Source organism: Tympanuchus pallidicinctus, unplaced genomic scaffold (genome assembly GCF_026119805.1).
Source record: "Tympanuchus pallidicinctus isolate F22 unplaced genomic scaffold, pur_lepc_1.0 scaffold24, whole genome shotgun sequence".
NCBI lineage: Eukaryota > Metazoa > Chordata > Aves > Galliformes > Phasianidae > Tympanuchus > Tympanuchus pallidicinctus.
Window position 1 is genome coordinate 8886060 of NW_026294741.1, and position 284021 is coordinate 9170080.

At 50.2% G+C, this 284021-nt stretch overlaps 7 protein-coding genes across 40 annotated transcripts; 2 read left to right on the forward strand and 5 right to left on the reverse strand.

Annotated features, from left to right (window-relative positions):
- Positions 1-1997: 1997 nt before the first annotated feature.
- CALN1 (calneuron 1) lies at positions 1998-128011 on the reverse strand. Of its 2 annotated transcripts, XM_052688499.1 has the most exons (7): positions 127891-128011; positions 111703-111886; positions 92422-92542; positions 60592-60735; positions 49377-49489; positions 10630-10783; positions 1998-5397 (listed from the first exon to the last, which is right to left on the reverse strand). In XM_052688499.1, exons 2-7 carry the CDS (start codon positions 111811-111813, stop codon positions 5270-5272), a joined length of 771 nt encoding a protein of 256 aa, XP_052544459.1. In that variant the 5' UTR covers positions 111814-111886; positions 127891-128011; the 3' UTR covers positions 1998-5269. The 2 variants fall into 2 exon arrangements, with proteins under 2 accessions (XP_052544459.1, XP_052544460.1); XM_052688500.1 differs by lacking the exons at positions 111703-111886; positions 127891-128011 and adding an exon at positions 104522-104905 and having other exon boundaries at positions 92422-92546.
- Positions 128012-150281: 22270 nt separating this feature from the next.
- Positions 150282-227136, reverse strand: LOC128083354 (S-adenosyl-L-methionine-dependent tRNA 4-demethylwyosine synthase TYW1-like). 3 transcript variants are annotated; one of them, XM_052688487.1, is made up of 16 exons: positions 227072-227136; positions 225492-225640; positions 224637-224777; positions 223797-223898; positions 222895-223089; positions 221724-222005; positions 220850-220972; positions 210643-210769; positions 201421-201473; positions 199035-199153; positions 191575-191684; positions 185038-185215; positions 181486-181621; positions 165453-165563; positions 159084-159251; positions 150282-150666 (listed from the first exon to the last, which is right to left on the reverse strand). In XM_052688487.1, the coding sequence occupies exons 2-16, from the start codon at positions 225624-225626 to the stop codon at positions 150445-150447; spliced, it is 2202 nt and encodes a 733-aa protein (XP_052544447.1). In that variant the 5' UTR covers positions 225627-225640; positions 227072-227136; the 3' UTR covers positions 150282-150444. The 3 variants fall into 3 exon arrangements, with proteins under 3 accessions (XP_052544447.1, XP_052544446.1, XP_052544448.1); XM_052688486.1 differs by having other exon boundaries at positions 227055-227131; XM_052688488.1 differs by lacking the exons at positions 150282-150666; positions 159084-159251; positions 165453-165563 and adding an exon at positions 167592-168128 and having other exon boundaries at positions 227055-227131.
- Positions 227137-227198: 62 nt separating this feature from the next.
- Positions 227199-231253, forward strand: SBDS (SBDS ribosome maturation factor). Its single transcript, XM_052688835.1, has 5 exons — positions 227199-227375; positions 227965-228094; positions 228639-228839; positions 229077-229241; positions 229819-231253. The coding sequence occupies exons 1-5, from the start codon at positions 227248-227250 to the stop codon at positions 229945-229947; spliced, it is 753 nt and encodes a 250-aa protein (XP_052544795.1). The 5' UTR covers positions 227199-227247; the 3' UTR covers positions 229948-231253.
- Positions 231254-231362: 109 nt separating this feature from the next.
- Positions 231363-238257, forward strand: CCDC183 (coiled-coil domain containing 183). Of its 6 annotated transcripts, XM_052688832.1 has the most exons (14): positions 231363-232862; positions 233278-233399; positions 233539-233604; positions 234269-234436; positions 234510-234614; positions 234734-234856; positions 235210-235338; positions 235429-235489; positions 235579-235679; positions 235795-235955; positions 236408-236573; positions 236918-237043; positions 237273-237369; positions 238010-238257. In XM_052688832.1, the coding sequence occupies exons 1-14, from the start codon at positions 232796-232798 to the stop codon at positions 238120-238122; spliced, it is 1605 nt and encodes a 534-aa protein (XP_052544792.1). In that variant the 5' UTR covers positions 231363-232795; the 3' UTR covers positions 238123-238257. The 6 variants fall into 6 exon arrangements, with proteins under 6 accessions (XP_052544792.1, XP_052544791.1, XP_052544788.1 ...); XM_052688831.1 differs by lacking the exons at positions 237273-237369; positions 238010-238257 and having other exon boundaries at positions 231363-233399; positions 236692-237038; XM_052688828.1 differs by lacking the exons at positions 231363-232862; positions 233278-233399; positions 233539-233604 and having other exon boundaries at positions 233629-234436.
- Positions 238258-240568: 2311 nt separating this feature from the next.
- Positions 240569-251039, reverse strand: SEPTIN4 (septin 4). 3 transcript variants are annotated; one of them, XR_008208092.1, is made up of 13 exons: positions 250935-251039; positions 246757-247050; positions 246488-246581; positions 246329-246415; positions 245471-245594; positions 245096-245230; positions 244887-245004; positions 244520-244621; positions 244021-244117; positions 243735-243897; positions 242200-242299; positions 241209-241951; positions 240569-241077 (listed from the first exon to the last, which is right to left on the reverse strand). XR_008208092.1 is itself a non-coding variant. In XM_052688833.1 (12 exons), the coding sequence occupies exons 1-12, from the start codon at positions 250935-250937 to the stop codon at positions 241892-241894; spliced, it is 1377 nt and encodes a 458-aa protein (XP_052544793.1). In that variant the 5' UTR covers positions 250938-251039; the 3' UTR covers positions 240569-241891. The 3 variants fall into 3 exon arrangements, 2 of the variants coding, with proteins under 2 accessions (XP_052544793.1, XP_052544794.1); XM_052688833.1 differs by having other exon boundaries at positions 240569-241951; XM_052688834.1 differs by lacking the exon at positions 250935-251039 and adding an exon at positions 248279-248415 and having other exon boundaries at positions 240569-241951.
- Positions 251040-254924: 3885 nt separating this feature from the next.
- On the reverse strand, positions 254925-263552 carry LIMK1 (LIM domain kinase 1). 2 transcript variants are annotated; one of them, XM_052689050.1, is made up of 16 exons: positions 263416-263552; positions 261226-261322; positions 259239-259377; positions 258991-259100; positions 258706-258912; positions 258125-258230; positions 257865-258049; positions 257602-257785; positions 257420-257506; positions 256877-257008; positions 256733-256792; positions 256586-256651; positions 256338-256494; positions 256215-256270; positions 255983-256140; positions 254925-255884 (listed from the first exon to the last, which is right to left on the reverse strand). In XM_052689050.1, the coding sequence occupies exons 1-16, from the start codon at positions 263471-263473 to the stop codon at positions 255698-255700; spliced, it is 1989 nt and encodes a 662-aa protein (XP_052545010.1). In that variant the 5' UTR covers positions 263474-263552; the 3' UTR covers positions 254925-255697. The 2 variants fall into 2 exon arrangements, with proteins under 2 accessions (XP_052545010.1, XP_052545011.1); XM_052689051.1 differs by lacking the exons at positions 261226-261322; positions 263416-263552 and adding an exon at positions 260431-260855.
- Positions 263553-264144: 592 nt separating this feature from the next.
- On the reverse strand, positions 264145-283009 carry ELN (elastin). Of its 23 annotated transcripts, none has more exons than XM_052688897.1 (35): positions 282813-283009; positions 278122-278175; positions 277706-277756; positions 277555-277587; positions 276423-276467; positions 275891-275992; positions 275623-275706; positions 275496-275546; positions 275360-275410; positions 273798-273869; positions 273620-273646; positions 273344-273415; positions 270974-271000; positions 270743-270808; positions 270462-270506; positions 270250-270333; positions 270093-270152; positions 269333-269437; positions 269191-269241; positions 268698-268763; positions 268584-268661; positions 268445-268501; positions 268014-268160; positions 267851-267901; positions 267136-267303; positions 266921-266974; positions 266684-266818; positions 266556-266603; positions 266263-266304; positions 265906-265950; positions 265518-265559; positions 265162-265203; positions 264966-264995; positions 264804-264854; positions 264145-264716 (listed from the first exon to the last, which is right to left on the reverse strand). In XM_052688897.1, exons 1-35 carry the CDS (start codon positions 282889-282891, stop codon positions 264667-264669), a joined length of 2265 nt encoding a protein of 754 aa, XP_052544857.1. In that variant the 5' UTR covers positions 282892-283009; the 3' UTR covers positions 264145-264666. The 23 variants fall into 23 exon arrangements, with proteins under 23 accessions (XP_052544857.1, XP_052544867.1, XP_052544862.1 ...); XM_052688907.1 differs by having other exon boundaries at positions 267136-267189; positions 267253-267300; positions 268584-268763; XM_052688902.1 differs by having other exon boundaries at positions 267136-267210; positions 267253-267300; positions 268584-268763.
- Positions 283010-284021: the final 1012 nt, after the last annotated feature.

Consider the following 284021-nt stretch of genomic DNA (forward strand, 5'->3'; position numbering starts at 1 on the left):
CAAATTGAGACATTTTTCAGACTTGTGCCACTGGAGAGATAGTAGTAAAGTATTCTTCCAATTAAAGTGTTGTTGTCAGATTTTCTGTCCATCTTGCTTTTGGTGAAGCTCTGCATTTTGTAGAGCTGCCTAAATCATCCTACTTGAACTGGAGATAAGCAAGATTATTTCTTGATAGCAACCAACAATACTGAAAGATTAAAGTGTTTTGAGTCTTTTCTTTTTCTGTATTAAATTCCTTAGTTCCTGGGAAAGTAATAGGTTCTAAGTGATGCCAAGGAAATGTAATTGCACTGTCAGAACTCGATACAGTAAAATAATAGATTGAAAATCAGCAAGTTCTGTACATCTTCATCTATGGAATGTAAGCATGATTCAGAGCCAAGATAAAAGATACTTTATCAGATTCTCATTTTAGAAGAGTTGGTTTTTCTTCTTTCAAACAGTCATCCATAAAGCAGAAACTAAATAATTTATTACACGGGTGGGTAAAATAGGGAACTTCATTCTTAGTGATCTTAATATATTCCTCCTACTGCTTCTCTCTTTGCAGATCTAAGTCTGACTCGGGACTGTGAACCTCTTGCTTTTGTGTGATGACAGCCCTTGGCAGAGCTATTTGCTTGTGCACGTGTGTGCTACGTGCAGGATAAGAGAGTCTTTCATGGAAAAAGTTTCTGTGTACCGGGCACCTCACAAAGCATTGTGTCATCCCAAGCAAAGCCAGCACTAAACCTTGGATGGCCTTGGACAGTCCTCTGAGTGTCCCAGGAGATGTTTTGGTCTTTTGCAGCAGGTAGAAAGATAAGTGTTCTTTCCATAGAATAAAGTGCTTGCCAGTAGGTACTTTGCTCATCCAAATCTGTCAAAAAGACTTCATCCATCTCAAGTAGCACCATTAGGAATGCTTTTTATCTGTTCTTGATTCACTTCCCCACTATTCTATGTCTTACGGGGGAAGGACCAAAAAACCTCCTCATTTACTTGGTCTCAGCTTAAAACAGCACATACGTACATATCTATTCTATCACAGAGCTGATGGAAATCTCTGTTGTGAAGCTACTAGCATCCAGCCCTACTGGTTAACCATATCCAAAGTGAGCTCCCAACAAACACCAAACATCGTGTATGAAACCTCTGGGCACACGATGCCCTAACATTCAGCTCTAACTTCCCTGGGTGCAGGTCTCCCATCTCCCACCCCTTCTGCTCCTTGGCCTGAGGAGTTTGTGAGCCCATCAGCATGGGGTGCCCAAAACAGTCACAGGCACATTTGTGAAGTGGGAAAAATAATGATTTTTTCCTCATTAACTTCTCCAGAAGCAGATGCCTCGTGTCGCCTTCAAAGCCACAAATGGCTAACAGCAAAGAAGCGCTGTGCTGGGCAGAAGCAATAAGCCACGTTCCACCCAATGGGGATTGGTCCCTTCATGGAGGACCTGCCCAACAAGCACAGGACAGCTTGTGTTGAGCAATGCTTGCACTGCCTTAATTTCATTTGCTCCCAAGCCAAACCAAATCAAAGCCTCTCTCAAGCTAGAACAATCACAGCCACTTCAAATCATTCCCTGCATGCCAATCTGTTTAATTACACACCTTTTATTCATTTTTATTTTTTTACGGCTAAGCCAATGGAGTTGCCTTTGGGGTGCTCAGAGTTTGTTGATAATTTGCTCATCTTTGAGCTGAAAGGCTGTCCTGGGCTGTTGGGAGTCGTTTGTCCAGCCTTGGCTTGGCTGGGAGTGCATCTGCAATTGCTGCGTGTTGCTCCGACTTTGTGGCACACATGTCACGAACAGTGAGGGTTGCCATAGCAATATCCTTTTCATACAGAATTGCAGTGCTGAAAAGACACTTAAATTCTCATGTAACTGGCAAGAGCATAAGTTTAGTGCTTTTTCTGACAGCTCTACCTAGCGCTGCTGCAGTCTGGGTATTTTTTAAAGTATGTTAATTAGCACTTAAATAGGTTTTTTTTTTCTTTCTTCTTCTTCTTCTTCTTCTTCTTTTTTTTTTTTTTAAAGTAGGGGATGTGGGTTTTTTATTTTTATTTCTTTATTCTTTTACTTTCTTCCTCCTAAACCTTTGCCATCAGGTTCCAATCAAAATTTTATCGCTCTATTTTTACCTACTGTCTGTAAAAGCAATAAAAAGTCCTTTTTTCCCCCCCGCTTATGAAGGAGGAAAAAGAAAAAAAAAAAGATAAATGGATGTTATATAAATGGAACCAGGGAGATAAGTAGGAGACAAAGGTTCAGTGCTGCTGGCTAGAAAGGATGGGAAAGCGTCACTGGAAGTTGCTTGGGAGAGGAAGGGTTGAAATGGTGTGGCCTGATCCATCCTACATTGCCACTAGCTACTTGATGAGCCCAACTAATGAAAGAAGGAATAGCTTCAGGATGCTTTAGATGAAGAAAGGCTGGTCTAGGAAGGAAAAGGAGACCTCTGCAAAGACATGGCACTCATTCATAGTGGATACATTGGGTTCCCCACAGAAAAAAAGTAAAACTAAAAATCCCCAAATCCCGTACCCAGTAAAATCAGTGGGGAGTTTTGCAATGAACTCTACTGACCCCAGGCTATGGCTTTTACCAATATATTAATTATAGGTTTGGTTTTACAAATGGATGTTCAAGGTGAAGAACTGTGCTGAACAATGACTGTATTTACAAAAGTTTTCATGAAACATGCGTGTAGAAATTACAGAGCCTTCCAGAAATCTTGAAGGAATGGAAAAGATTATCTTGTCTGTAAGGTAGCTGTTATAATTGGAGTCTGCCTGGTGTTAGCTGTCGGATGAGTGAGAAGAATGTGGAGAAATGCCTGCTCTACGTGTTTTCTTTGGAGCTGCTGAGTTGAGAGGGGCTGGTGGGTTGGTGCCCACCTCAGCTCCAGCTCCATCTGCTCTGCTTCCCACGTTCACTCCAGCACTGTCCCAGAGGAAAACAAACAAACAAAAAATAAACACCAAAAAAGAAAAAGAAAAAAAAAAAGGTAGTAAGTACCACTCAGTGGCAATGTTTGGGCTTCTTTTTTGCTGTTCCCACCTTTAATACGCCCCTGAGACCTGAAAACATGGATGACAGTCCCCTCAAAAGGACCTCCAAGATCCTTTTTTGCAACGTCCAACATAGCAAGCTTTGGGAGCAACCCTGAGTTCCCCATCAGTGTGAATCCTGCGCTCAGAGCTTGCCTATCATTTTCTGCTGTTGGTTTGAAGTCTGGTCCTGCCCTACAGCAAACACAAATCCCTCCATCTTCTGTGAGATGTAACGATTTCTGCACAGTATTTTGTAGCTGACCTCTATTAGTCACAGCAGAACAGAAATACAGAAATGTGTGTTTGTGAAAGGCAGAAAAACGACTCAGCTGCCTTGGAAATGACAGCTGTCATCTTTGGAGATGGAGGGGGGCACCAAGAAAACAGCAGCGTTGTGAAGGTGATAAATAGCAACACGCGCCTAAAGGCAAAATCCTAAACAGATACATGAGATCTAAGGGGAAGTGGGAGACAGAAAAATGGGAAGTACATTTTCACATCAGGTTACTGGAAAAATACAGGTTAAATGAACTAGTAACCAAGAACAAAGAGCAGAAATGAGTCTTTGGGATGGATCCAGGCTTGAGACAATGGCCACCATGTAGGACAAGTGAAGCTCACGGTCCACATTCCCTTTGGGAGCCATCCTGCACCTTCTCAAGACACAGGAAACAGTCCTCTACATTCACAGGAGTGAGATCTCGCTGTTCCATCATGTTTCTGGAGCTCATCCAGCTGGCAGCAGAAACCACCGCCGCTCCAACCCCGCACCAATGCTCCCCGTGCACCAAATGCAGCCATCACCCATCAGGGCGAGGGAACCAGATCCCTCCTGGAGTAATACACAGGTGTACAGTTCATCTGAAGGTAAATGCAAAGATTTGTGTAGGGTTTAAAAGCAGAAATGCTTTCAGATGTAATCCTGGCTCCATGGGACACGTTGTGCCTCTGGTCTGCATCATTCCATCCTCTCCTTGCTGCTCATTAAAATCTCTTCCAGGAAAAATAACTAACACTTGTGGGATCTGAAAGTCTGACACACTACGGAACATATGGCGGTATGCTCGAGTTTGATTCCTTCTTTTCTTGCAGCAGCCTGATTTTCTGATCACCTTCTTTCAGCCTGTCCGTGGGATATGCAGTGGTGATGACGGTGGGACTGTGAGGGATGGAGTGACTTGCTGGTCAAATCACCTCACCATAGAGGTGAAAATGTAACCTCTTCCATGAGTAGGTGTTGGATGCAGAGGTTTCACTGCGATTGCAACAATGAATTAAGTAAAAATTGGGCAGTCGAAGAGCAGGGAGAAAAGCTCAGAGCTTTCTCAGTGGTTTTTGTCTCAATAAGGTTATTGAAGACTGTTACAGCAGAAGGGCAAAACTACTGGAAAGAAAACGTTGAATATGCAGATGGCACCAAACAGAGGGATTTTCAACTGGCGCTGGTGGTTGCAGAGCTGGCTGGAAGACTGCACGAATCTCAGGAATGCCCATGTGGGGAAGTGGGTGGTGGTTCTTAAGCCCTGATTCTCGGTGGGAAAAAATGGCAAACAGACTCCTGCTACCCCACAGTCTTGTGTCAAAGGCGACGTTTGTGAAGCAAAAATAGAAATTCTGTATGATGCTGGCGAATTCTCCTCTTCTTTACTCCGAAAATACTGTACAAGGATGCTCTAGCTCCCCTCTAATGCCGTAAACTCAAAGGCATGGTCATAAGGGAAAAACAACGTGAAGCCAAAGTACGTGAAACAAAACGAACAGGACTTGCTTGTGGCAATGCTACGACCAACTTCCTGGGAAGGTGGGCCTGCCGGGGAGCTATGCGGCACAGTCAGTCGGCCCCTAGGTTAAAAGACAGCCCCGCTGCAGCGAGTCACAGGGCTGTGCCTCCTTACAACTGCAAAGCAGACTGCTGCATGAAAGCGTCTTCCAAGTTACCGTTGCTGTTCTGAAGCAATAATTCGGGACTTCCGTATGTTTATTTTTTTATTTTTATTGCATTAGGAAACAAAAAACCTTTAAAGCGTTAAGACAGCCCTTTTATGTCCCTGCCAAAAGGATGTGGTTGATTCACAAGACACGTTACGCTGCTGGCCCCAGGCTCCTTGTCGAATGGTGCGTTATCTGCCCGCCTCTGTCTCTTTGCCGTGTGAGAGTCGGTTCGGGGGAAGCTCACCCGGTGGCATGCGCATGCATGGTCAGTTTGGGTCACAGTGTCATGGTGAGAGGCTACTCCATGCCGCTCCGCAGGATCTGGTTGGCCGCAATCAGCATCACGCTTATAATAAAGGCCATGGCAAATGCGCAGATAAGGCTCTTCCGGACGCAGGTCTGTCTGTTCTGCTTCTGGGCGTGCACTGCAGAAAGACAAGGGAAGGTTGAGCTACTTGGACAAAGAAACATCTCTGCCACGAGCAGCTGAGCTCAGAAATTCTTCTTAACTCTACGTGCACACAGCCCTGCCCACACCTTGAACCTACCCTGGGAAGGGAACACACCCTATGCTGGCCAAGTCCTACCTCTCTTTGAAGACCAGCGGAGACCATTAGAGGGTGAGTACTTTGGGGACAACTCCAAACAGTGAACCTTACCTCTGGTCTGGGCAGCCTGGTCTGGTGGTTGGTGACCCTGCACATAGCAGAGGGGTTGAAACTTTGATGATCTTTGAGGTCCTTTTCAACCCAGGCCATTCTATGATTCTATGATTCTACTTCCAAGATGAACTTCTAAGATGAACTACTTCCAAAGCAGTTTTCCTACCAGACCACCTCTCATACTGCAGGAAGCCCCTTCTCACACACATTGGCTTTAAAACCCTTTAGATGCTTGAAAATTTAAGTGTTTCAGTTTGATCTGAATAGCTCCTTCTAAGCTCCTTGAAGTTCTCTATGCGTTCATTTTATCATTTTATCAGAAATACTGGTCCTTGCAAATTCCCTTAGGTTTTTCCGCTTATAGGTCAACTGGGAGTGAGTAGAGATTCAAGATGTGCTCCCAACAACTCTCAAAAAACCCACTGTGATCACTCCCATGAATATACATAGCACATTGGTCTATTTTTTTTTAACTGTTTTTAGGTTTTCAGTGCCTAAGCAAAATCAGACTTATTAAGAACCCTTTGAAACAAATGCCTGCAGAACAGTTGTCAAAGGAGGTGAGGGTAATTTGCAGCAGTTAAAATGCAGTCAGAGCTAGGATTTTTAGCATTTGACATATTTTATTAAATTATGTTTTTAAGATCAGCAGAAGGATACACTTCGTGATCTGTGAAAACAGAAAACTTGTTATCCCTTCTCTTCCTTTACGTGCATGGCATGATCAATCCCCTGTCAGAATACCAGAGCAATACTGGGGCACCACAAAAATCAGCGTCTGAAAAGGCTCTGGAGTTTCTGAAAGGTGAATTCAGAAAGGCAGAGAATCCTCATGCAGGTGATGCCCTCCCTGCCAGTATGGGCAGTGCTGGGACCTGCTATACCCTGCTCATCACCTCTCCTAAATTACAGCTTTCTGCTTGCACAGCTCTACCCCCTCACTCCTCTGTTTGCTCTTATATTACACACAGGATCAACATGGTAGCACTGTGCACGATGCCCCAGCGCTCTGAGCATCCTGTTGAATAACAGCCTTGGTTATTCCTTTCTAATTTTTGTTATTTCTGCACTTTGAAAAACTCTCCCAGCCAGGCAGAACGGTGACATAAGCCACTGTGATCAGTGCTGCTGCTCAGCGCTGGGCTCTGTTGCCTATTACCATGGATAGGAGAGCAGCTGAAGACTGGCCAAGACTTTCTCTGGTGGCATCTTTCCTCCCAAAGGAAAGAAGTAAAGCATATCCAGTGATTCTTGCAGGAATGTTTCTGAAGCAAACCATTTTTTCAGTCTTCTGACAAGTAAAAATAGTGATTTAAGGCAGCAGGATCCAGGTAAGTAATCGGTACTGTTCTTCACCAACTAAGAAGCTGAAGTTGCTGACTTTCTTCATTGCAAACACAGTCATGTGCAGCTCTGGGATCAGTCTGTGAATCATCTTCTTAAATATGAAAACCTTTTTGCCCTCCCTGCAACTTATGACTTTTTCCCTCAATTACCTCATTTCTCCAAATTCACCTCCATTTTGAACACGGCATCTGTTCTTTTTCCTACTGGCTTCCAGAGAGGGCATTGTCACAGGCCTGGAGACTTGATCTGCGTTGCATTTTCACAGAATCATAGAATCATTAAGGTTGGAAAAGACCTCTAAGATCATCTGGTTCAATCATCCATCTAACACCAATACTGCCCACTGACCCACATCCCCTGGTGCCACATCTCCGTGCTTCTGGAACACCTCCAGGGCAGTGACTCCACCACATCCCTGGGCAGCCTGTGTCAGTGCCTGGCCACTCTTTCAGAGAACTTTTTCCTAACGTCCATCCACTTGCCAATAGCAGTTTTTACTGCCCATGGGATGTGCAGAAGCTTGGAATTCAGCTGGTTCCTTGAACATGGTCAGAGCCAGAGCCTCCTCCTGAGATGTACAAGCCTGTTCCTAGCAGGGAAAGCAACTCCTAGCAATTCCCAACATAAAGGAAATCTAAAGAAGCACACTGAGGCTCATCCTTCATCTTCCCAACGTGCTGGCTGGCAAGACTTTGTCAAGGGGTGGCAGATACACACTGCCATGGCTGCAATTCCTCCAGAAGATACAGGCTCAACACGTCCAGCCTGTTTTGGAGCACATTGGATCATTGGGTCTGACTGCCAGACTGGTCACAATGCCCACAGTGGTCTTGGGATGCTCAAGGGAGAGCACTGAGAGCCTGCAGAAAAAGGCACTCAGGCCATATCACTGTAACCATCCAGCACCCATTTACCTTTAGCTCAATGTCATGAGCATTTTGATAAAGAGAACTGCCAGACAGACAATTTTTGTGCTACAAATTTTTGTTAGTGCAATGTCACTCCAAACAGTTGTCCTTTCCTTGTATCTCTTCCCATTAAAGCATGCAGTCTTCTTGGCTCTCAGCCTTGCTCTCTTGCCCTAAGCATTAACATAAATAGTGAGTAAAGCAGAAAATATAACTGCACCTCCCTTCTGGTTGTGTTCTTCATTGTCAGGGCTGGTATGAGTTGCTGGTACTGGGGAGCTGGGCATTTTCACTGCCTTGCTCTTCATCAAGTAGAAGGCTAACAAAACTCCCTGGAAACGTGTAAGAGGACAAGTTGTAATGTGAGCCTAGAGCTGACATCTTGCAAATGACTCTCATGTTCAGAGCAAGCTGAACAAAATCCTGGACTTGTCTCTGACCATAATATGAGTTTTATACTTCATTTACAGTGTGTGTGGCTGCATGTGAGTATGAGAGAGAGAAGTAGTGCACATTATCTGTGTTGATCTACAATGAATATTATAAATCTTTTTTTTGAAGGCCTTATTATGACAAGAAGCCAAAATGGTCAGGTTAGAAGAAAGAGAGAAATGTGCATTTCTGCTGATGGCAAAAGTACCTGTGCAGTGCTGCTTGGCACTTGACTGGCTTCAGTGCTTTCAGATTGGTGGGGCTCTTCAGATATTTCCATGCTCTATCCATTTATCAGCTAGGCAGAGCTGGCTGATCTCAGGTGTGCAGAATGGAGAAGGGTCTCAGGGCTCTGTTTTGGTGGCAACAACACACCCAGTGTTGATGGTGGGTGCAGAGCTCCTGTTGCAGCAAGGAACTGAAGGTACCTGTCCTCCCCAACCTCAGTGAAAATCACCAGGGCTCATCTTGGCTTCATTCTTACCCATACTTAAAGCCACTTTAATGGGGTGGATGAAATGTACATAAATATAGATGTAAATCTCTAGTTAAGTCTCTTTAGGCTACCTTTATAGTTAAAAGAAGCAGTTGCTTTTTACAGTGCTGCTCACCTCATTCCAATGCAGTGCTTCAAATAAATTAGAGGGGTTGTACTCAAAAGCATCTCCTTCACTCTGCTAATTAACAAATGGGCAAAGAGCAACTAACCTACATGGAGACACTTAAAGCCAGGCTGAGATGCTGTCCAACATGCTTCACAACAGCTCTCCCTTAGTGCCAGCAGAGGCCTTGTCATTCTGAGCCCTGCAGGGAACTCAGTGTGTGGGAAATGGGAATGCTTTGGTCTCCTTCAGCACAAGGAGATCCTTCAGGTAATGGCACGTCCACAGCCAAGGGCTGCAGGACATCTCTTGCTCTCAGCCTGCCTTCCCTAGGAGAAATGCTCCTGTCAGAGCTGCTGCAGACCAGAACCATCCCCTTCCTCTGGGACCTGCAGCACAACTTAGTGTCTTGGTTGACAGTGCTGAGCTGATCTTTAATTCTCTGGTGGGTTTGTGCACTCGTGTGCATTTCCAACAACATCTAAAAAAGGGTCTGTTTTGCTTCTAGGTTCTGCCTAGCACCAGCCATGCCAACATCCCACGAGAAAAGCTGTTCTCGCTGTACTTTTGGAAGCTGGGACTTCCAAAATGAGAAGCTGAGCACTGAAGTTTTCAGACCCATGGTTTTGTGTCTGGGGTGGTTCTCCCCAGTGCTGATGCAACAGTGACAGCTGGGGTACAGCTCCATCCATCCATGGATAGAAGCATCCCTTCTTCCCTGCTGCTTGCTTGGCTTGGTTTGAAGACTGTTGCTGCTTGCCTCCCTCCTGCAGGCTTCTTAATATTCATCCATAATCTTCTGCATTTTTTTCTGCAGTATTTAGCAGCGGATGAGTGTGCTGGATGCAGTGTTTGAATCCCATTAATTAGCCAGGCTAAGTTTTGCACTTTGCTTTATTGTAAGATGCTCCAGCACCTCTGCCTGATGCCCGTTCAGAGGCACCAGGTGTGGGAAAGCAGCAGGTGATGCACTCAAGCCCTGAGTTCCTCCATAGGTATCTCCCTGGATGATCTGTCTATGTGGTTGTTCCAGCCAGCAACGCTTCGAAGCACCATGAGTTCCTCTGGCAAAGAAAATCCTTCTCCTACGGAGTCTTAAAGTGGTTTCCTTAAGTAAATTTTCCATCTTATTAAACGTTCTTAGCAGTGGTAAGTGGTTCGGGCTGCATCCCATCTCCAATACTGATCACTTACACAGCGGTCTTGGGGCACTGCTGAGTGGGTGCTGCACCGAGCAACAGCTGCAAAGCAAAACGTTTCCTTTCCCATATCTCAGCCTGGAGCTCATCCAGTGGTGCTGCTCCACTGCTGACCAGCAGCTCACAGATTTGCCAGGAATCAATAGATTTCTGCACTGCGAATAAATACAGGCTTAAGCTTTGTAGGTGAAATTGTCTGCTATGTTCTTACACTGGGCAATAAAAGACAAAGTTGGCTATGTTTGACACAAATACTCCTTTTCATTTCCTGTAAGGCACTAGAGCTGAGCCATGGGTCTCACTTTCCTGATTGCTCCAAAGTGAAGCTCAGCCCAACTGCCGCCTTGTAGCCATGCAAGCCATCTAATGACAAAGCTGAGCTGAACACAGTCCAAGGAACTACAGGGAAACAAAAGGTTTTGCTCCACGCTAACTCTGTGGCACATCCAGCATCAGCCTGAGTTTTACAAAGGAAACGGGAAGAGAACTGTACAGAAACATCCTCACCTTCAAACTCTGTTTGGCAATTGCCGGAGTTTTCATTTAAACTCTCCTCCTCGTTGATAATGATGTTCTCGATGTCCTTCATCGTTAGGTGGTCCCGGAAGGCATGGTACAGGATGTGCTTCAGCTCTTCTAGCGTTATCCTCTGCATGTCGAACTGCAGGGAGAGGACTGTGTTAGGCAGGGCTGCTGGGATGAAAGCAGGTACGTGGGCACAGCCCTGTTCCTCACCCGTGGGTTTTTTTCCAATCTCATTTCAACACCTCAATATAGCTTTGCAAATTTTGCTCTTTGGGGTTCACTGGGCACAAGTAGTGTGAGTATTTCAAATGGACGTTGTTAGAGCTCTTGCCTGCTTACTTATTGCTGGTAGAGCTGTAGAGACAGAGCAGTCCACCCTCAGCCCTGGCCATCCCAGCAGACTAAATCCCTTAGAAATTCCCATCACTCTTATCATAGCATCATGGTATCATAAAGTTTGAAAAGACCTCTACGATCACCAAGTTCAACCCCAACCCCATCCCACCATGCCCATAACCACGTCTCTCAGTGCCACACCTCCACATTTCCTGAACACCTCCAGGGACGGTGACCCCATCACTCCCTGAGCAGCTGTGCCACTGCAGCACCATTCTTTTGGAGAAGAAATGGGGAGAAAAAATGTTTCCTAATACCCACGCTGAACCTCCCCTGGTGCAATTAAAGCTCATCACTTCTTGTCCTACCACTGTTTCCTACGAGCAGAGTTCGACCCCCACCTCATTCCCTGCCATGAGCCATGATTTTCTCTCTGCCTTGGTGTTCCTCACAACTCAACAGCACAAGCAGAGAACATTTCTCTCATAGAAATGTTGTTCCTGTGCACACCAAATAAAAGCTTAAGAGCCAGATTTTTCCTGCAGAGTATGTAAAACACTTTGCAGCAGAGGATCTTTGCACACATGTAAGGTCCACAGTAGTGATATCTGCTAATGGCACACAAGAGAGGGCATGCTCACTAGCTTAACTCTCCACTGGAGGAAAGGCGATGCAAACCTGTGCCCAATTCTGCAATTGAGAGCATGGCAACAGAGTGTGATCAGATTGCACAGCAGGCACGGTACATCATCAGTCCCCTCTCCTTTCCTCCTGGGCTTTAAGGACAGGACAAATCTTATCAGCTCTGTGCTGCTCAGTGCATTATCTAAGGTCATCTTCCTTGACCACTGCTGCCCACCCCACTGCACAGAAGTAAAATCATTAGTCCTCAAAGTGAGAGAAATACGTGCACTGGGATTAAACCCAAACCCTGACATGTTTATGTATTTCTGTGTGTTCACAAGCAGAGTTGCATGCATGCATATGTATTTACCCATTTAGCAGCACTGATTCCTACCGTTCTATTTGTTTATTTCATGCACTGATTTAAAACCTGGAGCAGAAAGTCTGCGGAAAAGTGGAGAGTTGGGGCACGGCGGGCAAAGTTCCCATTTTTTGCCTCAGCTGAGTTCACTGTAACCCTGGTTTGGTGGGTTTTGGTTGTTCTGCTGCTCTCCTTGTTCCTCAGGGACTCAACATTCAGCTATAAATAGTGAGCACACTGCAATCACCAGCAGCCCCTTGCTGCACTTCACAGCTGAATTGCAAATCCCCCCATATTCACTCACAGATTTCCAGCTTGCTTTGCTGCGCACGAGGAAATCTCATCCCTCATACCTCACTTTCTTTAATGACAAAAGAGCAGGTAAAATGTACAGCCTCATACTTCTCAACTGTGATTAGGGAAAGCATCTCTCCTGGCAAGTAATGGTGTGGAAATTGGGGTCGGTGAGTGCAGTTGTCTGACAGCAATGTCAGGAGCTGTCATTAACAAAGGTTTGCAGAGTGCCATGGGGCTGCCTGGGGTTTGCAGCCCTCCCAGTTGGTTGCTGCAATGCTGATTACACAGCAGTGCTGTGGATGTGTACCTGTGGGGAAAGCAATGCTTTCTCATGTACCATCCAGTCTTTTTCTCCTGCAAGGTTTTTCTCTTGTGGGAACTCAAGCCTGAACTTGAGCCTTGGTGTATTCCCGAGTCCACCACATGCTAAAAGCCATAATTTGCCCTAGCTGTCCCTTCCTATCAGCAGGAGCAGCCTATCTGCAGCACTGGGGTTATCCTGTCCTGTCTCTACAGAGTGTAATCACAGAATTATAGAATGTCTGGGTTGAAAAGAATCTCAAAGCCTATCCAGTTCCAGCCCCTGCTGTGCGCTGGGTGCCCCCACCAGCTCAGGCTGCCCAGGGTCCATCCATAGACTGGGGCACCTCCAGGGATGGGGCTGTTCAACCCATGCTGGACTTTTCTGTAGTCAATACAAACTTCTTGCTGTAGTTTATGGATTTATTTCTATCCCTCTCTGGAGAATTGTCTTTCTAGAAGTTGTCACCAATCTGGATGGATGCTCGCATGGGAGAGCTCAAGGCCCAGAGCAGCATCTCTGTGAGCTCATGTTTCTTTGTGTCCTTGTTAGAGGACTTCTGCAGGTATGTGTGAGCCTTCTTTAGACTTGCTGGAAGTGCTCTAAGACTTCTTATGGGCAGTGCAGTTGAGCACAAGGGATCTCCTGTATGTGGTGCATCTTGGCCACATGGAGAGCAAAACAGATAGACCATCCCCGGTGTAGAGATATGCCACTTCTTTTCTTTTCCCCCTAGGGGGTTTTTCAGGTCTCCCTTTACGGCAGTATCACTTCCAACATGATGTTACAGCTTACTGTGGTGCTTATCTGTTGCCTTGCTTCAGGCTACCTAGATTACAAACACAATCATGGGCATCTGCTTATCTTAACAATGTGGAAACATTAATGACTTGTGGGGTTTGAGGCCCTCCTGTACCAGTTAATCTGTCTAGTGGGAAATAATCCTCCTCTTGGAAGATACACAACTGTTGCTGTGTCTCCAGTTCTTACTTTTAAGCTTGATGCTGATAGAGGGAGAAATTATTAATTGTTCCATTGCCACCTTGTCTTCTAGAAAGAGGAAATGTATTAGGAAAAACTTCTTCTCCAAAAGATCAGTGATGCAGTGGCACAGCTGCCCAGGAGGGTGGTGGGGTCACCACCCCTGAAGGCATTCCAGAACCATGGAGATGTGGCACTGAGGGACTTGGGTAGTGGGCATGGTGAGGGTGGGCTGGCGTTGGACTTGGGGATCTTAGAGGTCTTTTCTAACCTTAATGATTCTATGATCCCAGATGGGGGTCACTGACAGCAACACTTATTGGCTCCTGCCCTGAGTGCCTGACCTGCTGACACAAGTATTTCCTTGCTCCTGCTTTGCTCTGTGCTCCAGAACTTGCATGCAGGAGGTGTATCCTCCATTAGATACCTATCAGCACGGGAGTTCGTTCAGACTGGGCATGAGCTCAATGCAGCCAGAGACATCACTGTGCATCGGGTTTGGACTCCCAAGTAATTTCTTCTATTATCCTTGCTCTCCAATCTGGCAGTTTCCCTGATTCACTTTTCAATTACTCTGGCTTTTTATTGTTATAATGACAGTAACCAGGGAGCAACTCGTAACTTTTATTGGCTCTGCTGAGAAGAACTGTGACTGCTGCAAGCTTAAAACTTTCTATAGGATTTATAATTAGGAGAAATCAATGATGTTTCTTCTAAGTTGGTGCTCTTGGAATACACTGGAAGCAATGATATAGAAACAAACTGTTCCTAACAACACTCAATGAGCCAAGTGATGCAGTGAGAACCCTGAACGCTACACTGGTTTGTATGTTTGGCACCAGGAGTTGCCCACTGCAGTTTCTGGTAGACTTAAGTCTCTGTAACCATCAGAAATACCTCTGATATTATTGGTTCAGAATGCACAGAGCATGTGAGTGCTTGCAGCACACTGTGCAGATGTTCCTTCAGCCAGACAGGCTTTGTGCTTATAAACCATTGCTCTGGCGGTTTCCTCTTGGACCAACAACTCCTGCTACAAGTTTCCCACAATATATTTTATCTATTTTTCTAACAAAGAGAATGTGCTTCTTAAGGATGAACACTGTGCACCCAAATGTTGCAGTGTCTCTCGTGATCCCCCAGGACAGAGGATAGAGCCATTTCCAAACTTGCAACACGCATCTCGTGTTAGAGCAGAAATGTCATTTTCTGTGTCTCCTCAAATCACTGCTATCTTAGGAACAACCCTAATTTCCTCTACCCACCCTGCTGCTGGCCCACACACCCACAGAAGGAGGGGTGGGAGTCCTGCAGCAGCAGCAGCAATGAAAGCACAGGATGTATTTTGATTGATGAATCTGTGATTCCATGATTCTGTGATTTTGCTCTTCTCCACACACACATCCAGTTGAGGGTGGCTGATTCTATACCATAAGCTGAAGGATCCTCCTGGCTCCTCCTTCTTGCCCTTCTCGAAGGCTATAGTGATGTTGACTATTGTCCAAGACCTTTCAAAGATGATAGAGCAGTTTGGCAATCAATTCCCTGCCCCTGCTTGAGCTGTCACTCTAGCAGCAGGATAAGCCCCAGGCCACCTTGCCCTGCATCCATTCCAACACCTGGGGGCTTTCAACAGATCCTCCAGCCCTACCTTGGGGTTAGGGTCACTATCACCTTGGGTACCACTTGCTTTCAGGAATAACCAGCTTCCCTGATGCTGCACCTGAGCATCTCGCTGACTGGGGAGAGGGAATGGCTAACAAGCTCATTTCCATAGTAACAGCCTCATTACTGCAATGGCTACTGCTAATGGGAGATTACTCCATTCTTCCCAGCAGCTTTGTCAGCAGGGAATTGCACATATATTGACAAATTAAAATCAGATTTAAGAGCATATTCACAGCACCCTTAACCCCAAGCTCCTGGCTTAAGTTTCTGCCTCAAAATCATGCAGCATTCCAATCCAATCTGGTCTGTGAATACCTCCTGTGTGTCCCCCCCAGTAACCCTCTGAGCTGTGCAGGGACACAGAGGAGTGTGGCTGGGATGTTTGCAGCTCTGTGAGAGGCACCACGTCCTGCGGGTTACAAGATGTTTGGTGTATGAGCCACAACGTGCTTTTTTTACCAGTTTGGCTGTTGCATGCCCAGGCAGAACAGGACCATGCTAAAGAGCAGTTGTTTCTGTGCAGCCCAGAAGCAAGAAACCACTTGCTGTGAAGAGGCCACAGAGGCTTGCTGCAGGTGAGGTGCCTGGTGTGAAGCACAAGGCTGAACCTCCATCTCCATCCCCATCCCAATCATCTAGCTCCATCTGCATCTCCATTCTCATCCTCATTTCCATTCATCTGCATCTCCATCCCCATCACATTAATCCATCAATCCCCACCATCTCCTTCCCCTTCTCACTGCAACCCCAGCCCCACCACCTCCATCCCTACCCCTATCCTCATCCCCATCACCTCCATCTCCATCTTCATTCATCTGCTTCCCACCCATCTCTATCCCCACCATGCAGGCCATTTTTTTTCATTAAACTCAGCACTGAACTGAGTACTGCTGTTGTTTCCACAATGGAATGGTATTTTCTCTCATGAGAAAATGCCAAGCTGTCAAAACCTTAACTGGTTCCTGGTTGTGCCTCAGCTCCATGTGAGGAGGATGTGGATGGAGGGAATGGTGATGGGGATGGAGATGGGTTCCTCACTCCATCCTGGTGACTGCTGCCTGCTAAGAGTTCAGAGCTGCTGGTACCACCTGGTGCACCAATATACACAGCTCTTACCCCTGATCCACTGGAACAAGGCAACAGACAGCACTGGAAATGCAGAACTCCTGCAGAGCTGCACAGTCCCTGCCTGTATGAAGCCAGGGATTCCTGCACCCTGCCCTGCTCTCAATGGGGAGGTCCACTCATCCCCCTGTTCCAACAGTCAGGGTGCTTCAAACATCATTTTCTAAATACCATTACTTTTACTTATTGCTCCCTCACCCTTAATGCCGGGAGACATTCAGAGAGCATTAAACAAAACTCTTCCATTTTCTGCTTTCCCCATGTGCTGTCCTGCTCCCTGTAATCTCACTGTAGCTGTTATCAGTGGCTCAGGTGCCCGCTCTGCCACTTTGGGTCTCAGAGCTACTCCACAAAATGGCACATCTGACAAGCTGATTTGCCTCACCGAGCCCAAAATACCGTGTTATCCCAGCTCACACCCAAGTGCTTGCTAGGGCAAGCCTGCAGAGCAGGGCTGGGTGCAAGGCGTGCTTGGTACTCGCCATGTTTCCTCCCCTGGTCCCTCCCCAGTGCTCTGTAGAGATTGCATTAACTTTGCCTGCCATGCCCCTGCTGTACTCAGTGTAGGTCTGGAATATTCCTTAACCTCTCTGGCTGTGTGATCTGGGATTCCTGCACGACTTGGTTCACCACCATGTTTCTGAAACGACCCCACGAAGATGCTGTCAGGTGATGGGAGATGCTCCTGACAGCTGTTCTGCAAAGAAATCCTCTTGTACTGTCCTGGCTGGAGGAAAATGAGCCTGGAGCCACAGCTCCCTCTGCTACATCCCAGCACTCAGCTAGCTGGGTGCCCTCCCCTGCTAGGCACAGACATCACCTCTCTAGAGCAGTGTTTTAAGCAGGGGAGTGGGTCAGTGACTGCACTGATTTTGCTTTGCAGTTGAGATAGAATGGTTATTAAACTTGGCTAAGAGGAATTGGCCTCCTGATAGGATAAATCACAGTAACACCTCTGCAGAAAACGCACTACGAATATTAATCCTGGACCCATTCAATTAACTTTAAATAGTTTAACTAAAACACGAAGAAGTGGTTTTCTTCCTTTTTTCTTTTTTAATTAGGAAATGTTCTCAGACTGAAGTACAAATTAACAGGTTCTAATGATTTCTTTTGCCCAGTTTTACAGCTCCCTGGCCTTGCTAACTGTCTCCCAGTCTGATCCCAATCAAAGTGCATAAGTAAATGGATTGCAGCATGTTGACCTCCGACGTGAGGTCTACGAGAGCCTCTGAGAGGAGAAAACCGATAAGTTTTAATTAGGGCTAAAGCCATGCAACCCTATTTGGGAGTGAGCACCTCCAGCCTGCCCCCAAACTGCAATTAGTTCACGACATCCATCAGCTGGATGGGGTGGGACTTGTTCTGTGCCAGTGTGAGGGAAAGACACCATCTAACAAAAACAACCTGTCCTGCCTGCTTCATTAAACAGACTGAATTCAACCCACTGCTCTTCTCCCCATGTCTCATGCACTGCTGCTGTCAGCATCACCGCTGCTGAATGAGAGAAGAAAGCAGAAACCCCAGGAAGGTAAATGGACCAGCTGAGTAGACCTGCAGCCCAATGTCTCCTTTAGCCAAAGGGAACCCATATTTTACTTAGCAGTTATGAATGTTTCAAGAATGCCAGAAATGGATTAGGAAGTGGGACGTGCTCCCGAAATGTGTGAAGGACACTGAGAATTCATAAGAGCTTTGCTAGGGAGACAAAGCTACAATGGGATCCTGGAGGCATCCTTGCTGCAGGCGATGGATATCCAACAAACAACGTTGTGTTTGTGCCAATGTTTGATAATATCACAATACTAATACAACAATGTAATATATGACATCATACAGTTGTGCTGTGTAGGGAAAGAAGAGAGTATAAGCAAATCTTTGGCTGCACTGTCCAAAGGGGTTTGGTCTTTAAGGCACCATGGGAGGGCTGCGCTATGGCAGGCACTAAAATGGTGCTCAGCAGGTTGGGTTTTCCGTGAGGTGATGGTTGCTGCATATAAAGAAGAGATAAGTAGAAAAAAATGTCTGAGAGATGCACCAGCAGCACTTCCTGCAAAGTTACCCTAAAGAACAGCTTGCACAGTGCATAGCAGAAAGAAATCTCAGTCCGGCACTGAATCAACAGTAACCACTGGGATGAAGACACAGCACACAGCAAAACAGATCAGAAAAGTACAATTTGGGAAGCTCCTCCTTTGTGCTTCTGTCGCATTCATCCTAAGCTTACATCACGGATTCAGATTAAGCAGAGGTCTTGTGTAAAACCATAGAATCATGGGATCATTTGGGATGGAAGGGACCTTTAACGGCCATCAGGTCCCACTCTCTGCAGTGCACAGGGACACCCACAGCTCCATCAGTGCTCAGAGCCCCCACAGCCCAACTTTGGGTGCCTGCAGGGATGGGGCATCATTGCCTCTCTGGATAACCTGTGCTGTGCCCCACCACCCTTACTGTACAAAACTTTCTCCTTATATCCAAACTAAATCTCCTCTCTTTTAGTTTGAAACCATTTCCCCTTGTCCTTTCACAACAGATCCTGCTGAAGGCTCTGCCCCCTTTCTTACAGTTCCTCTTTAGATATTCAAGGCCACTCTCAGCTCCTCCTGGAGCCTTCCCTTCTCCAGGCTGCACAGCCTCAGCTCTCAGCCTGTCCTCATAGGGAGATGTTCCATTCTTGGAGCATTTTTGTGCCTTCCTCAGGATGAGCTCCAACAGCTCCGCTTCTCTCCTACAAGAGCACATTGCTGACTCCTGTCCGTGCCACCGTATGGCATACACAGCCAAACACAGTTCTCTCTGACTGGGAACATAATGCTGAGTTTGGGGACTGCACTGCCTTGGTGCTGACAGAAACCAGAAGAGCAGAGCAGGCAGGACCTTACCATCCTGCAGAGTGCTTCCTTCTGTGATTTGAATCAAAATGACATCGCCTGCAAAGGTTTCTTGAGCAGAGAATATCAGGAGGAAAAGCAGAAGCCAAAGGTAGTGAGCAAAAACATTTCATTTTGGTAACTACAGCACAGTCATCGAGGGTTCATTTTGATCTCTAATAATTCACCATGGTTGTCGCTACCTTTTAGCTCATATTTATAAACTAGAAGTTGCTGTGACCTCAGGGCTGGGACGTTCTCTTTTGGAAGACATTTAATTTTAACAAAGCAGTTTTTTTCTCCCAGTGAGAAACTCTCAGAAGTCTGGAAGAAAACCATCCATGTGGGCACGAGTTTGATTTAATTTGTCAAACTGGCACTTCCTAAGGAGAAGTGAAAATAAAAAATTTAAACGCCGTAAGTCATCAACATTATTAATAGTTCTGGTACCAACGCCACATCCAGCAATGCAGGAAGACACACCAGCCTGCCCCAGCAGGGCTGCCCAGGGACCTGGTTTCCACTGTTTTCACAGCCTCCCCTACACTCTGTAGGAACTGAAGTTCTCAAGTCTATCCCACCTGCCCTCCAAAGCCCACAGCTCACATTATCGCACATTAGCTAAGAGCATCCGAGCCTCTGAAGCTCCCCCTTGGCTCCTGCTTGTCATGGATCTTTCCTGACAAGCCTAAAGCCCTGAAAAAGCCTGCTGAATATTTAATTCATCCAGAGACAAAAAAGACAGCAAAAAAAAAAAAACAAAAAAAACCACCTCCATTTCAGCTTCCTAATTTGAGAGCAGAGCGTATGAAAAATCCACACTCGGGAACCCGAGGCCGAGCAGATGCGCAGAAAGGATGTGACTGATTTTCATGTTTTCTGACTCGTTCCCCTTTGTTGAGCTGCACTAGGATGCAGATTTGCCTTTTATTTGATTTGCATTTTGTAATTATTTCTTACATAACAGTTTGCCTTCCACGTAATGCCTGTTGTTTGGAAACAAGATTAATTCGACCGAGAACCGCCAGGTAGAAAGTTCAATTAAAGCCGGGAGTAACTGCGGAGTAACTCTGCTCTGAAGAGTATGTGATATTTTCTTGCTGTGGCAAAAACAAGGTGATCAATTCTGAGGTCCCCTCCAGCGATTCACTTGGCACTTACAAGCTCTCGCCAGCTACCAGTATGACAGAGCAGAGAAGTAAGAAAATACAAATCAGCTGTCGCAGCAGAAAAAATAAAGTTCGGGAAAGTAATTTTAATGCATGACTCAGAGCAGCAGGTCTGCAGCAAGGAGGCAGGCATGGGGTGCTCACACCTCGAAACGGGGGAAAAATGAGCATCTCTGAAGGTGCCTGCTCCCAGGTGCAGCAAAGCTTGGGAGGCAACGGGGACTGGGCTCTTATGGCCATGAAACACGGTTTAGCACAGGTGTAGCAGTGTGCAGGTGGAGTATGAGCATGAGGGATAAGCTCAGGTTTGGGATGAGAAGGGACAATGCACTTTGGTAGCAGCTCTATGAGCTCCGCATCAAAGATTTCATTTTTTAGAACAACAAAACCATAGAATCATTAAGGTTGGAAAGATGAATAAGGTCATGTAGTCCAACCACCAGCCCATGCCTGTGACCACTCTAGACCCTGCCACTCAGTGCCACATTTACCCTTTTCCTGACCCCATCACCTCCCTGGGCAGCCTGTGCCAATGCCTGACCACTCTTCCTGAGAAGAAGTTGTCCCCAGTATTCAATTTGAACCCCCCTGGCACAATCCAAGGCCATTCTCTCTCATCCTATCACTGTTATCTGGGAGAAGATGCCTTCTTTGGGGCTCACTGGCAATACAGTAAAAACCCTTTCACAAACTGACCTTCATCTTCATCTCATATGTGCCTGGGCTAGGTATTTACCTGGGTGGTGCAGAGGATATATTCCAGGGGACATAAAGCATCTAATAGGTTTCATCTGTCTAAGTGCTCCATCGCCAGATTTATCCATGCTGTATCACAACACAGCAGTGCCTTTTGATGCTTCAGGTGTCTTTTATGGTAGCTCTGACCATCAGCCTCTTGGCAGATGGAAAGGAGTTGGGCAAGTGGGTTGGAGGTTAACAGAGACTTTGCTCCAACCCTGGCCTTGCTCACCTCCATGGTCCATATCTGCATTAACTGGAACTGTGGGGTGCAGTCACGGAAATTAGAGTCACAGAATCACAGGTTGGAATTAAGGTTGGAAAAGATCTCTAAGACCATCATGTCCAACCATCAACTCATCCCACCATACCCACTGACCTCAGTGCCACATCTCCACGGCTCCTGAACACCTGCAAGGACAGTAACGCTGCACCTCCCTGGGCAGCATGTACTGATGCATCACCGTTCTTTCAGAGAAGGATTTTTCCTAATATCCTTGAAACAGTCCTCAGTGATGTCTGCCCTGTGGGTCAGTGGGTGCTGATGGGGATTGGAGAGCTGTTGTCTGTGGAGCAGGAGGTTCAGCCAAATCCCAGCCCTGAGCTCTGATCTATAAGGCGCAGTCCCAGCACACTCACGTCACACCTGACCTAGGTCTCTACGATCAAGCTGCTAATTGTACTTAAGTTATGCATGAATTAGAGAAATATTTAGCTCAGCGCTGCTTGAGGACTCTTCTCATGCTAAAATAAACTGTCACCTGGTAGCTCAGCTCCTCAGTCTGGCAAAGAACGAATTTTGCTGGTGTGGTTGCTGTGCTAAATGCACTCTAGGACTCAGCAAAACCTTGGACAGGGCTTGGGCAGCAAACTATCACCATGTCTCAAACTGAAGATGAACATTTTGGAGAAATAAGGCTCCAAAGAGATCCTACTGTGGTCTTTCAATGTACAGCGGAGGCTTGTAAGAATGACTGAGAAAGACTTTTTACCAGGATGTGTAGTTAAAGGACAAAGGAGCGAAGGTTTTAAACTGAAAGATGGTAGGATTGGATTGGATATAAGGAAGAAATTTCTCATGTTGAGAATGGTAAGATAACAGAATGGGCTGCCCAGAGAAAATGTAGCTGCCCCATCACTAGAAGTGTTCAAGGCCTGGTCGGATGCAGCCCTTGGCAGCCTTATCTGCTGAGTGGTGTCTCTGCCTAATAATTACTGGGGGTTGGCCTAAATGGTCTTTAAGTGTTCCTTCCAACCCAAACCATCCTATTAATGAGTTTGTCACCAGAATCCAAATCTTGCTCCCAAAAGTCCTTGCCAGCAGATGGAAAGCCAGTGCAGTCGACAGTTACTCTTCCAATGCTTCCCCTTGCAAAAGTACTCTGCTTTGCTGCTGCATTTAAGTTCATCTTCACAAGTAACCCTATGGCTTACAACCAGATACAGCCTCTGTAAGTCTGCCAGGCAGCAGGGTGAAACAAGACCACAAGTCCTGGTGATGTGTGTCACCAGGCCTGACGTCCTTGCTAAACTCTTTGGCTCCGTGCACTGAAAACTGTCAGTTTTCTGAAAATCTCACTCTCCCTGTCAAACCACAACATAAAGTTGTCGTTTATCAGTGTTGAGAAACCCACTGAAGTAAAAAAGCAAGTGATCACTGTAGTGATACAGAGCAAGGAAAACACAGTCCTGTTCCACTGTGGTGACAGTTAAGTAGAAATATCTGGATAATTTGTTTTGGTCCAAGGCTATCTCTGACAGAATTAGTGGATTCACTAAAAAAGGGCTGCTTCCTACCTTGCAGAAGTGACATCAATTTCTTTTAGGTGTACCATAAACCACCAAAAACAAGGGAATACACAAAGATTCAGGGCATAACACAGCCTGAAAAGCCCTGTGCACTGTGTAAAAGACTGCCATGTCCAGTCCTGTCCCACAACCCCTTCTGTAAGCACAATGCACAGCTCTCCCATGAACAGATCATCTGCACACTGTAAGGACTTTCCTCTTGGTGCCCATCCAGGAGCCAAAGGAAAACACTGAAAATTCACCCAATCCCACCAACCACCTCCAACTCACTGGGGGCAGAGCCCCTGCCTGCTCCCTGTGCACTCCCATCCCTATGGCACTTCATTTCCAAGAGAAATAGGCTCACGAATTATAATTCATAGAATCATGGAATGATGAAGGTTGGAAAAGACCTCTGAGATCATCCAGACCAACCACCCACTTACCACCAATACTGCCCACTGACCATATTCCCCATTCACTGCATTCTACTGACATCAGACCACTCCTCCTGGCAGTAATTCCCTATCTCCTGTTTTTCCCATGGTGTCAATGACCATCCTGCACCTCAATGAAGCCTCCTTTGCTGTACAGGTTCCAAAACTCATTTTCTCATCAAATCATGAAACAGATTAATAAAACCAAGCTGTTTCCAACATGTGTTTCGCTTGGAGTCATCAGCTTCGGCTCTGAAGAAGGGTTTGCATCTTCAAAACCTTGATCCGTATCTTTTTTCCCCCAGCATTTGGTCTAATAGAAAATGTTACTGATCCATGAAAGCTCCATCTCCTTTCTAAACCCTGATTTTATTAAAACTTTATCAACTGGAGGCCTAACAGTGAAAGGGAAAGATGCAGCTTGTCTTTGCTTCCAACATAGACCTGCCAGGCTGACTCATGAGCTGACTGCAGACATCTACTCCGGGAAGGGAACATGAGGAACAGCATCTATTTATCTGATTTTTGCCCTTGAAGAAAGGATCTGCTGTGATGGACACCAGCAGCACCACAAGCTTTGGGCTTTCTGTTTGTTTAGAGAGGACCTCGGTTACATTAGTTCTCAAATCTAGTTTCTTTGCAAATGTTAATGTTTAATTGTTTGCCTTGGATCAAAATCAGCATTATTGCCCCATCCCATCTGCTAAGAAGTGCCTTCTTGTGCAAAAGCAAAAAATAATTAAAAAAAAAACAACCAAAAACTGGATAACAGACTTAACAGAAAGAGTAAAATCAATACTGTAACTCTTGGTTGCAGGAGGGACCAGGCTGGGGTTTGTAAAGCAAAGTTACCCATGTGCCTTTCATTGGGTCCCTCCATGTCAATGTCCTTGCAGTTCTATTAGTCCCTGCCATGCATAGGACAAAAGGGTTCTTCAAGTCCACCAGGCAGATGGAAATTGCTGATGCCTTCTAGGCTATCTTAATGCTCCAACAGCACATCTCTTTGTGTGAGAGGAGTGGTTCTATTTGTCCTAGGATTTATCTTGAACTCTGCTCATTTGTCTTAATGAATGCAAACACTGCTGCACTGTGTGCCCCAGCACATTAATTTTGTAGGGTTATGTGGTCAGCCCTAATGCAAACCTCAGTTTTTAGGGATGAGACACCTCTCTGACTGCAGAAACGCCTTTCTGAAAAGCCATGCAGGTCACGTCCCTTTCTTGCCCGGGTTCATGCTTTGCCACAGCTGCAGAAGGTTCCTTTCCCCCTTTACTACCCCACTGCTATGAGTTTCCCCAGGAGCCCACAGGCTGGCAACCATGAGAAATGATGTCTGGTGAAGACCTCTGATTGGAGAAAAAGGGATTTTGGGGTGAGAAGGGAGCTGCTGCCTCAAGGTGCAGCCCCTTTCCAGGAGTGTTCCCTGCACCAAGGGGTGAAAGGTGGATTTGGTGAGAGGTGAAAAAAGGAGAGAAAGTTTTCTCTTAGTAACATGCCACACTTCACTGCAGCGGAGAAGATGAACTATGTGAGCACCCCCACTCAGTTTCTGGATGCATTTGGGATTTGTTTATTTTTAAAACACACATTTCCAGGTTAAAAGCTGCCTGCTGGATGTGGGGCATCCTCTCCAGACACAGTGCCTGCGCCCAGCTAACTGCATCCATTTAACATCCAATAACCAAGTTTAAGACACACCTCTCACAAATGCTCTTACATTGCTCTGAAAGAGCAGCATCACCTATTGCCAAAATCATGGCTAGCATCAATCTGAGCACAACAGGCACTGAACAGCTGGAGTCCAAGCAATACCATAAATATTTGCTGGTAGCCTCCGGGCACCAGCATGTTCAGGCTGCAGCTGTCTTTGCAAATCTACTGGTTAGCAGTACTGCTTTGCAGATCAACTGGGGATTCAATACTAAAGCCTTGGCCCAAGTTTATTTTCCACCATGGCCCAAGTTTATTTTCCTTACCTAAGAAATGCCAAGACCAAGCAGTCATGCTCGCATGCACATCCCTCATAGCTAACAGGGGTGCCTGCCAGCAAGTCTTCCTCAAGCTCTCAGACTCACTGAGGGTTATAGTCTTGCTTTACTGACAGAACATAGTGTCTGTTAATGGCAAAACACAGGGACAAGGGCACTAATGACCCCAGCAGATCTAGACAGCAATGCATATAGAGCAATCAACACATATGGCCAGCCCTGCCATAATGTCCAAGCCCTCCACACCCCATTCTTGTGGACGCTTTTGCTAGTTTCAAGCTTCTCCACATACTGGTTGAACCCTGCTCACAACACTCAGAATATCCTGAGACAGAAGGGACCCAAAAAGGATCATCAAGTCCAATTCCACTCAAGTGCACTGCAGAATTTGTTGTAAAAACAGCAAAGCTGCCTCTTCCCTGTGTCTTCCTGGTGGGAAAAGGATGCATGGGAGGGAAACGTGGTTTGGCACCCAAGTGGTTGTTGGAGAGAATGAATGAGAACCCACGCAGAAGCTGTCAGCGTTGTCACCAACACCAGCCATCACCTGTGGGCTGTGTCACAGCAGCACAAGCAGGACACAGCCCACAGCAGTGCCAGTGTCTGGGCAGAGTTTGCAGAGAAACCTCTTTGTGTCACATTTCAGGCGTTTGGTTTTCCCTTCTCATGAAGGCACTTCACAAAGCTGAGGGTTTTCCTGCAGGATTGCTGCTGTCCCTGCCCAGCTGTTCCAAATCATTGACTCCCATCAGCCTGTCAGCTCTGATGTTTTTGGGAGTGCTCCATCCATGTGATACTGCTTTGAAGTAACTCAGGAGACAAAAAAGCCATAGCTGGCCAGATTCTGACTAGCTGATATTTCTGACATTAGGCCTTCCTGTGCGGCAGATCCAAAACAAGGAGGCAGGAAAAGCCCCTGGGGTGTCCCCACCCGATGTGCTTTGTGGTCCTGCACTGAGTGCTTGGGTTGTCCCATTTGCTTCCCTGGCACGTTCATTTCACAAGAGCTGATTTCACAAAATGAATATAATGAAAACCGTAATGAAATGAACAATGGAAAACGTACTGATGGCTGCTGCCCTTTGGTAACTTGTCCATGACAGCTATGCAGACCGCTGCTGGTGGCTGCTGACCATCAACTGGTCTTGCAGTCACTGGAATACCTGGGATGAATCACTTTGCTCTCTACCAGAGCGTGTCAGGTGCTCCTGGGTGTGATCACATAGGCAAGATGATAAGACTCTGCCATACACATCTATAGCTTAGGCATCAACACTGCTCAGTTTCCAGTGACACACCTTTTTTTTTTTCCCCCAGTAAAAGAAACATGATTTCTTTGGAAAAGGTGCCCAGTATTTCTTCCAGGTTTTATGAAGAAGTTCCTCCTGCAGTATGCAGCCTTACATGTAAAACTGAGGGACGACGAAGATGGGTTGGGGTTGGACGCGATGATCTTTGTGTTTTTTCCAACCATAATGACTCTATAGTTCTATGATTCCAAGGCCAAAATGAACTGAAGGTCAGTCCTTCCTGGACCAAGGACTATGATTTTGGTATATGCACAAGTTTTAGTTGAGATTCCTTTTTTGTAAAGCTTTTATGCAAAGATGAGCATCAGAGAGGCTGCAGCCCCCTCACCTCACTCACAGGTCTTGCCCCAGCCAAGGCAAACAGAGTTAATTTTCTATCTGAAACAGAATTATTGCATTTTGTCCTCCTAACTATGCAGCTGCTCCCAAAGGCCACTAAGGAGATTTAATTAACAGAAATAATTTTAACAATAAAGTTTCATTGTTTTGGTATGTTTTCTTTTTTCTTTTCCACTGTGGTTGACTGAACAAAATTTATATATAAGTAATAAAAGTTCATAACAGACTCCAACGCCTTCCGTTTTAAATATTTTCTTTCACTCATACGCTCCGTTTGGAGAAATTTGATGGTCTTGTAACTTTTCCAAGGGAAAAGTCGGTGAGGACTGCAGGGAAAGGAGCTTGGCTGGAGCCACCCCTCCATGAGTGAGCTTACTGGTGCAGAGCTGCTGCCCATTGGCAACTGCATGGCCTACTGCTCTCTGCATGTGGGTGTACACACGCACACCATCACTGAATATAATTAAAATAATTCTAAGTAGTTTTGCAATATTCGTGAATAATTCTCAAATCAAGTCGGGAAGAGAAAAGCTACCAGAGATGGCACATCGACACAGTATGCAATGAGCCAGAATAAAACCCTATTTCTGATTTCTATATGATGGCAGCTAGTAAAGGAGTGGATATAACTGAGGTGCTCAGGATCTGGGAGAGCAAAGAGACAAGAACCAGCTCTGGAACAAGACAGGATAGCCCAGGAAGAGGCATTACTGTCAGCTGGTCTTCATCAGTGCTAACAAAGACCTTCTCAAATTAACAGAGAGGGCATTGGGAGCCCTGACGAGTGTATTCAGGGACTGGCTCCTGTCAGACTACATAAATATGACAAGCTTTCATCAAGAAAATGTTATCAATCTTAAAATTGGACCTGCAAACAGCTTGGATATATTTCCTTGCGCTAATTGCTTTTTAATAGCTTGTTGTGGAAGCGCTAGCTCATTAGGAGTCGTGCAGGCTTTGTGAAAACACATCTGAAATAATCCTACAGGTGATAAATGGTTTTTAGGAATAAAGGAATTTTTAGCAGAGTGGTTTTTCTGAGTATGCTGGTGATCTAAAGCCCCACAACAAGCAACATCACAGAGGCAGGCCATTACGTTTCATTAGAAGTAGAGAAATAATTCATTCTTTGTAATCTATCCAGGTAGCTTTGGACAATTTGTTGGTTCCGTGCTCTGATTTAAAAGCAGTTCAGCTGTTTATGCTGTTGGCTGCCTTCCTTTCTCTCTTAATTCTTGCACATTATTCTCAAACTCCATCATTTCAGCCTGTGACTGCAGTTGGTGGCAGGAATCATGATCCCATAGTGGACTACCCCTCCAGGGACAGACAGACACACTGCAAAACGGGACTGCACATGGCGAAGCGAAGACAGATATACCTGCTTCCTAAGAATACAACAGTAGGTCTAACTTCAGGTCATGCATCCCCAAAACAGAGACACAGAAATAGCAAATGCCTGTTCAACCCCACCATGGAGTTTACCACTCCATGATTGGAGAATTAACTCTTTGAAAGGGCAGATAATGGCAAGACAAGGGGAAATGGTTTTAAGTTGAGGGAGGGAAGATTGAGGTTGGATGTCATGGGAAGTTCTTTACTGTGAGAGCAGTGAGGTGCTGGAACAGCTGCCCAGAGAGGCTGTAGTGCCCCATCCATCCCTGGAGATGTTCAAGGCCAGGCTGGATGGGGCCCTGGGCAGCCTGGGCTGCTATGAAATGGGGAGGTTGGTGGCCCTGCGTGTGGCAGGGGGTTGGACCTACATGATCCTTGAGGTCCCTTCCAACCCTGGCCATTCTGCGATCCTGAGACTGCATACAGGTCATTCCAAAACCCCACTGCCTCACAGTTTTCTTCCCTTGCCATACTCACTTGCGGCACATCAAAAGCTCAGCAGAACCTGAAGCCTCGCATCCAAAAGCAACCACTGCCTTTGCTGCTGGAAGAACCCAGCCTGCTCTTGGTGGCCTGGTGGTACCAATATCTGCATTCCCTTCACTGCCTTCTGCAGAGGCACTGAGCGTGCATTGCTTTCTCCCTGGATTCAACATGAGTCAAACAGGCAACATCTGGCAAATGTTTTCACCAGAACTTTAGGCAACTCCCACTTCCATGTTTTTAAAATCATATTCATGCCTCTAAGCCACTGGTGACTCAGACCATAGTGAGGCCATTGAAACCTTTTCATGAGAACGAGGTAATGCTCCTTCTTGTTCCACTCGACACAAGTATATGCTTATGCAGTGTAACATAAATCACAGCTTCACTCCTGAAGACATGCTGAAAGGAGATCAGCTTTCCCACAGGCACATTACCAGTCTGTAATACATTTCTCATTCCCTTTCATGAGTTGCCAGTTCCAAAAAGAAAAAAAAAAAAAAATGAAGAGAGAGAGAAAAAAGGAAGGTGCCTTGATAATGCACTATTCAAGCCTGTCGAGTTTAATGAGAAGTGTTTCAGGCTCTTCAAATGGCTCCACCTGCGTTAACAAAGCAGCCAACATTCAGAACCTTCTGCCAAGTTACAATTGGTTGTCAACTGGTTGAGCAGTGCTGCATGGCCTCTTCTTGCACTGTGAGCCAGGTAAGTTGAAACTCCTCAGCTGAAGGCTCTGTGCCCGTTAAACCCTAGCTCTAATCAATAACATACACAGGGAGCTGACTAGAGTACACTGAAAACCTTCTTGCTTGGAAGGAACAGAGTTTTCCAAAGAAGCCTTCACTGTGCGGAAGATGACATGAGGTCAAAATGGAGTCTGTTTGCTCTGAAAGTCTGACAGCTTTGGTTTAAACGATCATAAACCTCAATGCAGCCTTTAAAATGGACAAACTAGACTCTGGACTTGAATACTACAGGATCACCTACAGGTCTGGGCCCTGATCTGTAGCCCCTGCTCTGCCAACATCTCTTGGCACATGCTTTGCATGTTGTCCTTGTTGCCAGTAGTAGAAGCCATCTCCAATCTGTTCAGCAGTGAGAATGGCTGTTGGCTGCGAAACGTGTGATTTGTAGTCTGTGGGTGAAATTCAGCCTTGCAGTCTTTCCTTTTACTTACTGGGCAGAGCTACACATCGCTGGAGAAAGCAGCACAGGAGGTATGAGATCCCAGTCACAATGCCAACAGTGCTGCCAGCTCTGCTTGTTCTGAAACAGCCTTCTTCCATTTGTGCCCATATCCATTCACCAGTCTTCAGACCCCTAACATAACCTTTACAGTTGAGGAGTCACCAACTGGAATCTGTGACCTTTCTCCTTGCCGTTCTCTGTAAGTACTCTGATTCCAGCACTTTTAAGATGGAGCAGAACCCAATGGCACCCAAGATGTGAGTGCCACACTCATTCACACCAGCGCAATGACGAGCTCTGTTTCTTTCATCGTTCCTTTCTGAAACTTTCATATCTTCCCTCTTGCTGTTTTGACTAGTGCTGAGGGTTGAGCTGACATTCTCATGGATCTACATGGTATAAATAACTTGTAGATCTCATTCTTGAGCTGATAACAGCCAGCTCAGAACTCAAAAGACACCCGATATAGAAAAGGTTGGGTGTCACTCAGAGTTTTCTTATTTTTGTCACAGAAAATGGGTACTAGATTATGAGCAACAAGAACAGCAACTTTCTTCTCCTGGCCTAGAGTTAAGAATTGTATCTTGTTTGACACAAGACAGAACATCCTGAATTGGAAGAGACCCGTGAAGATCACTGAGTCCTGGTTCGATGGGGGAAAATTAGTTGGTGTTTCTCTCCAGGAGGCTTTTGCCAGCCCTATGGGAAATGAAAACATAGTGGCATTTGATAGTAACAGGGTGGCTCCCAAATCTCTCCATGTTGTTTGAAAGCAAGGTGCCCAGGCCCACACCCAGGCGACTTCTGAAGATCTTCAAAGAGTGATGCGGTGTCTAAAGGTATTCCTCTCCCAAAACTCACCTTATGCTATAAATCCTAATTTTCCAAGTTTTTTAAAGTAATAACAACATTGGTGTCCTCCACCATCTTCTGCCTGCTTATTAATACTCAACATAGCATCAGCATAATTCACCACTTAAGGAAGAGGTGAAGTTCCAAACATATCTAAAGAATCTGTACCACAGCCAAATGGAAGCACACAATCAATTAAGAGTCAGGATTCCCATCTTCCCTGGCACACCAGTATGGGGAGTATGTGCCTCCATTCACTGCACATGTGTGTTGTGCATAGCAAGACCTGGCAAACAGAAGGTAAGTCTGCTCCTGAAAATGCTGCATGCAAGCACATGTCAACCCCGCTCCCTGTGCCTACAATCACAGAATCATAGAATGGCTTGGGTTGGAAGGGACTTCAAAGATCATCAAGTTCCAGCTCCCCTGCTGTGGGCATGGTTGCCAATCACTAAATCAGGCACTAGATCAGGCTGCCCCATTCAACTCGGCCTCGAGCATCTCCAGGTATGGGGCATCCATAACTAGTCTGGAAACTGGGAAGTACTAAATATATCTAAAAAATCCTAAGTGCCTACCATGGGAGCCCTACAGAGCCAAGGGGCAGCAGAGAAGTTTTGGGGTCAAATCAAACACGGAATGGTCAGGCTGAATGAACCAAGGCATGAACCGAGGTATGGTCAGTTTGCTGCAGGAAGCCATCACAACCACAGTATATCACAAGCCGTGCAAAGCTGTGCATCATTACAGGCAGCAGTTTTGATGCAAAGAAGACTTTGATCACAGAGCAACCTTTTGTGTAAATGTGCTATTTAAGAAATGTGCTACCTCGACAGGACGAGAATCCATGCACTGACTTCAAAAGCTCTTCTGGATTTTATTGAGATCTTTTCAGTACACTACGCTACACTCTACATTTTATTTGAATCCAGGAACTGTTGAGCCAAGTAAACACACTGGAGATCTGTGCCCTTTTCCTGCTGAGAAGAGTGAAGAGTATCTTAACGCTTAGTGGAAATTATTTTTCTTGTTGACAACTAGCAGGAAAACCTGACACCAGCTGCTCCTTTTTGTGTAATTACCCATAGAAATTTGGATTGTTTGCCTCCTCCGTGAATGGATAAGAGAGATCACTGACACGAACCATTCATCTTGTCATGCTCTATTATCACAGGTAGTTGGAAGGGATCTTAAAGATCATCCAGTTCCAAGTCATGCTGTGACTCCCTCCAGGACATGCTGGACAACCTCCAGGGATGGGGCACCCACGGCTCCAGGCAGCAGTACCATGGACTCATCACCCTCCTGTATGAGAATCCAACCTGAGCCATCCCTTCAGTCAAAAGATCTCACAGTTTATGGGTTTCCAAAATAATTCTGCTTTGAAAATATGCTATTTAATACCTGTGATTAAAATTCAGTTTTCCCACTGAAAATACAAGGAGAAAACCAGGTTGTTGAGTGTGATTTTGGTGCCAGCAAAGGGGCAACATCTTGACATGATCTTTGGTTACTGCCTCAGATACGGTGTGGTAGGTCTGAAATTCCCTACATGTCCCACATGAGGCTGTGATCACACTTGCATCTGAACTCACAGCTGTTTTATTGCTGAGTTTGACCAGATTGGAAATAGGCAAGAACAAAATAGGAGTGAATTGTGAAATGATTTTTCTGTTGGTGCTGTAGAAGTGGAAAATAGCTACTACATACATAAAAGCCAAACATAAAATCATGAAATCAGGACTGAATGCTTAGCTAATAAGTTGATTTTGCATTTTCAGTGTGTATGCAGGAAAATAACGGCTAAGGAACTGGGAGGGGACCTGTTTGTACAACTTTCACGATTATCTGAGATCGCTTCCCTGCTTGGCAGCCTTTCTGAGAACCACTTACTTCATGCGCAATTCCACACGCACACAAAAATAAACCCTAGATAGAGGAAATCTCAGCCAAAGCAGTAGGAAAAAGAGTGCAAACAGCAAAGCAAAGCAACAAAATGCTCTGCAAAGAGGTCAGGAGGAGGACAGTGAAAACCACCCTGTGTGGGAGCTCCAGCCAAGGCTTAGGAAGGTGCTACAGCAGAAAGCAAACCACGCGCCAGCGCTGTTTGGTTCATCAGAAATTGCTTGACAAACATTTCAACAAGGTATTGATCGATCTCTGCAGGGCTGGATTTAAGGAACGCCACAAAGGCAGCACTTACCCTCAAGAGCCAGCAACAAAATCAGACCTGTGCATGTGCAATGTTTATTTTTTCCCCTCCAACCAGCGTCTCCTGGTAAAATGAGAGATAGGTAAAAGGAATAAATGCACTCTGGGTGCTCCGCTGGGAAGAAGGCAAGGCGGCAAAGCCCTCCTCTGCCTCCAAAGAAATGGGTGAATGCTGGCATTGCACTTTCTATCCTGCTCAGAGCAAATGCTTGAAGCACAGAGGCAGAAGCTGTATGTTTTGGTGTTTACAGTGATACTGCTGTCTAACAATTGTTCTTTTTTTTATGTTATCACTTCTGATGACTTTAAAATGATGGCTTTTCACACCCTTTGCTGCTCGCAGTGCTGCTGGGATGTACAGCCAAAGGGTTTAGATGGAGGACAATTTGCTTTCAGCAGCCAAAACCACAGCATTTATTCACAGCATGTGTAACCTTTGACTGCAATACTGCTGGAAGAAGTCATTCATCATAGCAAAAATGTACATATACACACACGCAGGCACGATTACAATGATTCCCAATTATCCACACCATGGGCAACCTGGAATCAGGAGCCTGATGTCTCTGTGTTCCTAGGGAACATCATCTCTGATTTCATTAGGATGAGAGTTTTGCTCTGAAGTAAATCAGATGCAATTAATAAAACAGATGGGGAAAGGAAGACGCACATGGCCAGCATTAAATCCATGCCGTCTGTGCTAAAAGCTCTCTGTGAAAGGAAAGCTGGTGAGTGTGGGGATGTGAAGGGCTAGTGAAGGCAGGCAGGGGTGAGGGCTGGGAATACAACAGCCCGGCTGGTCCAGGGCTCAAGGAAATCGTTCTCTCTGCAGGAAGGAGTTTGTTTGTGATGCTGCCAAAGCAATGACAGCCCGGGGTGTGTGCCAGAGCCATGTGAGCTTCACAGCTGAGCTCTGCTCCGGGCTAAACCTGCCTGACCTCTGCATGTCTTAGAGACGAGGCAGCACTGCAATCACCCGAATCCTTCCCAAAATCCTGGGCTGTTCCAGTGCTCTTAAGGCTGACGGGCACGAGCTGTTGGGTGTTTAACAGGTGACACTGAGAGAGGTGGCTTCAGGAGCTTTTGAGCCAGTGCCACCGGAGCAGCAGGCAGATGACCTCATTCATTAGCCCCTGCAGGGACATCTCTTACACTTCCACCGCCCGCTGGGGCTGCAGCCTGTCCCTCCTGTGCCACCTGGGATGGGGAAAGCAATCCTTCATCCCTCAGCACCACAAACCTGCTCAGATCCAATGGGGTTTGTTCTCAGGAAGTGTGAAAGCTGGAGCATGTATCAAAACAGGGAATCATCCTAATTTAATTAAAAGTTTATCTTGCTGATCCGATCGTATTGTAAGAACAAGCGCCAGTCCTGCCTGTGAGATAAGATGGTTGCTGGGATTTCAGAAGTCGTGCTCCCTCGATACTTTATTACACACTGAGATCCAGGAGATTATAAATTTCTGCTTGCTGCATAAAGAAACAGAATCATAGAATGGCTGGGGTTGAAAGGGACCCCAAGGATCATCAAATTCCAACCGCCCCACCACACGCAGGGCCACCAACCTCCACATTTAATATCAGACCACGCTGCCCATCCAACCTGGCCTTGAACACCTCCAGGGATGGAGCATCCACAACCTCTCTGGGCAGCCTGTACCAACACATCTCTCTCACAATTAGGAAATTCCCCCTGAAACCCAAACTAAATCTTCCCTCCTTCACCTTAAAACCATTTCCCCTTGCCCTGCTATTCTCTACCCTTTCAAAAAGTTGACCTTTTCGTGCTGCACTTGTGCCGATTCCTCACACAGCCAGAAAAGAAATCACAGAATCACCAAACCATTAAGGTTGGAAAAGACCACTAACACCACGTGGTCCAACCCCAACTCACCCCCACCAGACCCCATAACTACACCCCTCAGTGCCACATCTCCACAGTTCTTGAACACCTCCAAGAAACAAGATAAGGGAAATAAAAGAAGTAGCAGAGCTACGAGAAGCACACCCAGATGCACGTTCTGCCACAGAGGACCTACAGCTCAGATCCCCGAGGAGATTCCCAGCTCCACTTGGGTCAGAAGAGTGTGTCTGTCCCTTGTACGGTGCTTCAATGCAAAGCCAGTGGGGCAATGCTTCACGCCTTCACAATTGGAGCTAAGAGGAGCATCGTCTCTGCAGAGCTCCTCGTGGACAATAAGGGGAAGACATGAAAAGCTTGCTAATTAAAACCATTAACTGATTTACTTCTCCCCTGAGCAGTGCAGAAATAACTTCTCAAAGCCACAGCCCAAGCTCCTGCCTTTGCATTGCTGTATTTTAGCAGTTACAGTGAAGCAGCAATCTTAGCACAATTCAGCACGCGCCTTTCATCTAGCAGCACAGCTAATTACTTAGACAGCATCTGCTCGTGGGATTATGTTGCATGGTGAGTGTCTCGCAGACTGATTTCTGACAGAGGGGTGCTCACCAGAATGCTTTGCCTTTCCAAACGTGGCCCCATCACCCTAAAAACTGTGCCTCCCCTTGAGCAAGGTCTGCTACCCACTGCTATAGATAGAAAAAAACTCACAAATTTTCTAGGTCGGAACACAAGAAATGCTTTAAGCTTAGGTATCCTACCCCATTCCAAAGAGAAGAGAGACTTATGAATCATAGAGTTCATCACGTTGCAAAGAATGTCACCTTTTTATTGTCAGAGATATTTTAAGTCAGATCTGAAAGTCTGTAAATGTCTTGTTCATACTGAAAGCAACCGAGGCTCCATCATGCAGCCACCCCCAGCGACCTCCGATGAAGATATAATATTACCTGCTCCTCAAATCCAATTGGATTGTCATTACAGCCAAAAGATCCTCCAATTTGGCAAATATGAAGCATTTGGCTTGAAACACCTTGACAGCAAATGCCCTTATTCTTTGCAACTGTAGAGTATTTTCAATCAACATCTAAATTAATGCCTTTCTTATCGTTATGATCCAGCAATTCAAGAGATTCTAAAATCCAATTCCAGACATTAGGGCCCGAGCCCATCTCCAATATGATGGCTTTCCACTTCAGTAATAGTTTGCTTCAAATTTATGGATCTATTTGTGCTTGATTCTATTTTCCATTAACTGGATCTTCTTCCCTCTCTTTACTTTGTCACTGTTATCAAGAAACATTTCCAGCCCTGTAGCAACAGAGGCTTTGAGCCTCTTGCTCCAGGTCTTCAGGTTACAACCCCTCCGCAAACATGAAGAATTAAAGTTCTCATAATCAAATCTTTTATTTATCCACAGCTACAGGGGAAGTTCTGCCAACTGACTTTCAGATCACAAATTCTTCGGTATTGATTATTTGGGATGTAATTACTGTACTGGCTTGGGTTTTCTACTGTGCAGGAGCATCACATTCTTCCAAATGAGCAGCACTGAACATTTCACTGCTTGGGTGGTTATACATCCTCTTGGCTCCAGATGGGCCAATGGTTGGATTTGATGATCTTAGTGTTCTTTTCCAACCTTAGTGAATCTACGATTCTATGAAGTGCCCTCGAGGTAAGGAGTGCAACGACTGCCTGTGACAATGCTGTTCCATCCCAGGGCCACCTTGTGACCTCCAGCACGGTGGCATCCCTGAGAAACCAGAGCCTGAGCATTTACCCCAAGGCAGCACCTAACAGATGTGCTTTTATCAAAAGACTTAAAGCCCAGGATTTAATTTTGCAGGTGCTAAATTAACTGGATGGAGATTTAATTCCAGGAGCAATTTAGATGTCTATCAAAAGGTGCATGCAAGGCAGGCCTGGAGGTTTTGAGAGCAGCCAGAGTGCACAGCAACAACACACAAACAGCCCTATGGATGTTTTGGTGTGGGCAGCAGCAAACTTACTGCAGGTGCACTCAATCCCCTCATCCAGATCATCAGTAAACATGGCTGGAATATTTCAGCACGCAGTAGAAGGGACACATCAGAGAAAATCAGACGAGCTGCCATCAGTGGAGGCTGTACTTGCTTCATGTTCAGAAATGCAGAACATACATAAGAAAGATGCCACGTTCAGCAGGAATTTCCTATCTGCACTTTTGAAATCAACAATCCCTGCAGTAATTCAAATGGTAGCATCACTTTTATTTCTTCTGTGTCCTAGGACATGCGAGAACACAACAGACCATGTTCAGCGTGGATTTTGCCTTTTGTTCAGATGGGATTTTGCCTGCTATAAACCAAATTATCCCCCGCTTTGGGAGGTGCTCAGCTTTTGTGGTACCAGCAGCAGTGTGCCTGATGCTGGGGCATTTTGTTGGGGGGGATAACTGAAGGCAGCAGCGGTTATCAAACAGGCATAAAAGAGTCCAGGTGGAAATGGAGAGAGGATTACATTTTTTTTTTCCTAGTGCATTTTAATGGACTCTAATCAGCCACTCCATGTTGATTACCATAAACCTTTTGCGTCTGTGCTTCATATGCAAGTATGCATGACGGTGATTGATACGGGCTTTTAACTCACCTAATTTAATTCCTGTACAGCAATCAGCAGCCAGCTCTTCTAACAGCAATCAGACCGGCCCGTACAGAGATGGAAAGAGTTTGGATGGGCTCAATCCTCCCCCATCCCTCCCTGCCCCTGCACTGCTCTTGCCCAGGTCCTGTCACTCACAGCCCTCCTTGCCCTTGGCCACGGCCAGAAGGAACACAGTGACACCTGTCACAGAGAGAAGGTCTGTCAGAAAACCAAGTGATTATCCCTCAACATATGGATCGTGGCCATCTTTGCCCCATGGGAAACCAGGGAGATCTATAGGAAGGCTGCAGAGAGAACAATTCACTGCTGCCAGGGTAGAAAAATACGCTCAAAAATGAGTAGTGCAGCAAGATCTGCAAGTATGTGCCACTACTGACAGAGAGCTGCCCTACACCAGGTGCATTTACACCAGCGTGGACACACAGCGGGTGGTGGTGAGTACTGACCAAAATTACACCTGACGAGTGACTGTGCATTAAAAAAAAATAATAATGGAAAAAGGCATCAAAAATGTTCAAGCTGTTCTCATTGTGCCAAGTTCCAAGCAGGACTTTTATCGGTCATATGTGACACAAAAGAAAATTCAGCTTGTTTGCTGAAAAACACCCTGCCGACAAGTGAGAATGCTGCATTCCTTGCAAACAAGCAAACCTCAAGACAAAAATCTAAAATGATAATAAAAAGGCACATATTATTCACTAAAAGCAACACAGAAATTCTAGGAATAATGGTAATTGTTGAGGTTTTCTGATGGAAGTTTCGCTCGGGAAATAAGAAAGGGTAATTTTTCAATAAAATTGGGCTGGTGAAAACATTTTGATTATCTCAAATCATCAGTGTTGCTAAGGCACTATCCTAAATAAAAACAATTTCAATAGGGGAGGAAGGATGGCAGCTCAAATAAACAAGACACAGCTCTTGCCTGAGCTCCTGCAATCCCAGCCTTGAATGTTTTATGCTGGCGCCTTTCTGCACATGCCCTGATGTGCAAGAAGCTTCACACCTAAGCACATGTTTAAGCTGAGCATGCCTACAGATGGTGCACAATCACAGAATCATAGAATGGCCTGGGTTGAAAAGGAGCACAGTGCTCATCCAGTTCCAACCCCCTGCTGTGTGCAGGGTCACCAACCAGCAGCCCAGGCTGCCCAGAGCCACATCCAGCCTGGCCTTGAATGCCTGCAGGGATGGGGCATCCACAGCCTCCTTGGGCAGCCCGTTGTGCTCTGAGTGAAAAACTTCCTCCTATTATCTAACCTAATCCTTCCCTGTCTCAGTTTAAAACCATTCCCATGCAGAAGAAGGCAAAGCCTCAGGAACAGAGCTGAGGTCCCACTTCATCTGCCTGGAGGTAGCCTTGTCATAGTGTTATTTTTTTCTCTTGTTCTCTTAAACATTTTGCAAAGTTAACAAAACAACAGTAATGCCTTCCCTTTCTGCAGAACTCCAGTGCACGCCTTTCTGAATAAACCGTCAATTCCTGGAGGACTTCATCATCACTTGGTTCTACAAATATAATATATTCCACTTTAGCTCTGAAACCGCCCTTGGGATTTGAGTACTTCTGAATGTCAGTAGGAAAAAGAGATGCAGTCTATTGAAGGCTATTTGAGTAAGTACAGGAGTGCTTCTGACTGCAGAGTTTTACATGGAACCTGCAACAGGGATGTGGCATTAGAAAAATCCAAGGATGCAGCCGATAGGTAGCAGGAAGAAGCCAGCACTGGGGAAAGGATGCATTATGACCTAGCATACCAACCTGTTGTGTGGCAGCACGTAACCACACATCAGCTAGACATAAACCCATACTCATATTCCTGCTGTCTCCTGACACCAAGGGTACACGTGCTCCCATGCACTAGCAGCTGAGGTGCATGAGTTTATCTCCACAGAGGATCACTGTTCCCAAAAGCCCTGAAATCTGGCACCTACGTGCAGCCTGTCTGCCTCCGTGACAGCTCTTTTCAGATTCCTCTCCTCTAAAAAGCATCAATTTATTTCATTTGTCTTTTCGTTGCTCTGTCACTCCCAAAAGTTGGAAGGAATTGAAGCACGCGGGGAGAGCTGATGGACTGACAGTAACATGCTGTACTAATCATCCCCTGGGCAAGCAGCCTCCAGGGGAAAAACATCTAAACTCACTCAGCCAGAGTAGAAAGAGAAAAACAGTGCAAATCATTCTTACATGATTACTTTTTTTCCCCATCTCACTTCTACATTCTGCTCTGAAAATGGAGGCACTTCCATGAGCACCATGAATCTGTATTCTGGCTTATCTCCCAGCTTTCCTTCTCTCTCTGCTCAGCACTGAGACATCAAACAATGGAAGACACCTCTTCATCTCACCAATTTCATGTGTATTAAATACTTCCATTGGTTTTCTTGGCTTGGTGTAGATTTCTGCCATAAGCTTGGCCAGCATCTGCACCCTGATACATCTTAACTGTGAGCAAATGTACTGGGTTACTTAATTGTTTATTCTAATTATCACTTCACAGGGTTGCATGTTACTCAACAGTGACACTAAAACAAGATTTCTATGTAGCACTGAAGACTACATTGAAATTACCAGCTCTACAGACCCCATGCATCTCAGAGGGTAATTCCCCTTTCTTTGCCAGTGCAGAAACACAATCAGAACACCATGGCTGTGTACCACTCAGCAGTGCATTATATTTTTGGCAAACAGGGCAAAATAGAGAGAACAAATCAACAAACAGGTTACAAGCTCTTGAAGAAACCAAGAAGGGAGCTTGGGTAAAGGGCAAGGACAGGAAGGGTGTGTGGCCCAGACTCTGTCCTACCTCTCACCAAGCAGAGGGGTTGGCAAAACAGCATGGGGAACTTGAGGCCACGAGACAGCCATACTGTCATCCCCCCCCTCCTCAGTGCAGGCTGCCTCTCCTGTTTGCTAGGGCCAAAATCCTCCCCCTTCCTTTGGAACAGACCTGGCCTCTTCTCCCAAGTAACTAGTGATAGGATGAGAAGCGATGGCTTTAAGTTGTGCCATGGGAGGTTCAGGTTGGTTATTAGGAAAAATTTATTCTCCAAAAGAGTGGTGCTGCAGTGTCACAGCTGCCCAAGGAGTGGTGGGTTCACCAACCCTGGAGGTGTTCCAGAATGTGCAGATGTGGGATGTGGTTATGGGCATAGTGGGGTGGATTGGGGTTGGACTTGGGGATCTTAGAGGTCTTTTCCAACTTAATGATTCTATGATTCTAAGGAATCCAGAAGGCCAAAGCTGAGAATTTGAAAAGCACAGGAAAAAAACAGATCTCAAATCCCACCAAACCTGTCCACTGTCATGAATGCACATCCTGAGCTATTCAGAAACGCCACGGCATGACAGCGAAGCCAGGCAGGGAGCACCATGGAGGGCAGGGTAGAGAAGCACGATTGCAAGGCACCAGCAGGGTGACCCCAGCAGCTGCTGCCAGCCCCTCCGTGGCTTTAATGAAGTATTTTGCTGTTGTGACTGAGAAGCATAACATCTAACTGGTGTGCCCCTTGGGGTTTGATGGCACCGCATAGTTTTCTGTTGGCTTCAGCTGTCACACTCCGGCAAGCAGTGCTGAAAATCTCAGATCCATCCTGGGAAAATCAGAGTTACACATTGATCTGCAGAAATTGTCTGGCAGCCAGGACTTGGAGGTCCTTCATCAATGCCACAGCATCCAGCATTCACCTGGCTTGCACTAACGAACCATACGTCAGCCCCATCCCTGCAGCATCGCAACAACCAGGGCACTCAGCTGGGGCACTCTGGGGTCACCCTGTCACAGCCAATGGGACATCTGGTCACTTGCCATGGTCATTTGCAGCCCTTTAGTTGCATTTTTATGAGGTTGGGTTTTTTTTAAGCATTTCTTTTGCATAAAAAAGGTCATTTTTCTTTATAAGCACATCTGCGTGTTGTTAATAGTTGCCAACACTTTTTGTCTTCTTATTTTTGCTTGTGAGTGATGGAATGTCCTTTTTCCCTTTTTTCCCCTCTCATTCTTTTTTATTTTTTTAAACCTCAGTGAAATATTCATAATTTTCATCTACTGAAAACTAGGATTTGGAGGCTACATAAATTACTATCCCAAAAAACTACATAGATTCCTATCCCAAAATATTTGTTAGGAAAAAAGAAGCAGATGATCACCATGAGGTCTGTTTTAAACTAACCCTAACCCTTTCCTGTCCTGTGTGCAAAGAGGAAGGGCAGATCCTGAGATCTACTGGCTTAGGAATTCAGAAAACTGAATGTCCCCTGCATGAAACACAGCTCTTTCACTTTATCACCCATTTATGCTTTTCGAAGGCATCAAAGTTTGTACTAAGAAAAAAGACACCCAATCCAGCAAACCAAGGGGCTGAGCTATGGGTACTCATAAATGCTGGAAAGCCTGATGTCCTCCTGCAAGGAATCAACAAAAAGAAAAAGCTCTCTCCCTGTCCCATAGTTTGGATACCCACGTACTCATGTATTCAGGCGATAATCACATGCACTTACCTCTCCCTAAGCACATCACTGAGAAAATCACAGTTCAGTTCCTATCTCATGCATCAGGCAGGAACAAAAACATCCCGGTGACATGCAGAGACACAGACTGGGTTTATATATATAAGCTGATGAAGAACAAAAAATTATATCTGCACTGTGAGAGCTGGTTGGTGATTGTGTATGTGAATGCACATTCTCAAACCCAAACCAACACCTGCCAGGACAGCCATACATCTCATCCAGCAGGCAGGAAGCCTCTTCATACAAACTGCCTGCTTTAAATACATTTTGAATGAAAGCTGTAGTGTCTATAAGTAAGTTGGTTGAAGTTACGAAACACAGTTTGACAATTCAGCCTTGTTTTTCTCTTGTGATTGGTACCACGCTTTCAAAACTTGTCCATTTCCAGTGCCTCCAGTTTTGGCCTGGATGACCCCTTCATCCCGGCAACTGGAAGAACCTCATATTTTGTAATAGGGAAACAATATATATTGGCTAAAAAAAATCCCCTCCATAGAGACAGATGTACAATACTACGATTCTGCTCAACCACTATGACTCACTCTTGTCCTTTGGCAACTTCAGATGCTGCAGAGCAGTTAGAATAAGCCTAAGGACAGCACCTCCACCACAATCCACGGACATCTCAGTGTTCACATCCACACCAGCAGCTGTCACAGCATTTCTGTGCTTCATCCCCAAACTAAGAGCAAAGAGAATTCTCCTGTTGATGAATCCATCAGCTCCAAGTGTTCAGCTCTCATTTTGTGACAAGAAGCATTGAGTGCAACGTACTCAGTGAGAACGTCTTCTCCAATAAAAGAAGAGTTAATAAGGCACCCAGACCACTCTGCAACTGATAACAGCCTCAGCACTGACAGAGCTGGCTTCCTGCACACGAATCAAAAAAAGGCACTTGTGATCCCTGGCAGGGCTCATTTAGCTGTCCCCATTTCACACGTCTCCATTTGAGTCACTTTTCTAGACTCTGTACTCAACAGACTGGCACTTCTAAAGCGTGATCCTGAGGTCAATGCCTGAGAAAGACCCCTGAATGGTACCCAGAAGTGACTATTTCTCTCTGCTAACTCTAAAGAGAATCTGAACAGTGCAGATGACCCAGATTAGCTGAGATGAATTGCACACAATCCATACCAGCTAGGTGGCCGCAGTCACACTGCTCATTGCTGTGATGCAGCCATCTGCAGCCTTGCAAACGGAAATTTCATAACACTTTAAGGCTGGATATAAGAAAACTACCTATCAAATCTACAATTCAGGATCAGATATTACAGGACATATTTAATTTCACAGCCAGGATGCTGGAGCTAGCAGAGCACCGAGTTAATGGCTCCAGATAACCAGGACCCACTATTAGCTGTCAAGGGAGAGATGGCAGCCTAATGCTTGGGGAAGCTTGGTTTCCATACATGACTGAGCTGTTCTTGTGGAAGAGGCAATGCCAAACTCCAGACTGGGAAACTCCAGAAAGGGTCTTTAAGAAAGTTCAGAACTCCTATTCTGTGGAAATGATTCTTCTTTAAGATAATACAGGTTGGAAAAGACCACCAAAACCATCCAGTCCAATCATCCATCTGTCACCAATATCATCCATCATGTCACCAATGTTGCCCTACTATACCATGCCCCTTAGAACAACACCTAAATGTTTCTTGAACACCTCTACATATGGTAACTCAACTACCTCCCTGATGGTACATGCATGGTGCATAGACAGCACTGCCCCCCATCTACAATGGTTTGGCACCCAAACTTTCATCTGCAGAGTTTCCTCATTCAAATCCTAAAGAAATAACCAAGTCACTTGCATGGGCAGTAGGTCTGCACCAACCATCAAGCCCCAAATCTCTTTTTTTTTTTTTTTGTATCTGAGCCAGATGCAACTCAGACCAATGGCAAAACTTGCCTTGACAGAGCCAGAATCGGCCCTGAGCATCAGCTGGTACCCTGAACTGCAAGAGGGAGAGTTGTTGTTTTAACCCCTGCAGAGTGGTACTGGCTGGGCTCCTTTGAAGAAGTCAGCTTGAGATGATCCTTTGGAAGGCTGTAACAGCAGCAGCTGAAATCCTGAAATCCAGGGGTATTTGCAGCAAGGCAGCTCACACCAGCAGACAATAATGGTGCAAGACATAAAATCCTCCTGTGGTTTGGCAGTATCCCAAAACTGCACAGAGAGGGTTTGCCCATCGTCATATTAACCTCTGTGTGGGGAGAAGTGGAGGAAGTTCACGCACAGGGAAAAACTGCATTAGGTGTTCATAACAACTGCTGGACTTCAGGTGAAAAAAACCTTCTCCACACAAAGCCATCTTCGCAGAGAGCCACGCTCCAGCCAGAGGCACACTCTGCTCACTCTGACACAGACTTGTTCCTTGCCTTCCCTCCCACACCACTGCCTGCCAAGCATCTCCATACCCTGCCCTGTGCCATCGAGGTTCCCACACATTTTCTCCTTCATTTCACTCTATTAAAGCCCTAATTGATTGACCAGATCATGAGAGCCCAGATCTCTCCCCCGGGATGCTGTTACATTTGCAGTGACAACTGAAAACAGATTACGGGTGGGCAGTTCCCAGCAAGTCATTAAGCATCAGCAGCCGTGCTGGGAGGACAAGACCTCTTTGTCCCATCCCATCACGTCCCCCTGCTCTGCCATGTTTGCAGCCAGCTCCCTGCACTCCCTCCCTAGCCAATGCTGGATGCAATCCTGCACTGCTGCACGTGGCCCTTGTTTTATGTTTGCTGCATTCAGGGAATAAAATGCTCAAGATGGAGCAAGTGCTGTGCTGTCTCTGGGCTATTCCTGGCTAGTCCTCATTCCTCATATGGGGAGGGAGGGGTGCAGCTTTGGGAGGCTTCATTCACCCACCAAAGTTCATGGAAAACTGGAGAAAAGGTTTTCCCAAGCCCAGAAATCATCAGGACCTGTCCCCTCCCCCACCTCCTCCAGCCCCCTAAAACTGCAAGACAGTGCTGCAGTGGAAAACCAAGGAGATCTCCAAGCAGTATCTCCCAGCCAGAACCATCATGTTGGTATTCTGGTCATCCTGCTCCTGAGAAGCAGACTTATTTATCCCAAAACAAGCAGCCTCCTTCTGAGAGCCAGTAAATTATGCAGGGCGATATCAAAGGCGACGAGCGGATGATACAGTGCCGGCCCCGAGCACAAGACAAAGCTTCTGGATATCCTTGCTGGGGCGATGTGTCAGCGCCAGCTGAAATGATGTTCCCTGTAGCTTCCACGTGCATAGGGAGACAGAAACAAATCGCAGGCAGCAGTTTGCTTCTTAAATGATCCCCGTGCAAAGTATTGACTTCCTAAAACAACCTCATCAGCGCTGCGGGGGACAGAGTTTGTTCTGCAACCAATGCAAATGGAGCCCGGTTCTTTAACCATTCAGATTTGTTCTGCCTTCAAAGTGCATTACAGACAAGTCACAGAGCTTTATTTTAATTAAAAGTCTAAAATTCAAGATTATTATTACTCCTGTTCCTGTTTCTTACCCCCCAAGACTGTATATCCACTACACTATGTACTCTGCAAACTATTTCACACCTCCTGGAGGTCATGGAATCACAGGATCATGAAGGTAGGAGATCTCAATGACCACCAAGTCCAACCCCAACACGTCCCACCATGGCCACAGCCATGCCCCTCAGTGCCACATCCCCATGGTTGTGGAACACCTGCAGGGATGGTGACCCCACCACTCCCTGGGCAGCTGTGCCACTGCAGCACCACTCCTTCTGAGAAAACTTTTTTTCCTAATATCTAATCTGACCAAGGACCTCAAAGACATTTGGCAGGTTTTTGCACTTACAAAAAAATCTAGGCAAAAACTGTAAATGAATATGAATGCTCACTTCCTGCTCTTTTTATCCCTCTCGCTTTCTGAGAATGGCAGGACACGGTGGACAGATTTGGATTTTGTTTGCCCAAAAAGGAGCTAATATTTACCAGCAGCAATGTTTGCACTTTCCGTAACGCTCTTGATCTAAAGTGCTTTGCAGACCTGAATGGCCATGCACTGGAAACCCATCTGTATAAAATACAGCCCTAGGAGCACCCAGCTGGAACTGCTCTCATATACTCCCAGAGCTCTGGGAAAACAAATTCTCATGCCCCAAAATTAATCAAGTAGTGTCTCAGTGAGCATGCAGCAGCAACCACATCACTGCATATCACTGCCTATGCATCAGCAACAACCAGCTTCAAGGCACCAAGTGTAAAGTCCACCAGGAGCAGCTCAGAGAGGGTGGCAAGGCGAGGGATGCTTGACCAATGCAGAGGGAACAAGATAGAGAGGAAAGGGGACAGACACTCTGCAAGGTACCAAGATACCATCAGCCTTCTCTGTCCAAGGGCACATTGCTGCCTCACAGACACCTTGGTGCTCAGCAGGAGGCCAGGTCTTTCTCTACCCTTTTAAGAAAAGGTGCTTCCAGTGGCAGCTAAAGATGTCAGTGTATGGGTACCTCTTAGTTCTCTTCACCGTCAGCACAAGGATAAGAAAACCATTTTGAAACAGAGTACCTGGGGATGCTCTATGCAGAATGGTGCTTTGTGCATGCTTCATCTCACTCAGGAAAGGCAGACTTCGTGTGATAAGAGAAAGTCAATGTTTCCTCAGCTCTCCTGATATCATGGGTCTATATTGACTTGGCCTGAAACAGTGTTTGCAGGGATGATTACCCCCTCCCTCCCTGTAAACAGCTGCCAGCCAGGCTGAGGGACCCAGAGAGCCATTCTAACTGGAGCAGAACTGATCGCTGCTACCTGAGAAAGCAGGAGTTATCCACCTCTAACACACTGACATGACTCAATTCAGAGTCCCCATGGGAAATCACAGAGGGAGAATACATCTGAGAGACCCTCCATGTCCCTAAGACAGGCCTCAGCCCATCCCTGTTTCTCCTTGGCTGCCCATTGCTCTTTGGGCAATGCTTGCACTGGGATGGACACACCATTCCTTTATTATTTCAAGCCTCTTCCATGCACGCTCTCCTCCTCCTTCCCATTCTTCCACCACTTCCACCTGCTCCCTGCCTCTTGCAGCCCTGCTGCTGTTGTTGTGAGATCTGTCCCCACTGCAGCCTCTGCCATCAGGGCCCACCTTCCTGCGTCCCTCCACCTCACACCATCAGGCCCTCCAACTCGTCTCTCTCTCCTGCTGCTGGTTGCTATTCAACTCTGTCGTTGCATGGCTTAAAGTGTCATTAAGGCACACTTGGAATAGAGTCTGCACAAAAGTGTCACTGCACAGGAAACCCCAAGAGGCAAAATTGTGACAGCTGGAGCAGAGCTGCTTGGAGGGAGGATGCCAACACAGATTTTATCCTCCCAAGATTGCTATACGAGCCTCTTCTGGATGCATTTTGCTGCCCGTGGCTCTAGGGTGAGGTTTTAGGGCACAACACCTGTCCCCAAGGTGAGGCTGTCTCTTGTTGTCCCAGTCTTGATGCCACTGTCACTCAGGGCCCCTCCTCAAAACCTCCTCTTCAGAGCTGACTGCAGGCTTGAAGTGCTGTGGCATCAATGTGAAGTCAACCCTTTTCCAAGCTGTTTCTTTCCCAGGAAATGTGAAAAACACACATGGAGGTGACATAGGGCAAAACAGTCATGCCTTGGCTTTGGAAAGGCTTCAGATCAGATGTAAGCCCACTGGAGGAGATGCAACGTGTCAACTCTTTGCTTATAGATATAGTGAGAGCCCAGCAGATGGCATGGGTAAAGCCAGGCAGGAAGAGTTAAAGGGAATCTGTTCCTTGAATGTTATTCCCTACATGCTTTTTTCATTGTTTTTTTTTTTTTTTTTTTTTTTTGGGGGGGGGGGGGGGGGGGAGGGGAATAAGCAGGAAAAAATACTGTGTTCTCCATGCATCCTCCTATCCCAAGAGAAGCAAAAGTGAGACAAAGGCTTCCCTTCAAGGATTCCAAAACCCAGGAGTGTGTTATGGAAAGAGATGTGCGTATTTTTTCCCTTACACATAAAAGACCACAAACACCTTTCTGGAAGTCTCGGGGCACTCCTGCAATTAAAGCTTCGGTGCCTGCAGGCAATGCCCAGAGCAGTTCCCACACCGTGGGGCTGGATTTCTGGGGTACCCACTCTTCATGGAGCTCTATGCAAAGCCAACACAAACATTTCCACGGGCTGACTGACTGTGGAATGGCACGGTTATCCCAGAAGCTATGAACAGAGCTCATGACCTCTCTGCTTCCCCATCAAATACCTCACTCATGAGAACAACTTCCTTGAGGGGTGTCTGTGCTTACTGGCAGCTCCAGGGAGGCCAGGCTCACTGTGGGGTCTCGAAGGCACCGTTGGTTTGGTGGGATGGGTTGGTGCTTCCTTCTCTCCCTGTTGTTCACACAGTGGGATGAGGCTCACAAGATGCAACAGAGGCAATAAAACAACCATGACTGCTCCACTGTAGCGTGAGCATAGTCCTCACATCCCCCCAGATATATCACAAACCTCTGCAGCTTCACCAACACCAAAATCTTGCTTTGACGACCAAATACTGGAATCCAGGCCCAAATTTCCAGGGTTGTTTACATCACACACCATGAGACCAGGAACAAGTTTTAAAGGAGTTTAAAAGACTTTTACAAAACTCCACCCGTCCAGCTTGGACAGTGCCAGAGGGCAGCAACAGACGGCAGGAATGCTCATATCCAGGTTTGACTCTTCTGACTCACATAACTTGGTAGCAGTCCAAGTTTATTAGCAAGCAAAGGTTGTTGGGTGACCAATGAAATGAGCAGCAATCTCAGAGGAAACCACACATTCAATCCACTGGCAAGAAACACACAGCACTGTGGCTTGGGAGACTTTCAACACTCCCCATAACAGCCTGAGCTGCCCTTGCTTTTCCAGAAAGTTCTAATTCTGCTTAAAATCGCAATGCACAACAGATGCACAGCAGCTCCTGCAGCCAAACCCACCTCTCTTCTGACACTTGAAACCATCAAACCAACCCAGCAGCACATGTAAACCTTGCACTGGCACAAAACAGACTCATCAGCCCTGGACCTGAATCCTCAATCTTGGACCTGAATTCACCATAGAAACACTGACTGGATGCAACAGAGGATGGTGATGTACAGCACGCAGTGAGGGGGACCCAAGTAACGTTTACTTAAGTATTCACTTTAGGGAAACATCCCGTGCTCCCCAACAAATCACTTCTGCAAGCTACTGATAGTTGGATAAAGTTGCACTGTAAAAAGTCACCACTTACCTGCCAGAATATGCTGTCTATTGTGTTTCCCAGAAAGCCATCTCTGCCTTCCGACGATACCAGCTTAGGTCCCAGAATAGTCATAAATTCATCAAAATCAACCTGGCCATCCCCTGGAACGAAAGAAAATGATCAGTATTTTCACCCAAGTACCACTTAGTACCAAAGTCCAACAGACTGCCCTGGCTCTGTACCACATCATGAACCCAAATGCATATGATGGCTACATCCATTTTATGGTGTGTGCAGACCCAAATTTGCTCTTATCCCAGTGAATGTTTCATACTGCAGCACACTCACACCTGAAAACGGGAGCAGGTGATGCACAAATAGAGATGAACAGACCATTCTCCAGCCTGGTGAGTTTACAAGCAAGTCACATCTCCAAACCCCACCATTTCTGCCATTAGCGCTACCAGGGCTCTTCCTCTAAAAAGCCGCTAAAGAGCCAGGTCTCTGTAAAGCTTTTACAAGGCCAACCCCATCCTCCAGAGGAAGGGAGTGCACGCAGAGGGAAGAGCCAGACTATTACAAATCCACCAGGCATTTCATTTCAGCTTTCCATCAGCATCCGTCTCTTAAAAGCCCTGTGTGCTCAGCAGGCAGAGCAGGCAGAGGAGACACAGCTTCAGTGCCATTAGTGGGGAGAGGAGACTGCTCCTGCCATTAATGAACTGAGCCTATGCTGTCCCGAGCCCCAGCAGTACATTGTATGTTTTGTAAATGAGGCATGTGGCTGTCTGAAGTACAGCCAAGCTATATCAAATATAGCTTTTCCCTTGTAGAACTTCTGTGTTGCTTAATGAAAATGGCAAAAAAAAAAAAAAAAAAAAAGAGAAATTTGTGCCTGTTGAACTAGTAGGGTAGTTCAATACCCATATACCTCTTGTTCCTCCATCTCTCCCTAGACGTATCCTTCCATGTACTATTAGACCAGTTGATCACAGAATCATAGAATGGCCTGGGTTGAAAAGGAGCACAGTGCTCATCAGTTCCAACCCCCTGCTGTGTGCAGGTCGCCAACCAGCAGCCCAGGCTGCCCAGAACCACATCCAGCCTGGCCTTGAATGCCTGCAGGGATGGGGCATCCACAGCCTCCTTGGGCAACCCGTTCCAGTGAGACAGATATGGATGGATAAAGATATGGGCGGATTTATTAGCTCACCTTCAAGACTGCAAGCAGAACCACCAACCATCGGACTCAGGATTGTTTTTTGTTTTTTTAACTTAAATTCATCTGGAACTGACTGGATGCACCTCTCCATGCAGTTACCGCTCCAAATTACCAGGTGTGAAATGTGTCCAAAACCATCAGACCAAAGCAGATCAATGCGAGGGCTACTATTAAAATGTCACTATTGACTGCAGCACCTGCAGCAGCCCCCTGCAACAGCTTCACTGCGTGCTGCTCGCTATCTGTCCCTTTTATTATATTTCATATGCTTGATCTGAGCAGACGCACCGCTGATTGAAATCTCTGCGTGTCCTTATCTCCGCAGAAACACAACGTGAAAATAAGCAGAGTCAAAGCACTCCTTTGCCAGAACAGGGATATCTGCTCACTGAAAGGCTCTGTCCGTAATTTCGTGGAGACAAGAGTGAAAATCCAGCAACAGGGGCTATAGAGAAAAAAAAACCCAGCGGGGATTCAGAATAGCTTTGATCTTCTGACACTCAAGAAGAGCCCATCCAACTGCTGGAGGTGCTCAGAGCTCTGCAGGGATGAGCATTGCACGACAGAGCCCATTTCTGGGGCAGGTTAGTAAGCAGAAAAGGGAAGAGGTTGGGACCCCATCACTAGGAAAGCTGTTCTTTAAAACATTGATGGGTTCTGAGAAGCTGCGCTCCTTCTGCTTTCCCATGGGAGACATCATTTTATGACATCAAGTCGGACTGCATCAGTCACAGCGCGGTAGATCATTTTGGGGAAGGTAATGCAAGGTGACAGTGGGTTTGGGGCCATTTGCATTGCAGCACATCACTTCAAGGCAAAGGCAGTAAGAAAAACATACGCTATGATGCAAATCGGGTCGAAGAAATTAGCCAGATTAGCAAGAAAACAATTTGCATTTTGAAGAGATCCCATTACCTGCCTGTGCATATGTCAGTTCTGTCCATACCTGACCCTGAGATACTGAGCGATTCAGTAGGAGTTTTCTACAACGCCACTTCGTGCACACAGGAGAGGGAGGACTCGGCCCTACATGCGACTCAGAGGAAGCAGGTCCTGGGCTCTGGGCAAACCCTTGCTCATGACTTCCCTGTGCCTTTGCCAGGGATCATAACTAACTTCATGGGGTTTAATTAGCAGCTTAATTATAGCACTTCCCATAACCTCAGAAGAAAGATGCCATCGCAAATACATTATTCCCTTACTGACTGCTTTTTCAATTAAAACTGCTAACTAGCAAGGAAGCAAGACTCCATAACATTCTCCCTGGTAGAGATATCCCCTTAGCATTAATTTTAAGCTGCAGAAAGCAAACTTCCCACCACCAGCTTCTCAAGAGACCTCAGCACCAGAATACCAAGAAAGAGAACTCACAATTTTGGATGAAAATTCCTTCCACAATATTCGACAGTCAGAAGAAAACATTGTAAAAAACAGCATATAAGCTCCGAATCTGCACGGCTGAAAGGTGAGAAGGCACGGGTTGCTCTCCATAACCACATAATACCCTATACCCAAACTCCTATAGGAGCCGTAGGCATTCAGGATGCCCACCACCTCCTGGGTGCACACAGCCTGAGATTTGCCATGGTGTACACGCAATAGATGCTCTCCTCCCCCTCAAGTCGCAGTCACACAGTGCACTACGAGCTGATGTGCGATGCACACACGGAGCATCTGTTCCAGGGTCTGCATTGGAGGCAAATCAAACCCCGCGCACACCCCATGTTTGGCTTTCCTGTGCCTACAGATGCGGTTTATATTCGGAGTGAGCGATGTGCAGCTTCTTCAGAAATGAACTTTGGGTTGATTTCAAGGGCTGCAAGGAGGAAAATGCCAGGCCAGAGATGTTCTCATATTCCCTGGTTCCTTCCCATAGCCCAGCCTGTAAGTCTCGAATGCTGCTACTGTGACAATGCTGCAGTCCTGATCCCTCTCTGTGCAGGCCCCCAAGCTGCCTCCCTCCTGATGTCACTACATGGGTGACCTTGGCACAACACCAGAGCTCAGCTTCACCTTGCTTTTTAAACCACCTAAACCGTTTCCTTATTTACATACAGCTATGCCTTAATGTTCCTCTTTCTGCCTCGTGCTTCCACTTAATCCTGGCATTAATGCTGCCGTGCAAGAAGGGGGTTAGCAATCATGTGCCTGAACCTTGCATGACTAAAAATATGATTCAGAACATTGCTGGTCACATCGTCAGAGATGAATTAGATCTGCTTATCATTACCAGCCCATTTGCATCGGCTGGGCACTAAGTGCTTCCAGATACCCACAAAGGTTGGCTCACTGTGAAGCAACGTCACCATTCCAGCAAAAAAAAAAAAAAAAAGCAGGCAGATGTGATAATGGAAAAGAGTAGCAACTAGATGCACTCCCATCAGTCCTGAAGCAATCATGCAAGCCTGGCTAATTACTCCGTGAGAGGCCTGAAGGTACCCAGAAATCTCTTTTGGTCCTCTAGAACCCCTCTGACCACCCATGACCACGCACGAAAGCACGGTGACCCAGACCTGCTGCCTGCTCAGCACCTGCACCAAAGCTGCAGTGCTAAGTGTTGGCTCACTGGATGCAGAAAGGCCCTGGGGTAAGTTCAGATGGAAACATCCTGACACCCAGGGGAACCTTGAGGTCCAGCGCCTACCAAGGACAACCATGGAGCAGCAGTTGAGAGCAGCATAGGACTGGGAAATTCAGCTCTCTCCCAGCCATGGTCCAAGGGAAGGGGATGTGCACTCAGTGCCCCAAGGAAGGGGTGTCTGAATCTCTGAAAAATGGGCTCTGCACCTTCAACCCCAACCCACATTGGTATTGGTGTGGTGCCATCAGATCTCCAGGCCAAGGAGAACTCAAGTCACCACCATTCGCTGAGCTTCACTGCTCGCCTGCAAACGGCCCTGCCAGAACTCTGCTAACTTGAAGGTCTAATTAAATGCTGAGCAGAGCAGGAGCACGAACCCCTGTGCCCTGCATCCCACGGGAGAGCCCTGACCCTCTGACTTCAGCCACTGCTCTGTCTGAAGGTCCCCGGCTGGAGTGGCTCCCTTGGAGGGAGCAATGAAATATTTATCGGGCTGGGAGAACGGCAGCACGAGAGGTTAAAGAAAAAGAGAGAAGAAAAAATGTCCATATGGACTGCACTGCCTGAACACAAAGGCAGAAAAGAAACTCACACTGCTTTCAGAGCATCCTTCTTTAAAGACCTTTTACTTGAATGCTTCCTAAAGAAACCATCACCCCAGCCAGGCTCAGGATAACCAGGTTCTTCCTCTTCCTGCAAAGTATCCTGCCATGGCACCGGAGTGATGCATGCATTTAAATGGAGATGAGGATGTGCTGAGCGTAGACTGATAAGTATTCACACTTTTTTTTTCTTGCATTTGACCTCCAGAGCGCAGCTAGGTGATATATTTAAAGTTAATGAGCTAGTCACTTGCAGCTCAGGTCCCGGGCGTGCACAACACTCCTATTTATTTTTGTTCTCGTAACAGCTAGCTGCAGTGACTCCATCCCACTCTGTGTCATTACATGCACCCATAGGATAACCTGGGCAATAACACAGGCAGGTGCTGGCTGCTGCAGAGGTGTGCACAGAGCAGCTCCGGCCACAGATGAATATTTTGCTTTCTGAGATGTTCAGAACAGAGAACAGCCTGACACCAACGCAACCCAAAGACTGCCATTACAGCCTCAATCCACAACTTAACTACAGCTGGAGAAAGTCCTTCACTTATGACTTTGGAAGCAGTTTTAAGAACAGACGTCCATGAGCCTGGCTGAGAAGAAGGGATAAAGGGATAAAGGCACACTCTGGTGACTGCTCTGCAGTGGGGAAACTGAGGCACTAAGCATCACCTGCCCAATCCATTGCCAGGAGGGAGGCTCTGGCTAAGCTAGGTGGGTGACCTTCCTCATCTGACCATCCACGGGATATGCCAGCACTCCCCAGGATGGAAAAGGGTGACATCTCCTATTTCCTGTCTGCATTCCACCAGGGAGGGTTGTAGAGGCTCTCTAATATCCTCTAGCAAAGTACACACATATAAAACAGCAGAAAAACACACTTTCCAATTCCTCCTGTGCCTTGGTGGCAGCAGGGGCACTCTTACTGCTCACCAGCTCTGCCCCGCATTGTGACAGCTTTATTGAGGAGTTTTGGAAGAAATACTTTGCCAGAGCTGAAGAAACACCTCCACTAGAGCCCACTCTGTTGCATAAGGGTGCCTCAAGGCTCTGGATGGGGTCCTGGGCTGCCTGATCTGGTGGGGGGCAACCAGCCCACAGCAGGACGCGACGTCCCTTCCACCTCAAACCGTTCTTTGGTTCTATGATATTAACTGTCTGCATTTTTCCAAGGACAGACCATCCTGGAGAGACAAATGACTCAGGGGGACGGACACGTATTGTGTCCCCTGCCCCACTGCAAGCACAAACAGGCTGCTTGGTGCCTAAAAATCCAAACAGAACTAGTGACTTCAGCTACAAAAAATAAAAACATCCATCAGGCCCCAGGTGAATAACAAGTCAGCATCGTGTGGTCCTGGGAAGCCCCAGGGTGACCCAGTGGCTGCAGAACTGCCAATGCTAGAGTCATAAGGATCAAGAGGAGCAAAATGACAGCTGCAGCAGGCTTTGTCACTAGGTGAGCTCTGTGTGCATCACAGCACCCATCAGACAGCTCTGCATAGCACTGAGACTCGTCAGATCGGAGAATGCTGTGCTCCCTGCTGCACACACACGCGCTGTGCCAAAGGCACAACTTGCTATTGCTTATGAACCCGTCCTCGGTGCTGAGCTGCAAATCTGACCAGCTTCATCAGCAACAATAACTTCTCTCTGCTCTTTGCAGTGAGAATACTTAATGTGATAAACTCCATTTACAAATCAGAGAGGACATGGAGCTAGTGGCCACTATAAATACCGCCAGGTCTCATCACATCCATCTCACCCAGCAAGGCCCCCAGCTCAGCAGCTCACTGCAAAGGATAAGTCCATGGACTGCTTCTCACATAGCAAAATCAGAGGCTTCTGAGCACAAAGGCAAGCCCAGAGTCTTCAAAGTCTGACCATTCTATCTCTGTGAAGTCTGCAGTGTCATAGTGAAATGGTTCAACACAGTGAATGAGCCATGGCACGAAAACTGTGAAAAAAGGCAAAGAAAGTTAAAAAATATGTCATTTTTGCAGCGTCAGTTTGTACCACGCAGGGAAGTACAAACCAGTCTGAGCAAGCAAACATTTGTCAGTGAGCAAATCTGCTCCCCTTACAACCCCAACCCAACAGCAGCACAACGGCAAGGAGAGCTTTTAGGGAGACTCCTGGTACCCCAACACCATCCCTGGAGGCCACCAAGAGTCACCACAGATAGCTCCACAAAGAGTCCTCCCAACTGGTGAGAGAACACTCCAAATTTTAATTTGGGATTTACATTCATTTCAATTGCTGAAGAGGAAGCTGCAGGAGATGCTGGATTTCTGCTGTTCCCACTGACGTATCACATAATGTGACAAAAAGGTAGCAGGTAGCTGGCTTGTACACTGGTGGAGCTGGCTTGTCTTCTGCTTGATCAAAGTATTTCCTATTTGTACTATAACAAACAATTTGACACACTGGATAGTTTTTTTTGTTAGCCTGAAGTTATTTTCCCAGGGTACTGAAAACCAGCTGCTTCTCTAATTAGTACACTGAGTGCTTATTTTATTCCGTGGATGAAAGTGTCTGATGTTGTAACGAAACAGTTTGACACTTAAGTCACACATTCATCTATTTTATTGCTGAAGTCTGCTTGAAGAGTAGGAATCCTGAATAAGGCAACACATTTAATGTGCCATTTCTCTGCATTTTTATTAGCATTACTGCCAATAGGACGAATCTGGAAAAAAAAAAATTATTTTGCCAGCAAATAAATACTTAAAATATTCTGCTTTCCACCAACTGACAGAACGTTTCAGGTCATTCTCCAGATTGCAGACAGAAACGTATGCACCTCTCAGAGTCTGCAGAGTTTATATCCACCCAGTACCTCATTACGTCTAAGGATGAAGAAAATCAAGGGTATAAACTAAGGTAAAACCTGGCCTCTATTTCCAGGCATAAAATAAAACACAATGTCCACACAAGGCACAACCACTGGAGATGCCCACCTATCCTGAGCAGCCTTCTGCTGGCAAACATTCACACACCAGCTCTAAAATAAGATGTAACAAAAGCTCTGGTCTGATGTGAATCATGTTTGGAGCAATAGAAACACTGTTCTTCCCTTCCTTCCCCAAGAGAGGAGAGCTGCTTCAAATAACCCTTTGCCTCCTGTTCGATTTTGGTACTTTTATCTCTTCCATCACAGCAATGCTACAGCACCTTCCAGCAGTTCATGAAAGGGGATTTCTGATGATTTATAAACTTTCTCTAGAGACCTTGAAATATTCCAAGTGTATTCTCATTTTTCACTCTAATCCAGTTTTTGTTCCAGCTGAACTATTTCTCCCAATGGCAGCTGTGACTCCCCCCTCCCCCATCTGGCTGGAGCACCTCTCTCAGAACAGCAAGGGAGGAGGAACACAAGACAGAGAAGGCACTTTCTGGAAACACACTGGATACCACAGCAGCAGAATACCCAGTGCATTTCCAAAAAGTGACCTTGCTTCATGGCTTCAAAGCCCAACGGATGAGTAACCCAAGCATAACCCAAGTGTTCCATTGGCTTTGTGGCACAGGACAGACATACAGACAGACAGAACCTTGTGGTTCCCATGGGCAGGAATCCCCTCCGCTCTTCCTGTAGGACATTCAGAAGCTGCTAAGCATCTTTGGCATCACCCAGTGACAATCCCCATGGGCAAACCCACTTGTTACTCTCATTTCCAGCTGGGACACAGCTCAACACAACCAAAGCATCACCACATCTGTGTTTCGTGAAACCTGCAATACTTGAAAAGAAATTATCCCTTTGGGAGTTTGTTGGGACTCTGAAAATGTTGCTGGGAAGCAGAGGATGCTTCCACCTCTCCCCTATGCAATCGAAGCTGAGAAGGAAGAGGAGGAGCAGAAGAACAAAGAAAAGAAAGGTTTCTTTTCCACCTGGAGAAAGCAGTGAGATAGCACAGACATAACCAACCATAATAAAGCAGAACAATTAAAAAAAAAAGTCTTCAAGTGGTACCAAAGCAAATAATTTGTTACACAAAGACAGCGGACAGGTGATCAGATACCCAACGCACGTCCCACTTTCTAACCAACTTAATGTGTTATGCAACACAGCTCCATTTCTGCTCTGGAGCTTCACCAACAGCCCCAGACAGCACGGTCCATGGGCAGCTCTGGAGCTGAGCCTTGTGCTAATTACCGAGCTGGGTGAGATCCCTTCTGGCAGAAGGTGACATACAGGTGTGAAATGCTCCTGTTCTATTCGCTGTGCACACTCATAAAAGCACTTCAACCCACTGCAAGGTGCTTTGTCCACCCAGCTCCCATCACTCTGCCACCCCACATCCCTACCCAGACAGGCTGAGCTTCCTCCTTCCTGCAGAGCATGGGGTGTGCAAGGAAACCCAGACTAAGAACAGCTCTAATTGCTCAATATTAAAATACCACCAGTTAAAAAATCCCCGGCAGACGCCCTGCCATCCTGCAAAGCACAAGTGATCCCAAGGTAATACCTGATGAAAACCACATGCTTGCAGCGAGGTCTGGTCAGACCGGTTCTCATGAAATACAAAGTGCTGCCAATTGTATTACCTCATTATTAGCAGACACTGGCAGCAGCCCTGCGTGGAGATGGGCCGTCTGGCTGCACGACCTGCCGGCACCTCGTAACTTATGTGGGGTGTGCAGGAGGATGGCTGCCCCTCTCCTGGTTCTACTGCCCATGGGACTCTGTGAAGGAGAGGAAAAGCTCTGCAGCCCTCAAGTGGAGCGTGTGGGGTCAGGCTGTTCTTGGGAGTGTGGGGTATGTGTGACACCCCAGGGCTCGCTGTGTTCAAGCCTTGCTACTGAATGATGCTCACATGCAATGTGCAAGGAAGGAGGGAGCTGCTGCTGGTTCTCACTGTGAAATCACAGCAAAAAATCCAGACGAGTCAAGATAAAAATCCAAGACAACCCACCAGAGAGAAAGCAGTCATAAGCCACGTAATTCAAGCTGAACAGTATTAATTCAACTTGCAGGCAAGGTAAATCTGTCACATAACATTCCCCTATTCGCTCAGTACCTAAGGAATTTCCCATTCCCCGATGCTGTCTTAATGTCTGGCCCTCTCAGCCTCTCCATCTCACAGATTTGTGTCCTGGTCCATAAGCTCCTACTCCAAGCACTGCAGCAGCAGGTAAATGCAACGCAGACCCAGAGCAGTACCCATCATCCTCATGCTGCATCCTTAGAGGAGAGAGATAGGATCAACCCCACCTTGGCAGAAAGCATGCTGAGCTTTCTGAAAGCCCTCGGACAGGAATTCAACACCTCCCATCTGCAGCCCATTACTCTGCACTGTAACTCCACCTCTCGGTTTCAGGTCCCAGAGTGCAACAGGAAGGGAGCCAAAGTCTCAAGTCAGTGAGATCAAGACTTCAGGAATAACTGGAGATGAATCAAGACAGAGAGCCAAGTGCACAGCACTCTTTTTCCAAAAAAGCACAGAGTTGCAGTAAAAGACCCCATGAACCGGCGCCGCGCTGAGTCTGGCCTCTGTGAAGTCTAAAGAGAAGTCACCTGGTCTGCTAGGAAAGGCCACAGCGTAACAAGGTGCAAACAACAACATCTGAGGAAAATGCTTTAAAAAGTGATGGATATATATATATATATATTTTGTCCCTTTTCTTTCAGGAAAGAGATTGCCTCAAATACCAACCATCCCCATCCGCTGGGGTGTGCGTGCATCTCCCTGCAGGAGAGCCTCTGAACACCCTCAAGGAGGTTATCACCACTCCCTGCCTGATGAATGCAGTGGTACCCTGTATCCCCCAGGGGCACCTGCTCTTCTATGTCCCCAGGGATGTCACACCTGTCACCACCTCCCAGGGGCTCTGTTCTCATTCTCACAGTCCCCTGAGGATGTTAGTGTCACATCAACACACCCAGCACTCCCCTTTAGACCAGGTCTGCATCTGGTTCATCTCCCTTTGCTCCATGCTTTCGCCCTGCCGTATCACAGAGGAAGAAGGCTGGATCTGCATCCCAGCTCCCTGCACTAGGACAGCATCCTTCCTGCTCTGGCCAAGGACATTTTAAAGGCAGTCCTCTTGTTGTTCTCTGCTCTGATTGCAGCTTTGCGGCAGTTAACAAGTCCCCCCTGGCTCTGGCATCCTGATGCTGCATTTCTTTGTTCCTGTTAATGGTGGGTTCTGTTTCTTTTATTACCTCTTGGTAATCGTTTGAGGAGCTCTCACAGCAGGATGTTACTCAAAATCATTCCACCCTTCTAAATTTCTCCATCAAAACCCAGCAACATTTCATTACGGCACAGCACTGCTCCTATCCGCAGCATCTTTCACTCGCGAGAAGCAGTGAGCATCCCAGGACCATGCTGCTCACCAGGTGCCCAAGTTACATCCCAGTAAGCATCACTGTACCAGAAACAAGCAGAGAAAAGACTGCAATAGCTTCAACAGAAATACCAGTTGACACTTTGCACAGAAAGGTTTCCAGAGTTGGTTTGTCTTTGTCTAGCTGTATCAGTTGGTCAACAAGAGGATGCACCATCTCCCTTGCATGGGTTGCACCAGGGGAGCTTCAGGTTGGATATTAGGAACTATTTGTCTTCAGAAAGAGTGGTGATGCAGTGGCACAGCTGTCCAAGGAGGTGATGGGGTCACCATCCCTGGAGGTGTGGAGATGTGGTACTGAGGGATGTGGCAGTGGGCATGGTGGAATGGGCTGGGGTTGGACTAGATGATCTTGGAAGTCTTTATTGATTCTATGATTCAGCAATCTCACAGCATCTCTCCAAGACCTTCGTGATGACCATGAACACCCTGAGCCCCAAACACAAGCTGCAGTGCTCAGGGAGAGCTCCCCACACTGTAACAGACCCAGCAGTCAGGACTCACCATCCATGTCCAGGCGTTGCATGATGATTGCCAGCTCCACCTCACTGGGCATGTACCCCAACGAGCGCATGGCCATGCCCAGCTCCTGCTTGGAGATAAAGCCATTCCCATCCCTGTCCAGCACCCGGAAAGCTTCACGGATTTCTGCAAGGGAGAGGAAGGAAAAAAAGAGTTATTACGGTGGCGGACATCTTCGTCAATGTATCTGTGCATACGGGATGAAGAAGCAGCATATATTGCCTTTCCTAATGTGAACGTGGCATATTTGATAATTTCAAGTCAATGTAATGACATGAAATGTAATGATATGCTCATCGAAGCATATACTCACACCTCTGTATGCAGACAGATATGTACAACTGCATGAACAACTCACATTATTTTCTGTGCTAAGCATCACTGCAAAATTCAGTATTCATTACAGATGGATCTCCCTCCCTTCTGCAGCATCTGCCTGGAAAGCCATCCTACTCCACTGGAAAGCACTGTTCTGCCCTGGGGCTCCTCCAGCAGCCCTGCCCCATGCCTCTCAGCATGTCTGCAAGACACCATTACTCCAAGTCGTACCAGGATCTCACTTTTTTTTCCCGCAGAACAGCAGCAGTTGGGTGCATCCCCTGCGGGTAGCAGTGCTCTGCAGCCAGCTCTCCAAGCACCACAAATGCGGGTGTACATCTTTTAAACCAAACCTAGGCAATTTCCATCTCTCCATCTCCCCAGCTCCTCTTTAATTTACAACTGTTTTACAGCAATAAACAGCCTCGGATCAATAAAAAAGCTGACGGCGTCAAGGGAATCACTTCCATCATTCTCCTGCAGCTTGGCTCGGCTTCTGACATCTGACTTTGGTTTGCTTTTCAATTCTGGCATAATCCCCCCCTGGCATTAACACCCCCTGCTGCAGCCCAGCTCCCAGCCCTGCTCCTCACAGCCCTCTCTGCTTGAAGCCCATCACCGAGCTCCCCAGGTGAAGTGGCTCTGATTGGCGAATGCCAAATAAAGCCTTGTCAAGGCATTAGCCAAATGGGAGCAGGTTTGCTTGGGAGGATTTGGTTGGAGGTGGAGAGAGAAAGAGCGACTGATTTGTTACTTAAATGCATCATGTTGTGAGGAGGAAGACACAGGATGCCTTATTATGTCCTTGGGAAGATAATCAATAATTAATTGGTTCGGTAACCACATGTCAGTCACCCCTTGGTGACCTCTGCTGCACTATATTCACGTTGCTCACTCAGGACATTGTTAGTTCACCTACTTTGGGCACTGCCTGCCTCCATCCAGTCACCACCGAAACTCTTTCCAGCACAAATCCCTGCACAGCTCCAGGAAAATGCAGGTCAGGTCTCCTGAATTATGGGACAAATTACCACCTGGAGACATCCACACTGCTTTGCACCCCATCCCATGCTGAGAAGGCAGAGGCTGTGGGAATTCCACTGTGGGAGTTACTGGGAGATGTCAGGAGGCAGCAGAGAATGAGGATGCACGTATGGAAAGTCACAGAAGTTTAGCATTCATGTGAACACATTTCATTGGAGAAGTGGGAGGGAAAGCTCTGCAGGTTTTGAAGGAGAACAGATCTAATTAAACACTGATCTATTCTCTACCAGGAATAGATTGGATGGAAAAGATCTGATCAGCTCTGCGAGTGTCATTAAACCTCAGGGACAGGAAAATGCTTTTGGCCCTGCCATGGACTGCACCACCTCTCCCTCTGTTCTCTGCTTCCTGGGAGAAGACAACCATAGATGATAGAATCATGAAGGTTGGAAAAGACTTTTAAGATCACCCAGTCTTACCCCAACTCACTCCACCTTGCCCATAACCACATCCCTCAGTGCCTCATCCCCACAGCTCTGGAACACCAGATGGTGACCATCACCTCCTTGGGCAGCTGTGCCACTGCAGCATCACTCTTTCTGAGAAGTTTTCCTTAAAGGAGAGATGCTCTTTATTCCCCCAGGGAAAAAGCTGGGAGCATCTCACTGCACCAAGAAATGTTGTGGTGATGCCTTTGCTAATGAGTCTAAAACTTTACAACTCAAAGGCTGCTCTTAAACCACCTCCCATCAAAATCCACCACCTCCCTTGAGGAGGTGCCTGGCACCTCTGTGACCTCCTGCTTTATCTTCACCACGGCTGTGGTTATCAGAATGGGATGTGATCAGATTTTAACCCAGCTGAAAAGCTCACCAATGCACAAAGGGCAGATCCTACAGATTTTCAACAAATCCTATGGGTGTAGCTATATATCAGCTGTGGTTTCCTTAGACTGAACCACTTCCCTGGATCCACCTTATCTCAGTGGTATGGAGAGGTGCTGGGGCTGCTCGGAGTCAACGCAGCTTGAAGTGCTGGGATGAAACACAGAAAGCCTTTGGAGTAGGAACAAACCCCATCAGACACTGCCAGCTGTAGTGAAATCTATTTTCATACGATGTGCTGAAAGCTAAAGTGCAGTAAATATTACTTCAAAATCAATTATTTTTAAAACAAACTTTTGACAGCTGAAGACATAAACTAAAAATACTGCAGGGAGCCGAGGAAGTGTTTCAGAACATAAAATATGAGCCTACCTTCAGAAAAGTTCACACTGATCCAAATCATACAAATAAATTACACCAGTACTGAGGCTTCGCAGTGGGGCATGTGAGTGCCAGTCCAGCAAGCTTTCTCTCCAGATACACTGATTTCAGAAGGTGCACAACAACACCTGAACCTTGACTGGAGGACCAAAGGTCCCCCACTCGAGTTCCAGCCCGGCTCCACACCTTTCAGATAAGCGAACCTCTGATCAAACCTGAAACATCCTTCATGCACTGACTCCCCACCCCAAACTGAGCTTTTTCCACTCCCAGCCTATACCTCCCAGCAGAGGTATATTTGCAGAGCTATTTATAGGCTGAACATACTGCACATGTAGCAGCTACGACCTCAGCCAGCGTTTCCTCTTTATCATTGTATGTACCACCACCTCTTTATCAGCTCCTCGTTAGGGTGATTCCTTCCCCTCCGACACACTGACCATCCTCCCCAAGCACACCATTACCCCAGTGCCATCCCAAACAGCGCTCCACGAATGCACAGCACCCTGGCTGGCCCTCACCTTCATTTCCAGCTGTTAAATTTCATTACCCAAAGCTAAAAATACATCAGCACTTTCCCCATATGACTTTTCCAAATAAGTCACCATGGCAACTGATGCTCCTGGCTCAGAACTGGGCACGGATGCATCCATGGGGTGAATCTCTCAACTGCTGCCTGGGCTTGGGAGAAAGTTTGAGTTGTTCTGCATGGGGATGTTTTATCCTGATTGAGAACAACAAAGCTCTGTTTTGCCTTTTAGAGGAAAAGCAAGGGAGTAACTGCCACAGTGATGCTGCTTCAGCAGCCCTGCGTTGGCCCCAGCATGCGTACCTAGTTTACACCTCCATTGGGGCATCAATAAGCACTGATTCCTCACTCCATCATAGCAAATAGGCAGTTGGCACAGAACTATCTGAATGGACAAAGAAAAAAAAAAGAAAAGAAAATAAAGAAACAATTGGAAAACAGAAAATAACCCATTTTGCATCCTGACCTCAGGAAGCTTCACCTCTTCCCAGGGAGCCCAACCAAGCTCCTGAGTGCTCTTCTCCATGTCGCAGTCTCTCCAGCCCTGGGAGCACCTCTATACAGGGTGACTTCAATACAACAGTGCTCACACAACTGATGTCTGGCAGCCATTAGTAGCACAACATCACCTCCCTACCAGAGTTATATCAAACAGCACCAGTATAGGATGCTGCTGGCAAGAAAGAGACCACCTGATGGTCTACATGTGATGCAAAACAATGAACTGAGTTCAGGTGAGCAAGGGGACCAACAGTTATCCCACACTAATAATAGACCCATAGAATGGCTTGGTTTGGGAAGGACCTCAAAGATCATTTAGATCACCTAGCCACAGGCACTAGATCATGCTGCCCAGGAGCCTGGCCTTAAAAAGCTCCAGGGATGGGGCATCCAACTAATTAATCCTGATTAGCATCTTCATTAACAATCCAAAAGAGTGACTAGACAGCACTAATTCCCAGGAATACAAGGCTGCAAAAAGCTGTCAGGACAAAAAGCCTGCCTATGCAAAGGGGCCAGATCTGGGAGCAGAAGGTCCGTGGGGCAAAGGCAGGTATGGGGTGCCATCACTGGTGGGATCTGTGACAGTCACCCACTGATAGAAAGAACCAGACTCCTTTCCAGCTTTGTCATGCATTAACCAGGAAACTGTCCCATCCCAATCCAAAGGGAACAAAGAAAGCCTGCTGCTGGGGTTGGACTTGACACACAGCCTAGCAACTCATTAACACTCTTCACCTGCATCCAGAAAGACCCAAATATTCATCCTCAGCTCCCCTTCCACTCACTCCCCCTCATAAGAGCTTTCCACAATGGCTGCTTTAGGCACACGGGAGCTGACCTTGCACTCTGTTCCTAGCCTCCCCATCTCATCTGTTCCTGAAGTCCAGCAGCAGGTTTATTTGCTGATGATTTCCCTGCGACTGGTAACTAGAGGCAACCACCATTATTTTTTGTTTTGCCTCCCCAGCAAGGATGAATCACGATGCTCCAAGAGATAAATTCAGCCAGAGCCACCAGTGTCCACCAGCCACCCTTGGGCACTGCAGATGATTCCAGCTGACTTCACTGGGTATAAACACCACCCTAATAAATGTTGAAATTGCACTGTAACTACCCCACCCTAAGTACACAGCAATTACTATCAGAGCCCTGTATGGTTATTTCCATTAGGATGATAAGAAGAGGGCTACCACCACCGTACATCTTGCCAGTCGTCTCATTTGCTTAATTGCAAGTTTGGGCACCAAAGTACAAACTGAATGATCCAAAAGCTGCAAATAGCATGTCCTTGAGTGAAGTGTTAAGTGAGACTTGTAACTACTATGCCTGTTTGAAAAAATGGAAAGTTCCATCCCTCCATCTGCTATTCTTACACTCCTATTTTGCTGCAAACTGCAACAAAGCGTCATAATATCTACATTTTTAGCCTAATTGAAACATACCCCTTCTTCCCTCCCAAAATACTCCAATTGAAAATGTCAAAGCATTTCACTTGGTTAAACCCAATCCCAGCAAAACAGGCCTGCACCCCCAACCCACAGCGTTTTGCTGCAACCTGGGGCCATGTCTACCTGCCCCACTGCAGCATCACCAGAACCACGCATGGACCAACGCTGCTGCTGGGATCAGGGCATAAACACTTGGGTTTAAGACCCAAGACCCACAGCGCTTGACCCCAAGCTCTACAGCAGCTTAGTTATGCAGTTATATCAAAATATAAAAAGTATAATATAATATAAAATATCAAAGATAATGCAAACTGGTGAAGTATCTCAGCTTGGAAAGATCTGCTTCAAAACAAAGTGCCCCTGCCTTGTTTCTCCTTGGAGGGACTGTGATTTTGAATACACACTTTGGCAGGACTGTGTTGGGGTTGTTTTTTTTTTTCCTACCACGGTAAAAATATTATTTGTGGAAATCACATTTCCTGTGGTTATGTTCCCAAACACATTCAACACTTGCCAAGTAACCTGCAGGAACGCATCATTACCATAGAAATGCGCAACAACAAAGGCTTATCTGCCACTACAAGCTACTGGAAGCTTTTAGTGCAGGCAATGGGGGTGGGACTGGGAATACTGGAGGATGTTCACACCGAGGACAGGGCAGCTCCTTGTCACAAGGACGCTCTGTGAGTGTGGCTGCATCCTTCTGTGCATGGCGCACGCTGAGCGGTCTGTAATTGCCTGAGCCCTGCAGCATCGCACGGAGCCGGCAGGGAAGCTCTGCGCTGGAAGCCAGCTGTCAGAAGAACTTGGCACAACAGCAACTTCCACTCTTCCCTATAAATTTCCCTACCGTGGTTAGAATTTTACCAAGGAGACAAGCGGGGCTCCTGTTGGGCTCCATCCCAAATGGATGCATGGGGTAGCAGACACCGTGCTCCAGCCACTGACCGTACACAGCACAGAATAAGCTAGTTTCCAGTGCCTAGGAAAGGTACAGGCTGATCCTAAGCATGGAGGGATATATTCACAGTGAAAGAAGTGCAGGGGAGGAAATGGAGATGGGAAGAGAAAAGCAGGATCAGCTTCTGAAGCCCTTTAATTTCCATCTGCAGGGCATTGAGGACAGCAGGAGGAGGACAGAGAAAAGCTATTTGAGGTGAAAAGCAATACTGATCCAAGAACAAATGGATGCATGCAAATTTAGCCTAGCAATTAGAAAAAAAAAGTTTCTGAATGCAGGGAGCAGAAAGACACACACAGCAACTGCAGCATTCCAAAACGTGGCTTCAACCACCCTGGACACAGGTCACCTCCAGCAGGAGCAACCAGCTTCCCCTCTTCCAACCTATGTTTCTATGCCTCAATACCCTAAGAAAAATAATTCAGGCTATAAATGCTTGCTTTAAGTATATCAGTGCTCACTGCAGTGGTCGTCAAAAGAACACCACCACGATTTCATGTTAATTCTTCACATGCTGATGCGCTGACGTGTATCATCTGTCAATCACTGTTAGAAAACTTTGCCCAGATCTCCAGTCCTCCTGATGCATCCTTGGCTCTGTGATTCCAATCTTTCAACGAAACAACTCATAACGTGCAGCCTTTTTTTTGAGCATTCACAATCAAACAAGTCATTATAAATAGCAGCATCAGGATGGATGCTGGCTGCATCAGCAAATGCCTCATGTCTATTCATTGGATGGAGAGCATATCTCTAAAGGTCTCAGCGTTTCATGTGAGATTCTACCACGTATCGCTGTCATTCTACAGGAGATGGGTGCAGAGTCAGTACTGCACCTAAGGGCACTTCCAGAGAGGCACTTTGGTCTCCTGGCACAGCCCATGCAACCCTGCTCACCCACCAGCATGCTGGGTGGGGTGCAGCCATCAGGAGGCATCCCTCTTGTGATGGTTCTGCAGCGGATGGGGAGAAGAGGGCTGCAGACCTCCAGCTACTGGAGCAAAACACCTAAAGGCAGAGAGTTCTACGAGATCTGTGCATTCTCCTCTTGTTCTCTGTTCATCTCCATTCATGTTCGGCCCTGGAAAATGCCATGGAATCAGCTCCAGGTAGGTGTGCTGCTGGTGAAAGCCATTGCTGGGACCCCGAATGGAGGGAGGTCCCTCCCAGCCCTGGGCTGTGCAATGGGGCTGTTTACAAGCTGACTCAGAGCTTCTGTGAGGCTTTTTGGGAATGCTGTAACCCAGGATGTTCTAAGTAGGGGAAAAATGCATTACTCATTCCTCATTTAAAAGCAACAACAACAACAAACCCAAACCAACTCCCAGCAGCAAAAGATCACCAGCACGAAAGCGGATCAATTTAAGACGCATCACACAACTTCTGTTTACAATTACAAACCTACTACTAAATACAAAGAGTGAGAACCGATTTCTACTGTTTTTCAAACAGATCTCACTCTTCTCTTTCCATACACCTTTTTTTTCCATTAAGAAACCATCTATATCCTCCCCTGATCCTTTACATAGAGCAGAGCACATAGATTCATAGAGAAACCTTAACAATCACGTGGTTCCAACCCCCTACTACATTTCCCCTCCCATTACACTGCCCCACTTCAGAGCAACTCCTGCTCAGTACATATAATCTTGGGAACTGATTATATGCATGTTATATCGTGGGAAGCTGGGCCACGTAGAGAACTGTTTAACTCAAAAACAAGCTTGCCAGAAACAAGCCTGTATTATTTGAGAGCTGCTGATTTACTTCATTGACATCAATATCCACTTCATCATCAGAAATGAAATATTTGCCGGTCATAAATAGGTAATGAGCTTAAGACCTTACTCTGCAGAATCTCAGAGAACGAGAGTGATTTGATTCAATATTGCTGATGGACGGCTCACATTAAGGTTGTAGAGATAATAGCTGTCTATTTCTTTTTTTTTTTAATGCATATCATTTGCATCCCATACCGACTCACTGCTAGAGCAGCCTTCGTGCATCCCTGGCTGGAATAAACCACTCAGGAAACACCACCTCTGCCACCACTTGCAGCTGTTCCCTAGACTTTGCAAAGGAGCTCAATTAAGAGTTTGGGTACTCACTGCTGAAAATTTACTCCTGCCATTCAGAATAACGTGCTTGGAACAGCTATGCAGGGATCCATTTGTTACCAGCACCCGGAGAGTTGGCTCTGACCATGATGAGAAGCTGGCATCCTTCTGTCTTCCCCCAAACGATCCTGGTGTCAGGAGAGGCAAGACCTTGGGCGAGTTTTAACTGGAGTTCAATTGCTTTCGAAGTCTCTCTGCCTTTAATTAAATGCCACATAGCTACCCAGCAGCACATTAAACCCAACTTAATAGGGACTTTCAATGCTAAGGACTGGGGAAGTTTCTCAGTCTCCGGTGAAGGTTGCTCTGGATGCTTGGGATAGGCCTTCACACATACAAAACCACAGCAAGGTATATTCATTGCTCTTCCACTGGTGGAGACACAGCTTCAGCCACCCCCTATTCCCTTCCTTATCATCACATTCATCCCCAGCTCCTTGGATTTATTTCCACTACTCTGTGCTCCAGCATTGCCACCTAAGGTGAGAGACTGCCTCTCAGGACCACGCTACACCCATAACTTCACGATTTCCAGTTCAAAATTGCCTGTTCCTGTGAATTTTCTGCTACCCAAGTTGCACAATCTACTCCATTCCATAAAAAGGCAGTTTTCCTCCTTAAAAGCCAAAGTGATTATAACACATAAATTGCTTTGCTGAGAGCGTATCTTGTGAACAGGAGCTTGGCAAACCAAATCTGACTTTAACTCATCCTCTCCAGCTCTCCCTCTACATGGTTTGGAGGCTCACGAATATGAGCTTCCACGTACAGACAAATGAGCTCAGAGGAAAAATACAGAGCCCTGTTTTGCAATGGAAGTTTCTGTCAAGTATGTAGTAAGGCAGATACACCATTTTGGTCAGAGAGCCAGAGATAAATTGCAATTTCTGCTTTTTATTCACATAAAATCAAATTTGAACACGGGGAATTCAGTTCTTGTTTACCCCTTGCTTTGGGCCAATCCTTTTTCCTTTATTTTCACTTCACAGTACGGGCATCCATGGATCTTTCCTGGCCAAGAATTACCACAGCCTCCAAACTCTGTGAGCAATTTTGCATCGAGGTGATTTGCACAAGGGCTAAAGAAGGATGCTGTGAAGACTGATAAAACCCAACACTGGAAGCTCTCAGTAATGCAGACAGATGGCAGAAGTCACTGCACGAGCAGGGAGAAGGAGGATGGAGACAGAGCAGCTCTGGCTGTACAGAGGCACTGCCCGAAACGGGAGCTCTGCCGGCTGGCAAATTGCAATCCTGCGCTTGGCTGGGCTCCGTGCAGCCCTGTGTTGCTCCTCCCCAGCCTTACAGCATCCGTGATCAAGCCACGACAGATGAAAAGGGTTCATTTCAAATGCTCCAGCAGCAAGGTGAAGGGAGCACTGCGATGCGCTGCGTTTCTGTTTGCTTTGCTTCTGGTGGCCTCGCGGTGCAACAAGACCGAAGCCCATCTATCATTTCCATGCGGGAGCTGCTTCCAGGAAAGTGAATCCCCAGTGTTTTGTGGCCAAGTTATTTAATATTTTAAGAAGCAAAATTGTAGATTCAGACCGAAATATCGCAGCATTGCTGAAAATGGAGTTCTGCTATTATTTTCAGTTGAAAAGGCCTTTGTCAACAGGGAATGTAATCAATTCTGCATTTGTCTGATGGAAAACGTCTCCACTAGAAGAATTACAATTAGCTCGAGCTCCCCAGCTCCCTCCATATTGTTTGGTCCAGGTTTACTGATTCACAAAGTATAAAGCAACTGGAGAAAGCTTTTCTCAGCCCAACTGCAAAGCTCAGGGTCAGGAGGCACTGAAAGCACCACAGCATTACTTCCAGCCCACGTGCAAAACCAACACAGCTTCAGCATTTCAAAGCAGTCCCACAGCATCCCTTTATGCGGATGGCAGCAAACTCGCTGCAAATCACCACGAAATCTGAGCTCTGTTATCTGAGACTTTCGTTCCCTCTGGCAGAAGGTGCACGTGTAGCAACAGAAATTGCTCCTGTACCGTATCAAGCGCTATTGGAGGGGAATGGAAATGGTCTTTATCTCTGGGCAGCATCCAGCCACGGGCGATCAAATCAGGGAGGCTATAAAGCCAGTTTTAAAACACCCCCAGCTGGAAGTGTAAATGGATAACTGAAAGCTGTTCCCTGATGCAAACTATCTAGTCCAGTAATCTGGAGATTTGTATTTCTCAGGAGTTTAAGTGAAGCGTATCACATCTCTGAGGACCCTCACAATGCAGAAATCTTCATCTGAATATCCAGAGAGGCTTTTCTTTATGAAGTGCTTAGTATGGGTGTAAGAGAAGCTTTACAGGTTTTCCTTTTGCTCTGTTGATCTTTATTTTGCAGAAAACAAGCAAAACACTGTACTGAATACTCACGTCTTCCAAACATTTTAGAGCAGCAATTGAAATATTTGCTCCTGACTGGTTATTTGAATGAAGCTGCAGTTTGCTGCTATCAAAGGCAAACAAAAATAAAGCACAAGAATGAATACCTCTACCTTTTTTTGTGCAAGCCTTGAGAATAAAATTGTAAAATGCATGCTGGAGGCAGGCATGGTCAATCCAGCTGAAGAGCTGGAAAGGGATTTCTTTACCCACGAGCTATAATGACAGCTTAAATAATGTTGAAGTACCTTTTTCCCTTTCATTTTCTACTTGAAAGTTACATTTCTTCCTTTCCTTTTTCTCTCCTCTTTTCTCTCCTTCCCTCTCCTTTCCCTTTTCCTTTCCCTTCCCCCATATCAGGAATGAGTTTGGCAGCACTTTCTGGCTCTCCAAGATTTAATTCTCCAAAGTCACTTCCATGGGGGCAGACAAATGCTGAACGTTCACCAGGACGTGGTTCTGCACCAAACAAATTCTGGGAGCAGCCCAGCCAGACTCCCTGGATCAGATAAAACATGAGCCAAGGGGAACCTGAAGGTTTCCACCTATGGTTCAAAACGTAGCTGTTTTTTTCCTCCCAGTTAAGAGTTCTGAGGCAAACCCATCAAGGACCAAACATCAGACCCCAAAGCAGTGCTCCCACGTCTCCTCACCTCCCCACCTCACCCTGACATAGGACCTGCTCTACACCTCAAGGTAACATTGAAGAAGCCAGAGCCAACAGGTGATAAAGCAACACCGATTTTTTTTTTAGGGCTAAAACATCCATTTTACATTGCAGAGTGGGCTCAGTGCCTGGTGCAGGATGGATTTTCTGCAAGGAATCCCAATATTCCCACACACTTCAATCACCCAACTCAGGCAGTCTCCTGACTGCAGAAAAGGCTACAGGGACTTGCTGTGGGTTCCTCCTCCCTCCTTGCTTTCACAACCATATTTTTTCCAGCCAGTGCTTGCTGGAGAGCAGGTCTGTCCTGCGGCCCTTCGGTACTCAAAACTCCAGCTCCTCCCAAGCTGTTAGGCTGTACCCAACACGGGGATCCCACTTCTGGGTGAGGACATCGAGCTATGAATTACACCCCAGGGCTCGTGATGAAGGAACATCACAATGAAATACAAGAGAAGATCACTCGGCAGAAACAAAACCTACAGTGGGATTCACGACTCCTAGATCAATGAGAATTTGGATGGAGGGAAGCCCAAAGACATGTGACAGCATAACCATGCAGAATATGGGATGGCACAAGGTCCTCCCCTTCCTTCCACCACCTTTGGTGGAAACGAACCTGGCTTACACCACTCAAGTGAGACAAAGATTTGGCTGCAGCTCTCATTTCCCATCTCCTGGTTCCCATCCAAATTAATGCCAATGTGAGAGCTGAACACGAGAGCTGCCTTCGGTGTTTTTTGTTCTCGAGAATGAAAAAGTACAGTAAGTCTCTTCAGAGAGGACGGTTTAATTAGCTGGCGTGATATCAAAACTGAATGACTTCTGACACACAATTACAGCACATTGTTTAAGCCTGAAAAGCCACGTAGCGTGCCTTTGTCGTCCTTTCACTCTGTGTTCACTCGGTACTTCAAAAACCTATCAGATGTTCACATTTCACTGGCCATTCCTGTATCTCCTGGTCCGTGGAGCAAATGGACATCTCTAAAAATAACATAAAATCTCATAGCCTGAACACATAATCAAGCGCATAAGCTGCAATTGCCTTTCAGAGATGATATTAAAATTCAAATGTGCTCCTTCCAACTACAGAGAAGTCCAGCTTAAGCCACACTGAGGAGGAAACAATTTACACCCGGCCATTCATCTCTGTCTGGGACGTGGAACAGCGCCTGAAGTGGAGAGAAGCCTTCCCCAGCACTGCAAGCCAACGTGCACAGGCAGCTCTGCCTTATTCTGTGTGATTCAAGGCACCGGTGTGCTGACGAATCCCTCGGAAAGACCTACCAGAATGCAGGTGGTAGCTGGAGAATCCTGAGGCAGATGTTTGCTGCTCCCATCCCCCCCAGATCCCTGTCCTCACACGCATCCCACCCAGAGCTCTCCTCCTCCACCAGCTGCATCACTCACTGTGTAAGTGCGATCCTTCTCCCCCAGCGACCCTGTGCCATCTCCTCCCACCCTCTATCTTTGAGTCATTCCCTTTCTATGCTGCCCATTTCGGCTCCTTCTCCACTTCCCTCTTTTCTTCTCTGCTGCCTCTTATGCATGAAGAGTCCCGAGCTGATTTCCAGCTGCCACTCAAAGCCTGCAATTCCCTGCAATTCCGGAGCTGTGACACATGAGGAGACCAGAAGGCATTAAGGGATGATGAGGCATGACTCGGAGCAGACACACCTTCCCACTTTTCACAACTCAGGATGGAAATTAGGATGAGAGCCCATTAGCCAGGTGGCACCATGAGATGCTGCATGAAGCCCAGATGCTCCAGGATGCACAGGGAGGACAGACACTACCTGCTGTACACATAGTGTACAATCAAAGTACACCTGGCTAAAAACCTTAAATATACAGGAAATTTATTAATAAATCAGACTCAAACACAGGCATAAGTAAAACCTCACACTGAGTGCAGGGTGATTTATACACATAAGCAAAATAGATCAGTCTCACATTTCTAGAAAAGGACACCAGATGTCTTTGACGTCATCCAAATTATCTCTATTTTTAAAAGTTACTCCTTCCCATTTGCTGCCAACTCAAAAAGTCCAATTTGCCAAGATAATGTATCTAGTGTGGATGAAGATTTCCAAACTTGAAGTATCAGTCTCTTAGCAACCGTAGTACTCTTTGTATTAAAACTAAGCACAGTGAAACTATCGTCTTCTCTAGCCTCTTATGCACCTAATTAGTGAACTCTCATTAAACACACAACATTGGAAAAGTGTCATTTAGGATTTTAGATGCATATGGAATTTATATATACACACACACACTCCATATTTTCTCTCTCCAGAAGGATAAAAGTATTTTTAGTAGGTATACATGCCAGCAAAATATATGGCATATCTTATACATGCAAGGAGCTAGATAACAAACAAGAAGTTGAATGTAACAAAAGGTGCAGCAAGAGCTGAATAAAATAAAATAAAATAAAAAATAATCAAAAGAAATCATAAAAAGAACTTTTTCTTCCAACTGGGTCTGATTCAAGCAGAGGCCTTTCAGCAGTGGGCAGGGATGAGATAAAAGAAAAACACCTCCTTGTTGTCTGCTCTGTTCCCAGCCCAGTGCTGGAAAAGCCACCCGATGCCTCCCTTTCTCTGAGACTACAAGTAAAGGGCTTTCCACTCCCATGTTCACATCTGCTTCCAGCCCTGCACAGAAACTCATGCTCCTGGCCAGCTCTCTTTGGGCACAGAGCTCCCTAAGGTCCTCCACGAGGAGATTTGAGTCGCAAGAAGGCTGTGAAACCCTTACATGATGACATCCCCACCATCCCTGGCCACAACGCAGGCAGAACCAGAGCCACGGGGTTTGCACACAAGAGGCAGGTTCCAGCACCTCACCACTCTCTGCGTAAAGAACTTCCTCTAACATCCAGCCTAAGTCTTCCCTCCTCCAAATTAAAACCATTTCCCCTTGTCCTGCTGTTATCTCCCCTTTCAAAGAGTTGATTCCCCTCCTGTTTGTAGGCTCCCTTTAGGTACTGAAAAACTGCAGAGGTCACCCAACAGCCTTCTTTTCTCCAGGCTGAACAAGCCCAGCTCCCTCAGCTTGCCTTCATATAAGAGGTGCTCCCACCTCTTTTGACGAGCTGGCCATGCAGTGTTTAGAGCACCCCAAAATGCAGTTTGCCTCTCAGCTGCACACTGCTGGCTCACCTTCAACTGCTCTCACCTGCAACCCAGCCCCTTTGGGCTGAGCTGCCCTCCAGCCAACTGGCCCCCACCAATACCTGTGTCTGGAACTGCTTGATCCTAGGTGCAGAACCCATGATTTATTTGTGTTGAACTTCACGTTGTTGCTGATCGCAACATTCCAAAGGATCTAGATCCCTCTGCAAGGCCCTCCAGGGAGACAACAGGATCTCCCAGTTTAGGGTCGTTAGCAAACATGCTGGGGATGCATTCTGTCCTGCATCCAGATTGTCGATGAAAACACTGAACAGGAATGGCCCCAGCACGGAGACCTCAGGATCACCACTGGTGGCAATTCACCAGCCAAGTGTAGCCTCATTCACCCTCAGAGCTCCACCATCGAGCCATTTTATCACTCAGCACAATATGGACCATGTTATCTCACAGCTGGACAGCTTGCCTGGAAGGTACAGTATCAAAAGTCCACCTGCAATCCAGAAAGACTATGTCTGCTGCTTTCTCTTGACCTACCATGCAGGTGAAAGTCACATTGCAAGGGCAGGACTTCCCCTTGATGAACCCATGCTGACTGTGCCTGACAGGGACATGCATGCTGTACAGTGGGCATGGTGGTGATGGGCTGATGGTTGAACTAAGAGGATCTCGGTGCTTCTTTCCAATCTTTATGACTCTGTGATTCTATGATCACTTTGTTCTTTAACTGCCTTTCCAGTAACCCTCCAGTTCATCTTTTTTCCCCCTTTTCCAGAGACTGAAGTCAGGTGGAAATCTGGGATTGAAAGAAGAGGGTGGAAGCAAAAGTGTCAGAGCTGCCATCACACAGCCCTGCCGCCCCACCAGCAGGCACAGAGCTCCTTTACAACCATAGCAGGACTTGCTTTCTTCACCTCTTCTCCCGACAGATAAAAGGAAAAGGAAATCAATTCAACCTCTCCTCTACTTCAGAGCTGATCTCGGCTCTGCCAAGTGCTGCCAGCCTTATTTTTACAGAGCTCACAACAGCAGCGCTCACATAATTCCATTATATCGCCGCGCTGGTTATTTATGTCATGATGATTACATTGCACTCAAGGGCAAAGGGAAGAGACAGTGAGGTCAGCTCAGATTTACAAGACCGAGTAGCTTCACCGTTTTCAACCAGCTGTATTATTTGCTATGGTTTTACTTACTGGCACATGAAAAATGATGGCGAGATGATCTAGAGCTGACCGTACAGCACTTGATTTCAAATGCGCTTCAAGCAATCAATCTGACAGCAGACCTCAAGGAGTGCCATGCAGGTCTGCTCTGTGCATACTTCATTTGCTGTCTCACGGTGCTGGGAGGGAAAACATGCTTCTGAAAGAAACACTGTGGCCCAAGTTGTAATAAAGCAGGCACTGGAGCATCAGTCACACAGCTTGGCCATACGAGTACCTGTGGGTATTGCTTGTAGTGCTTCTAGCAGTATAACACAGCCAAGAGAGGATTCCATTCATTATCACTACCAACTAATTAATGGTGTATGCAAGACATCAGCATGGACAGGTCATAGGCACAGCAGCAATGTACATATAAAGAACAATATACGTATACAAATATGTGATACATGTCCACTATCCACTATTCATGCCCAATATCCATTATATGTGCCCAATATATGCTGCAGACTCACACAGTGCCTACCTCTAACATTCACTGTCTAGCTAAACTGCAAAGTGGAACTGGTCCCAGATTAAAATTGCAGTGAATTTCCCATGACAATAATGAAGGGTTTTGATAAAATTACTCTAGAAGAACTGCTCGCAAATATTAATCTATTTGCATTCATAAGAAATATAATAAAGAATAAAAAATACTCCTGACAGTTCTTGGCAGCTTTGCCATTAATTACATAATTGAATTCAAGGTAAAGCTAGTCTCCAGTCTCAGCCCCCAGTACAATGTTTTCATAAGTGATGGGGAAAAGCAAAACAAAACAAAACAAAACAAAACCAAAAACCTGCAGCTTTGTGCACCGAGCTGTGATGAAGCTCTGCCTCCCAGCCCAGCTGAGCTCACTGCTGTGCTGGACAAAACTGCTGCTAATCCTGGAGACGTTACTGCACTGAAACAACATCCCCAGAACTCATTGGGAAGCTGCTATGAGTGCTGCAGGTTGCCAGCAGCTCCAGGGGAGGACTTGGTGGTGTCCAAGGCAAACAGGGAGGAGGGAAATCCCAGCTGTGCTCCTTCCGTCTGCTGCATCCCAGCTGCCTGTGGGGGGACTGTGCCCAGCAGGAGCCTGGCATGGGATGGCTGCTCTCCAGTCCTCAGCCACACAGCACAGCTGGGACACAGCAGAAGGATAATTCCCACGTTTGTTCTTTACCCCCACTCTGAAATTTCCCTCTAGTGTATTTAAGTAACACTGCAGGAGAGCAAAATAGAAGGAAAAAGTCCAGCAGGTCAGCTAGCTTATTGCTGTGGCATAAGGGCTGCTTCTCCTCTTCTGACTCCAGGCATTTGGTACAGCACTCATGCAGCATGGCACAGATCCCAGTGGGGAACTGGAAGGGCTCTCAAGGGGACTCACATTCCCTGTCATTACCCACAGCCTGGGTGAAGCTCACTCAATGCAGTGTTGGGCAAACTGAGCCCACATCCTCCCAAGGAAGAGTCCTGAAGTGATCAAACAGCTGTGGGCCATGCCCACAAATGGCAGGTCTGATGCTCAGCCAAGTGCCCAGCTTCAAATGCTCCCAAGATTCATCTTCCAGAGATTTTTTTTCTTTTACAATCACATTTAGTTTTGCCAGTCCCGTTCCACACTCACCATTCAGTGTGTGACAATCCATCTCCCCTTCTCCTGACACATCTCCTCCAACTTCCACCTGTTTTCCAGCTCTCACTTTGGATCAGATAACAAACAACTGTTTGCCATTCTTATCCTCCACACCATCACAACATCCTCAGCCATGACCAGGCTGAAAAGTCTTTGTCCAGCAACCACAAAACTTTATCTGTCCTTCCAGCTTGCCCATCCAACCACTGCTAAACACTCAGCTGACACCATAAGCCTGGGCTTCCATCAAACCCTTCAGAAGATCCCTCTTTTCTGTGAAGCCTCAGGTTGTTGCTGAGCCCTTTCCTGTAGAATACAGAAACCTGCAAGTTCTCAGGACTGAAATCCTAAATACTGATGGTGGAAATCCCACTGGCACGAACTGCCCAGAGAGGTTATGGATGCCCCATGCTTGGAGACATTCAAGGTCAGGCTGGATGCACTCTGAGCATGGATGGAGCTGTGGGTGACCCTGTGCATTGCAGGGAGTGAGACCAGATGGCCATTAAAGATCCCTTCCAACTCAAATGATTTTATGACTCAGTGAATACCAGAAGCAGCACTCATGAGAACAGGAGCATCCCCAAGGCAGCTGAGAGCTGGTCACTGGGGCAGGAGCTCAGCTGCACCCCTGTGCCCAATGCACATGAGAGGGACAGGCTGCTGGGGTCCACTGAGATGACAGGCAACTCCCACTCTGCTTTCCTTAATGAGCTCCATCCCTACTGCCAAGGTACTCATACAGCCCTCTGACCACAGCATCTGAATCCCACCACTATATGCACCCAAGATGTAATGGGGAATGGCCAATAGTCCCATTCCATGGTCAACCAAAGTCCACTGAGTGACAGAGGGTGACACCTGGGCTCCAAAACCAGACACAGGATAATGAAACAAGTGCAGGACAGCCTCATTACAGAAATGAGCGTGCAAGCACAGGGCAGCAAGCAGTGGCTAGCTGGCAGAGTCTGCTTCCTGCCTGCCTCACTTTTCCTGTTTTAATGGAAAAGCTGCTGAAATATTCCCTGTTCATCATCCAAAATGCTGCATATGGGCCCAGCTGCAGGGCTGAGCCAATATACAGCACATCAGAAAGACACTGTCACGTAATTTCTGTCAAGTAATTAGTGTGCTCCGCAGCACCCCAAGCCGAGAGTTTTACTAGCACTAAACAAGGTTAGCAGATTTGTAAACAGCTTGCTATGGAGTGATATTTTTCTGCTCGTATCGTCTAAAAATATCTTGGGAGAATTTGCTCCAGTACAAATGGCTCTGCTTGAAAGGGCTTAGAACAACAAAAAAAGCTTATGATAATTCAGAGCAGGTTTCCACTTTGTTTGCCTGCCTGTCGCTCGCTGCTCAGCTCTTAGCTTCAAACAGTTCCACAGCTCAAACCTGGCTTTACTAAAAGAGCCTGCTTCACCAGAAAGAAAATAAAAGCTCTGCTAATACCTAGCTCCATCCCTTCCACACGCTCTGCATGACATTATGCATGGTCAAACTACAGTCACTTGCTCCCTCTGCTACAGGTCCAAGAGAACCAGAGGATGTCCACATGGTAGGTGGAAAGACGTGGTAGGAGAAGACACTTGGGTCCGGAGAAAGCTCAGAATGCTCCACAGCTGCTTAAGTCCTGTATTAAACAACAAACACCAGACTTCATCTGAGACCTCGCACGTGGCACCAGTCCCCGGGTGAACAGCACCCTGCTGCAGGGAGGGGGATGCCAAAATGGCCCCCTAAGAACCCAGGTTTGCTGTTTCCTGGCTGCCTGCCCTCAGCTGAGAAGTAAAAAGAGGTTTTAGTTCATCTCTTAATGTTCCTGGTTCCCCTTGGGATTCCTCAGGTCCTTTTGTTTCACTCTCTGGTGCTGGAAAATGGTTCCGTGCACTCTTGTTGTAGCTGAGCACACCTCCACCTGCAGGGAGCACTGGAGGGTCAGCAGGGACTGAGCTAAGTGCTGCTGCTCCACCAGGAGCTGATCCTTACTGCTCAGTCAGGCTGGATCTTCAGCTCTTGACAAGGGATTTAGAGGACACACATCCCCAGAGTCAGCACAGCAACGCTAAATTCTCCGCACCGACCAAGAAGGTGCAAGGAACTGAACCATCCTACATCTCTACTTGTTTCATACAACCAGAACCGTGATACTGAACCCAAAAAAAGGCTTTAAAAACATTCACACTCGTGGCAAGTGACTGTGTCCCAGCCTAGATCCCACAGCTCCTTGGAGCAGCCACAGCCCCCCAACCACGACAGCCCCCCACCAATACAGCCCCCCACATGGACCACAACCAAGTGGTCAAAACACTGAGCAGCTGTTGAGTACCAGTTCCCCTATGCTTGTGGCCAGGTTTTGTCACTTTAGCATTTAACTCTATTGGCTTATCTGGGAAATGGGAGACCACTGGGATGCTTGTTATTTCATCCATGCTTATCGTTAGGAAGCTGCTAACAAAACCATGGAGACATCCTGGCGCCTGGGAATGGCAGGAAGAAGAGTACAAAGTGGCACACTTTTTACACTTCATTGGGAAGCTTTATAAAGTAATTGGAGTACAAAGTCAGGTCTAATTGATGTTTGTATTGATTGAACTGCTCCAAGTCTTAATTTTGGTTGTAAAACTCAATTTAAAATAAAGCCATTTATAATTAAGACAGGATCTGTAATTAATGGAGTTTTATACTCATAAAACTGCCTCTCTCATCAGTCTAAATTAAACTCTACATGAAAGTTTTTGCAAATTAAATACTGTAGATGCCAAAGCTACTTTCTCCAAACTCTTTGCTATTTTTATTAATGTCAAAACGTAAGTGATTCAGAGATGTGCAGAAGTGACCAAAGTTGATATAAAAGATGAGATGATGTTCTCATTCGCTGCGAGAGCAGCTGAGCCTTGAGCCATTTCCCACGCCCCAGTCACAGAATAATAGATGGTGCCTATTGCAGGAATTTGTGTCAAGTTGCAACACAAACTTGCGTTTAAAAATAACAATTTGCTGCAGAAGGGTCATGCCAGGCCACCAACCATGGCTCTCAACTTCAAGTGCCAGTGGTTACTTAAACCAGGGCTGTGTGTTTGGCCATGTCCCCAAAGCTTCCTTGGCTGCCTGAACCATTAAAGAAATCCTCCAGTTCTTCAACTCTGGTAAGTGTGGTTGACCGTATGACTCTTTCCAACTTGATCTCACAGGAAATCTTTACAGCCATCAGCCACAATATTTACAAAGCACAGATAATTCCGGGCTTGTGGCAAGAACGTAAAACATCTCGGGCATATGCACAGAGATAAATGAACCCCAATAAATCTGTTTGTCTTGTGCAAGAGTTGCCTCATTTTTATCTAGGTAATTAGCTACTCACTTCTCTAAAGGCTCTTGTCTAATTGGGGTTGCTGTCTTAGTGGAATATTATTTCCTCTTCCCAAAAAGGCCACTACTATTTTTGCATCACTTTTTTTGTCTGGCTGCCACATTCTGGTTTTCTTACTAAAATTAAAAAGTCACTCCAGTGCTCACCAAGTATTTATGGCCTGACAATTCCTACATATATCCCTGAGCTGACACCCATGAAAGCCAGTCACAGCTGCCCAGCATTTCTCCACGTAACTTCACACATGGTTTGAAGCTCAGATAGCCATTGCAAAGCCACTCCAGAACCCAGTAGCCTCAAAGCTCCCAATCATCATTCATTGCCAATGCCAGACATCCTTTAGTCCATTGTTTTAGTTTGTTTTGCTCCCATCCCATCAAAACCCCAGAGGTCTGGAAGAGGCAAGTGGGACTGGAGGAAGTTGGCAGATTACTAATGAACTACATAAATTACCACACTGGTAATTACCCAAGGGGCTAAGGTTCAAAAGAGCTTATTTCTCTTCCATCATCCATTCTCAGCTCAAATGCTTGCACCAGCCTTGGGTCGATGCATCACAAGCAAGGCCAGGACAGGCTTCCAGCCATTGCCAACTTACATATCCCAACACATCACCCGTGTTTGTGTGCACACACACACAGACATAGGCAGACCCAGGACCAGGTGAACGTCCTGACTTTTACTGCTATTTTAGGGATGCTGAAACCTAGGCTGTGGGGATGGAAGTTGGAGCCAGCACTAAAAGGCTTTCCATTACAAAGAGATACAAAGATAAACCAGTTGTCCAATTCCTCCAGCTGCAGAGAGCGAAAGGCAAGCTCTGTCAGTGGGAATTTTGCTCCTCGCATCAATGGGATCAGAATTTCACATCTGCAAAACAACCACATTTCATTTTGGTGACAAGTCCCTTCCCAAGCTGGAAGCCAAGCAAGGAGGAGGGCATGGAATCTTCAGCCTCTCAAGAAACACCTCATGGAGGTTTCTCCCGCATGGCCAAGCAGGGTAAGAAATGCACAGATGCTCAACCTTTGGGTTTAAACACTGTTCTGACAGAGACACACACAGTGCCAAGGTCAAGCAGCTACCAGAAGAGCTTTTTATGTGCCAGGATTTCACGCCGTGATTTCAAACCTGAATTGCTTGGGTGCTGGAAAGTGACAGGAAGCACAATAACTGCACAAATTACCTGAAAACAGCAGCTTCAGGCTTCTGTTATTGCAAATAAACACCACCAGAGACATCACCCCGTGCAATACTGAGTCAGCACTTCTACACTGCCAAACTCCTGCTGTGCCATAGCAACACGCGCGGTGTCCGTGGCAATGCAGAACCCAGACAGAAGCCTCAACTCCCTGCACTGTTGCACAGAGGACAGCAAACTTAACCTGCCAAAAAATTCCTCCAACCGCCTGATTACAAAAAAAAAAAGCCCTCAGGAGCTCTTGGGAAGGACTTTTAAATTGAGGCGCTGCTTGTCTTAACCAACATCCTTCCACATTCTTTATTATGTGACCTTCTCCTGCTAAATGGGACGAACGAGCCTTGCCCTCGTCGACAGGGCTTACAGGAAGCAAGGCACGTCTGCTGTGTGCTATCACAGCAGCCAGCAAGGGCAGGCAGGAAATGCTGGACCCCAGTGGAGGACAGCAGAAAGCCTGTGGCCAGACACAACTTCCCCCCGGAGCCCACATTGAGCCAGGCTCTTTATTTGCTTTGCTTCCACCTCCCCTGCTCATATATTCCAGCCTTTATTGCAAAAAAATGAGAGGCAGAAAAAAAAAAAGAAAAAGATGAGGAGGAATATAGCAAAACAAGCTACTGAGAAACAAGCCTGGAAGGCAACTGAAATCAACTCTGAAGAAGTCATCAGCTACCTGACCCCTTACATAGCTCCAGAATGAGGAGGAGGATGAAAAGCATCTTTTCTTTTTGCATCTTGATCCAATCCAAATTCATATAGTTTTAATGCTCAGAAGCACAGCTGAGCATTGCCAGCGGCCCAGGCTGGGCTTGTGGAGCTCATCAATGGAGCAATTAAAGCATTTGTGACAGCACAAAGCAGTTTAGACTCACAGTTGACCTCAAGGGAGGTGCTCTAAGATCCCTAAGTCCAACCCCAGCTCATCCCACCATGCCCACGTCCCTCAGTGCCACATCCCCACAGTTCTGGAACACCTCCAGGTGACTCCACCTCTCCCTGGGCAGCCGAGCCACTGCAGCATCGCTTTTCCAGAGAGGAAATGTTCCCTAATACCCAACCTGATCAGCCCTCAGCGACTGAAGGACCACATGCCCAGGCTCCCATCAACACACACCGTGCTGGTTGGCTGCCCTGCAGGAAGCACAGGACTCAGTGTGCTCAAAGGAATGAGCACACCTTCAGGACAGGAGTAAGTCAAACAGCTCAACATCTAAATGAAACACTTCGTTTTGGAACAGAGCAGATTTCTCCCAGCTCATGGAAGATGAAAACGCAAAAAATAAAAACGTGCTGATTTGGCTGCAATGAAAGTGGACTCTCCCCTACATTATTAACTGCTGGTGGACTGGAAAACCCCTCATTTACACAGCTGAGCCTGCGGGCAGTGCCTGCCCCGAGTCTCATAGCCAGTCCCACAGGTACAGCCCCATGGAGAAAGCCTGAGCCCAACAGCATCTCCTCCTTCCCATTGGGAGAAGCAGGAGAAAGCATCATTTCATCGAATCATAGGATGGTCTGGGTTGAAAAGGACCTCAAAGATCATCTAGTTTTAACCCACCTACCATGGGCAGGGTCACCAACCACCAGACCAGGCTGCTCAGAGCCACATCCAGCCTGGCCTTGAATGCAATATCCTCCAACTCCCCTTCTACTTTCCCCCCTTTCCTTCTGCAGCACTGAAATCAAAGTCACAAAGTGGTGACAAGCAGCACTTAAGTACCTGTGATGGGCATTTCCCCACCAGACACATTGCACTTCAGTTTCAGAGGCAGCAACGACTTTGCCCATGCAAAGGGCAATTTACTCCTTGTGTGCAAACACAGAGAACCCCTGAGGAAAAAAAAAAAGCTCCCAATCTTTTTTACCTTTGGGAAGTAACAGCAATTGCAATCAGTTACACAGCTGTATTTCTTTTCCCTCCCCATCCAGACCTATTCACAAAAAAATCTCATGCCCTGGATTAGATTTAGTTGAAAGAAAAGTAATGAGATTTGCGCTTCCTAGCAAATTAAATAGGAACTGCCCAACAGAATAATCCTAAAACACAAAACACTGCCTCATCCCACATGTTGCTAATAGGTTTGTGCTCTAATGGCTTATTTAGAAAGAGGGATTTTTCCTAAATGACAACCTAATGCTTTGCATTTAGGAACCTGAGAATGTATTTTCACTCCCGAGGCTTTGTTGGTGTATTTCTTCATTTTTCTGACATAATTCTTATTAAATAAAAGATACATTTGACCAAAACTCCATGCTGCTCTGCAATAACTGAAAATACCAAATGCCAACCTCTCCGAAAGCTGTGCTCCTCGCTCTTGTTGCTGCTGCAGGATGCAGTGTGGGGCAGAACAGCCTGCTGAAGCCATCCCAATTCCTGGCAGATCTCCGATTCTATCCACTCTTCCACGCATTTGGTGCTGCCAGGACTTTGCATACCAGCTCCATGCAGTCTGTGATCTCGTGCCCCAAACATTTGGGTTCACGTGATGCTCACACAGAGCCCACTGATCCCAACAACACCTCACCAACCCTTCCTGCCCTCAGGGCCAGACCCACCGGCCACAGATCCAACCAGCCCCATCCCTGCAAACACCCATGGAGGAAAAACCAGATCCCTGCCCATCCCGCACAGCTCTGGCTGTGAAGGACCAAACAGGACAGCATCACCATATGATGCGCAAGGCATGGAACTTCAGTCTAACCTCAGCCTGCAGAATGCCAATATTTTAACTTTATTTCCTTCAGAGAGTGGATAATCTGAGCCATGTTGGCAGCAGCCTCAGGAGCTGCAGCTTTTTCAGCCCATGCTGCAGTGGCTGCTCTGGCAGAGGAGGCTCACGGAACATTTATGAACTCCTCTCTGCCCAGCTCTGGAGAGCTGTGCTGCACACTCCGAGCCCTGAAAACATCCCTGTGTCACAGCAGAGAAGCAAAGGCAGCTGAGATCTCGCTCAGGCTGCACTGTCCTTGCTATTAATGCTCACTGGGGTCCTGTACCCACCTCCCCCAAGCACTGCAGTCACCCTGAGGGATCAGCACCCTCTGTTTTCAGAGGCAGGCAGGAGATAAGCCTGACTTCAAAGGGTTTGTGCTGATCCCCTTTGATGTCTCCAAATCCAGCCAAGCCAGAGAAAGCTGTGTCCCCACGGGGCTCCTTCTCCTTCCCCCTACACCCATCTGTGCTGGGACCTGCAGGAGCAGCTGGCTGTCAGCTCATCAGCTGTGGGAACAGCCAATCCAGTGCTGGATGAGGCACCCCATCACCTCTCCCTCCTGCTTTCCCCAGCTTGAAACTTGCAGGAGACTGCCTGATGCAAACCACAAGTTGGGATGCTCAGAGTGGCTCCTGCTGACTTTTCCTGACGTTTGCACTCTTTTGTCCACTCAGACCGTGCTGAGATTTTATCAGAACCCACAAGCAGGCAAGGAAAAATGGGAAACCAAGATTTCCAGCAAGCATCTCCCATCCCAACAGCACAGCAGCTGAGGGAAAGCCAAAGGGTTCATGCCAAATCAGAGCTCCCCTATGCCAACCCCAACCCACCCAGCTGTCACCATGGGCACAGTGACATGGCAACAGGGGTCAAAGCAAAGCAACAGGGAGCAAGATGGACGCTGCTTGACCAGAGGTCTTCTGCAGCACCCCAAGCAGCAGTGGACTCAGCGCTGTCCTCTTCCCCACAAGCATCACTGTGGCTAAGTAAACCGAGGCACAAAGCGATGGCCAAAGCATCTCAGGAAGAAGCAGAAGCAGAAATGGATACCTGAACCAGCAGACAACTAATTCCTACTTCGGAATGCTCCTCTTCAGAAGCCCTTGTCTGACAACAGGTCCCCAGACCAGCAGCTTTTTGCAGATGTTTGTGGTTTGGTGAAAGGCCACTCCAACAAAGGCAAGGGAGCTGATGCGAGGTTCGCTCACCATGACTTAATCACAATGTGCTGCAAACATGGTGAGCTCACACAGCTGGGCTGCAGCACTGATCTCTGCAGCTCAGAGGGGCACACGACACTCTGCAAGAAGGGCACATGGAGCACACGCAGAGCGTCACACCAACGTCCTGATCTGTGCATATTTAATCTTGCTGTAATTAAAGGAGGAATGTGTGAAGCCTGGCTTCACATACAGCCCATCGGTGCCCCTTCCACTGGGAAATGGTGGAGAAAACTGCCTTAGCTCTCCTTTCCTTCCCAGCCCCAGATATGTGCCACACAACGTCCATCTCTCCACCGAGCCCCACGTATTGGAACAGCAGTGTCCAAAAGGGCTCGGGGAGCCAGACAACAAGGTGAGGGTGCCCAGGTGAATAGAGATACAGCCCTCAGCACTCTTCCCATCCATCCTAAAGGGACTCCTTCTCTGCTACAATAAACCAGAAGCCTTCACTGCAAACCAAGGATATCTGACTCTCCACCAGCAATAGCTTGCTCGCTTTGCCAGCCGGTTCCTATAACTATGTCAGCATCACTGGAGTTCAAACAATCTCTTTAATTGTTGTCCAGATGGCATCCCTGTAATTCTAATTTGCTGGCAGCCAATCTCATTTTATTTATACCCCCTTGCTGTAAGGATTCTTCCCTCTGAGATGATGCTCGGTATTACATTTCAGGGCCAGGAGCTCCAGTTAAACCTCTCCCTGCTTACCCCGATGCCCTGCACAGTGGGGATATGGGATGGGGTAACAGAACCTCCCTGAATCCTTCCCAAAATGTGCACACCAACATCACGTGTCGTACTGTGTACCTATCTGCCAGGCTCTGCCCCCTGGAAGGGTGCTGTCTGGAGCACGTTGCACCTTGCAACAACTTCATACGATGCAAAATATTTATGCTGCACCCACTGTTACGATTTTCTTTCAATGGAGGTTACTTCGTACCTGAAACTATCAAGTCCCAAGGAAACCCACACTGCCATTATCGTACACAACTGGAACGTCAGCAGAAGGAGCTGGATAAAGTCAGGGATTCAGCTGCTTCTGCCCACTGAGGGATCTGCATAGTGATGCTGCAGTTTTATATTCAGAAACACGAAACTCTATTAAAGCCCAATATAAAACATAAATTACTCCATTTCCAGCCATGATCACTCACAACGGAGACAATGTGGATGAGCCTCTCTTTCAAAACAGAACTCTGCCAAAGAGAAAAACGAGCTTGTTACAGACTCACGCAGTTAATTAAAGGGCTGCTCACTGGACCTTTACTCATGCCCAGAGCCCAGCCAGCAGCACGACCCCCCACCACACCGTGTCCCAGGGCACTCCTTGCACCCCCAGCACCACGGTGCTCCCCCTGCTGTTTCCTTCCCCCCCCATCTTCCCAAGCATTTTTCTTTTTCCCATGGGCAAAGTGCCGAGCAGAGCAGACGCAGCCCTGCTGCTGCTCCATGAGTCAGAAATGTGACTAATGCCCGTCCCTTTGGATTCCCCTCCTGAAGCACACTGCTGTTCCACCTCACCTGAGACCGAGGACTATCGTATCAACACACCACAGCCTCAATTCTCACCACAGCTCCCATAGGGCTAAAACAGCACGGCTGCACAGCCAATATGTGACCATCCTGCCTGCTCCTCCCACGATGAGCCCCCAGCCCCAGGAGCACAGTGAGGGTGGAGGCACGCTGCTGTGCAGCCCAATGCTCCTCTCTGCCTGCACTGCTGGCACGCAGGAGCCGACTGTTAATTTAAAATCCATATGGGCATCGTTTATCCATGCCCTTTAATAATTTCAAAGAGCTGTTTTCCAATGTGCTCTCACTGTTGACTTTTACAACGGAGCCCAGGAAACAGGGACCCAGCAGAGAGCTTCTGCAGGTGGCAGGAACCAGGTAAACACACCCCACAGCATCGGGTACAAGCTGCAATGATCCAACGACCCCCAGATCATCGGGATCACCAGGTTCTCGCCTCAAAGACCACTGCAGGCAGCAGGTCAGCCCCACTGCACAGGATGCTCTGCTGATGTCTCCACTTCGGGCTGGCAAAGCCATGAGCTGCCACTTCTACTTGGGATGTCAGCCTTAGGGACTGCAACAGGCTGATTCCTACAAGCAGAAAAAACACACTGCCCAACATTTGCCAAGCCCACGCACGTGTCATAGAGCCCACCTGGGTTGGGGATGCATAGTCTGAGCCACCAGATGCCCGTAAATGATCCCAGCGCTGCATATGACATAGCTTCTGCATGGGCATGGCTGACTGCAGGGAAATCTGGGTCACATAAGGATTTATCAGAATGGCTTTCTGGACAGATAGCTGCTGCTGTGGTCCACACGTGGGTTTTCACTGCAAAGCACTCCGATTGGAATGCATTTCACAGACAGTTTCTGCAAAGCCTACTTAGAATGCATGTGCCTTCCTTCAGGTGATATTTGTCAGATTCCTACTATGGAAATGCTTTTTACCTCCTGACAATACTCTTTAGATAGTGCCTATGGAGGTGGATGACTCAAGCCTGACTCGATGATTTCCATCCACCATTTTTTATTAAAAATACCCCTAGCCGTTTGCAACGTGAGGACAGAAGCTTAAAAGGAATCTGGAAACTACAGAGCACACACAAACCGTGCCACAGTTTTATGTCACCTAACAACAGACAGAAAATCTATATGTAAAACAGTTCCTCCCAGCCCTAGTTTATAATCTCATGCCTGGAAATGGCTGTGCACATGGCAATAACATCCATCCGAGAGCCCGTGGCTCTCCGTGGTCCCTCAGAGTCAGGTTATGGATGGCCTGCCACTTCCAACCTCATCATCTGCTCGGCATAACCAAGTTAAGCATCGCCTAATACAGCTTCCAGCCAGTTAATTCCCTTTGTGACAGCGACAGCTTCCAAACCTTGCTGATACTAAAGAACCACAAACAGCAAACGTGACACCAGGAATAAGCAAGCCATTGGTGCAACCTGTTGTAATGCTATAATGGGATGATAACAGCAGGGTGGCAAAGTCTCTGGCCACAGCAAATGAGAATGAGCCCAAACACAGCAGCCAAGGATGCAGAAATGAAGTAAAAGAGCTGCTTACCTTTGAATGCCGAAGGTAGGCAAGGTTCTCCAGCAAGAGATGCTCCACTGCCAACCCTTAAATGAGTCTTGGGAAGAGGTGGATCCTGGCTCCACACTTCCAGTTATTCAGGTGCACAGGATGCACCTGAGCTCCCCTGGGTTGGCCCTGCCTTTCTACCAGGTGCTCAATCACTGTTTTAGGCCTGACTTAGCATTTCCACTACACCTCCAGCCTCTTCTTTTACTGCCAGTGGAGTATTTAGAGCAGGACGAAGGAAAATAGAGCACAGGCGAAGCCAACAGATGGCTGATGCAAAGTTTTTGTAGGGGAAAATAACCAGTGGGAGAAGAGGAGAGCAGTATTCAAGGCACACTGCTATGAACGGTGTGTGTTCATCCAAAAAAAAAAAAAAGGACTCCTTCCCTCTCTATATTGCTTTGAGACAGAAATATTCTCCATTTCCTGATCTCCACGCTACTCCTCATCCATGGCTGCAGCAGCAATGCCGTGCCCCAGCCAAGCAGCACAGCCCTGCAGCATCCCAGAGCCAACACACCTGCAGAAACCCTTCACAACACAAGCAGCATAGAGATGTGCAATGCCAGATGTAGAAAAAAGGGCTGGGACACTTGTTGGTTGTCAACAAGTGCACAGATGGGTACTGAAAATTCCCACTTACTTCCCCAAAAAGTACATTAAACCTTTAAAGCTTTCAGACGTGAGCCTGGAATTAGCCAGCAGGCTGGGACTGCCTTGGGATCCAAATCTCATTGACAAAAGAACCACGGGGAATTAGGCATCTCTTTCCCAGCCTATGTGATTAGACACAAACACATTATTGGCACAGAGCTATCACAGCTTAGTACATCCACAAAGCTCCCATGCAACGACATTAACTCCTCAAGGAAGAACACTTTGCTGTTCACTCTGAGATAATTCAGGCTCGAGGGCAAAAAGGCCCATTGTGATTCGGGTTTGGACAGCGAGCAGTGGGGCCTTCACCCATTCCCAGCACACCTGGGCATTATGCTGGTACCAGCAACAAATCCCAGTAAGAGTGCCTGCATACTTGAAGTTATCTATGATTTCCAGTGGTGTGCTCTGCTAGCAACACACAGAAAAACATCCCCAGCATCTTAGGCTACTCTGGCTTTAGCGGATGCGAATCAATTCAGTGCCACTTCTGCATTCACAGGTAGGAAAAAAAAAAACAGCCTGAGGTTGAGCTCTTCTCTGCTGAGCTGAGAACTGGGGCATATCCTCATGGCAGAGATAAAAAGCCCTTGAAGATAGGTGTTTGTAAAGCAAAAGGCTGTCGGAAAAAATATATATAACTAAATTGTAACAAGAAGCCTGTGCTTAACAGTCAGAGAATAAACGGATGATTAGTTAAAGAGCTCTAACCATCCTGAAGAACGAAGGGGATATTCTTTGTGAGCAGAGATGAATGAAATGTGCTGCTCTCCAATTCAGCAGCACGGCTCTAATAGGGCACGGACCAAATTAAATGGATGCAGCACTCACATCAGCGGCGACTCGGTTGCTGCCTTCTCAAAAGGCAGCTTCTCTACGCCTAATTCACTTCATTTGCTGTTAATTAATGGAGATGACCCACAGTGTCTCGAGGGCTGGTCTCTCCCCAGGGACAGCGCGTTCCTGCACCACTGCTCCCATCCAAAGCTGCCACGGGACGTGATGCTGAGGGACACCACCCAACGTGGGAAGGGCAGGAATGGGATGGAGCTTCTGCACGTGAGCTCCCTTCCCACATCCTACATCCTGAGCAGGGACAACAGCTACGTTTCATCTTGCAACACAATTTGCCATCGGTAGGACGCACAGAATTGGAGCCAGTTCCCCCAGTTGGACAGCTCAGTCTCAGTGTCCCAAAAATGCTCAGAGGATGCTCCTACAGTCCCTGTGTTCTCAGAGTACCAGCTCAGCAATGACAGAGGCTTGTTACATTGCTCATCTCACCTTAACTGCTTCCAGTGCACACTGGGAAGAAGAGAAGCAGTGACAAATATTCAAAAAACATCCTGTTTCTACTTTAGATAAGTTACCATCAAGCTTGCAAAATCAAAGCCAGAGTTTTAGAGTTGAAAAAGCTCATAAACTACAGACTGATTCACCAAAGTGTAGGTGAAATGGGGGAGGGAGGGTAGAAATGCTGCCCTATTCTGCCAAAACGCCTCCAACCTGTCCTGGAAGGACCGTTTCCACCTTGCACCATTCCCTTGCTCATTTACCCACTAAGTTCTCCATCAAGACCACTGAGTGTCATCATGGCTCGCACCAAATGTCCACTGGGAAGCAAACCAAGAGCTTCAATTAGTTCCAACGCCCTCAAAGACCAGCTGTCAGCAACATTAACTGCTGCTCCAAAACGGCCCTGGTGAGCCACAAATTGTCTGGAAATAAGAACTTCCCACCAGGAACCAGACAGGGAGTCTACCTGGCCTCCCAGTCCGTCTGTGGGGAGAAGGGACAAGTAGCAAACAATCTGTAGGGGAGAAACTGTGGAGGTCCTCCAGGCAGCAGATGTGGGTGACCTCCCTGCTGGCTTTTGCCAGTCCATGGCCAGACTGTGCTCCACATCACTGACCTGGAAAAGGGAATTTTAAAGCCCTTTCCAGTTCCCTAAGCCACAAGCCACTTCTGTGTACCTCGGCACACTGAGAAACAAAGAGAAACCTTTTGAAAGGCCACAGAACTAACAAGAATTGCTCAGGAAGACAGACTCAGCTCTGCAGGTTCCCAGGGAACGGCTGAAAACATCTTAACAGAAAACCATCAGTCCAGTTTTTTCTTTTGCAAAGTTTCGCCCAGAAAAGCAACAGCCTTTCAAAAGCCGCCTTATTTCCAGGCAGAAGGACAAAACCAAAGGTTACCATCAGCCTCCAGCTCTGCACACAGCTTTGGTCAGGGAGCTCTCTCTGTCCCAGGCCTGCTGAGCCACCTCCCTTCCAACCTTTATTGGGAGAACGCCTTTCAGGTTATTGCATGTCAGTGCTGATGATAAGGTGAGAACGAGTCCTTCCCATCCTGAAACCCCCAGGAAAACTGCAGGGACACCACTCACCATCCAGTTCCTCCACAGAGATGTTGGCGAGCTGCTCGCTGTCGCTGCCAGCGGAGAGCGATCGGTTCAGGTAGTTGCCTTTGTACAACAAGCCAGCTGTTACATGGTGGAATGGCATCTTCTCCCTGGGTACGAGACAAAAGGGGAGAGAAAGGCTGATTTTAATGATTTCTCATGGCTCTCAGAGCAGTGCTGTAACCTGCCTTGAAGGAGTTGCCTCCCAGCCCAGTGTCTTCTGCATCCTACACCAGGGAACATGCACTGGAGTCGGGTGCATAACTGATGGACTGCAGATTAAATTTAGGTCTGAAGCAGGAGCTAAACAAATGGGCAAAAAAAGCAGCAGCTTCTTCCTTATGCAGGACAAGAGTTAGCAGACACAGAGCAGCAGCGCTGTAGTAAAATACGACTCCCTAACATACTGCAGCTTTCAGTACACAGATTTAGCATTTGACAATAATAACACAGTGCACAGGGGTGTACACTGGCATGTAATTATAAGGCACAGTGCATGGCTGTCAGAGCCACACACGGACCCTGCTCCAGAGCAACTGGGGGCGGCTCAGTCCCCAGCCACAGCACACACCGCAGTGTGTGCCTCCTTCCAGGCTGCAGGAGGAAAATTCCCACTCGAGCAGGGCCTGACGAAGAACATTTTCATTTCACAAACATGACAGCAAAAGAAAAATACTGCTCAATGGGAGACTGGAGCCGGAATGTGTTTGCAAACTTAGCAGGTATAAACACCGCAGCCTAGCGAAGGGCAGCCATCTGCACAGACAAACGTGGAAATTACTGTCAGCAGCACTTACACACTGATTTAGGATACAGAAGAAAGAGACAAGTTTGCCAAAGTCAGTTGGAATATTAAGAGGCAGATCTGTCATTTCCTTGGCTCGTTTCAATCAGCGCAGCCCATCATGGATCTATTGCATTTTGTATTGCAAAGATCAATCAGAAAAGCCAGCAGAGGCACCCACCCAGCACCACTAAGGACCTGATGTTTATAGGGCAGCTTTGGCTGCCTCAGGGCAACCTGTAGGGATGTGGCCCCATTTGAAGCCATCTCCAAGGACACGTTCACCCCGTCGTGCCAGGACCTTAAAGAGGTAAGAGCCACCTACAGCAACACACCCCAGCCAAGAGTGCCATTACGAAGATAACCTGGCTCTTCCACAGCCCTATGTTCCCACCACAGTCAATAAAGCAAAAATATATATACCCACATCTATGGACTACTCTGTAACAAATGATGTGTTGCCTCACTGAGTTAGTAAAAGCTTTAATGGACTCATCCAGAGCAAACCAACCCTGAGACAGAGGGAACGGAAGGCACGAAGTTCCTCTCGTGCTGCTCAGCATGTCTCCCTAGAATCTCTCTGGCTGTAATTATGTAAATAAATCCTAATCGTAACTTTAAGTATTTTTATTTGGGAGCCAGCTTCTCCAGCAGCGCATTAGAAACCGTAAACAAGGTTTTCTTTTTCATTAGGCGCATCTCTAATTTCCCAGCACTTGCCAATTAATGCACTTGGTTCTGATGGGTGCTGACACATCGCTTTGCACCGAGGGGATTCGTCCCCCTGTCGGACTGCACGGGGCTGCCTCGGTCCCTGGTGCTGCTCTGCACCCCAGAAGCAGTGCTGGGGAGGCACTTTGCACACCCTCATCGCTTCCCAGCCCATCCGTACAGCGTTCAGACAGGAATCGATCCGCTCTTTCTCTCCACAATCACGAGCCCGATGTAACAGCCATTGCACTGCTTTCCAAAAGCCGACCAAATTAAAGAGAGATTTAACTGGGGCTGGGGCACTGGAACTGCAGTGTACACTGTGCTGCTCTCAGGCACTACTGGTATCGCTCTCACTTCTACAAGCATTAAAAAAATACATTAAAAAACAACAACAGTACGACAAGACATCTCCCCTGAGGGCTGACGCGCTTAAAACCAGCCCCTCTCCCTGGGGTCCAGTACTGCATTCTAATATACCAGGAGGGACCCACGATAGCCCAGAGTGAGAAATCCTGGCTTAATTCCACCACCTGAGTATGTTAGTATTTTAAAAGTCCAGTCTTATTCAACAGAAGCACTGCAGAGCTGTTGGAATTCAGTCTGCCTCCAGCTCTAAGGAGAGATGCTCAGTGCTGACCCACAGCCAGGAACCCACACACGTTCTGTCCTGCAGGTGGGACCCCTCTGCCACAGAGCCTCACAGCAGGAGAGAAAATGGAAAAAGAAGTGGTATAAGGGAGAACTCATAAGTGCACCACCATCTGCAAAGCACGCTGTGCTTAATAGGAATACACAGTGACCAATGCCCATCTGGGAACAAGAGGTCTGTCCTAGCACAGCCCATTTGGTCCTAAATCATTTTGGGCTGAGCCCAAAGGTCTGCGAGGGAAACATAGAAGCCTTAAGGCTGCTCCTACTGTGCCAGCTGAGATCCAAGGAAAACTCTCATACAAAGGAACTGGTGTGATGGGATGTGCCCTGCGCCATGGCAGTGCCCATAGGCAGCGATACCCGTGCTGAATCACAGGGTACTGAGTGCTTCCCCCAACTCCTCTGGATGGGAGCAGGGAGAATGCTTGGGCTCCATCCACATCACACAGTGTTGTACAGGCACTGCAGCAGGCAAGAGGGTAGCACTTTGCTCCCCATCCCCAAAAGACCCATTTCCCACCAAGCATGCTGCATGCTGAAAGTAGTCTCAAAGGCATAACGGGATTCTAAAGCAACAAAATCTCCTTGAATAGTATCATAAAAGCACTGACATTTAACCCTCAAAGAACCCATAAACACAGGTGTGGAAATGTTACCACGTATGTTGTCAAGGTTTGATTCCCTGTGCCATGCTCACCGACAGGTTACAAACTCGTAACACCCAGCACGGCCAGCCCTTCCCTTTCAGCACAACCATGTTGATGAGGTATATAAGATGTTTGTAAGCAATTTGCCATCAGAAAAAAAAAAAAAAAAAAGCAGCTACATGATGCTCACGTATCCACGCTCACTCCATCTGCATTCTTCCCCAGCTGTTGTGATAGGTTTTGTAAGAAGGCTTTCAGACCCAATTGAAAATCCACACCACGACTAAACAGGAAGGTTTAGCTTAAGCATCAGTGAAGAAGATGGAATCAGGATCAATTTGTATTGATCTTGGATGTCCCTTGGTAGTTAGCAATTTGGAAAAGATTTCTTGCTAATCTCTTATCCACCTCTTCTTACGTGCAGCACAGAATGATGCCCAAGGGTTGATCCTGGTTTTGTGGCCCCAGGCAAGTAACACTCAACATCACTTGCACTTCCTGGCCTGGACCATGCATTTACTTTCTCTGTCCAGCTATAATGTGGAGGATGCTGGCTGCTGCCCATCTGGAGGTAAGACACCTGGACTAACAGGTCCCTATCCTGGATGCCCGCTGGTCCCACAGCCACCAGTATGAAGGAGTCATTTGGAGCAGGCAGAAAGGGCACTGGTGGGAAAGCAGTAAAAACTCCAACATAAACCTGGCTGAAGTTGAGCAAAGAGTTGAAGATGATGGAATGGAAAACACACAGGCATGGAAAGAGGACACACGCCATGTAATAGTGTAAGTTAGAGGTTGGCAACCCCACCCACAGCAGAGGGTTGGAACTGGATGATCTTTAAGGTCCTGTTCCATCTAAGCCATCCTGTGATTCTTAGAGATAAGAAATAAGGGACTGTATAGAAAATCCAGGAAGCAATTAGATGGTAGGGTGATCTAACTGTACCCGTAAGCCATGCAGCTCCACTCTAAAAGTCTTTAAAGAGTCATCAAATGAATAAATGGCATTAAAGATGCTTCTCCCTGCACCAAGCAACATGACAACACCTAAGGCAGCGAGAATGGTGACTTCCAAACAATTCTGTCCTTTTCCCCAGAGCTGAATGTTACCTTTCCAGATGGGCTGTGCAACAACATACGCTTTCCACATAGATCTGAAGGGAAGAGCAGAATGCTACATACCATCTGGGCAATCCCTGGGCAGTTTGATCCTTCGTATTCCAGGCACAACATCCCATTCAGGGGACATATCCACAAAGCCTGATTGCTTCTGTGCTCTGCTCTGCCCCGCAGACCACAGAGGACTCCTTCACCTCTCCCCAAGCAGAGAGCAGCTGAGGGTTGCAGCCAGGAGCGATGGAGCTGGACTGCATCCACACATCTGCTCACGACCAACACGCTTAAGGGAAAGCAAGTCAAACGTTTTGCTGCAGACATGTGGCTGTGGCAACATCCTGCTGCTAGGATGAGCACTAAATCACTCAGTCCAATGCATGATGAGCCCAATGCATGATGAGCCCAACTTACCAAAGGAAAGACCCAAAGGGTCTCATTTGAGCATGGGGAGGAGCTCAGAGGATGCAGGGAAGGGGCTCTGGGGATTTAAGCTCCTGCGGAGGAATGCAGACGTCTTATTTAATCAGTCTCAACTCAGGTGTGTAAGAAGACCTGGGAAGGAAAAGTTTGCTCAGGCAGATGGCTTTTCTGCAGCTGCAAAATCGATGTGAGTGGGTCTCAGAAAGGCGCCTTGGGATTGAGAAAAATAAGGCCTGCTGCTTAAGGAACCTCCAAAGAAAGCCCTAAAATAGATGCTCCCAGGGAGGAGAGCCTTTGAGGAAGTTTGTATTTTCTGGTTATTGATACCAATAAAGCCAAACCCCCCAGACCACATGGAAAGGTACTTTAGGGCTGTATTTAAACAGATCTTTTGCAGGAAGAGAAAGACACGAACTTCCCCTGCACAGAGCCATACTCACACCAAGCCAGCTTGGGAAGCCAAATTTCCTCTGTCTATAATGCAAAGTCATTGGGCTGTGAGCGCAAATGAGCCCCAAAGCTTCCTCTGAAAGGGTTCTGTTTTTACTTCTGGCAAACAGGAATAATCCCACTTCCTGGGAGCAGGGCTGCCTTGCCCCCACGTTCCCCAGCTCTTATCACACGATGTATGGCACTTGTGCTGGACGGGGTTATCTATTGGCATTAGCCTAAGAAAACACTCCCCTCTTTGGGATAACAATCAAGGTAATTGAGATTTCCGCCTTGCTGGAGGGGATACCAGCAATGAACTTCCCCCTGGTAATCAAGAAGTAAAAGGACTTTACAAAGCTCAGACCACTTTCAGCATTTAAGGATGTAACTGTGGGCAAAAGTCCTCTGAAATGAAGAAAACAAGGGCTGAGTGACAAGCCTAATGGATGCAGTGCAAAGAGGCACTTTGCAAGCCACAACTTCCAGGATGGAGGACTACAAAGCACTTCAGATGGCTCTGAGCGGCTTTATTCCCCACCTTCTCTAGGAAATCTGACAATTAGGAAGGTCACTTTAGAAGACATCACATTGCTAAACAACTGAAACCACACTGCTGCCTTTGAATCCCGCAGGAAGGAAGAGCTGCAGATGCTGGGTTGAGTAAAAAAATGATACATGCTCCTCTCTGAATGCTGAACATGTGAGAACACAACGGGACAGGTTTAAATCACAGCCGCTGTTTGTTATTTTTTAACTACAGCTCTGGGTGATCCTCAGCTTAATTCACTGTGAAGCGAGGGCTGCAAGGACCTGAGAGCTCCATCCCCAGGGCAGGCACATCACAGCCAAGGGTACAGAGATGCCCTTCTATTCCGAAAGAGGCTTAAAGCTGCCACCACACCCAACTCACCCGCACTTCCACCCATTCTCACAAGCTCTTCTTGGTCCCCAAACTCATCCTCCAACCAGCAATCCCAAGCCCTCTGGTTTCCTTCTTCTACTTCCTGCTATTTCTGCCCCAGGGATGGAGGTCAGTCCAAATTTCACACAAACCAAAGTCTTGTCTTTCATAGCATCATAGAATCACAGAATCATTAAGTTTGGAAAAGACCTCTGAAGATCCCCTTTCATACCCATCACCACATCCCTCAATGCCACATCTCTATGGTTCTGGAACACCTCCAGGGACAAAGACCCCACCAATCCCTGGGCAGCTGTGCCACTGCCATCACCCCTCTTTCAGAGAAGAAACTTTTCCTAATAACCAACCTCAGCTTCCCCCTTGGTGCAACTTGAGGCTGCTCCCTCTCATCCTATTGACTGAAAGCTTCTGAGCTGACATGAGAAAGCAAAAACCAGCAATGAAATATAATTTTTTCATCTTCCCACCTCCCACCCTCTAAAAATTAAGATGGGATTTGGGAATGGAGCTTCACCCCTGCTGTGCCCCCTTCTATAGGGGCAGCTCCTCTACAGGAGGGCAGGACCCTGTAGTGTGCATCAGGCTGCCAAAAAGACAAAAAGTCTCTTTATGGACACGATCAGAGTTTATGAGAGGAAGAAAACGCAGGCTACTAAAAAGCTTTAAAATCTAAAGGAGAAAGACTTCCACGGTGGGAAGCTGAGGCTATAAAGATGCAAATTGGAAATTAAGCAAGGGTTTTTAATGGTGACGGTGATTAACGGTTGGAACGAAGCACCAGGCCAAGTGACACATTGCTGTCTCCCAGACAGGAGCAGATGTCTCGCTGGAAGACACGCGTTAGCCAAGTGTGAGCTCCTGAGCTCCGAGCTGGAGGTATGCAGGGATGCAACCTGATGTCTCCATCCCTGGAGGCGCCCAAGGCCACGGATGGACCATGGGCAGCCTGGGCTGGTGGAGGCTCCCAGCCCACAGCAGGGCTTGGGACAGGACAATCTTTAAGGTCCCTTCCAACCCAACCGTTGTTGACTTTACGACTTTCTCCACTTCCAACCGTCGGGTGTTTGCCTATCAGTGTCCCGAGGACAGCTCTCTGAGTGTGCTTCTGTTCCCTTGCTCACGTCCAGCTGCGCTCATTTCACACGCATAAATCAGACATGAAGACATTATTAGAAGCAATTGCTGGCACCCCCAGCACGCTGAGCAAGCAGCCTATTTGAGAAAACAATATACAATGGATTATTCATAACAGACCGAGTGCATCACAGATGAGTAATTATAAACATGAAATATATCAATAATGACAATTTTTACAGCAGCTTTAACAAAGTAACACACTACAAATAGCCTGTTGGTTGCTTATGTATTATTAATGAAATGCCAAAACATTTAGGTTTTTTAATAGGACAATTAATTACTCCTAATAAATGCGGCCTATGCCAGGCTTCTTCTTTAAAGAAGGCTTTGGACATCTGGTGAGGGCTCATTTTTAACAGCACTGGCTGCTGGTTCCTACAGAAAGTTTCCTTTAAGCTACGAGAATGGGAGCCATCAACATATATGAATGAGACAGAAAGTAATTAAAGCGGCGAGGGTAATCATAACACTGCCACAATTCCACTAAAACTCGAGGTGGATCACAGCAGAAGTTTCAAACCACGACTCAATCCGAGCACTTCTCCACCCCAAGCACCCAGGGCCATTCGTTTGAAAACAACCACAGCGCTGCTTGGCTGCTCATGGGAAGAGAGACCAAACCTGAGCACCTCATCCTCCAAGACCTCCATTCAAAGGCACCAGACCCCACCAAAGAGCAGCTCAGCAGCCTGGAGGAAGTCTGTGCTTCCTTCTTTTTGGGCTACCGGTCTTTGGAAGATCAGAGCGAAGCTGTTCCAAGAAACCAAAATGATTATTTCCTGCTGGAGCGCGGGATTTTGCTCTTGGGGTGGCACAAATTACAGCATCCTTCTTTTTATGTCAGTATTTATTTGAAGGGAATGTACAACAGAAATGCAAGGCTGGTCGTATTTTAAACCCACGAGCGCTCTGTAAACAAGCTAGACCCAGAGAGATTTGCGTGTTCCCTCTTGAAACATAAGGAGAACCACTGAGACTGAATAATTGAAAACAGTTACGGAGACGTCATTTTCTTGTTTTCCCTGGGATTTGCTCTGGAGCTGCCTGCTCCCAGCCCCACTACCTGGCAGGAATGATCAACTGTTTGGAATCTCATCTGCATAACGCCTGACAGCTCTCCATGGGGAACCACTGCTGAAGAAGAGGTCGCCCATACGCAGAAAAAAAGAGTGCAGAGAGGGCATTTTTCTTCAACTGCAGGTTTTAAAGGGAGTCAGAACTGAGTACCTTAACAACGAATGTAGAAACACATCCCAAAGAACACAGTGCTGCGACATTTTTGGTAGCATCTTTTATCTGGACAGGTCCCCACACCCTTTCAAATGAGCTACACAAATATGCAATACACAAATCCCTCTGGGGGCTGCAGCAAGCAGGGGGGGTGATGGCAAAATTCCCAATACCTTCATCTTCTGAGCACCTGATGGAGCTGTGGGTGTCCCTGTTCATTGCAGGGGAGTTGGACTAGATGACCAGTAAGGGTCCCCTCCAACTCAATCTATTCTGTTTTGTTCTGTTCTGTTCTGTTCTGTTCTGTTCTACCCTACCCTACCCTACCCTACCCTACCCTACCCTACCCTACCCTATCCTATCCTATCCTATCCTATCCTATCCTATCCTATCCTATCCTATCCTATCCTATCCTATCCTATTTGCTGGGATAGGCTGCAAGCATCAGCAACACTCACCCGAGCAAAGGGCAATTTGCTTAGCTGTTTGCCTACAGCTTTGCAGGACTGGCTAACCCTCTGCTGTGATCCCAGTACCTACGCAAACAGCTACGGTCCTGCAAACAGAGGAGAATGAAGAAAACCTCATTAAACCGGATCAATCCCAGAGCCTCATTAACTTCCACAGGGCTCTGCCCTACTGACCCCTTGGCAGAATCAGGCCCCGGGCTGCAGGCAAGTAGACACGCAAAGACAATTTGGGTTAGGAAGGAATTAAGCCAAATGGGAGCGGGATGCCAGGGGTGCCCGTTCCCTCTGCTATCCCAACCTGCAAAGGATGCAACCGAGCAGCTCCCTGCCTCTTGGGCTCCCTCACATTATTGCTTTATGTGAACGAAGACCCCAAGGAAACTGTTGGCACGCACGTGTCCCCATCACAGCCATGGGTCACAGCACAGCACCCAAAGCCCTGCGCAGGGTGAAGCCCCCAGTGGTGCTGTACAGCAAAGGGAGGTCTGTGCTGCTCAGCTGGGAGCAGACATCACAGCACACAGCGCAGACGTTACGGTTTGCTTTTAGCAGGCTGCAAAAACGTATATAGACTTACACCCCAGAGCCTCCACAGGCAGGTATTAAGCACAAGGAACAAAAGGGCACTTTTTAGAGCCGCCCACCCGATTGCTATGCATTTCCCACGCCCTACCCATGGACTCCAGGTTCAACAGACGAAATCCACGCTGCAGCTCTAATTAAACGCCTTCCATCGGAGAAACATTTTCAGGTTTTCGTGCTTTTATCAAAGTAGGCTGCCTCTAATTAAAAGCAGACCTGTGAAGCAGCTTGTTTCTATTGCCCTCCTTCCATGACAGCCCAAGCACTATTGCATAATGCCCTATGCATGCACTTTTGTTGCTTACACTTTCTACACTAAAAATACAACGAAATATCTTCCCAGGCCTGCAAAGCACTGATAGATCTACAGCTGCAGACGGCACAAAGCTGAGTAAAACTGACGTGGCACTGTTTACAGGAGCCATACAAATCACTTTGGTTTGCCTTAGCGATCCACCTGATTAAAATGAACACTCCCAAAGCCATTCTGTATCCCCAACATACTCCAAAAAGGCTCTACCTGCTTCTCTTTACATCCCCTAATAGATTGCCTGCCGTATTTCGTGCCGAATCAATAAAGTTATATGTGCACCAATCGACTAAAATGATGTTTACTGGTATTGCTAACACACGTTGTTTCTCACCGGGTATTCAGCTCAGCTTACAATCACCCTGGATGATAAAACATGCACGGTACAATCATCTCACTATCGGCCAGACAACCATTTGGCTTAGGAATTAGGTCATTTGGAGTAAAATAAAATACAAGGGCTTGCATGGCATGGTAACTTACAGAGGACTGCTTCCTGGAGGCTGCATGAGACGCACGGGACCTGGCACTGCGTGTACCAGGCAGGACTGGGAAGGAAAGCCAGGACAAGCGGCCACAGAAACGTTGTTTGTACACTCATCTGTGTCGACAGATATCCATACTTCATGATATGGTGGGAATAAGCTGCATCAGCATAATACACCAGCACGTCATGGCCGGGTAGAAACTGCCTGATCATGAAGTCAGGGCGTGAGTACAGCGAGAGAAGGTGCAGCCGAGATGGGAAGAAGATGTTCTCTAAATTGGCATGGGTACAGGTGATTCCTGTAAGTTTTGCTGGGTTTGGATGGTTGGTCTGCTTGTCTTTTTTTTTTCTTTCTGCCAGACTGGGCAGCAAGGAGATGCTCTAAAAGTGGTTCTGCACATTGATGCAAGCCAGCAGTTTGCAGGACTGAGCTCTGCCTTGGCGCTGCCCCAGCAGGCAGAAGGTGCCCAGAGAGCACATCTCCTGAGGGACAGAGCCCTCTCAGGAACATCCCAGGGCTCAGCCACAAGTGCCACATGGGGGGATTTATCTGCAGGTACAGTGTGTGCTCTGAGCAAATGGGAAAGGACCTGCAATGACTCCAAAAAGTGAAAAAAAAACATGGAACGTCCTGAATTGGAAGGGACTTGTAAGGGTCATCGAGTCCAACTCCTGGCTTCACACAGGAACACCCAAATAAAGCTTCTTGGCAGAAACAGCCACAGCACCACACATGCATGCCAGTGGGGAAAGGGGCAAAGACCCTCTCCATGTCCTTATGAGCCAGCTGGGATATCCCTAGGTAAGAAAAGGATGGCAATGGGAGCCCTTACCTGGTCACAGTGATATCCCCAGCCACCGGCACACCTATGGCAGAGGGCTCTCATCGGGCACCAAGCAGCTGCCGGATAGCTTCAGGTCACCAAATTCCACAGCCATAAGCAGAAGAAAAAGAGCAATCCAAAAAACCCAATCCCAAAACCAAACCAAACTGTCCCCAAACCCACAGCGTGACCCAAACGATATCCCTGCAACGGTGCTCTTGTTGCAAATAAGACGAGGCGAAGGAGGGGTTTTTTACTCGCTCCGAGGCATCATATGGAGCTTAATCACAGGCAGTTACGTATATGGTGCTTCTGGCCTTCAATCAAGTGTGTCATTTCAGTGGCAGCTGCCTACGTGATGCGAGCAACCTGGGCGATCCAGCGCTTTGCCAATCACAGCCTCGTGCAGCTACTGCACAGCTGAACAATGGGGAAATTCCATTTCCCACACAGCGAGGAGGACGGAGTGGTACCCAGCGAGCAGCCCTGCACCTCTCCTCCAAACATCACAGCCCCATCCATCATCACTCTCTCCCAGAGCCCATTTCCACCCCAACCATCTCCGGAGCCACCGGAGCACTGTGGAGCTCTCAGGGTGCTCAGGGGGAGCTGCTATGTGCAAACAGTGCAACTGGGTGGGTGGATGAGGTGTGAGCTGAGGGTGGGTGAGCACACAGCTCACGCTCAGGACACCACAAAGCGCTCAGCCTTCCTGGGCGCATCCCTTCAGGTGGGTACAGCAGGCAGCAATCACTGCAAACCATGCATTAAATCTGGCAGTGGGAGTTATCTCTGCCATACGACGAGGCTGAATGCATCAAAACCAATTCTAGGAGACCAGATTCTTTTTGGGAGTCCTCCGACGGCGGTGTCAGGCGGTGCTTAGGGCCAAGTTCCCCACTGCATATCACACGCGTTCATCGATTCTGACACTCATTCAGATCCGACTGCTCCATCGGCGGATGCTCCCTGTGCTCAGGGATCTCCACTCTTACCTAACTCCACGGAGCAGGGCACACCGCAGCGGTACCCTACTGCATCACCGCGTTCCCAGCGGGGAGAGGGCCTCCAAATTAAAGAGAGGGGCTCGGAGGCAGCACACCGCTGCCACACCGCTCCATGGCAACTCGCGTGCCCGCAGCCAGGGGGGAAAAAATAAAACCAAAACCACCGCAACACCCGAACCACAGCGCCGAGCAGGGAGAGGAGGCACCCGCAGCATCTCGCTGCCTTCGAGGGGGGGGGGGGGGGGGGGGGGGGGGGTCCAACAGGTCGGTGTCACACTGAGCACTGGGTGCCCCCAGGGGGTGCACGGAACCCTCCATCCCCATCGTTGGAGCCCCCCTGGCCCGGACTCACCTCTCCACCAGCTGGCTCCGCCGCTACAGGTTTGCTTGGCTCCTCGGCCCCCCCCCTCCAGATCGCTCCTGGCCGAGTTATGAAAAAGGGGAGGTAGGTAGGGAGGGGGGGGGTGCGGGAGGAGGCAGAGAACTGGGCGGTGAGGGAGGTTGAGGCGGTGGAGAAATAATGTAAAAAGGGAAAGAGGGAAAGGGGAAAAAAAATGGGGGGAAAAGGAAAAGGATGGATGGGGATAAATGAGGGGGGTAAGGGATAAAGGAGGGGGAAAGGAGTGGAAGGAGGGAGAAAAAGAGGAATGAGGGAAAAAGAGGGGGAAAGGGGAAAATGGGAGAAAGGGGGAAATAGGGAAAAGGGGAAAAGGAGGGGGGAAAGGGAGGGTAAGGGAGAAAGAGTAAAAAGGGGAGAATGGGATAAGGGGGAGGAGGGAAAAAGGGGGAGATGGGGGGAAAATGGGAGAAAGGGAAAATAGGGAGAAAGGGGGGGGGGAAGGGGGAAGGGAGGAGAAAAGGGGGAAATGGAAAAAAAAAAAGAGGGGGAAGGAAAATGGGGGGAAAAAAGGAAAAAAGGGAAAAGGGGGAGGAAGAAAAAAAGCGACGAAAAAGAACAAAAAAAAAAGAAAAGAAAAGAAAAAAGGAAAAAAATGGGGAAAAAAAAAATAATTCAACGTATCTAACGATGGTGAGTGATGAGAGGAGCGGAGGAGAGCGGGGCGGCGCGGCGGGCAGCGCTGCGGCTCAGCGCCCCATGGCCCCGCAGCCCCGCGCGCAGCGCACAGCCCCGCCGCGCCGCGCCGCGCTCCCCGGCAGCCCCCGGGCAGGGCGGCGGCACAGCGCCCGCCCGGGGCCCACCCTCCGTCGCGGCCCACCTTGCGGCAGGGCCCCCGCTAACCCCTTCCTCGCCGCCGCCGCCGCCGCGCAGCCCAGCCGCCCACCCCCGGGGGGAAAGAGGGGGCCGGGCTCCGCTCGCTCCGGCCTCCTCCTCCTGCGGGTGCGTTGGCCCATCTGAGGGTCGGTGGTGGTGGACTCGGAAAGTTGGCTGCTCTCCCTGAGCTCTGCGGGTCTCTTTTGTTTGGTTTGGTTTGTGGTTTTTTTTGGTTTGTTTTTTGGTTTGTTTTGTTTTGTTTGGTTTTTTTTTGGTTGTGAGAGGTGTATGATGCTGCCTGGTCTTTTTGGGAAAATAAGGGGAGGCTCTTGCCCCGAGGTATGGTGGGTGCCTCCGTCCTTGGAGGTGCTCGAGGCTGGGCTGGGTGGGTTCTGGGTACCCTGAAATGATGGGAAGCATCCCTGCCCATAACAGTGGTTAGAAATGGATGGGCTTTAAGGTTTCTTCCAGCCCAACGATTCCATGAAACAGCAATGAAGCCACATCCACGTGTGCCTCCTGTGATGCTGTGCCACCCTGCACCACATCCCAGCCTGTGCATCCACCCGACCGCCAGCTTGATGCTGAGGAGCAGAGCTGCACATCAACTCAGGCAGCCTCAGCTCCTGACTGTTCTGCAACAGCACAACAAATGCACCTCAAAGGTCTGCTCCTCTTCTGGCAGCTGAGCATCACCCTTGAGCTCCAGGAGCCACCACAAAGCAGCCAGAAAAGCTTTCCCATCCTGCCCTCACCTGCAGATGCTCGCCTGGCTCTCTGCTCCCATCTCTGGATGTACGAGAAGCCCATGCATGCACCCTTTGGATCTCTGCCTGATATCAACAAGTCCACTGGAGTGCAGTGACAGAGAAAGGCAAACACTGGTGAGGTACAGTTCAGCTCAAGACAGCTCAAGCCAAATACATGCAGATGGGGGGATTAGCTGCCAGCAGAAGGGTCTCCACTGGAAACCAAATGCTCAGAACTGCCTTTGCTGGGAGCAGGAAACAGCCCGCTCCCACAGCCACACCAGCACTGAACCCAAGGGGCAGCAGGACAAGCACCAGCTCTGTAGCTCAAAGGCATCTCACTCACATCCCCACCTCCTTTCTTGCAGCCATGATGTTCCCCATTCGGGGTGTCACCATCGGAAGGAACGTGGCCACCAGCCCAAGAAGCGTGGGCAGAGGGCTTGTTGCTGTGGTTGCTCTCCATGCCAACAAGATACACCACCTCCATCGGTGCTCAACCCCTCGTGCTCCAGCAGCTGCCCTGCTCCAGCACAGGACTCCTGCATCCCACTCCCTGCTCGCAGAATATTCCATTGGGGCATGACCTGGATCACCCTCTTTGCACCCTTTTCCCTTCTCATTTTCTCCTGATCCACAAATGCACTTCGTGAGCGATGCTCTGAGCTCCAGACAGGCTGCTTACGTGCATGAAGCGGGGGCAAAGCCCCTTGTTATTCCCTGCCTTCAGCTAATTTCCTTCCCTGCAGTTCTGGAAGACATTAGCCAAAAAGGTTCCAAATTTCACAGCTGAGTACAGTAGCTGGAAAATCCATCAGGGTTCTGTATTTATTATTAAAAATTGTTAAAGGACCATGCTCTCATTAAACCCTAAACATACCCAGAATATCTCCAAACCTGGCTCTGTGAAAATAGGACCAGCCTCCAGCCCTGCTCTCTTTGTCTTTGGGAAAACACAGAACAGACCATGCCAGACCCCATTGTAGGAACACATCCTCAGGACCCATGGGGTGGTGCTCCATGAAAGAAATGGCTGTGCTGCACTCTTGGAATCATGATATATAGTATTGTGTAGACCATAGAATCATAGAATGGCCTGGCTTGAAAAGGACCATAGGTGCTCATCCAGTTCCAACCCCCTGCTATGTGCAGGGTCACCAACCAGCAGCCCAGGCTGCTCAGAGCCACATCCAGCCTGGCCTTGAATGCCTGCAGGAATGGGGCATCTACAGCCTCCTTGGGCAGCCTGTTCCAGTGCCTCACCACCCTCTGGGTGACATATTATATAATAATATACAATATAAGATATTATATAATACAAGAGAGACAAAGCAGTGTGCTGAAGAAGCAGTCAGGGAGGACAGGTGGGTGCCAGGGACCTGCATGGGGACCGGTGCTTCTCATCACCACTCGTGCTGAGCCAGTGCCCTACTGACAAGTGGGTACAGTTGGGTGCAATTTGCTTCCAAGCTGTCGTGCCCCTGCTGGGCCCATTGTAGGTGGGCACCTCCCAGCTCACAAGGAGATACTCAACAAAGCCAAAGGGCTTTGGTTTCAGTTTGGATTCCTGACTTGAGATCAAGGGAAGCAGTGGGTGAGCGCTGAGCGTGCAGTGAGAATGGCAGCCACGAGTGCAGTGCCAAGGGGAGGCAGGGCAAGCCAGCGAATGATTCCCAAAGAGGCTGACATCTGAGAATAGCTCAGATTACATCTAGAGGTAAGGCTGCAGGGTCAAACTCAGAGGTCCCAGAGATGAGAAAATCCTCTATTGAAACAAAATGGCAGTGCTCAGCTAGGGGTGATCCACCAAAATTAAAACTACGGAAAATCTATGATGGCTGTTGAAGTGAGGAGGGCTGCAATTATTTCCAACAGCACTGTGTGGGGAGTTTGGTCCACTCAGGTTGTATGTGTCCCAGAAATTCACATTTGGCTGCTCCCTGAAGAAGGCTGGAGAGCACCGTGTGTTCTGTCAGCTCTCACACGTGGGCTTCATTTCTTACCTTTCAGCCTAATTTTTCGTATTGCTTAATTTCAGCCCATTATTTCTGATTAAAAGCTTTGTGGAAGGCGCACAATTGCTCCCCAGCCTGGATTTTCATGTTTTAATGATGGTTAATTATCCCAGGAGAAACTTGTATTTTTACTTTTTATTTGCGGTGCTTGTGCCCAGGGTGGTTTATTCTGAAGTTTAATTAGTGCATTTCAGAACTAGACATCTCGATTAAGTCATTGCCGGGTGAGGATTTACGACGGCTGCGTGCAGCCTTGGCGCACCTGCTAAAGCACACAGTGGATGCACTGATCAGTTTGGCTTTGCGTGTACTGAGCAATGGGACATTTGGGGTTGAGGCATGCCAACCAAACACTGTCGTGGGCTCAGGGAAGGGGCATCTTGCAGTGATGGGCTGATAGAACCATAGAATGGGTTGGAAGGAAGCTCGACGACCATCCAGTTCCATTCCCTGCCGTGGGCTGGGTGCCTCCCAGCCCCCCATCTGTGCCCTGGGGCAGCTCAGGGATGGGGCACCCACAGCTCTGTGCAGCAGTGCAGCACCTCGCTGCCTCTGGGTGAAGAATTTCCTCCTCGCATCTGACCTAAAATTCCTCTCTTTTAGTTTAAAGCCTATCACTATCAGACCACAAAAGTCAGCCCTGCTGTTGCAGAGGAGGATGGCTACAAGTGCAGGTGCTGATGGTGGCAAGGGCAGCCCATAGCTGCCACAAGCAGAGTGAAGGCACTGCACACACTGATAGCAGCCCCAGACTCTGGCAGAGCCACATCTCCAGCCCCGCCATCTGCCTGCATCCAAGGCTCCATTTCAGCCTATTAGGGAGATTGGGGTTGGCTGCAAACATCAGATGTAGGCATAGGTTTGGCACGCATCCATCCCTCTCCTGCTGTCTCATAACGCCAAGATTTTGATTCAAGCTCATCTGCAAACGTTAAGAAAGCATCAGTGTTGGAACACCAAAGCAACACTGCAAGAAGAGACCTTTGGGGAGAAAAAAAGACAACATACCAAAAAAAAAACCCAACAAGCCAAGAATTCCTTTTCATCACATTATCCCAACAAACTGGAGCTGTGGACAAACACAGTGACACCTACCAAAATCTGCTCGAGAGTCCAAACACCAACGGCTGAGCAAGGCAAGGCGCTCTGGGTCCCAAACTCACAGCCATGCCCACGGGTGGGAGAAAAGCACCTCCCATCCGTGCCATGGAGCTGCCTGCTCACACGTGGCTTATTTACACGGAGAGCTCTCTGGCACACGGCGTGAAGGAAATGTGCAATGAGGGCTCTGAGCCCTTTGCCATCCCACAACAATAGGGTGGCTGCGCCAGCTCCACGAGCGCACAGCCTCAGCCCCGGCGAGTTTCAGTGGGGAGGGCTTTGTGTTTTGTTTTGCTCTTCGAAAGATAGCCCTGTAATTTAGTGAGTCATGCGTTCTACATCCCTTGTTGCTTTTCGTTTTCAACATCTTTAAGCTGTTTGTGGAGAAGGCGCTTATTTTTAGACTTCCCATCAGCGAGGGTTGTTTGGGGGGGAAAAGCTCCATTGAGATTTTTGTAGCTGGGGTGCTAACAGGCAAATTTCCTGATGGGAAGACAGTGGATTTTTTTTTTTCCCTTTTCTTTCCTTTACTTCTCACTCAGGAACAGGCAGTGATTTTGGGGCACACCAAAGTCTGGGAAGGTGCAAGGAGGAGGAGGTGGTCACGAGTGAAAGCAGTCACATGCAGAGCTCAAATAGTTGACGTGGGCTCTGGGAACACTCATCCTCCCCTTCCTTCTTCATCAAACCTGAGTACCTCCTGCCTCACCCTTTGTAGGGTGAATGGGGGAACATCCCAACCCAGCACAACCCTACATTGCTCAGCATCAGGAACACAACCACGGGCTCTTTGCTTTGTGCTATGGAGATATATATGGGTCTCACCACCCTGGAGCAGGCAGTGGGGCAGATGATCCCCCATCCCCGTGGTACCCACAGGTGCCACCTCCCCAGCCCAGGGACCGCAGTGGCTCTTTGGAGCATTTTCCAGGGCACATTTGTAGTACTGCTGAAACCTGCAGCCTTAATGGATGGCTGGAAGCGTTCCAGGCACTCCGGCTGTCACCTCACCCCGTGTCACACCCAAGTTCTGTTCCACAGTCTCCAAGCAGCATAAGGCAGCACAGCAGGTCTATGTCCTGGCTATAGACCTATGTCACCGCGCAGCTCATCATTTTGGGGACACACAACCTGAACTGACACAGCCACGTACCCACGCCGAGCTCTCTCTCAGCTCCAGCTTCACGTTAGGGCTCAGCGTCCTCTGGAGGAGCTGCCACCACCTCCCCATCACACATTTCCATACAACACACCTCACATGCAAGATCAGCATTCACCGTGTCACAGGTCCTTGCAGAACAGCACAATGACAGTTTGCTGCAATTCCGACAACCCAGAGTCCATTGGTTGGGAAGAGCACCTCCAAGAGGAGCCTGCTCATGGACTGAGCTTGCTTGCAGCAGGAGCAAGGCACAAGGATAAATGCATTCAAGCTGCAGGGTGGACAGTGTCAATAGGGTTCATTTGTTCTATTATGTATCATGCCATATGCCCCAGCACTCCATCCACAGATCTGAGCCATCAGCTGTGAACACCTGTCAGGGAGTTAAGACATCTTCCAGTTTCTGGGTAGAATAACTGGAGAGGATAAGGCTGATTGAATCAGCAAGTTCTTAATGCTGGAAGCTCAATGGTTTGGAAAAAAAAAGTTCTTATTTTGTCAATTAAAAGCTTTTGGCATTAAATCAGGAAAAAAAAAAAAAAAGAGGAAGAAGAAGAAATACAAACCACCTACCAAAACCAGCCTTCATTAGTGGCTGTATTGCAGTATGGGAGGAAGGCAGGTAGTAGGTGAATGGGTGGTGGAAAGGAGATAACAGGACGTCGTGTGCTCCTGTTTGTCCACCAGAGACAGAAATTCCCATTTAGAAAACCCAATATAAAATGCAGTTCTCTCCTAACTACTGCATCTACCGCATATTGTTTCTCCGAGGGAAAAAATAAAAATTATAAGTGACTTTGAAGTCCTCCAATGCCATCAAGAACATTTTTTCCCAAAGTATCTCAAAAGCAGCAAAAAATAAGAAAAAGAATTAATGACTGCTAACAGCCGAAACAGATGGTCTGCTGCGAATCCCCACAGCCTCCCGCAGCCATGAGTCAAGCCATTTTTCAACATGGTGAAGAAGGAAATAGCAATAATACAAAATAATAATAATAATCCAATTTCTAAGGTGATTGCGCTTCCGAAAACCCATTGGACTTCCCAACTGTGAGCGACGTGGAGGCTTGGCCGGGTCAGACCTTCCATGGGCTTCAACCCGGAGTCACGTGCAAGGGTTCGGACACAGCTGCTTCCACCACAAGATGCAGGATGACATTTTACTCCAAGATCTCAGCTCAAGACCCGTTATGCTGTCAGATCACACGCGCCCAACGCTCAACCCTGAGAGCTGCATCTCTCCCTCCCCATCCTCCCAGCCACCGCCTCAAGGATCCAAGACAAGAAAACCACTTGCCAGGAGGAAAGCTCCGGCTGCTGGCTCCTCTGCCGCGGCTCCTCCTCGTCCCCCTGGTCGCTGTCATGCTGGGGCTGCCCCTCTCCACGCTCTTCGATCAGCCCCATTGGGCAGACGTGGCCGCAGGTCCTGCGGAGCACACAAGCTCATCATGGGCTCAGCTCAGCCGGCAGCGCGACCCTGTAAGGAGTTGACAGAAACTTACTGCACGCACCGTACCGGTTTATCATTTATTGAAGCTTCATCTTTCAATAATTCATGCCAGCCTTTCGCTGTGGAGCGGGACAACAATGGCAGGAGCGCAGCAGGGCAGGCAGGGAATAACCACATCTGGAACAGATGTTCAGTTCTAAATAAAAGCTGGTTTTGCAGAGAATGTTCAACGCCATGGGAATAGCAGGCTCTGGGACACAGCCCTGCTCCTTCCAGGGGGCAGCAGCGATTTGCTCAGATGTTCTGAAACACGCGGTTAGGATGGAGAAGATGCAGTAGCCAGGGCTGGCTCCAGCTGCACCAAAACCTGTACCGTGCCTCTCAGATTCTCCTGCACACATTGTGTTCTGCAGCAAGGCCACGGGAAAGGCTTTTGCAAAGTATGTTTCCTACTTCTGTGGGCGAAACTTGGCTCTTTCCCTCCTGCACCCAAGGGTGCACCACCAGAACCCCTCATGCCCACAGTGTGGCTGGGCACCAGCTCCCCATTGGGCATCAACCCCACACCTTCAACAACCCTGCACCAGGCTGGGGACACCTCTGAACAAAGTGCTTTATTCCTTTCCCTGTGCCAGCCCTAGTGCTCAGGGGGGTGCCCCAAACTGTACCATGTATCCCTCCTTATCTTTTCCCAGATCACATTCCTGACAGCTGTGCCCTGCACTGATCATCCCCTCTCCATGCCAGCCCCTGCCCATCTGCTGCTGGTCCCACTTGCCTGGTAACACAGCTTTTAAGTGCCTTGAAGCAAGAATTGACTTACCATTTTGTCTTGCACACTTGAGGCATGGCCTGAGATCAGACCTCTGCCGTGGGTTATTACTGTACCGCTACAGCACTGTTATTACTAACTCGGAGGTTCTGCTTGGCCTCTGGTTTCAGTCCTTATATTTTTTGGACTACCTCATTTATCTCTATGCTTTGCAGCACCCCCAGAATAGCTGGGCTCTTCTCTGTGCATATTTCCAGACAGTTTTTCAAAGCATCTTGTTCTTATTCTTGAACACAAACCCTACCCTTGCTCCGTTGGTCAACCACTTAACACCGGAAAGAAAGAGGGTTTTTTTCCTAGATAATGGCTGATCTTGCAGATTGGTCAGAAAATGAAATAAGCAATGACACTAAAGGCCATTAATCAGTAACGAGCAGTGAATAATAGAATGCAAAGCTATCAGCTGCTCCAAAGGATAAGCTACAGAGATCACTGGAGAAATAGTGAAACCATTCAGAACTGGATCTCCTGCTCACTGCATCTTCCTTCTTCCTTTCTTGAAGTGCACTTGTAGTTGTCATTACAGTGGGTGGATGACAGGGAACGCTACGCCAGAGCTCAGAAATAAATGTCTGAGCAGCACCACTTCTAACAGAGAGGAGCCCTCGGGTCACAGGTAGGAGCACAGCCACCACTGTTAGTGCTGTACTGATTTAGTGGCCTCGCTGTGTATCTACACCTACATAAATGTGGTCCCCTTGGGGCCAATGTCTTCAATCCACGTTTATAAATTGCTCTCCCACGAGACCACTCAGCACTGTTACACAGAGCTGGTGACAGCTTCTCTCTGTCTTAATGGAAGGCACCAGGAGGCACAAAGCAGGAATCCTAGGGAAGGAGCCACCACCCATAAAGGATATAACAAAATAATAATAAAAAAGAAGAAGAAAAAGAAAAAAAAAGAAAAAACCCTGTGATTTCACCCCTTCTTGCTCATTTTAGGTTAGAAATGAGTAATTAAGGCCAGTTATAAAATGTGGCAAGGAACAGAAAAAAGTATCAAAAAAAAAAAAAAAAAAAACCAACCCAAAACAAACTGTTTTAAGTAGCTTTACTGCTTTTAATTCTCAATTCTAATCCAATATCTAAAAATCCACAGGAAAATAAAAGGAAACTGTATTGATGAGATGGACCACGCATACAAACAGAGGTGGGCACAATTCTCAGGATGTGGAAGTTTTCCTGAGCATTTCACAACTATTTCCAGTATATCTGGGCTGCACTGGCAACGGCCAACTATGAGGCTTGATCATCAGGGCCACATTGATCCTCTAGAATTAAGGAAATGCCACCAGACTGGATGGCAAATCAGCCCCATGGCAAATCAGTAGGATACAACTGGAGCATGTCAAGAGTCAATGGGAAATAACTAGGAGCAAGAGGAACAAATGGTAGCAGAGGATTTTCCAACCAAAAACCTTAATAGTTTGCTCAGCTGCCTTGGGATGTGAGCTGGACAGGCAGTGCAATCTTCATTCTTCAGGAGAAAGTCTTCTGCAACTTTGGGCAGGTGCTGGACTAGAGATGCGAAGGGCCCCTCTTAGGCGAAGGCTTTCATAAAATTGTAAGATTTTTTAACCATCACATAGAGGAGGAAAAAGGGGGAAAATAGAAAGAGGCAAGGCAAAAACGTTTCAGACCCCTTCCTTGCACAGAACACATCCTCTGTGTTTGCCTTAAGCCCATCTCCCTGTGCCCAGAGGAGGGCACAGCATGGAAACGTCTCCACTTGGGCAGAGTTGTGTTACTGAAGCGGTTAAAGCTTCAGTAAAGCTTTAACCAAGGAAAGCACTTGCAGCCCAGCCCTGCTGGCTGGCCAAGCACTGCAGTGCTCCTGGCTCCAGCTTCTCTCTCTCCTCTTTCACTTTTTTCTGTCTCGTGCCAAGCGTAAGGATCTGGCCTGCTCCACAGCCCACCTTGCCAACACGGTTGTGGTGACTCACTCAACAGCTCTTCATCACAACACATTCTTTCAATGGGACTTCATTTTGGATGGCACCATCTTCAAAATCTGATGGTGGAGAAAGGCAAGGAAAGCTTAAACATGTATGCATGGGGAAGAGATGGGATCAGCAGGGCTGAGACACAACCGTGGGGTGATCCTCACTTTTATTTATTTATTACCTCTAGCAGTAGATAGCCAAATTCACAGATTCAAATAAGAAAGAAAGCCCAGCTCAAAGGAAAAAGAAGGTCCTCGTATCACTCCTTCCATCAGGCTGACACCTCTTCATCTTGGGGAATTTAACATCTGTTACATAATTCAGAGAAAATGTGGTTATTTTCCAGGCTTATTTATAGCTCAGAAGCTAAGGCTGAAAATGAAAATCATCAGCAGCTGCTCCAGACTTCACCTCTTGGCAAAGGAGGTGAGAGCAGGTACAAAGGCTGGCTGTGGGTCAGGGCTCTGCTCCACTCCAAGGCTCCTCATTACAAGCCATGAAGGACAGAGCTTGGATGGCAGCGCTGCTGCTTGGACATCTGGATCTCCAGACTTTCCTCACATCTAATTTTTCTCTCCAGTAAAAGCACATTCCACGAGAGGAGGCAGAGAAGAGGTTCACAGGTATGAGAGTGGACTGGAAGAGTGACTATGCAAGGAAGATGCTTTCACTGCCCCTCAGGTAGATAAAGCATTTTTATTCATCAGGAGTCAAGTAGCATTCAAGAAGACCACCAGGGTGTACAAAGACTTGGATGCAAGGGCTTTTTCCCTAATGCATATGTCACCATTTAACTTGGAAAGCAGAAGAAATACACTTGCCTCCAGGAGCAGTAAGGTCAGTCAGAACTTGAATGCTCTGTTTCTGGTGAAGATGGAAGTATACTGCCATGGATAGACCTCTCTGCCCAGGAAAAAGAAAATGCTTTAAATAAATCCCTAGCAGCATTTCCAGACAGGATTCAGGCAGAGCAATAGCCTTGGTAAAGACAAAGATGTGGCTGGGACAAATGTACGTGCCTGTTGTTGAAGTGCACAACCTGCAGCTCATAGGCCTCATCACACAATGAGAAAAAGCCCCCCAGACCTTGACATCTCCAGCCCATCATAACATCAGTGACAGCACAGGGTGATGTAAATGACCTTCTCATTAAGTGGCAGGACCTGAAGTTAAAGTTCAGCTTGCTGCAGTCCCAAATTCATGGGGCTTCAAGTCAACACAGAAAAAGCAAACCTGACAAAAGATCATGACTAATGCAGAGTCACTTCATCTTCTGGCACTTGATAAAGGCCAAGAGTGTTTGGCAAGAATACCAGACACCATTGCTGGCCACAGGAGGAGGTTGAGGTTGTGGATGCCCCCTCCCTGGAAGCACTCAAGGCCAGATTGGACAGGGCTGTGAGCAACCTGGTCTGGTGGGAGATGTCCCTGCCTATAGCAGAGGATTGGAACTGCATGATCTTAAGGGTCCCTTCCAACCCAAACCATTCTACGATTCTTTTTTCCCCTGTGAAGTAGTTGTGCTGTTCAGCTCTGAGCCCTGCAATTTCAGATATTCCCCATGGGAGGAGGTGACCCATACCTAAGAGCTCCATTGGTTTGGATCAGAACAACAAAGTGTACGGCCTAGGCATCAGGCCATCAGAAAGCAGGAGCTCATCTTTTCCTAGCTCAAATGATAAGAAATGCTTAAACACTCAATAGGACAGAGAGTAAACCTCACAGATCCTGTCTGAACAAAAACATAAACAAAACAGACAAGAAATGAATTTCTTCGTGTCTAATCAATATTCAGATGTTTACAACATGCGAAGTAGCAGCAGAACTGAATGGAAACCCACCCAAAGAAGTGACACAAGCTTGGAGGCAACTCCAATAGGAAGCAGAAATCCTTGGTGCAAGAGCTCCTTTCAGATGGTGCAGAGATGGCTCCAGGCAGCACAGCCCACCTTCTGACTCACCACTGGATCATCAGAACTGGCACATATCCCTCACCCTAGGGACTGCATGTCATAGCCTTTATGTGGTCAGGAACCACAAGGCATCAAACGTGCCCCAGGAGAGGTGGGGTCACAAGTGAGGCTCCTTCTGCAGCTGGGTTTGCAGCTGATTCAGCCATCTCCAGCAGAACTTGCTGGCTTCTTTGCTCCCAGCCCAGAGCTGTGGGTTACTGAGCTCCTAAATTCAGGCCCTAGAGAAATTCCCATGCAGACTTCAATGACCTAGTGCAAAAAATAACGATTCAAGTGAACCGTTTCCCTCAGTCTGAATTCAGCAGATTCGAGAACAGCATCAGAGAACCCAAAAACGATGTTTTCAGACCAAAAGACACCATTTTGGCAAAGAACTATCAGCTTTGTCTTAATGTAGCTGAGACACTTTCCCCTCCTCCCTATAACTCTTCCCTCTCCATCCAGCTGAAAGTTCCCTCACTCTAACTTTTATTGGCAGTACGTCAAGTTTTTCCCATGCTTATCTCACCACGTGGATCAGAAACGCACCCTTCTTTCTTCCTCTTCACCTGAACTGTTCCTGAAAGCTTTCCTGGGAGAGTACTGCACAAGGAAAATTCCCTTTGGAGTTTCAGGGCTGGAAGAAATCACTGTCTGCATGGGAACAGCAACAGCCACAGGACAATTACACTGCAGCAGAAGTCTGCAGGGAGAGGAGAGGCTGCTCTTGCTATGGTCTGCCTGACATCAGCCTGACATCACCATCTGGCAGTAGTTTCCACAGCAATGCATCTTGAAATACACTGGGTGCAAAACGCTGCCCAAGGAGATCAGCCTGGCAAAGCTTCTTGAAAATATTCTCTACTATCCAGAGGTGGTGAAGTTTTCTGGCATGGGACCTTGCATCCCTACTGTTCCTTCCTGCCTTTGTACGCTAAGCAGCAGGGCAGCAGTTGTAGGGTCGGTTGGGTGCACCCCAGCTGATGAAGTGCAAATACAGAGCCACAGGGAAGTATGCTGGCAACTTCAAAGCTCTTGAAAATTTAGAAAAGTCCAATTATAACTGTTAGCCAACAATGAATTCGTGCATTATTCACAGCCTTTAGGAAAAACAACTGGCGATGTCAGAAGAATTGTAAGCTGAGGGTTTGGAGTAAATGACCTCCTGTTCTTATTGTGCATTTGCCATGTACTGGAAGAAAAACAGGAAAGAGCCTTGCCAAGGTGTGGGGAGCAAAAAGGGAAGGAAAAGAAACCCAACAAAAATGAATAGGATTTTGTTGGCAGAATTAAGATTTACAAATTACCGCTGCTCCCTTTCTCCTGACTTCTGTAACGTAATTGCTGTGTGCTGAGACTAATTCAACAGAGATTCTTCTGCTGTGAAGGTGGAAGCAGCAGCTCATGGCAATGCACAGGGCAGGTGGCTCCTCAACAATCCAACCAGGACTGCAGGCAGCAGCATGGGAGCCAAAAAGAAACAGGGTTTAGGTCAAGATCTGGCAGGGCTAGATGTAAGCAGATCTTCATTAGGCATTTATTAGGATGGCTGGGAGGCCAGAGATATAAATATAGAACAGCAAATAGTTATTTTGAACTCAGAGCTGCAGTCACTATCAACCAATTGCACAAATCAACACCTTGGCATATAGGAGATGTCCAGGCTTAATTGGATAGCACTCAGTAGTTATTCTAGCACACAAATACACTCATCCATCTCGCTAATGATGCTGCTCCAATCACATTTTTACGTATTACTCCTGATATCCATAGCTTCCAGTTACGGCCACAAAACCACACTCAATCCTAACCCACACTGCTACTATTTATATAGGACTCAGCTTAGCAGGAGGCATTCAGCGATGGAATGTCTGGTGAGGAGTGGGTCTGTCATCGAGTGGTAGAGGTTGGTCTGCTCCACGATGGGGAAGAAAATAATCACAGCTTCAATGAGCCCCATGGCCTTGATGGAGCTATGGATGGGATCCAGGTGAGCTCAGGTGAGTCCTCAGAGCTCTGGTAATGATAAAGCTTCAAGCCAGCATTCAGAAGCACAGTGGAACTGTGGTTTGCACGCTGAATAGGAAAAACCTTTTTCTGATATCATAACTAATGCTTCTGTGGAGGTTGTCCTGTGCCATAGTAATGGTAAACTGGTGAATGCTGCAATGTGGCACCATTGGTGCTCCTCTGGAAGCCAACTGTAAAGCTGAGAGGATTGCTCTAGTCTTCCAGATCCATACACAAAGCTTTATCCCAGCTCAAGAAAGTAAATGTAAGGATTTATAAAAAGATCAATACATTTGATTAATCTCAACACATGTTTTTGTGCCATGGATTCAAGCTACTTCATTTGAGGTCATAGGCTTTTCTGAATCAGGACTTTACTAGCAACTCTAAGTTCTGTAAAAGAAGTTTCTGAATGTTTATGCTGTTTTTCAACAGTACTTAAAGATTTTACTTATTAAAACAAGCTTAGTTTCCCCATTTTATGTATGTACAGCAATTGGACAGATCAACACAACGGGAAAGGCATTACAACAAAGGTGCAATGATGGAAGGACCAGCACGATACAAAGGTGCTATAAAGGAAGCGAAGAACATTGCTCACCCATACCAGAAGATTCCAGGTTCACAGGGAAAAAGCTTCACCAAAGAGAGATCTCCAACCAAAGATCCTTCCCCACTGGCAGTCAGCCCTTAAATAAGGTCTGTGGAGGCACAGCCAGGCCTTTCTATCACAGGGATGAATTGCCTTCACCTGTGCTGCCAGGGCTGACCAGTCCTTTCCCCAGGTGCTCAATCAGTCCATGGCTCAACAGCTCCCATACAGTATGTTACAAAAATTCTCTAAAAAGCATAGGATATGTATTGTAGTCAAATGTTCTTGTAAGCATTCTAGCTTTTTAGTAAACTAAACGTGCTCTGTTTTTTCATATTCTGAAGTCACACAACCATAGGTTGGTTTGGGTGGGAAGGGACCTTCAGTCATCTCTGCAACTACAACTTCTACCTTTTTTTTTTGTTTCCTGCAATTTGTCAACAGAACATATTTACATCTGACCCTGACGGCCGTCTTTATTTTCTTTCAAACATTTCAGTTGTGCTTTAATTTAGTCCCACTCAAACAGTTCTGCTACCACTAGTGTGATCGTTGCCACAGCAGCGTAGCAGTGTTTTCCAAATGAAAGTTTTTTTTTCTAACTGGCTGTAGGGATATTGATATGACTTCATTCAGTATGGGAGGTTCAAATTGTTTACTGGTAGAGGGCTGGCTCAGAAACAAAGGAAATAGTAGGGTTTGCCTTGGGTCGAAACATTACACACAATGCATGTAAGGGGCTGAGCTGCAGTGCTACCTCATGGGTCCTTCTTCTGGGGCAGTAACAATATCCAGCTCCTTTTACTGCTGATTTAGCTGTGCCATCCAAGGTAGGCAGGAGTGTACAGCACAGTGTAGAGCTGTTGCATTCAATATTTTTGCAAGTGGCAGAATTTGAAGAATGGGGACACTCACTTGGGTGAGGGTATCAATACAGCTTCCCTCAGATTCTCTTGGAAAGAAGCTGGCTGGTGGGGCTCTGGAAAGCCAGGACACATTGGGAAGACAACTTCTGATTGAGGCCCAACATTTGAAATAATTTTTGGGCATCGTAAATAGATGACTGCAATCATTGAGAAGCAGAAAAGCAGCTCTTAGTTTGGTTCCAAGGTACCAAGGACTACTCAAAGATGACCTTAAAAAATGACAAAGTACATAAAAAATGAAGAAGCTGCTTGAGAAGAAATTAAAAAGAGCAGCTGGAAGAGAACCATTTCAAAACTCCTTATTGCAAGCCTGGAATAAACATACACTGCCAAACAAAGGAGAGCTGAAAGGATGAATGTTTGTGCAGCTACACAGCAGAGTGGAATTGTTAAAAGGCATTCCTCTAAAAGCCCAAGTCATGTTCAAGAGAGGAAATAGAATCCGGAACGTGACAAATTGCATGGAGAGGAACGATATGGCAGGCCAGAAAGGGTTTTGAGCAACAACTTGCTAGAGACATAAAAAGTAACAATAAAACCCCTTCAGGAACATTAGGGGAAGGAGGTTTGCCAGAGTAGTGGTGTGGCTGATAGATGATCACTGCATAAAATGTATTCTCGGGAGAAAGACATAGCAGAAAGGTTAAAGTGAATTGTTTGCATCGTTTTTCATTACGAAGGAGGTGGGAAAAGAAGGCTGGGAAAAGAAGGCAAGAAACAGAGATAAATAATCTGTTTTCATAATGGAAGAAGCATCCAACGGCAAACCCAAAGAGACCTGTCTGATAGATCTGCTCATATACTAAGAAATGATCTGGGGATTGGGAGAGTATGAGGACAACAAAATATATCAGCGATAGGAAATTAATCGGGGTAATCAAAACCAGAACTGGTTGTATCAGTTACAAAAAAACTCTCACAGAACTCCGTGTCTGAGAAATAAAATAACAGCTGAATTTCAGTGCGAAACAGTGCAAAATAATGCACATGGGAAAAAATATCCTGTAGTCTCCCTACAAAATGGTAAACTATCAACTAGTCATTACCATTCACAAAGGAGTTACTGGAAGGAATATGGATAGTTCCCTGAAAACATCAACTCAAAGCTCAACATAACTATGGGTGAATATAATGTGAGGGAAAGAAATAGAGGACAGAATTGAAACTGTGCTGTTATCTGAATCACTGTGCACCTACATGATGAATACATTTCTGCTCAGTGCATCCTAGAAAGGAAATAGCAGAGCAAGAAATGGCGAGAGGAAGGAAGTGAAGCTGAACAAAGCCAGAGAACTTCTATACAAAAATAGACTAACACAGTAGGACCCTTCAATCTGGCAAAGAGGTGGTTGAAAGGGATGTAGGAGACTCTTACCAAATCAGAATTTTATTATGTCCTCAACATGGGGACATAGGGAAGGTCAACAGAGAACAAACACACTCTATTTTTCGCAGCGGCAGACCTAGGAGTTTTCCAGTGAGACTAAGAGGAGCAGATTTTAAAGAATTCAAAGGAAGTATTTTTGCAAGGAGTGTACAATTAAGATGTTGAATTTTTGCTGGAAGACACGATGGTGCTCAAAGGCAGAAATAGGTTCAAGGAGGACTTAAATAATTCACTGAAAATGAGACAGGCATAGCCCCCAGCTCAGGAAGCGTCTGTGAGTGATCAACAGAAGCTGGAAAGTTGTAAGAGAAGGCATGTGCTGCACTTGCACTCTTCCAGGATAATAGGTGAAATGGAAATTTGTTCTCACTGTATTATACAGTAGCTGTGTTGAGGCATAGCTCAACATAGGAACTCCCACACCATTGCCTTGGGACTATGTTTGGGTTGTTTTTTTTGCTGACATAGAGGGAAACATTTCCTCCTGTAGCTGCTGGACACTGAGAGCTAAAGTCATTCTCCATCAAACTGCAGAAATTCTATGTGGATCACATTTTTGACATGAAGTGTTCAACTAATGGTCAAGAAAATGCCTAGTGAGTCATTGAATGTGACCCTATGCTTTGCACAGAGCAGGTTCTTTTCATAATTCACACTATTAAGCTCAGCTAATCTGTCATTTAATATCCTCTGTGGTGGATCTAACTTAAGCACATTATCACAGAAAAAAAAAAAAACATTCTCAGGGCTTCCAAGGGCTTGTCTTCAGCAAACTGCACCACAAGGGTGGGTGTTCTGTCACGTACTTTGGTAGCACTGTTGTCACTGATGTGTATTCCCAGTACAACCAGCTGCCTCTGGCAGACACACATAACAGAGGGGCTTGGGGGACCTGGAGAACACCCATATTGCTTTCAGGCACCACGATGCCTCCTTGTTCATGGATATGCGTGGACATCACAGTGTTCTGCTTGGGACTTTCTCATCAGGACACATGTGGTTACCAAAGCTCGTCCATAGCAGTGGTTTCTGGCAAGTTGCAGCTGACCCTGCCTCTCATCCAAGCTGTTTGAAAGGTTTGCCTCAGGCCCAGCACAGCATCTGATGGGTTTTTAACAGCAGGTATAGGGCAAGAGCAGGGTGAGTGTTGCAGGGGGTGAGCAAGGTCTCTCAAGGCTGCCTGATGCCTCTGGCTGCTCCCAGCCAGGACAAAGCCTGTTTTCTCAAGCATTAAATGAGACTTGAGCTGCATTCCCTGTCATCTTTTGTGCCATAGATGATATAAGCTTGTATTCCTCCATCATGAAACCCCTGTCTGAAGTCGCGCAGTTCAGCCGGGTCGTAAAGAGCAGTGACAGTAGTTTCCACAATCTGTCTTATTCCTGTACCCCAGAGAAAGCTGCGTCTCTCATAAACGACATTTCACAAGGAAATAAAATATTTATCAAAGTTCCCGATGACAGCACTGTATGATTTTGCTCCTTCAATCAGCAGGTCACAAGACAAGAGCACTTTCAGCCCATGGTCCAATCCGACGCAGAAAAGAATCAATCTACTCTTTCAACTTGCTTGTCAAGGGTGAGGGTTTTCTAAAACATCTCAATCTTCTTCCCACTCCCCATAGCCATTGGAATCTGAACCCTGGGGCTGGGCTGCACCAGCTGGGAGCAGTGGCCCTCCTGCCTGCTTGTGACATCCATCACGCCACGATGGACCGTGTGGCCCTCCACTGTGTGAGGTCTTGCCCATCAGGACCATGATTTTGTGTGGACCTGTGTACAATGCCAAGTGGTGATGTCACGCAACCAAAGCTTCTCAGCACAGCCACAACTCACATTACAGTCCATTCATGTGTTCTAGCTCAGGTGCCCACAAGCAATTTCATCTCCACCACCAGCTCCCTGGCCACCGCAGAACTCCTGCCCTTCCCAGAGCCAGCAGCTGACCCCTGCTCATCCAGCAGGCTCCTGGGCACAGCTGCAAACCTGAATCCACCCCCTGGTGTCACTCCTGGGTGGCTGTGGTGTCACACACTGCACGAGCAGGAAGCACCCTAGCGGCAGGTGGACCTGGGTTCTCCTCCGTGAGAGTGCTGGTCATAGCACAGCAGCTTTCTCCTCAAACCCCAGAAAAGCTTTATTATTCTCAACCCTCTCCTGTCTTCATTGACTGATTTACCAAAGCGTGTTTGAAAGGGAGCAAAAAGAAACATACATCCCTGTTTCGTTTACAGTTCTTCATATGCCAGACCATTCTTGTGTCTACTCTTGCAACAGATCCTCCAAGGGAAATTCCTGTAAAACCACCCAAGGGCATCCTGCCAGCTTCCAACACAGCGTGTAAAACTCCCGGGAGTCCACTAAGCCACTCTGCAATAGGAGCCAGGCTCCCAGAGCACTTGGGCAGTTCTCAATCTGGAGTCAGTGCTTTGGGGAAAGCCAGAAATAATTCATTGTCGTTCCATTCCTGAGCAAACCAGGTCTCAGTATAAAAGGATTTAAAGGGTGAAACCTCTGTCAAGTTGGGCAACACCTAGAGGTGACTACTGAAAACCTGCTTTCAAGGATCCCCAGGGCTTCTGATGCAGTTTGTCTTGACTTTATCTAATGGTCAGCCTCTGGTAGACAATTGATTTCCAGCAGTCTCTGAGTGGAAAACAAGTTGTAATTGTCTGTGCAGCCTCTTGTCTCCCTCCATTAAAACACAGGTTTTAGCTCATACGCTAGAAGCAGCTTACGTTCAAAGAGAAAAAAAGAAAGTATCAGAATAATGAAGGGAAAAAAAAAAAAAGGATAAAAAACTCAAAGAAGAAAATGTGGCAGCAGATGGTGGATTAGCTGCCCTGAAAGGCCACCTGAATCCAGCTAAGCCGCCGATGATCTGCACTGATAACCCCACATCTGGATTCCCCGAGCCCCAGACATGACTGCTCTCTTCCTTCCCGGCCGCAGTGATGTTTGTATCTCGAGCACACTGCTTAATAACTGTGTGATTTCATTCATACGATGCATTTTTACAATCTGAGACCTCTGTGGAATGTTACGACTATGTTTAATTTATCATACTAATTCAATCTGTAATATCCTGCCAGAGACGTAGAACGGGGTTGACATATGTCCCTTGTTCTGAATAGAAGAATGTGTTAGAGTCTAGCAGCTAGAAAGAGCAAATTCAGGTTTTATCTCAGTCAGATCCATTTTGGAACCTTCCTGCTCCAGAAACGCTGCTATTTTTCTTTTGTTTAAAGGTGGTTGGCAAAGAAAAAGTGAAAATGAGAACTGTGTCTTTTGTGTTTCTGCTCTTTCCAGTGTATGGAGCAGAGGAAGTGGGAAAGGTTATTACCTACAATAGAAAAAGAATTACTTTTCTGCTCTTTCTTCAGAAACTCAGGTCTTGCTTGTAGAAGGAAAGCCTTGAATGGATGGAGATTGACAAGCAGAGCAAATTGCCTTTCAGGAAGTTATGAAGCCACATGCCCACTCAGACTGATCTCTCATGTTACCAAGGGGCTTGGTAGAAGCTCAGAGGGAGGAACGAGCTCAAGGATTACAGAACACTTATTGCCCCTTAGTGTTTGCAGGACAGGACACCAAATATGCCAGGGGTTGGCTGGGTTCAAGTTCCAACCCACCACAGCCCCCAAGTGTCCGCCCAAAGAGGGAGAGACAAGCTTGGTGCTATTCATCACCCATACCCAAAGAAAAGAAAGGGGGAAAAAAGGCCTTTTCATCACCACAAAGAAGATCCCAAGTTCAATTTTCTCGGCTTGGAAAAGAAAACCTTAGGCGGGTCACCTTTAGTTTGAGTGATGCCAGGTGAGCTCTTCTCTGCCTGCGTCTATCTGCCAATCCCTCTAATTCCTTTTGTCATCATGGTTCAAGTGCGCTATTGAAACGCACAGTGCAGAGTTTAATTACGGAGAACAATGAGCTGGATTACACCAACTGCTGATCTTGAAAATAGCTTCTTTCCCCCCCCTCTTTTAATCACAGCGTCCACGGAATTAGAATGGGAATCCCAAACCCAACAGCCCTGTCCTATTGAGAAGCAATAGTCCTGTGCTCTTGTCTAAGTCATTGAATCACAGAATGGTTGGGTTGGAAGGGACCTCAAAGCCCATCCAGCTCCAATCCCTGCTGTGGGCTGGGTGCCCCCCAGCTGAAGCTGCCCAGGGCCCATGCACAGCCTGGGGCACCTCCAGGGATGGGGCGCCCACAGCTGTGGGCAGCAGTGCCAGGGCATAATTGAAGCAGAACGATCCTGGCCATGGTGTCAGAGTTGACTCAGGTGGGAGCCATATGACACGGGCTCAGCTCAGCAGATTCTCACTTCCAATTTCAGGGGGTTCCTCCTGAAAGGAGGAAAAAAACCTCCTGGTGAAGTTTTGCTGGCACCAGCAGCACCAGCACCAGGCTCCAAACTTGGTAGCGGTGGAGATGTTAAGGTCTGGGCCTGGGAACAAACATCCCGTGCCAGAACGCATTCCCTGAGAGTCAGCAAAACTTTTCAGCCCTTCATTTCATCCTATTATTTCTGCTGATGGCACTATAAATAATTACTCCCCACCCTCCGCGTGCTCGCGATGCTTGAGTCACTTTGCTGAACCAAGACGGATGTTTTGCTCTCTCCATCTCTGCCTGCTTCTATTTCTGGTGGCTCTCACATCTCACCCGCTGGCTGTCCTGGTGTGCAATGGCACGTGGCAGGGGACGTGTTCCCATTTCTGCCCGTTGATGGTGAGCTCTGCCCCACACTGCGATGCCCCCACCACTGCTGCACCTACCTGCAGCCACCAATGGGTTTTCAAGCTGGTTTCTTGGGCACGTTTGCTCACATCCCCACTCAGATCCCAGATCAAACACAAAACTAAGGGCACTTTCAGGGTTCCTTGCCAGGTCCCTGGAGTGGAACAAGGCAGCTATTATCCTGCACCGAGTTCCATCACCACGTCACCCAGAGCCTCAAACAGTTCAACCACCGCCTGCACACATCTCAACAACAACACAAGAGTCACCTCCGAGAGGAACCCAGGGTTAAACAGTAACCACATAACCCCGGGCACGCAGCACTTGCTCTCCCCCAGCCCTGCACCCCTGTGAGCTCATCACTGCAGGTTTCTCTTTCCCCAGCCGTTTTGCTTCTGCTCACCAGCAGCATCTCCTTGTCGCTGTGTCTATTTCCAAACTCATCGCTGCCTACAGCACACCCAACCCCTCCAGGTGCACTTGCTGTTGGGCTGCTGACACACACAGCTCTGTTTCCCTTGGAAGTTTCCCTGTCCCATCCCTCTCTCACTGAGAGCAATTAATATTGGTGACAAAAGACATGCTTTTCTGCCCCGCTGGGGAGCCCCAAAATTTCCAGGTGCTGTCAGACATGCTGAGTTCACAGCATTTCCCCCACAAGCCCTCTGCAATGCCAGCAAGCTGGAGGTGATGCTGGTGGATTAGTAGGACTTTTTTTTTTTGCTGTGCTAACGTCTCAACATGCCATACACAAACAGCCTGTTCCTGATTTACGGGGAGCGATGGCCACCATCTAGCACTGCTCAAGAAGATTAGTGGCTGCTTTTCCAACCCTATTTCAAGCCTCGAGGAGGTTCACTATTCGTCAAAAGTGTTCCTAAGCTCAGCCAGGCACCAAGGTGAATGTTTTCTTGGCAGAGCCTCTTCTCCCACTGGAAGGGAGAGGGCTCCTGAGGACCCTCGCCCTCATGGGGCACACCTGCAAGGAGCAGAACCAGCTTGGGGGTCCCAAACACGCACTTGCACAAAAGATCAATGATGCATAACGTAAAGAAATGGCTCTGGAGCATAGAAATATAAATTAAGAGATCGCTCAGGTAGGAGCAGAAGGGGGAGAGAAAAATCAATTGGGGAACGTGCTGGTTAGCAGCTAAACGTTCTCCGCCAACAACATTCCCAACGAAGGGCGATTTATCAGCCCAGCCAAAGCTGCTGTGGGCTGTGCTGCTGAACAGACGGAACTCCCAATAACGGGACCGGCTTCCTCGGAGCGCTCTGCATTGCGCATGAAAGGATATGGCCAAGCTCTTCACCTGGTGGACCTGGAGGGGAGGCAGCGGGGAGAGGAGCGAGCAGCCGTGAGGGCAACTTCTGCTGTGACTCTTGCTGTAGGTAACCAACTTATCTTCCACCGAGTGCAGCGCTTGGATTTAAAGAGGGAGGGGAACAAAAAACATCCAGGGCACGCAACCGGGAGCGAAGGGTGAGGAAGGGAGGAGGCTGAGCCCGGGGTCCCCAGGAGGGCACCGTGCAACCCTGCCCAACCCCACTCAACTCCGCAGGGAAAAAATAGAAAGAGATGGGGAATGAGAAGAGAGATGAGAGGGGTGAAGCCACGCGGCAGCCCCGGCCCCCAGCGCGTACCTGCTGCCAGGTGAGCGGCTGCCCCCCGCCATGCCGCCGTGTCCCGAGGTGGTCTGGAGGAAGTGAGAGCACCCACTGTGACTTGGGGAGACAGAACAGAGTACAGGCATTAATTAAAAGAGTCTGAAGGCTCTCTCCTGCTTGCTCACTCGCTCTTTTTTTTTTTTTTTTTTTTTTTCAGTACAGGATCGGATTTAAAGGGCTAGAATCCCAATTTGGCGGCGCTGCTCCCCGGGAGCGATGCTCACCGGCCCTGTCCTGCCGGCTCCAGCAGCAGCTCGGTGCCCGTAGGGACCATCCTGGTGATCCGGTGGCGGCAGGAGTTCCTCGGTGGCAGCAGCAACAAACTGTAAATCAAGGTGTTGGAGAGCCGGCACGGCTGCTCGCGAGCAGCGATGCTATTGGCAGTGCATTGAGGTGGAGAGCCAGAGGGAGGAAAGTTTGCTCTCTACGAGCTCCTGGCAGCACGGTGAGGCTGGAGGAGGGTCTTGCCCCTGGTCTTAGCGCTGTCACCTCTCTTGGATGCTGGTGTTGGTGCCCAAAGGCTCTGCCCTGTGCGCTGGATGGCCATGGGAAGGGTTACGTCACCCCATGGGAGTGCTCCCATTTGGACATGGGAATGCTTTCTCCTGCCAAGGCAGCTGAAGAGGAGCTGGTGTTGGTGGGGGTGTGAGCTTCCCAACTACTGGAGACCTGCAAGAGGCTTTTAGGTCTCCATCAAGATGCCCATCTCCATCCTTTGGAGCATCCTGACCATTTCGTCATGGCACATACTATGGAAATGTGCAGTCAGGCGTTGCTGGATTCCTTTCCTACTGCTTGTTGAGAAGAGGTGCAGAAGATTGAGTGCAAAGCGGGGAGCACAGCGTGGTCCAAATTATGAGTTCAGATGGGAGTAACCAAAGGGGAGCAACTGGGAAAGAAAGAACTTCATCTCCTCTTTTTTTTTTTTTTTTTTTTTTTCCTTTTTTTCCCCCCCCCACCCAAGTTTGGCCCCAAAATGCAACCCTGTCTTCTTGCAGCCAGCTCTGAGCACCGTGGCTGGTGCTGGCTGTGTCCAATCCATCTCCTCCTCAAACTCAGGGCTGACCTGCATGTTCTGGCTTTCTCTTTCCCTATTAATTACACAAAGCGCTGGATGCCAAAAGGAAAAGCTGGTTTTAATTCCACGCCGCAACCCAGTTCCAAGCTGCTGAGATAAATAGCAGGTTTTTAATGAACGAGGAGACTACCAACATGGAGGAAGGCAAAACAGGGAGGGAGAAGAAGCACATTTGGGGCCTGGTCAGGGAAATTGCATCGAAGGCGGAGATGAAGCCAACCTCCAGAGCAAAGCAAGGCTTTGCAGCACCAGCACCAGGAGCTGCTCGCGCCCGCATGCAGGATGGTGCCGCAGGACAGCTCTGCAGAGTCGCGCTCAGGCTCTGTTGGCCCTGGGCCATGCTGGGGAACGGCGAGGCTCCGTCTCATCACAGTAGCCTGTTGACATCCATCTGGCTCCTGGGAGGAGAGAGAAAGCAGCTCCGGAGCCTGCTTCCCACGGGCCTTGGGTACCGCAGCTCCGAGTCAGGCTGGACTCAGGCTGTCTGCTCTCCGTGAGGATTTCACCCCAAAACTGTCTGTCCAAACTGCTTGTGAGCACCTCCACAGTCAAGCTGATAACAAGCAGGGACATCATTCCCGCCGAGGCTAACCACTGACTGCAAATTTCTTGGCAGTATGTTCCTTGGGAGAGGATGTGGGGATGCACTTTTCTATATAAAGAGGAGCACCAGGCGGAGGTGAAATGCCAGCACTAACAGCGCATCCCCAGAGCCTCCAGCCCGGATCGCTGCTTCCCCGTGTGCATCTCAGAGATGTTGTTCCTTTAATTATTAATCCTTGCATTGACGTATTCAACTGTGCACGGGCTTCTAAAGGGTGCTCTGATGTAGAAATGAAAAATACATTTCCTTCTCTCCCTTAAAACTTGTCTCCATTCCATGACCAATTTTACTGCCGTTCCGCTCTAATTTTAAATATAACGAGAAACATTAAGGCTTTCAATTAAAAGATCCCTTCCGTGATATACTGGGACGTAGCCTGCAGTATGAGTGCTGTGCTGTGTGCTGGAGAGGGATGCTGTCTGCTACCTGATTCCCACCTCCACTGTTGGGCACAGGGCTTTGCCATGCGCTGAGTACTGCGTGTAGGAGCTCCTCGTCAGATGCATCCCCCAGCGGAGGGGGAATAGACCTCAGCATGATGCAATCCAGGATTTGGAGATCATCTTGGCATTTGGTTCTGAATTTTTCGTCTCTTGCCTTTTCTTTGTGAAGGGCTGAGCCACAGCGATGGCACAGATGGTCTCACTCTGCAATGGAGAAGGAAAAATCCAGAAATTGCCTGTAGAGCCACTCTCATTGACAACTTTGAGGAAAACCCTCAATGATCAGAATTTAAGTGTTGGGTTCTTTGGAAACCATAAGAGTGAAGTTTGGTCTACCACAGCTTTTATCATTTGTTCTTTTCTCCAATGACCCATACCTTGCACTCAACCTCATTTGGTCCCAACTTTCAGGACACAAGTTCCCCAGCAAAGCAGGAGGCATTCAGCCCAGTGCAGAAGCCAATCTTTGCAAATATTTGCATTACCAAGATACCAGCAGTGTAAGACACGGCTGTCCAAACCTGTGTCAACAGAGGTGGCATCAGCACATCCTCAGCAGCTGAGTCCCATCACAGCTGACACGTGGACGCTGCTCCTCTTTGGGAGCTGGGGCTCGGAGGTGGTATCACTGCCACGCCACTGCCCCAGCAGGACAGACAGACATCAGATTTCCATCAAACAAAAATGGGAAACAGTAGGTACAAATCTTGCTCCATCAAGTTTTCCTGCTGACTTTCCAAGCCTAGGTGTCTGCTGGGGTGTGTGCCAGGAGCAGGGCACGGGACACAGCCCAGCAGGGATGCAGCTGGCAGCTCATTTCCCTTCTGTGGGTTGCTGCTTGCTTAATGGAAGTGGCATCACTTTGATTTCATTAACTGCGAGGATGTTGGAGGAAAGCTTCTCATGCATCTGGGGAAAACAGCAGGTTTCTGAGGATAAGATGAAAAGACAGAACAAGGTATTATAGAGAAAAGGCACCACAGCAGAGGCATTTAAGGAGAGAAAAATTGCCAGGCTGGGTCAGAGCCACTCCATGCTCAGAGCACCCACACCCTGCACCCAGCCTGCATGGAACACCAGACATTCACTCTCAAGACAAGCAGTGTTGTCTTTCACCATTATTGCAAGATTTTCGTGCACTCCATCTCTGTATATCATGCTTTCTGAGGGCAAACCATCTTGCTTGCATAACTTTTCAGGCAGAAGGAGCCCGTTGCTCCTTCCCATAACACAGACTGGAATGTTTTGCCTTAACATATTGCCCCAGGGCAGCAATGATGACTGCAGACCCCAAATCAGATCTCATTAATTTATCATCCAAGGAAGAGACTCTACAATAATTCTTCTGCTGCTGACGTGGAAACAGGATTCAGTGCTCTGGGCAGAGAAGGGACTCTCAAAGTGCAATGTTGTGTTAGGCCAAGAGAAGAGCCGTATGCATTTCCAATTAATCAGACAAATTAGAGCCCTTAAGTAAAGAGAAAAAGCAAAGAGAATAAAACATGCCGGAAACACAGAGGAAGAGTTCTGCTCTCCAAAATTCAAAGGCGAGGCTTTGAAAACCTAGTTTGCTTTCTCCAAGAATCACAGGGGATTACTTTGGACTTCAAAAGGAATTTGGAAGCAAACAAACAAACAAGCTCATTACAGAGGAGCTGACTCTTACTGCATTTCTGTATATCTGCTCCCAGCATCTCCACACGGTGAATTTTCCAAATCCCTCTGTTACGTGGCAAAGTCACAAACGTCAAGGCTCATGGCACAGAGAAAGATCTCACCCACTCCTCAGCATAAGGGGGTCATAAGAGTCAGGAAGATCAACATGGTGGAACGGTGATACAGGAGGTGTAGTGACAGATGGACGAGCACGATGGAAAGGAGTTACAAAGGAAGAGTGCTCACACATCCCTAAAGATCTAGGCTTGCAGGATAAATTCCACAAGGGAGGGATCCCCAGCCAAAGATTCTTCCACACCAGCAGTCAGCCCTTCAGTGGGGTGTAAGGGAGGAGCAGCCAAGCTCTACCCCTCCTGGTTGCACAGCTGAATTGCCTCCACCTGTGCTCTCAGGGTCCTTTCCCCAGGTACTCAATCAGTGGTTCAGGCCACGGTTCAACCATTACCATACAGGGGTATTTAATTAAGATCATTGCAAATGATGCCTTTCACCCAGATTTGCGCACCAAACTGTGTTGATGTGCGTGTGTCTGTCTGTCCCAATGGCTTCTGCACCCCTGGGAGAAATTTAGCTGTGTTAGGCATGGTTGTGCTCAAAGAAAGGCTTCATCCTGATGGGTGCTGGGGAGGAGAGAGCCCTCCAAAAAGTGCCAGTCTTGCAAAACTCTTCTATTGGGCTTGTAAGATGGTAATTATTGAGAGTCCAGGCTTTACTAGTGCTAAGATACAGGTTGAAGACATAGAAGAGCACTATCTGTGTTCCCAGATAATGGCTTTTTGGAATGGGAAACTGAAAGAGGGAGTTTTGTTTCCACAGTGAGTGAATGGTGTTTCATGGAAGAGCTTAGCAAAACCAGAGAGAGCTGCAAGCAGGCAAGCGATGGGAATCCCCACATCCACTGGCAGAGATTTTGAAAGAAAAATGTGAAGGAGCCATACAAACATCCTGCTTCAGGACATAAATCAGCCTCAAACTAACCCTGCACTCAGTGGAAACATTATTGATGGGCTGGTTTAGAGTTTCAAAAGTTAAAAGAAAAAAACAGGAAAACATTTGCTCACAGTTTTGAGGACTGCTTTTCATTTTATAAACCTTAGTCTAAAGCAAAGCCACAGAGCTGGTGCACGCATTCATTTAGCTGTCCACCCGTCAGTCTGTTCTTCACTAAAAATGTTTTGCACATGTTGGCCAATTCAACCTTAATTTTGTACTGCAGCGATCTCAAAGAACTGCTCGACCAACAGGTTTCATGAGACCTGGATGGACAAAAGAGGAGGACCAAAATGGTGTCCATAAGAGGAAGAGTCAAATTTAACTCATGAGCGTTTAAGGGCACAAATCCATAACAAAAGTACATCCTATCCCTTTGACTACTTTTTCTTATTTCCCTTGGGCTGACTGAGAGGCACAGTTGGAAAGTTTCAAGTTGCCTCGAATGAGAAAAATGTTGAAATAAAACCCTGCAATCTGTTCTACTCCTGAGCAGAACCTGTCAGCGAAACACCTGCAGGACTGGATGGAGCTGCAGGGCTCATCCATCACTGCAGTTCCCATCTGCTGCCCTCTGCTGTGGCCATACCATGGTCACCATCCTTCATCTCTCAAAGCCAGGTATTGTCCACAGGAGTAGCCAAAGCCAAAGCCAAATTTCAGTCTTATTCTCAGCACGCGTTTCTTACCTTCGTGGTTGCTTTGTTGTCCTTTACTCTTTCATGGAACAACCTGATCCATCACACGCAGTGGAGCAAGCCAAGATGATGTCTTTGCTACAGCAAGATGCCAGTGGCCACCTCTCCATTCCTGTGGTTTTTACCATGTGCTGTTTCATCATTCAGATCAGATCTGGAGAGGTTCAGGCCCAGTTCCTGGGCGATCTTGGGGCAACTGGTCCTGCTGGGTCACCCTGGGGCTGCAAAATAGTCATGGGCAATGTGAATTTCCAGCATTATGTCCATCAGGCTCAGCACCCCAGTCCAACACAAATCACACATCCCATATAAAGAGTGTTTGGGAATTGGCTGTTTCCATATTTCCATGGAAGCTTTCTTCTTTCCACTGCACCCAGAGCTGAGAAGTGACTGGAGCCCACTGGGAGAGGAGATTCTTCTATTGGAGGTTCTTCCAATGGAGGAGTAGCACCAACTCCAAAATGGGATCTCTCACTGATGTCCCATCCCAGTGTCCCTTGCTGGCCTCAGATCCCACTCTCTCTACGTGAAAGTTCTCCCTCAAAGCACAGAGCAGTGTGGCTCCCCTCCTCCCAAGAGAAGAAGAATACCTCCTGTCAATCAGGGGCCTTTCAGCATCTTTCCAGCCCCTGTGTTTAATCTGTGCTGTGACTGTGGATGGATTTTTGCATGTCAGGTGCAGCAGGTGCTGCGGCTGTGCCACCCACCTTGCAAAAACCCACTTGAGCCCCAGCATGTTCACATCCACTAATTGGGTTTTTACGAGTTCCTGCACCGCTCTCGTGTGAGCAACTCAGAGAGCTCAGCAAGAGCCATTAAGCAATTCTTTGAAGTGTAGCTATTATTACCTAAGATGCTAAGCACGATGTAATGCTATCAAATTGTGTAACCTGCAACAAGCCGCACGCAGGGCAGACCGTGCTCACTGCTGTACGTGCAGCTGGCACGTGAGAGCACACAGGAGAGGGAGGAGGGAGCTTTCAACCTGTGCCTGGATATCTGCATCCCATGCGGACCCGAGGAGTTTCCTTAAAGCCCAAACAGCAGCGAGTGACCCTGACCAAGCTCTGTGCTTATGTCTACGTGGGGCACTTCCTTGTGTTCCATCCAAGGATGCTGCAGGATGGGGTGAGGTCCCCACTCCTGGGATGCTGCCGGGAGCAGCCTGACTCTACCTTGGCTTTCTGTCTCCATGGCAATGGCTCTGCGTCATCCCTTTAGCTCAGCAACCTCAACCGATGCAAAATTTGGCCTCATTTTGGGATCCCAGGGTGGAAACGAGTGCAGACAACTCTCCTTAACGATGCGCGCGTGGAGGAGCCAGGACAACCATTGCTTAAGCTATGGAGTTGGGAAGAAGAGCTGATGCAGGGGTTTTGGAGGGGAGAGAAGAGACATTTCATTCCCAGCAGCCATAAGTGGCCACCATGGCCACCATCCACCCCAGGGGTGCTGCCACCCCGTGCCCGTTCCTCTCCTAAATCACTGCTGCACAATCACCAGAGTGATTTTATTATTTTTTTTTTTAACGAGCTTTAGATTAAAATGAAAGAGATTCTTCCTCCTAAGCCCTTCTTTTGGGTTAATCCTGTATTTATACTGATGGGAATGAATCAAATAATTGAAGGACTGGGACAGCACGATGACTAATGTCTTCACACAGTGCTTTCCATCAGTGTGTGCCAGATTACATCAGTTCTGTTTGCTGGAGAGCAAAGATTAAACATTCATGTGGTCCTTTCCCCCTTGCCCACCCATACCTGGGATGAAGGAGAGGCACCAGGAGCAGCACAGAGCAGCAATTCAGGTTGAAGATGGCCTTTCCTAGTGCCACTGTCACCCATCTCCTTTGGATGGAGGAGCACCCTTGGTAGCCATACCCAGGACATGCTCACATTGAGTTCCATTGTTGGGGTGAGGAAAGGAATAAGAGACACTGGTTGATCCTGAATGTTAGCAGATGGGGTGATAGGACGGGAACAAGTTCAGTGACTTGGAGGAAGATGGATTGGGTTCACTGAGCATCTGTGGGGCCACTGAGGACCTGGTGCTCGTCCATTGGGATTTGCAGAGACATGCATGAGCATCCCCAGTGTGTGAGCACTTCTTCCCATGCAGAAAACCCCAAAGCTACGAGTCTGCTTAGGAATAACCCCCTGTTCCTTTCCCCATGCAGGGAGAGGGGAACTGGCTCCTCTCCCCAAAGGATTATTTGAGGAGATGTTTGTGAGACATCCCTGCAAGCACCTCCTCCCCCAGAAGCATTTTCCTCCCTTGTTTGCTCTGTGAGTGAGCAGAGGCCTCTGGATTTTGCCCACAGATAAGACAAAGCAGGTGCAGGAGGAGCATGCTGCCAGCTCCATGCTCCTACAGCTCCGTGCAGCTTCCGAAGCAGCCTGGTTTGCACAGCACAGGGCTGAAGGCTGCTAGGATTGGAAACCTGAGGCTGTAGGGGTTATTCAGGTTGCAGGAACTTCCAAGACCAAAGGGCAACACCCCTCTGCACTGACGTCCAGCTAATCCAAAGGGATTTGGGTTATGATCATTATCTTTCTTCTGGTGGGAGCTCATTCCATTTACAATGGGATCTTTTCCAACAGAGTAGAAGCTATTCAGCATTTAAAAAATATTTATGTCATAATATTTCTGGTATGACTGATGGCATTACAGGCACTGATAGAGCATTAGACCTGACATCACACATTTCTATTATTTAAAGGGACAAAATCAAGTAGGAATTAACAGCCTGCTTGCTCATTCAGTGATGAGAGATAGGATAACAACTCTGACTTCAGTCAAATTGCCCTCGAATTTTGTCAAAGTGATTTGATTTTTCACATACGTGTAATTTCCTTTCCCATTACGCTAAGGCTGGAGAGAAACATGCTGCAGCCATCCAGATCGAAGCAATGGAGCAGTAATGGAGATGGCAGGGGCTGAACAGATGGGGCTGTCCTTCAGGCAGAGCACCCCTGTGAGCATGGGGCTGGTGGAGCCGAGACCTATTGCTCCCCAAAACGCCTTGAACCCCACATGTGGAGGAAACATCTCACAAGGAAAGCACTGGTGGGGCAGCGCGAAACACTCCAGAGCCACTGCATTTCTTGCCTGGCTCTAGGAATGGGCTCTGACGTATGGAGGCAGCTGGGGAGGCTCCGGGGAGGCTCAGCCTTGATGGAATGCTGCCAATTAGAGCTCAGGATGCAAAGTGTAATGAGCCCGAGTGAGCGTGGCTGTTTGATGGGATGAAGGGATGAAAGCGGAGCAAGGGACCGGGCTGCTCCGCCCGCTGGAAAATAATTAGCACCTAAAATGAAAAGGAAACAGAAATTGAAGATGTTGAGCAGCATCTCGCCCTGGAAGGCTCGGGTAAACAGCAATAAAGATGTAAAAGAGACACTAAGTGACATTTCCGCAAGTCCCAGGCTTCGCACCCATATAAGAAATGGGATTTGGGGCAGCCAGCAAACTTTGCCCAAAACTCTATTTCTACAAGTGGATGTTACTGAGCATCTGGCTCTGAAGTGTCGTTTTGACAACTGCTCCAAGTGGCTCAGAGCCACTAACAAAGCCCAGAGCTGCACTTGGAGTTTGTAAACAGAGCCCAGGAATAGGCAGCAGAGATCACACATGATCAAAAAGGAGAATGGAGCAATGGCAGAAAGGAGCCAAGTTCTGCCCAGGGGACACAGGTACTGCATCTGTCACAGATACAGATGTGCCATGGGACAACGGTGCTGCAGGGGCACAGCTGTCTCACCATCCCTGGAGGTGTTCCATCCAGGCACTCAGGGATGCGATTATGGGGCATGGTGGGGTGGGTTGGGGTTGGACTTGGGGATCCTAGTGATCTTCCAGCCTTAATGATTCTGTAAGTCTATGAAACCAGAGCCACGCAGTGACAACGGAATGCAGGTGAGGTTTAATGAACCCTAAGAGGTGGGATGGCTGGAATGGCCGCTGTGTTGCCATGACCCACAGTATGGGCACTGGGGTGTGATCCAAACACCATTCCCTACTGCAGGAACCCATCTGTAATTTCTCTATCAGCCAGTCAGCCTGGCAGGAGCAGCTGCATCTGGTAGTACTGCCTAATTCCCAGCAAGGGAGGGGACAGATAAGCCCCATTGCCTTCCCTATTTTTCTCCCCATCATTATTCATGCTGTCAGGGAAGCTTATTCTGATCCACTTGATCTCCTCTCTTGGCCATCCAGCCCAGGACATGGGCAGCTCAGAAGTGCAGGCTCCACACTGCACTCCCATTTGCATTTCTGTTCATCCAGACATCTTCTCCTCCAAAAGACCCCCTGGCCCTGCTGACTAACAAACACACAGGGCGCCCAAGGGGTCTTTTCCCAGTGAGGTCCATCAGTGAGGGTCCCCCATCACTTCCAGCACCACCTGCAGCCTGCACAGCCCCCAAGGAGACCCTTGCTGAGATCCCAAGGGGTCTCCCAGCGGTAGCAGCCACGTTTCCAAACATCCCCTCTGAGATGTGGCACCCTGTGCTGCGGTGCTGGGCTCCTCAGAAGCCTCCACAGCCCAGAATGAGAAGCTGCAAAGCAGAAGGAGGAGCCCAGAGGGCAATAACAAGCAGAGAAGCAGCGTCAGATGTGACTCAGCTTGTGGTCTTCAGGGCTTTGGCTGCATCTTGCTTGGAACCAGCTCAGCACATATCTCCACTTTGTCCTGTTCCCTGCCAAAGATTTATTTTCTCACACCGAAAACATAGAGTGAGACAGAACAGGGGCCTCACTGTGCTGGATGAAGGTAGGAGTTGAAGGATGCCTTATTCCATCCTTACTCAGAACCATTCATCTCCAAAATGGGGCCATGTTGCCTCCTCCTTTCCATCTTTGGAAGGCAGATCCTCCGGGGGGGGGGGGGGGGGGGGGGGGGGGGAGAAACAGTCCTTCTCCTGACATGCCCACTGTCTAGCCTCAACCAGAACACCATGGCACCTGAAGGTTTTGTCTTCTGCATGTGTTGCCCTGCTGGGTTTCACTCAAACCCACGATAAACGCTGACCTCCACCTGAGCACTCCAAGCCTGCTATTAGAGCCCCCTGCAAAGCAGGGCCTTTCAGCCATCAGGTGGGGATATAATATCCTGAGCTTACACACACAGGGCTCATTTTGCAGGAGGGGATGACGCGGCTGCAGCCCTGAGCCACTGCTCTGGGAATGGTGCTGGTGATTCAGCCCCCATCGGTGGTGGGAAGCCAGGCAAGGCTCAGTTTGCCACTCACAAAAACAGGATGGTTAGTGATTGATTTTCTCCAGTTCTTCTCTATTCTTCTATTATTATTAAAATTGTAAATTGCCGTGGCCAGCGATGGCTCAGGCAACAATACAGCCTCTGGGCTTTTCCTTAATGCAAATAAATACTTCCATTACAGCTACGATAACCAAAAGCTCAATACTACTGACAACACCAATATCAGCGCCCTTAAGTGAGCGAATGCAACCATTTGGGATCTCTGAGCACTCATCCCCTATTCCTAATCCTTCAGGATTTGACGTACTGCTATAAAAACATCAGCTGTCTGATCGTGGCCAATAACAACTGTGATGCACTGAACTACCTGGGTTGGCACACAATTGGGTAGATTTGGCAATTCTCCTTTGAGAGATAAAGGGAAAAGATGCCCAAAATATCCCTTTTGGTCCCACGTAGCTCTTATGAATGATGCAAAGAAGGCAACTAGATGCAGGTAGCACAAAAATGTTTTATATTATTACTGCTACAATTATTACTAGAGCTGAAAAGATCCTCAGGCACAGTAAGGCCATTACAGAATAAAATATGAAAGTACACTGCAGAGGAAGGCAAAATAATTGGAAGCTGTAAGTGAAAACACATAATGCACAAGAAAACACTGTAATCCAATAATGACTCTCAGTGTTGAAAACTGGAAGGCTTCCATAGAGAGAAAACCAACGATGTGTGCCCTTTTAGGAAACCCTGTGTAATAGCATTGAAACCCAGAGCAGAAAGCTGGGATGGTGCTGGGGGAAAGTGAGAGCAGGGCCCTCAGCTCTACCCCAGTATAGGTTGTGTTTTGTGGAGGCTTAGAATCCCTGCATCATTAAGGATGCAAAAGGCCTCTAAGATCACCAAGCCTAACCCCAGCCTACCCCACCATTCCCACATCCCTCAGTGCCACAACCCCACGGCTCTGGAACACCTCCAGGGATGGTGATCCCACCACTCCCTGGGCATCCTGTGCCTATGCCTCACCCAGTATTCCAATGCTCTCCTCTTGAGCCACCTGAAGGAACAGCCCACCCTGTGCCATTAAGGCCAGTCCCTGTGGCCCCAGGAGGTGCCACAAGCCAGAAGTGGGCTTTGCAGTGGAGAAAACATCACCATGACTGAGCTTTGCCTTCCAACTGGGCAGCATGCTCAACGTCGGATCCTGGCTTGTTGGGAAAGGAGAAACACTTGCAGGAGAGATGGGAGACCAACGGTCTGGGTCTTGGTGCACCCATGTCCAAAAGAGTTTGCAGCAGTTATGGTACAGTGAGTCTATGGAACAAAGGGCTAAAAAGGAACAGTGATGGAGTACTGGGCAAAATCCAGCTGGAGAAAGGCACAGCCATCACAGGAAAGGTCTCTCCTGGGGATTGCTGCCATTCCCACTGATCTCTTCACGAACAGCAGCCTCAGGTGCAGGGAGAGGAGCACCTCCTGGCGTTGGATGGATCGTGCAGACTGAATTCTTCTCCTGAGGGATTTGTTTTCCTCCTGTGTGTCAGGGTTATCCCAGTCAGCTTTCAGGCACCATGAGGAATGAGAGATGCATGCTGACACCAGGGACGGTTCCCCACAGGTGCTAATGATGGAGCTGTCACCATCTGCCCCCGCCACTGTCAGTGCCTTTGGTGGGGGATAACGAGCTCCCCTGCAAGGAGCACCTGTGAGGAGGTGGGAGGCTATTTATGGCTGTTTTGCTCTTCCCAGCTCCTTTATACCCCTCTATGCAGGGTTGGAAGGGCTCGGTCCTGAGTTAAGCTGTATTTCTCACAACAGCACCCAGCCCTCACCTACCTGCTACTTCCAGACCGTGTAGCAGCGAGGCTTGCTTAAAAATATCAGACCATACTGCTCTTGATAATGCTGGTTGAATTTCAGAGGATGGTTCTGTATGAGATCACCAGCAAAGTTCTTCTAAGCCCATTGCTGTGATGTCGAGGGACAGCCAACGTGAGGCTGCCAGCAAAGCTCCACCATGTGGTGTGGGCTGATGGCAAGGCCAAGGACCCCATGAAGACAGATTCTTGGCCTTGGGACCTCTGGTTATATCCTTGTTTGAGTTACGACAGCAGTCTGTCCATCAAAATACAGAATGATGTGCACAGTATGAGTTTCCCATTTGTAGAAATGCTGGATTTCAGTTTTGTATTTCTCAGGTCTCTGCTGTGAAGGGCTGCAGGCATTTTCCCCTTGCATCATATGGAGAAGATAGAGGATGCTCATGGGCAGGATGCTTGCACAGCTCTGCTCTCACCTAAATAAGCCTCAGTACTACAAGTAATGTTGGAAAGCTGACAGCCAGATGCTCAGTATGCAGTTTGTGCACTGTGTGCTTTTAAAAATCTGACCTTTTAGGTTTAACACACACACACAAAAAAACCTTTTGTTTTACACGAAGAAACGAAGCAGAGGACAAAAGGAAACCAGTTTGGAAATGGCTCCGTTCCAAATACAGATAGAGAAAAAGGTGAACTTTCCAAACCTGCAGGTATTTACCAAATCGCAGCAGGGTAAGCTCAACTCCTTCCTCCAAAATCACACGTCACAAACAAATTGCCCCTTTTCTCACCGTTCTCTTTCCATGGTTGTTGCTGTAGTTGAATTTTTTCCTCTGGCATTGCCCAAAGTGCTGTTCCAAAGGTAACACAGAGCTGCTGAACTTCTCTGCAAAGCTCTGGGACCGCAGCAGAGCCCACGTTGCAGAGCTTTGTCACCAGGGACTTGCTCCCTAAAACACACATCCAGCACTGGAACTCACTCAGATTGCAAAGTCCACAACAGCAAATCCTCCTCTATCACAGCACAGTGCAGGCAACCTCCTTGTCACAGAGTAAGGCTACGGATGCTCTATGGCACAGCCCCTTCTTAGAGAACAGGCTGCTGAGGAACTGCTGAATAATGAATGCAGTCTCTCAACCCCACCCAACTCACATCCACATCTGCAGCCAGGAGCAGCCGGTGGTGCAGCAGGGGCTGGGATGCACCATGGATGTGAAACGTGGTGCTGCAGAGTGGGGGTCCCAGCTCAGGACAGTGCTCTGATGGCAAACACAGTGTGCACCCAACATCCAACCCCAACTTCAGCCACCCCTCCGAGTGCTCTGCGCCCTGTGGGAGGGCAGCTGCTGCTCTCCCTCTCCTCCCCTCAGCCACCATCTGCTCCTTTGGCTGCAGGATCCCACCTGGCCGCAGCCCAGGCTCCCACCTCTCCTCCCTCCAGCATGGCTTTCCTTGAAGCCAGATGCCCGTTGTTCCAGAGCTATTGCAGGGACCTGTGCACAGCCAGCCCAGCCCTCTTTTTGTCTCATTTCTGGCTTCCCCGGGCTCTGCCCTGCAGTCTGCTTCCCCTGGCACTCACCCATCTGCATGTGCCTGATCTGTGAAGAGAGGTGACTCGGGGAGCCCTTCCAAACCCCTTCCTCTGCACTGAGTGCTGCATTACACACACCTGTACATACACACCTTGTATCAACTACTGACAAGACTAAACGTTTTCAATTTAGCAATTCTGGAGACCTTCAGGACTCACATGTTCCCCTTTGCTTTCCCTCTCCCTGGGAGCAGCACAGCCATGGAAGAGCCGAGGGAAGAAGATCGTTTGGATGTTAGGAAAAACTTCTCTCAAAAAAGCAGTGCTGCAGTGGCACAGCTGCCCAGGGGGCGGTGGGGTCAGCGTCCATGGAGCTCAGAACTGTGGAGATGTGACACTGATGGATGTGGTTATGGGAACGGTGGGGGTGGGTTGGGGTTGGACCTGGGGACATTAGAAATCTTTTCCAACCTTAATGATTCTGTCAGTCAGTGATTCTAAGAGCAGCTCATAAACCTGGTGAAGTAGCTGCAGGGCTTTATGACCAGGACATCAGACACAGGGATGCTTCTGCCAGCCCTTGTGTGGGCAATGGAAGGGCACAGCACAAGGCAACGGTGTTACACACTGGTGTGCCCACCACAGCAGGTGCTGATGTTTTCACCTTCCTATTTCTACCACAGTTCTTTGCCAGTTCTCAGCTGGGGATCAGCTCACGTCTGGGCTCAGCTCTGGGGCAGCTCCCTCCCTCTCCTCTCTCTCTTCGCCCTCCGCTCCCATTCAGATCTGCAGAGAAGGTTTGCCAGGAATCCCAACTCCTTTGGTGGCATCTGCCATGCTTGCTGCCGTGCAGCTGACAGCTCAACTCCCTCCAGTTCCCCAGAGGAGCTTTCTTCTGAACAAAAATGACAGCTTTGGGTGACGTGAAAGGAAAGACAAATGCAAGCAAGGGACTAAAAGTTTGGAAGAGTTTCCAGTCCGTCTGTGAAATACTGCAGATTCCTTATCAGCTACACAGAAAATCCCAGCTCTCAGTTTAGGCACCATTTGGAGGGGCATTCAGGAGGCACAGCGGGTTGATGGCTGGGTTTGGTGATCTTAGCAGCCTTTTCCAACCTCAACGGTCCTGTGATTCCGTGATTTTAAACTCAGCTCTGTGTCCAGGCCATGGGATTGGAGCCCTGCTGGACCTGGTGCTGGTGATCAGCCCACAGATCCCTTGCTCAGCATTTGTAAGTGCAGTTCACTTCTGAGAGGATTTCAGATTAAGCTCTTTAAGCAACAAAGCAAGATTTCTCCTCTAAACCTCTGTTTAATCACATAATCCCGAGGGAAGACCTCTCCTCCCCTTGGGGAAAAAGAGAAGCAGGTTCGCTGAGCGAGACTTAATTTCTTTATCCTTACGTAATTGGATCGTATTTGCTGATTAAATACAGAAATAACTGGGGACGATTTGATTTTTTGATAGTGATTCAAAGATCTCTAAGAAAAATAGATATGCCCTCCCCCCCTCCAACTCCCAAGAAAAAAAAACCACAAAGATAATGAGGAGAAACAGGGTGTTTGGTGACATCCTGTTGTAGTGGGAACCAGGGGAGCTCCATACCAGAGAGATGGTTTAGAGGGAAGGGAAGGGAAGGGAAGGGAAGGGAAGGGAAGGGAAGGGAAGGGAAGGGAAGGGAAGGGAAGGGAAGGGAAGGGAAGGGAAGGGAAGGGAAGGGAAGGGAAGGGAAGGGAAGGGAAGGGAAGGGAAGGGAAGGGAAGGGAAGGGAAGGGAAGGGAAGGGAAGGGAAGGGAAGGGAAGCCTGGATGAAAAGGTCGTGCCATGTTTTGGGTTAGAGAAGACCTCCAGAGGTCTCCAGCCTAACCTTCTCCTCATGCACTCTCAGCCATAGGCTCAGGGCTTTGTTCCTGGCGAATCCTGAAGTCCCCCAAGGATGGAGGCGGGAGGAGGGAAGCAAAACTCACCCTCTTGCTGTAGAATTAAATACTTACAATATTAAGTCCCATTTTCTGTCTCAAACTCATCCTTTTCTACAAGTCTTCCCAGGTTTGCACAGCACTACCTATATTTAATGTGATTTCAGCACATCCACATGAAGAAAACAGCTTATGTCGGTTTGCAGTCTGTTCCGTATGTTGAGCACTTCATTGCTGCAGGTGCTCCTGCAAAGCCAATCCTTCATCCACTGGTCAGAATTTAGGATCAAAGGCTACAAAACTGTTAAAAGAGCAAGGAAATTGTTCACGGTGCTGGTAGCTGCTCCTTATGGAACTCAGAGACTACAAACGTCTGCCATGAGGGTGATGGAGCACTGGCACAGGGATGTGGAGGCTGTAGGGTTCTTCTCTCCTTGGAGAGCTCCAGAAACTGCCAAGGTCCCTGCTCACCTCAACCAGCTTGCCTGGAATACAGGGACAAGATGTGAGCAGTGCCCACTGCCCATTACACCATGCTGCCTACAGCATCACCTCCCAGCACTCCCAGGACCCCAAGCTACCTGCGCCTTTATCTCCCACAGAGATACAATTTCCAAGACCAGAGTGATTTATGGAGCTCATCATCTGCTGGGGGTGAGCCAATGTTTGGTGCCAGGTTGAGGCTTCCTTTGCTTTTAGCAGGTCAGCATTCACAGTGCAAGGCGATGGCTTGGCTCATGCACAACCCAACATCCTCGGCTCTTCCAGCAACTGCTGCATCGGGAGAGCTGCACAGCTCCTTTTAAAGCAGACATCAAACAGGGGCTTTGAAGAGATCAGAGCTTTGCAAGTTTTCTTCAAAAGGTTCTGAATGTTCCCCGTGTTCCCATTTAATCTTGGGAGGAGGAAAGAGAAAATGGGGAGGGGGAGTAACAAAGCGGAGAAACACTTTGCTGCACTGCTGAGCACGGCAGCTTGGGTATGGCAATGGACTCAGCCCATGGGAGGGGGTAAAGCAAACACTTCCCATCCCCTCCGTAACAAAACCGGGTGCCTGGGGGCAGCTGCCAATGCTGCCATCCCACCACTGATGCGTCCTCACTCCGAAGAGCCAGCTATAAAATCAACGTGAGAAACGGCTTTAAAGAAACCCATCCAAGACCACTCCATAAAGACACGGATGGCTGTGCAGAGATCATTTGTTTTTTAGTGAAGCTTCACGGGATTGCAATTATGAGCAATGAGCATTTTGATGCACTCAGTTATTGCAGTAATAGTCGGGAAATAAGTACCTAGGCCAGGAGTAAGAAAAGGAACGCTCACCTACAAATTACTGTCTAAAACTCAAGCTTTTAATATAAATATTGGCAATTTTGCCTTATTTTTTTTTTCCCTTGGAAGTACTGCCAGCACTGATGTGTTGCCAGACCCAGAACTGGGGCCAGGCTTGCAAAAGCACGCAGCTTGGCACACAGGGGTGCTCCCATGCCTGGCCCCAGGTCGGAGGGGAGCCCACACCCCCATAAGGAGTCAGGGCAGCGTGGAGCCTCGCAGCCACGGCGACAGCCAACACATCCCCCAGCCCTCAGCATCTCCTGACCCATGGGAACTGACTGCTCCCAGCCAGGACAAAGCAGCCAGAGGCACGGTCCACAAGCAGTGATCCTTCAGGATTCCATCTCCCATGCGTGTACTCTGGAAGTTAAAAGCAGCCCCTTCTCCTCTGGCAGCCCCAGTGGTTTCTAGAACCTTTTGGATCCTTCCGTTCACCTCTTACATGAACCAGATCCACGTTCAGGGGAGTCACCAGCTGTGGGTTTCCTCCTCCAGAGCCCTTTGCATGCCATGTTGCAGCTTTCAGTGAAGCTCAAGTCTCCCATGTTCTGCATTGGTGAAACTCCCAAATGAGCAGGGCTGGAGAGTGCCTGAAGAGTTGGAAGAACATGTTTGGTGCTGTGGGCATGCTGCCTTCAAGGGCATTCAATGGCATGAGGTGAGGACTGTAGGGGACACAGCTGGGAGCCCCACATGGCTGCAGTGCCACCCCCGTGGGCAGGGCACAGAGCTGGGGGGCTTCAGGAAGCCCCACAAGTGCTGGTGATGTTAAGAAGATGGAAGTGACATCCTTTGGTGGGGAGTCGGTGCTCCCTATGCTGGATATTAACATCAGTTTTCGCAGCCTCGCCTTCCCACTGCTGTCCCTCCAAGGTATTCAGCACCTTTTGTAGCTTATTTCTTTAAAGAACCTGGAATGCTGTGTTCTGAGCAGACTTTAGGAGTTGAAATGAGCTATTTCAGCACTACCTGTGTAAACCAAGCAGAGCTCAGAGCACTTTTCCTCTGCAGCTGTAAGCCTGCTACCGAAGAGCAATGTTTTGTTAGCAATGTGCTAATGCCCCAGTCCAGCCTCTTTTGCTTCCAAATCACTCCAGATTTCTGTAATTTGAGGATGATGTATTGTGATAGTCTGCAGGGAAGGAAAAGGAGCACATGAGAAACGCCACCATTGTGCTGAAACATGCCAAGCACCATCAGCCCCACAGCTGTAGGGTCCCATGGGGTGGATGGAGCAGGAGGGCTTCCAGCAAGACCACCAGATAACCCTTCACCAAGAGCAGTCCTGCATGACCAACATATGGCCTTCTGTAACGGCGTAACTGCGTTGGTGGACAAGGGAGGAGCCTCTGATATCATCTATCCAGACTTCACTAAGACTTTTGACATGGTCCACCACAACATCCCACAGCCCTGGTCCTCATCCCACAGCCCTGCTGGCTCTTTGGGTTTTGGAGAACATCAATGGAAGCAGCAGCAGCAGAGGGAAGCCTGCGAGTGATGGAACAGCAGCCCAGGGCACTTAACAGCATCTTCATGTTTCCTGGGGCGCTCCCTCAAGGAAGGCAGCATTGAGCTGCTCATTATTCATGGCTTTGATGCTTTGTCTCTGATTCCCAAATAACACGTATTGAGCGCTAAGATGATTTCAGCAGCTGATCTCATCTGAGCCCCCAGCGCAGGAGGAATGCAGCCAGCAAACCCCAATCTCTGCTATGAGGAGTAGAGCAACGAGCATCCCTAGAACTCCTGGACATAGGGAAAGTGGAGGTAATGCTGGCAGGATGGGAGATGCCCAGGATGCTGCCTGCAGATGCCCAGGATGCTGCCCTGTGGGATGCCCAATGCATTTCATAGGATTGTAGAGTCATTAAAGTTGGAAAAGACATCCAAGATCATCCAGCCCACCTCCAACCCACCCCCACCTCCAACCCACTGGCCACATTCCTCAGCACCACGTCCCCATGGCTCTTCAGCACCGCCAGGGATGGTGACCCCACCACCTCCGTGGGCAGCTGTGCCACTGCATCATTGCTCTCATCTCAAGAATGGAGACCAAAGCATTCCCTAGTTAAAAACAATCACATGAGCATCTGATGTCTGAAGAAAAACTCTTTCACTGTCCCTAAGCGGTGGTGCATAGACCCCAAACTTCTCTCTCCCACCCCAGACCACCCAGTTTTCCTCTCCCAGTACTGATGCTGCTGAGCACACCTTTGTCACCTTCCTGCAGCCCTTCTCCAGCATCTCCCAGGATGGGAGAGCATCACTTTTGGGAGACCCCATCCCAGCACTGCCTATGGGAGGACCCACGAGCAAAGCCCATGCATCACTCATGATGTGGGGTCACTGTGCCGATGGCACCTTGTTGTCCTCAGTCTGTCCAAAAGGTGATGGAGAAAATTTGTTCCTGGCTCCATTTGCAATTGATGGAATGAAAAAGATGCCCTTCCTTCAATTAATTCAGACGTCTTTTTCCTCGTCCCTCGAGGCACGATAGCAGCTCCAACATCATAAATGATTTAGGACGGGAGCCAGATAAAGAGAAAGCTGATGGATGACAGTTCTCTGTTTGGGGGATGTTTTCCAGCTGGAGATTTTTGGAAACAAATAGATTTATCCCCTTCAAGAAGCAGCGCACAGCCATGCTGTGACTCATGCTGTGAGTCAGGGAGGCAGGGCAGGAGCTGCAGTGCCCCAACCCCAACCTTCAGCCCCTCTACTCTGGGCCTTAAGTGGTTCAACTCCATTTTGCCCAATTTGCCCTTAGGATTCACCTCCGAGGCTCCAGGACCCTGTGGTCCAGAAGCACACTGTGCCCTGGATTTGGGTAAATCTCCCCAAACCAAAGCAGGCTCAGCACTTGGGGGGCTTCTGGGGCAGCCAAGGAAGGAGTTCTGCCATGCAAGGCCTCTGTGATGCCAGACCTGCAGACAGACAAAGCCCAACAGCGCCTACATCCTGCAGCAGCCCCAGCAGCCATTTGTATTAAGCTGTACGACTGAAAGCTGCTCGTGTAAGAGGATTGCTCTGGGATATGTGCATTGAAAGATTGATTGCACAAGGCAACGCCAGGCTAATTGCACATGTGAATTCTGCCCAAATCGCTCTCCGTATGGCTTCCAGTTGTTAGACGTGGCCCAAAAGGGACAAAAAGAGACAGACCCACACTGATAGCAGGAGGGTCAGGATGAGGAGGGCAGGGGGAGGATTGGGGGAAGGGATGGAGGAGCACAGAGATGCAGGGAGGGTTGTGGAGAGGGCTGCTCCAAGGCAGCGAAGTCAGTGCTCAAGTACCTGCATCCCACCTCTGCTGTTCTCACTCAAGACTGCATTATTTCCACAAAATAAGCCTTGAACACAGCAGTTTGTAACTCAAACTTTGCACAGCACTGGGGATTTCTGAGAGTTCGTGTTCTTTGCACAGCATCCCCACCATCAAAAGTAGTGCTCAAGAGCACAGGGCTCAGAAAAAATACAGATGTTCTGTTAACAACTTCAAATCTTTCAGTCCACAGCTCCTGGGCTTTCAAGTGCTGCCAGCATTTCCCCCCAAAGGCCAGATGTGAGCTAAATGGTGACAAACATGGCCAAGAACAGAGCCACAACTGAGCGGAGGGTGACACAGCCCCTGGTGGGAACACAACACATCCCTCCCCAGCAAGAGGAAAGAAAGCATCCCTGCATCACTGGTTTGTTAAGGAATCCAAGCACGATGTTTCTCAGTGCTCCTGTCTGTCCACACAGCCTCCCAGCAGCTGAGCCCTGGCTCGCAGACATGTGGGTGCTCTCCTCCTTTCCACCACGGGAAAGGCAGACATTCAGCAGTGCTGCACTTTTGATCTTACATTAACATCCCCTCTTAGAGCACCTTGTGCAGTGATGACACATGCAGGTGGCCTAGCAGAAATCACTCTTTTATTTTTCTCTCTATTTTAGAATCACTTTTTAACAGCTGAACAAATGAGGCTTTTCTACAGACAGTCACTGCCTTGGGAACGCTCCCACCAAAACCACACGAGCTCCACAAATGGCTGCCTGAAGGTGCTTATGGACCTGGACAGTGTGGTCAGAGTGATGCTGGCACCCCTGGGGCTTGGTCTGAGCCCCCACTGCTTCCCATCAGTGGAAGTGCTGGGGCTGCAGCCTCAGGGACACTGCACAAACTGAATGCACATGAGGGCAGTGATTTTCCCAGCAGCAAACCACCTCCTCCCTCAGTTTAAATACAATTTTCCAGCCAGACCACAACATCCAACAGAGCACAAGGCATGAGCCTCTGACAGCAGCCTATGGGGATGGAACAGTGGACCACGGGGCTGGATGTTACCCCTCTGTAATAAGAATTGGTTTCTAGACACAAAGGAACTCAACCAGGGTCAGTTTGCACTTCCATCGTGTTGACACCCTCCATCCAAACCAATGGCGATGCTGTGTCCTAGTTTAGGCTGTGATAGATGTAATTTTCTTCTTAATAGCTGGTATGGCGCCATGTTTTGCCATTTTTGGATATTCTTTCATCATTATTTTCCCTTCCTTTTCTGTCCTATGAGGTTGCCTTTATCTCAACCTAGAAGTTTTACCTTTTCCAAGTCCTCCCATGCTGCTGACTGCTGCAGGGAGACAGAGGGCAGCCTTCCACTGAGCCCAGCGTGGCCCCCTGCAGATGATTCCACGCCAACCAGCTGGCATATACATGCTGCCAAAATCATAATGCTGGAAAGTATTTGCACAGGTATCACAAGTTGCACACAGTATTGATAGGGCTGCTGCCACTCACACCATTGCAAAGCCTCAGCTTTTGGGGGTTCAGATGGGGCTTCTCAGTGATTGCTATGAGTGCTCAAAAACAGGTAAGCGTGCTGTTGTTGGCACAGTGATACCTCCAGCAAGGCTTCTGATCTCAGTGTGCCTGCAGCCTCACCTGCACACACACTGCTGGAGGGGTTACATCCCACTCACACTCACACTCATGGACGCAGAGCTCTGAGCTGCTGGGCTGGGCTCACACACACCACCTCCTTCTGCTCTGCCAGTCAACACACACACCATCCATCAGAGATAACGAGCACTGTATATATTTCTAAGCAAGAAACTCTAAAAAACAGGAAGGCAGGGTTCAACAGAGGCTCTACCCTCCTCAATATCAAACTTCAGAAAGTCTATGTGAACAAGGTTGGAGATGGAGACCAAGGCTCAGCCTGGAGATGGGCGATGATCAGCACCCAGAGACGTCTCTCACTTTGCCTCTCCGCTGGTATCTCACGTCCAAGGGATCGAAGCCACGCTGGTTGGACCCAAAGAGCGCCCAGTGCGGAGTCCTGGCTGTGTAGTCTGTGGCTGTGAAGGTCTGTGTGCCCCCACTGTCCACGTGTGCCCTCGCCAGCTCCTGGAAGCGCTCGTAGTCGATCCACGTGCACCAGTCACCATTGATCTTGAACTGGGGAAAGAGCATACAGTTAGGTCAGGGGTGCAGATTAAACTGTGTGCTCAGCTGCAGTCTTTTCCTAACTGCATTAAGGCCCGTGTGAAGCCAACTAGAAGCTCCAGAAGATAAAAGCTTTGAGAGGAAAAAGAAAAGCCATCATGTTGACAAGTAACAGGAGCTCACTGCTTCTGAGACTTCACCCGCGAGGTCTCACAAAGCACACAGCACAGGACACAGCCACTCGCACTACAGCTCCGGTCACTCAGCACAGCCCCTACCAGCAGGTAACTTCAGGAAGCTTTGGTTGGTGCTTTGCCTCAACCTTCCACGTGTCCTTCCATCCCTTCTGGCTCTGAGCACTGCTGGAGCCGTGGGTGTCTGTGTGCATCACAGGGAGATGGACAAGATGGCCTTTAAGGTCCCTTCCAGCTCAGTTTGCAACTCCAACCATCAGCTTCTACCCAATTCTCAGCTCCGCTTTGCAAACTCCCACAGGAGCAACAACGGAGCCACGTGCTTTTAAGGAAAGGATTTGGGGGATTTCTGAAAGGGGCAGGAGGGCTGCATTTGGGAGTGGGGAAAGATAAAGAGTTTTAAAGACACGAATCCTCTTCCCAGGCAAAGATGTTAAGAATTGCTTATTTTGACAAGTTGGAGCTACATTTGTCTCCCAGACCCGCTCTGCTAATTTAGCAACAGCCCTGACTGAATCCTCAATTAGGATTTATCCGAGCTAAGAGCTTATTATGCACTTCATCCAAAAAAAAAAGAAAAAGAAAAAAAAAAAAAGAGGGAAAACATACCGGCTCCCTGCTTTTTTTGAAACCTGATGGCCATGCAATTAAATGGCACTTGACTTTCTGCCCAAGAGCTAAAAGCTTTTTTGGTTGGAAAAACTGCTGATACCTGCAAAATGGCGAATCCAGGCTTGCCAATGTTCATCTGCTGCTGTGCAATTGCAGTGAGTTCTCACAGGAGGAGTCCTTGCACAGGGCAGGGATGCGGGGCTGCAGGGAAGCAGGGAGCAAAACGCCTCCAGCACCCAGGACCTGAGGCTCTCATCACAAGGCAGAGCTGCTCAGCACACAGCCAGTTCAGTTCACTGCCACGATGACAGACTCCAGGCCAGCTAAGAGAAATCTTTCTCATAAAGAACAGAAACGCAGCTCAAACCTGAGATTGGCTGAGGAGGTCATTCTGGAGAGGCTGCTTCCTCAAAAATCCCTGGGATGCTCTCATCTCAGGAGGGGAGGGGACCCTGCAGCACCCTTCACCTGCAGACAAAGCTGCAGTTGGATGCCTATGCCACGCAGAGGGGCTGAGATGAGCTTCTGCTGCACAGCCCATGGTGTCCGAGCTGCAGAATGTGGGTGCTCAGCCCCATCCCCAAAGGGCAGAGATGCTGCATCCCTCCCAGCCCCAGCAGAATATCCCTGCTGGGGGAAACGCTGCCTTGTGGGGGGTGGGAGCCTGAAATGTGCTCCTGGGAGACAACGAGATGCTCTCTCCTTTCCAAAGCAAACTGTTCTCTTGCTGTTGTGCCACAGCTGTATTTCACTGCACTATCAGTTCCTACAACCTTCAACAAGGCCAGCAGAGAACGGGGTAAAGCTGAACATCTCCCACACTGAAACTTCTTCCGTGGGGCAAGCGGGGCCACATCCACCAGGAGAACACAGGGAAGCACAGCACCACATGCAGCACCAAACCCTGCCCCAAAACAAGGGGCCAGAAAATTATCCCTATTATCACAATCCTGAGCTCCTTCGTGCAAACCTGAAGACAGATGATCATTTCAATAAACACAACAGCTCCTGCACCCTCATCCAGGGGTGTTACTGACTGCACACACCAGAAGGCACATTGCAGGTCCTCACCCTTGGAAGGAAAACTGTGCATGTGCCCTCTGGAGGACAAAACCCCTCTCTGGATGGAGCTGGATCTTTCCACCGCTCTCTGTGGCCACAGCAGCTCCCAGCATCCAAACCAACTCCCCAGGTTCTTGCTAACCCCTCCCATCCTGAACTTTGGCTGGGTCACCTATGGGAGACATTACACTGTTTGCTTTGGGTCCAGGCACAGCAGCACACCAAGGCTGCTCCCACCGCTGACCGAGCGAAGGCCGCCTGGGTTTTGTTACAAAAGCAGATCAAATGATATTAAATATATTTATTATTTCTTTTACTGCTGCGATACCACAGCAGTAAAACACACAGCAATGGGAGCCATCCCTCACATGTGTCACGGAAACCATTTACTTCTGCGAAGGAATGAAAACCAGAGCAACGCGGGGCGGGGTGGAACAGCCTCAATGGCCCACGAGATTTACAGATGGGGTTTTAACAATTGCATGATTACAGATAACGAAAGATTTAAGGTTCAGCACTGTTTCACAACAGCCATCTAACAGCTCAGAGTAACGCAGCGCGGCGTTTTATGGAATTCTTCGCTACCTGGTTAAGTCTTACAAGGTGATAAACACATCGGGGAAAGACAAACAGTTGGAACCCTCCCCCGGTGTTTTTTCCTTTTTAGCATCATAAAATGAGCAGTAAAGCTTCTTCAAGAGGCGCTGAGGCTGTGCTGCCTGCAAAGGGATACCCAGCATCTCCCTGTGGCTTGGAGACAGCACTGGGGCCGGTGCTTGCTGTCCCCAGAGCCCTCGTCCCTGTGTCCCCAAGGTCCCAATGTGGGCTCCTCCATCCAGGATCACAGAAGGGCTTAGGTTGGAAGGGGCTCCAACCCCCATTGTGGCCAAGGCTGCCAACAAGCAGCAGAACTGCCCAGCATCCCATGCAGCCTGACCCTCACACCCAGCAATCCAAAACCTGATTTCCGCAGGTCTTATGGTATGGGAAGAATGAGAGAAAGAGACAATGAGGGGGGAACTCATTGTGGCCTTAAAAGCAGACAGTCAGAGATTGGGGCCAGACAGCTGTGCCCACGCTGAGCATCACCTCCACGCTACCAAGTGCTGAGAGCCACGCAGCTGTTCCACAGCACAGAGCTGCAGAGCTATGGGTGCATTCACAATGGTGGATATGAACAGGACATTTCTTTAAATCAACTTCTGCAGAATGTTTGGAGCTGTTTATTTAGTCTGTGCAGAGTTCTCGCCACATAAACCCATCAACATTCATGACAAAGAGCCACACTATATAGTTCCTACCAACCTACCTGAATAAACAATTTGGGGGCTAAAGATGTACGGGACACTTTACTACACTGGCCCAGACATGTGTAATTAGCAAGAAATAAACATGGAGTTGATATAAAATGAGGAAATAGAGAGGAGAGGTGGAAACAGTGACACAAAACACCGATGCTGAGGGATAGAAATTGGCTGGAGCCCACAGAGCTTGTCCTAACAAGGCCAGTGCTGCATTCCCCTTGGAGGAAAACAGGCTGAATGGCAGCTCCTCTGCACCATCACTCTGCTCATTCCCTATGAGACAGATGTGTCCCCAGGTCAGGATGGCCCAGCACGGGGAGCATCAGTGGGCAGCAGGCTGGTCCTGCCATGGCTTTTTGGCTGCTTGCAGCTGCATGGGCAAAAGCACAGACCTTGTGATGCAACAGATGGATCCTTCCCTGGGCACAGGCTCTGTGTTTAACAGCTCAACACAGCAGTTTTATGCGCAGCTTAAAGACTGCACAAAGACCCATCAGTGGCGAGCAGGGAAAACAGGGCATGGCTGCAGTGATACAGGAGGATGCTCAGATCCCTTAACAGCTTTTCTACTTCCAATTCCCAGCATTAAAAAAAAAAAAACAACTGGTCACAGCCAATACTTCAAACAATGCTCGTTTTGCTTTGCACACAGTGTGAAACATTAAAGAACCTTTTGCAAGAGCAGATCTCAGCAGCAGAGCTGCGAGGCTGGCAGCATGGATTCTTCCTTCCTTACTCTACGCTTCTACGTCCCATCCCAACAACTACAACCAACCTGGTGCTGGCTCTGCTCCCCAGTGTTTGGAAGGGATGAGGCCTTCTGCCCTACTGCAGCTTCCCCAGCAAACTGCTGCTCCATCCACAAGGGCTGCTGCTTCTCGCTGTGAAGGGAAGCAGCGCGTTCAGAGCCTGCAGCACAACACTCCCTGTGCTGTCTGGGCCTTGAAAAGCACAGAAGGACTGAAAAAGCCAACACTACTCCCCTCCATTTATATCCCTGGAGAAGAAAGAAAGTATTTGGAAAGGGAGATAGTATCTCCAGTCTGTATTCTAGCATCCTCCCTCGCTGAGCCCCAATAGATCCTTTTCCTGGTAATGAAAAGGCATTCTTCTGGGGAGATGGAATGGGGCTTTGTGCTTCTGCGCTTAAGAAAGTGGGGTTTCTTTTTGTTCCTTTGGCTTTCAGTTCCTCCCTTCCATATTTATGCTCTTGAAAGTCAAACTTGGGACTGTGTGTTTCCCAGCACCCACACAGCTCTCTGCCAGCAGTGTGGGCTGCATCCCCACTGCAAACCTCATCGATCTGCAGCGACATCAGGCAGGGAATAAGGAAATAATTCTGGCCAGGAGTGGGCACACTGAAGCCAACACCAATCACTGTTTTCCTCGTGCATTCTCATTGCCACTGGAGAGCAGGGCCACTCACCGAGCCCAGCTCCACTGCAGCACATCAGTCCTGAAGAGACAGCACAGAGAACCTGTCTGCAAACCAGATGTGGTGGGGCCTGTGCACATCTGGATTTTCCATAACGCACTGAGGGCTGTGGGCTGTCTAGACGGTGCAGCTGGGCTCTCGCATGCAGGAGGAATTTAAATATCACAGGCACAGAGGCAGAGAGCAAGGCTGGGATGGGACGGCCCTACTGCTGCCTCAGGGCTGGGTCTGTGAGGCCTGACCTTTACAGTTCCCTTGCTGAGGGGCACAGCCCCACTTTCAGCCCCACGTCACTTCTCAGGGCTGCTTTGCAATGTTTGAGAGCTCTGGGGTCCCAAAAGAGGAGAGGAGTGGGGTGATGCTCCATGGGTTGTGCTGCTCGGGGAGGAGGTCCTGCTGCCCATGTGCAACACAGCTGCTTTCAGCACAGGGCTTCCTACTGCTGCTCTGTGCCTGGAAAGGGGGACAGCCAGAAAATTATCCCTATTATCACAATCCTGAGCTCCTTCATGCAAACCTGAAGATCATTTCAATAAACACAACGGCTCCTGCACCCTCATACAGGGGTGTTACTGACTGCACACACCAGCACCGTGCGACTGCTATGAGTACTTTTGCCACTACAAAGCTCTCTGAAGTCAAACAAATAATTCACTAGTACATGCAGTTTCTCTTCTAATTAAGGCTCACAATTATTTAGGGCTCCCTTTACTCAACAGCAAAAGTGACAGAACTGGAGTCATTCCAGGAAAGAAAATAAAGGAGAAATACTGTATTAATCCTAAACAGGGCCATACAGCTTGCAAAAAACTAAAAATCTTCCTCTTTTTCATTACCAACTGTAACCTCAAGAGCCGGGTGGGAGAAATTAGGCTAATTAAGTTACAAAACAGGAGGTTGCAACTGACCCATCTGCAGCACACAGCCCCAGTGCAGGAGGTGGAGAACCTTGTGGTGCTGCAGCCACGCTGGGACGCGGGATTGTGGCCCCAGACACTCGTGGGACCCCTCCTCTGCTTCTATTTATTACATCTAATCTTGTGTGAGCTGTTCTAAAGAACAGGCTCCTTAATGCAGGGTGTTTTTTTTTTTTTAATTTTTAATCTGTGCCTGCTGCTGAGCTGAACAACTCATCTGCCAATTTACACCGGCGCTGCATCCAGACGGTTTTAATTCCTGCGGATGAAAAATGGATTACTTTAGCAGAGCTGTGATCTCCTTTTAATAACTAACAGATCAAGCACAGCACAGCCACCTTCCTATTTGGAAAGGGTGGAACAAAACTCCAAACCTGCGAGATGTCACAGCCAGGCTGTGCTGTGGGTGCTGAGACCTGCAATGGGCAGAGACCCTGTCCTGTGTGCACTACAAGCAGCAGGACGGGGTATGGATAACACCAATGTAACCCTTGGGATAACAAGCACATTTAGCAGGTTGGATGGGGCCCTGAGCAGCCTGGTATAGTAGCAGATCTGGAGGTTAGTGGTCCTGCGTGTGGCAGGGGGGTTGGAACTTGTTGATCCTCAGGGTCTCTTCTGACCCAAGCCATTCTATGACTCTGGATCTGGGCTGCAGGGTCACAGGGACAGCTCACACTCTCCAAATGATTCTCAAGGCAAAGGAAGGGAATAAGAAGCGATGGACTATTTTTCTCCAATGTAACCCTTGTTAGGCAATCTGCAGCTGGTAGTTAAGTGCTTCCTTTTCCTCCCTAAATATAGACTAAATGCTCAGCATGGAACAACATCAGTGCCTTTCATCCAGCCTCAAGCATCCCGCAAGTGCAGCAGGGACGTCAAGTCACTAAGTCCCACCAGAGCCCAAGGGCAGTGCTGGAAAACGGGCAGGAAAAGGCTGAACTGGTGTCTGCTGGGGAGATCTCCTGGCTGATGGGGAGTGATGAGCACCACTGAGCAAACCACCATCTCCTCCCATTCATTTCCACCCAAAGCACACAAGTAGGTGCCAAGCAACAACTCTTCCAAAGTCAAAGAGATGGGGCTGCAATCAAGCTGTGTTACCCCCCAGATGTGTCCACACACAGCAGCACTTCAATACCAGAGTTCTGAATTATTACTATTACTATTGCTTGAAAACCTCCAATCTCAGACGGAGCAGAACCCAGCGAAATAAATCACATATTTAACTGATTTTTATTACCTTTTTCCTGCAACTCCTTAACTCTTTAAAGACACCTTTGATTTTGCAATTACTCACCGCAGTTTGATCCTTCCCAGAGCACACGTTTTCTGCAAATAATATACACTGACAAATTTTATTCTCCACTGGAGCCTGAAATTCTGAATTAAATGTAATAGAAATAAATTTATTTTTTATTAGTTGTTTTAGTACCGAGTATAGATTGTTTCCAAAAGACGCCCCCTCCTAATGGCTTTGGAAAGCAAAGCAGCTGTTGAATTCCTCCTGGGCTGGTATCAATCTGTGCTTGTTACTAACGGTGTTACTTGAATTATGCATCAATAACTGAGGTGGCAATCTGCTTCCTTTCTTTCCTTGGGCCTTGCACCTCAGAGAAGAATTATTTGCATTTGCACAGGCACAGTTGCCAGTGGCAACAACCAAGAGACTGTAAAAAAAGCAACCCGAAGGTGACTTGAAACAAAGGAAGTGCCAGGTGTCAGCGCTTTACTCTGCTCCTTTACAACTGTTCCCATAAAGCAACAAACCAAGGAAAGTTTTGCAACTGGACAGAAGTTTTCAACAGTGGGATTCTACTTGTTTCAACGCGCCGACTCAACATATTTCAGACCTTCTGCAAGCAGGGATTTTAACCAGTTCCTCCCTGTGCGTGCTGGGGGTCGGTCAGAAGTGTCTGGTGTGTAAACTAAAACCACAGCCCCAGTCAAGCAAAGGGAGACAGAGAGCACATGACTTCAGCAAACAGGAGCAAAGCACGTGCAAAGCAAAACCACTGCAATTAGCACAGTGCCTGCTCCTCCCAGACTGCGTGCTACTCATTTCTTATCTTTGTATTAAGCTCAGAAAGCCAGGTTGCACTTGGGATTTTTCAGATCCTGCATCCTTTAAAATTGCTTACTTTCTTGGCATTCCACTTGCATTTCACTTGTGCTGGCATTCAGGAACGAGCCCACATTTAAAGCACATTTTACACACCCGGGCTGTGAGACGTGTGTGGCCTGTATGAGGGCTGCCACCAGACAGCAGCTCCACAACCTCTTCCCCACCATCAGGGTGGATAAACAGCTTTGCAGTAAAGCAGCTCCAATTCAACAGAGGCAAGCAGACAGTGTTAACGTCCATCTATCAATCTGTTTTTTTTTTTAAATTACCTCTCCAGAAGAAGAAAAATAAGTTATTCTGGCTCTGATTGAAGAGTAAGGAGATGTAGAGCTCTGGTAGGTGCTGCAAAGATCAAGACGGGGGAAAAAACAGCCCTAACTTCATCTGAAGCATCACTTCCCTACTGAGCTGTACACACCACAGCAAAAAATTAGGAAATGAGACAAAATCAGCTGACCCAACGTGGTTTCACAGAATCACAAGGATTTCTCTTGGCTTTCTCAAAACACAAGGCAGAGAGTGTGATGAAGCACAAGTGATACAGCAACAAGTTCTTCCTGGACCCGTTACACGTTTGTTCCTTGCACTGTTGTGGCCATGCTGTGACCTACCACCAGCCCCTAAAGCCTTGCAGTGGTTTCATGAGCCCTCTGCAATACCCACCGTGCATTTCCATGCCCCTAGAAAGATTCACCTGAATGCTGGAGAGGAAAAGCAGTCTGAAGAAGGCAAACGCACATCACACCAAGGTCTCACACCCGGCACGGAGGACTCTCTCACCTTTTTGTGAGCTATCAGGAGGCAGTTGGAGTGCTCGTGCTCACAGGCGATGCCGTAGTCTGGGAGGAGCTGGGCCAGCTCCTGGACAAAGTGCACGACCTCCTCGTGCCAGGGGACGTTGGCCATGGTGAGGCTGCTGGCCGAGCTGTCGCCGCAGTACGTCACCCCCTGGGGAGAAACAAGAGGACAGTCAGCGACAGCTCAGTGCTTCAAGGTCAGGCCTGTTCTGCCCTCCCTCGTGGAAAAGAACATAGATTCAGGGATGGCCTCAAACCTGGCTGTCCCTTGGTGTGCTGGGAGCAGCGTGCTCAGCCTTCCCCAGCAGTGGTGCCCATGAGAAAAGACCCAAGGAAGCGCAACCTGGGCTGTGTGCTTCTGCAGCTGATACAGGGCACAAAGCGCTCAACGTTCCTTACTTGTTTGGACCTGGAGATCACAAGGTTCTTCCCAACTACTCACCTTTTTGTAGACAGAATAGGATCCTCCCACCTTTCTGTAAGGAAGGCATGAGAAAAATCATTGTTCCTCCACGTGCCCAAGGGCAGAGCTCTATGGGGCAGCAAAGCCAGAGCTGGCAGAGATGTGGCTTAGTGGGAGAAAGGAGCAGCTTGAGCCAGGAGCATGAAGATGCCCTTCTTTCCAAAGCAAGCAAGGAAAAGACATCTGCAAGCAGAAGTTGGAAGCCTGAGCAGACAAAGTTGCTGCTAACTTTGGGCTCTTCACTTTGAGATCTGCTGTTATTTCAATTCGGAGATCTGACCACTTGAATGTCCTCAACCACTGATTTAAATCTTAGTGCCCTCAATTTCACTTCTGCTTTACTCCATCTCTAATTGCATTAGTGAAATTCTCCTACATTAGCTCAGCAGTTGCAGCTTGCTGAAGTGTGGTTTCTCTTATTTCTGCCATTCCTGATACAACAAGGCTGAGGGGCACAGCACAGGTCACAAGCTCATTAGGAAGCCTAGCTCTGCTCCCAGACAGAAGCCCAGGTCCCCTGAACTCACCACCTCCACTCCCTGCCTCTGCTGTTTTATTCCAAGCACAAAATCCCATCAAGCACGGGTCTTTACAACAGAGCACACACAATTTTATGGATGACTCTGTTCAGCGTGCTCATGTTTTCCCTCTGCAGAACACTTCCACCTCCCTGCGTGGCATCTGTGCCCATGTCACGTTTACAGCACCTGCTCCCAGGACCTCATTCAGCACCGTTAAAGTCAAACATGCCACATCCAGCAATAAACACAGACAGATCCTTTGCAAACACAACTGGAGCAAGGTGAGCCACGCTGCAGGGCAGACACTTAGAGTTACAAAGAAACAGATTCACGCTGATTAGGAACTGTGCAAGTTTTAGAAGCAATTACTTTCTCCCTTACATTCACAATGCCCTCCTCTATCAATCTACCCAAGCAGAAGATATCAAAGCTGTGCCATAACTCAGGGCTGAGGCAGGAGCAGGCTGGCTGTGCACAACAGCAGACGAGTCAGGGGAGCACTGCATAGGGAAGCACATTCATTTTTTGAGCCCGGCTCTAAAAGTGTGAAAAAGACTTTAAGTGCTCTCTTATGTGAGCAGCAACTGATGGGATATGTACCTGCAAGGTTCAGCTCCATACAGCAGCCTTGTCCCGCGCTCGTTGTGCAGACGATGATTGGAGCAGCACGAAAAACGGCTGACTTACAGAGGGGGAAGATTCTGAGGAAGCTACAACATGACTCATTCTTTTAATAAACTTCAAAAGATATCATTTACAAGGAAAGAAAGCGCAGTGGCAAATGGAATAACGGAGTGCTCGGGTGGCTGATTAATGCCTGCGCACAAATCAATGAAAATCAGCTTAGCAGCGCGCCGAATGAAAGCATGTCAGCTTTCAACTTCCCCAACTTCTTAAAACTTGAGTTAATTAAGAGCACTGATACCACTTAAAGGATGCAAACAGTTTGATTAGGGCGGTTATATTTGTCAGTAATACACGGAGACAGTTCTTAAGACCTCAAGTATTAAAAAGGGAACCATTCTCTTGTACAGCCCCGCGCTTATGCCAAATTCCCTGCGGTAGAAACATCAGCGATGCTGCCTCTTCATTATTCCTTAATGCTGCTCTTTAGCATCTTTGCAATGTTTTGGACAAACGCCTGCAAATGCAGAGGCCTTTGCAAAGCATTCAAACGTTCCTGGTTAGGTTGGTGGGAATGCACAGCACCATGCACTGCTCCTGTAACAGAACAAGGAGTGCACGCCGCCGCCAAGCAGCCGTCCCAACTGAACTGCTGACTGAGGGAATGCAGTATTATTATTATTATTATTATTACTTTTTTTTTTTTACTACTCCAAGCACACAAATTATACATGTGCTCAATTGAGGCTTCCGTGAATTAACAGCAGCAGAGTGTTGGCTGAGTGCCCCTGGACTGCAGAGCTCCAGGAGCAGGGCAGCCCTGCCCCGAGACGAACATAAAAGGCCTCAAATGAGATGTTGATAGATCCTACACCCTGCAATAAAAATGCTTACGATTCGAGCATCAGCACTGTCCAAATTACATACACAAGCTCTCATGCATGTCTGCTCCTTGCTGGAACGGATTTGGCCTCGTTGGCTGCTCTTTGTTTTTAACAGTCACTTTCAAGCTGATGTAACAAAGGACGCTTGTTTGTTTGTGTCAGTTAGATCTGAAGAGCAGGGATGGCCATGGTTGGTTCTGCCATGTTACCCCAACATTTAGCACCAGCCCTCCAGACACACGGCACGTCCACAGCAGCAGCCCACAGATCTGCACTGACTTCCTTCAGGCCCAAGGAGCGCCGTGCAGAAGCTGAGCTCTGAAATGCTGGATGAAAACTCTCCTCACCAGCCCTCACCACGCATTCTGCTTCCTATTTACTTTGGCTGCTAACCTTTATTTAAGCATGAGAGCCACCTACTGAAGCCTGGATTTGCACCACGCTTGTCTTCACACCTGGGCTCCAGAATTTCTTCCTCAATTTCAGAAAAGCCTTTCTAATAAAATGCAGGCTGGCCTGAAGATTGGCTTTTCAATGGAACAACGTGGCAGCTTCACTTCCACATGTGAGATTTAATCACTCACCTGTGTTAGCAATGAAGCTTGTTATCAGGCCTTGCTAGGTGCTCCAGGCACGAAAAGCACACTGCTGCCAAGCCAAACTCCTCACACACGTCTGTTAGCAACTTCTAGCTGAACCAGCAGAAACAGCAAGCTGGCTGCCTGCCTCTCTCACACAGCTGTTAATAATTAGAGCACCAGAGGCTGCTCAGCACCTATCCAAAAGCAGCCCCGTGCCTCCTGCCCCAAACACAGTGTAAGGATACTTGCAGACCTATAGCTTGCAGCGTGGGGAGAATGCCATGCATGTCGTGCTGGGTTGTTTTTTTTCCCAAGATGTAATACATAGTTTGAACTTGTTTTAGAGCAAGCATGAGGGCAGGTGATTTTAACTTTAACATCTAAACAGTCTAGAATGTCACCAAAGCTCTGAGCAGCTCCTTGACAGGTGGGGCAATCGCCTACTGGCGCATGTAATTAAAAACTCATTAAAGCAGAGCTCACTTTCCTCGTTATTTTAAGCACTTAAGTCATCTTTACTGTGTAAGATGACAAGAGTGAGCAGGCTGGGAGAGAGCTGTCCCTCTGGTCCTTCCTCTCAGGCATTTACTGGGTCATTTGAATTTCACAGTGAAGCCCCAGATGCCAAGAGCTGGAGCTGCAGCCCACAGCCCCAACCCTAGCCCTGCAGGATGTGAGCACAGCCACAGGTGCTTTCAGGCAGCTGAATGCTGAGGGCAGGAAGGCTGAAGAAGTTCTGTGTGGTGCCACAAATCCCTTCTGCCCTGCCCGAGCACCACAGTACAAGCAGCCCTTGAAGAGAGGACAAACCAGGCAGGCTCTTGCATTTCCCTTCTGAATACTTCTGCTTTGGTTTAAGAAAGCAGGTGGTAACATCCTGTGTGTTAACCAAAGCCTCTGGCTTTTAGGACAAAAAGAGTGTTCTGTGATGCTTGCTTTTTGTGAAAAGGTGAGTTGCGCTCTCTGGCTCCTAAATACAGCCATAAACCTTGCTTAACTGCAATAGCAATGGCATGGCATTAAAACAGACTAAAACACTAAATAAAATCGATGTGTATTTAATAACCACAACAGATTCTTCCTTTCCTTGGGTTCTGCACACCAGCAATCACTGCTAACTTCTATTGGCTTAAGTAAGAGAATAGGGTCCTGCAGAGTTCCGCTGCTGTAAGATACTCATGTAAATGAGAACAAGTATTAAGCCCTGCAAGAATCTAAATCTCTACCCACTCCACCTCATGAGCCTCTCTGGAGCAACAGGAGATTAGCTACATTCATTTTAAATGAATGTCATTTATCTCAAGTTTTTAACCAGGAAATCCCACAGAGATGAGCCTCATCTTCTGGCAGATGCTTCACAGGATTTGTTGTTTATTTGCTTCAAGCAGGACCTGGGCTTTGCCTTTTTCACCTACCTCACTGGGGTGGTGGTGAAGAAACAAAATAGGTCCTAACCACACACCATTCAGATTCATTAACACTTGGCTCCTGCATGACAGCATCCCATGCCTGGAAGTGGCATCACTATCAGCTCTGTTTAAACACAACTCAGGATCAAGTGAATTCCCCGGTCCAGAAAGCCACCAAAAACATTCCTGACGTTTTCAAGAGACGATTTTCCACCAAAAGTTGGGAGAGGGAAGGCAGGCTCCCTCCCCACCCCCCCCAGCCTAAGCACAGAGGCTAGCAGAGACAAGGGAAATGTGTGCAGCATCCTTTGGAAAGGCTTTACCCTGAGTTCTGTGTTTGGCTGAGCTGTTGGGATTTCCAAGTCAGGAGAGTTTCATCGTGCCACCTGCAGAGGGCTTCCATGGCCACGGCACAACACCTGGCCAGGTGAGGAGGAAGAAACTGAGGCACGAGGGTCACACAGGAGGACAAAGCATGAGCTGGCCAAGGTCAGCATCCTGCCAGACCCAGGGCTGGGAGAGGCTGGTCCTGCAGCATTGACAGAGCCTCCATTTAGATCCAAGCAGGGCAACACCTCCAACCACCTCGAGGGGCTTCTTCCTCGCCTACTTCCTACAGTCCTGGTGTGGTTCTGCTAGGAAAGGCTTGCAGAGAATGCTGATCTCTCCACTGCTGTCAGGCAGAGGGAACTGCAGCCCTGCAGGCAGATGTTTGCCCTGGAGAGCGTTTTGGGGAGCCTGCACTCCAACACTGATTAACTTACACCTGTTTCATTTGACTAATTAAAGTCTCTACACACGACAGAGAATGGAAGCAACACATACAGCCTCCCCTCCTCTCTGCCCTCCTTGATGCAGTGAGACAGGGAACAGACATGGGCTGGGAGGGTCCCACAGCAGCAGTTCTGCTGATAGGTTTTATTTAAGGAACATAAACCAGTCTGATAAGCATCATAAAGCTGCTTTTTTTGTCCCAAAGTGCACTCAACATCTTACTCTGTATTAAGCCTTCAACTTCAGCAGCACGCTCAAGAAGAACGCTCCATCCCAGTAAGATCAAAAAGCTTTGGGTTTTGTTTCATAAGGAAGTTGCTGCCAACTCCAGACACTTCTTGAAAGCAGCAGTAAATAAAGGTTTCAAAAAAAGGGGAAGAGAAAAAGGAAAGAGAAAGAAAGACGGAAGCAATGGAGATGAACAGAAGCAGAGCAAAGTAGATGTGCAGGTCTGCAGGGGAGCTGCTGGAAGGAAACACTGGTAATGATTCTTTGCACAACGCGCTGTGATTTGTCTTTTACTATGTTCTCTATATACTAAATTGATTAATCCCAAGATAAAACACCTCCTGCCCTCCTGTATCTCATGTGCTGCTGTTAGCAGCTCCTCCAGGCCCCAGGGCAGTATTTCTTCCTGTTTCACACTGCCTGATCAATTCCACGTCATCCAGGCAGACATTATCACCTTACCCCCCAGCAGAATTTGAGACCAGGATGGGAAGAATAATACCACTAACTATCAGCTTGTCCCCGAGTATTTTGCTTATAATGCTGGTTGATATAAAAGAAGCAAGTCTAAAACTATTTATCTCTCTCTGCTTTTGTGAGGAATACAAAAAAGACCTGGGGTTATGGTTCTGTTGGGCAGAAATTGATGCCTGCTGCTATGAGGCTGGTAGTGCAGAACACCAAGGATTACAGCAAATACACACATAACGTATTGGAAACCTGTCTGCCTCGTGTTAAAAGCAAGAGATCAGCTCCCTGCACCTCAGAGAAGAGCCGTGTTTGATCATGTAACGCTGACCCTGTGTGTGGGAAAACAGGGAGGAGAAAGGGAAAATACTGATGCCAAAAGCAGCTCTGTGCAGCTCACCTTGACCTCGATGAAGTCTGGCTTTCCGAGGGACACCAGGTCAGCGTAGGCTTTGAGCTCATCCACATTCCAAGCTTTCACCAATGTCAGCCTATACACTGTGCGCTGTTGCTGGAAAATGAAAAAATGGAAAAGGAAATTACACCAGCAACACTGACACAGGGATGATGATCCCATCTCCCACACTGCTTCTAAGAGGAAAAAACAACCCATTTGTTTATTCCAAGAAGGCAGAGGATAAAACAGAGCAGACCCAGACCCGGAGCCACCTGACTTGTTGTCTGAAGGAGGCAGCTGTGAGCCAGGCACCTTCTGCTCTGCGGAGCCTCATCTTCTCTCTATAAAACCCAGGCACTTCATTTCCACGGGAGCTTTTGCTTAAAGGGAAAATAACCAGGAGGTTTCTCTTTGATTTGCTTCCGCAGGCATAAAATCTTCCCATGAGCTGCTCTGCAGCTGTTTTCTCTCCTCCAGCTGGATCGCCTGGCTTGGTCACTGCTGAGAACACTGAGAGCATTGCCTGATAACTCTCCCAGCACATCAGGTACAACACGGCAGAGAAAAGACTCTCCTGTGGTTGGTCATGCAGAATTTTATCAGAAGCACAAAGCGACCACTGAAAATCCCAACCAGGAAGCACTGGCAATGCCCTGTGCTGTCAAAAAGGTGCAGAGCACAGCACCAGGAACAAACACAGCACGAAGAGTGCTGGCAGCTATGGGAGCAGCACCACCCCTGTGCAGAGCCAGCTGGGCACCACCACCACTGCTTACCACACCAACGCGTCCTCAGACTGCCTGGTTTATCCCCATGCACAGCTCCAGACAGCACCCCGAGAACTTTTCCTTGGAGTTATTCCTTGAATCTAAGAGATTCCTTCAATTAAGGGATCGAATTAAGAGACTCAGGTGCCAGGGTGAAGTTCCTCACGGAGCGGTGAGGTGCTGGAACAGGCTGCCCAGAGAGGTTGTGGATGCTCCATCCCTGGAGATGTTCAAGACCTGGTTGGATGGGCCCTGGACAACCCGATCTAGTGTGAGACCTGGAGGTTGGTGGCCCTACCTTTGGCAGGGGGTTGGAATTTGATGATCTTTGGGGCTCCTTCCAACCCAAGCCCTTCTATGATTCCATGCATCCATTCCTTGAATTAAGAGATTCTCCCTTACCTATTGCCTGTAAGGCGCCTGTGACACAAGGTTGCCCCAAGCCAACAACCAGCTGGGGTAAGCATGCACACTATTCAGCTTATCCCATTATTTTTTTCCAACAGAGAATAATGAGACCATAAGGACACCCGCTATCAAATAGCTTCTCATCACAAAACATCAAATCTTTACTTGCTTGCAGCATCCCACATGCCAGGAGCAAATCCCAGGCACTGAGCTCAAGGCTCTGTTAAAAACACACCCCAACACCCCTCCCCAAATCAAGTGCACATTTCCCACTGCCTGCCTCAAATCCAGCCCTGTTCTACTTCTCATCATGCCCCTGGTCTGTGAGCAACCTGAGAACAGCAAGGGACAAATCCTTTGGCTGCTGGGCACAGAGAGCTCCCAATGCACCCACTGCCCACAGCCCAACGTCCCCAAGCACCAGGAGACAAACAAAGATTCCTGAAAGGATCCAATGATGTTTTGAGAAAAATAATTTTGTAATGCAGTATCCTTAATGTAAGTCTATGGAAGAGTGGCTTTAATTAAAGAACTACTGAGAGAATGATTACTGAAGGTCAATTACGTGAATTGAAACACATAGCCTCTGCTTTACACGTAGCTTATAAAAACATACCGAGAAATGAGAGGCTGCAAAAATAAATGCATCATTTACCATCTAACAAGGAAAGAAGAAACCAGAGGGAAAACATTTAACAAGAGAACAAGTGATACATGCAGGCCCATCAATCGCCTGATATGATTAGGCACCCAATTAGTCGAGAAATGTCTCCCCAAAGGTCAGCTCTCACTGGTAAACAAAGGCAGGCAGCAATAAACAGAGTCCCACCCCAGCAGCAGCCTTCAGAGCCCACCGACAGACCCAGGCAACAGGGCCAGCCCCAGGACTGCATCCCACTGCAGTCCAACACAGCGCATCACCTTCCAGCCGGTTATTTCAGTAGTGGGTCACCCATAAGTTGTGCCACACGATCAGGTTGGATATTGAGAAGAATTTATCCTCTGAAAAAGGGGTGCTGCAGTGGCACAGCCGCCCAGGTGATGGTCACCATCCCCAGAGGTGTTCCAAAGCCACGGAGATGTGGCACTGAGGGATGTGTTTATGGGCATGGTGGGATAGGCTGGGGTTGGACTTATCTCAGAGGACTTTTCCAACCTTAATGATTCTATCTGGGGCTAACATTAAGAGCAGATTCCCAGATGCCTGAGTTGGGTATGGAAAGAGAAACTTGACAAGAAGCAACCGGGGCAAATCCCTCCTGCTAAAGTAGAAGAGGAGTGAGTGTGACTGTGCTGCATCATGGTGGGAGAAATAACAGGACGACAGAAAGCCCTACTGACAGGGAGCAAAGAAACACGGGCAATCTTTGGTGGGAGGTGGGGCAAAGTGTTACGAATCTGCTTGATCTCAGTGTAGCTGGCACTCCTTATTGGGTGAACGTGAAGACAACATACAGGTAATGGGATGCTGGAGACAGGCCCAGGCAGAAACTGGTCTCAAGGGCTGGAATTAAGCAGAAAGACTGTTATCAATATACCTATGGGCAGCTCCAGCAGATTAATGACACTGTCACCCCCCCGTCTCTGCAGGCAAGGCAATGTGCCAACAGCACCCACAGCCTATAGGTGACCCCCCTGGGGCACTGCCTGTGGCTCAGGAGTGAGCTGCTCACATCCCCTGTCAGAACAGAACAGAAGCAATGCATTTTAAAAATAAATAACCACAAGGCTTTTCTACTCAAGCATGCATGAAATCAGCTTGCAGATTAACAAACACGGTTGTTAAAAAAGAAACAAATGCACTTGGTTCTTATCAGGCAATCCTGCACTTAAGGCTGTCAGCGGGACCTTCTGGCACAAAGGCTTGTCTAAAGAACCACAGAATTAAAGAATAACACCCCAAGTTGGATGGGCACACAAAGATCATTGAATCCAACCCCTGATCTCAACACCAGCACCCAAAACACAAACCCTATGTCTGAGAGCATTGCCCAACCAGTCCTTGAGCTCCAGCAACTCAGCGCCACGGTCCTCCAGATCTTTCCCCATCTCCATAGTTCTCCTCTGGATACTCTCTAATAGTTTAATGCCCTTTCCATACTGGCAGAAACACCAGATCGGAAGGACTGAGGGGCTAATGCTGCAAAGTAATCCCTACAAACACACAGTGCTGTTTTATTAATAGATTATTTGTATTTGGTTGTACAATAGGGCCCCAGGAGATCCTCCTAAGCACTAAAATCAAGAAATAAGAGCTTAAACCCAGAGAATTTAATGATCTAAAACACGGGGATATAAAAACAGACTGTGATGCTTTCTGCCCCATGTTTCCAGGAAAAATAACCTGGATTCACTTCAGAATAACACGTGTGTAAAAGAAAGCCAATACAGCAACAAACCTCGGGAACATGGAGCCCAACACATGGATGGCCAAGCGCTGGAGCAGGGCAGGGGGTGGCAAAGGAAAGGGGATGGAAGAGGAAACAAATGTGCTTGTAAGGAAATAGCTGGTGCAAGAGGACCCTTCCAAGAGCAAGGGAAAGGGACGATGGGCACAAGCTGAAGGACAGCAAACTGCATCACTGCCAGGACAGTGTAACAACAGGTTCTTGCAAAGCCTCTTGTGGGATGAGGGGCAAGGGCAGCACCTTCCCAGTGAGCAATTCAGTGCTTCAGAGAATGCCCCCTTTGGTCAGGCACAGGCTGCACAACAAAAGGGTCTGGGGTGGCAATGGGAAGCACACACTGTGTCTGAGCAGCCTCAGCACAGCAGGAGCCCTACTGCCCTTCCTGCAGGCTGCAGCCAAGGGGAGGGCAGACAACCAGCGATTCAGACCTTAACGAAGAACCAGGAGCACAGGGAAAGGAGCAGCCAGGTGTGCTAAAGCAAAGCCGTTCAGGGCTGGGGAAGTCAGAATTAACTTGCAGAAGGTAATACAATAGAATCTGGGAGTGCATCACAGCAGCAGCATCCTGCTGCTCTGAGCCATTACACTAATCCAGCTGTGCAAATTGGGAGCCATCCATCAGCAATTTTCAGCCTTTTCCTGGTGGAGATCGTGGCTGAAGAGCGTGCTCTACAAAAAGCTGATCTGTGAAAGGGAACACCCAAGTAACATGATTATTTTTGCAGTTAGGAACCTAATGAAGCTGCAGACCCCCTGCAAGGCAAGGCACTGGACTCTGCTGTGCAGGATCTCCTCCTCTGTCTCTACAAGGAGCACAGCAAGGCCACTGCAAGCAGAGCATGGGGCATTTAGTGCCCAGCCTGGAAAGAAGGAGGGGATGCCATCCAGGGAGCCTCAAGCCTGCCCAGGTCCATGTGAAGCAGAAGAGCTCAACAAAGCCAAGCACACAGTGCTGCCCTTGGGTCAGGCAATGCCAGGTATGAATACAGACTGCAAGAACTCCTTGAGGGAGCCCTTGGAGAAGGACTTGGAGCCCCAGATAAAGGAAAGACTCAGCAATTATACACAAATAGCCTTCACCTTCCCAGACCTCCGCTACGATTATCACAGCAGAATTCTCTAAAATACAGCAGTGCTGGACTATAGGTTGGTCCATCAAAGGCCCCTTAATAGAGATTACTGACCATTAAATATCTTCAGACAAGGAAAACGTGGAGCACACCTTTGGTATGACTGCCCATTCCCACTTCTTTCACTTTCCTCATTCTTTGGAGGCCACACAGCAGCACACTGAGCAGGGGCACCACTACTCCTCAGTGCATTCTAAAGTGATGTAGCAATGGTCATGCTTACATAACAAGGCCCAAAAAGGACCAGCTTGGCCTTCTGTGCCATAATGAACACCTCAGACAGAGGAATGAAGAACCAACCTGGTGAAAAGCAGGATTTGCCCTGCAGGCAGCTCTTAGTGCCTTCTTCCCAAACTACCCTACAAAGCACTGCAACTCTTGCATACCAAAACGGGGCAGAAGGAACAAATAAACGAACAGAGCTGTTGGGGAAGGATACTTACTGTAACAAACTAGTTCTTCTTTAACTGGTTCTAAAGTCCAAAATCTTTTGTTTCATGCCCTGGTCCCTGTAGCACCTGTTGCCTGGACTCAAAGCAGTGCTGGGGCCAGCAGACTGACGTGGCTCTTTTCTCCATCCTGCCCAGGGCAGTCAAGACTGAGTTGAAGCCACTGAGACTGAGGGCGGTTCCCTTTTCCTTTGAAACCAATCTAAAATGCTCCTAATCTTAAAAGCATTGTCTGTAAGCACAGATTTTCCCTCTGGCCAAATCTCAAAGCCAAACCACCCAGCACAGCTCAGGCAGAGCCCACAAGGTGATGCCACTCCTGGCCTCCACTGTCCCAGAATATGTTAATAAAGGTTTTGCATGTCAGCTTGACAAAGTGCTCCCGTCTTGCTTCAATAACCAAGAGAGATATGGGCTTTTTTTTTTTCCTTTCCCCAAATCATTTCTTTTTAATTCCCTTTTCAACATTCATTTTCTCATAGATCGAGTAACATTATTCTTCATAAACCACCTGAGATCCGGGCTTGGGGGAGAGGGAGAGGTGAGCATGCTGGCATGCTGCAGAGATGGATACTTTGTGTGCTGGGCAGGGAGGTGGCAGCAGCAGGATTTGACCCTAAGGGACAGCAGGAGGTGAGCAAGCACCGGTGGTGCAGTGGAATCATGCAAGGTTACAATTCTTACAACGCTGGTTTCCAGGGAGGTGATGGTTCCAGAACTGTGGGGACGTGGCACTGTGGGCAGTGGGCATGGAGGGGTGGGTTGGGGTTGGACTTGGGATCTTAGTGGTCATTCCCAACCTCAGTGATCTGATGATTCAACCAGACCCTTACCTCAGCTCACGGCCACCTGAACGTGCTCTTAATGGCACAGCTTAACACTCTCCTTCTGTTTGGAAATTAATACAAAACCCCATTGGTTTAGAATCCCTAGTTTACAGCCAGATATCCAGAACACTCAGACACCTCCCTCTGATACAGATGAATTGCTAGCAATAGACTCCAGACTTTACATTCAAACACCCACCAGAATAAATCCATATTTTGCAGCTAAAGACACACAAGCAGCAAAACCAATATTGCTAATAGGAACACTGCTTCTCCTAACTGCAAAAAGCAGTCTTAGAGGAAAAAGAAATCGTGGTGCAGACTCCAAACAAAAACTGCTCTTTCCCTCACCCAGCTTCACAGATCCTTAGAGGTTATCAGAAGATAAAGCCACTTCAAATGCCAGCTTCAGTTTCATTAATATTTTTACATCCTCCAATTGAAGTCTCAACTTCAAGCTGACTTCCCACCACGTTTTCAGAGCTTCCCAGCTGGCAAGGAGCAGCAAACAGCCCAATAGCTAACAGCACGTGCCGCCCCACAGCGGGACCAGCCGTCCCACAGCCACTTGCTTTGCCTCCTGTGCTCAGGTTATGCAACGCCTTGCTAGGCAGGCATGTCCTGAATAAAGATATCAAAGCAATTTTCACACTTGGAAATTACTTGTCGCAGGGATGTGATCAGGAAAAAAAAAAAAAAAAAAAAAAATCCCTGCAGCCAAGCATCTCTTCACCATATTCAGCAACACCCATCTTCATGCATAAAACCCGTGAAGGATGAAAGATCCAAAGCGCAGCAAAGGGTGAAATGGCAGCACGCCCCAGATCCCACAGCTCTCCAAAGCCTTCAGCCTGGGGACACTGCAGGTTCAGAGAGCCTGTGGGGCACGTTCTGCCTCTCCCGGCCCACCGTGCTCTGGGAGAGCATCAGCAGGAAGAGACTCAGAACCCTTGCAACGATGGCAGATTAATCTGTTACGTTTTTGACAACCAGGACCCTCCCCTAAAATGAAGGGCTCGCCCCTTCGCTCGGGCTCATCCATCACAGCCCCCAGCCCTGAGCACTGCAATGAGAGGCATCCTCCTGAAGTCACATGCAAGCACCTGTGAGCTTTCTGCTGGGCAGATTTGCACAGCAGAGGGGTTTTTTTTTTTTCCTTCAAAGATTAACTCAGCTCAGAGCACAGAAGTTTTCAGCTTCCTTTCTTCAGGCTAATACCATCATTAAAGTGAAGAAGTTGAACAGTTTGTGCTGCGTAGGTATCTACTAAGACATACATTGTTGAGCATTTGCTATTAATACAGCAGTTTAAAGCAAGCCAAGGCTTTGTCTTCATTGCTAAAAAAGGTGCGTTTTACCATGGGATAATTAGTGCATCAGCTACTCTGCTGTAAAACCAGAGCAAAGCTCAGAATTCAACTTTGCTGCTCAAAAAAAAAGAGTGCTCCACAGCAGCACCCCCCTGGGCCCACAGCTGCTGCCCTGCATCTCCTTGCCCAAACTTCCCCAACACGACAGCTGTATGGAAACTGCTCTGAAATGCTGTACCTAACAGACAGCGCATCTTTCTTACTGCGCTGCAGCCCTGAAAATAAAAGCTCAAAAAGCTCCTGTCAGCAATTCGCATTTCCCCCTTACCTTTCTGAAGGAGCACCTCAAGTCATGCTGCTCTCCTTATTATTCTTCCTCTACTTGCCATCTATTGCCTGTAATCTGCTTTATTGCTTCGTACCTCGTAATTTCCCAGTTTTAGTTTAAAATCTCTACAAATAAAGCCATGCACAGTAACAGCTTTGTTCTGAGACCTGAGAATGTTTCAGAGTAAATCAGAAACCATGACTGCCTCTTATCCATCTTTTAATACACTTCCCCTTGTAAATCACCAGTGACAATATTGCTGCGATTAATTATTGCGTTTTATTCTATCTAGAGCAGTTTCAAGGAGCTACGTAAGATTTATACCCAAGAAAAAATGCAGCACAGCGTAACTTCAAATCAGCATTAGAACAGAGCAAAGCTGGGTGCTGCTCTGTGCAGGATGGTCCCAGCCAGGCTTTGAGCATCGCCCCTAAACACAGCTGCAGTGCTGGGGGTTGTGAGAAGGGTGATACTAAAATAGGCTACAGGCAAGGAGAAGAGGCAAGAAACTGGCTTTGCACAGCAACGTGCACAGTATCTTAACAGAGAGAACTTCAGGAAAAAGCATGGATGGCACTGATGTGCATAAAGCAAGTGAGGGGGAAGAGCAGTTTAAAAAGAGGCCAACTTCAGCCAAATGCTTCTGGCTAAAGGAGGTACTGAACATTCACCAGCACGTGGATCCAATGGAGGAACCCAATCTCCCCATGGCAGCTGCCAGGTGCTCCATACTTTTAATCCACGCCAGCAGCTATTTATACACCCAGACAGATATTCAGATGCTTTGTTATGGACCTCTGTGGTGTGAAATCTCAGCCAGGAAAACAACATCCCCTGACATTTTGTGGAGCTCCAATAGAGCAGACCTCAAAATCAGTGCTTTATGCTCAGCAATGGGGGATGTGGGCAAGGAGGACAAACTGCATCCTAACAGATCCTATCGCAACAATGGTTTGAGTTGGCAGATGCAGGATAACGAAAGCTGGAAAGTGAAGAGAGAATTCATGACGTGGACATTGGCTATCTGAAAACAACAAACCAGCAATGCAACTTGGAGGAGAGATGAGAGCAGAGATTCATCTGAGATAAAACAGCAAGGATCCCACGAAAACCACTCTCACTGTCTGGGAAGCAAAGGATTAAATTCTGGGGGAGACTTTGTCCAAATAAACTGAAAATAAAAGTGAAAACCTCACCACAATTTGCTGGAGATTCTGCCCACTCCATTGAACAGATAACACAAATGAGGAGCCTGAAGTAGAACTGCTCTTATTGGGGAAGCATCCTTTGCAAGAAAGAAATCTTGTGCAGCCTTAACTCGGGGGTCTACAACCTCAAGTAATGAATGTAATGCAAAGGTAAGCAGGCCCTCAGCATGTCAGCTGCCTGTTCCATTAGAACTCTTTCCCATTAGCAGGAGATGGGGCTGATAGTGCTCCTGCCTGGTCCTGGGGCACAGTAGAGCCAGAAAAGACAAGAGGATCACTCCAGGAAAAACTGTGGAATGTAGCCACAGCAGAGCAGATGGTGCTACATGAACTCTTCAATCCCAGCCCTCCCCATTTCCACCCCCAATGAAGCTGCTCCAGGCTCACAGCCGGCATCGTGGCACTCACCACCAAGCCTGCAACCAGCAGGGCAGGCACCCTTCCTACTTGCAAAGGGGGCTGTCACCGCTGCTCTGTGCGGCACCTCAGTGCCTCTGCCACCAGGTACATGTGCACGAGGCATCACACAGAGCTCCCGTGTGCCTCCGTGCGTTGCCCTGCTGCCCCCAGTTCACCTGGAACGCAGCACGGCTACGTCACATCAGCTGTCCTCACACAGCTGCACCAAAAGCAGCACATGGAAATGCAGAACTTAAAGATTCAGAGGGATTTCCTCAGCTGGCAGGAGCTGGGTGGAGAAGAAAGTGAACACTTTATGCAGCAGAAGACATCCAAAGTCACACCAAATCTGCTGCACGGCCCATTCCTGCAGAGCAGAAGGGGAACAGCTAAGTGCACATACCTGCCCAAATGCATGCCTGAGGCTCAAGGTACCTTCCCTCATCCCCTGTAAGCACCCTCTCCTCACCTCGTCTCTGGTTTTAGAATTAAACAGCTCAGGATGCTTTACAGTACATCTCATAGCAGATCCTCCACCAGACTGATGAGTAGCCAAGAGCTATTCCAGGATAATAACAAAGGGAGACTCCTCCCAAATTATTCAGTACAGCAATGGCATCTACTGCAGTATGAAAGTCTGAACTGAAAGGCTTGAGGGAAGCCAAGTTTGCCCATCACAAAGGCCTTTGCTGCATGAGAAATGAGAAGTAAATCATCTTTGATTTGCCAATTTGCTTTGACCTTTTACTAATTACCAGCCTTCTGTATTTAAGTATGTACAAGACAATAAATCCCAGAAATTTATCTGAAAGGCACTCCAGCAACTCATAGCAGCTTCAGAAGACTCCGATTCCACGTGATACAATTTCTGCATTTCTTACATTGGCAAAATCTAACAGCACTTTTGTCCAAGGAAAAAAAAACCACAGAATTTGGCTCTCAAGAACACAGCCTGCAATCAACCAGGCTTGGTAGGGGTGATGTCAGCAGCAATGGAATAAGGGATGGGGCACGTGGGTCTGGAGGTCACAGACAGTGACAGTGTTCCACCTACCTGCCAGGATCCTGCCCTAAAAGAGAAGTGCAGGACCCACCATGGCTAACTCCTTTGGAGAGGATTTCTCAGCCCTCCAAAGCAATCCATCCCCCTGGTTGGGTCCACCTTGCTGGGGCTCAGTGCTCCGTTCCCACAGAACCTATTTTCTCATTTGCATCGATTTTACACTCACCCCGAGATGAGAAAACAGATCAGTCTTGCAGTTGCTTTGTCAACTCATCCCTGCTGAAATGTCACATGAGTGGATTCACTGACCCGAATGAACGCTTCTGATCTCAGTCACCTCGCTGGAACCATGGATATGCAGTCACTCAGAAGAGGAATTCAGCAGCAATGTGTTCAGTAGAATGAAACATTACCCAATGCTCCACACAACCCCAACTCGTGGCATTTGGCCCAGCTACTTCAACTTTATAGGCTGAAATAAAAAAGTGCTTTAAAATAAACTGCAGATATAACTTTATTTTGTCTAGATGCCACGAGCAGAATTTTATACGTGTTCTCTCCTTCTTAAGATTGCACAAAAACACAAACATGCTGCTCCTCTCCAGATTGCTTTAAATGAGCACCAGTGCTCCATGCCACAAGGAGAGGATGAAGTCAGATGTCATCCCCAGGGGCACAGAGGCTGCCAGGGCAGCGCTGGCTCCTGGAGCCAAGCCTTGCAGAATAGAGCATCACCTCCAACAAAATCCTTTCAAAACCAAGTGTCCAGCTCTCCTGCAGCCTCTAGGAGGAGTCTCAAGGCAAAAGATCTAGGAAGTGTGAATGCACCTAAATGAGAGGGTTAGCAGCAGAAGAGTTGAGCTGCAGGCACTCTGAAGCTCTTGTCCTCCCTGGCAAGGAAGGAGCAGCCAAGGCAGGAGGGGCTGATGGGGAGAAAGGACAGATTGCACAGGAAACCGGTGGGGTCACCATCCCTGAAGGTGTTCAGACACCATGGAGATGTGGCACTGAGGGATGTGGTCAGGGCCCAGGTGACCCTGGAGGTCTTTCCCAACCTCAACCATTCCGTGATTCCATCGCAGGGCCCTGCAGCAGTGCGACAGCACACATTGTGCTCCAGCCTTGAGGCACCTTGACTTCTGAACCAGACTGTCTTTATAAGACACAGTAAAGCAACTTGGAAAATCATATCATTTTGATGGAGTGTGTTTATGAACGTTTTTCCCTCCTCTTGCCTGCAAGCAAACTAAGAGATACTGGAGCAGACAGCAGAAGAAAGATTGCACTCCCTATGATGCCAAGAATCTTGCCGAAGCCTCATTTAGACTGCTGCTTGCTCTGAGCTAAGCTGAAATGAGGTGATGTATTTCAGACACCATAACTTAATATTAACATTGTACCTCCGTAACGCTCACTTGAAAAGGCTTACACCAGAAGTCTCATTAGCAAAACCATTAAAATGAGCACACAGCTGGTGGAGAGCATTTACTGTGCAGAAGAGTCAAATTCTTCTAAATTCATAGTGGTAAAATTGATTACTGATTCTAACATCTGTTGCAGATTTTCATTTAATTTCTCCTTTAAAAAGTCACCCAGCTCACACACCAGACTGGGCTCTACAAACCAGCTCCCCTCCCCACTAACCACAAATAATCTCCATGCAAATCAGATGTACTCCTCTCATAAAGCAATCATGACTACCATGTATTATACAGCAAGCCCTACAACATGCAACATTAAAGATGTAACTTGATGCATTTATGCTATGCTTGTAATCATATAGAAGCCAAGGGCAGCTCTGAAGGAAGGATCGTATTGGAAAAGACCACCAAAGTAAAGAGCACCAGATGCAAGCACGAAACATTTTAACATGCAACTTGGTGTCATCACCCAGAACTGGAAAACAAACGACTTGTCAGCAACGTGCAGAACTGGAAGACAGCACCATTTTACACTTTGTGCCTGTCTCTGGAGGTGCCTTCTGCACCACCTCAGGGGAAGGAGCACGCCGCCACAGGCACCAAAATGCACGGAAGGGCAATGCACTGCCAGGTGTGTGATCTGCAGGCAGAAGTAGAGCTACAAAACTGTCTTTTGATGGTCCTTTTCTATCAGGGAAAGAGCTTTGCTACACCTTACTCGTGACCCTGTGTTTCCATGAAATCTTAATTCTCCTGAAGTAGAAAAAAAAAAGCGATGGCATTGTTTTATCCAAGATCTAAGCCAAGAACAGCTATGATGTATAAAGACAAGCCTGTACCTGACCTCCAGAAAGTGCCAATAAGCCATTTCTTTTGTTCTTCTGTGACCCTCCTGGAAGGACAGGAAGGATAAGGTTCTGCTTCGTCATCACATCCTGCAGTGCCATAACATCTATTAACCTGAAGGGGTTTTTTTTTCCCCCTCCCCCTTTGCTTCGTGCATGGCTCCGATTTGTTCGGAGAACATTGGCACCCGTCCTCTGAAAGTTAAAGCAGCTCAGCAGTGCCCACTTGGTGTCTGGCAGCACAGCAAGTACTTGAGGTACAAGTGGACAGGACAGGGTTTGTCACGATTAAGTCAAGAAGACACAGACAGAGGAGGTCACACCACGTCAAGGTTGGAAGAGTGCTCAGCCAGGTGCCAAGAGGAGCAGAGCCCAGCACCAAGGTCCACGTTTTCCTTCAGGAGTCACCTTACTTCTCGGCCAGGTGGAAACCAGAAGTGTGTTTCAAAGTAATGCTGAGTCACAAACAGGACACGTTCTGGTATGCCCAACACCATCTTTTCTCCAGTTATTTTCAGCGTGCTTGTGTTGAAATCTGTAGGTGCTTCTGCAACCTGGGGTCACTGCATCTCCACTCTGTGTACCAGCAGCAGGGCATTTGTCTCAATCACCAGCCCTGCTGCTTGGGACAACATCTGTGATTGATAGACAACACACACCACTGCTTCCACGCCTTGCTCAACCTGCTCTGCTAACAGCAAGGGAAACGGAGCACCAAGTCAGAAAAACAAAGAAGCAGGCTGATGGCCCATTTATCAGAGCTCACAATGTCAGCTCCTTATTCTCATCCTAAGGCAGTACACTTGGTTAATGGCACCTCTGGGGGAAAAAAAAAATACATCAGCTTGATACAAAAACTCCGGAGTACGGGAAATACAGTTCCTCCCTCTTGAGCTTCTGAGCCCTTGCTCTCAATTAACACCTATTCCTCATTTGGATACAGCACTACAAAGAAATGCTTTTCAATACGGCTTTCTGGTCTGCAGAACAAGTATTCACATCCCTGGTGCCTCATCAACGGCTCGTCCATCACACCACGGCCCCTCACTCTTGTTCTGATGAACCCAAAGCCGCCGTAGGACGACTCTGAAACTCTCAAACACAGTGTGTGGAAAGAGCATGCTCTAAATCGTGCAGAGCATCCTTCTTTTTCCTCTCAATTTCATCTGGAGGGCAGAAGATGCACGATGAGAAACAAACAGAGCCTTCTGGGAGTCTACCTGCTGCTTAACAGATTCCTCTCTTGGGAAACATTTCTCAGTACAGAAAAGCCAACGAGACCATCTCAGTAAAAACTGCTCCAGAAAGGCAAAAATACTTGCTCCAAAGAGCAGGGAACAAGGATGGTATTTCCTGTTGTTTGCTACAGAAAGAAAAAAATCACAAAAGCATTGCTTCTTTTCCTCCTGAACGGGCCGTGCACTGCAGCAGCCATCACCAACACACTGCATGGTGCTGGGGAAGCACACTGGAACAATTCACTGCCATCTGTGAGCACAGGTCCTGCAGCACCATGCACAGCCCCACAGCAGCACAGCAAGTCATGGCTTCTGTTGGGGCTGTGCCCATTGCTATTCTTTCAAATGCTCCCAGATCAAGCCTGTGATTCTTATTAGCACTGACTTACATCAGCTGCAATGCCAGCAGTCCGGGAAGAATTACCCTGAACAAACCTATTGTTTGTATGGGGTTTTCTCTTTTTTCCAGGCTATATGAAAGTATCGGGCTTGTATTTCACTTCCAGATGCATTAGCATCACTTTCCCAACACAATGCACTTCACCATCCACTCAGAAACAGAAACTGTACTTCTTGGGAACAGCAGTCAAGGCATCAACTCTCAGCACCCTCCAGCCATCACAGCCCTACAGAACGGTGCTCAACAGCACACATGTTAACACAGGGCAGTGCACTTCAGAAGTTGCTTTTGCCTCAAAGCAGCTTGAGATGATTTCTGTGTGCTACAAGCAGCACTGAAGGACAAACTTACAAACAGCAGCTTCTTGCTGCTGCCTCTGCTGCAACGTGCAGCTGAGCTGGGGCCAGCAGCACAGCATACTGTCCACTGGAGCAAGTAATAATTGGCTCTTGTGTTACCAGTGCTTCAAGGACCCTTCCAACAGCAGTTGCTTTTAGGAGAAAACGCACCTGGTAGTTGAGCTGCTTTTTACCTCCTCTTCACCTTGACCAGAGTATTTTTAGCTGTATGGACTGACTTGCCAATACGTTCACCTTCAGTTCTTCCCTAGGAAATCTCTGCCAACACACAGCAAGGAACGAACCATCTCTACTAAGGGTCAAGAGAGGTGGGAGAGACGCGATGTGCAAAATCAGCTTCCCAAAAGTCTTCCATGTTTTTGCTCATGGTATTTCAGCCCCTCTGCTTTTTCCACGGCCTCCTCCACTGAGAGAGCTTAATTGGGTTTATACCCAATTTCAGTCAGCTCAGAATTTAGCCTTGGTTCAACAAGATCAGCTGGTACCTACAAACATGTTGATAAATCTACATGCCTTTGCGGAAGTGTCACTCAGTTACAGTGAGTCTTCAGGGTCTCCTAATGTTATTTGGCAGAAAATGGCCCAACACAGTCAGCTCAGAAGGTAGAAAATTTAATTCAGCTGAAACAGTCTCTCTTGTCAGTTCATTTCAGCAGGGAGCACATAAACTTCTGCCAAAACAGCAAAGAGAAGTGCTTGTTCCATCAGAGCACAGTATCAGTAACCAGGAGAGGGAAGGCACTTCATGAAGCATTTCTACTACCTCATATGATGCTGGGACCATGAGTGATTCATTACTTACAATTAAAACCTGCAACATGGTGGATGGAATCGTGAGCCAACAGCAGCAGATGGGAGCCCGTGCCTTCAGGGCACCAGCTGGCTCTTGGACAGACCCAAAGTGCTGGCAGTGTGAAGGGATACCATCACAACTATGCTCAAACCCATTGGTTTGACTGAGTCTTCCAGAAACAACAGAGGCATTGAGCTGTATGTGGCAGGAGGGCAACCAGAGCCTTCATCTCCAGCACACACATTTTCACCTCCTTTATGTACCTCAATTTCAAGGGAATCTATGAGAACCAGAACACGTGGATTTCTGACCTCCCAGCTGTCTCTGAATCTCCAGTCTTTCTTCAGCAGCATCAGCTTCATTAGGAGAACCGCTCTCTTATAACCTCCTCATCTCCTATTTAGAGTCCTACTTTGCATTTGTGTCTTATGCTTACCTCACATCCATCTTTTTAAACTCAGAGCAAAGTTTTCTGTCCCATCTGACACATACTGCTCTCCCAGCGATGAAATTTCTTCTCTCATAGGAAACTGATCGAGCTTGCTGAACTCTTACACATTTTGTACATAAGATAGGTAACATGCTCCCAGCATATCCGGGGCTCACGACTCACCACTACTACTATTACTACTACTACTCACTACTACTACTACTATGGGACTGCTACCTTTAGCCATTCCACTTCTGGCTGAGAAGGTAACATGCAAAAGTATGGGAAAAAGAAAATATTCATAACCAGGTACCTTTTCAGACAAGGCCTTTAAGCTGTCCAGGAACCTCTGCCAGAAATCTTTGAAGAGGGGTCTATCAATTCTCTTCAGGCTCTCCTTGGTGCTGGCATCCACGCTGACATACAGCTGTGTGACAGGCTCCAAGTTCCTTGGTAAGAGAAAAGAGAAGTAGGTGATTATTTTCTTACATCAATGATAACTGATTTTTTTCTTTTTTTCTTTTTTTTTTAAGCCCCTGGGGTCAGAAATCATGAGGCTCAGCCCATTCCAAGCCACACTGTTCTCCTGGCCCATAGAAAAATAAACTCATCCAGCAGAAAGACAACCTTAATTCAGCCCAGTTCCACTGCTGCACAGGATGAACTGACTTGATGTGCAGTTGGCTGCATCTGCCAAATAAGTTTTTTTGAAGGAAAATCAAAGGTGTTTAAAAACATCAAACGAATCCCAACCTCCCCACGCTGCTCTCCTTCCCCTTCCAGGACTCTCATTTCATATCAACAGTGTCCAGTCACACACTGCTGGTGAAAGCAGCATCTGTGAACCCAGCACAGATGGAACCTGCTCTGCTGTGCAAAGAATGTGGGTCAAACCCAACCCACCTCCAAAACCCAAGGGTAAAAAGAAGAACAAGCAATGCTGAAGTCTGTTAGCAAAGGGATGCTGAAGGGCAAAAAAAGGGACAAAATAAAGCAATCTCCTCTGCCAAATGGAGCTGATAACAGCTATGGTGTAACACGTCCATTCCTCCTTTGTCACCTGGAGGGAGAGGAGGTGACAGCCTCCAGATTGCGCCCCGTGACTCCGCTTTGCAGCAGGTTTAGGACAACATTTAGCAAGTGCTTTTTGTGAAGGCTGCTAATGAGCAGCCTATAGTCTCAAGCTGATTTGGTTCTTTAGAAGATAAGAAATTAACAGCTATTGTTCAGCTGCCAAACAATGTCACCCAAAAATACACCAAGTCCCTGGCTGTCCCCAGAGGTGAGGAGGTGACAGAAACTGCCCAGAACAAGACTGAATACAGCTGCTGGCCACCAAAACCCAGCTACTCAATGTGAATACTTAAACAGCCCATCTAAACATACCTCCTCAGGTGTATTTAGACAGAGGACAGCTCAGAACAAGAGTGACACCTTGGGTTAAAAACCCATTTTGTCCGACCTAGCAGCTCCAAAACAACCAAGTGTTGTAGCTGTAAGGAGAAGTGTTAAAGCACAAAAAACGCAGCCAGAGTGCTCTTCTTTCCTTAATGCTGAAGTAGCCTAATTAGAAGAAGCCCCACTGAGGAAGCATAGCAATCGAATAGATCAACACAACAGGAAAGGTGTTACAACAAAGGTGTGATGATGGAAGGACCAGCACGATAGAAAGGTGATATAAAGGAAGGGAAGAAGATCGCTCACCCATGTCAAAAGACTCAAGGTTCCTAGAGGAAAGCTTCAAGTAGGGATCAGCAGAAAGAAATCCTTCCCACTAGGAGTCAGCCCTTAAATAAGGTCTATCACCTCTCTATCTAGGGGAGGTGCAGCCAGGCTCCATCCCTTCCTGTCACAGTGGTGAACTGCCTCCACCTGTGCTCTCAGGGCTGACCAGGTCCTTTCCCCAGGACCAGTGGTTCAGGCCCTGACTCAACAGTTCCCACACAAGAAGGAATGAGGGTTTTTTAAAAGATGAGCTGAGAAAATCATCTCTTCTACAGGGAGCTGGATCCTAAAGGCAGCCAAGGGGCAGCAGGCTCAGCACTGGAGAGGATGAGGAAGCTTGCTAATCTCTCCTTAGGAGATGCCAGCATGGGAGCTCTGCCCCACGCTGCCCCCAGAGCTCCCTATGGCTGGGCACCAGCATGGCTTCCTGCACACCAACACTGAACTTGGAAAAGGAGAAAGGGCAACTGGGGGTGCACCCATGGCCAGGGAGAAAAGCAGCATCTGAGCTTCCCAGGAAGCAAGTGAATTTCATAATGAATGGGAACCTGAGTTGCTCATGGCTCGGATGGACTTTCCAAAGTTCCTCCTTAACTCAGGGCTGTAACTTGCACACTACAGTGAGTGAAGACAGCTGAGGTCCAGGGGATCGCATTAAAATCCCCAGTATTAGCATATGTGAGATGAATGCAGAAATCACAGCCGCAGTGTAGCACAACGGAGGAGCAACGAGCTGCCTTCAGACAGCAGCCATGGGCTGCTTTTACAAGCAGGAGACAGGACACAGGGTAGTTAATGATACAAGAAAATGGGGACATCCATACAGTAAGCAAGTACACATTTTTATGAGCAATAGCAAGCACCTGCTCGTTATTATTAATGATGCTTCTAAATGCAAACACATCTATGTGAGCGTTCTTGTTCACAGCCAATAATCAGAAACAAGGAAGAGGACAAGAGCCAGGTAGCTGCTCAATGAGCTTGCACACTGTAGAATGTTCTGCTTTATCTGCCTGGAGGCAGGCGGAGCTGCAGTCTGTGCGTGAGAGGAGGAAGAGGAGAGGAGGAAGGCCCAGGAAGCACCACCCTGGAGCCCCGGGGTCCTCTCAAGCCCACTGAACCCTCCAGGCACGCTCTGAGCTCACACCACCCACTTCTGGACCAACTTTTACACTACATCTCCCCTTTGCTGACAACAGAAACCAAACTTGGTGCACATTCAGCTCTCCTACTGGGCAAGTCATTTGCTTTGATTAGCCAAAGATCAGTCGCAACTTTCAATGACACCAAGACTTGCATTTTATTGCTCTTTTGGTTTCTTTTTAACAACAATCAGCAGATCCTAAAAGATACAGCTCCAAAATATAGTATGCTCTCCTTCTGAAAGGCTATTTTTAGGAGGGAGCAATTTCTGTCGATCAGGCACATAATACATGACTTAAAGTAACTTGATTACACAATTATTCAATCATTTGGAATGCCTTTGTAGTGTATAATTACTCACTCAAAAATTGCATGCCCTTCCCCCCTCACTGCCATATTCAGACCAGAAGAAGGAAAGGAAAAGGAAGCTCTCCGAGTGCTAACATGGAAAGGCAGTGAGCTGAAATAGGCTGAGCTGCAAACAGCCCTCACACAGCACAGCTCAGCAAACTGCAGGGCTGCACTTCGGCAGCACCATGAACTGATGGTGCTCAGATGAGCTCCCAGCCATCCTGCAGTGCAAGGGTATTTACTGCATTTCCTTGGTTCGGTTGGTTAAAAGCAGCCTGGTAGTTAAAAGGCCATCAGAACCAGCAGTTTTTTGTGTTTGCAAAAGAAAAACTCTGGGAGTACACTGAGCTGTTGTGAATGTTTAGCACAAGCCCCTCTGCTGCCACTTCTGCAGGGTGCTGTGGCACTGTGCTTTGTCCCTGCTGTTAGAACTGTACCCTGGGTCCTGCCAGAGAGGCTGACCTGGGCAGAGCTCAGCCAGAGAGAGAAAAAGACGAGGGAGAACACAGGGAGATGCGGGTGGAAATCCAGCAGCTGCTGGGTGAGCCCCTTTCATTGCCAGCACAGAGCTGAGTGACCAAACGGCATTACAGCACGGGTCAGCACTGACATGCTGTAGTGGGGACTTCTTTTGTTCAGCTCTCACCTGATCTCCTCTGGGAACTGTGCGTTGGTAACCAGGAAGCTGGAGATGCCACGCTGGTGCAGGAGCCGCAGGAAGCGGTTGATGTCGGGGTACATGATGGGCTCTCCCACCAGGGACAGAGCGCAGTGCTTGGCTGCCATCGCCTCCTCGAAGCGCTCTGCCCTCACTCCTGTCACTCCTGCAGAGAGAAAGGGTGTAAATTACACCCAGCATCCTCCCAGCTGTGTTTGAATCTGGAAGGTGAAGGTGCAGAGGAAGGCAGAAGGGTGCTCAGACGGCTGGAGCACCTCTCCTATGGAGACAGGCTGAGAGTGGGGGTGTTCTGCTCTCTCTTCTGTGAGCCCTCACTGTGGCCTTCCAGTACTTGAGGAGAACTTAAGAGACAGGAGGGAAAGCGACCTGTTACATGGTCTGATAGTGACAGGACGAGGGGGAACGGCTTTAAACTAAACGAGAGGAGATTTAGGTCAGATGTGAGGAGAAAATTCTTCACCCGGAGGACAATGAGGTACTGGCACTGCTGTGCAGAGCTGTGGGTGCTCCATCCTTGGAGGTGCCCCAGGCCAGAGATGGGCCCTGGGCAGCTTGAGCTGGGGGGCACCCAGCCCGCAGGTTGGAACTGGATGGGCTTTGAGGTTCCTTCCACCTCAACCATTCTGTAGCTCTATGATAAAATATACCCTGGCACCAGGAGATGCCAGTTGGAGCCATTCTGTACCAGAGTGGACAGCAAGCCATGGCAGAGAGACCCAACACAGCCCTGCAGGAGCCCGCACAGCAGTGCATGGCCAGGCACATGAGGCTCAGGGCTCAGTCAGCTGTCACAATCCACTCCAGTGACATGTGAGTCAAACTTCCCCTTGCTAAGATCTTGGTGATGCTGCCTAAATGCTGAGACAAGCACAGGAGCAAGCTCTGTGCCACTTCCAGCAGGCACTCACAGAAGTCACACCACGTTCTGATTCTCAGTCCTGCCAACCAGCCACCCCATGAGAACAAAGCCCCCAGAGGAGCTGGGCACAGCTCAGCCACCAGGTCTGCTGGGCACAACCCAGAGGATGTGCCCCAAAGAACACCCACATGTGAGCAGCCAGAGAAACTTCAGAGCAACGAGAAAAACGAGGAATCCAACTGCAGCATCCGTCTGCAGGTTTAGCAGATCTGAACTGCAATTATTCCACCCATGAGCAGGCAGGGGAGAGGGAAGGCTGCTCCATCCATACCCAGCTATGCGCTCAGGAGCCCCTATGAAGGCATCCGACTGCAAGCAAGCTTTTTGTTCCAGATGTGTCACATCCCATTTCCTCGGCGTGCCTTGATGGACTTGAACAATATCTGAGGTTTTGGGTTGGGGGTTGGTCTGCTTCAAAAAGCAAAGAGTTTGAAAGTTTGAAAGCAGGTCCTCAGCTCACCTCCCGTTGCCTAGACGCTGGAGCTCAAACAGCACAGAAAATTACATGCTATGCTGCAAAGCCTAGATAAAAAAGAGGTGTTGGTGGATATTGCTTCAGCCTCACGCAGAAAAGCTGGTTGGTGATCAGAGCGAAGCTCAGCACATTGAAACCAGCCGGGCTTCGTCCTGAATAGGGACAGGACTAATGGCTGCAGTGCAGCAACCTGACAGCGCTAAATGAGAGCTTTATTGGGAACTACTGGGAAAGAAAGGAGCATCTCAGCCACACACGGAGATGAAAGAGCTGCCTTTTGTTTTTCTAGAGCTACTGTGGGTCGTTTGGGGAATTAACTTCTCTCTGTCTCAGCATCTGGCAATAGGACTGCAGCAACTACAGTGCCAGCTCTGGAAGAAAAATTCCAACATCACAGAGTTCAAAAGGAACTTTCTCAAATCAGTTTACATCACAGTGGCACATACAGCAAACACACCGCAGATGAGGGCAAGGGTTTTATATGCAATCATTTGCCCACATAAATCACAAGCTAGACAGGAGTAAAGCAAACAGGATTAGTGGGCATTGCTGCCTCCAGCTGCTATCCTACCAGTGCACGTGGATCAGGGAAACGAAAGCATGGCCCAGCACAGCCTGCTGGATGTGGGTGTCCCTCTGCAGCCTCCTGTGCCTGCGATGCACAGAACACCAATGCAGCATCATTCACAGGCATTCCCAGATCTAACTTTAAGACCCCAGTGGGAACTGCTCAGAACACACCTCGTCCTGTAAGCCCGCAGGATTTCCTCTTCCAGGTCATGTGTTTGTGTCTATTCCTTCATTTTTCCCCCCAGCCAAACCAGGGCTGTGCTGTCACACATCCACTCTCTTATTTCTGAGTTATGTTTCCATTCCACGTGTGCCCTCCACAAGGGCACAGAGACTCACAGTCCCTACCTGCAAAATGTATCCATCAAACAAACTGCTTCACACCTCCCCACCTCCGCTCCCTGTCAGGAAGATGCCTCTCCAACAGTTCTTCTTTAGGAGAATTACATGACATTAACTAACACTTACGGTCTCCAACACCTGCACAAACCATGGCAAATGTTAAAAGAGAAGGGAACACGTTTTCAGAAGCACACAGTGAGGTTCCTGCAGGACACAGATTGCCCTCTGGTTGCACTCTCACAACTCCTGGCCCAGGGTAACGCTGCTAGGAAGCACATGCACGTTTAGGGAATGTTTGGCAATGGGTTTAATGGAAAATAAGTTCCAGAAGAGAGAACAGGACTGTCTTTGCAGAGCTCCTGACACTTCAGGAACAGTTCCTGCCAAATCACTCTGGAATCTTTCCTCCTCTCCAACGTTTTTTGAGAAGTGCAGTAAGGGGAGAAGCAGAACTGCAGAACTGCGGGGATCAGAAGGGATCTCTGGAGATTCTCCTGCTAAGGCAGGTTCCCTGCAGTAGGCTGCATAGGAAAAGCATGAGCAAACAACCTGCTGTGATAGGAGCGTTTGGTATAAAAAGCAAGCCTGACGTAGAGATTGCTGCCAATTGTTACTGCATCCAAACTGGGACAAGGCAAAACAGTGTCTGAGTTTCATAAAGTGACAACAGTTAAGGGAAGATGGATTATTGTGAAGATAGTAAATTTTTATGCAATTTTTGTTTTCCCAAATATATCACACTGCAAAGGAAAACCATGGAATCACAGAATTACAGGGGTTGGAATGGACTTCAAGAGATCACTGAGTCCAACCCCCTCGCCACAGCAGGTACTCCAAAGCAGGTCACACAGGTAGGTGTCCAGACAGTCTTGAAGATCTCCACAGAAGGACATTCCATCACTTCTCTGGGCAACCCGTTCCAGTGCTCCATCACAGTCACCATAAAGCTCTTCTGCATGTTTGCATGGAACTTCCTACGTTCAAGTTTTAGGCCACGATGGAGGGTGATGGAGGCTCAGGCTGGTGCTCAAACACACACAGCCACAGACTGTGAGGTCACCAGCTGAGGGTTTGGGACACCAGCAAGAGACGGCTGCCACCTCACTGACTCTCATGTATAAATTGGGGCAGTGGCAGAGTCCAGCGTGGATTTGTGCCTGGACTCCAGCTGAGCGTATCTGTAAGTCTCAGAGTACTGACTGAGGCCTTGGTGAGGTCAGATGATGATTACTTCAAGTGCCCTGCCCCACAGCATGCTCAGTTACAGCCTGCAGGAGGAGCAGAGCTGATGCTCATTGCTCCTGAACTTGGCTTCCCACCCGAGCTCTGGGCTGCCTTTTTCCAATGGCCTCCAAGAGATTTGGCATCCCTGCTCCAGTGGCTCCAACAAGAGGTCAGGAGGACCTCCAGTGATGGGTGGTGAGACGTGCACATGAGACAGAGCACCGTGCTGGGTCTGCTCTGCGTGCACAGGCTCGATGTGCAATCTGTCGGTGCTGTGTCTGTTGCTGTTGTTTTAAGGAAGGAAGGTTTATTTCACAGTTTGAAGTTGGGTTTAAACCAACTCCCACACACAACTTTCAGGAGAATGCTGGGCTTCAAACAGAAGTTTCTTTGCAGGAACTTCTGGTTTTCACCGACTTGCTGTGCAAACACCACATTTCTGCCCTGCAGGAGCAATGCCTCCCTCACACTGCAGTGCTTCAACACAGAATGCAGGAATTGCCCCTGGATCATGCATCACTTTAACAGTGTGTTGCTTTTCTTCTGTGTGAATATAAACAAATATTTTGACTCAAGCCCTATCTGACAGAAAAGAAGATAGAGTGTTTTATTATTTGTAGGGCTTTTGATTTTGATAGGTGCAACACAAATCATGGAACCACTACAGCAGGTGTCAGCTGAGGCTCCACCACTGGCTGAGATGGTGACAGCTTTGCTTAGAAGCCTTGAAAACCTCCATGGTTGGACAGTTGCTTACTTGGGTACACGTGCAAACATGCACTCCCTTCACTGGACAGCTTGAAGCTATCAAACAGCAACCTGAGTCTGCTGCCCCTTGTTCACCCACAGCAGGTGGGTCTCCTGCCAGCAGATGGTGGTGAGGACATCTTCACACAGACCTTTCCAATTCAGGCTGAACTGCACACAAATCCCTGTGTTCAGTCCAACAGTCAGGTTTCCAGAGTTCTATTGAAGCAGAGCCCTGCTGCTCAGTGTGCTTCCCACCCCCTCGAAATTAGGAGTGCTTGCAATGCTGCTGAGTGTGCATTCAGTCTCACCATCCATTCACTGAGATCACAGAATCACAGAATGGCCAGGCTTGGAAGCGACCTCAAGGATCATGAACCTCCAACCTCCCTGCCACCAACCTCCACATTTAATGCTAGACCAGGCTGCCCAGGGCCCCATCCAACCTGGCCTTGAACACCTCCAGGGATGGATGGGGCATCACAGCCTCTCTGGGCAGCTGTTCCAGCACCTCACCACTCTCTCTGTAAAGAACTTCTCCCTGACCTCAATCTTCCCTCCCTCAACTTCAAACCATTTCCCCTTGTCCTGTTATCTCCCCTTTCAAAGAGTTGATTCCCCTCCTGTTTGCAGGCTCCCTTTAGGTACTGCAGGCTGCAATGAGGTCACCCCACAGCCTTCTTTTCTCCAGGCTCAACAAGCCCAGCTCCCTCAGCCTGTCTTTGTAGGGGAGCTGCTCCAGCCCCCTGATCATCTTTGTGGCTCCTCTGGACCCTCTCCAGCAGCTCCCTGCCTTTCTTGTAGTGGGGCTCCAGACTTGGACACAGCACTGCAGATGGGGCCTCACAAGAGCAGAGCAGAGGGGGACGATCACCTCCCTGTCTCTGCTGGCCACCTCTCTTCTGATGCAGCCCAGGACACCATTTGCCTTCTGAGCTGTGCAGCACAGGCTCCTAGATCAACACCTGAAACGCCCTGCATGTTATCAGCCACCAACCAGACCTGAACCCATTGAGCACAACCCCTTCAGCCTGCCAAGACACTTTCAACTCCTTTAAGAGCCTGGCTGCCAGAAGCAACCCAGTCCTCCACACTGCACGCACACAGCAGCACGGCTGGGTCTCCTGGCTGCTCTCCCTGCAGCTCAGAACGGGAGCTCCCAGGGATCTGAAACTGCAAGATGATGCAAACCAGCCCCTGTGAGCAGCAAAGCTCGTGAGGCCCCAGCTCCAGTTATTTTTCCACCTACTGCATAAGTCCAATGAATGAGGCAGAGCAACGCTGCTCCGCTGACACGAGTTTTTTCGCCTGTCACATTTTTAAGCCATTGGGTTCTCTTTGCACACAGCCAACGTAAACAAACGGGATCCCAAAACGACAGCCAAGGCTAAGGCTCCTCTTGCACTTTTAATGGATGCTTCATTTCACTCCTGCTGCTCGCACAGCTTCTGCTGTCAATTAGGAGGAGCAGAGTTCTAGACCCGTCCTGCCAAGCTGGTCGGCACGCTGAGCACAGGGCTGACCTTGGCAGGGTGACCACGCTCACTGCTTGGGGAGAGAAGAATAGAAGAAAGCAAATATTTCTATACATACAGCTGAAAAGCAAATAAATGAACCCATAAGGATTTGATAATGGAAGCAAAATACAGTAATTAGCAGATCAGCGAATAACTGCAGCTTCAGTTGCACACAAATACACTGAGTAATCCTCAAAAATAATAACCTGAATGTTACTGCTCACTTATTAATGAGGAAAATCTAGAAGTTTCAGAGGTAACAAAAGCTTCTAGTGGAAGCTTCTAGGCCAGACAATGTATTTCTTACTTGTGTTGAATATCAATCCCTCTTGCATTCCATCTGCTCTCACTTTGACATAAGAACAATGAAATCACTCATCACCCAGGTGAGCTTTAACTGCTGTGGAAGCCTCAGGGCACACAGAGGGACACGATGTCACAGCTACCAGCATGCACAAGAGGCAGCTCCAGTCTGCTCCCTCAAGGCAGGGGTAGGCACTCAACAGCTGACTCAGGTTGTAATGACAAAAACAAGACAAAACCTTGCTAAAACCAAGCAGTAATCACGCCCTCGAGGTTTTCCCACCTTCTGAGATCATAGATCTTATGCCTCTTTCTGTCCTGCAGGTGACTAGGATGCTCTGATCTAAGCTCTAAAGATGCTTCTGCACCTTCAAACAGCGTCAGTGATGGGAAGAGAAGTTGGTTACCTTTGAACTCCTTGATCATGTTCTGATGATTCTCAAGAGCTTCCCTCAAGATCATCTCAGGTTGATCCATTTTCCATCGCCACTCCGTGCCCACGGGATTCGTATGATGTCTGGAGGAAAAAGAGACCAGAGTGACTCGCTGCAGTTTGCACAAACCCATCTGTCACCCTGCGGACTCTGGCACTGCTTAATAAAACTAAAAGCAGCAGCAAATTATCTGCAGGATCCTTCTGACAAGATGTGATCGCTGGGCACCACTCTCACGTCCTCCTCCTCCCACTCTCTGGTCTCCCCAGGAAGAAGAGCAAACACTGCAGCCCAGTATCAACATTGTGCATCTATTTGTGATCGTGGGTAAAAGGTTTATGAGAAGTTAAATGATGCTCTGCAGTCAGCAAGACCTCTTCAAGGAAAGAAAAATCCACTCTATCTCCTTTTCTAGTAACAGCTACGCAAAGCACTCAACAAGGAAGATCCTAAGCCCCTCTTAAGTTCCATTCTGGAGGTACTGAAGGAAAAGGTTTATTCCTAAGCCAATTCCTGGTTAACATTCTAGTAAGAAGACAAATGAGGGCAGGCTGCTCAATGGGGGCCTGCAGCATGCCAGAGCTGTGTCTCTGGTGGATGTGGTTGGGCTCCCAGCTTTACTCAGCAGGAGCTCCCATCACTTCTGAGATCTGCAAGCTAACCAGCTACTGACACTCAAATGCAGACAGATTGCAGAAACCACCTCATGATCCTTCTAAGGAACAGCTGTGTCAAATTGGGTTTGGAAATCAATGTTGCCTATGCAGAAAGCACCACTGTACTCACATTTTGCTTTCCTCAAAAACACAAAAAGCCCACACAGGGAAATCCACCACCAAGTGCATGGAAGGTACCTGAAGCTTCTCCTCTTTATTCTTTGGCACCAGAGGATGTCACCACACCATTAGCAGCCACCTGGATGAACCTAATCAGTGGTTGGTGACCCTGCACACAGCAGGGGGTTGAAACTGGACAATCATTGTGGTCATTTTCAACCCAGGCCATTCTATGATTCTAATCCAGGCCAGCAAAGGAAATGCCTCAAAGTGGTGCGCTACCAGCGTGTGCCTGCATTGGACACCACAGCCAGGCTGTGCACAAGCATGGACCTCTTACTGGTGAGGGGCATTTCACAGCATCTAAAGGTTGGAAAAGATCTCCAAGATCTCCAAGGCCAAGCACAACCCACCCCCACCATGCTGACTGCCCACATCCCTCAGTGCCACATCTTTCTGGTTCTGGAACACCTCCAGAGACCCCACTGCCCCCTGGGCAGCTCTTTTGGAGAAGAAACTCTTCCTCATATCCAATCTGACTCTTCTGGTACAAATTAAAGCCATCACCTCTTCTTCTGAAACCTCTCATCCCAGGGACCTTGCTGCACTCATGTCAGTAGCAAACAGGGATAGGAAGATGCCTACAGGATGCACTCAGAACATCGAAGAATTCCTGCACTTTCAACTCCTTGTTCTCTGCCCTCTCATTCTTTTTCTCTAAAACTACAAAACTTTCTCCACTTCTCCCCTCCTGATTCTACTTTGGCTCATGGAGTAATGTATTAAGAAGAGCAGCATGTATTTGCTGTCCTTTTCCAAACAGCACTACTGGATTAACCCAGGGCTGGGCAAGAAAACATCAAGCAGCACCTCCTATTGCAAGGCAAACCTCTGATCAGCTGATCTGTGCTGCGGTCAGCCATGGGGAGGACTGGCAGCTCCTGCCTTGCTCTGCCTTCCAGCTCCAAGGCCTTTGGGATGTGACAGCCAGCACACAGCAGGCAGGGCACCTCTTCAGAAGGAAATGGCTGCTTAAGTGCCTCCTGGAGACAAGCAAGACTCCCATTGATTTCCCCACATGATTAAAACCTGCAGTTCCACGCTTGGGCTGTGCTAAGACAGATTCTAAACCCAACATCAACAAAACCAACCTCTGCAAGCATCTCTTTGTCCCCAGGGAGAGCAAAGACCCAAATGCTGCTCTCACACTGTTATCATCTCACAGATCCTTCAAGCCATAGCAGCCTTCCTCTCTAATTTTTTATTTGCTGCCAACACGGAAAATTTTCTGAATACCAACTATAAAAAGGCATTTATAAACCACTTACATGTTTAACTACATAGCTTGTACCCTATATATTTAACAGGGCAAGCTGGCAGGAAATCAATAGGCTCTTAATGCATGCTGGACAACTATTAATTACCAGCGCCAAGCAGTCCTTGCTTTTCTAACACATTCCAACTGCTCACAAAACATACCAAGTCGTGCCTGCAAAGCAGCTCAATGGCAAACAGCAGCTTCTCCTTCCCTAGGAAACAAAGCACCGTTTGGTGGCTGATGGGATCACTGCAGAGGCCGTGACACAGCCATTCCCTTTCCATACCTCTGAGTCGTGCATCTCACCAGCTACTCAGGTCCTGGGCAGGTAATGGGGCATCACTTCTCAGCCTAAAATAACTTCATGCACACACCAGAAAACCCTCACTATGTTAGAAAAGGAAAACGTTGCTGCTGGAAAATTGTGAAAGCACAGGGCGTGTGGTTCCTAGGAAGGGATGGGAGGGAAAAAGCAGAACAAAACTAAGAGCTGATGACTGCAGGATGCACTGAGCCCCAGAGCCAGCAGGTGAGGTTCCAGAGGAGAGAGAAAGGCTTAAGGGCAATGAGTTCCAGGGAACTGGCAGCTTTCGAAATCCTATTAAGGCAGAAGTGCAAACTGTGGCAATAAAAAGCAAAGATAGAAGTGTAACAAGAAACCAATCTGGCAGAATCACAGCGCTGCTGCAACCTTGCTGTGCTCCATCTGAAAAGAACAAAACCACAGGGTCACAGTCAGAGGTCAAGGCACAACAACCACGGGACGCATAAAAGGGCCAGCAAGAAAGACCTCCCTATAACGACGTGGGGAGCAAGCAGATGGCCAAGGAAGAAGTCCAGCCAACGCACAAGGACAAAGTTTAACGTTTCTCTGTTATGCCAAGAAAACTGCTTGCATCTCCCAATGGCAAAGGGGAAAACAGGGAGAGGTGATGAAAAGGACAGGTAAACGGTGAACATCTCAAAGTGCTGCCACAGGGGTGGATCCCAAACTCCTCAGTGCACTGGATGGACCGGCTGACAGGGCATCACGAGAAATGCTTGAGGGCAGCACACAAGAGTGATTGCTGACACTGTGAGGGAGTGAATGCAGTGCTCCAGCAGGAACCCCTGTACCAGCCCCTGTAACTCCTTGCTCCTCAGGACACATGGGACTAAATACATGGTTGTGAACCTCTCACCAGGGGACAGCACGAGGATGAGCAGCAGCCAACTCCGATCTGTTGAGAATGTCTTACGCCAAGATTAAGAGAGGGGAAAAAGGAAAAAAGAAGAGGCCGAGCTTTTGATTTATCCAGTGTTTTAATGACCTGAGCAAAGAGACATTATCATGGAGGCAGTGCAATTCTGTGGAAGAGCTTATGGACGCAATGGAAAACTCCAACCAGAGATGTGCCACCACTGGTTCAGAAGGATGAGAGACCTGGCCCAAGGGGCATCCCCAGGGCAGGGCACCAGGCTGCAGCTGCCCAGCAGCAGAACCAACCCACACACTGGGAGATGCAAACCCATAGGAAACACACACAACTAGCAGCAGATCATTACACTGACATCATCACGTAGCAGTGGTGACAAGCAGTCACAACCCACAACTGGCCACAAGGCAGGCAAGCACAGAGCTCTGCAGTGCTTACACACAACGCTCTGTGCGTGCACAGGAAAAGCAATAGCGGCCTTGAAAGCAGAGCAGAGGAGATGGCTGGGGATGCAGAGCACCTGCAGCAGGCTGCGAGCATCAGGGCTTCCTGCCCCTGGGCACAGCAAACACAGCTTTATTTTCTATTTATCTTCTGAAAATCAGCCAATGCTCACTTCAGATAGGAGCAACAATTAAAAAGCACCTTTTAAAACCGCTACCTGAGGATAAAAGCACAGAATGCACCTACAGAAACTTCCCATTCAATTGTTGGGTTTTTTCCCCCACGTTGCTCCATCTTTTGTTGGTAGGCTTAAAAGAACAGCAGCTTATAATGAATAAACATAGGAAAACAATAAAAGTTTTTCAAAAGGCTAAGAATGATTCCTACATGCTGATAAGTTTAATTAACACAAAGGAATTAAGTCTACGTCAATCACTGGATATCTAAAAATCATTTTAAGAGCGACATGATGTTTACTATTTTCCAAAGTGAAACTTGGACTTGACATGTTTTCAAATCAAATATAATTTTCTGAGACAGCTGAAAAAGGCATGGGATGATATATATATATATTTTTTTTTAATCAAAATCAAGTTACTGACTACTATAAATGGGTACCAAGCCACCTATGACACCTGCCAAGACATGAGCATCCCAGAGGCAGTGAGCTGGCTATATTCACTGAAGCAGTGAGCATTTACATTAACAACAGCTGCATGTCCAAGAGTGCACATACAGCACGATGAGAAGCAGAGATGCCAGTCCCAGACATTGCTACCAGGATCCTTTTCCACCCCATCACCATCCTTCTGCACGGTGATGGAATCAAGGCTCCTCACTGCGCAGCAGGTGCTGGGAATCCCCCACGGCAGATGCTACTGTTGGGTTCCAGTAACCTTATGGTCATCTAGAGTGACCTTACCTCCACGTCAGATGCATGTAAATAAAAAGAAGGGAGTAGCAATCTTACTGTAAAGAGGAGCCCTCAGTCTGAGCACAAATTCAGCCTGCTGTACACGTCAGCTGAAGCCTCCCAGCACAGGCATAAACACTACAAAAGTTAACAGAAATACAAACCAAATTCTTTATGGAATATTTTATTCTGCCTGATTTGCCTCCTCCTCGGGTCCAAAATAAATGAGGTTTAAATTAATAGGCTTTATTAGCTGCTCCATCTCTCCACAATAATGGATCGTGTTTTAGACGCTCAGCCAGAGGACATAATCTAATCAGGTTTGGATTGCAACACAATCACCAGCAGCATCAGGCAGCCTCAGTCCCACACTCGCCCTAATTGATTAAGAGATTTGGTCACTCGCACATTTCCATTTAGACAATTAAGCTAAAGAGGCACTACAAACAGCAAGAGCAACTGGGAGCAACAGTAACAGACAGCAGACTATTTTTATAGGGAGAGCTATGAGTTAGGGATGGTGCAGTAATTAAAGTCTATTTGTTTTGTTGGTTTTTGTTCATTTTTGTTTTTTTAAGCCCCCTCTTTATTCTTACTGCAACAGCCTCAGCAGTTCAACCCACAAAGCAACCATTGAGAAATAAACAAAAGACCCCACAGTGCTCTGATCTGCTGCTCAGCGCACCGAGCTGCACAACGAGGCCAAAGCATAAAGCCTCTATTAAAACATTTTGCCAGCAGCAGATCAAAACTATCACTTCCCATGTCCCCAGCAGCACAGATGGTGACTGCTAACAAGGTCTGTGTTCATACAGCCCAGCCACTGGTGCCTGGGATGCCGCCTTCAGCCTCGTGGGATTAAGAACCTGCACAAAGTGGTGGGTTTGAAATAAAGCTACTGCTTCCAGAACTCCTCTTAAATGTGAGGAATGACACCTGCAGAACGATGGGCTGGAGTTGCATGGAAGGTACCACACACAGCTATTTATCCCAATTCACAATTGGCTTCTCCAATTCAGCCCCATTCTCCAGACACAGACTGCTGCTAAAAAATAAAAACCAGCAGAGTTGTGTCATTTTGAAGAGGAGCAGTGTTAAATGGCCTGCAGTACAATACCAGGAAAAAAAACCCACTTCATTTTGATGTTATTGCTTTTTATTTGCTGTTTATGGTGTACCTTCTGTGTAGGGACAAAGGGACAATAATACACATGGCAATCTTGCCCCATCAGCACAGACAGAGCTGCAGAATTCAATGCACCATTGCAAGCTGATAGATGGAAAAAAGGAACAAGCAGTACGTTTTTCTTCAGTCATCAGATTGTTATTCTGTACTCTGAAGAAAAGTGGCAACACTTGCACATTAAACATGCCATTTGCTGTGTCCTTTCAAGCCAGGAAAGGATGAAAGCCCATCAAGAGAACCAATTAACATTCTGGAATAGAGTCCCAAATGCAAACTTAACTGGATAACTACTGCCTGATGCTTATACTTAATATTAACATGGGAGACAGCTTCAAAGTGCATTCAGAATTACAGCCATACCTCTGCATGGATGCTGTCGTTTTAATATCCTCATGAAATATTTGCATTATTAGAGCTTGAAGATTGAAAAGATGGGAAAGGCTTTGGCTGTTTTGGCATGAAAATAGTGGCACGTTGGACACCCAGGCTTAGGGATAGAACGGCTGCTCCTGGCAGCCAGCCCCCCATAGCAGACTTAAATAGCAGAGGATGTGCAGCCCCCGTGGTTTGAAATAGCTAGTAAGGTAGGAGACAAAAGAGCTGAAAGAATAACGTGTGTCCACCCACTCAGCACACTTCCACGTCACCACTTTTATTTCTGCCAAGCCTCAGAGATCCCCTCTCACATCCCCCAGTCCAGCAGAAGCCTCCCTCCAGCATCCAGGCATCTGGTGAGTGGGGCAGCTCACAGCCCAGATCCAGGCAAAGCTTCAGAGAAGGACAAGGAAGCAATCCCTCTGAGAAAGGGGTCACTTCACTAAGATGCAAGATTATTTATCAGCTGCTTTACAAAGCAACAGTTGGTGAAGTCATCACATTTCACTCACTGAAAACGTGACTGAGTTGGGGGCAAAGGTATTTTAAGTAAGAAACAGGATTTGATTTCAGAACAAAAGTACTTGCAACGTTTAGCACGTCAGTGGCTTTGCACAGGGTGAGAGCTCATCCATGCTCTCCAAAGCTCTAGCCATCTCAAGAGGGAAACACGTAACAAGGGCTGACACCTGCCAGCTCGTTCAGAGCAGGGAGCAGAGGGACCCACAGACTGCACTCTCCCTCAGCCTACCCAACTCCTTGATTTCACCTTCCGCTGGTATCCAGCACATCTGAGCTTGCTGGGGCCCAGGACACAGACACAGAGGACGCTACTCTAGGGAAGGGGGCACTGGGGAGCCCTCAGACCCAATTCACTGGGAGTTGGAACTGGATGATCTTTAAGGTCATTTTTCCAACCCAAGCCAGTCCACGATTAAATCCCAGAGATGGGCAGCCCACGGCAGCCCCACCAGTCCCAGCCCATGGGCCTCACAGCACTCAGAGGAGAGGGGAGCAGAGCTCCCTGGCAGCAATGGAGTGGCTCAGAGCCCAGCTGGCCCACACAGGGCTGTCCAGAGCAGGGCACAGGTTTAGCACCACACACACTGCTGCTTGGGCTCTGCTGCCCCTTGCATTGCTATGCCACGAAAGACCACAGACACGGGGGTAACACGGCATGTAAGCAGGTGACCTCTCCCAAAGCAGAGCTGCTCCAGCACTTTACCTCCAGCAGAACACGCATTTGTTGGCGCAGGCCAGGCTCGGCGTGGCCTCCATGCAGCGGTGGCTCTCGATTCCATAGAAGGTGTGCTTGTAGCAGCCACCTCTGCCTCGGAGCATCGACTGCAGCAGAGAAAGAGACACACAAATACAAGAAAGGCTTTAAAATCAGCTCCCTGGGCACATTTAATGCGTTCACTTGCACTGGTGTCCAAAGTCACCTTGTGATGGGTGCTGCAGCCATGGAGCAGCTCAGAGAAACGACAAATGCACTCCAGCTTAAGAAATTCAAAGCATGATCAGCATACAGCCCAACTGCTTACATACAGCTGAACAGAAACAAGGTATTATGGTGTCAACATTAACTGCCCTAGAGGAAACTTAAGTGAAATCAATACCTTCTCACTTGTAACACCAAAGCGTAGCAGGGTGCTTTCAACTGAATTAGCCAACATAGGAAGCAAGTGAAGCCACTTAGGCTGTAAGAATTACTGTACAAGACCAATAAAGAGTAACGAGGGTCAATGTAATGGCTGCTCTATGAAACACTCAGTTCTCCCAGATTTTTGTGCAGAGTGCTTCTTCTAGCCTCCCATTAAAAGATACCCTGCCCCTCCAAACCCCCACTCACACCACTGGCCCCAGCAGGACACTGAGCTTCCTTCCCAGAGCTGCAGACACCTTCTCACCACGCTCTTCTCCTGCTCAGCACGCAGGGAGCAGGGACTGTCTTCCATGATCTCAGCTTAATAATAATAAATGGGAAAGGTTCTTCAACGCTCTCCGGAGAAAGTGTGAAATATGGCTGTGTAACTTTTAATCTATCTTCCTCTATGTGAAGGGTCCTAGCGATGCAGAAACAGGCCTGCAGTGAGCTGTGGGGGAAGAACAGAGGCAGTGCCTGGCGTACATAAAGCACTGCATACAGGTGAGATTAAACGGAATGGAAAATGCTGTTTACTCCGTCCATCCCTCCAACCAGATTCCAGGAGACTCCAATTCCAGCAGAGCAAGCTGTCTCACAGATCTCATCAAGGCGGCAAATCGGACTCTTCCTTACATTTGCAGGTTCTCTGCTCTTTCCAGAATCCAGCAGACACTGATTTCAAACTGAGATAGCACTACAGAGCTTTCTGTAATGCTCCTCCTTCCAACCCTGGCTTGTTTCTCACTGATACAAATCCAGACCAGCCCTCCTGAAGGCACTCACACACTGGTGTGAATCTGAGTCAACGCCACTGCCTGTAACCAATTTCAGCTCCATTTATTAGAGCTCTTTCTATTCAACTCCTGCTTAAGCTAAAAATAGGAAGGGCCTATCTAAGCACACAGAGCTGCTATTTATTTTGTGAAATGGCTTTACAGTGCTGCATTACATTTCAGCTCTTTAATAAAAATAGGTTCTCTGGTTCTCTCTCAGCCCCAGCACTGACGAAGCCTGACAAGTTTTCCTTTAAACATTTCACGGCCTTCCCTGGCACCAAGAACAACAGAGGAGAGAAATATTTGTCAGAGCAAACAGCAGAAGCATTGCTGGGATCAGCACGCCTCAAATGTTCCTGACAATACAGCGGTGGGCTTGCTAAGCTGTTCACAAGGAGCCTTTGATGAGACAGTTCATTGATAGCAAGCATTAAATAAAGCCTCACTGCAGCCACCCACAGAGCTCTTCTCAAAAATAAACAAAGTTAATCACGTAGCAAAAGAGAGCTGAGACCAGGAACTGATCGCTGCCACCGCACAGGAGTCAGCTGGCACTCTGATGAGATGCTGATTCCCAGCCGACAGCTTCAGCATGTTAGAATCCATGCTACTCCTCAAATGCACACCCTTACGGAGCAGCTTTCAGCATGCGAGCTGTGAACTGCTTCTCAGGAACCTGCAGAGGACAGCTGGAGCAAGAAACAGAGCAAACTTCACCTGCTTTGCTAAGTTTGCTATATGAACCTTCCAAGGGGAAGAAGAGCAGAGGAGTGTTGCCAACCAGATGCATCAGCCACAGAACCACAGGTCTGAGTGCCCACATGCCACCTGAACGTAGCGACGAGCTGTGCTGCCTTTGTCTCTCAGGACCTCACACCTCTGATGCAATCTTTCCACTTCAATGCATGGCATTCCAGTCCTGCCCTGCATTTCTGTAGGCAGCAGGGATTCCAAACAGAATGGACAAACAGAAGTAGTCATCTTTCCCAGCTCTGCTCGTGTTCTGACTGCAGGCAGTGGGGCTGTAATAGCCTGACATGCAGAACTAGAGCTTGGGAAGTGAAGAGCTGTCTTGCAGGTAACAGAGCATTTTCAAAGGGTATTCCACCTGGAAGCTGTATACTTGTATAGCTCTAAGAAGTCTCTAGCTTTCAATTTATAAACAGAGAAAAAGTAAAAGAGCATACCTTTGTCCACCGGCACAGCTTCACTCCAGAATGGCTTCCTATCAACTTATAGCCTGAAAACAAGAGGTGAATCAAACCATCAGTTTTAATCTGCAGTAGCTGATACATGAAACAATAAAGAACTGCACAAAATTAAGCATCTTCATTCTCAGTGCTGCTCCTCCCTGCTGGCACAAGAAGGACACAGCAACGAGGTGCCCATGCTCACCCACCTGACCCTGTGAGCCCATGCACTGAGCCAACACGTGGTCATGCAAGGGATCTGGTCAATGGGAAGTGTTTTTCTCCCCACAGGATCTATTTGTACTGCTCGGTTCTGTTTGAATCAATGGAAGGGGCTCAGGACTGCATGGAACAGGTATGGGACACCTGCACTGACCCCAAGGGTTGGCACATGGACCCAGCAGCACATCAGAGCAAGCCTGAGGCACACACATCATCCCAAGCAGCACAAGGGTGAGGAAAGCACTGAGATGGAGGGCTAAACGTGAGCCCAAGCACCAACAGCTCAGCAGATTTACCACCCCTACCTCTGGGGCACAGCCCTGGTGAACAGCTCTGCAGGCAGCTGCTCCCCACACCTGCAGGAAGCTGGTCTCACACCATTTCCCAGCCAAAACCAACAGAATTTTATTTATTGGCCCACATGGATTAATTCCACAGTATTCATTAAGCACTAAGTACTGTTATTACCCAAACTGCTTGAGTTAGGTTATTTAGCTCTTTGGAAAAAAAAAAAGAAAAAAAAAAGAGTACTTAGAGACCAATACATCTGAAGGATTAAAAAATACACAAATCAGCATAAAAATGTGAGGGATTGGAGAGCCTCACAGTGCTGTTCACACTGCAGCACTGACATGTCAGCATGGCCTGGCTGCCCAGACCAGCACATCTCCACCAGCAGCAGGAGGCTGATGCTTTCATTAACACTTCCAAACAAAATCATACTTTAGGTACCCAGCATCCCTCCTGCCAGGGCAGGGACCCCCTGCCCCTTTGCCCACTTTAGGCTGTTTAGGGACTGATGGCTGCACTAAGAGAGGCTGCAAGGACTTCAGGCTGCCCCCAAGAGCTTCATCTGCCCTCCAGCTCCATAGGAGCAGGTGGTACTTCAGACTTCAGCCCCTGAACGAGCAGACCTCAAAACCCTGCATGCACGTTCAGGGTTAAGCAAACTCAAGATAAGCAGCGATGCAAGCCAACAAGCCTTGACATTTTACATCCTTTCCTGGAAAAGGAACTCTAGCCAGAGCTTCTCACTTGGAAGTGATGCTCTGCAAAGCCTCAGGTGACACTGGGGACGCCATCTACGACTGGATGCAACCCAGTGGACCACATAGCAGCTTCCAGCCGACCCCTGCCTGAGAACTCAGCACACAGAGCTGCATCCTATTATCTCTTCCCATTCTAGATCTCTCTTACATGTTTCTCCTGCAGTTTTCCACAAACAGCCTTGCTAATCCCAACTGACACCTCTCTGTGTCACTCAAACTCATGTCCCTAAAGGATCAGATGAACACAGAGAACAGCAATATGTCCCTCTGACACAGCTGCCCCAGCCAGGCTTTGTGCTGCTATCAGCCACCACCATCCTCTATTTCCCACAACCCAGCAACAGCATCCATAGAAGATTATTCTCTTGTAGATCACTTGTCAGCAGAAGTAACACGGCTGCTTTGAAACAAGCATTAGTTTAGAGTTAAACAGGAAATAGGGTACGCTTGCCCAAATCCACTGAGCTGTTCAAGGGAAGACAGGAGGCATCTGAGCTGAGCACGGTGCCAAACCCCACAGCCCAAAGCTGCAGCACTCTCTTTAAGTTGATCAGATCTACGTCCAGCACACGGAGTGCCCGCAGCACCTTGTAAAGGCCAATGTTCAACACCAAACCAGAGCCTTACAAACTTCAGCCAGCTTCAGCAATACAAAGAAGCTTACTCACCCTATGTGCTGCTGCCAGGAGTCACAGCTGTGGTTACTGGAAGAAGCCACACATTTGCAGAACTTCTTATGAGCACTGTATGAAGTGCCTGAACTCAGCTCTTCATTGCACAGGGAGCATTGGTGGGAGCATGGTTACCCTGCTAAGCACTACAGCAAGCTGCACACGAACGTTCAGATCAAGTATCAGTGACAAAGCCTGACTCTCTGCACATCTACTGCAGGTGAGCAAAGTTCCTTTGATTTGATGAGCTCGTTTCTTGAAGTATTTAACTGCTGGCTTGCAACACAGGCAGCAAAGCAGCTTGAAGAGCTCTAAGAAAAATGGAAAGGGTTATGTGGGAACCAAAAGTGCTGAGTTTCAAATCAGCCATGGGAGAAAGCAAGACAGAGAACCAGGCAGAGCCTTCTCACTCTGTTTCCAGGGCTCACAGAACACCATCTACTGCTTAAGAGCAAACCCAAGAAGTATTACTTGTAAGCAATAACAAACAAGTGAATATTTGGATGCGACACCTTCCAAACAACACAATGTGTTTTTTCAATCTGTGCATATTCAAATCCTAAGGCTCTACAGCATCTCTCATATTCGAAACGCTCATTATTACTTCACCTGTAAACTCTACTCGTGACTAAAGGCACAAGAACCCCAGATCGTAAGTCTATTTTAGCTGATCCCACACTAGATAATAAGTGTTGAATGGCCAAGACACTCACCAAGCTTCGCTGAAATTCAGTGTCACTATCACAAAAATTTGAATTAAGTTTTTAAACAAGCTTTTGGGTGAAATTAGTTTCATCAGGCAATAACACAAGGCCAATAAACATTTGGTGACTGCTTGCCCTGAGAATCCAACCCAAGTTTAATAGACCACAGGCAGACTTTTAGCTGAGATGGCCACTGTTGCAGATGGCGAATGAATTATCATTAGTGTAAAACACGTCTGCAGCTGTTTAGGATCATAATGCAACTTCAACTCCATCATGTAAACAGTTGGAAAGGTTCATTCTCCAAAATCCAATCCACTGTGTGAAAAAGTGCACCTGCAATGGTCACGCTACACAACTTGAGACTCCCCCAGCTATCACAGAACCACAGAATGGCCTGGGTTGAAGAGGAGCACAGTGCTCATCAGTTCCAACCCCCTGCTGTGTGCAGGTCGCCAACCAGCAGCCCAGGCTGCCCAGAGCCACATCCAGCCTGGCCTTGAATGCCTGCAGGGATGGGGCATCCACAGCCTCCTTGGGCAGCCTGTTCCAGTGCCTCACCACCTGAGTGAAAAACTTCCTCCTCATATCCAACCTAAACCTCCCCTGTCTCAGTTTAAACCAATCCCCCTTGTCCTATCACTACCCACCCTCATAAACAGCCCTAACAGCTATCCTGACACATCAGCGTCCAGTGGAAAACCAAAGGCACCTTACCTTTCAGAACAGCCCCCTACACTAAAAGCTTCCTTCAGCTGAAGCCTTTGAAAGCACAGAGCAGAAGATTTAATTATGAAAGAATGAAGCAGATGACTGGCTGAAAAATCCCCCGGAGGTGCAAAGCCTTTGCCACGCTCCTCTGAGAACGCAGCCACTGCACGCCTGCTAAAAGCCAATCTGATGTCATATTATGCTTCAAAAACCCAAATGACTTTCACAAAGCTTGCTTCTGAGAAACAAGTACTGCACAGTACTGACAAACCAGCACAGATCTACCAAGCCATCTCCTTCAATAAGTCTGTTGGAAGCTGTATTATCTGTTAAACAGTGAAGAAAAGGGAACTCCAAACCAGGGCAATGCTTACAGGAAAAAAATTCCCACTTCTGTGTTGTTTTGCACGAGAGCTGGTTAACAGGTCAGCAACACAGCAGCAATCCATCAGCTCCGCTCGAGGGACCGCCCCAAAAGCTCTCCCACAGCTGCTGCACTCGGGCCACCACTGCAGGCAGTGATCTGATTAAAGCTGGAGAACGAGCAAGAAAAACACGAGTGTGGTTTGTGAAAGGAACCTGCTCACATTTCATCAGCATTTTATGCTGAAGTAGAATTGGGATCTGGGAAGTAGAATTTCTCTGATGGTCCAAGCATGGCTGGAAAGACCTCCTGTTTTCTGTCCCAGGATCAACTCTGCAGGCTTTTGTTGGTGCTGGTTTAAAAACCTCCTCTGAAATGGAAGAAACTGCTCTTAAAAAGTACCACAGGCTTGGGAGCTGCAGGAAGGTTTTGCCTGCAAGTTCTCTTTCCTTCTCCAAGCTGGTGAGAAAGGATTGCAGGGCTGTACCTTACATACACAGAAACACTACATTTCACACCAAACTTTGTCCACTTCTATCAGTGGAGCTGCTGAAGTGTCACGTACGATGAGAAGGATGTGGAGGAGCACAAAGAACATGTTGATTTTTTGTTTATTTATTTAACTTGCAACAAAAGGCTGCTGAAGTTGCTGGAAGAATTACTGCTGCCATGGTAGGCAAACAAACCTGACCCGCTGTCATGAAAGTGGAACCAGCAAAGCCCAAGGACAGCAATGCCAGCAGCTCTGCGAGTCCAGCACCAACAGCTGAGAGCCAGCAAACACTTCTCACTTCAACTGGGATGTCCATTGTAACCCAAGAGCACATTTCACTACAGAACTGCCAAAGCTTCCAATGCTTAAACGCGTTATTTCTGATCAAATTATGATTTTTATGACCACTGGGACCATTAGTATTTTCACCCGCAGCAGCTAGTACTGAGCAAAAACAAAAAGCTGCCAGCACCTGACACCTTTGACAAGGAATGGTAAGGCAGACTACTGGCAGAGCTGTTGGAAAGCATTTGCCACAAATGACTCATGTTGATGTCCTCCAGCAGAAGCAGCTCCAGCAGGGCACACCTTAGAAAAGAACACCATGGGCATAAAGGCATGGCAGCTCATTCCATTTTAATCAAACCCCAACAAAAATGCTCCTGGGACCTCCTCTCACCCAAGAGAAGATGGAGAAATGAGATGCCCATTCCTTGCCTGGATAGTTTCATTAACTTCCACACTGGCTTTGCTACTCCAAGCAAAGAGCAGCTGTCTCCTATCCCAAAGGGGGCCTTTGTAGCTTGGCAAACATCCACCTCCATCCACTAAAACAGCCAGAAGAAAAAGAACAAGCCAGCTACAGCCACAAGCCCCCTTCCAACTGCTCTCAAATGCTGCGCAGATAAAGACCTGCAAGGCAAAGCTCATCCAAAGTCCTGAACAGCAAAAGATCCCTTCATCTCCAGGATGCTGGGAAGACAAGCTCCACAAGGAGGAAAATCCTTTTTCTGGCTGGAAAGCAAGCAAAGCAAGACACAATATGATGGGACTCCTGAACAGGGCATCTCAAAGAACCAGCCATGTGTCCTACACTGCCTCAGCCAACAACCTCAACTCCCTGGTGGGCCAGGGCAGCAGCTGCAGCACCAGGATCTCAAGCTTACTTGAATATAGCCTTACCTCCTTCATCGTAATGGATTTAATTTCAAAGACCAGTACTCTCCAAATGTTAGGTAAGATCAGTGCACTTCAAACACGAGTGAACTTACACTCACACTTCTCTAGTATACCTGGGTAACTCCAACTCCCGTGATCACACACACAGGAAGAATCAGGCCCACTGATAAAGGCTGAGCTTTGTCTACCCTGCTGCTGCTAAGTGCACCAGCAAATTAGCACTGCAATCAGCTCATCACCAAGCTCTCTCCAGCTTCCACACTGTGGGACTTCAGCATCCTCTGGCTCCTGGATTCTTCCTCCACCACGCATTCTCCATTTATTTACAGGGACTTTAAGGAAATACAAGAAAATTTAGCAGGCTTAACTTTGCCTGGTTTCAGGCATTACATTTACCCTGATCACAGCTATTCACAAAAGAAGAATGTTGTATTTCACAAATTGATGTTTAAATCTTCCCGTGGGTAGCAATTGAAGTCTCTGGTTCCTTTCAGGGACTGCACCAGCAATACCCACCCCTGACCCAGCTGTGAGCTGCTAGTGCCACCTGCAGTATCAGAGCTCCACGTAAACGACACTGAATCCCAGCACTGCCTGCCAACATCTCAGTGCACAGCCTGCAAAACAAACCCCAGCAACACCAATCTCTGGGCAATGTCTCTGCAGCAGATCTCACTTCCAACGCCAGGATGCAGAGCTCGGCACAGCCAACCAAGCTGAGGCAATGAGGAAAAAAATAATCAGTAAGGGGCAGCAAAAGCCATCAACCAACTACTTTGAAAGCTGATCTCAAGCAAGGTCAATAAGCACTTGAAAAGCCCAGCCCTCAAGTTTCTTCTGAAGTCAGCTCCTGATTTTCAAAACATGCTGAAAAACACAGATAAAAGCTTATCTTTGCATCAAACAGCAAGTCAAAGCGTGACAGAAGTGGTTACTGAAGTAGTCCCATCTACTTCAGATGCAAGCTGTTCCTAACAGCACTTGCCTTCGGATACGAGCAAAACTGAGATATCATGGACACCGTGGTGCTAAATTCAAGGCACACTTAAGCAGTAAAGACAGCAACCCAACTGCAGCTTGGGGAAGCAGAATGATTTCTTCAATGCCAGTGGGGTCAGCTTTTGGGAAACATTAATCCAATCCTGTTGCATCAGTGCCTACCACAAAACTACAAGTATTTAGAAAAGAAAGAAGCAAGGACCTGCTGAGTGTGAGCAGATTAAGAAGAAAAATACAGATTTCAGCCCGGCTAGGATTGTTTCACAAACCTACAGGCCACTGCAGAAAGCAAATGAGAACATCAGTTAGGCTGCGCCTACTAATCACCACAGGAAACACTTGCCTGAAAGGTTTGCTTCTATTTTCAGTTCATTTCATGACATTTACCTAAACAGATGAAGCAGCAGGAGCACACTGCCAGCCTCTCTCCAGCTATACTTGTTACTGTGGGTATTAAGTGGCTCGTGCCATATTTGTATTTTATGCAAGACTGAACAGTGATGGGGAGGAAATCAGCATCTTCTCACAGCACAAGACTGGCTATGACTTTCAAAGCAGCAGCTGTTACAGAGGACCTTTATGAAGGTATTTGCAGGCAGCCAGCCATAAGGGCCTCCAGCTGCACCATCCAACATTTCAGGTTATATCCAGCGCTGCCTTTGAATTCCAGCTGAAATGAAACTATTGTTTAAGCAATATTCAGTTTACCTACAAGGCAGCATGCTAAGTTTGTCTGAAGGTGATTAAGAAGTGTTACGGGGGGCTGAAGAGATGCTGCTCAAAGGCAAACTCCTGTTACACAACCACAGCTCAGAAAAACAGCTTTCTTGTGAATCACCACCAGTGGTTTTGCTTTCTCTTGGGCTAATTATGCCCTTAGGGATAATGCTGAACAGAAACTGAACCTGTACCCAAAGCAGCCAGTTGATTCATAAATTAGGTGATCTGACTGTATCACACTTGTTATTTTCAAGGGACGGTGCTGAGGGAAGAAGCGAGTTTCATTTTATTTTTTACAGCTTCATAAGACTGCCCTGGAGTGTTTTACCTGCAAAAAAAACAGCTATGACATAAAAAGAGAAGAAAAGCAGATTGTTTTCTTCACTGCTCAGCAACTGCTAAGGAACGATGCGAGGAGCAGAAGAAAGGAAAGGAGGGATGCGTTCACAAAGGTGGTAGCAGCTGAAATTACACACAATAGTTTTCAAGTCTTTTAAACTGCAGATTTAGGTAAGTGGACCCTCATGCAGCACAACCACTGCTGGCACCACCCTGGATGCCAAAGGCAGGCAGAAATATATACTTACAAAATAGAGTTCATGTGATCAATGAATTCCTGCGCACGGAATATCAGAGATCTGAGTAACCTGGAGAACCTGCCTTTGTGTCAGAAAGTTACAGCAGGAATGCAACCTTCCCTCCAGCACTATTTTTGATTTTTTTTTACAACAACCACTTTTGTACAGCACTAAAACACCAACATTTCATCCACCCCCCAAAACCGAACCCGTGATGCCTGGATCAGAGCAAGGCAGAGCATCAAGCAATCCTGTGACACCCCCTGAATAACAAAGAGCCAACTGAGCACTGCACCCCAAGAAGAGCACTGGGCAGGGTGCACCCATACCCAACAGATCAGTGCCACAGCACCTCCTCATCTCCCCCCTCAGGGCTCTTCTGTACTGATACAGGAGCTGAGGGAGCTCAGCACACCCTGCAGGCTCTCAGAACAGGACCCTGAAGCAGCCAGATGCTGCCATCCCTGCTCACCATTCCTAGCAGCCGTGCCTCTGACCCTGCCAGCCAGGCTCACCGACCCTCCCAATAGCCCTGAAGGCAGAAGGATCTGTCTTCCTGGCCATACAGTGCACAAATGGAGGCCTGCAATGCTCCTCGAGCCGCTCTGCAGCACGGTGCACCTGCCAATACAACACAGCCTTTGGCTCCTGCAGCCCTGCACTGGCCCTGACCAGCAGTGATGCAGCTATGGACAAGAAGATGAGGCAAAGTTACTGCCACCCTGTGCTGAGCTCCATTTTAAAGAGGCTTTTGCTGGGTTCGGTCATTCAGCCTGCAGATTTAAAGAACAGCTTTTTATTTAAAGTTTATGAAAATAGAAAGTGAGCAAATATGCCAGACACTTGATGGGCAGAACAACACTAGTCACATACAGATGCTCAGGCTGAAGAACAACTGAAATCCTGGGGAGCACACACTGTGATCCCCCCAGCTGCAGCACAGGGGTGCTCACATCACCTTCCCCTGCCCTTCTCCCAACTTTACTCACAGCTGACAGCCCTGCAGTTCAAAACCCTCAGCCTGCTCCTCTCGTGCTTGCCATTAAGTTTCAGAAAAATGCACCAGTTCATCAACGCTGCTCTCTGCAGCTCATTGGTTGAATCACTGAGCAGACTGCTGGTTTGACAGATTCTCTTTTCTGAGAAGCTTTAGTAGCAGAAGTTTGAAGTTTAGATAAAAGTAGATGACTAAATGCAAGACGGAAACAAAGGTGATTCTCTACCAAGCCTATCCTAAGGAAGACAGAGACATGCAGGTTTATCTTCTCCCTCAAGCTGACAGCAGAAGTATTGCACCAGGTGATCTCAACACGTTAGCGTGCATCATGCTGAGATGCACTGCATAGCTTTAGATTCCCCCCCCAGAACAACGAAGCAGACAGCCCTAGACTAAGCTGTGCTGCTAGGCTCTAACCAGGGGCAGGACTGGCAGTTCCATCAGCAGCTTCCTCCAACAGAAGCAGTCTCACTTGCTCTGTTAGAATTCCATCACCAAGCCTGGTCCAGCACTCAGGCTCACAGAACCTCACCTTGTTTTGTGAGAGCATCCCTCAGGGCTGCAGTTATCATTTCTCTCCTTTCACCCGCCTCCTTCCTCCCAGAGGTCTCTCCAAGCAAGCTCATTCCAGCATCTCCATCCTCCAGCTCACGTTCTCTCTGTTTGAAGACAGTAACAGACACTTAAATTCAATCTCATATTATTTCTGGGACAGATCAGGGAAGACAGACATCAGTGCAGTGATTTAGACTGCCCTAGGAGCTGTGCTCTCTACCAGTCACCCCCAAAGGACAGCCAAGAGCACCATCAACATCTGATAATCACCAAAGACCCTGCAAGAAAAGGCTGCTCCCCCTGAGCAGTCAACTCCACACAGTGAGCTGCTGCATCCCACACATCTGGCTTCCAATGCACCTTTATAAACATGCTTAAACTCCTGGAGTTTACTTAAAAGAAAGAAAACAACACAAATACAGGAATACCATGTATTAGCATAAGTTAAAGGAGAAACAAACAAATCCCAGCACGTAAGAAAAGCGTGAGTCTGCCACTATGTAAGTGTCACTTCTGAGACACTATGGGTATTTATTGCTTTATGTCTGCACAAAGAAGCATGAAAGTGGAAATAATTACTTTGATATTTCATGCAACTTGTAATCTGTCAATTCTTTATGGCTTTTTTTTTTTTTGAAGCATTAGAGAAGTTATGGATAAACAACACAGACCAACAGAGGACATTCTGTTTCTGCAAAACAAGCCATTCAACATCCAAGTCTCTTTTGTGCCAAAGTCATCAAGAAGTTCATGCAAACGCTCCCGTGCTTCCAGTTTGAGTTCACCCACCTCAGCATCACTAATGAAAGCAGTGCTCCTCGCTTCCCCACCTGTGCTCTTTGCACAGAGGCAAGCACCCCAGCCCCATCACTGACCCACATCCCCCAGCATCACAGCCACACGTCCCTTAAACCCAGGGATGGGGATCCCATGGACCACCCTGTCCATGAGGAAACTCTTCCTAACGCCCACTGTAAGCTTTCCTGCTGCAGCTCCAGCCTGCCCCCTCCCACCCTCACTTGCAGACCCAACAGATCAACCCTGCAGCCTCCTTTCAGGCAACTACAGAGAGCAATGAGGTCTTCTCTTAGTCACCTTTTTTCCAGACTCAACAACCCCAAGATGCTTCACTGGTAAAATATTAATATGGCTGGAAAAGCCTCGTGCATAAGGGAGGAAAGAGATAAAATCCTCAGCTATTAATTCTTAAACAAAGAGCTTCTCCCACATCATTTAATCCAGAACTAGGCACAGCCATCCATTTACAAAGGAAGGGCACTATGTCAGCACAGATTCATTAGCTATCCAAAGAAAAACACCAGGCAGGATTTCTGAACAGATGCATCCTGGCATATCTACTCCCCAATCTCATGCCAGGTTAATTCCCCCAGAAGAACTCAACATGCATTATGTAGAACATCATAATATTAAAAACACAGCGATTCACTTAACTACAAATAAGATATCCTATCCAAGGCAGCCTTCAGGAGAAGTCCTTCTGAATTAAAGGGCTGGCATTTCTACCTGCCTGCCGTGCTGCAACTGCAACAGCAGAGAAAAAGCACCTAAACATGAAAAAACAAATAAATAAAATTGCCTCGCTGGCAAGGCAGAGGCATTTATTTCAATAATCATCTTCCACTCAGAGATGCTGTTAATATATTTTTTTCCCTTTCATCCTGATGCGAAAGGCTGTAAACAAAACAATCATCTGTTTTCCTCTGATCCGCAGCACCTGACTGGCTCTGCCTGGCAGGCGATGGGCTTTAGGCATTCACACCCCAGTGAGTTTTACTTATTTGCTTAATAAACCTTTCATATCTATTATTTAGGGATCCAACGCAGAGAATGAAGTTAAATCTGCACAGAGCAAACTTCTCTAGTCGCAGTAAATCTAAAGCAAGTTACTATCTTTCCCTAACAAATCAAGCAAGCAGTGACAGGAGCCAGCTCCTTGTGTCCTTGAAATACCTCCCTGCTAGGAAACTGCAATCCCACCCTCCCTGCACTCAAACACAGCACCCACAGTCAGAAAGAAGCAGGAATCAATCCCAGTTTCTGGCAGACTTGCAGCCCAGTGCAGCTCCATGTGCCCAGCAGGATTTACCCTGCCCTACACAGGAGCTGTCTGAGATCTCACCACATTTCCCATTTTATTACATCTAATGCTTTCCCAACTAGGACTGTGGGCAGGAAGAACGCAGGAAAAAAGGCAAATTGCATCAACTCCATGCAAAAGAAGTCTTCCCTAGGCTAAATTATGTTTTTAGCCTCATTGCTCTATTCACGTGCCAGAGCTGAAAACAACACGTTCCCTGAAAAGCTTTTACTCCAGGAAGGAAAACAGTCAGAATACAGCTCAATTCTGACTGAGCTTGTTTCCTACTTAACCTCCCCTGGACAAACACAAGGCAACCCCAGCCTTGCCCTGACTGCATCATCTGCATCATCCTGCATCATCCATCAGGGCCTCCTCCAGCTCCTAACATGTGAAAGGTGCACACATTAAGAAAACAGTCATGCATCAGGGGCAGCAGACAAGAGAAATGGAGCTGAAGCTAAGGGAAAATTGTTGGCAAGGTTATCGAGGAGAGGCAGCCTGGCAATGGTAGCACGACTGGCTGAGGGGAACGGTTAAATGAAGTGTTAAAGCTCATGAATGAAGAGCTAAAATCCCAAGCAGAGCTCTGGGAGCAGGAGCAAGGGAGCATTTACAACACTTAGAACAGTTAGAACAGATTTCCCCTCATGCAGTCCCAGCCATTGGGGCATTACAGTTTTCCTGGCAGAGCAGCCTTCCCACGAGGCCAAAATCTGAGCAGAAGGTCCAGCACAGGGTGTCAGCTTGCATCAAAGCTCTGAACAGGGACAGAGCAGGACTGCTGCTCCAGATTCCAAGTGCTGACTGTCCTAACCAACGAACTGAACTGCAGTTTGCTCAGCCCGTGGACTGAGGATATCTAGCTGCTGTCAGTTATCACTAAGAATTGCCCTGAGCATTCCTCAGAGAGCACAAAAACGGGCATTAGGAACTCGGATTGAGTCATCAGTGAACCAGCACGCACCCTAACAGCAAGGAAACCTCATTAAGAATAGCTGCTGGTGTCTATATAATCACAGGTTACGTACCCACTGCATACATCACTGCCCAGTTAGGCATGCGAGGCTGAAGTGAAGCAAGAAAAAGAAAAAGCAGACAGATGGAAAGCAGAACATGACAGCCAAGGAGCAGGGAGCTCAGCAATTCATTCCTCTGCCCTGGATTGAAGCAGGAGGAGGCATGATCAAAACCCCCACGAATCTTCAGTGAAGAACCAAGCAGGAGTTTGTCCATACCTGCTTTACTGTGCAATGCCACAAGGTCCCCTGCACCATTCCAAGCAGCAGGTACCACTCAAAATGCTATTCCAACAGCCCTGCAGCTCAATCCCATCCATGCCCATTTTCTTGCAGGTTCAGCATCGGAATCTTCAGGGATAACACTTCCCAGAATGTATGCACATATGCAGGGCTGCAGAAGAGATTTCGGGCTTGCTTCACAGAGCTGTAATATCACTGCTGTGCTGTAGGGAAGGCTTTTTACAAGCTGTAGTTAAACCAAGCCTCCATTTCACACGCTGCTTTATGGTTCTGTCAACATTTGTTGGAGTTGGGAAGCTTCATTGGACACGCCGTAAAAACGACTGGTTTTCAAAGCAAACAAGAATCAAAACTAAAAGAAATGTGTCTGTTTCCCCCGAAAGGGAGTAGTTTATATTTGAAAACCGGGACATATATTCACATTTTTATTCCTTTCTCCTGCACTACAAGAATCAAAACTAAAACCTAGGAAACAAGATTTAACAAGCATCCTGAAACACCCAGCAAGACTTTCAGCTGCAGCCCATTTTGCTTTCTCACGCAGAACAGAGTACATATTTTCATAGAATTACCAAGGTTGGAAAAGACCTCCAAGACCATCCATTCCAACCTTCATCTACCACCAATACTTCCCCACTACACCACGTCCCTTAGCATCTCGGCACAGTTTGGATACTTCTTTTCAATGGCTCTGTAGAAGATTTCTCCGTTCCATTTCTTTCTTTTCCTTCCAGTTCAGGACTAAGGAAAGGACATTTCATGCCATCACCCATCTTTCAAGCAGCCAAGACACCGCACGCTTTCCTTGCTGGGAGCCCCAGACACAGCTCCCATCCTGGATTGCTCTTCTCAGGAAAGCCACTTGGCCCAAGACTGCAGGAAAGCTTGTGATCAGCTAACTGGAGAGCAGCAAGGACAGATCCTATTTGCACTTCTGCTACTTCCCCAAATAGGAGCCATATGCAAGTCTTTCAAGCACTCAATTAACAGCTCTGGCCTGTAATCTGTTCAATGATTTGCATTAGCCAGCTTTTTGGGACTGTCAGACCAAAGGACACAAGATTATAATAATTATAATCTTACAAAGAATACCTGATTAAACCCAAACGGAAATTGCTTGGTTTCCACTGTAATTAATCTTTGTTAACTGTAAGAAAATATAAACCTGACACCCAAAGCCCTGCTCAGCATCCTTCAAGACCAAAGCCCCACTTTCCAAAGTTAGGAGCTGCTTGGCACTCCATCCCAGTCACGGTGACAGCTGGGTTGAAACAACCCTCTGCACACAGATATTGGCCAACACAAATACAGACCCAGGCTGCCCACTCTGGAGCCACAGCACTTCTGCCCGTGCCAGTAGCCAAAAGGATGAAGCTTTCCCCACGAAAAAGCTTAGCCATGCTATTAGCAGAAAAATCCACAGCGTGGCTTGGCACACACCTAAGCAGTCTGTGCACGCTGTGAGGCTCATCTAGCAGAGCACAGATGCACACACAGGACCTAACACCTTACTCCAACACGCTCCTTTGGCAGCAGATGCTGTGCTCCAAGCCATCACTGCGCTCATCGCTCCTTGGATACAGCAGCAACATCAACAAGCCACCTCCTCCTCACTTCTCCCAGCAATTACCATCAGCAAATAATCATTCTGTGCATTGATTTGTGGACTTCAGCTGTGTTATTTGTCTGGCAAGAACCTCAGAAAATGCACGAGAAAGAAATACCTCGAGAAACACAGCAAAAAGTTGGTGGGAAATGGTAAGCAGATGGGCTGGGCTGCTGCAGGCCAAGCCTGATCACCTCCAGCGACAGACAGAGAACAGAAAAGGCTGCAAATAAAGAGAAAGCTCAATACTCACAGGGACTTCCAACTTCCAGCCCGTTTTGTATCTTTATATCTAACAGCTCTGCCTCACTACCCACTTATTGACTAATTTATAACAGACAAAAGAGCAACAAGGGGTATGGGATCTACCAACCAGCATAGAAATAAGGCTCTTTATTCCTAGACCTCAGAGCTCTCTACAGAGGCTCATCAGGGAGAGACAGTGAGACTGCCCAGGCAGAGGTAACCTTTACCTGGTGGAAAAGGGAAGAAAAATGCTGTACTCCCAGGATTTACAAGTTAAAGTCAAGCCTCAAAATCTCTTTTGCTTGTCTAACATGAAGAATTACAACATATTAAGACATAAAGAAGAAAGACTTAAACACAGGAAGTGGAGAAGGTGAAGCGTCCCTGGGCCTGATTTCAGGGCTAGAAGCAGCCCCTCAGCAATTAAATACTAGTTATTAAAGCTCATTTCAAAAGCTGAGATCACTCTGAATTCCAAGCCAGTGTAGCAGAGGTCAAAATCTGGCCCAGAGACTGGTGAAAATAAGAGCACATTTCCCCCTCTCCCAATGCATCCCTCACCCATTAAAAGTTAGAACAACTTTTTGGGGATCTCTGAAGGCACCCATCATTTTTAACTGTTTCTACATCCGGCAGTTCAGCAGTCTGCCTTTTTCAACTCAGGCAGAACACAGCTACCAGCTTTTGCATGCTCTAGGATCATCTGCTTGTAATGAAGTCACACGCAATATTTTCTGTAAACCCATCAGTAAGCCTTAAAACTCACTGCCTCACGTCAGGCCTGGCTCCAACCAACGTCATTAGAAGTTTCCTCTCCCACAGAGGGCTTTTGGGAGGCACCGAGCAAGGCAGTTCCCAGCCCCAGTGATGGTGAACAGCTCACATTAGGATGGCTTTCTTGGAAGAGGAGCCAAAGTAGATGGGAGAAACCTCCCTCACGGCCAACAGATGCAGCACCTTGCAAGCTTCTTGAACAGACTCTGAGATATACCTTCTTCCCTATGAAGTCAACCTGAGCCTTGTTCTCACACCCTCCCCCCTCCTTTGTATTGATGTTCAGAATGTGACTATCAGCACCATTAAGCTTTGGTTTGGAAAACAGGAGCATTCATCACTGAGCTGTGCCAACAAAACATGCCTATTTGATTACTTCCAGCCCATCCAAAAAAATTAGATTATTATTATTATTACTCCTCATGCTGCAGTTTATAAACATGAAGGTTAATAAAGCCGTTTCATTCCCTGGGAACTAGTCTAGATTGATCTGCCTTTCCAGTTTATCACCATCTCCCAGCTGTGGGAGATAATCTACATTAAGAAATGGTGTCCCTGTGATTAATTGCAGTCTTGCAGGCCACAAACATACCCATTAGATTGCACATTTCACTGGTAAGTGTATTTCAGGGTGCATCAACTTTGGATGACAGCAGAAGCATACCACAACTACACAAGAGTCCATTTGTTACAACACGAACCACTGCCTTCTGCTGCCGCATAAAAGCACCTGTAGAACAGGTCAAGACTTCCAACCTAAAGAAAAAAACCAGGCTGGAATAAATAGATACAGAAGACATCCAGGAGTTAACCAGCCTGTATCTGCAGTCACCAGTCATCAGGGCCCTGGGAAACACAGCTGCTGAGCTTGGATTGACCTCCCAGCCCTCCTTGGGCCACGGCTGGAGTCCACTTCTGGACTGTCATGCTCAAGCACTTCCCTTTATGGAACTGTAGGTGCCTTCTGAACTGAACCAGGTTTGTGCTCTGGTCAGAATCCCACTAAGCATCATCTGCAACAATTTCCTGTGGTAGCAAGCTTCAAAAACTGAAAAACTTAGAAAAATGTGCTGCATTCCAGCAGCTATTAAACAGTCATTAAGCGATAGAAAATGATTTGATAAAGAGTGAAGTTCCCCTTCATACTAAATCATCATTTTATACATTTGAATGATTCCCTTTCAATACCTCCTTCTGCCAGCTTTTTGGCACAGTGTGTAGAAGTAGCACCTTAAACCTCGTGTCTGCATTCCCAACTCAAAAATCCATCTCTTCTCCGGTGCACACAGTGCAACAGCTACCACTATACTCAGCAGGTGGGTTCTGCCATTCACCTCATAAGCCCTGGATCTCAGCTGATCCAAACAAACTGCAAAAACCCAAAAAACCCAGGTAAAACACAAAGCTGTGACATGCAAGAATGCAACAGCCATCAACACATACACAAAACAAGCTGCAAAACAGCTCTGCCTGGGTTTCTATCAAGTCAAGTAGCAGGAAATGAACACAGCATTAAATTAAGATCACCTGCAGAGATTGGAGTAAATATCTTTTAGCTGCACTTGCTACTACAGCCCCACTTTGCTATCCCATAATAGCAGGTCAATGAGCTACAGCTTTTCATCCATCTTGCCTGCTAGTGATCCTCACAAATGGCAGCACGCCTGCGAAGGCCAAAAGATGGATCCTAGAACATTCCAACAGATGAACTCTGTCAGAGTAGGAGGTTCTGCCTCACACATCTCCTGCATGCAGAGGAGTTAATACACAACACTGGAATCCAAAAGGAAAAAAAAGCACACTGGAAATTGCTAGGCATATTTCAAACCCCAGTCACACCGCATGTGAAGTGTGATACAATCCTGGAACACCCACACTTGAACGCAATGGCTTCTACACAGGTGATGCAGAGACCTGTATGTACCTGCCTCCAGAAGCAAAGATCACTGCAGCAACAGATGACATCAGTGTAAAGAATGTCAGAACAATTTCACACTGCTCAGCATCCTGAGAAAGAATCAGTGACCAAAAGGGACAACGCAACCCAACTGAAAACAAGAACCTCTCATTGCACAAATTCATAGATACTACAGTGAGGTAACTTCAGAAAGCCAAAAATGCACTGCATTTGAACAACTGTCCCTCCCAGCCTGGGAGCAAAACTGCCCCAACGCAATGAATTACTTCCACAGACACAGATCATCCTGCTCCTTCTTACCAAGTCTTCAGCACTTATTTTCATTAGAGTAAATAACTGCACCTGTGGGATCTTTTTTTTGTAATTCAAGTGTTCACATGAGCCTGTTGGCAAATGCATACATTCCCCAGGAGATTCACCACTGAGACATTGTTCTTTCTCCCAGCTAATGCTATGGATAGCCATCAGGTCAGGCTCCCTCATGAAATATTCACACAGCTCTACTCTGCTGTCATTCTGGAAACAACACACCTGTCCAAGAAGGCTGAAGACTTACATTGAAGTCATCACTGAAGGCTGTTTCTCCATTACCTGCTCAAGTTACAGCAACGTGAAACCAGAAGTGTAGATCACAAGGTAAACTGCAGGTAGGCAGGTCAGCCAAGCAAAACAGGGCCACTTAACAAGAACTGCACCATTTAGAGTTTCAAAACAAATCCTAGGACAAGTCCTAGGGTAGTGCAATGCAGAGACAAAGAAAAGTTGATCTGCAGAGGCCTTCGTCACATCAGCTGATAACAACTCACATTCAAAGCAGCCAGAACACTGCTATGCAGAAGAAAAGTGCAATTTCCAATCCTCACCACGGTCCCACATAGAGATTTACACTCTAAGAATTGACAACCTGCAGAAGTAAGAGGGCAGTGCTCAGCTGTCAGGGCAGAACATCTCCTGTGATAAGACAGCAGATGGGAACACTGCAGCTTGCAGCTCCAGATAAGCACCTGTGCTCAGACAGAAGCCATCTCAGATCAGTGATAGCACCTGGGTCTGAGGCACAGGAACCTGATCTACACACTGGCACTGCTGCTGCAAACACCCTGCAGTCTTACAGCCCTCTCACCAACCAAGGCACCGAGAAAGCTAAGCCTGCTGTTTGAATCACACCAACCAGAGTTGTGGACTTCAATGAAGTCTTCACCTACTTACAAAACCATACAACACAGATTTCACTACATCAGTGAGTGTGAGAAGCTTTAAGCATTTTATCATTGCAGTCACAGCCGTGGTGTTGCTGTATTTCTATCAGACAGGGAGAACTCAAGGCCTAATTTTTCACAGAACTGCTCGTCTCAAATAATCTCTCATGCCTGCTGCTAAGAAAATACAGTTCCCTTTTTGTCACTGACCTCTAGTGGTGAGCACATACAGGAGAAGCACCACCTCACAGCACAGTTACTGTGAACGACGTTGACCCTTTCCCCATCAACAAGAGAAAAACATACTTTTTTCCCCTTGCAGACCACAGCAGGTAAGATGATATTCTGCTGTTCAGGGATGGAAGCTCTCACCCAGCAGGGTGACTAACCCCTAAGCCAGCAGGGCTACTCCTTACATCTGACTTGAAGGCAAGCAGTGGGTTACCTCCCTCCCACTCCACAGAGTAAGGATCAGAGATCCCTGTACTCTCCTTGTAGCTGCCTTCCCTCCCAGGCCTTCAGCTTGCTGTCACACAAGGTTTGCCTTGATAGGGTCCAGCTGTGTAACCTTGGCTCAGGCTTGCTAGGTTTCAGCAAAGCAATGAGTTGTGCAAGGTAAGAAAGGTAAATTAAGGGTTTGTTGAGATGAAATGCAGCACCTGACTTTAGGGCAGTAGCAAGCAAGACACAGAAGATGCTGCAGCAGCCTGTTGCCACCCCACCTGTACTGCTGGCACTCCACTCCCTCGCCATGACATATCAGCACTGCACACACCTGCTTTTCAGCCAAGTATAACAACAGGATTTGCATTTAGACACAGATAACAGTGGCAGAGTTGTACATTCAGATGTGTGATATTCAGGCTCAGAGCAATGGGTTATGCTGCAGCATTTGCTCAGTGAACAAGGTAAAGCCAGTTAGCAAACAACCAAATGCAACATATCTCCAAGTAGGTTCTTTTCTGGGACAGGTTTGTAAACAGTTCGTGTTTAACTACACACTGCAGGTTTGAATCCAGCAGGCAATATTTTAATCAATAACAAAGACCTGGCAGCTCTGTAATTGCTGTGGTAGCAGTACCTTGGCTTTCTTCATGTGACTCATGATTTTGCCAAGATCTTCAACATCTACAACAGAATCTGTGCCTCCAGCTTCCTCAGCATCAGCTTCCTCCTCGCTGGTGGTTTCAAACAACTCTTCAGCCTGCATAAGTGACCAGAGAAAAGAACAGGAATATATCTGCTGTGACAACAGAAAAACATTCACTCATACTAACCAGTGAAACCAAGTAACACTCAATGAAGAGTGCTGAGAAATACACTATAGGCTGGCAATAACTTCTATAAGATGAGATGCCCTTATTTCTAATGATTCAGTAGCACAGAGACCACATGAAACTCCAAATCCATGATGCTGTATCCCTATCTGATCACGTAAGTGATACAGAAGGATCTGATTCCTGCTGGATGCTACAATGATCTCAATGCCTAAACTCCTGCTTCTCTGGGTACCCCTGCCTGAACAAACAGGAACAGATTACAGGCAGCTCTATTTGGGAGGCCCCTGGGATGCAAACAAAGCGCCTGAGCTTCATCACGTTGAAGTGGGAGCAGGTTAACTGCTCAAAGGCTTCATTCTGGTCATAAGACAAAGCAAAGACTGACTCCCTTGGAGCATCTGTCACAACACACCTCCTCTCACTCAGGCAAAAAGCTCCCTCCTCATATGGAAGCCACTCAGTCTAGTCCACACTAGTCACTGGCTCCTCTTCCTGGATTACTTTGCCTGCTATCCCCCATCTCATACCCCTCTCTCCCTTCTACTCCATACTAAAGATGCATCAAGCCTAAGCCCCTCACAGCACCCCTCTGGCCTGCGGAACAGGAGGAGGAAAAGGTCAAATAGCATTTCAATAAGCACACCAGAAATAAGAACCCATAGATTTTGGCTCTACCTCAGTGTTCTCAACCTCTGGCGCTTCACGTTCACGACTTGAACTCTCCTTATTCTGCTTCCCTTGGGATTTGCACTTCCCTTTCTTGCACTTCCCACTGCAGGGCTTCTTTTCCCCTCTGCAGAGGGCCTGGAGACAACTGAGGAACTTGGATTTCCAGGCTTCAAAGTCAGCTTCAATGCTGCCATGCTTGCTCTGGACCACATTGCAGTCCCCCTCGGCACGAGTCATGATACGCCTGGCACTGAGCATCCACAGCCACCTGTCAATATTTCTTCCAACCTGGGATGGGACAGAAATTGGAGAAACTGAATGAAGACCAAGTGAAAACACGCAATTAAGAAAGCAAAGACAACAGAACTGGTGAGCTATAGCGGCTGCAGGACTGCAAGGCGGGGGTTTCTGGACTCCCCATCACCTGCTGACTCAGACTGTGGACACAAGTCAGTCTGAACATCACCACACACCCTCAGGCTTTAATCTGTAAATCTCTGCTATCATGGTTATGTGACAAGTGAGGTATGGGAACTAGCTTGTGAGGGGCTTACTGACATTCCTCATGGCCTGCAGCTATACAAAGATAACGATCCAGTGGCAAGCCATGCTATTTTGCTCCAAGTTAGGAAAAAAAAAAAACCCAAAAACTAAGTATCAGGCTTAGATACCATCATATTTTACTTCAGGAAACAAAATTAAGATCCACAGAATCTAGGAAAACATATGGAAAGTTGAGAAACATGCTCTAAACTGCAAAGCAAGAGGGCTTCCAGTACTGCATCTTCACAAAGGGCTTCTAGAACTGTATGATAGAAAGCTTTCAAAGCTGGGAAACTAAGTGAATAAGGATTTATCGAGTGTATTCTCATTAGTCATCACTAAAACCACTCAGATTCACACCATGAATACTGGTGTCCTTCCTATTTCAGATGGCAGCACACCTGTTTCAAAGCTGCACTGCCTGTGGCCTAAACCCAATTGCTACCAAGTCCACACAAAGGCTGAAATAGAAGCTGACTTCTCACACTTTCAAATCCTTACCAGCTCACACACCAGTGTATTCTCAGAACAACACCAACCCTAACCACCCACTAGTGCCACTGAGGGTTACTGCAGTCAGGAAGATTTAGCCATTCAGAGGAGCAGAAAAGAAAGAGAATGGGAATACACTCACCGTGTTGTAATGATCAACATAAACTGAGTTTCCCAAGCCAAACACAGCATATCTCAGGCCCTTCAGATACGTTTTGCCAAAGCGGAAGTCATTTGCAGCCTCTTCCAACCACTTGCAGAACCAGGCTGCACTCTCAGTCGGCTGCCCATCTGTGTACGTAGCTACCAGGAACACACAGATGTTCCTGCTGGTTGTCTGTTGTATAATAAAGAGAAAAGGACAGGAAAGATAACTGCAGTTTTCAAAGCACTTTACATCAGGACAAGCACTAATAATACACAGAATTGAAGGAGTCAGGGTGGGGTTTTTTTTGTTAATTGTAGTTGGACTGGAAATGCTGCAGGTAGTGACCTCAGTGGTGAATGCCTATCCTCTATGCAAAGCCTCCCCAAATCAGCCAAGAAATATCAAGCTGTGTTCCTTAGAGACGCAAAAAAACACGACAGCAAAATTTGACATCCACCTTCCCTACCCAACCAACAGCTTCTTGAACAAACTCCTGCAGTGATAACATCTCCCACAGATTCAAGAGGCAACGATCAATATTTACAGATGAAAAATCTATCAAGGATTACTCAGTATAAGCGTGCCTCCACTGAATTCTCTCACTTCAGGCTTTGAAGGCTATGGAGGTCTCACAGTCCATTCATTTGGTGTTCAATCTTTCAGGTGCAGCCCTGCCAGAGCTGCAGAACCAGCTCACACAAAACCAGGGTCAGTATCAGCATATTCTACATGATGCTTTACAGTAACTTTCAAGATCAGTGGTGAGGACTGATGAGCTGTGCTTTCCTACATCAAACAGAAAGCAGTCACACACAGCTCTGGAGACTTCCAGGACAAGAGAAACCACAAGAGGAAAAGAGCCTCAATCTCCAGAAAAGCTCATACCAAGTACCTACCTCCTCTGCTAGGCAATCATCAGGATCATATTCTCCCATGTTAATGACTTCCACAGGCAAATTAAGGCAAGTAACAGCTTCAGCCAAACCCTTTGCAAATCTCTAAAAAGTTAAAGGCAGAAAGTTATCAATGACAAACCCAGCTACAGCAAGTATCAAGGAAACTCTGTGTGCCCAATCATAAGATTTACCACAGTACAGACACTTCAAAATTGGACATTGCACCTCTAATACTTATATTTAAAAAGTGAAACACACTGGATGCTACAACGATCCCAATGCCTGAACTCCTGCTTCTCTGGGTACCCCTGCCTGAACAAACAGGAACAGATTACAGGCAGCTCTATTTGGGAGGCCCCTGGGATGCAAACAAAGCGCCTGAGCTTCATCACATTGAAGTGGGAGCAGGTTAACTGCTCAAAGGCTTCATTCTGGTCATAAGACAAAGCAAAGACTGACTCCCTTGAAGCATCTGTCACAACACACCTCCTCTCACTCTCACTTACATAAAGGCTAATAGCTAACAATTTTACATACACGCAAATTAGCATTTTTGACTAAGTACCCAGAACAGCACTTCTGTCTACAGGAAATATCTGCTAGCAAATTAAGAGTATATTCTAAGAGAAGTCCTAAGCTCAACAATTAACCTCTCTACTACACGCCCTGCTTACAAAGAGAACACTTGTCTTCCTGTTCTGTAGTTTTGAGTCAGCTTTCACATCAGGCACTACTTCCTAATGAGCTTTCCAATAAGCTTTCAGATTTTTACTCAGTGTCTTCGAGGCAAACAACATACTCGAATCTCAACTTCAGAGGTGAAAAAGCAGTAACTTATACCTTTGCTGTGCCAGTCTGAGACCCATAGAAAATCTTCACTCCAGCAACATAGACCTCCTTTGGCTGCAGAGCAGCATATCCATTGACTAGTTTGCCCTCTGCTACCTCAGAAGACAATGGATTCCCATTGGAATTTTCATCCTATGGAAAAAAAAAAAAAAGAACATTGTGTGTCATTCAATCCCTTTTCAAAGTGTCATTCAGCCTACTTGCCCAAAAGCATTTAAAATACAAAGCCAGCATCCAGCTTCTCAGCATTAAGCAAATGCAATAATTACAGTATTCTAGCTTTATACTCTCACAGGAAAAAAAAAAAGCCTAACTGACTACTTAATTGAACTGGGCCACTCTGCAAACTCATCTCACACCCCAGAGCAACAGCGGGATCTGTCAGAAGCCAAGAAATAATTCCTCCCACCTCGTGCAACAGAGCTTCGTTCCAGCATATAAGGAGGCTTTAACATTCTGAATGAGCTAACAACACTCCCATCCTAAAACCAGTTCAGTCTTTCCACTAAGGTCACTGGAAAGACTAACCTGATGCACTGGGCACAAACAGAGCAACTTGCTTTGTGACCGAGCTACTCAGGCTGGCACTTCCCTGCAGCAAAGTGAGAAGCTCTCAGCTGAGATCTGCTCTGCCATGAGAGGAACAAAGGTGTTGTAGTTATCCACACAATACAATCCACACAGGGGGTTGTAACTTCAAATAAGCTACAACTGGGATTTGCAAGAACCAAGGTGAGCCCACCACATCACGCTGCACAAACAGTCACCTTCACTTGTAACTACTACTCCTTTCCACACACAGATTTTGGGTTCTTCTCGGAGGAGTGTACTTAAGCACTCAGTTACCTTCCTCTTGGCTTTGGTAGTGAAGAACTGAATGGCAATCCAAAGGCTGATCCCAAAAGCCATAACAGAATAGATGTAAATTCTGTGCAGCCATAAGGACACCAGGCAAGTGTAGAGAAAATTCCACGTATCCATTGAGACATCTAAACCTGGAATAAACCACATATGTAGCAGAAGCAGGATGAAATTAGAACAAGAAAACCATACTGCTCCCACAAACTCATGCCATCAGCTATTCTCAGGCTCTGCAGAAAACAGCTCTCAGGTGAAGACACCACCACTATTGAAACAAAAACCTCCACCTTCCCAGCAGCACATATGCAGTTCCATCTACCTACCCAAGCAAACATTTTAGGCTATCATACAGAAATACTGGGTTTTTTTCTGATCTAGGACAGGTTCTGATCCAAAGAAAAGCAGAAAACATTCGTACAGTGCTACTGCCTAAAACATCCCTGTGAAACATCAGCTGGAGTTTCCTGGCCTTCATTTCACACAGAACCAACAAATGTAGATCTCTGCAGATGGGAAATGACATTCCAAGGAGGGGAATCATCCTGAGAGAGCCTGCTGCAGAACAGAGACCTTGCACATGCAAGACACTACGCTTCTTCTAACAGGCTTGATAGAGTTTCAAAAACAGACTGAAATCTAGATTCAAACTCAAGTGCTTTCCCAGGCAGCACAGGTGAGGTTTAATTCATAGCTATTGAGACTGTTATGAACTGACTTGAACCATAGAATTGTAGGAGACCTGAGGAGCTCCCCTAGTTCAACCCCATATCTGTTCCCTGCAGCAGGCTGTACAGAGAACTGTCCAGATGGATCTCGAATATCTCTAGAAAAGGAGACACCCCCCCTCCCAGCAGCCAACCCCATGGCTACGGCTGTCTCACGCTAAATTTCAACTACATGATCTTGCAGCCAGGAATGCTGTTTGTGCAACCCCTGCAATTACTTACTGCATAGGAATAAAAATCAAGAGCCTGAATAAGGCTCACTTGCAACACCTACTGCATGAGAAACAGATCGTGGCATCCTGCTGATGTCTGCAGCCCTCCCACGATTCTGGTTTCTGTTTTTTGTTTACAGGCTCAGAGATTGAGTATTTCACAGCAACTGGAAACTTCACCATCGTTTCACCCTCACAACTCTGGATGAGGATCCCAGCCGGGGCACCTCCTGCTCCTAAGCACCGTGCCTCAGCCCCACATTTCCCCACTGAAGTTATACTGCAATAACTACTCCTCTGTGCAGCTCTGCCATTCCCATAACCCAACGCACCCATGAACCCCATGAGGAGACCCTATGCCTACACCTATGCCCCTATCTACGCCCCCACCTCCCTCCAAGGTCAGTCCCTCCACCCACCCCTAATTACCCCACTGGGGGTTGGACCCTCTGCCCTCCCACCCCCCCCTCAGGGCCCCCTACACACACACTAATCACCTTTCGCCAATTACCCCAAGCACACCCCTCTAAAGGAGCCCAGCCCGTAACTCATTACCCCACTGCACCCACACAATTAGTTAATTACCCCGCCCTCCAGCCCCGCGCACCCACCGCCCGCCATGTGCCACCTCCATTCCCTTCCGCCCCCGCCGCTCTCTCCCGTTTCCCATCGGACGGCTTTTTCCTGTGCGCGGTTGGGCGGGGGCCGCGGACAGAGCGACCAATGAAAAGATGCACGGACCGGAAGTCCCACCCCCCAAACGCCGTGAGTGACGCGGGGGCGCAGCCCGGCCGAGCCGCCGCCATGTCCATCTTCACCCCCACCAACCAGATCCGCCTCACCAATGTGGCCGTGGTGCGGGCACGGCGCGCCGGAAAGCGCTTCGAGATCGCCTGTTACCGTAACAAAGTCATGGGCTGGCGCAGCGGAGCGTGAGTGCCTTGAAAGCCCGGCTGTGAGGGGGGGGGGAGGAGGAGGAGGCTTCGCGTGGGGCCTTGCTGCGAGAGAGAGAGCCTGCGGTGGGACTGGTGTGGAGGGGAAGGCTTCCGTGGGGCCCTGTTTGGAGGGGGAGGGCCGGCTTTGTGGGGGGATCCCGGTTTGAAAGGGGAAGCCGCCAGTGAGAGGCATGCGTTGAGAGGAAGGGAAAGCGCCCGGTGAAGACTGGGAGGTTGGAAGTCCGTGGTGGGTTCAAGTTTAAGGGAGAGGGCGGCTCCCGTGGGATAGGCTGTGAGGGAGGGAGGCCTCCGTGGGGCATTGTGAAGGGGAGGGGTCCCCGGTGGGACTCAGATGCGAGGGGAAAAGGCTCTCAGTTTGCAGAGGGAAGGTGCCTGGGGGACACAGCTGTGGGTCTGAAGAAGCCCGGGGATTGCCTCAGCCGGCTGCCTCCACCCAGCTGCTCCCTGCAGCCTTGGCAGCAGTGCCCCAGGGCCACTGTTAGCCCTTAGCAATGGGATTCATTCCTCCCCACCCCGAGTTCGTTGTCATCCCACAGCCCTTTCTAATGCTGCTTTCCTTCACTAGGGAGAAGGATATTGACGAGGTCCTGCAGACCCACACAGTGTTTGTCAATGTTTCTAAAGGCCAGGTGGCAAAGAAGGAAGATCTGGTCCGGGCGTTTGGAACAGATGACCAAACAGAAATCTGTAAAGTGGTAGGTTCTGTGCACTTTGCAATATGTTTATAAAAGCTTGGAGATATACGTGGCGTGCAGAGCTGGTGGGTTGGCGTGTTACTGGAAGGCTTTCGTAGAATGAAGTGTTGATGTATGCAGAAGAATGATTTATCTGTTGAAAGATGGAGCTCTTTGGTGTAGTGTTAAATTTATACATCTCTTAGATGAGAGTTCTGATTATTCTGTACTGCTTTCATGCACTGTTCTCTGCAGACACAGATGAGCTGCAAGGATGCTCAGAGGGCTGGGGCATCGCTCCTATGCAGACAGGCTGAGGGAGTTGGGCTTGTTCAGCCTGGAGAAGATGAGGCTTCAGGGAGAGCTCGTAGCAGCCAGATAGTGCTGCTGCTGTGGGTTTTTCCCCTGACATCTTTCCACCATGTGTCATGGTTGATACACTTATTCTTTTTCTGCACTTGGTGTCTAACCAAAACTTTCCAGCAGTTGTTAAATTTATCACGTTAGGCTTTTCACTCAAATGTTTGGCATTTATTAACCTCTTTATTTTTAATTAACTCTACAGATTCTGTCAAAAGGGGAGTTGCAGGTATCAGACAAAGAACGACAAACACAGCTGGAGCAGATGTTTAGGGACATTGCAACTATTGTGGCTGACAAATGTGTGAACCCTGAGACAAAGAGGCCATACACTGTAATCCTTATAGAAAGAGCCATGAAGGATATTCACTACTCTGTCAAACCAAACAAGAGCACGAAGCAGCAGGTTGGTATTCCCTAGAAATCAGCTTGCACTCAGAGGTGTTGCCTTCAAGTGAAGTTTTGCTATGGATGTTCTTGCAGGAGTAAAAAAGCCCTGTGGTTCAAAGCTGTCACAGGGGTTTCTCAACTGGCTGGAAGCTGAATGATGAGTAGGAGCAACTTCTGATGATGATGTAAATGACAAGTTTTGATCTCTGTGGCATTTTAAATGCTCTTTATCCTTTTCTGAATGTCTCTGCAGGCACTGGAAGTGATCAGACAGTTAAAGGAGACCATGCAAATTGAACGTGCTCACATGAGGTTACGATTTATTCTTCCGGTAAAGGAGGGGAAAAAACTGAAAGAGAAGCTCAAGCCACTGATTAAAGTTATTGAGAACGAAGACTTTCATGATCAGTTAGAAATTGTAAGTGATAAAGCAGATCTTGGCTTTCATATGTGATTTCACCTGTGCAGTGTAGAATTAACGTGGGGAAGTTGTTCAGATAAACTGCAAGGCTACCAGAGATCTCTGGTAGTTCTCTGTGCACAGAGATTGGAAGTCGTTTTGTGGCTCAGAGGTGGCTGGTTCAGGTTGAGGAGAAGCACAGTGTAGTTCCCCTTAGCTGTCATTGTCCTGTCACGTTGATGAGTTTCTCTGCATATATGGAATTTTCCTGTTAATTATTTGGTGGTTCTGGCCTGTATTTTGGCAATAGTTAGCTTTTTAAAAGCAGTTTGTGGTACAGCAAATTTGGTATTGGTAAAAAACAGTTAAGAATTTAGAAACCTACCTGTCCAAGTGTCCAGAATCCTGACTGTGCTGGAACCAAAAGCTTTTGTGAAGATGACTTGATACAGATTGCTTATCAACTCTTCAAAGTAACCAAGTCCTTCTTAGTAACTGAACAATAACAGTTTTTAAAGGAAAATTTAAAAAGGCCTTGAGAAATTGATGAGAATCAAATACTATTGCTTGACTGATGGTCTGTGGTGTATTTCAGGTGTGCCTTATTGACCCGGGCTGCTTCAGAGAGATTGACGAGCTGATCCGGTCTGAGACCAAAGGGAAGGGAACGCTGGAAGTGCTCAGTCTGAAAGATGTGGAGGAAGGAGATGAAAAGCTTGAATAACAAAAAAAAGCCCTGAATAACAAAAAAGCCCTTCTGGAGCACTGCAAACAACTGGCATTAGCCACTCCTTTCTGTTGAGCCTTCTTGTTTTGTTTCTCCAACCCCTCGCTGCCAAATACCTTCTGACACACACGAACCCTTTGGGATTTTTCCATGCGGTGGTTTGGTGTTTTTTATTTTTTTAATCGTTTTCCACTTGGTTTACAGGTGATTTGCCTGTAGGAACCTTTGGTGTCAGAGTTGCACTAATGAGAATTAAGACTCGATAGGGAGTTTAGCTTTGGTGAATGTTAAGGGTTGCTGATGGAGGTGTTTGACTGATAGGGTGCCAAACACGTTTGCTTTGAGCTGCCAGTGCTGAGTGGAAGGCTGCACAGGGGGGTTTGGATGTGGGGAGAGGGAAAGAGAGACACATTTTCACTTTCAGGCAAGTGCAAAGCGTGGGTCGTGTCTGCTGATCTCTTGGCAGCATGAAAACTGATGTAGACACCCATAATTGGCTGCCTAATAATTACAGTAATTTAAAGGACCGTTCTTGTGTATTTCCTATCACTGGGTATAACAGTACTTGCTAACTTAGAGAAAACGTTCTCCAAATAATTTATTCATAAAATATATTTAGCTACATTGGTGAGGGAAAAAAGAAATAATAATTATCATCTATTTATGTATTACAGATACGGAAAGAAAGGACTATTTTTGTTGTAGCATAGGAGCTGCCCCTGGCTGCAGTGCTGCGTTTGGAGGCTGAAGGCATAGGCTGCATTTCTGAGCTGTTGTCATTCATGGGATGAAATGAAGCGGATCTCTCCCAGGCAGTGGCCTCTGGCTGTTGTGCCAGACAGGCTTTTGTTGGGCCCTCCTTCCCTCGTGGTAGCTGTCCTTTATCCTGTGGCTTTCTATGCTTCTTTCTAGCACAGCATTTCCAGCCGGCTCCCGAGGCCCAGCACTCTGAGTGGCTTTGTGAAGGCTTCTTTCAGCTGTGCCAAACGAGTGCTTTCAATTTTAAATTGGGAATCTCAAACAAGAGGGGGAAAAGAGGACAGAAGCTGGAAAGGTACTAAAAATACAGTAAGAAAATACCTGGTACACAGCCCTGTGTGTCTGAAGGCTGAGCCTGCAGGAGTTTCAGGGGAGCCTTTGGTATTCATGAGCCTGTTTTCATGCTGATAATACACAGCGAGTTGGGATTTGTGAGCTGGCCAACCACTGGATCTCTGCTTCACATGAATCTGTGCTCTGTTCATTCCTTGCTGGTAATTTACCTTTTCTATGACAATTAAATGGAGCTGTGGTTTGTACTCTTCATGTGACCTTTTCCTTTGTACCGCTGACAGATGCTGTGAGTTGATGTGGGGAGAGTTGAAGTCAGCCAGAGAAGGATTTGAAATGTCAGATGACAAGGAGCCTAGATCCTCAGTGAGGGGCTTCATTTTTGAAATTGCAGCCTGTGAACGTGAGCTTGTGCAAGGTTGGATTTAATTTCCTCAGCAGTTTTGGGATGACTTGCCAATGTGGAGCCTGCGTTTTGCTGAAGGGTAATGAGATGGAGATTCTTGAACCATTTGATCAGTTTTAAAATGCTTTCTGTTGCCCCAAGGACAGCTTGCTGTCCTGCTTAAATGCTGCCTAGGAAAGTTTAGAGGTGTAATTGATGTACTTGTGAGGTGGACAGGAGTTTAAACGTGGAGATCTGGACCTGTGTGGATAGGCAGGCAACTTTCTCCATGTGTGCAAGCCCTTAACTGCCTGTCTTCTTGTGCATTCTTTATGAAAAGGATGGAAATGCTGCTATGTAACCTGTCCCTGGCACTTGGAATTAAGATGTAATCCATAAATCTGCAAAAGAGATGCTGAGCAAGAACCTCATGCAGCGTCGTGTTGGTTGATTTGATTTCACAGTTGTGTAATTTCTTTGGGTTTTATGCTCTTAGAGTGCAGGAGGATGGCTGCAGGTTAAGGACCTCGAGTTACAGAAACGTAATCTAAGCTGATTTATGAGCTTGGTGCTAGGAAGTCAGTTTCCAGATAGTCTTTTTCTACAAATCAAATGCTGAGGATTTTCTCTGGTAGAGGGAGATTGATTTTATTTATAAACATGCTCGCATTTCTTGTCATGTTTGTATTTCAGCAAGAATGGATGGTAAGCATCAAAATAAATACCAGTATTGGCAGCTGTTCTTTCCATTTTTGACTTTTGCCCATTTCAAGAAGGAGCGTAACGGTTCCAGGGCTAATTAACAGAGATTTCCAAAGATACTTACACAGATCATAACAGTCATCTCTGTTGTGCAGGCAGCATTGAGGTGAGACAAAAAATTGTCACACAGACTCTGAATTTCTCACGAGGGAGAAATGGGAGCTGAATCAAGGGGGGAGGGGGGACAAGAAGAATGCAGTGAACAATTAGCAGGCAATAACTCATCTTTCCTGATCTGATGGCCCCAAGCCATCCTCTGTACAGTGCTGAGACGCCCCTGCAGTAAAGCAGCCCTTCCTTCTGGGTGTGCCCTGGTTCCTGGTGGGGCTGGGCAGGTTGGAACTGCCGTAGTCATGGTGACTGGGTGGTGAGCGTGGTCTCAGTCTGCGTCCCTGCTTCTCAGAGCTCAGTAATTGCTTAAAATTGCTTTGCGCCCTGCAGAAGCGGAGGGGAAGGGGCTGTGAGTGCTGTGCTGGAGCTGTCGGGGCAGTGAGCAAGCAGGGGGTGCCAGAAGGCCGGCGCAGGGCGTGCAGCGCCTGGAGGAGCCGTGGTGCTGGTTCTGTTTGAGGTCACAGACTGCTTCCAACAGACGGGGGCTGCAGCAACTGTCGCACACACTCTGAATCCGCAGGCAGGACTGCTGGCACCATGCAGGGCCGCAGGGCAGACATGAACCAGCAGATCCAGGAGCTGCGCAACATCATTGCCTTGCAAGGTGCTGCTCTTACATTGCATTGCAGGGACAGCCCGTGCAGAGCTGAATCCGTGGGGGCTCTGGGGTGCAGGAACGCGTGCACTGGTTGAGGGGTAGTGACTTGGTGGCTTTGGACATTGGTCTCCAGTGTGAAGCTCAAACGAAATGGGTGACATTCCCACAGGAGACAGAATCTGCAGCGGCTTCCTGTTCCCGTGGGCGCAGTGACTGGAGAAAGGGGGCGTCAGGTTGCCTCTGGGGCTCAGTGGGGCCTAGGCACTAGGGAAGCAGCATTTGGCCCAGAGTCCCATGTCTCTGCCTGGCCACTGTCCTTTCCCCATTTCCCAAGCCTCTGGGGCAGAGGAGGGGACTCGTGTTCAATGCGGGGCAGCAGCAGTGGGTGGTGTGGCACTAACGGCTCCTTAACATCCTGCAGAGCAAGGAAAAAAGTTTTCCAGGCAGTTGTCTGAGGAAAAGCATAGGCAGAACAAAGATCTGCTTTCCCGGCTGCACGGGAGGTTGCGGGAGGACATCCATGCACTGGACATTGCCCAGAAGGTACCTGCCATTCCTGACAGATGCCCCCCTGCTCCTCTGCTGGGTCCCTCCAGGAGCAAACGCCAGCCGTGTAGAGCAGCAGTAGGCAGTGATGGTGCCCTGACAGACGCTGATCTCTCTGTCTCTCTCCTGCCTGCAGCATGACCAGCGCATCATGTCTGAGTTTTGCAGAGCACAGAAGTACTTGTGTGGCAAAACTGTGCAGGTAACAGGAAGGGGTCTGCCTGGCAGCAGCTGGGAACAAGTGCTCACAGGAGTCCTTGGGCCAGCATCCCCCCCCCAGGGCTGGTGCTGTGAGACCTAGGGTTTGCACGGGTCCCATCCCATGAGAAATGCTTGTTGTGTTGTAGGAGCCATCAGTATAAATATCTTCCAGCTCTTTGAGCAGCTCCCCAGCAGAGCTATGGCTGTCCTGCCTGCATTGTCTGCTGGGCTCCTGCAGGGCTGCACCCTGGGGAGCAGCATGCTCTCTCTGCCTGTCCCAAGGTCACAGCCCAGCTAGATGCCCATGGACTATGCCGGAGGAGCCAGGGCATCCCAGAGGATCTGCTTTGCCCAGGGGTTTCTTGCAAGGGCAGAGCAGTGCCATCACATGCTGCCAGCATCTATATCTGGGGTGTGATCGATTTATTTTAATTGATGCTCGCTCAGTCCTGGGTCTGCATTCTGCGTCCTGCAGAATCCTGGCTCTGGAAAGCCATCAGCACCCACTTCTGCCTTGCTCTGCTGCTTGGGGCAAAGCTCTCCCACACTCAGCCCAGCCTGGGACTTACCATGTCCCAGCGTCCCCAAGTCCCCAAGCCTCTGACTTCTGCCCTGGAATGAGGTTCAGGCAGGTCCAGCCCACGAGCTCCTGCATGCCCATCCAGGGGGCCCGAGAGAAGCTCCGGAGCAGCATCTTCGACCGGGTGAATGCCTGCAACATGCTGCTGCACGAGGTGAAGCAGAGGAGCCAGGCTCGGGATGCACTGCGGTGGCAGCTGCAGCAGCTGCTGGATGTCAGGATCAATGACAAGAGGCACCAGGAGCAAGTGCAGGTACACAGATCCTTCCCAATCCCAGCGCTGCCCAGGCTCAGCACGCCGGGTCACCCCATGTCCCACTCTGTAGATGATTCGCCAGCTGGAGAACAACATTGAGAAGATGCACATGAAAATCCACGCCGGGCAGAAGGTGACCACGCTGTACCTGGCACTGCGGGATGTCCTGAAGAAGGTGAGCTGCCCCTCACTGTCCCCACTGTGTGACAGGGCTGCTCCTCTGCTGAGGACGTCTCACGGAGGTTTGTTTGACCCACGTCTCAGTGGGTGACATGCAATGGCTCTGTGCTGCAGGAGCTGGACTATCTGCTTCTGCATCTGGAGCTGCTGTACACCATGGTTGGGGCGTACCACGGGGAGGTGCAGGACAGGGAGCTGATGGCTTCGGGTGCTCTCAGAGCCAGTGACATTACCAAGGTGAGAACAGCCCCAGGTCGCCTTGGGGCCTTCTCCAATGCCCCAAATCCCCACAGTGGCTTAGCACGAATCGCCCCATTTGCCCAGGCTAGTACATCTTCCTGGAGTAAATTGCAGAAATTTATTTCAGCAAAAAGCTGGGATTGCCCATGGCATGCAGACGCCTTCATAGCTTCTCTGTATCTGGCTGTCAGCTGCCCTGGGCTGGGCCCTACGTGTCCTCTGTCCTTCCTGCTTTCCTACACAGCCCCTTTATGCAGCAGTCTGCTTTGGCCATCCCAGAAATCCAGCTGGCCCACAAAGGTCCTTCCAGCTTTGACTTTTCCTTTCTCTCCGGCTCTGCTGTGCTCCAGAAGGACCTGGCCATGCTGGAAACCCGATTCTTGGCAGAGGAGGAGGACAGACACCGCATCCTGTCTGCCCGGAAGGTGCAAACTGACTGGCTGTGGCTCAAGGAGGCAAGCAAAAAGCACTCAAGAGCGGTGAGTGGGTGGCAGCTGGGGCAGGGCAGCAGCTCGGACCACCCTCCGTGGGTGCAAGCAGCACAGTGGTGACAATGGATGTCCTTTCAGCAAGCCAGGTATGACCTGGCTGTGGACTTCCCCTCCCTGCTGATGCAGGACTCAGCGCTGGGTGAGTACTTGGCAGTGCACAGGGTTACGGCTCGGGTTTGAGGAGGGAGGAGGAGAGTTCCATCCCCTGGTGCCCTTCCTCCCACCCAGGCTCCCAGCTACAAGCCACTAGGTCACAGATTGAGCACGAGTCCTTTGTGACGGCGGAGGTGGAGAAGGCCAAGGCTGCGGTGCAGTGCTCCCGTGTCTGGGTAAGGGAACAACCCACCCTGGGCAAAACCCTTCTGCCAGCACCTGAGCCCTCTGCTCGTGGTCTCATCTGAGGTTCTGTCCTCGTGGCTGAGCCCCTGCACCGTCCCTTGGCAGGACATCACCAGCAGGCTGCTGGCACAGCAGAAGTCCACAGCAGAGCTGGAGCAGCACATCAGAGCCTGCAAGGAGAAGCGGCGGGCACTGAAGGACACGCTGCAGGAACTGGAGCTGAAGCACGCCAAGCTGAAGTTCCACCAGCCCCCAAGTGCTATCAGGTGCTGCCATGGCCTCGGGACACAGCCAGATGCAGATGCTCTGGGCAGTATTGACACATCCTCCTATCACCTGGGCATGGGGACGTCCATGTCCCAATAGGTCCTCCTGCATCAGGAGCTTTGTTCAGTAGGGTGCTCCTCCCAGCACAGCATCCAGAGCTGGGACAGCAGGGACGCAAGGCGAGGAGGGATGGATGAGGTCCTGCAGAGCCTTGGTGGCAGCAGGTCCTGAAGCCGTGATGTGGAGATACCCCTCAAACCCAGCCTGCCCAGTCCCAGCACACTGCTGGGCACGTGCAGGACCCTTCTTCCCATTCTGCTCTGTGAGGTGGCATCACTGGCCCTTGAGCCTGCTCTGCTCCATAGTGTTGGGTCCACGTGGGCAGCCTGTACAGCACATTGGGGTATGTCTGCACATGGACACCCAGAGGGACGTGTGTGGGTCTGGGCAGCTGCAGGAAGCTGGAGGCAGAGCTACGGGTGCGCCTGCAGCAGGAGGAGGCCCGGCTGGAGCAGGCACGAGCCCAGTATGTGAGGAACCAGGAGCTGCTGCTGCAGTTTGAGAACGGCCTCGACAACCTCATTGTCCGTCTGCATGGCATCAACGTGCCTGAGCAGGTATGGGGTGTGCAGAGAAGCTGGGGACACAGTGCCACCAGCTGCTCCTGCCTGTCTCCACCGTGTGTCCTCTCCCCAATGCAAGACCCATGGCAAGAATCATTTCTTACTACCACAGGATGGGTTGGAGGGGATCTCGAAGGCCATCCAGTTCCAACCCTCCTGCCATGGATTGAGTGTGCTCCACCAGCTCAGGCTGCTCAGGGCCCCATCCAGCCTGGCCTTGCACACCTCCGGGGATGAGCATTCACTGCTGCAGCGCATCACTGTGGCACTTGGTGCAGCCACCATCACCCAAAGCAACTCGCTGTCCCCATCGTGGTTGTCTTTCTCTCTACCTGCAGGATCTCACCGTCGAGTTCAAAGGGGTGGATGAGAAGCTGCAGCACTGCAGGCAGAAGCTGCAGCACCTGGCCCAGCGCGTGAGCTCCCTGCCTGCCCACAGCTACAGCCCTGATGAGGACAATGAGGTGCTTGGATGCTCTGTCCTTGCTCTGGTCTTTGGGGGTCCCCACTTGTGGCTCTGTGGCACAACCCAAGGTGTCCTCCCTGCTGGAAGAATGGAGGTGACCCTGGGGAAAGGGTGGGATAGTGCTGGACACTGTGGAGTGTCCTCTTCCCAAGGGACATCAAGGTGGGACACTCCTCATGTCCTAACACCCGCCTTCCCTTTGGCAATTAATTCTAAGTCTTTCACAGACTTTTGTGAAGGTCAGGAATTTAATGGAGAAAACGACTGCGGGAGAGCCATGGAACCTGAAGATTCCCTTGGAGGACATAGGCTCAGGGGTGCAAGGTAAGTGAGCACAGCAGGGACATGTGCCCAGGGCTGGGCAGTGGCTGTGGGACATCTGGGTGTCCTGTGCTGCCTTCCTCTGTCCCATCAGACCCCAACCCATGAACTGTGTCTGTCTGCAAGGCTTTGAGGGTAGGTTTTGGGACTGGAGAAGAGTAAAGGCAGCTGGTGAACGGGTGGGTGAGTGCTGAACACTATTAGGAAGCAAGCAGAGCAGCTCTGGGGCAGGGGGTGGGGTTGCTGTGTGTCTTCATCAGCCAAATAAGGGATTTCAGCATCACCTGAGTGGGAAAACAGACCAGTGCTTGGCTCTATGAAGCCTCACCTCCTGTGGGACACTTGGAGGAGTTGAGTTTTCAGCTGCTTACCACCTTTTTATGATCAAAGCAGGACCTGTGACCAGCACCTCATGGCTCCAGCCCTCTATGGGAAGCCCCAGCAGTGTCAGGGATGAACCACTGCGGTGCCAGGGGATTAGGGTTAGGGTCAGGGGATGCTGAGAAGGGAAAACCCAGCGGGCAACACCTGTGCTGGAGATGCTACCAACCCTCTGAGATTGGTGGCTCTCCCTGGGGATGCAGGCATGGCAGAGGAAGCCTCACAACCCCCTAAGCCCACTCCTCTCTGCTTTCTCCCTCAGCTCCCTCTGATTTTGTTGATGAAGACCACGACCCGGTTCCCACCCGGGAGGACATCAAGAAGCAGGGGCTGAGCCTGATAGAAAGCAGGATGAGAAGCAGCAAGAGGAAGTAGCGATTGCTGCCCCGGAGCTTCTGATGCCTCTCCTTTTCCCAGCAGGTTTAATAGAGCAGAGCTTTCTCATTCCCTCCAAGTCTGTGGTAAAGCTGGAAAGGGAGAGCTGGGAGGTGGTTCTGGCACACTGCTCTCACCCACCTGGGGACAGACTGCGGTGGGAGCAGCTTTCCCAGCCAGAGCAAAGCCATGGGTAGGCTGGCTGGTTTTCTTCCCCCTGGATTTTGGGATGCCAACACCTATTCAAGGCTCTGCAGAAAGCCAAGGACACTGACCGGTGGAAGGGCACACAGCCTACTGCTATCCAAGGCCTCTGAGGCTGCTATGGGGAGATGTATGGCTGGGGAAGGAGGGGAATTCAGGATGGGTGCCCCAATGTCCCTGCAGAGGAGAGCAGGGGCAGGGCTAAGAATCAGATGAAGGCCCCAGTGCAGAGCTGTCTAACCTCTTCATGGACCTCTCGTGCCTGCTTCCTCCTCTGCTGCCTGTGCACACATCACTCAGCTCCCACTGCCTGTCCTACACTCAGAGCAAAGTCTGGGCAGCAGCTCAGAGGTGACATCTTCCCCACTGGGCAGCACAGAATGGGTCACAGGCACCTGGCTCCGCCAGGAGGCATTTTGTTCTCTGCAAGCAAAGGCACACATCAAATAGTGCTGCAAATAGATGGTGCTGTTTCTCCAAATACAGCCAACAGCAGAGGCCTGTAGTCCCTGCTGGAGACCCAGCAGCGTTTACCCACCCCTGCTCTCAGGGGGACGTCATCACCGTCACCTCCACTCGGTCCCTGGACTTCATGCTGATGTCATTTGTCACCTCATCATGGCAGGGAAGGAACAGCTGTGTTTGGCAAGGGTGCTGAGGGACTGCTTGTCACGCCAGATGCTCTCCACGGGTTTTGTGAGGCTATTGGTGAGGAGAATGTATGGCAAAAAACACAGCGTAGTTTGGAAACTGGAGTCAAGTCACTCATCTGGACTGAGGGTTTCCATCAGCTGCGAGAGGAGCCAGAGAAAAGGGTTTGAGCAAAGGAATCCCAAAACACTTCTCCAATTCATGGTTTGTGGCCCATTGGCCAACATCAGAGTAATTCCTCAGTGCTCCACCCACCTTTTCAAGAAGGAGAGCAATCACACACAGCGGCGCTGTGGTTTTGGGTCTACTGAAACCCATTAGAGGAGGAAGATCCAAAGGCAACCCGTCTCATCACGAGTGCCACAGCATCCCGAATCCTTTACATGTCTGAAAAGCCACCCTGCAACCAGCACCTGGAGTTTTAATGCTCTTGTGCCACAGCCATGGTGCAAGAAGGAGTGGGAAGGAACCAGAGGCAGCGGCTTGATTTCTGGATCAAAAATCTGGATGCCCCATGGCACAGAGATGCTGGGGCAGGAGGACCTCACGGGGTTGGTCCAGGGAAGGGTGCAGAGCATTCATGTGGCTTCTGGGAAGGGAGAGCTGGCGCTGGCTGGAGCTTCAGCAGCCATAGGGATAGCACAGCACGGGGAAGGAGCAGAGGTTTCCTCTCCCTCCCCAAAAACATTTCCTCCCACCGCGAGCGTTGCCAAAGGGTTGAAGGGAGCCACGGTGCCAGCGCTGGCAAGGGACCTAAAATAGGACATCATAAACTCACATCAGAGACTTCGCTGCACTAAAATATCTCTGCCCTGGAAACGCTTGTGGGAAGGCTGGCTTTGGGTGGGTGTGGGTTTTTTTAAGGATGTGATCAAAATCACATGAAACGAAGCAGAGCTAAGGGAAGGAAGACAGGCTGGAGCTGGTATCGGAGCTCGAGCACTGGGGTTTTCCTGCTGAGGATGCAAGCACAGAGATGGGTGAGGGGCACCGAGCCAAGTCAGCTGCTCTGAGGTCACAGCAAGCAGCCTGGCCAGCTGTCCTGGGCAGGGAACAGTGGGCATGGCCACCACAGTGTGCTCCAGGAGGCAAACTCATGCAGCCAGGGAAACTCAGGCACTTCTCCATTCCCGTGTTGGCATTATGATGATTGATATTGATGAAGGCGACTTAAGGCTCTCTGCGTATCAGAGGTACAGCCTCGTTTTGCAGCAGAGTGACAATGGGGTCGGGGTGCCCAAAGCAGCTCCTGTCCCTTCAAGGACCCTGCCTGACCCAAAGAGCAGGACAAGAGGGGAGGTTAACAACTTTCTGATAGCAAAAGCATGTAAGAAAAGAGAATCGACATCTCTTGGGTGGTGCAAACACAACAGCTGGCCTTAGCTGCCATCCGGTCGATCCAGGACATGCTTTAACCATCCATGTGGATCCAGGAAATGTATGGAAGGGATGAAGGGGAGCAGGGGGTAAAGAGGTTCCCTGAGTGCCTACAAGGAGAGGGAGGAGGTGGAGGAGGGAGGAGGGGGTGGGGTCTGAGGGCCATCCATTACCATCCTCCCGCCCGTGGAAGTGACACATGGGTGCAGACAAGGCAGGTCAGCTGTATTTATTGAGAACGTTCGTGGAGGGGTTAAAAATATTTCCACTAGCTCTATACGAATTTATAAACCTATATTCTTTGTATACTTTAATAAACGCATCTATGGCCATCATGCAAAGGTAGGTTCTTCAGTAAGAAAATAGCGAGATAAAAAAGGAAAGTGCTCATCCAGCCTGCAGGTCCCCGCTCACGGGCGAGCTGACGCAGGGACCCCTCAGGCTGTGCTGACACAGGGACACTGCTGGCACTGTCCCTACCGCCACCCAGCCTGAGCCATCCAAACTACGACATGGGGACTGTGGGGCTGAGGCTCAAGCCCACCCAGGGGATACCAAAAAGGGTGGCCCAGGCGGAGAGGGGACACGTCCCCATGCCCCCAGCTCTGCCTCCAGCCCTCAGGGCCACCGTGCTGCCTCACTGTCCCCTTTCTTCTTTCCCCATTGCCTGAGGGAAGCGGGGAGTTGGGGTGCTCTGCCAGGAAGCAGCGTGGATGGGGACATCTGGGGGGACACAGTGTCACGATGGACAAGCAAGCAGCCGAAATGCCATCAGGGACAAAGCTCTTGCCGAGCAGGGGGACAGTGATTATTGCTTTGTAGGGCCAACAAGTTGGGGTCAGGTCTCTGCTCACTGTGATTTGGGGTTGGAGGGATGGTGTTTGGGGGAGATGGTGTTTGGGGGAGATGGTGTTTCCTCAGGGTTCCTTGTGCACCAGCCTGAGCCATCCAGTGCTCCCATGGGACAATGCTCCGTTGGGACAGGGAATGTGACAAGGACACGGGGCTGGACACCGTTGGTCATCAGAACCTCCTCTGTTGGCAGGGGAGACCCTGGCCAAGGGTGACCTGTGGCCTCCAGGAGCCACTGAATTTCTGTCATTCAGATTTCCCTTCCACCCCTATCTTGAGTGGTACAGACCCCAATTTGTGAGACTGGGAGCAGTCCTCTCCTTCCCTCTTCCTTCACAGCATGAGCAGGCAGGGACAAGACCATGGGCAATAGGGCAGTTGTGGCCTCTTGAAGATACCTGGGGTAGGAGGGACACAGAGGGAGCCAAAGCCGTGGGGACAACACTGTGCCCAGCCCAGGGGGCGCAGGAGGGACTGGGACAATGTCTGGGGGAACCTGGGAGGTGCACCCCATCCCCTCGCCATCCCCGAGTCCATAAGGCGACACTGCAGCAGCTTAAGGTGAGAGGTGTTGTTGGTACCGAGTCTCAGAGCTTGGCTGGGATGGAGCATGATGTAAACATTTCTGATCCGCGTGGGGCACGGCCGGAGGAGGAGGAGGAGGAGGAGGGGCTGGGGGAGGGGGTTAGTGGGAGTCCTTCATCTGCTTCTGGATCTTCTGCAGCATCTCCTGCATCCGCCGCAGCTGGAAAGGAACAAAGAGGTGACAACAGGGAAGGTGGCATCGCCATGTGCTGCCCATGGCCACGTCACCTCCCCTGATCAAGCCCGCAAAGTCTGGACCACCAGGAATTGTGTTCTGGGGCAAAACCTACAATTTTCTTCAAATTCTTCCCCACCCTGAGTGGGGCATTGCAGAAAGGGTGTCCCGTGCTGGGGCTGGGGGCAGCACATGGGGACAGCGGGGGGGAGGAATGGAAGCTCAGTGCTCACCTCTTCATCCTTCTCTCGGATGAGCTTCTCCGTCTCCGAATCCGGCACCGGGGGGATGACAGGGATGGGGAAATCCGTGCCGCTCTCCCGTGTCAGCTTGCTGCAGGGCAGAGAGAGGAGGTGAGGATGCTCCCACCCCCCCAGGCTCGAGCTCTCCCAGCTCACCGAACACCTCCAAGCCCCACGCAACATCTGAGGACAGCACTGTCAACCTGGTGTCCCACAGCTGCTGGCAGTGCAGCTTTCCCAGAGCATCGCTGAGGACAGGCATTGCAGCACAGCGCATCCCCCCACCCCCCTGGGCCACCCTTTTGGGCAGGACTGAAGTGAGCTGAGTCGATGGGTTCTGCCATGACAAGGGCACGGGGAGGGTCCCCATCGGATGACACGTGGTGGGGACATCACTGTCACTCACAGTGGTCACGCGTGTCACCATGCGCCAGCGACAAGCGGAGCGGTGATGGGTTCAGTGAAGCTGACACAGGGGACGGCTGCCCCAAGGCACTGGGGTAGGTGTGGGTGTGCGCAGGCAAGGGCTGGCTTCTGACTGCGTCCTGAGTTGCTTTGGGAAACCACCACCCATCATCACTGCTCCTCACCATTGGGGGTCACTTTGGGAAGGTCACTGGGGATGGAACCAGGCACGGGCCGAGCAATGTCACCAGCCCAGGGGAACTGCCCCAGGGACTCTTCTTAAAGGAGTCAGTGGCTGCGCCCTGAGCTGGCTTCACCCCAGGATGAGGCGCTTTGCTCTGTGTGCCTCAGGATGAGACTAAGTGGTGCTGTGCCCGGCGCACCCATCCCTATGGGACACTTTCCTGCTGGAGGTGGGTGCTTGGTGACAGTGGCACAGGGTGTCCCTGCCTTGCCCAAATGAGTTGGGTGTCCCCAGTACGAGGGCACAGCATCCTCCCATCGGTGCTGCACCAAGGGCAATCAGCTGCCGATCTGGGCAATGGGTGGGTGGCTGCAGGGTCGGCCCAGGAGCACCCCCCCCCCAGTGCTTTTGTGCACAGCCCTTGCCAGGCACAGAAGGACCAAGACAGCATTGGGTACCAGCAAGCACTTTATAGAGGGGCAGGGGGGTGCAGCGGTGGTGGCAGGGGGGACGGGCCCGTCCCCAGCTCAGTCTGCGGAGCAGTCGGAGCAGCACAGCCGCAGCGCCGAGGGCTGCTTCCTTCTCCCAGTGCACATGGAGAGACAAGCTTAGGGCACCCATGGCCATCACCAGTGACTGCCCAAAGCTAAGGACGAGGTCCCCCGCAGAGTCCCCACACCCTGCCAGCCCATTGGGCACCCAGATTTTGGGGTGCTGAAGGGCGTGCAAGCGCCATCAATCTGGCAATGACGGCAGAGCCCTGGCACCTGCTGCCTGCTCTGCTCCTCCCCCAGAGCCCATAAACACAGGGTTCCCATCACCCCTCCAGCCACCAAGGCGAGGCCACCCACCGTGACAGGGCGTCCCATGGACAAGCCAAGGAGAGGAGGAGCTGCCCCAGCCCTCCCACAGCCCAGCCCTGCTCCCAGGCCCGTACTTGCGGTTCCTCTCCTTCACCACCATGCGGGTCATGCTCTGGATGCACTGCGTGCGGTAGTTCTCGTAGTGCGTCTCACGCGTCACATCCTTCAGGTCCTGCATGTGGGTCCTCACCAGCATGGTGCGCAGCTTCACAAAGTCACAGTGAGACGGATTCTCCACTGAGGGGGTGGGGGGAAAAGCAGGGGTCAGGGGACCCCAAATGCACCCGCATGGGGACCAGATCGTGGAGAAGGAGCACGAGGTGCCCCCATCTCCACAGGGACGCGTCCCGGTGACGTTACCTTCCACGATGCCCCAGGGGTAGAGCCGCCCACGGACACGCCGTCCCTTGGCTTCCACCACCGTGTTGCTGCCGATGACAGCAAAGGGGATGCTCTCCTGCAAGGGAATGGTCATAGAATTAGAGCAGGTCTTGGCACTGCTGCTGTGGCCCACAACCTTCCACCTGCATTTCTCTGTCCATATCCAGCACTGATACCCTGGAGCACTGGCAGCATCACAGCATGGGTTTTCCCCTATCCCCACCCCCATCCCTATCCCCATCTCCATTTCCATGGGTTTTCCCCTATCCCCACCCCCATCCCTATCCCCATCTCCGTTTCCATCCCCATCCTATCCCTTCCCCCCAAGTTGCAGGTGGCGATGACAAGATCTCCGTGGGATGTCCAGTATCCATGAATGTGACATGGCTTCCTTGGCCCCAGGTCCCCTCCAGGATAAGATGCCCCCACTCTGTGGGGCTCTGCCCCCTCTCCACAGTGCTGGAGGAACCCAACCCACCTTCAACGCTTGGTCCTGCAGCTTGAACTCCTCATCCTCATCCGAGTCGCACTCAGGGAACTGATAGATGCGGATCCCATAGTGGTCAATCTCCTCCCGGATCTGGAAGAACACAGCCAGTGCGTGGCAGGGCTCTGCTCCATGGGAAGGGACAGGGCCACACACCCCATGTCCCTCATGCACCCAGCATGCTTGCTCCCAAGTTGGGTGACACAGACATCCCACCACTCGCAGAGAAACACGTCCTTGGGGACTGTCCCTGCTGGGAACATGGAGAATGCTCCGCACAGAGCCCAGGCAGGAGACTGGAAGAGCCACCAGACGAGAGGAGCAGGAGGTGAGGGGACAGTCCAGAGCAGGACCTCACCTTATTCTTCATCCGTTCCACCTCAGCAGGTGTCAAGGTGTCAGCCTTGGCCAGCACAGGCACGATGTTCACGCGCTGGTGCAGCGCCCGCATGAACTCCACATCCAGGGGCCGGAGGCTGCGGGAAGCCCCGTGAGCCCCGAGCCCTTCCCCGTCCCTCCCATTTCTGCTGCTCGCCCCAGGTGGGCAGGGGATGGGGATACCCCTACCCGTGGCCAAAGGGCGAGATGAAATAGATGCAGCAGTGCACGCGGTTGTCCTGGATGTTCTTGCGGTTGAGGCCACTTTCATCGCGGAAGTACTGCTCGAACTGCTGGTCAATGTAGTCAGCCACCGGCTTCCAGCTGTGGGGACAGCGGGCTGGGAGGGAGGTGACCACCCCACGGCCCTTCCCCAGCCCCAAACTCACCATCTCCAGGCTCAATGCCTACTCCTAGGGTCAGTATCATGTCCCAAGGACAGCATAAGCCATAGTATCACCGAGCAACAGGGGGCTGCCCGCACACACATCCCCATCCCCAGATCCCCATCCTTGGGGACGTTCCATTCCCCTCCCCATGCTGAGGATGTGCCCTGGGTCGCACCACTCAGTGTTGTTGACAGCATCACCGAAGCCCGGCGTGTCCACAATGGTCAGGCGCAGCTTGACGCCCTTCTCCTCGATATCCACCACATGCTTGGTGATCTCCACCGTCTGAGTGATGCGCTCTGCAGGGACAGGAGACACGGGGATGGCACTGGCATTCCATGCAAGGGGTGGGGATGAGCAGGATGTGCTCACAGCCACAATGGCACTGCACTCAGCACAGTCCCCGTGATGGGACAGCAGTGACACAAGGCGATATCACAGCCCCTGAGTCTCTCCCAGCCCTTGGGGACGTGCGACACCACCAGGCTACCGGTGTCCCCATGGTGACCTGGTCACCATGGGCACCAAACCCAGGCACATCATGGGTGCTTTGTGTCCCTGGCTTTTAAACACAACACCAATGGGAGGCCCTCACACTCTGTCCTCGCATTCCATGTCCCCAAGGATGCTACCATTGTGTGTAGCCATGCATGCATTCACCGAGGCTGCAAATAGCTCCTAGCAACCAACAGAAATCCAATAACTCTGCTGGATCCCGGGGATGGGGACCGTATTTCAATTCACCAGGCCACGTGGCACTGCGCCCCGGACCTGACTGTCCCCAGTGTCCTATGAGCCCCAACAAGCCGGGCTTTGTTCTGCCACTGCTCTGAGACAAACCCATGCCAGAGGACCCTACTGCCTTGGCAGAGCCCCACGCCTGCTTCCTCCTTTGGGGGAAGCCCAAAAGTGACAAACATGGGTGTAGGGGACCGGAGGAGCCCAGCTGGGGTGGAGAGGAACTGCCAGCTCCGAGGGTCATAGCTGGAGATGGTTCTCCAGACCCATCCATGCCCCCTCCCTGCTGCCCTACCTTCAGCGTTGAGAAGCTTGCGGTCCCTGTACATGTCTGTCAGGAAGAGGCTGTTGACGAGGGTGGATTTGCCCAGCCCAGATTCCCCTGCAGTGACAGGGAGCGGTGAGGGGACATTCAAGTCACTGTCCCCACTCCAGCCACCATGCTGTCTCCTACCTGCCACCATCAATGTGAAGTCAAAGCCCTTCTTCACTGACTTGCGATGGACCTGGTTGGGAAGCGTGGCGAAGCCCACGTACTCCTTGTCATCCTACAGGTAGAGGGGACATGGGACAGCGTGCTCACCATGGGGATGTGCCCCCCTGGGCAACACCAAGGGGGTCCCATGGGGTCACGGTACCGTAGGACCCCGTGGGTTGGGCGCACACCTCACGGTGACTCCTCCATCCCCTCTACCACCCCTGCTCCCCAGGGGCCCACCGCACCTCAGAGGAATCGTAGGGGTCCAGCTGCCCCCAGGGGCTGCGCGGCCGTGAGGGGCTGGGCGGTGGGGGGGCCATGATGAGCTGCTGGGTGTCCAAGGGTCGGGGGCGAGAGAAGGACCGCACGTCGTGCTCATCGGCAGGCTCCTCACCGGGGGCCCTCCCACAGAGGGGGTGGCCAGAGTCCCGCCGGCCCTCAGGGGGCTCCACTTTGCGGGGGCTGTCGGCAGGAGGGCAGTCCCTGAGGAACTGGGTGAGCTCAGCCTCTTCCGAATCCTCCTTCAGGAAGCGCTTGATCTGTGGGGGAAAAGGGACGAGGAGAGAGGGGACGGCTGTGGCGGCAGTGCCGTGCCGTGGGGGCACCACGGTGGCACCGCGCTGTGACGGCTCTGTGTCATGAGAGCCCCAGATCAACACAACATCAGAATCCCAAACCTCCGCTGTCAGCCTCATGCACCCCAAGGCAGGGACACCTTGGGGACAAAAGAAAGGGACAAGAGTGCCAGCCGCGGGACAGGCGTGGGGACAGAGCGGGGACAGCGCGGTGCCATGCAGCAGGGAGGTGAGGGCGCTTACAGCTTGCTGCATGGGGAGGTCGGCCGGATCCTGGCATTCCTGGGGACACGGGTGGGGGCTGTCCCCCTTGGCCCTGGGAGGGCCCTGGACACCCCCACGTTCCTTGGGGTCTTCTGGCAGAACCCCCATGTGTGGCTGTGAGGGAAAGGTGCACTGGGGAAGGAGGAAGACAGCGACGAGAAAGATGAGAGGTGACAGCCCTGGAGCTGAGGAGAACCTTAGAGGGGGCAGGAGTTTGTGCATGGTTCCCCATGGTCATCACCATAGGATCCCTGGCCCTACAAGGTGGCCCCAAACAGGGGACATGGAGGGCCTTGGGCAGCTCCCACTCTGCAGGACAGCATCTTGGGGTCTCAAGGTGACAGTCCACCATGGAACACACTTCCCCCCTCCCCTGTCCTATGTCCCTGCCGGAGGCGAGGCAAAGCACGCTGAGTTATTGGGCTGGAAACGAGGTCACTGCTGCCGGGCCACAGCATGCTCAGCTGCCCCGCACTGCCCAGCACCCCCACTGCCACCAGGATGGTGACAGCGGTGTCCCCTCAAAGGGCTGAATGGCCCCTGCAGTACCCCTCCTCTCCCCCCCCCCCCCCCCCATCTTCAGCGTGTCAGCAGCACTCAGTGTGTCCTCACCCTGATCAGTTTGCTCAGGGCATGCTGCCCATCTGAGGACCACACGGGGACAGGTGACAGTGTCCTCTGTCCCCAGCCACTCTCAAAACCACTACCCCACTCTCCCAGCAGACCTTGGGGGTCCTCTGCCCAGCACAGAGCCCTATAAAGCATTCTATTAGGGGCTGCACCACATCCTCGGGGACCCTGCAGCAAGCGTGTCCCCAAGCAAGGCTGTCTTGGAGACAGAGCTGCAGCACATTCCCCAGCTCCCTCCAGACAGGTGAGGGCTCCCACTGTGCCCCCCACCCACATCTGCCCCCTCTACCCCCCATACCTCCTGCAGAGGCTGCAGCTCGGGGCAGGTGGCCATGGCCCAGCCGCTGTCACTCGTGGCAGGGAGATGCTGTGAGTGGCACAGGCTGCGCCCAGGCTCAGGGAGGAACAGGAGGGACATTAGCATAACTCCACCCTGCATGAGCACCCAGCACCCTCAGCACCCAGACACAGCTCTGCAGGGGTGCAGGAGCAGCACAAGGGGCACAGGGGGGCACCGGGATATGGGGAGAAGAGTGAGCCCAGCTGTGAGGCAAGAGAGCAGCTCTGGGGGTGGCAGGGGTCATAAAGCATCACCAGACAAGGCAGCGGGTGGGTGGGAAGAAAACTGGGCTGCCTGACTGCCATACGCCCCTCAGGCTGAGTAGAAAATCTATCCTAAAAGCAACATCTCCATCCCAAATACCCCCATCCACAGCAAAACACCTCTCTGCTGCCCAGCTCATCCTCAGGGGTTAACCCAAGTGCTCACAGGGCCCCTGCAGGGCAGAAGCCCAAGCTGTCAGGGCTGGGGTCTGCTCCCATCAGCCCGATGCTGATTTGCCTTGATGCATGTCGAGATGCATTGGGCACGGGACTGGGCACGCTTCACTTGCCTGGCTTAGCTGGGAAAGTGCTAAAAAGCCCCAAAGCACCAGGGGGGCTAAAGGGGGAGAGCTGAACCACGGGGATGTAGGTGCAGAGGGGTCCAGTAGAGAGTGATGCTCCACCCCCCAGCACCCCATAACGCAGAGGTGCCACACGGGTTGTCACACTGAGTCCCAGCAGCAGCATCACCACAAGGCCATGACTATCCCACCTGTGAGTGGGGATTTACAGTGCTGCTCCACGCCCCATAAGCGGATTACACACCCTGCTGCACACGCCAGCGAGGAGGCATTTGCTGCCCTGTCCCCACCTGCCACCCCACATCGCACCTTCCCGCAGGTGACAGCTCGGGGGCTGCGAGGGGGGAGGCTGCAGAGCCACTGGGGCGGCAAAACCTGCTCTGGGAGAGCCACCCTGAGCATCCCCACGCTTGGCTGCTCCCCTCAGCCTTCCCAGGCTGCTCTGGGGAAGCTCTGCAGCCAGGATGTGGGCACCCCCAGACCCGCACTGCACTCTACCACTGCATCTCACCTAAAGGTGGCATCCATCCCTGTCACAGCCCTGCACACACCGCTCCCCACATCACAACACAACCAGCACCTTTGCCCCCCTGCAGCCTGCCAGTCCTCTCACCCAACACCTACAACCACTGCGCTCCCTGCAAACTGCAACAAGCTTCTCCAAAACCCATCCTCATGGCTCCCCACCCCCCCCTTAAGAACAAGGGGCTCAACTGTCCCTGTGTTCCTTTCCTAAGGCAGCCAGCAGCCACACGTTGCTGAGCTGTGCCGGGAGCTCCCAGCTGCCACCAATACCCTAAAATCAGAATTTCTCACTTCCAACTCCCACCTCCCACCCCATCGGTGGTGGCTGTGTTGGGAAACCCATCCTAGGGCTGCATCTGTCGCTCTTGGGCAGCCCGGAGAGGCGGTGATGGGGCTGAGAGCGTTACCAGGGCTGAGAATCGCTTTGGACATGGGAAACACAGGTGAGGAGCAGGGCGGAGGGTCGGGCAGTGGGACGGTGCCCGGCTCCGGGCATGGTGATGGCATCGGGCAGAGGACCGCGCAAAAAACTCCTTCCCTTGGTTCAGCCCTTCCCTCGAGGCACCTTTCCAGAGCCGCGGGAATGAGCGGGCCGGGAGCGCAGGGCAGCACAGCGGTGCCGCAGCCTGGAGGTGATACCGGGGCCGCTCGGGCTAGAAGCAGCGCAGCGCTCCGGTACGGATCGCTAATCGCACCGCAGCCCGGAGCGGGGGGGAGGCGAGCAGGAGCACTGTGCGCGCCCAGAGCGCGAAGCGGCCCCGACGTGGCCGGGAGCGGATGGCTCAGCAGCGGGGACGGGGAGTCCCTCGGCTCCGTCCGTCCCCCAGGCCCATCCGGCACCGTTTGGGGAGGGCTCTCCGCGGGACCGCCGCGCTCCTCCGGCCGCCCTTCCCTCCCCTCTCCCTGCGTCCCGCGCCGCAGGAATGTGCCACTCGGTTCCCACGGTGGCCGCAGCGCTGTCCCCACCCTTCCCGGTGCCACGGGGACCGCACTCCCATCGCGGGCACGGGTTCCCTACGGGGACCGCGGGGACCCCTCTGCCGGCAGCGGGACGGAGGAGCGGTGCCACCGGCGCGGGACGCGGGGCTCCGGAGGAGGGACGTGGATGGACCGCTCGGGGCCGCGTCTTCGGGGGTGACCGAGGGGTGACAGAGGCGTGACAGAGCGCTGAGAGAGGGGTGGCTGTGCTGGGGCAGCCGCTACCCTCCCAGACCCGGGGGGTTCCGCAGATAACGGGGCGCAGGTGGAAGTGTTAGGGGGGGTCCCGCCTCGATGAAGCACGAGAAGCGTGCAGCGCGCTCCCCCCTCCTCACGTCTCCCGTGCTCCTCCCGTGGCTGTCAGGTCCGGCCGGGTTGCCCCTTTCCCCCCCGCCCCTCTGCGGCACCGGATGGCCCGGCCCGGCCCGCTCCGCCCCGCGGCACCGTCACCTTCACGGAGGGCACCGGGATGCGGCAGAGCCGGGATGCGACGATCCCGAATCCCGCGTCCCGTGTGTCATTTCCTCCCCCCGCCGTTCTCCTTACCATGGCTGCGGCCCGCGCGGGGCGGGGGCCGACCGGGAACGGCGGCTGAGAGCGGCACGGCCGGGCCCCGCCGCCGGGATTAGCGGAACGGCAGCCGGCGGGGCGGGGCGGGGGCGGGCCGGGGCGGCACCGACGGCGGCATCACTGCTGGCACCGGCACCGGGCATCCTCGATAACGTCTGTACCGGCACCAGCATCGATGTCTGCGCTTCGTACTGGCACAGGGCGCCGGTACCAAGAACTGTGCATCATTCAGTGCACCAGTGCCACGGACCGAGTGCTGGCACCAGGCACAGGGCGGTGGTGTGAGGTAGCAGTGCTGGGAATAGGGCTCCAGCACTGGGAACTGAGTGTGGGGCACCGTCACCAAGGCCTCGGGACAGTGCACCAGTACCGGGTATGGGCAGCAGTAACTGATACCAGGCACAGGGCACCAGTGTGGGTACCCACTGAAGGGTGATGGCACCAGTACTGGGTACAGAGCACCAGCACCGGCACCAGAACCTGGTAGTGGTGGGAGGGGGCAGCCCCAGCACTGCGAATTGGGCGACAATACTGAGTGCTGCTCAGCAGATACTCGGTACCAGCATTAACACCACTGCTGGAAGACAGCAGGGAGCATGCACAGCTCACACCAATGGCAGGCTACTGGGCACTGGTACTGGGAGCGTGAGCGACCCCCATCCCCATCCATGTGGGGCAGGGAGGATAGGTGAGGATGGATGCTTCAATCCTAATCCCTGCAGTCAGCGCTCCCTTCTGGGACGCAGCTTTACTGGGGATTACTTGCCGTAATGCTGAGCCCTGCTGCCCGCTGCCCTTCAAGGAGCAGTTCCCCCGGGGACAGTGGAGCTGGGCACTGCTGTGATGAGCTGCCGGTGCTCAGCTGCATAGTGGGTGATGTGCTCAGCCTCCAGCAATGGGAATTTGGCCTCGCCGGAGGAGAACGGTGCCTGGCTGTGTCAGAAGGATGTGGCCGCAGAGCCGCAGCCCGGGCTTTAAATAGAGCATTAAAAGCTGAAGGGATCAGCTGCAGAGCAGGGGGGGGATGCAGCAGGGCAAGGCCAGGCGACATCGTGGCAGCTGGAGCCAAAGGGGGTCACGCTTTGCCCATGCATGAGTGGGGAAGTGTGTTGGGTGCCCCCAGCGTGGCCACATCGTGGTGGGAGCGGAGCCTGTGGGGTCTGTGTGCCTTTACTCCACGCGAGCAGGGCAGTGCCAGGCACAGCAGCCATGTCCCCAATCTTGGAGATGCCATACTGACCCAGTTCTTCTTGTCCAGGGGTGACACAAGAGGAGGAGCAGTGACACGAAGGGTGGGTGGTTTTCCCCAGGGCCCCCAGCACCCCCAGCACCCTGTCCTGCCCGGCCCAGCCGGCAGCAGCTGGAAGGGAAGCAGCGAGCTGGAGGGGCAGCTCTGTAATTACCATGGGAGGCCGAGTTATTTTGAGATGAGGCTGTGTGCTGCCAAAGCTGCTCTTCCTCCAAACCCAAACAAGATGGAAAGAGCCCATCCCAGGACACGGGGTGATTAACCCCTTCCCTGCCTGCTGCCCCCACGCTGCAGCGTGTCCCCAGGCATGTGTCAGGGATGGGGGAACCCAGGGGTGAGCTCTGTGCCACCCCCTGAGACCTCCCACAGTTCATCCCCTGTCAGCAGCCCCGAAATCCCCCACAAGAGTCCTACCAGTGCTGCCAGGCCATCACTTACCTCCTCATCTGAAGCCTCAGCCAGGGAGGGGTCAGCACCGGAGCAGGCAAAGGATGGCACCAGAGTGGGAAGAAGCAAGATTTTCCATCAGCTGAGGACTGCTGGGCTTTCTGGCTGTCCCCGTGTCCCCCCAGCACACGTCAGGGCTAGCACAGTGCATGGCATAGGGATGTCCAAATGCCGTGTTTATGTAGGCCCTACAAACACTGCTGTGGGTGCCTGCCTCACCTTTCAGGGTCCAGAAGAAATCGGCGCTCCCCTTGTCAGTCATGACTGCAATGGGGAGGAAGGCTGTGAGCTGCAGCTGCTTGTGACCATTGCTCTGTGCTGTCCCCTCCAGGTGTGCCCCCAGGGCAAGGAAGAGGGGACACAGATGTCCCTGGGTCACACGTCACCATATTCCCTGTCTGCTTGCCCCAGCTACCCAAACTCACCCATGAAGAAGGTCTTAAATTCAGTGGCCAGCTCCACGTCCACCTTGTGCCCAATATCAATGTCACAGGCAAAGTCCTTGGAGCTGTTGTCCTGCGGCAGGGCAGTGGCAGGAGCTCTGTCACACATTGCCGCATCCTCACTGAAGCCACCTCTGCCTGTCGGGACCTCTGCGATGGCATCCACCTCTACAGGGACATTCTTGGAAGTGCTCGGCTCCGTCACTGGGGTCACGGGGCACGGGGTGGCAGTGTGCTGTGAGTGCAGCAGGGGCCACCAAGCTGAGCTGCGATCAGGCTTGGACAGAGCCCTGGTGGTGGAGACATCCCAGGGCAAGGGGACAGCAGGGCAGTGCTGGGGACTACAGGGACAAGGGGCTTTTGGGGACCCGGGAGCAAGGTGTGAGTTCATGGGCACAGTGCTGGCCTGGGTGCCCACGTCCCTGGTGGGAAGTGACAGCTGGAAAGGTGTTGGGTGCCGGTGTGCCATCTGCTCAGCCCTGTGGTGCAGCACACACAGGTGCTCATTCTGCTCCCTGCTGGGCTGGGCTGGAGGGGGCTGTGGGGTCGAGGAGCCCTGCTCCATGGGGTACTGGTGTCCTGAGCATCGGGAAATGGATTTGTGCCCAAGCGGCCGCAGAGCTCTGCGGGGCGGTTTGGGGTTGGTGATGGGGCTGCGAGGCGGTGGTGGGGTTGGGGTGCAGATGGTGGGGTGGGTGACACAACGATCTTGGGTCAGTTGTGTCCCCACATCAATCATGTGAGGTGACAAAGCCACCGCGCAGGGCTCGGTCTGTGTCATCTGCTCCCTAAGGATCACTGTGGCCACCTGGGTGCCACATGGAGGACGACCCCTACTTGGTGGCTCTGCCTGGGACAGGTCACTGAGTGTGAAGGTGACTGAGTGACCACTGCTCTGTCCCTGCCCTGCTCCAGGCTGTGGGCGGCTGCCCACTGCCTGCTGCTGCTCACCCAGGGGACGCTGCACGGCCACCACCAAGCGGCCCGATGGCATCGGCCGCTTGCCCTGCAGCCTATGGGGCAACTCAGGGACATAAGATGACGTGGGCACCTTGCCACCAGGCTGGGGGATGGTGGCTGAGGGCCCCTGTACGGTCACACTGTCTGGTGGCAGCAGTGGGTTGGGGGCCATGGGGCTGCGTGGGGTGTAGTTGGAGATTGGATGAAATCAGTCCCCAAGGAGCAGGGCAGGTGTGAGCCCCACGCTGCCTGTGTCCTGTGCCCAGAGGGGAGAAGTGGCATGGGATGATGTCACCAAGGGAGGTGTGACAAGGGTTCCAGGGATTCCTTAAATGTGGGTGCAAGATCCAGAGTGTCCATGCGCTGCTCCCTGGGGATGAAGCCACCATCTCTTCTCAAAATACCCCCAGTCCCTCCATAGTTCTTCACCAAGGAGCAACCAAGCACGTGCTCCCAGCAGGTGGAAGGGACAGGCTGCCAGCACAGCCTCAATGGAACCAGACCCTGAGCATCAGCAGAGAATAAGCCCGAAGCTTCCCTTGTGATCCACACAGAGCCAGCCTGGAGCTCAAGCTCCTCTTCCTGATGGCTGTGCCACCCCCCTGTCCAGCTGCAGCATCCCTGGGACATTCTACTGCCACCAGCCTGTCCCCTCCCTTAGAATCAAGGTCTTCTCCAGTCAGGGCTCAAATCCTCCCAGGACAGAGATGCCCCAGTACCCAGGAACCAATCCCAGGATGACAGCAACCCACAGCACCAAGGATGATGGAGGTGACAGGGACCTCAGGGTCCACATGGTCCCACCCTGCTCCAGCAGGGACCCCAGGGCTGGGGCTGCCCTATGCGAGCACACGAGTCCCAAAGAGGCCGGGCAGCGAGCAGGGAAGGATTTATTGACCGAGGGCTGGGGTACATCACAGTTTGAGTTCCCTTCCCGCCTCCGCAGAGGACGTCGCGTTGGACTTCCCGGGCAAAGTGCGCGGAGAGGCTTCACAGTTTCATCCTTCGGTAAAGCAGAACTGAGGCAGTGACAAATGGCAAACTACGTTGTATGAAAAAATAATACAAACTCTTCTCTTTAAATATCTTACAGAAAATGAACCTGAATAAAGAGCATGAGAAGCACCACACGGCGCGGCCACCCCAGGGGGACCGGGACGTCCCCACACCCGCCAAGACCTGGCTCAGCCCTAGGGGGATGCGTGGCCCCCCCAAGGGACACGGTGGTCACGGCGCAGTGGGGACGTGTGGGGCGCAATGTGCCCATCCCCGTGGTGCCACCTCGGTTGTCCCCGCTCGTGAGCACACGAGGACATCCGAAGAGGGGGATGGGGACAGCGTCCCCCACTGCTCGGGGGGGACAAGGACGCCCCTACTGTGCTGCAGTGCAAGTTCACGGAAACCCAAGGCACCTCCGGGCTGGGACGGGGGGACCCCCGGGTGTGCAGAGGGGGGGGGGCCGTGTGGTCACCGAGCGAATGCAAAGGGGAAGTGTCTCCCCCTCACCCCTCGCTCCTGGGGGGCCCTATGTACAGGGAGGGCCGTGCAGGCTGTGCAGTCCGGGGAGAGCCAGCTCCCGGGGACAGGGGATGTCGGGGGGGCGCGGGGACCAGCCCCGGGCCAGGGGAGATGCTGCAGGTTTAGAGGGGGTGCAGGTGGGGGGCTGTGTCGGGGAGCTCAGGGTGGGGGGGCAGCCCCCCCTCGCCCCGTCGGTGCGTCTCCCAGAAGGCGCAGGTGAGCTGCTCCAGCTGCGAGCTGAGCGGGAGGCGGATGTCCAGGTGCATGCGCAGCGTTTCCAGCCACTGCTCCAGCTTGCCGAAGGACGGCCTGCGGACAGACGGAGGGACAAACAGCGCGTCACCACCCCGGCCACGCGAGCATCCCCAGGCAAGACGCGGGACGAGCGAGCAACGCAGGGCGCTCACCGCTTCTCAGGGTCCAGGTCACAGCAGCAGACGGCGATGGGGAAGAAGCTGGGGGGGCAGGCAGGGGGACAGTAGCGCTCCAGGAAGCCGCGGACGTTGAGGCCGAAGTCGGTGGTGCGCGGCAGGTAGTCGGGGTCAGCGCTGACCCGGCCGATGATCTGCGGGGAGGAGAGGGGCGGAGGGCTCAGCGGCGGCGGCCGAGCAGCACCACGGACAGCGGCGCGGCACGCACCTCGCACAGCACGATGCCGAAGGAGAAGACGTCCACCTTCTCGTCGTAGCTCCTCCCTGCACGACAGACGGGTCAGGTCCCGCCGCCCCCTCCCCACGTGTCCCCCGCCCCGGCCGTGCCCACCGTTGATCATCTCTGGGGCCATCCAGTAAGGGTTGCCCACCACCGTGTAGCGTTTCTTGCGGTCCGGTTTCTTCAGGTTCTGGAGATGCTCGGGTTGGTTCTTCTCATCCACCATCAGCCGCGCCAGTCCGAAGTCGGCCACCACCACGCTCTTGTTCTGGGTGGAGGGGATGGGTGAGGTGTGGGGCCAGCACCATCGGGCCGGTCCCGTTGCTGGGCCGTTGTGGGATGGCCATGGCGGGACTCACCTCCCTCACCAGGCAGTTGTGGGAGTTGAGGTCACGGTGGATGATGTTCATGGAGTGCAGATAGGCCTGGGGAGGGACGGACCCAGCAGTACATCCACTATCAGCCCACTCAAGCCCACCTCACAGACCCACACGTGCGTTGCTCACCATGCCTGCAGCAATGTCCTTGGCAAAGCTGACCCGCTGGCTCCAGGGGTAGTGGCTGTCCTGCAGGAAAGAGAAGACAGATGGGAGTCCTGCCACGGTCTGAGGGTGGTTGAGTTGCACCCCACCCACTCCCCCCACACTCACCATGCTTTTGATGAGGCCCCGCAAGGTGCCCCCCTTTATGTACTCGGTGATGAAGTTGAGCCGTTTCTCCTTGTAGAGCACTCCGATGAACTTCAGCACATTGGGGTGCTCCAGGCAGCGCATCACCTTCACCTGGGGACCGCAGCACCATCAGCCCTGGGGTACTCCAGGGTGACCCTGTGCTCATTGCGCTTGGTTACATGGGCACAGAGCCACACAGCCACCAACCCCATGATCCAGCATCTCCCAAGCACCACCCTCAGCATCCCACAAGGAGGGACTTAGAATCATTAATGTTGGAAAAGACCACTAAGATTCCCAAGCCCAACCCCAACCCACCCCACCCCCACCATGCCACATCTCCACAGTTCCAGAACGCCTCCAGGGGCAGTGACCCCACCACCTCCCCGGGCAGCTGTGCCAATACCTCACCGCTCTGCGAAGAAATTGTTCCTAACACCCAACCTGAACCTCTCTTTAAATAATGGCAGACTGCCCTGCCCCTTGTCCCCCCACCCAGGTACACACAGGTGCCTCGCTTGCCTCTTTGAGGAAGGTCCTCTGCGTCTCCTCGTCAAAGCGGATCAGCTCCTTCATAACCATCACCTCGCCCGTTTCCCTGTGCGTCACCTGGCGGAGGGCAGGCGCTCAGCACCTCTGGATGCATCACTAACATCCCGTCCCTGCCATCCTGATAACACAAACGGCACGGCAAGGCACTGCACCTTGATGGCCTGGCCGAAGCAGCCCTTGCCCAGCACCTCGCCGTGGATCAGGTCAGAGGGGCGGAAGATGCGATGAGCGCGAGAGACAACGCGCAGCGACTCGGAGCGGCCGATGTCCTTGCGCTGGGAGGCGGGTGAGCCCACCGAGCTGGAGCCCGGAGACTTGTCTGTGCTGCAGCTCCTCCTACGGGACAGACAGACACTTGATCACTCTGGTAGCTGGGGACCGAGGGGAGGGACTTGGGGATGCATGGTGGCCTTACATGACGGCGCGCTGGCGCATGGTGCCAAGGTCTCCATGGGGTGCAGGGACTGGAGAGCGCAGGGGGCTGTGTGGGTCAGGCAGGGGGCTGCAGGGCAGCGCTGAGTCGCGGGGCAGGGGCTCGTGGGGGTCGTGCTCAATGGTCAGCTGCAGCAGGCGGCTGGTCTCCTGGATCAGCAGGTCGATCTGGGTGGAGAGCACACGGAGTGGCATGGGGCACCCCAAGGGACAGACGTGCTGGGGTGCACGGGGAGAGCCTACCTCATCCAGTGGGACGTGGCCGATGGGCGTGCCATTGATCTCCAGGATGCGGTCACCCACATGGATGGAGTTTTTCACATCGGGGCTGATGCAGTCTGGGTCCACCCTGAGGGGCCAGCACACAAAGAGGGGGGTCAGCCCCACTGGATGTGTCCATGCTGGGTGGGGACATGCAGGCACACTGCCCACAGGTCGCCCTGAGGGGTGAGGATACACTGGGACCATACCCATGGGTCATCCCTGTTAGATGGGGACACATTGGGAGAGTACCCACGAGTTATATGGAGACACCAAGCCACCCCAAGCTTATGGGGCATCCCAGCAGTTCCCACAGCCTCCCCCATAGAGAGATGAACCCAGTACATCACTCCCAGCCACACCGATAGTTGGGGACATGCTGACACAGTGCCATCCCCGCCTGATAGGAACATCCATCGCTATCCCCACGGGCCACCACGAGCAGATGGAACCGCACCAACCCCATCCTTCACCCTCCCACCCCAAAAGTGTGGCAAAGCAGAAGGGACCCAACTACAGGGTGTGAGCTCAGTGCCAGGGCACTGCAGGGATGAGATACACACTCTCGGACACGGACGGTGCGTGAGTGCTCAGCGCCGCAGCCCTGGGCACTGCAGTGCGGGTCGATGGAAACAGAGAAGCCACGCTTGCCATCGGAGCAGGCAGGGATGGAGACGAGGGTGACGGTGTGAGGGATGCGGGAGCCCGGCGAGTCAGGCAAGATCTGCTCGATGACCGGCGTCACCACCATCTGATAATAGCAGTGCCCACTGCGGGGCAGGGCTGGGTGAGCACAGGGATGGGAGGAGAGCACTGAGATGCGTCCCCCTGCTGCCACCAGTACCTACCAGTACAGCTTGGAGCGCTCCACCAGCGCATACGTGTCCCCATCCCCGATGAAAGCTCGGCAGTTGAGGCAGCTGAAGCACTCGGGGTGGTATTTCTGCTCCCCGGCCACCTACAGATGGTGACATCAGTGCCGCCGTGCAGAGACCTCCATCCCCTCCCCGTGCACCGGGGAACTCCAGCAGCCACAAAACCCACAACAGGAACAGAAACCCCCAGCTGAGGGTCCCCCGGGTCCCCCTCCCCTTACCATGACCAGCCCTTTGGTGATCTGCTCGGCACAGCCGTGGCACAGCTCCCCAAATCGTGCCCAGTAGTCCTTCTTGCAGTACAGCCGCCCATCCTTCTCGTAGTACTGGTGGGACAGCGAGGCCCCGCACTCACCGCACCTATGGCACATTGGGGACATTGGGGACACCAGGGGGTGTCACAGGGTGTCAACCCCATCCGGCTGTGTGCGCTGCTTCCCTTTGTTGCCATGTGTGTCCCCTCTCCCTCCATTTCTTCCTCTCTGGGGGTGTGTGGGAGGGGTGCGTGACATGGTGACAGTCACACCGAGGGACTGCAGCCCTGGCATGAGTCACTGCCCGCTCGCCCCCATGTTGTTCCCCCCTGCGTGCAGAGTGTGGGCATGTGCATAAGCAGCCTCTCCCCTCTAGAATCTGGGGGGACAGCAGTGGGGAGGGGGCTAATGAATGTTGGGGGTGGGGTGAATTATAGGGACATTTTTTTATAGGGGCAGGGACTTATTAGTGGGATGCAGCGATTGAGGAGGACGCAGAGGGGCAGTGAGTTACAGGGAGCAGTGAAGTTGGGGGGGCCAGGAAGCTGTGAGCTGTGGGAGTGCAGGGGGTGGCACTGAATTACTGTGACTTATAGGGGTGGAGGGTGCAAATTTGAGGGACACCGTGATTTCAGAGCATGTTTATAGGGCGGTGCACTGTAGGCAGCAGTGAGTTATGGGGCGGAGTGAGGCGGGGGTCAGGAGGCTGTGAGCTGTGAGAGTGCGGGAATGGGGGGGGGGGGACTGAATTACGAGGTTGGGGGAGGGGAGGGGCTGAGATATACAACGGGCAGCGAATGAGAGCACTGCAGGAAGGCTGTGGATTTGGGGGGGGGGGGGGGGGGTTGTGTCAGACCCCGCAGTCCCCGTCCCCCGCCCCGTTCTCTCCGGGGGGAGGCACGTGGAACCCCCTCCCCATCCCTCCAACAGACGTGACGTCACGGCGCGGAGTTTCCCCACCCCATGACGTCACCGCGCGAGGTCTCCGCCGCTCCGCGCCACCCGGGGGACGGCAGCCAATGGGAAGCGGCGCCTCGGCCACGCCCCCTTAACCCTTCCGCTGCCGCCGCCCTCCCGTTGAGCCCCGACGGGGCGGCCGCGGCGCTTGGTGGGGAGCGGGGGAAGGGACACGAACGGGCATCGCGCGGAGAAACAGCACCGGAACGCGGGGGGATGCGGCACCCGTCACGCTCCGCTCCCTTCCTCTGCCACAGCATCTGATAGAGCACGTTTCCCCACACTGCCCCAACTTCCCCACGGCAGCAGGAGCAGCAGGCACTGTGCTCCTGTCACCGGGGGACAGCAGAGCCGAAGCGTGTACCGGGAAGAGGAGGAAGAGAAGGAGGAGAGGCAGAAGGCTTCTGCAGGCAGCCATGGGCCTCCGGAAGCCTGGGGTGGAGGGGAGGGGAGAGGCCGGATCCAGCTACCCCACAGGGCTACTTTCACGGGGCCAATGGATCTATCTGTCCGTCCATCCGTCCATCCATCCATCCCTCCACTCATCCCAGCTCCAGGGAAGCAGTGCACCCCGGATGTGAAACGGCACCCCGTGAAATTGGGAGGGGACACGAGCACCCCCAACCCACCCCAGCCCTTACTTGGCTCCAGCGCTCAGGGCACGGCTCTTCCTCAGCACAGCTGCCAGCATCGTCCGGATGCAGGGATAGGGATGGGGACTGTCCTGCCCCCCCGTCACCACCCAGCTCCGGGCCACCCCCACGTCCCCAACTTCCTCCACCAGCTCCCACCGCAGGGAGAGAGCGCGACAAAGAGGAAGCGGGGTGAGACGGGGACGGTGACATCAGCCCCCACCACATGGCCACACGGTCCCTGCGCACCCCGGGGGGCAGGAAGGAGGGACACAGCCATGTGGGACGTGACACGAGTGGCAGAGCCCTGTGTGGGCTCAGTGACCTCCATGTCCCCCTGTTATTAATGTCACCGCAGGTCCCACCTGAAGCAGTCGGCGTGCCAGTCAGCGTTCAGCGCCTGCAGGTACTGCCCATCGAAGATGCCCTGGCCGCAGCTCGCACACACGGGCAGGTCGGTCCCTAAGGGACAGGGATGTCACCCTGCGTGCTGTCACATCCCCACCACGTGCTCCTGCTGTCCCTCTGCCACCGAAGCCACCCCTCGGTTCCCCATCGATCCATGGATCAATTCCCCAAGCTTTCCAACTTGGGGACAAGGTCACTGTGCTCGTGTTCCTGGTGCTGGGGATGGGGCTGATGGCAGTGTCACTGCCACTGTGCCAACCAGGGCTGTACTCTGGGCAAGGGAACTGGGTGGTCTCTATCCCCTGCCTCGGCAATGCACATTCCCAGGGTGATGGGTGGCACCATGGGGACATCGTGGAACAGGGTGGCAGCGGGACACAAGGCTGGCAGAGCACTGAGGACAGAGATAGAGATGGGGAAGGAGGCCAGAGGGGGGACATGGAGCATTCAGGGGACAGCAGTGGGGCAGGAGGTGATGCATGGGGCACAAGGGGTACAAAGTAGACACTGAGGTCCTGGAAGGGACAGCAGAGCAGTATCGGGGTGCTCAGCACGAGAGGAAACTTTGGGGTGCAGGAGGCATGGGGAGATGGGGCGCGGGGGTGCCCAGCAGGCAGAGGGGAGAGGAGACATGAGGACACAGTGGGATGCAGCTGTAGGACAGATGTTTGGGATGCACGGGGACAGAGGGGTGCTGGTGCCAAGCTGGGGGAGCAACATGAGGCTTGCAGCAGTGTGGGGTGGCTGCAGGATGGTGAAGGGGACATGCAGAGAAAGGGGACAGGACGGAGAGGGGCACAGCAGGACATCAGATGCGTGCAGGTATGTGTACATACTGCATGGAAGTGCAGGATGGGTGCTGGGCATGCAGGGGTGCAGGTGGGTGCAAGAAGGATGGTGACATGAGGTGCAGCAGCAGCACAGGGACCTAGGATGGGGTGCAGGGCACAGGTTGCTAGGATGAACAGGAGGCAAGATGGGGGGATGCAGGTGCACGTGGGGATGCAGAGGGATGCGGGGACAAGGGGTGCAGGATGCACATAGGGATGCACAGGGTGTGGGATGCAGCAGAGCGCACCATTGGGGGGACATGGGATGGAGTGGGGTGCAGCTGGGGGTGCAGGCAGGTGTGGGACGCAGGAAGGGTGCAGAGTGGGTGTGGGGTGCAGGGCAGGATGCAGGTTAACGGGTTGTGGGGTGCAGAAGGGGGGTAGGGGTGCAGTATGGGGAGAGCATGAGTGTAGAGATACGGAGGTACAGAAGGGGGATGCAGGATAGATGGAGGGTGCACAAGGGATGTGGGGGTGCACGAGGGACATGGGCTGGTTAGAGATGCAGGGGGAGATGTAGGGGGGGCTGGGGGATGCAGTTTGGATAATAGGGTGCATGGGGAACAGACAGGGGTGTGGATGGAGCTAGGACGGATGCAGACTGGCATGGGGTAACAGGGGCAGATGTAGGGGTGCGAGGGGGATGCAGGCAGATTGGGGGGCAGGGATGTGGGGAGTACAAAGGTGGGATGGGAGAAGCTGGGGTGATACAGGGGTGCAGGGGAGGATGCGGGCTGGATGGGGTGACATAGGGGTGCAGAGAGGGACACAGGCTAGATGGGGGTGCAGGAGTGATGCAGGGGTGCAGGAGGGATGCAGGCTGGATAGGGGAACGGGGATGACACAGAGATGATATAGGGATGCAGGAGTGATGTAGGGGTGCAGTTTGGATGGGGGCTGCAGGAAGGGAATATTGGGATGCCGCGGTGTAAGAAGGAAGAGGAATACAGGCTGGATGCAGAGTGATGTAGGGGTGATGTGGGGATGCAGATGGGATGGGAGCTGCAGGGAGGGGAATGAGGATGAAGGAGCGATGCAGAAAGGGGATTTGGGGATGCAAGAGTGATGTAGGGCTTCAGCGGGGAGCAGGCCTGCTGGGGGGGCTGTAGGGGCGCACGAAGGGATGCGGAGATGCGGGGGAAGATGTATGGGAAAGATGCGGGTAGGATAAGGGGCACGGGAAGGACGCGGGGAGCGCTGCTGGGCCGCTGGGAGGGGAGGGGGTCGCGGGGCGGCCCGGGGGCGGCGGAAGCGCTGAGTCAGGCGGGCCAGGGGAGGGGAGGAGTGAGTGGGGGGGAGGGGGGGGTGGTCACGCACCTTCCTCCTCTCCCATGGGCTCGTCCCTCCAGGTGCAGCACAGCAGCATCAACCTCATGCAGCCGCGCTGCCCGGCACCGCGCCAGGCCCTGCCGCCGCCGCTGCCGCCCCGAGCCCTGCCCTGCCCTGCCCCGCCGCTGCGGTGCGGCTCCGGCTGCGGCTCCGGCGGGCACGGGCAGGCGGCGGGCGGGGATGGGCCGGGGGCGCAGGGCGCCGGCGCGGGGGCTGCGGGGGCGGGGCTGTGGGCGGAGCTATGAAAAGGGGGCGGAGCTATGAGAAGGGGGCGTGTCCTAGAGGCGGGGCTTAGCGGGAGGGGTTGCGGGTGTGGCCAGAGCGCGGGGAGGGGGCGGGGCTTCGTGGGACGGCGCGCCGGGAGGCAGCGTGGGAGGTTGGGAGTCGGATGTGAGCTGGTTGTGTCACCGTGCAACGGGATGCCGATGTCCCTCCGGAGCCCGAGGTGTCGCCGTGGGTCGCGGTACGGCTGTCCCCGTGCACCCCCAGGCTGTCACTGCAGGGCAGGACAGGGCCATCCTCTGTGACTCCAAGCCATCCCCTCTGGGGCTGTCCCCACGCCTGGCTGTGGTGTCCCTGAGCACAGGGGTGTCTGACCGTGGCACACCCGAGTCCTGCATTTTGGGAGGGGGCACAGCGCAGTGCCACTGTCACCACCACAGGCACTGTCCTGGGGTGGGGGGTGACCAGGGGACACAGGAACAGGACGGAGGCAGATTCCATTAAAAACTTGTCCTTTATTAGTCTGTTGGCAGCGATTCCCTCTGCGTAGGGCGTCCCACCCAGTTATATCAATGTGAGTAACATGAAGGGGGCCGGGGGGGTCCGCGGGCTGGCAGAGTCCCCGCGCTGCCCCCCGCCACTGGGACCCCTTCTTTCCCTCCCTCCCTCCTTCCCTCCCTCCCCCCACCCCTGCGTGCCCCTCGTGCTCAGCCCGGCCCCCCCCCGGGGTCAGCCACCCCCCAGGGGGAGCACCGGGGCCGGGTTGGGGTGGGGGTCCCAGGCCCTCCCGCAAGGAGCGATAGCACCAAGGGGGATGGCTGCTCCCCGCAGTTTATTCCGCACTCCCTGCTGGGGCTGGGGGGGTTCCCGGGGTGGGGGGGCGGCCCCTGACGCTGCCGTGGGGTCCCTGACGGGAGCGTGGGGCCGGGGGGGGGGGGGTCTCAGCTTGGTGGGGATTTACATTCTGGACCATGCAGTAGCACCAAAGTTCATGAGGTCATCGGTGACGGTGGGCGGTTACTTCCGCTTCCTCCCGCAGTATTTCCCTTGTGCACAGCCAATTCCACCTGGGGATGGAGGGGGGACAGTGGATCAGCTCCCCACCCCAAAAAGGTGCTCGGAGGAGGGGTGGGGGGATGCCAAACAGCACTCACCTCTAAAGCCCAGGGCCCCCAGGGCTCCTCCGTAGGTCTTGGGGGGCTTCCCTGTGGGGACGAGGCAGAGAGATGAGTGGGGTGGGAGGCAGCGTGGGGACAGGTGCCCTTTGAAGGGACTCCAACCCAACAACCCCATGTGTGTGACCACAGTGCACTCACCGCCAAATCCCAGCTGGCCACCAACCCCACCTGCAAGCACAGCAAAACCTCATTGGCTTCGGGATGCTCTGCCTTGTGCCCCCAGCCCAGCTCTGCCCCACCCCCCCATGGCCATGTCTCCCCATGCCCTAAGGGCTGCATGTCCCTGTGGGCTGTGTGTCCCCGTGGGCATGGCAAAGGGCACAGGGGAAAGTACCTGGAAATATCGGTGACACACCAAAACCGGGAACTCCAGCCCCTGGGGGTGGAAAGTGACAGCAGTGAGAAGCAGTGACAGCCCTGCGTGTCTGCGGTGTCCCCAGCCTACAGCTGGCTGCCCCCAAGAGCCACATCCCCACTATGGGTGCCCACCCGGTGCGCCCCGTGAGGCAGTGGCATGGAGACAGAGAGCACAGCAGTGTGGGCAGTGACAGCCCCACCTCAGCTCCCAGCCCCAGCTCTCACCTGGCTGCAGCCCCCCAGCACCAAAAGCTGTGTGAAGGGAGAGCCCCGGTGAGGGCATGGGGATGGGGGTATCACCAGAGTGCAGCCACGGCCGTCCCTGTTCCTTACCTGGCTTAGGAGGTTTTCCAGCAGCTCCTGGATACAAGAGCCCTACGTCAGAGAGGGGCATCAGCACAGCCCCCACACTGAGTCCAGAGGGTTCCCAGGTGTCTCACACATTGTGGTCACTGCTGTACTGTTCCCTGTCTCCATGGCCTGCGCCATGCTGGGGCTGTGGCCATCCCCTCCCTGTTGTACCCCAGGGCACAGTGACAGAGCAGGGTGGGGATATGGGGACCATGGGACCCATGCCCCTGTCCTTTCCTGCTCCGCAAAACCCAGTCCTGCAAGTCACAGCTGTGAGGGGACACTGTGGTTCTGCATCCCCAAAATGCCATTTCCTTTTCAGCTCTTCCATCCCTGGGACCCCCACACCAAACCCATCAGCACCACTCACCAGCACCGAGGCCACCAACTCCGAGGCCACCAACTCCGAGGCCACCTGTGATGGGGAGTCCAGGTGAGCACCCACAGGTGGCCATGGGGACAAACAGTGGGGCAAAGGGGGCTGCACTTGGGAAAGACTGCGGTGGGCTTCAGGCCAGGTTGGGAAACTGGGGCTGGAGACACTGAGCATGGCAGTGCTGGCCTTGCCACCACACTTGGTTCACGTGGCAGTGGGATCTGCATGAGGCATTCCTACTGCAGTGACATCCCTGGGTCCAATCCACTCCTCATCCAGCCCCACAGCAGCCCTCACTTTCCCTGTGCAGCCCCATACCCCAGAGGAGCACCCACCCCCTGCACCACCTACCTGGGATGCCACCGACCCCTGGGACCCCAGCCCCGGGCACACCTGCAGGAAAGAGACAGTGAGGCCAGGTGCCCTCAGCCCACACAGAAGGGACAGTGACCCCAGGGGAGTAGCCCTGACCCATCCTGCATGGGGAAAACGTCCCCACTCTGTCACCCCGTGCAGAGTGCCACCTCCCAGACCTGGGCCACCCTGCCAGGGCATGCAGGGATGCGGAGCAATGACAGCACCCTGATATCAACACAGGATGCCCAAAGGGGAGCAGGCTGGGGAACGGTGACCACGCTACGTACCGAATTTGGGAGGCTTAGCACCAGGCTGCACCCCGACCTGGGGGATGCCTGCAAAATAAGCAAGGGCACTGCGGTTAGCACAGGCATCCCATTCCCATCACACACAGCTGGATGTGTGATGCCCTCACCTGCTCCGGGGAGAACGCCGGCACCGGGCACCCCTACACCTGGCACTAAGCCGGGGACACCACCGATGCCAGGTGTCACTCCTGGCACACCAGGAGCACCGGGCACAGCACCTGGCACCCCTCCAACACCAGCACCTGTGGGGGAAAGGGGCTGAGGACACAGCCTGGGGGCTGCGTGGGGCCGGGGCAGCGCCTGTGCCAGCACCGCTCACCCACGTGGAGATGTGCTCAGCTCACCATATTTGGCTGCCTTAGCTGCTGCTTTTGCGGCTGCTGCTGGACCTCCAACACCTGAGACAGCAAGACAAGGGGCAGTGTCAGGGCCCTGCCTAGCAATGCTGGGTAAAGCTCATCCCTTTCATCTTGGTCGCCCACAAACAGATGGCTTCAAGCTGATGGAGGCCACCAGGATGACCTGTCCCCAGCCGAGATGCCACCACAACCTGCCTTACCTGGAACACCTCCAACGCCAGGGGCCAGGCCACCTACACCAGGAGCAAGGCCACCTACACCAGGAGCAAGGCCACCTACACCAGGAGCAAGACCTCCCACGCCAGGTGCCAGGCCACCTACACCAGGTGCCAGGCCACCTACACCAGGTGCCAGGCCACCTGCTCCTGCTGGAAGAGGGAGAGAAAGGTTGGGGTCTAGCCTGGGGAGAAAGATGGTGAATGAAAAAGGGGAATGGCTGGCTGGAATGATTGCACAGATGAAGGGGTTGGGTGGATGGGTGGTGGGATGGATGGGTGGTGGGATGGATGGGTGGTGGGATGGATGGGTGGTGGGATGGATGGGTGGTGGGATGGATGGGTGGTGGGATGGATGGGTGGATGGATGGATGGGTGGATGGATGGATGGGTGGATGGATGGATGGATGGATGAGTGAGTGGTGGTGTGGATGGATGAGTAGAAGGGAGACAGATGAACAAATGTATGAGAAGCTGTATGGATGATGAACCTCCATGCAGGCCAGCTCTCTGGAGAGCATTGCCAGACACAGCCAGGATCTCATCCCACACACAGCCTTACAGAAAGCTCATCCCTCGCCCTGACCCACAGGGACCCCATGCAGCGCCTAGCCTCAGCCCAGATCAGGGAAGCAGATTGGGGTGGGGAGGTGCTAAGAGGCAGGACCTGTGGGATAACAGCAGAGCGAGCCCATCTTACCGTACTTGGCAGCTTTGGCAGCTGCTTTGGCAGCAGCAGCTGGGCCAGCTCCTAGGGGAGACAGGGATCATGAGGGGCAGTGAAGGCTTGAGGTGGCCATGCCAGCATCTGTCAGCCAGCACCACCTCAGACATCCCCGAGTAGCCCTTAGAGAACATCTCACCAGGCACCAGACCGGGTACGCCAACTCCTGGAACACCAACCCCTGGTACGCCGACTCCAGGTACTCCGACTCCAGGAACACCAACCCCAGGCACGCCGCCAGGCACGCCAACCCCAGGCACACCAACCCCAGGCACACGCCCTGCTCCTGCAGAGAGGTTCAGGAATACATCCAAGCCCCTGCCCCGGCCTTTTGTAAGCATTCTTCCCTCCATCCATCCCACATCCATCTATCCCACCATCCCTTCATCGATCCCTCCATCCCTCCATTCCACCATCCATCCATTGCCCCACAACTCCATCCAACCATCCACCCATCCCTCCACATCCATTCCACCATCCATCCATTGCCCCACAACTCCATCCAACCATCCACCCATCCCTCCACATCCATTCCATCATCCATCCCAGAGCGAAAGACGAAGATCTCACCAAATGCGGCTGCTTTTGCTGCAGCCTTTGCTGCAGCAGCAGCTGCTGGGCCACCCACTGCAGGAACAGAAGAGAGGATGTCAGGGGGACTGGCAAAGTTGGCACCATGTTGTCCCCTCATGCCAGCCCATCTGCTCACCTCCAACACCAGGTACCACACCGGGAACACCAGCTACACCAGGAACACCAGGCACACCAGCTACACCAGGAACACCAGGCACACCAGCTACACCAGGAACACCAGGCACACCAGGAACACCTCCAATGCCAGCACCAGGAACGCCAACACCAGGAACGCCAACACCGGGAACACCAGCTCCTGCAGGCAGCAAGAGAGAAGCTGGGTTTGCTGAGAGGTGGGACGTGGAAGTAGGGCTGCTCTCACCATGGTGGTCCCCTGCCTCATCCCAGCAGCTGCGTGGGACACATGCCTAGTCCAGGGTCACCCAAGAGCTAAGAAGTCACCAGCACAGGGGCCGTTCCATGGGGGCTCCAGATGATGCTCATCATGGGGAGATGGAGCCTTGCAGCCAAATGGCATAGAGACACGGTTGGTGCCCCCCAGTATCCACATGGAAGGGCTGGGGGCTCTGGGCACTGATCAGACTGGAAACTGCCCAGAGCAGCCACAGCCTTGACCCTCTTGTGGTAGGGACGAGTGCAGGAGGAGCTGTCTGCATGGGACACCACAGACACCCGAGGATAACGAGGTGGCCGGGGGGCTCCTTGAACCGTGCAGTGCTTACCATACTTAGCTGCCTTGGCTGCTGCCGCTGCTCCTGCTGGTGTCCCAACTCCTGGGGACAAGAGAGAGGGACCCTGAGCCACCTGCCCCACACTGACTGCAGCGGGGAGAGTGCTCATGGGGACAGTCATGGGGACAGTCACCTGCCACCCCAGGGACACCTCCGACTCCGGGAACCAAACCAGGCACACCACCGACACCAGGCACAAGACCTGGGACACCACCGACCCCGGGCAGCACCCCTGCACCTGGAGGGAAGCAGAGCAGTCAGAGCACCCCCAAGAGCTGCTAGGAGGCACGGTGTCCTCTAGTGGCATGAGATGGCGTGGGGCTACAGATCCCCCAGGCAAAGCTGGAAGCTGTAGCGGGCCCTGAGCTCCCCCTGGGGCTGCACCAGGGGCCAAGGGTGGATGAGCTCCCCTAGCACTGCTGGCACAGGCATGGGATGCAGGAGGAGGATGCTTGCCAACTGCTGTGCTGCTCTGCAAGCGCTGTGATGCTCACACGGCAGTGTGCATGATGCAGTGTCCCCAGAGCATGCACAAATCCGGGCAGGGGATTCCCAGCTCCCCAGCCCTACAGCCCATGTGGCCACTCAGGAGCTGGTGGCAGCTGGCGGGACCGCGAGGTCCCCCAAGGACGGGCTCATCAATCCCAGCTGCTGCCGGGGCTGACGCATTTCCTCTGGATGCTCCAATGAGCGCGGGTTTGCTGCTGTGAAACTGAGCGCTTCTGCCAAAGAGTGGAGCAGAGAGCTGCAGATCTCAGCCCATCCCTCTGCTAACAGACTGCAGTCCCTGGGAGCTGTGCATGTCACCGTGCAGAGCTGTGGGCTGGGGGAGTGTCCCAAAAGCAAAGCGCCCCGCAAAGCCTCACCAGCAGGGCTGAGGAGCAGGGACTCACCATAGGCTCCTGCTTTCGCTGCTGCCTTCGCTGCAGCTGCTGCCGCTGCTGGGCCTCCCACTGCCAGAGCAGCAGGAGAGAGTCAGGAGTGTGGGATATGGGGGCATGGGGACACGGGGATGTGGGTCTCATGCCTCGGGGCTGAGCCCAGCCTCACCTCCAGCTCCTGGCACAACACCGACACCGGGCACCACGCCGCCCACCCCTGGGATGCCGCCAGCCCCAGGCAGGACACCGGCTCCTGCAGGAAGTATGGGGCATCAGCTCAGAGATGAGACAGCAGCAGCCCCCCCCCCCCAAGCCTGGAAGGGGGCACAGCCTCCCTAGTGGGGCCGTGAGTCCTGTGTGTGCCCGCAGATGGTGGCTCACCATATTTAGCTGCCGCTTTTGCTGCCGCCGCCTGTGCTCCAACACCTGGGGAAGGACAGGATGAGATGCTGAGGAGATGAGGATATCCCCAGCACAGCCCTCCCTTTTCCCTGGGGAGGTGACACAGCTCTGTCCCCTCTCTGGCCACTTTGGGGCCGCCAGGCAGTGCCAAGAATCCTGTCCAAACACCAATGACTTCCAAAGATATGCCAGCTCCCCATGCCACAGTCTATGGGTCCCAATCCCTGCACCCCCCAGAGCAGCCAAGGTGGGAGCCATACCTGTCCCAGTGGGGTACCCAGCCTTCCCAGCAAGAACCCCTGCTCCTATCCCACCTGGTCCAAGGCCTGCAAGCACAAAGAGAAAGCGCAACGAGGTCAGGAGCTGGGTGCCGGGGCAAGGATGAGGCAGACAAACAGCTCCAGCCCCATAGCTGAGGACACGCTGGGGACACAGGGTCCGCGAGGAGCTACGACCGTGAAGCTACGAGCGCTCATCACAGGGCAGCTTACCATTGACGAAGGGCAATCTATAGCCACCTGGAGAGGAGAGAAGGCGCTGGTTAGCACCTGGCTGCCGGTGGCCGTGCCCGCTCTGCCTCGCGGTGTAGCCCCTCTTTGCCATCAAGCCAGCGAGCCCTCGGCACTGGGGCTCCTTCCCAGCCAAATCCTTTTTGGGGTGCAACCCCGCATCGTGATGGGGCTCCCAGAGGTCCCCCTCACCAAAAGCGAACCCCACGCTGAGGGCTGTGGTGCGTGGAGCTGGTTTCTGACACGAGCGTGTCTTTGCTGGAGTCTCCCTTGACCCCACATCGACAGTGATCCACAGAGAGCCCCACGGCGAGAGCCATACCCGACCGGCTGCACCAGGCTCTCATGTGAGGCTTTAATTGGAATCAGGGCTTGGGAACTGAAACGTGACCTCACTGGGAGGTCGGCAAGAAGGAACGGGGGGATTACGAGAAGGAACATCGCGGCCGGGGAGACGGCTCCTTGAGAAAGAGTGGAGTCCCATTGCATGTGCCAGCATGGGGACACCTGGTGCACAACATGGCGGTGACCACAGTCCAAGGAACGGTGACAAAGTGGCACCAGGGGCTGCACACCACGGTGGCCTGGTCCCCTGCTGGTACCATCACCCACAGACAGGATGAGACAGCATCCCCTCCCACAGCCAACATGTGTGCTCCAGACTCCCCCCCCCTTCCCCGTTAGCTGTTTCCACCAGCTGCCACGCGATGCTGGGAGCGCTCTGCAGGCGGTGGCTGTGAGCAGGATCCCTGCAGGCACCCAGCAGCAGCAGCACCCCGCTCACCCCACAGCTGCCTGATGCCAGGTGACACATGAAGGTGGCACCAAGGGCCCAAACCTTTGGGATTCTGGGCATTTCTCTGGGTCCTCAGTGCCCCAGCACCCATCCTGTGGCGGCACAAGGACGGCCACCAGTGTCATCAGTGCTAACAGAGCAGTGCTTCTGGCATGGAAGCCATTCTCTCTGACCTCAGGCCAGCTCGACGCAGTCCCCATCCCTGTGACATCAATGGGGGATCCTGATTTCAGCCACAGATCAGCCTGCTCCCCCAGCAAACCAAGGACCCTTGGGACCCCTCCTGCTCCAGGACAGCCCAGAATCTGGCAGGGGCGTCTGGAGCAAAGCACCCTAAAAGGAAACTTTCCTCTGAAAATGCTGTTTTCATGTCTCCTTGCCCCTCTTGCCCTGCACACAGCACAAGGGATGTAAAGGCAAGTCACACATCTCAGCAGCCCCTGATGAACCGATCTGCTTCCACCAAGAGCCCCACACCACTGCAGAACGACGAGCTGAGACGCACCCAACACCCGAAAACACACGGGGGGACAGAAACACCATCCTACCACACACCCTGCAAGAGGTGGCACCGCACAGGAGCCACGAGGATGGGGTCCGCAAGAGAGGGATGGGGATACGGCAGCCCCACTCTCTGCTGTGGGGCTCACTGCTCGGAGCCAGGCACAGCAGCTCCCCAGAAAGTGGGTCAGCCCCGTCTGGGCTTCGGGCCACTGGCGGGGCCGCCGGGACGTGGCCAGGTGCCTGCAGCAGGCACCCCATGAAAGGCCGTCTGGGGCCGGGCGGCCAGACGGCATCCGATCTGCGCAGGGCCGGGTCGCCCTAACGAGCGGAACGAGGCTCTGCGGGAGGAAGCGGGCGCTGGCCAAGTATTTCTGCCGTGGGCCCCGCCGGGGGAAGCTGCCGGGACTGGCGGCCGTTGCGGGGAGGGATGCGCCCCAGGGTGGGCTGCACCCCAGAATAACACCCGGGGACACATTTGATCCCGCATCCCCGGGATGAGGGGCCCCACTGGGCTCTGGCTCCCATCCATGGCCTGGGTGTCACTGGGGTGCTGCTGGCACCCCCAGACAAGGCAATGCCCTCCTGTCCCCACCGCTGCCACCCCGCTGCTGTCCCTGCGTGGCATGGGTCTGGCACCTGGCGCAGGGATGGGTGACAGATGACACCGGAGCGGCGCAGGTCGGGAGAGGGGTGCTGAGCACCCCTGGGCTGGGACTGAGCATCATCTCTGCGGGCAGTGAGGAGGGAGCCCTGCCTCTGTCCCCACTGCCATCCTGCTGGTGGTGGCCTTGGCGAGGGGTCCCCAATGGGGGACACGCAGCCTGGGTGAGCGTCTGGTGAGCAACCCTCGGCCCCCAGGAGCCACAGAAAGCAGAGGGTCCCTGAAAGGATGTGCCTGGTGCTGGGAGGGAGCTGCGGACCAGCGTGGGGTGTCCCAGCCCAGCATATGTCCCAGGGCCACCCAGGGCCACCGCGGCTCAGCCCGGGGCAGCGGGGACGGCGGCTCGTCCCCCTGGCCCCCACCCGCATCCCTGCTGGCTGTGGCCGCTTACCTGGGAGCTTGGGAGCTTTGATGGGATACCCCAGAGGGACACCGGGCTGCTGGCCTCCAAAGCCTCCCAGTCCTGCAAAGCCAACAGCAGACGCTCACCTGGAGCCTGCGCCCAGGTTGCCACCAGACCTTGCAGAGCGGGGTGCCCGCGGCACCCTGGGTCCCCGGCCACGGCTTGGGAAGCCTCTGAGGCACCTTCTGGTGTGGGGAGGCTGCTGTGGTGATGGAGAAACTTAAGAAGGAAGAGAAGAACTGGGGAGAGAGAGGGGGCACTCACCGGGGATTCCTGCAAAGGCTCCTGCTCCTGGGGAGAAACAAACACACAGCCTTGAGTTGTGGGGCTCCCGGCAAGCCACAGGGTCCCACCTTGGGCTCAGCTGTGGAAGGGCTGGCACGGGAACAGCTTCAGTAGGGTGGAGGTGAGCCCTGGACCTGATGTGGGAGCAGGGACGTACCTGGACCTTTTGCCTTGACCCCGGTGCCGGTGGGAACGCCGGGCAGCACGCCTACACCGGGGAAGCGGATACCTGGGGTGGAGCAGAGGGGACAGTGAGCACCCTGGGCAATGTGGGGCCCAGAGCCGTGCCCCCTCCTGCCTGCTAATGCCCAGAGATGAGAGAAAAAAAACACTGGATTTGCCTCAAGATACCTGCAATCAGCACCTCAGCACCTCAGAATCATAGAATCATTCAGGTTGGAAAAACCACTGTGTTGGATCACGCAGTGCAAACATCACCACGATGCCACTAAACATCATCATTCCGTGTGACATCTACACTTCTCTTGAAATCATGTCCCCCTTCCCTGGCTCAGCACCCCGGGCTGCACTGAGCCCCCCTGAGCCCAGCACCGGTGTGGTGGGAGGGGACACAAACTCCAACCATGGCACATCCCTGCTCCAGCCCCGTGGCACCAGGGTGGAGGTGGCTCCAGCCCCTTCAGCTGCCACCCTGCGCAGGAATCCAGGCAGAAGGTTCCATTTCTGCCCATCAGCAGTTGGGATCCATTTTTATTTCAGGTTTTTTGTTGGTTTTTTTTTTTTCCCTTTTACAACTGTCTTTCATTATAACTCGTGCCATTTTCAGACATGGAAAGACATTCCTGACCAGCGACACACTTCCCATTCTGAGAGTGTTGAAACATCTTGTTTTCACAAGTTTTCCTCCACTGATTGCTTTGTGGTGACGGATTCCTGTCCCCCTCCACCTCTCCTGCCTCCAGACTAAGCTCCATTCAGTGTCTAGCACTGATGCCACTTGTGCCCACACCGTGTCCCCAGAGGCATCAAATCCCCACCTTTGGCACCATGGAGATGCTTTAGCAAACGGAGCTGGAAACTGTGGGGAGGGCAAGGAAAGGTGGGCAGGGAGCTGGGCAGGTGGCAGCAGTGTCCTGGTGGGGTTGGGCACATTGGGATGGGGATGCAAGGTCAGGACACAGCCAGCTACGAGGCCACCAGGGGGTCACCAAGGTGCTGCCTGGGGATTGGGACCCCCTTGGAGACTAAGGTGCTGCTGTGGGATGAGGTTCCCATTGCAAGTTTGGGTATTGCCACGAGGTGGGGATCCCCCCAGAGGTTGCAGTGCTGCTGTGGGACAGGGATGCCCTCAGAGGTTGTGGGGCTGCTGTTTGATGGTTTCGCCTTGCTGGTTGGGGTGGGAACCCACTCACAGGTTGGGGTGCTGCTGTGAGACAAGGAACCCCTTAAAGAAGGGAGTTCAGCTGTGGGATGAAGACCTTGGACATAGAGGTGCTGCAATTGGATCAGGGAGTTGCTCAATGGTTAGGGTGTTGCAGTGGGATGAAGATCCCTTTAGAGGATGCTGTGGGATGGGGACTTTCTTGAAGGTGAGGGTGCTGCTCTTGGTTGGGTCCTCTTGAAGTCTGGGCTGCTGCTGTGAGATGGGGATATCTTTCCAGGCAGAGTTAGTGCCATTGGATGAGAACCCCCTCAAATGAAAGAGTGTTCCCATGGAATGAGGACCCGCTCAGTGATCACAGATGGGACCCAGCTCACCTGCTCCAGGGAGCACACCTCCACCTGGGAAAGCTCCGGGGATGCCAGCACCTGTGGGACAGGAGGAAGGCAGCAGTGAGCACCTGCCCAGAGGCGCTGCCCGCTGCCCCCAGCCCCATCTGGGCCATGCACCTACCTGGCACTTTGGGGGGCTTCCCCGCCGCACCAACCCCGGGCTGCACCGCACCTGTAGGAGCAGAGAGTCCTGAGCACCCATGCAGTGCTCCCACGGGCTCAGAGTGTGGCAATGGGGCATTTCCTACCTGGGACACCAAGGCCTCCTGGAACTCCAACTCCACCCACGCCACCGAGGCCACCAATTCCACCCACACCACCAAGGCCAGCACCTGGGGATGCATGGAAAACGAGGGCACAGGGTGAGATGTCACCTTTGGGCCACAGAAAGGGATGGCAGCAGGGACATCCCAAAGCAGCACAGGGTATGGATACTCCAGGCTGAGCAGGCAAACTCCAGAGCCCTAAGGATGCCCAAGCCCAGAGGTCCCGCCCACAGACACCCCCAGTACTCACCAGCTTTTGCTGCAGCCTTAAGAGCGGCCGCAGACGCAGCACCTGGGAAGGCTGCCCCGGGGAAGGCTCCCAAACCTGCTCCCAAACCTCCGACCCCAGCACCTGCGAGCAATAGCATAATCTTAGCGCCCACCTCCACAAGCACTCACCCTGCCCTGCAGCACCTACGTGCAGCAGGAGGAGCGGGGCGAGCCCAGGAGCAGCACGTTGTCTGTAACCCAGGGCTGCAGCAGAGGCGAGGGGCAGCGAGCTGGCATTAGGCACAGCGAGGCGGCGTTAGGTGACATCTGCACGGGGACAGCTCTGCGGTGCCAGCCTGGATCGTGTCCTGTGCTCTGTCACCCCACATCCCCCAGGACACCTGCTCCTGTCGCTGCCCGGGGCTGCCCGGCTTAACCCCACGGGAGGACACGGCCACGGGGGTGGCCCCGCTGCCGGTTCACGGTGGACAAACCCTACGGCCGTGGGGAAAGGCCACCCGCTGTCCCTGGGGAGGCTGTGCGTGTAGGGCATAATCCTGGTTCGCGCTCACCTGGCTGCAGGCCAAGAGGGCCGAGTCCCCCGAGGCCACCGACCCCTGGAAAGAGAACTGGGCTGAGGAGGACGGCGTGGCCGCAGGGGCGCTGCGAGGGGACAGGGAAGGGGCGGAGCTGCAGCCATGCTTTCCCATCCCTATCCCGTGCTGCTCTGGCACCTGGGCCAGTCCGTGGGGTTCCCTGCCATCGCCCCGGCACTTGCTCCCTGCGCAGAGCAGGGATGTAGCTGTCACGACAAACAGGGGTTCGTGGGATGGGTTTTTTCCCCCCCAGGAACCAGGGTCGTGACGAGGCGACCGTATTTGCACCGTCCCAGCGGGATGCATTGGTCCGGGGGTCCCAGCCCACCAAGGCCCCAGGGATGGGCACATGGGGGTGGGGACAGGACTCAGACCGTGGCACGGGACGTGTGTCCCCATCCAATGGCCACCGCCGTCCCTTCCCGCCCCACCCGCCGGGCCACGAGGGGACGGAGCCTAAATGTTTATGGCTGAGGAATGAGTCCCTCCGGCTCCGGCCAGCGCTGCCTTCCAACATCTGGGGCTAATCAGCGCTCGCTCCCTCCAGGCGCAAATTCCACTGCCTTTGGCTCACGGCGCGGACACCGCTCCGGCTGGGGCTTCGCGGCTGCGCCGCGTTTGGTTTTAATTACGCCGAAATAAAGGGCCTTGTTTTTCTTTCCACAAGCTGAAATCTGAGTAAACGGAGGTTGCAGGCCCCCGCCTGGGGCTGGCGCTCCCGCGGCGCGGAGAGGGGACGGGGCAGGCAGCGCATCCCGCCCCAGGCACTGCGCTCCCCATCCCGTGGAGCATCCCCTGCGTCCAGACAGTGGACTTCTCCATCAGCGCCCTGCCACCGCTCATCCCCTCCTTTTTGGGCAGACGAGCCCCAGCCGAAGCTGCTCGACTAGGGGACTGCTGAGGACATCTGGGATATGGGAACAATTGGAGAGAAAGTGGCAGTGCTGAAGCCAGGGACAAGGGCGAAGGCACGCAGAGACATTGTGGTTATTGAGAGCTTGGTGAGCGGAAAGCGCTGGCTGGTGACAGGGAGCATCCCATGCCCACGGCCTCCTCCTGCATCCTGGCTGCTGGTGCAATCAGTGAGAGATAAAGGGAAGGTTCATACCTGGTTTGAGAGGTTTTCCTCCAGCCCCGAGCCCTGGGGGAGATGAGGGAGAGCAGTCAGGCACAGCATCCCCTGCAGTGCATTTGGGGACGCCGCAGGGTGCTGCCATGCCACCTCCTCCCTGTCCCAGGCAAGGGTCCCCAGCACTCACCTGCTCCCAAACCTGCTCCCAAACCTGCTCCCAAACCTCCAACTCCAGCACCTGTGAGCAACAGCACAGTCTCAGCACCCACCTCTGCAAGCTTCCACCCAGGCCCAACTCATGCTGTGGGTCCTGGGGTGACAGTCAGATCAGAGCCCCAAGGCTGCACGTAGCCAGAGCACGAAGGACAGGCTGTCACCCCGGACCTTCCCGCAGTGGGGGCTGTGGAGGTGCCAGCTATGGGCAGGAGGCCCCAGCATAAGCTTGGCACAGCCTCTTGCCCACACCAAGGGGGCTGCAGCCACCCAAGGCTGAGTGTCCCCATGTCCCATGCTCCTGCCTTGCTGGTCTCACAGGTGTCCTGAGTGCCTCCTCAAGGGCCTGCCCCATCCCCACGGTACCCCCAACTGCCCACCTCTCCTTACCTGGGAAAAAGCCTCCTCCTGGGACTCCCCCTCCCGGGATAGCACCAGGGACCCCTGCAAGAAGAGAGACTCCGTTAAAACCCCCACAGGGATCTGTGCAGGACTGCGATGAGGACACTCCCTAGAGCAGAGTGAGCTCTCTGCCTGTCCTTGCACATCTCCCTGCCTCCAGTGCTGCAGTGGTGATGGGGTCTGCAGCTGCCCCAGGACCTGCTGTGGGTGTCAGCAGGATAACAAGCAGGCTGAGATCCAGCTCTGCCTCCCCAAACCATGCCAACTCCAAAACCCAATCCCACCCGATCTGTATCTCTTTGTCCATCCCTGCAAAGTGGAGAAGCTCCTCAGCCCCTCAGCTCTCAAAGGTGGCTGGAGTGGGGCTCCCAGGTGGTGTTTGAGAGCCTTTGGGGTGGGTGAACTTCTCTCTGCCGAGGCACGTTCAGCAGATGGATGCTCCCTGCTGCACGGGGTACGTGTGCGGGGTGCAGGATGGCAGGGGTCTCACTCAGCAGGGATGGTTTGGGTGCAGGAACGTGGTGCAGGGGATGCTCTGCTCCTGGATGGGCTTTCTGATAATGAATAGCTTGAAAAGGGATTTGTGGTGTGGTGGGCAGGGTTGAGGAGCTCACAGTGGGCTGGGCAGGGAGGATTTGGGGCTTCTGGACCTTTGATGGCGGGGGGGGGGACCCTGCACCCCCAGGAGATTGGTGCATGTGGTGGCACAGCCCTGGGGTACATGGCATGCAAAGCCTCTGAATCAAGGGTGTTCCTTGCACCCTGCCACCCTGTGAGGCTCCAGGGTTGGAGTGCCAACCTTGCCATGCTGGGATGCACACATATGTCAGGTAATGTGAAGGACATCACACATGTGAAGGACACATGTGTCTGCACAAGGAGGATGCACACCCCTGTGCACACGCACACTGGGGGACACGGGCCCAGCAGCATTCTCCAGCTGATGTGTTCCAGCAGTGCCCAACAGTAGATTTGGCACCACGCATCCCCAAACCGGCCTGGGGCACAAATCCAGCTGTGGTGCAGCTGATGTCCCAGGGAGCAGAGCTGTCTCTGTCCCCGCTGACCACCAGCCCAGCCCAGCAGTGCAGCAGCCAGCCAGCACTTACGGAGCGGCTCCTTTTCCTGGCACATTCTCCTGCCTGCCCTCCCTCATCCCCCCTTCACCCCTCCTCCTCCCCCCCCCACCAGCTTGGAAAAACAAATCCCAGCTCCTTGCCTGTTTCCAAACATACACACAACTCTCATCCTTCCCACCCGACCTGCTGGGCAGCTGTGTGGGATACTCCTTTGGAGTCCCCAGGACTCAGCCCTCCGTGGGCAGGGTGGCATCTTTTGCTGGGGGAATGCTGTGCACTGTGGGGACACCCAGATCCTCTGCACCACCGCTGCCTGGCACAGCCCCATGGAGAAGGTGAGGGGAGGCAGCTCAGTGCCCTTTGAGTCCCATAAAGGTCTGGGGGATGCTGTGCAGAGGCCGTGCTCTTTGGTGCCTGTTCCAGCTCCATGCAATCCCAGTGTTTTGGAGATTAAAGGGGAGGTGCTAGTGTCCGTGTGGGGGTCAGAAGGTGGATGTGGACCTCCTGCCTTGGCACCAGCCAACCTGGCTGCACAGATTTTGCCCACAGCATCACAGAAGCCTGCTCCTCATGTGCTGCTGAGCAGGACCAGCTGTGACACCAACCAGCCCTGTGCTCCTGCACAGCTGCACTGCTGCACCACAGCCGTGCCACACTGCAGCAGCAGCAGTGGCTCTCTGGGGCTGTCTCCATGCTTGTCACACACCTGCAGCCCTGTCCCCAGCCTCGCGGCAGGGAAGCAGGCACTGCCTGTATTCTGATCCCAGCACAAGGGACCCTCCTTTGCCCCCTCCATCTCTCAGCACATTGGTGATGGAGAAACTGACTTACAGCCCCACTGGGGCTGGTGGGTTCCCTGCACTGCCTGTCCTGCTCAGAGCCTGCTGGGGGCAGAGGGAGAATTGCTCACAGGTCCCTTTTTCCCCCGGAACTGGGTTGTGTTTCCAACCCTGAGACAGGAGAGCAGGCACTTAAATGCACAGCCCTGGCTGCAGGGGTTTGCTCACGGAGGTGCTTCAGGATCCAGTGTGGAACCTTGTTTATAGGAGCTGGACTTCTCTTCCACTGCTCTGCGCCATCTGGTCGCTGCAATAGCTGCACTGTCCCATTATCTGTTTTCTTTTGACCCCTCTTTCTGTTACCCTCACCATTTATGTTTGACAGCAATTCCTGTTAGCCACACACTTTCCACTACCCGCGCACTTACTGGCAGATCCCTTTCCAAGCAAGAAACGCAGATATTTTCTGTATTCAGCAGCTCATTCCTCCTCACATCCAAGAGCTTCCTGAGGACCACGACAGGACGGGAGCACACAGCCCTGCTCAGCCCCTCGCCCCACGTCAGGGCAGCCAACCCCGCTGCTCAGCAGCCTCCCCGGCCCCTTCCCACAGCCGGCTCAGCGCCCGACCGCTGCAGACATTTCCCTCTCGTTGTTTGCTTTTTTGGAAGAATGGGTTTTGGAAACATGCGGTTTCCAGGCAACTTTGAAGCCGTGCCCACATCCCGAGCCCACTGGTAGCAGCTCAGGAGGATGAGAGGAGAGGGAAGCTGTCACCACAGTCAGGCACCCATCCGGACCCCAGAGCCCCAGCTTTCAGCTCTGAAGTATCTGCAGACAGGCTGCAAAGGTGTTCTGGAGTGAATTGTGCACCCTCAGAGGGTCTCCATGGGGTCAGGGTGCTGGGGGGGGGCAGGATGCCAGCACATCTATTACCTGCATCTCTGGGCCAACCTCTGAACCCTGAGCCCACAGGATTGGGATGCTCGTGTCCTTCTGCCCTCTTTAAGGCATCGTTTGTGGGGAAGCACTGGAGGATGGGTGCCCCCCTCCATACGCTTCCCTTGGCACCTTTTACAGCAGCTTCCCTGTACAGTAGCCCAGATTCATCCATGGGACACTGCATGCCCCCACGGTGCCCAGAACAAACCAACTCCCTGGAAGAGATGCTGAGCTACCACTGGAGGATCCCAGGTGCCACCAGCTCAGCCCCTCGTTGGGTCAGCACTCTAAAGGTCTTCCCCAGGGCGCTGGAACAGTCTGAGTGCACAGGGCTGCCCCCATCTCCATGCCCCCAGCCCTGGCATATCTCAAATGCCCCTTCCCTGTCCAAATTGAAGCTGCAGTGTGTGCCATGGGAGGCAGCCCTGTAACCCTTCCAGGTGGATGCATCCTGAGCACCCACTGGTGCCTTTGGCTGTGCCCTTATCCCAGCTTGATCCCCAGGGGCTCGCAGAGCACAGTGCCAAGCAGCACACTGGGCTGCAGGAACAACGGTCATTTCTCTATAGGGAAATGTTCCCCAGTGTCCCCATCAGCACAGGGACTCCTCAGAGAGCTGCTCCCAGACCAGCCAACACCCCAGGACAGCATGCCAGAGGCTGGAGCACGGCCAGCAAATCCAACTGCTCACACACCACTGTGGGATATCACTCTGGGGCCAAAGCCATCCTGAGACTGCCCCAGCTGCCAACTGCATGGGAGCTGGCAAGCAAAGCAACCAGGGTGAAGGGAGCCAGCACAGAGCATCCCTGCCAGGCACAGGGAGTGGCCAGCACTGAGCTGCAACCCGGCTGGGACGGCTGCTTGGCCCCGGGCTGCAGCTCTCCAGGATCAGGCAGAGCAGCAGCTGTGCAGGTGCCTGTCACAGGAGTGACATTACGTGCATGGCTGGGGACAAGCAGCCTGGGACAGAGCAGAGAGCTGCAGGGCATCCGTGCAAGGAGCTGCTGGCTGCAGAGAGCTTCCCTGAGGGTTTTGCACTGGGCAGGGGTGGCACTGCCCGTGGGGTCCTGCCCTGCCCTGAGCAGCTGGCAGCGTGTGATGGCTGCAGCACTGTCCCCATCACCACCACTGCTGGTGCCCCATTCAGCCAGACGGGTGCCGTTCCCCCTCACCCCAGGCCCTATGGAGGCAGCTGTCCCACTGCACCACACATTCCCTGCTTTCACCCACTTTTCCCATGGTGAGCAGCCTTAAATCCTCACTCAGTGGCCCCGTACCCTGGTCACACACCTGCTGTGCTGCTTGGCCCTGTCCCACTCACAGCAGGATGCTCGGCCCAGGTACCCAGTGCCTTTTGTCCCCTGCCCATGTGCACATGTGCATGCACTACGGGGTGTCACACAGCCCCAGAGGCCGACGCTGCCGAGCCGGGGGGTGGATGACACCAGGGGGGGGACACACAGCAACCACGACACCAGCGAAAGGCTTTGTCATGGCCACACGCTGTGCACGCACGCAGCCCTCAGGCAGCCCCCAGCTCACACTGAGATCACAACGGGGGGCCATGGATGCCAGCCCCCTGCCCTTGGCACTTACAGCCACTCCACATGCATGTCCCCAGCACCTGGGCACGATGTGGCACCTCGGAGCCACCTCCCAAAAAGCGCTCCGCGGTGCCGCTCCCAGGCTCTGTGTGCCACCATCGCACCCTGCAGTCGGGGAGGAGGAACCCGGCTGATCTCTGCCTGCTACCCCGGGCGTCCAGAGCAGGGCAGGGGCTGCCCTCCCCGGGGACACGCAGCCCTCGGCCGGGGCAGGACGCGGGGTCCCTGCAGAGCCCCTTCAGGCGCAGGGGATGGAGCTTTTCGTTCCTTACCTCCTTGCTGAGAAGCCGGGAGGATGGAGAAGAGGAGGAGGACTCCGGGGAGGAGGGGTGCAGCTGCCTGCCTTGCCATCTCTTGAAGCAATGCCCCCGTGCTCTCGCAGTCAGTGTGTTTTATCCCAGAGCTGCTTAATTGTTGCTTCCAAGGATGTGAGGGGAAGGGGGGGTGTGGGGGTTGGAAGGAGGGAGGGGAAAAGGAGTGAGAGAAGGGGGGAGAGAGGCACAGGACACTACGTCATGACGAAAGGGCAAACACTCAGCCCTCTCCAGGCTATTGGGCTGCGTTGTTTTTTCTCTTTTTTCTTCCTTTTTTTTTTTTTTGTGTGTGTGTAATTTCTCTCCCTCGCCGCTCTCTCTCCAATTCTGGCGCGGCGCTGCCAAAAGTGCGGGGGGAGCTGCCAAAGAAGGCGGCCTGCGGCGGGCGGGGGGCGAGGGGAGCAGGCGGAGGGGGGAGTGCAAAGCCCAAAAAGAGGGGGTGGCAGCGGGGGGTGTCACACCTCGGGGGCAGCAGGCCAGCGCCGTGGGGGCTGCCAGGCAAAAGGAGGGGCTGGAGGAGCAGCTTGGGTGTCAAGCGAGGGAGGGCAGACGCGGGGGATTGGGGTGCATCGAGGGGGTCTGGCTGCAAACCCCGCAGTGGGGAGCTGGGATTCTCTCAGCTCTCTCCTTGTGTTTTTCATCCCCCGAGCCCCAATACCTGCCCGCTGCCGCTGTGCTGTGCCTGGGCTGGGGACAGAGACGGGGACAGCTTCCTCGAGGGGTCCCGGCACAGCGCGGTTCGAAGGGGTGCGGGGGGAACGGGGAGATGGGTAATCCGCTGGGGCCCGGGCCGAGCCACCCCGCGCTGTCACCACCATCGCCACCCGCCGAGCCCCGCGTGGCCGTTAGGTGGCAGGCGTGGGGTGTCCGGAGGCAGGACGGCATCGGGGAACGCGCAGGGAAATTCAGCCGTCGGCTGCGGGGGTTGCGCGGCCGAGCGCGGCCCCTTCCCCACGCGGGGCGTCCCGGGGACACGCAGCGCCCACCCCGTGTCCCGTCTGGGGACGGACGGTCACCGCGGCCCCGGGTGCCGGCACGGCGGCGTCTCACCCTACGAGCAACCGAGCGCGGCCGCTGCGGTGCAGAACTGCGCTCCCGGTGCCAAACCGAGCCCCCCCAGCCCAGGTTGCGACAGCTGAGGAGCGGGGAGCAGCGCAGCAGCCAGCG

Bases quoted from the DNA above. Each gene is read 5' to 3' on its own strand.
- CALN1 (XM_052688499.1), bottom strand. From the start codon at position 111,813: ATGGGGCTGATCGAAGAGCGTGGAGAGGGGCAGCCCCAGCATGACAGC. The intron at 92,543-111,702 runs GTGGTTTTCTTG...GTACCCAGGGAG, and splicing joins CGGAGCTTTCCTCCTGGCAA to AAGATGCCATTCCACCATGT. The intron at 10,784-49,376 runs GTAAGTGGTGAC...CTCTCCCTGCAG, and splicing joins TAGACAGCATATTCTGGCAG to TTCGACATGCAGAGGATAAC.
- LOC128083354 (XM_052688486.1), bottom strand. The intron at 159,252-165,452 runs GTGAGCTGCACA...GTTTCTCCCCAG, and splicing joins CAGACTTCATCGAGGTCAAG to GGGGTGACGTACTGCGGCGA. The intron at 150,667-159,083 runs GTGAGAGAGTCC...CTCTTTCCCCAG, and splicing joins TCCTGATAGCTCACAAAAAG to TTCAAGATCAATGGTGACTG.
- SBDS (XM_052688835.1), top strand. From the start codon at position 227,248: ATGTCCATCTTCACCCCCACCAACCAGATCCGCCTCACCAATGTGGCC. The intron at 228,095-228,638 runs GTAGGTTCTGTG...TTAACTCTACAG, and splicing joins AAACAGAAATCTGTAAAGTG to ATTCTGTCAAAAGGGGAGTT. The intron at 228,840-229,076 runs GTTGGTATTCCC...ATGTCTCTGCAG, and splicing joins ACAAGAGCACGAAGCAGCAG to GCACTGGAAGTGATCAGACA.
- CCDC183 (XM_052688827.1), top strand. From the start codon at position 233,915: ATGCCGGAGGAGCCAGGGCATCCCAGAGGATCTGCTTTGCCCAGGGGT. The intron at 234,857-235,209 runs GTGAGAACAGCC...GCTGTGCTCCAG, and splicing joins GAGCCAGTGACATTACCAAG to AAGGACCTGGCCATGCTGGA. The intron at 235,680-235,794 runs GTAAGGGAACAA...GTCCCTTGGCAG, and splicing joins TGCAGTGCTCCCGTGTCTGG to GACATCACCAGCAGGCTGCT.
- SEPTIN4 (XM_052688834.1), bottom strand. From the start codon at position 248,404: ATGCTAATGTCCCTCCTGTTCCTCCCTGAGCCTGGGCGCAGCCTGTGC. The intron at 246,416-246,487 runs GTAGGAGACAGC...CTGTCACTGCAG, and splicing joins CTTCACATTGATGGTGGCAG to GGGAATCTGGGCTGGGCAAA. The intron at 243,898-244,020 runs GTAACGTCACCG...CCACCCCCTCAG, and splicing joins CCCCTGGGGCATCGTGGAAG to TGGAGAATCCGTCTCACTGT.
- LIMK1 (XM_052689050.1), bottom strand. From the start codon at position 263,473: ATGAGGTTGATGCTGCTGTGCTGCACCTGGAGGGACGAGCCCATGGGA. The intron at 256,652-256,732 runs GTGAGCAACGCA...GTCCCTCCCCAG, and splicing joins AGGACATTGCTGCAGGCATG to GCCTATCTGCACTCCATGAA. The intron at 256,141-256,214 runs GTGCGTGCCGCG...TCCTCCCCGCAG, and splicing joins TCGGCATCGTGCTGTGCGAG to ATCATCGGCCGGGTCAGCGC.
- ELN (XM_052688891.1), bottom strand. From the start codon at position 282,891: ATGGCAAGGCAGGCAGCTGCACCCCTCCTCCCCGGAGTCCTCCTCCTC. The intron at 264,996-265,161 runs GTACTTTCCCCT...CTGTGCTTGCAG, and splicing joins TGTGTCACCGATATTTCCAG to GTGGGGTTGGTGGCCAGCTG. The intron at 264,855-264,965 runs GTGAGTGCACTG...TCGTCCCCACAG, and splicing joins TGGCCAGCTGGGATTTGGCG to GGAAGCCCCCCAAGACCTAC.